Source organism: Aphelocoma coerulescens, chromosome 3, assembly GCF_041296385.1.
Source record: "Aphelocoma coerulescens isolate FSJ_1873_10779 chromosome 3, UR_Acoe_1.0, whole genome shotgun sequence".
In the NCBI taxonomy this organism is placed as follows: domain Eukaryota; kingdom Metazoa; phylum Chordata; class Aves; order Passeriformes; family Corvidae; genus Aphelocoma; species Aphelocoma coerulescens.
In genome coordinates, this window is record NC_091016.1 from 118,537,716 (window position 1) to 118,796,874 (window position 259,159).

General features: G+C 41.6%; 9 protein-coding genes and 1 long non-coding RNA gene across 24 annotated transcripts in view; 4 read left to right on the plus strand and 6 right to left on the minus strand.

The window, feature by feature from the left end:
* LOC138108700 (WD repeat and coiled-coil-containing protein) overlaps nucleotides 1-4,118 on the minus strand; it is an 8,148-nt gene extending 4,030 nt beyond the window's left edge. The window contains exons 1-3 of the mRNA XM_069011702.1: nucleotides 4,020-4,118; nucleotides 3,550-3,667; nucleotides 1-1,772 (exon numbers count right to left, since the gene is read on the minus strand). The exon at nucleotides 1-1,772 is cut by the window's left edge and continues 98 nt beyond it. Coding sequence (XP_068867803.1) covers nucleotides 1-1,753 — 1,753 coding nt within the window. The 5' untranslated portion in view covers nucleotides 1,754-1,772; nucleotides 3,550-3,667; nucleotides 4,020-4,118. The remainder of the gene's footprint in view (nucleotides 1,773-3,549; nucleotides 3,668-4,019) is intronic.
* A 138-nt stretch (nucleotides 4,119-4,256) lies between these two features.
* LOC138107422 (uncharacterized) lies at nucleotides 4,257-10,704 on the plus strand. The gene is made up of 3 exons (XR_011149511.1): nucleotides 4,257-4,432; nucleotides 7,403-7,484; nucleotides 10,398-10,704. It is a non-coding gene; the product is annotated as an uncharacterized lncRNA (long non-coding RNA).
* A 4,916-nt stretch (nucleotides 10,705-15,620) lies between these two features.
* WDCP (WD repeat and coiled coil containing) lies at nucleotides 15,621-29,829 on the minus strand. Its single transcript, XM_069008636.1, has 3 exons — nucleotides 27,910-29,829; nucleotides 18,998-19,118; nucleotides 15,621-15,787 (listed from the first exon to the last, which is right to left on the minus strand). The coding sequence occupies exons 1-3, from the start codon at nucleotides 29,827-29,829 to the stop codon at nucleotides 15,621-15,623; spliced, it is 2,208 nt and encodes a 735-aa protein (XP_068864737.1).
* Nucleotides 29,830-43,291: 13,462 nt separating this feature from the next.
* Nucleotides 43,292-88,427, plus strand: FKBP1B (FKBP prolyl isomerase 1B). Of its 2 annotated transcripts, XM_069011704.1 has the most exons (4): nucleotides 43,292-43,418; nucleotides 46,707-46,754; nucleotides 85,009-85,121; nucleotides 87,723-88,427. In XM_069011704.1, the coding sequence occupies exons 1-4, from the start codon at nucleotides 43,382-43,384 to the stop codon at nucleotides 87,849-87,851; spliced, it is 327 nt and encodes a 108-aa protein (XP_068867805.1). In that variant the 5' UTR covers nucleotides 43,292-43,381; the 3' UTR covers nucleotides 87,852-88,427. The 2 variants fall into 2 exon arrangements, with proteins under 2 accessions (XP_068867805.1, XP_068867806.1); XM_069011705.1 differs by lacking the exons at nucleotides 43,292-43,418; nucleotides 46,707-46,754 and adding an exon at nucleotides 66,734-66,837.
* Nucleotides 88,428-92,819: 4,392 nt separating this feature from the next.
* On the minus strand, nucleotides 92,820-97,099 carry SF3B6 (splicing factor 3b subunit 6). Its single transcript, XM_069011703.1, has 4 exons — nucleotides 96,877-97,099; nucleotides 96,518-96,636; nucleotides 94,515-94,653; nucleotides 92,820-94,010 (listed from the first exon to the last, which is right to left on the minus strand). Exons 1-4 carry the CDS (start codon nucleotides 96,904-96,906, stop codon nucleotides 93,921-93,923), a joined length of 378 nt encoding a protein of 125 aa, XP_068867804.1. The 5' UTR covers nucleotides 96,907-97,099; the 3' UTR covers nucleotides 92,820-93,920.
* A 166-nt stretch (nucleotides 97,100-97,265) lies between these two features.
* Nucleotides 97,266-103,293, minus strand: TP53I3 (tumor protein p53 inducible protein 3). 5 transcript variants are annotated; one of them, XM_069008639.1, is made up of 7 exons: nucleotides 103,186-103,292; nucleotides 101,962-102,109; nucleotides 101,692-101,834; nucleotides 100,754-101,021; nucleotides 99,300-99,512; nucleotides 98,361-98,557; nucleotides 97,266-97,602 (listed from the first exon to the last, which is right to left on the minus strand). In XM_069008639.1, the coding sequence occupies exons 3-7, from the start codon at nucleotides 101,827-101,829 to the stop codon at nucleotides 97,396-97,398; spliced, it is 1,023 nt and encodes a 340-aa protein (XP_068864740.1). In that variant the 5' UTR covers nucleotides 101,830-101,834; nucleotides 101,962-102,109; nucleotides 103,186-103,292; the 3' UTR covers nucleotides 97,266-97,395. The 5 variants fall into 5 exon arrangements, with proteins under 5 accessions (XP_068864740.1, XP_068864741.1, XP_068864739.1 ...); XM_069008640.1 differs by lacking the exon at nucleotides 103,186-103,292 and adding an exon at nucleotides 102,980-103,172 and having other exon boundaries at nucleotides 102,035-102,109; XM_069008638.1 differs by lacking the exon at nucleotides 103,186-103,292 and adding an exon at nucleotides 102,980-103,172.
* Nucleotides 103,294-121,756: 18,463 nt separating this feature from the next.
* Nucleotides 121,757-130,294, plus strand: FAM228B (family with sequence similarity 228 member B). The gene is made up of 6 exons (XM_069008402.1): nucleotides 121,757-122,038; nucleotides 123,238-123,336; nucleotides 126,768-126,839; nucleotides 127,489-127,686; nucleotides 129,758-129,835; nucleotides 130,228-130,294. Exons 1-6 carry the CDS (start codon nucleotides 121,757-121,759, stop codon nucleotides 130,252-130,254), a joined length of 756 nt encoding a protein of 251 aa, XP_068864503.1. The 3' UTR covers nucleotides 130,255-130,294.
* Nucleotides 130,295-130,871: 577 nt separating this feature from the next.
* On the minus strand, nucleotides 130,872-212,137 carry ITSN2 (intersectin 2). 6 transcript variants are annotated; one of them, XM_069011706.1, is made up of 40 exons: nucleotides 212,067-212,137; nucleotides 199,398-199,461; nucleotides 180,601-180,693; nucleotides 178,875-178,938; nucleotides 177,221-177,384; nucleotides 175,754-175,951; nucleotides 175,332-175,428; nucleotides 173,503-173,627; nucleotides 172,196-172,259; nucleotides 169,905-170,042; nucleotides 169,732-169,817; nucleotides 168,446-168,708; nucleotides 167,616-167,765; nucleotides 167,247-167,387; nucleotides 166,329-166,416; nucleotides 165,538-165,677; nucleotides 164,555-164,635; nucleotides 162,667-162,803; nucleotides 161,089-161,534; nucleotides 159,776-159,897; nucleotides 157,825-158,000; nucleotides 157,334-157,478; nucleotides 156,726-156,931; nucleotides 155,837-155,901; nucleotides 155,013-155,179; nucleotides 154,674-154,719; nucleotides 154,365-154,486; nucleotides 153,461-153,557; nucleotides 152,449-152,640; nucleotides 139,457-139,578; nucleotides 138,488-138,594; nucleotides 137,678-137,861; nucleotides 136,999-137,097; nucleotides 136,675-136,842; nucleotides 135,608-135,820; nucleotides 134,776-134,897; nucleotides 134,147-134,229; nucleotides 133,909-133,992; nucleotides 133,442-133,615; nucleotides 130,872-132,335 (listed from the first exon to the last, which is right to left on the minus strand). In XM_069011706.1, exons 2-40 carry the CDS (start codon nucleotides 199,426-199,428, stop codon nucleotides 132,178-132,180), a joined length of 5,358 nt encoding a protein of 1,785 aa, XP_068867807.1. In that variant the 5' UTR covers nucleotides 199,429-199,461; nucleotides 212,067-212,137; the 3' UTR covers nucleotides 130,872-132,177. The 6 variants fall into 6 exon arrangements, with proteins under 6 accessions (XP_068867807.1, XP_068867808.1, XP_068867809.1 ...); XM_069011707.1 differs by lacking the exon at nucleotides 212,067-212,137 and adding an exon at nucleotides 211,783-212,003; XM_069011708.1 differs by lacking the exon at nucleotides 164,555-164,635.
* Nucleotides 212,138-212,212: 75 nt separating this feature from the next.
* Nucleotides 212,213-238,078, plus strand: GCFC2 (GC-rich sequence DNA-binding factor 2). 5 transcript variants are annotated; one of them, XM_069011712.1, is made up of 20 exons: nucleotides 212,348-212,435; nucleotides 220,406-221,042; nucleotides 222,166-222,273; nucleotides 223,705-223,872; nucleotides 224,489-224,707; nucleotides 225,664-225,743; nucleotides 226,649-226,764; nucleotides 228,509-228,695; nucleotides 229,187-229,310; nucleotides 230,576-230,654; nucleotides 231,876-231,988; nucleotides 232,732-232,931; nucleotides 233,344-233,497; nucleotides 233,770-233,891; nucleotides 234,908-234,955; nucleotides 235,050-235,126; nucleotides 235,305-235,371; nucleotides 236,096-236,242; nucleotides 236,585-236,709; nucleotides 237,023-238,078. In XM_069011712.1, exons 2-20 carry the CDS (start codon nucleotides 220,703-220,705, stop codon nucleotides 237,135-237,137), a joined length of 2,589 nt encoding a protein of 862 aa, XP_068867813.1. In that variant the 5' UTR covers nucleotides 212,348-212,435; nucleotides 220,406-220,702; the 3' UTR covers nucleotides 237,138-238,078. The 5 variants fall into 5 exon arrangements, with proteins under 5 accessions (XP_068867817.1, XP_068867813.1, XP_068867814.1 ...); XM_069011713.1 differs by having other exon boundaries at nucleotides 233,347-233,497; XM_069011716.1 differs by lacking the exon at nucleotides 220,406-221,042 and having other exon boundaries at nucleotides 212,213-212,435.
* Nucleotides 238,079-238,484: 406 nt separating this feature from the next.
* Nucleotides 238,485-243,328, minus strand: MRPL19 (mitochondrial ribosomal protein L19). The gene is made up of 6 exons (XM_069011717.1): nucleotides 243,226-243,328; nucleotides 242,899-243,010; nucleotides 241,200-241,318; nucleotides 240,524-240,658; nucleotides 239,562-239,743; nucleotides 238,485-238,823 (listed from the first exon to the last, which is right to left on the minus strand). Exons 1-6 carry the CDS (start codon nucleotides 243,281-243,283, stop codon nucleotides 238,608-238,610), a joined length of 822 nt encoding a protein of 273 aa, XP_068867818.1. The 5' UTR covers nucleotides 243,284-243,328; the 3' UTR covers nucleotides 238,485-238,607.
* Nucleotides 243,329-259,159: the final 15,831 nt, after the last annotated feature.

The following is a 259,159-nucleotide window of genomic DNA, read 5'->3' on the forward strand; positions in this document are numbered from 1 at the left end:
GGTGCTGCAATTCTGTGAAGTTACCAGACAATTTTTCCACATTTTTCAAAAAGTAACTAGCCTCCTTTTCACTGAACAGGTTACTCTTGTAAGAATTGGGTATTTTGGAAGCTGCCTCAGGCTGCCTTTTTGGGGACGTTGGCTTGTTCGAAGCGTTAGATAGTGCCACACTCCGATTAACTGGCTCAGCATCCAGAGTCTCGACAGCTGGAGGAAAATTCATGGAAATCTTTTTGTCTTTGAGGTTGCTGATGTTCAACACCAAGTTTTGGTCATAAACAGGACTCTTGATTTCTTCAATGAGTTTCCTTCGGCTCGTAGGGGACTGGAGGGCAGAGCGATCTGGTATCAGGAGCCCACGGCTGAGAGGGTGGACCTCTCTAGAGGGATCATGAGGAACACTGGAAAGGTTCAAACTGGAGCTGCCATCAGCTGACACAGGCATTGAAGAACCCATTTCAAATATTAGCTCCTTAATCATCAATCGGATCATGTATTTGTCTGATCTTGAAGAGGGAAGAAAAGCAGGGTCAGTGAATTTTTGTCTTCCAACCAGTATCAGTAACAATTTCTTGGTCAAGAAGCACAAACCTTTTGGCTTCTCGCTTTTCTCTAGCTGAATTTGTTGAATATTGGGTAAATTGGATGAAGTCAGTGAATAGACTAAAATAACGTTACAAGTATTGGAGGCAACAGAGACAGTTTGAGTTTTGGAGTCAAAAGCCATTATATCAGGAACCAGAATGCCTGGGATGCTCACTTTTTTGGTAGAGGTAACCTTTCTTTCAAAAGTCACCAAGATGAGGTGTGAGGAATCTTGGCCACTTCCTGTCAGGTAGTCCTTGGGCCTCAGGTGAAGGAGAGGGCTGGAATCAACACCCTGCTTGCTAGAAAGTATGTGAGTTAGATCCACGGGAGATGTAACCACAGACAAGGGCTTCTCAGAGTCCAGTGACTTCTTCCCTCCATCCAAGGAATACTCTTCCTCCCCACACAAGCTGGACTGTGAGGGGAAGGACTCGGTTTCAACGCTTGATGGAACTTCGAAGGCAACACCAGCATTTAAGCCACAGATTTTGTCCAGAGGGAGCTCGGTGGCAACAGCGACTTGTAAATTCTGTGTAGCTTCCACGGCACAGATGTAGCCTCCCACATCAAAGATGGGGCAAAAAGAGCAAGCACTCAGTGTTTTCTGAGCATCATCCCAAATGTAAGAATGGAGGGCACTGCCCACCCCAACGACCAAGCGATCTCCTTCCTTGGTCCAACAGGCGCAGTGGATGAGCCCACTGCCCTTGATGTCCGCGTTAATTCTGGAGTTGTTCAGGTGGACAGAGGGCAAGACGGAGGCGTCCCGGGTGGTCAGCACAGCTAAGACCTCCTTGCTGGGATGCCACACGCAGCCCTGGGGGAGCACGGGGTACGGCTCGCTGATGTCGCAGACCTGGGAAACCAGGAGCTTGTTTCTGTCGGCACCGTTGAAGCAGAGCTGCCAAATGGTGATGTGCTTTTTGTGCTGCACGGCCAGCAGGGCCGGGGCCTCGGCGGGACTCGGGCCCCAGTACAGCCCGTGCACGTGTTCAAACTGACCCACCACGCTCGAGTCACCGAATTTGGGCTCTCCGTTCTGCAGCTGCAGCGCAGTCAGGATCACCTGCTTCCCGTCCGTCCAGGCCAGCCCGAGCACGGGGTGAATGGCCTGGTGCAAGGCATTGAGGCCAGTTCGCAGGAGCTTTGCCTTTCCCAGCTCCATGACTTTTAAAGTGAAACATCTACACAGAACAGAATGAGAAGGAAAAATAAATTATTGCAGAGGATAGAGGACAATACCTGGATGATTATTTAGCTTATGACCCTGCCAGTGCTGGACTTCTCCTTCCAGTGAAGTCAATATACATGTAATGTTCACCCTATGCTTAATTCCCAGCCCAATAATTTTTTTAATGATGTTTCCACCATGAAATGCAATTTTAAGAGAAAAAAACTTTGCTATTTCTACAGACTTACCATCAAATTTCTGCATTTTCATCACAAGACCAGTCCTTTCATTCTAATCAGTAAGTTGCTGTTCTCAGAATATTTTCTAATTACTTCAATATCAACAATTCTCAAAATACTGCTGCTGCTCACTCTCAACTTCCTGGACCATTTGTGGTCAGATGAAGTAATGCCTTACAAGTACAACCAAGCATTAATGTATTATCTACAAATCTGATCCTGTATTAAGTGTGTGAGAATGAGGCATTTGGATGCTTATCCCAGAAAGCTCTCTAAGAAAGAAAATTCAGTTTTGAAGAAAGTTAGCATGAAAGCAGATTTTTTCTGAGGAAATGAACAAGAAAAGAATTTAAAAGAAGACGTACACAAGGCATCAACACTATGGAAAACTCCAGGATTTTACATATATTTCTAGTTTTTGAGCTGTGAGCAATCCCTACTCTGTGCACAAAAGCCAGTTCAAAGGAATTGATGGTTTCCTAATTTAAGATCTTCATACAATTAGGCTCAGATGCAAAGCCATGGCACAGAATAAGTTGCAGTTTTAGTAGGAAACATGAAGAACAAGAAGAAACGTTTTTAGAAAGTAAAATCTGTCAAACTGGAAGAGTTTATCACAATGTGCAGGGCCTGGCATCACTCAGTATTTTAATTATTTGTGGACCACCCTAAACTTGCAGGAAGAGGACTGCATGACTGGATTTCAAAGATTCAAATTGTATAGAAAGTTATGTTTTTTATGGCCAAGGTAGCTTCTTCTCAACCTAATACAAGTGCAAAATAATATACTTAGTAAAGAAAAAACCCACCAACTTGGATACCTCTCCAGAAATAATTCCCTAGGTAGAGGTATAGCAAAAAAAAAGATCTGGCTTACAGTGGATCACAAACTGAATATTTCAGTAATGTAAGAATGTTGCCAGGTAAGAATAGTTAATTCTGGAATGTTTTAAGAGGGATGCCATACACAAGGGATATAATTACCCCACTTCCTCATTGCTAACAGTATCTCCACTGCACCTACTTCTGAGTTCAAGGATGATGGAAATGCTTAACAAAGCTCAGGGATCAGAGAAACACAGGAAGTGGGGTCTCTGTCTGGAGAAGACTGTGAGTCGAAACTTGAGAACATCCACCAGCCCAATGACAGAACATCCATCCACTGTTCTCCTGGTATACTCTGGATAGTGCATGATAATAATCAGCTTAGTTTCAACAAAGATTTAGGTCAGCTACTAAGGAAAAATTCTGACTATAAGTGATAGCTAAGCATGGAAGCAGGTTACCTTGGAGAGGAGGGAAAGGCACTCCATTAATTTCATAATCTGTAAGAGCCAATTAAGGAAATGTCTGTCAGGGATAAGTTTAAGTACACTGAATCCTGCCTCACAGGAGAGCACTCAAGATACTTCTAATGCAACTTCTCCACCATCTACCCAGCCTCTCCTCTATAATCAACCTCAGTCCTGTTAAGCAGCCACCACTTCCAGGAAAATTAACATTGGATGTTCGCTGTGCTCAGAACCGCACATGCTGCTGGGCAATACTTACTGGTGGCAGGGAGATACGAGATAATGTGCCTCATAAGACACACCAAGATGCTAAAGCCTCCGGGGCCATCTGGAGAGGTTCCTGTGTCACAAGGGGCGTTTGCACTATCCCAGCGGATCTGGAAAGCAAAAAGAGCGAGAGACCCACTGGTCAACGGATTCCAGTGCCCTGTGCCCAAACCCACACCGCCTCCGGCGGCGCCCGGCCCAGCCCCAGCTCCCCAGGCAGGAGTCACACCACAGGCCGGGTGCTCGGCGAAATGCGGTGCCCGTCCCAGCCCCGGGGCAGAGGAGCCGCCGCAGGGACGCCCCGGCACCGGGCGGCCACGGCAGCAGCGGGCCGGGGAGCGCGCACGAACCGCCCGCCTGCGCCGCCGCTCCCTGCGCGGGCCCGCCCGCACCGATATTCCCGGCCTCCCCGGCGGCCCGTCCACCGCCTCTCCGCCCCGCCGCGGCCGCGGCCTCGCTCACCCGCCCTGCCGGCGGCCCGGCCCGGCCCGGCTCCGGTGAGGCGGTCCCGAGGCCGCGCAGCCCCGGCGGCGCTGGGCTGAGGCGGGCACCGCCTTCCCGCAGGGCTGGGCCCGCCTCCCGCTCCGCACGGCCTGGCCCAGCACGGCCTGGCACCGCCCGGCCGCGGGGGGCGCCAGCGCCGCTCGGCGCGCCCGGACGCTCTGCGGCGGCGGCGCTCTATGGCCCAGCGGGCGCGGCCTGCACGGGGCGGGCGCCTCGCGCCGCTCCTACCGCGGCTCCCCCACGGCGTTTCTGAGGCGCTGCAGGCCCTGAGCGGACGATGGGAGGGGACGGGGATTCACAAATCAGAGGATATCCCCAGCTGGGAGGCACCCGCGAGGATCATCGAGACCAACTCCTGTGCGCAGACCACCGCAAGAATCACGCCATGTACCTGAGAACGCTTCTTCAGCTCAGGGTTGGTGTTGTGAGCACTGCCCTGCGGAGCCTGTTTCAGTGCCCAGCCACCCTCTAGGTGGAGAACTTTTCCTGATACCCAGCCTAAACCTCTCCTGACATAACTCCATGTCATTCCCTCGGCTCCTGTCACTGGTTGCCAGAGGGATCAGTGTCTGCCCCTCTGTTGCCCCTCATGAGGATGTTGAAAACCACAATGAGGTGTCCTGTCCCCTCAGTCTCCTCCAGTCTGGACAACTTGAGTGCCCTCAGCTGCTCCTCATAAGACTTCCCTTCCAGACCCCTTACCATCCTCGTGGCCCTCCTTTGGATGTCTTTTTTATATTGTGGCACTCAAAACTGCACACAAGGACTCGAGGTGCGGCCACACCAGCGCAGAGCAGAGAGGGAGAATCCCCTCCCTGGACGAGCTGTCGGTGCTGTGCCTGATGCACCCCAGGGCGTGGTTGGCATCAAGCAAAGCATCACCAGCCAGTCTAAGGAGGTGATTGTCCTGCTCTTGTCACTTCCATCACCCCAGGGGTCATCCACTGTGTGACACTGCCACACAGCACCCCCAGCCTGCTCACACCTGTGTGGCTCTTGGAGAGGCCTGAGGAAGTGGCACGGAAGAGCAGAGATGCCTCCAGTGGGAGCACATCAGATCCCCAGTGTGGTGTATCCCATCCCGTGAGGTGGTCCCATTGAAGTGAGGAAGGCGTCCAAATTCAGTGCAGAACTACTCCAGCACGACTTACCTGGTCCTAATTTATTGCATCGAGCATAGCTCCTTATAAGTGTCCCAGTCCTTTTAAAAGTTAATTATATTGTGTGACTGTGCCACTTTGCCACTCCTCAGCACTGCAGAGCAGTGGGATCGTCATTTTTGAAACCCACACTCTTGATAGGATGTTGAAACACTGGAAAAGGTGCCGTAAAAAGAGCTGGCAAAGGTGTGGGGAAAAAAATGCTTAAAATAGTTGCAAGGTCAAATATGTAAGTAGCTCAAACTTAGCAAAAAGAACACTAGGTGGTGACTTGGCCATATTGCATGAGTGCCTGTATAAAGGGAAAAAAAAGCACTAAAAAGCTCCTGAAGTTAGTGAAGGAAGGTTTAACAAGAACCATGGATGGATTCAAATATGTAAGACACAGCTGTGAGTCTGGCTGACCACTGGAACAAACTGCCAACTGAGCAACTGCACATTAAAACTTGGTGATTTTCAGGGACATACTATTTTAAATGCAGGTTTTGCCTCAATTTCTGAAAAACTGCTGAAAAAAATTCTGAAAAATTCCTGAGCTCAATAAGTAGATTTCAGATACCTAGGTATCTATGGAATACAAGGTAAAATTCCAGATACTGTATCCAGAAAAGCTCAACATAATTTGACTGTTTCAGACCTAACAGTGCACTTGCAAGATGCTGAAAGGCAGATTGTTGTGTTGGAGAAGGTTTCAAGAACTTTTATGTGCTTGTACTGGCACAGGTTTATGGAAGAAAAATTCCTGCCATTCAAACGGAAAGAAATGAGTTTGTATGTTCCTTTGGAAGCTTGTCCAGTAGATGTGCCCGTGGTATAGAGGCCAGGATGACCAGAGATGGACAATAGGTTTTATGTGAACCATTAGATTTTTGAAATGAAAAAGAGTCTTTCTGCCAGCTTCTGGCACTTGATGGTGTGACTTGCAGTAAATAAATAAATTATACCAAGATTTGAGGTAATGAATAGATTTCCAAAGTTATGCTTTTAGTTTAGAAATGTAAGCAGGGGACCTTAAGGCCAGCTTCTCTGTGGTGCTCCATGAATACACTCTAAGTGTATGAGAATTTGACAGAAAATGAACAAACATGGTTTTGATTTGCCATCTCTATTAATCCTCTGTCATTACTAACAGACAGGATGCAGCTGTAGAGAGAACAGTCCAAAACTAGCCAAAACAGAATGGAAAAGGAAATCTGAAAAAATTCCTATAGTAATCACACAATCATAGAATGGTTTGGGTTGGAAGGGACCTTAAAGATCATCTTGTTCCAATCCCTTGCAGCAGGCAGGGACATCTTCCAGTAGACCAGGTTACTCAGAGCCCCATCCAGCCTGGCCTTGAAACCCTTTGGCAAAAGACAATCCCACCTCCTTCCTCCCCACCACTGTCTTAACTGAACAGCTCACTCAAGCCAATTTCCCAAGAAGTTCTGTCATTCAAATGTTTACTCTACTCTTTGTTTCATAATATCCACTTTTCTCAGCAGTGAGTCTGGCCAAGCAGCACTGTCACTTGGTGGCTGGGACCCTGAGCCACCAGCTGGCTTTATTAGACAGGAACAGTTTTCTGATTATAATTTCAGTCTCACAAAGAATTGTGTTGAACAGTAATGATTTCACTTTTTTTCATATAAAACTTAAATTGACCGCCCATATTAATAGACACAAATAAACATTTAAACCACAGAGAGACCACAGTTTAAGAATGCCTCAAAGACATTTTCATGGTAAATTATTTTTTTTGTTTCCTATGCATATAATTATACAATTAAGTATTTTTAAAGACTTATTTTTGTCATGTTCTGTTATATGTAAACTGCTAATAGAGTTCAACAAATGAACTGAAAATATCGCAAAAACTCAGAGTTAATTGAAAATCTGTAAAATAATATTTTCATTGAAATGGAATTGACTCAACCTACCAGAGAGCCAGAATGGTGTGCAGGTAGTTATTATTACACCAGTTGTTTATTTCCATGCCCAACAGCGTGTGTCTTATTTGTGTAATCACAGCCTGGTTATTTTGGCATGGAGAGCAGCATGAAAATGGCTGGAGGCTGCTTGGCCAGCAGCCACGAGCCATGGCTGGTCACACAGCCACGATGTGCATAGGCACAGTGGTTATTCTTCAGTGGCTGTACTGCAAATAAACATCTCTTGTTTTCTTTCTTTCTTTTCCAGACTTTCCAAGCTGCTCACTGCTAATACATACGATGTGTCTGTGACTTCAAGGATGCAGAACCCCTCAGGAGATGTCTGTAAGGTAGAAAGTGGGTCAATGAAATTATGCAAGGAAAAGTGTTTAAAAGGCTGAAATTGCAGAAATCGTTTCCTGTGGTCATGCTCACTTAAAGCATACATTTTGGCTTTTAAAAACATGTGATTACATTGAGTCAGGCTTATCCTTAAACACTGAACAGACTCACAAATCTGTTCTCAGGCCCTGCATGGAGAGCAGATTTGCCTTCTCATAACTTAATTTGTTGTATCATTTGGGTGTCTGCTTTTCAAATTAGTTGAAACACAACGTTAATAAGAATATAGGAGAGTCTGAGACAGAAGAGTTATGAATACCTGCTAGAGGGAGGGAATGGCAGGGAAGGAAGGTGGAATGGGTGTAATGAAGAGACATGCAGAGATTTTATTTTTGCACTCTGTAGATTTTTTCTTTGCTCTTACTGAACATGTACACATTTAAAGAACATGATGTTACAATGAAAAAGAATAATTTGAAGATACTTTATTTTAGCTTCATAAGCATCATTTAAAAAAAAAGACATATATTTAATCCAGGCTACGGACACTATTGAATGAGCAAATTGATCTCATAATCGTATTTCTTAATGGGAAAACTTAATGAGGCACTACCATGTAATTTAGACCTCTAAAATATGATGTGGTAAAGCCTAGGATGAGTAGCTTAAAGATACAGATGTTTTATGTGTTTTTTATTATCAGATTAAAAATGTTTCTTCTTCATTTTGGGAGCTGATTAGTAATGAAGATAATATAATATGAGCAATTTTGCAGAAAATTGCCTTGTCCTGAGTCAATATCATGATGTCAGAAGAAGTCAGACAATGCTGGGGGGTGTGTGAACAGGATCCTTGAATTGTGTCTGCTCGGCTTGGCTGAGTACAGCCAGATGGGGTCACAGTATTTCCACAGCACAGGCAAAAATGAATTTTGTGCTCTGTACCACAAAGTCTTGCAGGGGATTCCTTGTGGCTCCAGGCTTTGAGGAATGGAGAGGATTAGTGCAAATTTTGGGGATTAGAACAGTGACAAAGTGAGTGGGAATTGCTGCTTTTCTCTACAGCTGTAGCTACCACACCTCTCCTAAAGCAGCTGCCACTGCACTTCTGAGGGCTGCCTTAGCAGGTTGTATTGCACATGTCCAACGCTTTGCTGGTTGTTGGTAGAAACAGAGGAGACTCAGGATGTTGTTTTTATTAGTTTTCAAGCGGTTGTTTCCGACCCCGGGAAGAAGGCATGGGAAATGTACAAAGCTCAAAGCTCACAGGAATGTTTATCACCCTCTGCAGTGGTTCACGCTGTGACAGCCTACCTTTTCTGTGTGTAAAACCTGCACCAGTGCTTTTCTGTGTCTGAAACAGGCTTCAGCTGGGTTCTGCCCACTCTGCTGCGGTTCAGGAAAGACAGGGGACACCAGCGTAGGGCAGAGAAATGAGGTCCCGGGTGGATGTCTGTGAGAGAAACTGAAGAGTGGTGTTGCATGGAGAAAAGGAGACTCAAGGGAGACCTAATGGACAGAACGGTTTTCAAGTGTTTAAGACAGCTGCTGCAAACAAGGACCTAAACTGTGAATAGTCAAAATCTCTGATTTGAGGCAGGAAAACAGACCTCCCAGACCTGGAATAAAGACACTGGAATAAAGCTCTATGTCAACCTGATGTACTTGTGCTGCTGTGCAAGTCCTGCAAAGTAAAAGTCAGTCTCCTGACTTCTGAGTTTGTTGTATACCATAAATAACATGCAAAACCAGAATAGCATAATGTATATTGAAAATAAGATAGCTTCTTAATAGTCTTTCCATTTTAAAATTGATTTGTGTAAGCCAGCCATGTTGTAAATAAGGATTTTTGATATGAGAGTGTTCCTTTGGAATAATCTTTGCAAGGACATTTCCAAGCATACATCTTCAGAGCAAATAATATCTTCTTTTAAATTACACATCCTTGTAACCGTGGTTAATGCAGAACCAAGCTGATACACAAATCACATAATTAAAGATATTTAACACTATCTTGTGAAAGAGGTTGTTCAAATCTTAATCTTTCCAGTAGGCATCTGGATTTCCTTTTCCTTGTGCCACATATGTACACATCTTTTCCCCATCTTCTCTGTTGCTGTGAGAACCCTTTCCTGTACCTATAAACAATTCAGTCCTAGGTACTTCTGTCTCCTACTGACACATTTTCTATTTTCCTTTTATGTAACTAATCTGCAAAAGTACTTCTTTGATCTTTGCTGCTGCTTAGGTTAATCCTGCGTTTCTGGCACACTGTTGTCATGCAGTTTTCTTTTGTGCTATTAACAGGTACAAGTGTTTTGAGATAACAGTGTGTCAATGAAGATCAGTGTAGCTACATTTTGTGCTTATAACAATATCATTGATATCTAAATAAAATGTTAATGACGAAAGGTAGACAGGGAAATATAGATGACAGCTGTGTATGAGTTACATGAGAATAAGAATATTTACAAACTGAATGAAATTGTGACTTGTTTGAAGTTCAAGGGAAACTTTGTCAGTAATTTGCAGTAGAGCCAATATTCTGACTTTTCTTCATTTGACTTAGGTGAAGTTTCTGAGGGAAAGATAACAAGGGAAGCAATTAGCATCATACAAATTAATTATGCTGTCTAAGGTAGGAAACATGTAACAAATGCAATGACCAATATTGAAAATGCTCTGAAGTGTTACACTTAAAAAGAAATTTATTGATATTTAGAGAGACACAGAATTCACTGGCAGATAAAAAGAATGAGCTACAATAGAAAATGGGCCATGTTAGCATTTGTTGGTGTGCTTTCTATGCTGGCACAACTGTGCAGCTGAGCTGTGGGTTGGATTGAGAAACTGATCCACTTTAAGTGTTTTGGTAGGTATCTTTAGCCCTATAAATATTTGAGTCTGTGTATTTCCATCCAGTGACTGCAGGATGAATGAAGAGGGGTCCGATGGAGAATGAGGAGTCCTGTCACCAGTATTGCTTTGGAAAACTTCACCTCCTGCTAAATTTCCATGAGGACACTAGAGCTTTTCTTACACAGCAAAAGTTTATTGTTTGACTGGTGAAATTAGTACATTATTGTGAATTTTGTACTATTTTTAAAAAATAATGTTTGAGAACTGTGTCTTTCTATACTGCCTTTTTTATATTTTTAAAATTTTTAAGTATGTTTGATTGGAAGTGACTGTTGCCTATGAAGTAAACTAAAGTTTGCATTTGCCTGGAGTTTTGGTTTGGTTTTGTCTGTAGTGTCACCCTGTGGTGTTTGGATGCTCTCCTGGCTGTGCACTGCCTTGGCTGGTAAGATGCCATGGAACCTGCACAAGAGGGATGGATCCTTGCTGTTTTGGAGACTCCAATGAGATCTACCCCAATGTCATTAGATGGGGGTAATGGCAGCTCTCTCCTTGTCCATTAGATAATAGCACTAGCAAGAACTACTGAACCTCAGCAAAGTGAGTGTGTATTTAACATCAAGATTGTGAAATTGTGTCAGTCTGTTGAAAAAATGAAGCCACAACATTGACTAATTAAGATATATAGATATAAACATATAAAATTACTATTAACATATAAACCACTAATACATAAATTAATTTCAGTTGCATGTGACAATGGAAAATAAAATACTACTTGCATGTGTGAAATTTCATAACTCCTGGGATTTGCCTTGCCTAACTTCACATGCTTAAATGTCAGGTCAGGTGAGTTCAGCTCTAAAGGATGGATTAGTGCAACCAGGTACTGTATACTGGGTTTTTTTAAGAACAAGTTCAATAAACATCTGACAGGAGTTACTTCAGAATAATTGGCACTGTTTTGGGTTAGAGAGATGGACTTTGCAGCTACATTTTGGGTGGGAAAATGGTCCAATGCTTGTGATTTTCTGTTAAGGCACGAAAACCTGAAAATAAAAATAGCTAAAATTAAGTTCATTGTCCAAGCTGAGAAAACACAGAAGAAAATGGGAATCAGGGGAAAGGAAGTTAGCCTTGATGCTGTTGATGCTATTTCAGTGATTGAAAAGATATTAAAGAAATTCACATGAGTATAGAAAATACTGTTCTAGAGTAATAGAGGGAAAAATGGAAGAACTAGTTGAGGGTAATGCAGGGCCTACTTTATACACTTCCTGCTGTGATCTCTCACTTTTTAGCTATTATAAAGAGTAGTGAAATAATATTTCATTGTGCAAAGTCAGCATCATAAATTGGCCAGCAGAATTTCAGATTACTTTGATTTTGCTGGATTTCATTTGTATATTGTTTTATTATTGTTCTCATGAAACTGTTTTCAAAATCAAAAAAGAAAAAGCCCATGTGGAATACAGAACTTCTGTTGTTAGCATTTTCTCAAGAAGTGGGCCAATACAAAAAAAACCCCATGAAAGTAGACTGCTGCATGCTTAGCAGGTAACTTATGGAAAGAGTAAGGTAAGTTTTAACTTTACTTTGAAGCAGATTGTACTTTTAAGTAAAGCGATAGCAACTCCTAAAAATACACTGGGACGCGTATAAATGTGCTGGATAAAGATGCCGAGTAATTAAAATGGAAATTTAAACTTTGTGTTATATTGTTTATTCCCCACAGGGGAAATGTCTTGGAGGAGCTGGTACCCCATTTAGACTTCTGAGTGCCACTGGTGTGGCATACTGACTGTGGTCATTCTGCTTCCACTTCTAATTTAAGCTCCTAGTCTTCCTAGCTTTCCTCTGGTTTAATTACAGAATACAGACTTCCCTGCTGGGTGACTCTGGACACGAGGTTAGCACCAGTAGTCTCTTTATTCTTTCCAGAGGACACTGTCCTCTCTGGTGACTGTCCTCCCTGCTGACTGTCCTTTCTGCTGGTGAAAGAAGCAGCTAAAAAGGGGACTGGTGCTTTATGACATTTAGACGATCTGAGCAACTCCCCTTTCCTAAACTGATCAATTTCAGCCCTATAAAATAGCATTTGTGGAGGATGGTAAATACTTCTCAGTCTATGCTTTCTCCTTTTCACAGCCTCCTCTCTGCTAAACTTGTTTAGTACAAACTCTTTTTCTCTCTCCACATGCCTTTATCACTGTTTTTGCAAAAATCTTCCGTACAGCCTGTGCTTAATAGAACAGTCGTCTTTTATCTCTCTCCTTCACTGATTCTCCATCTGTTCTCCATCCAAACCAAAGCTGAAAATTTATCCTCTGCTTTGCATAAATCTCTTCAGCACTTCTTCCAGTGCTTTTATTGCTTTGAATTTTAACTTTACAGCCCTGTGATAGACACTAGATAAGATAGCTCTGCACTGCTCTGTTCTCCTAAATCATTACCTGAAAACAATACTTCTTTGTTCAATTGTTGTCCATTTTAGAGTATAGCTATATGATTTATACACTTGTTTTCAAGCATATGTGCATAAGAACATATTCATAAATGTAGAAGCAGTTCTATTCTTTAACATTATACATTTTTAATTGATATATAGTATTTTTTCCTAAGCCTTCCTAAAAAAATTTAAGTGTCTGACAGGATAAACTGGAGTCCTTGTTTGTTACCAGACTATTTGTGCTGTGTGATGATGGCACCTTCAGGCAGATTGGCTCCTACTTAATCTTTGAATCATACAGCAGAGAAAGCAATGTCACCAAAATACAGCACACACAGAAATTCATTAAGCATCACTGAACTAAGGCTTTTAATTTTACAGCCAGTTATTCCCTGAAACTAATTGTTTCATCATCTGAAAGTTTATTTGTCCTTTTTTGGCTCCACCAAACAGAACCAAACCAAACTTTGATAGGTGTTCAAAGAATCTCCTTTCATTCCTGATCTCCTCAACACTCAGAGTGTTTTAGAGTAATGCATGAAAAACTAAAATGGTAATGTGACAGAATGACTAAGAAATGTCTACTTATAACTTTTGAGGCATCTTTAATGCCTGGATACTTGCTGATCTCTGCTAGTTCAGGTTTTCACCTTCCCAGAGTTCCTCTGTAACATTTTGTGTGTTTCATTAACTTCAAGTGGACCAAAATATGGGAATATCACCCATAGAAGATAATATTTGTGAGAAAAATTTCATTGTCGTTTTTCCTTTATTTGAGCTTAAGTAGTCCTCTAAAATACATCCTCCCATCATCCTAGTTAGTTATAATTAAGTTTTATTTTGCTTGGCCATAACATAAGCATTGTAAATACCCAAGACTGGTGAGACACAAGGATGTTATTCAAGGGTATTTGCAGGATTAGAAACATCTGTGCCTTCGAAATGTGCTGCATCGTTTAGAAATCTGATCATGTCTTCCCTCACCATGCTATGTCTGTGAACCTCTGTGTTACTTATTTGATTTCAGTGATTTGTGCTGATTTCAGTGAAGGAAAGCATGACTTAAACCAAATTTTTAAAGCAGTAGTAATACAAATACCCATTTGAACACAATTCTAATGCAAAGAAGCAGGAAATCCAATTAACCCAGTAACTATAAAGTAACTGATGTCTTTAATACTTAGAAAGCCATATTTATTTGTTGTTTGGAGATGTTTTTTACAATCAGGAATGCTTCTTGAGGCTGCTTAAAGAGAACTTTGCAAACAAGGTAGTACAAATATACACCACTGTATTGCATGCCTGTGGTTGTAGGTGATTTAGAATGATGATTCCTTTGTCCCTGGGAGGATACTTGCATGAAGAAGACATTTAATTCAATGAAATTAAACTGTTTGCTTATTTCAAGATTTGAAACTTATGAGATTCCTGGCTGCATCACTGGAATGGTACTAATGCCAAACCTCCAAATCCACTAAAGTCCTTCAGAGTGTAGATCTACTGTCTCGATCCCACCTTCATAGGGGGTGAAGTATTGTAACTGGATTTTAGTATCTGTGCCCTATGAATGGGCTTGCCATGGTTCCCAGGAAGGGAAAAAGACTCCCCAGGAGTATTAACAAGACCCAAAATGCACGGTATGAAAAATAACTCCTAACAGTAACTTAAGTGTCCTTCCTTTTCTGTTTCCCTGGCTGTACAGGGTGAAGCAGGAATGCCTTTCCATGGTTCCAGCAGTACAAAATGCCCTTGCACACATGGCTGCTTACTATACTTTATCCTTTGCATTTCAATGAGGAAAAGTTAGGAAGTTCATTCAGTTCTTCCCTTATGCCTATTTCTGTCACCATAATCACAACAGTTTAGTTTCCATGGATCTGCCTGCCTGACTCTCACCTGTATCTGTATTGCCTCTTGTCTCTGAGGGTGAGGTTCACCTGGCTAAATGTAAATGTTTGTGTTCAAACCAGTCCCCCTGCTTGCGTTTGCAGACAGTGGAAAGGAACAGGCACTTATTTACTTATTTAACAGGAATAGTTCACCATGATCAGTTTTTAGAAATCTCTGTTAGGGCATGAGTAATCTGCTGTAGAAGTGCTTTTCTGTTTTCTACTAATCACACAGGAGCGTAGATGAAAGGTTCACTGTAGCCACCTGCCTTTAGCCAAATGAAATTTACATTCAACTTCTTTGATCCTTAATTTATCTTGCAAGATTTTTTTCTTTCTCTTCTGTGTGCATGTATAAATCTACATGCTGTGTAAGACACTACAGGAGACAGTGATGCAGCCTTTTTAGTAATTGAACATTTTCATATAAAAATTAAGCATTTCTGAAAATGTTGCAGGTTTCCATGGGATCCAGCTGGAACAGAAAAGAGCTTGAAGCAATTTTCCTTTTTTTTTTCCCCCTTCCCTATCCTGGTTTTCCTTAATGAATATAAAGGCTCTTTAATTGTATTTTCTTTAGGTTTTATGTTGACTGTACACCTGCACCAGCTAGATTTGTTATTACTGCATGATTTTTAGCGTAATAGTGTTCCTCCAAGAACATTGTGACCTCAATCAAAGTAGACAATAGTCTCTCTGCTCCAGTCCAGGACAGCCATTAAAAACAGCAGCTGGGATCAACTTCACTGTAGGTCCAGTCCTTCAGAAGAAATGGTGAGGGTCCAGCCAACCTGAGGATGTAGCTATAGTGTAACCATGCCACAGATTTTACAGTTACAACACATAGAAAGTAGTGAAGAGAGCTTTCTACTCTCTCAGTGTCTGAGACCACAGAATGTCTCTGTATCATAGGAGAAAAGAAGGTCATTGGGGTTCTTTGTTCAGAAATTATGTCACTCTGCTTGGTGGTCGCATTGGGATGCTTTTTTTGTAGGAGTGACCTCCACAGACTTCTGAACTGTCAGTTCCATCCCTTATGATTATCTCTTGTGTGGCTTTGAATATTAATGGCACAAAGCCGTCCTTGTCTGCAGTGAGCACAATCCAAGAAGAGCCTACAAAAATTAAGCAAGAAAAAGAAAATGAGTGCACTGCTCTGGTTACATAAATATAGAAGCACATTTTTAAAAGTCAGCGAGCAGGCAGGGTTCTTTTTGTGCACTAAACCCTTATTACACTAATGACATTAAGGTCTGACAATCCATGCTCAACACACCTTTGTGCAAATGCAGTGAGGGGCTAAATGAAAGGTCTTGCAAGGTCTGAGGCATTTTGTCTCTTATTTAAAATTAAGTTCAAACACAAGGTGCATCTTTTCTAATTCTAATGAACTGTAAGTATCTTCATCTTCTGAAAACTCAGCCAGCCTTTCCCTGCTGACTTTTGTTCTAGTGACATCTAATTCTGTTTAGCCTTTTCACTCATCTGCTCTACCCAAATGATGAAGAGATTATAAAAACTGGAAAAGTTGGCAACAAAAATGATTGTGCCTTACTTGTTCTAGAAAGGAGTAGGGTTCTCCATCTCCTTTACTGTCAAACCAAGACTGTTTGGTATATTTTCAAATTAATGTAGAAAATAGAAGCAAATAGACCTTGAAGATGATTTACAAAAGATTATTTACAAAAGCTGCTACAGTAAAATTTCCTGTCTTTTAATTATTTATTGAATCTTCTCATAAAGAGAATGAACAAAATATGGATGACATTTTTAATCCTTCTTTTCTCTGAAAAAAAAAAAAAAGACAAGATTTAAAAACCAAAAGATATCAAAACCTTTTAGGTTCTCTTTCTGTATTGCATAGAAGTTGAAAATAAAACTCCCCCCACTTTGTTTTTTACTTTTCTTAGAAAATTGGCTTTAAAATGAAGTGCGCTTTTTTTTTTTTTTTTTTTTTTTTTTTTTTTTTTTTTTTTTTTTTGTGATTCATCTGGCTTTTTGGCTGGATATTGCTGGATATTTGGCTTCTTATAGAAAAGAGTGAATTCTCTATTTGTCTTTTGTTTTTCAGTTTGACACTTTATGGAAAAAAACAATCTGTGGCAACTAAAAAGCATTGTGGGAGCCCTTGTATGACACACTTTCCTTAGAGCATGTGATCCTGCCATTATTGATCGAGGCATTAGCTGGGATATGAGGGAAAGAAAGCCCTGGTAGGTTCTGTGTTGAGATTTTAAATTTTGGGATATAAAACTGTTTCTTAAATGGAATGTGAAAAAAGAAACTGTAGAAAATCCAAATGAACCATCCTTAATTTTTTTCAATCATAACAAAGCATGCTCCTGGGCAAGGTAAATATCCCCTTCTTAAACTACTTAAAAACCACTTTTCCAGGCTGGTTGTATGTTGTCATGTCACCTGTTACATCATAAGAAGATTGTCTTTCCAAACCATGAATCTTTTTTCTTCTGCTCTTAATACTTTCTTTCTAAATCTGGACAGACTTCAGATTCTATGAGCAGTGGGCCTGAAAGTGGAAGTTCTACTGTCCAAATGGATATTACATTGTTCGTCAAATTGATGAAGCATACTCCTGTGTCAGACTCTTGGGACTTCCTATTTTCATTCATGGAAATGTTGGAAATTCTCAGTGTCATTGGTAACCCTTGCTTTCAAGCATATCCCATGGAATATTTAAATGGAAAAGGTTTGTGCAGAGTATAGTACCCTTTTACTGTGAACAATTATTATGATGATGATGTACCAAAAAGAGAGACTCCTGTGTGCTGCTACCATGGGACTACACAACAGACTATATTTAGCACAGGTAATGGTATTACAGTCCTGGGCTTAAAGTGCAAACAATGAAGCCAAGCTCATTGCTCTTTGAAGATCTTAACAGCGTTGCTGTGGGCATGAATTTAGCTTACAGTTGTGAAGCTTTTCCCTCCAATCTATTAATGCTTAAGTGTTTACTCACAGTAAAAAAAGCCAGGCTGTTAGTATAATACAAGCATGCTCTTCATTACATCCCATTTAATTATATAGTATTAAATGATGGGAGTGATATTTTTAAACTTCACATTTAATATTTATGTCTTGTGTCAAAAGAAACTTTTAGGAATATAAGCAAATACCAGCCAGAACTGCATAAACAGCTACATGACTACTTCTGCTCCAAACCTTATAATTTTGCAGAATTTTAGTGAGTTTTAGAAAGATTCTTGTTTCAGTTTTTGCTGTAAGCAAACAAGCTCAATTTCAGAAAATGTGAGCAGAAAGAGGGATGCATTAGGATGATTGTGAGACATTATCTTATTGATATCTCTGAAGTCTAATACATGAAATTGAGGAGAGGTGTTTTGCTAATTAAATATTCAACTATTCTATAGAGCTGAAAATAGGTTTTCTGAGTCCCCTTGTTTATTATGGGCATTTCTTTCCAAAATCAAGAGCTGGAAATACAGGCCAAAAATGGTCTCCTCCTTGCCCTGCAGCGCTGCATCATGTTGCTGCAGAAGCCTGCTGGGAAGTAGCTCAGGCCTCAACAGCAGGTGGAGTGGATATATGCTTCCACTGCACTGCACAGTCAAGGATGATTCCTGACAAAAATATGGAACCTGCATATCCTTGTCTTCTGCAACAACCTCAGAAAGAGGATCATAGTAGACTGTGAAAAGTCACCAGAAGCATTATAAAGAAATGGCTAAAAAATGGCAGTGTCTGTGTTGCTGAGAAGGTGTCACACAAAACAGGCAGGGACAAGGCAATTCAGAGACCAGTCTGGGGCCAGGGTTCCCCCTGTGGCTTCTGTCCTTATGAGTTACTCAGTGGTGAGTGGTAAAAATGTGAGACTGGCAAATTGGAACATTAAGCTTCATTTTTAATCTTACATTAAAATAATCCCAAATGCTACTTGATACATAAATATATATCATATTCTGAGAGTGAATTTTTCTCCAGCCTACACTCTATTGCCAGGTCTGAGACATTCTTGTAAGGATGGGGGAAGCAAAATGCCGAAAGGTCTCAAAGAAGCCATTCTACTTCCAGGCAACACAATGTACTGATTATTTTCTCAGCCTTCCTTTGCAGAGGCACCTAACATATTACTCTGCTAATAGGTAGTTCTGCAGGTAGTTACTTAGCATTTATATGATTTCAAGAGACTCTGCTATATTTCAGACAAGGGAAAACACACACTTGCCAAAAAAAAGTTAGTTAGCTCAGTTTACTAAAGTCTGGGGTAATTATTCTACCACAAATGTCTCTTTTATGCTAAAAATCTCAGGTGAAACCAGATAGCAGAAATAAAAAGAACATACCATGTTTCATTTCAATAACGGGCAGATCAAACAGCTGCTGGACTAAACTCAAATGGATCTTGCCATCACAGAGGAGAACATCTTTTGTTTCTTCAGTAACTGATCCATTTGGAAAGCTTTTCTTCATATGCATGTATATCAAAGAAAAGATCTTGTTAATGGCTTAGACATTGAGCCTGAGTTATTATAACCATTCCTCTGCTCTTATTCCTTTAAGTTCTTTAGTTATTTTGCCTTTTGTCTGTCTTTCCTACAGTTCATAGATGACATCATCATGCAGGGCCATTCTAAGCACAATCTCACAGTTTCATGTGAGGAGGATGAAAATGCCTCTTTGGTTTTTGCTTTGTGAGTTTCTGCAGCTCAAAGCTGCCTCAGCCCTGTATGTGAACTGCCCTGGGGTGTGCATCTGTGCATCTGTGGGCCTCCCTGCCTGAAGCCAGTTAAGTGGAAGGCAATACCTGGAAAAATGTTGTTCCAGATGCTGCCAGAGTAAAAGAGTACTCTGCTCAGTTTCAGCAGTATGTGTGGGTGGGTTTGAGAGCCACTGGGCAGCTATTCCACCCTGGTAAAATAACCTCAGGGTTATTTTGGCACAGGAAGTATTGCTGAGAGACTGGACATAGCAACAGTCTCTCTGAAAAGCTGTCACAGCAAGGTAGGTTGGAAATCCTGTGACTTGCTTTGAGAAAGAGGGAATGTATGGATTTACAACCCTGGAATTTGCTCTGATATTCACTGAAAGAACACACTTGAATATAAAGGTGGCTTGTTTGTGCTTCATGAAATTTAGGTGGCCCTGAGAATCAACATCTTTGTGTTTCATCATTCTGGTTACTACAAGGTGCATGGACACAAAATAGTTGAACTGCTATTGTCATGAAGTGGATATATATGTGAATTTACATTTTCCCATCTGCTATCATTTGCAAGTCCTTTTAACATTGAAAACTTTCCAATGACTCAATGTCATTATGAAATAGATGTGAACGAGACATTTTCTTCTAAATAATATTGCTATACTTTGTCCTGTGAATTTCATTTTGTTCTTTCCATGCCTTCTCCCTGTGTAGCTCCATGTGTTATGTTTTGCTTTGTTTCTTTTTCTTTGGCATCTTTATGTTTTCAATACCCCCCGTTTTTACATATTTGTTATGTGAATAAACAGTCTATTTACCCAATTTCCTAGACCCTTCTGTTTTGTACATTCAAAAGGGATCCAAAGTAATATTTTAGAATGGGTTGAAAGGATCTCATCTATCCCAACTCCTCTTCTAGTCCTACCCTGTCTGTGTCTACTTCATACCCTTGAATCTTTCTTGCTAATGTAAAACTTACAGTTGAACGAATTCACAACTGCATCTTCTATTTGTGTGCACAGTAATCTAACCTTTGACTAAATAAATGTCTCTTGTAATGCTTGTCTTCACTTCTAATTGTGCTGTCTTTTGACAGTTGCTTTCTCAGTGAACGTGTGCTTCTTTGCTGTGTAACAACCTTTCTAAATAAATCCCTTTCACTTTTCTGTACACAGTATCTGTGCTGTCATGCAACCACATTGGATTCTGTAAATCAGAATGTCTGCTGTCTGTTGCAAAGGTCTTTTTCCCCACTCTGCTATGAATTGCTCATGCAGATAGTCTATGGCTGATTGCTACTTATTTATTTATTATGATTGATTTTATATGTAAGAAACATAAAAAACCCTTTCCATTAAAAACGTGAACTTTCCAACTTTCTAAGGTCTTCTTATCTTTTTCCACATTCAAAACGAGCATAAATTTGTTGCTGCATAATTAATAAAGGATATACCTAAGGAATGCATCAAGGAACTTTTATTTTCTTAGTCATAAACCTATAACAACTTTTTGTTACAGCTGTAACTATATAAGAGAACTTCTTTGTAAGTTTTAGGTATTTCCAAATTATGTAGTACTAAATTCTATTGAACCTAAACACACCTGAAACTCCATGGGCTGAATGTTTAGCAGTGAGCATGTGCTTTGCATAGGCATTGCAAAGATGCTCTGCCTGTGCAGGTATTTGTGCAAAGTTTTGTCATTGCTGCAGATTGTGGACTAGCACATCTAACAACTATTTAATTTTCCTGAGTTCAGTTTGAAATAGCAGAGTTTATTCAAACTGGAACTTCAATTAATGAATTATGGAAAAAAATGGACTGCAAATGAGACAGGCTCATTGCCTTGGCCTAAGTGGTCCATTTTTTCATGTAGATATGCTCCAACTCAAGAATTAATCAGAAAATAATCCAGCTCTGTTTCTCTTGACTTGAAATCAGTTGAATGGAAATGTACACTCAGGATGACTTTGTTCTAGTTTGTTTCCTAGTTAGCCTTGCACATTGTTACTGGAACAGCCACTGGAAATAGGAGACATTTTTGTATACACAAAACTGCATGACACCTATTTTTTATCCTAAACAGTTTTTCAGGAACAAACCTGAAAGATCAAGTCTTGGTTGCATCACTTTTGAGTGTTCATATGAGCTATTTTCTTTGTAATATACTTCTGTTTATAATGATAAATTTTATCATCTTATACATTTATTTTTGACTTTTTACAAATTTTCTCAGGTCAAGAATCTTACTCTGTTATAATCTTCTAATTATTTAGCCTTTTTGTTTAATGCTTAGTTTAAGTGATGATAATGTGCCTTCTCTTTGAGGAATGTGTTCACACACGTCACATCACAGATTAACTGATTTAAACCTGTACCTTCTTGTGAGGCAGGTAACTCTTAGTATCCCCTTTTTATAGATGATCATGCCATTACACAGGGAGCTTAAGAGATTTACTCAAGGTCATGGAAGTAATTTGTGACAGAGTTAGAGGTACAATTAAAAGCTTGCCTTAGTACTTCCCACTTTCATGCCTTAACCCAAAGACAATTTTTCTAGCCAAATCTAGATTTAATCCACCTCTTCCCAAAATCCACATCTGTTTTTGCTATGTTGTTATTTATCTCTAGTAGGAGTTAGAGAACTTGATATTTCTGGATTAAAATCCCATGTGTTAGTTGCTTTATCCTAGAACAAAGTTTATTGGTAGGCTAAGAACATGTTAATCACAGAAGAAACAAATATATTTCCACATACATGAGTGTATTTTTTCAGATTAAGTTTCTTTAGCCAACTTCCTGCAGCATGTCAAGTCCAACTCTCCTTCAACAAAAATCCAACAAAAAGGAATGGTCAACTCAATAATTGTTTTCCTTTACCCGTGTCAGCCTGCCCTGATCAGATTTTATAGCCTATAAAGGGTGTTCTGGGCAGCAGCCAGCCCATTGCAGCAGTGCCAAACTGTCTTTCAAAACCCACATTTTGGATTGCAAATATGTATGAGAAGAAAATAATTTACTAAGGCAAAAAGGATTCCTGGATGAGATGTTACACACTGTATGTCTGCACAATAAATGAGCATGCCTTCTCTCCCTTTTTTAACCCCACTGAGCAGTCTGCTGCAGCTGGTTCTGTCTCCTGACCTTTTCTTCATTCGTCTTGTATTTCCTAATGCACTGCCTACCCTCGCCTGCATGCTAAGGTCATCTGAAGGAACTTAAATTTAACAACTGATGAAAAAGTGAAGTAAATGAGAATGTGCTACCAATCAGAATTGTTTTACTGACACTGGGTTAGCGATCAGTTGAAGTCTGATTGTGTCTTTCCTAGACATATTCTTGGATGTCTAGGAATGTAAAATGTTTTTCAGATGAGACCTGCCAGCTGTGTGCCCAGCACTGCATTACCTGCTGAAGGATGTGCCTCACTAATGTGCCCACACACTGCCTTTGTTCTTTTCATAACAGTATTGTAGTTTGGATTCACAGTATTGTAGTTTGGATTCACAGTCATCTTGTAGTCATGTAACATGTACAAGCTTTTCTCATCCTTGGTTGTTTCCAGTTCATGAATATCCAGTTTAAAGCAGAAATTTCAGCTGTTAATCCTGAAATATATTACTATGCACTTTATATTAGTTCATTTGGTTCATTTCAATCCTATTTTTTTTTTTAATTCTAGATGTTAAATAATAGTAATCAATTTACAGGTGTAAAATCCTGATCCTTTACTGAAAATGTTACTGACTTTATGTCATATGCAGATTTTATAAGCATAACTCAGCAGATCATTAACGAAACTTTTAGATGAGCCTGAAAATCCATCATGAGAAAATCCACTAGAAATTTTTTTTCCATTTTCTTCTGTATTATTATAACTATTACTCTCTCCCTTGCAGCTAATTCCTTAACCATCTTATTTTTCTTCTCTTAATCCCTATTCTCTGCTGTTGAACAAATTATTTCCCCAGTGGCATGATTTCAAGTACTGTACTGAATTACAGATATTTTAAATATTCTTCATCTCCTTTGTGTTAATAATCTGCTCTTTTCTAAGGGAAAGGTATCAGGTTAGTACATGCATTGTACAGTGAATAGTGCTGTAGTTGTCTAGGATTCTGCTTTCATTCTTTTAAACCCTTGATTTCAACTCTCTGTGTTGTGCTCCACTGGTGATTTCAAGTTTGATACCTTAGTACCAAGCCTTAGTCAGCCTGCTTTTACCTTGCCCCCCATATTCATTGTGCAAGATAAGAAAAATCTAGTAAATTAGCTAGATGTGGGGGTTCCGTGCCAGAAGACAATGAAAAGATACTTAAACAGCTAAGGAAGAGAGAATTGAAGAGGAAGGAGAATTATGATTTACATTCAGAGTACTGTGTCTCATCGAGCCTTGTGCAGCATTGCCGCAGGTAGTGCTCATTAGGTTTGGCAGCTCGCACTGCTCCCCTTCCCTGTCATTATTTCTGCTGTTGCTGTGATTCCTGCTTGCTTTTTGGTAGATTCTGTTTTTGTGATGGTGGAGATACTTGTATCTTTCCTTTCCTTATGTGGGACATTCCAATCGCAACCTTAATTAACCTGGCAGAGAAGCATAAGCCTGTAAAATGTTTACGCTGGAAGAGATCTGAGGTGCTCAGAGGTGCTTAAATCCCAGAGCAGTTTGCATTTATAGGGCACAGCAGCATTCCAGGTGACGTGATGCTGGGATTTCTCTCCTCTTGGCTCCCTGTTAATAGTTCTGCAACTACTGTTTCAGGTGTACTGTCATCTAAGATATACCTTTTGTGCTTGTGCTTCCATGATCTTTATGTATGATCTTTACTTTCTTTGTGCAGTATGAAAACTTGGCTTCATTTTTGACATTGCATGTTCCTTTCCTTTTGCGTCTGCGTATCCAACAAACAAATCATCTGCTCTAACAAAAGGAATTGTGTCTCCTCTACAAACCCTGCTTGTCTGCTATTGATCAGTTTCAGAACTCTGTTGACAGAATTTGTTCATAACAAATTCTCAACCTTTGCTCAAAATGTTATCCATGCATTAATCACACTTCCTCTTGACGACTGCAGGTCTTTCTTTTACAGTCATCCTAAATCTCTTCCTTCTAAATTTCAGGATAGCTGACTAGTTTCTTACTCCAGGGAGCAGTCGTATCAGCTTCCTCTTCCATCATTTTCATGACTTAACTTTCTATGGCTCAACCCGAGTCAAAATTGCCCTTTGGATTTCAGAAAGGTTCATGGTCTTATTACAGCTCATCATTGCAGCCTGGTCTTCGCTCATTTTACTGTGCCCCCCTTATATTCCCCTTCTTTATGTCATGTATTTCTATCAGAACTTTACTGCCATATGTTTGGATCCTTTCTGTTCATCTCCCAGATATGTGTAAAAAAAGTTTGTTTATTTTATAGCTGACCTTGGCAATAAAGTTTCCCATAATAAATTGCATGAAGGTACTATAAAAGTACAAATTGACTTGTATACAATTATTGGTGAGTGCTAAGAAAAGAAAATCATTGTGACTAATTGCTAAAAAGATATTATTTCCTGTTTAATTATGCAATATATGCTCTCACTGATATAAACTTTTGACATGATACTGCTTGTGAGCAAAATGTAGGAGTTTAAAGATATTCTTCAGATTAAGATGAATCTTATTCCTCCTGGAGAGGTTTGCCTAAATGACTTTAATTTGAGATCCAGATTGGCTTTATTTCCACTGTAATTAGCTTTTGAATGAGAGTAGTTTAAATATTCTGCAGCTGTTTCCTTTCTGGGGGAAAAGGATAATAAAAGTATCTTTTTGCAATATGAAACAGAAAAAAATCTGTGACAGATCCTCTTCTTTTTTTTTTTTCTTTTTAAATAATATCTTCTTATTTCATTTGTCTGTCTGCCCTCCCACACTCCCCTGAATCACAAGCCTGTATGTGATGAAAGAGCAATAATATTTGCTTTTCAGGGTTGAATGATCAAGTTACCTCTGGTGGCTGAATGCTATTACACAAGTGATAGTGCAGTGACATTTCCAAAGTGTGAATGATCGTGGTTTTCTTCTATGGGTATGGGCTACAATGAATACAAATTCTGGTAGCACTGCATAGATGTGACTTCAGAGGAGTGACAGGCAGGTTTGCACTAACAGGATAAACAAAGGTTTTGAAGACTATTAAGTGAGCAGGCATTATGAATTATTAAGTAATAAATGTTTGTTTTCTTGTTTTAGTTTTCTAAGCAGAACAGGAAATACATATAAATATGTCAGTAACGCTTCTGCACAATAGTGTTCGTAATTGCTCGTTAATTATTGCTACAGTTTTATCTATTATATTTTAAAATTTCATTTTATTTTTTAAATGCATAAATATAGTTATGCAGTTCTGATCATCATATTCTTTAGTACCATATATTTCTCAATCAAGACTGAGCCTTTGCTGTGCTGGGGATTATACAGACACTTAAGAAGACATACACTTGGCACAAAGAGCTGGAAGATAATGGCCATATTATTGACTGGACTGCAGTGTTCCTAAAGCTGAGAATGTTTTCCACTGGCTGATATTTATATCATAAGGCAATAAAGCTATTTCCTGACTTTTTGCTCTGTGAACACAGAGTCTGGCTGAAACCCACAGCCCAGCTGGTCTCTGAGCTCACAGTGCACTAAACAGCTCCTGAAGGAGGAACAAGGTTCAGATGTCTGAATATAAACTAATCAAAACAACTATTTCTCTGAAAATTATTAGCTGCCTATGAAGCAAATATTTCCCTGTCTGTAGACCTTTTTGCCAAGTCTATTTTTCATTCTTTTTTGGCATCATGCTGTGATCCTGTTAGATTTCAGTAGAGGGGCTGAACTATGCAAGGCATTAGTTGAGACTTCCCCAGGAAAGCTGTGTGTGTGGGAAGGCATTAGTGGCACTTTTTCTGAGTCATTATAATGTGGTGCTAGCAGTGCTTGCTGCTGGCTTAATGTGAAACTAACCTGTTCAGATAAATAAGTCTTCCTTTCTAAACATAGTTTTTCTAGCAGTATTTTAGAAGCACTTAATTTTGTTGTTGTTGTTTCCAAAGAAAAATACAGGTTAACCAATTCTTACTTCTTGTGCAAGCAAACGTGCACAGTGACTTCAGATCTTAGATTAATGTTTCGTGTCACAAATAAAACTTCTCTTGGGAAAGGTTAATCCAATTGAATCCTAGAAATAGGGCTGCTTGCTAAATAAATAAGTTGATGTATGTTAAGAAATCAAAATTAATTTGAACATACTGGAGAACAGAAGGGCTTGCTTCTTGGCCAATAAAATCCTAAATTATTTAAAATAGACATGTTGCTTTTTCACCAGAATTTGTATAACATGTTCAAGTTAAATTACTGACTAATTCAGATCAAAAGCTTTGCTTTTATCTAGAGAACCCAACATACCAGAATCTGCTTAAATGACAAGTAAACAATTGCTAAAAAGTAATGAACATTATTGAATTGAGTCACCATTCCCTTAACGTGTGTTTAAGGAGGACTACTTAGATGTCTGTATGGATTCCTTTAAAATAAAAGGAAGTAAATTTTTTTGAGAAATAAACATTTCGGCATCATCACAATGCACTGTATTATTTTGACATAATGCTGCTTATGTTGCAGTAGATAAGAATGCATTTATAATTGGCATCTACATCCTGAAAGGGACACCAGTTTTATCACTACCATCAGCATATTCAAAAATCTGATCACTATAATGTTAGTATTCCTGTGAATAATATTGAGAATAATAGATAGAAATAATTACCCAACCTACATTCCTTAGTTGAAATTCTTATTGAAACCAGTAGGAAATTTGCCAAAAACAAGGGTAGATAGGAACATGATTTGACATTCTTATATTTATTTAATGAAATCATAATTAGATATTGATGGATTTTTTGTTGTTGTTTGGGGGTTTTTCTTCAGAAAATTTTAAGTGGTCATACGTGTTACAAATTGTGTATGTCCGATTCTGCAAAGAATAGTGATGGGAAATCAAAGTAGAAATAAGCCAAATTAATGTCATGTCCATTTAAATTGTCCATAAATTGAGATTCAATACTTCGTTTCAGTCTTTCTGTGAGTCCAGTATCTTCAGACTCTAGATTTGAGCTCAGGTTTAAATTTATTACATTTCTGGAGAGCTACTGTAGCCCCATATTCATCATCTTATCTCTTACTAAACTAAACTAAAATATAAGCTTTTTGTGGAATAACAGCCCTGGCTCTGTTCTCTCTGACAGATGCACACAAAATCAGCCAGTGTCCAAGACAATTGTGCATGATCAAAGAACAAGCAGACAAATCTCCCATGTGAAGTATCCTCTAAACTACCCATATTATCCTGAGTTACTGTTCCAATGACAAATTATAATTCCATTTTAGATTAAGCTTGATGCCAAATCTAGGTTACATTTCTCATGGGTTGATAAGAATAAACTGCATCCTCTTGATTTGAAGCTAAATAACTACAAGATTGTTTAAAATTTTGGTTCCTATGACAATATTTCTAAGCTGACAAGATGTTACCTGGTAAGTGACATGCACAACAGGCGGTTCCTGGGAGCATGGGTAGGCTAAAGATATCCTCCTCCCGTTCCTAGCAAAGTCCGTTATTTCAGAAAGACTCAGCTGTAACTCATTGAAACTGCCACAAAGTCTCTCTAAATTTCTAGATATGTGACTCATTCCCCTTTCACTTGGCAAATTGTTGTTTTTAGGATAATTTGATGTTTCTTGGATCAAATTGAACTGCACTTTAGGGGATGTTGGTCTGCTGGAAATCCTGCTAGGTGATCCAAAACCACGAAGAGACACTGAGCGATTTGTAGGTTCAGCATCCAATGTTTCCAAGGCCACCGAAGAGTCACCTGGGAGCCTTTTTTCATCCAGGTCACTCACACTTGATGAAGAGCTCTGCTCATAACTAGGGCTCTTTACTTCTTCAATGAGTCTTCTCCTGCCACTCGGAGATTGAATAACTGTTCTTCTTGGTATTAACAACTCCCTGCTTTGAGGTTGGTCTTCTGTGGCAAGATTCTCAAAGAATTTTCTTTTTCCAGGTATATTAATAGAGGATTCAAAATTATAAAACATATTCTGCTTAGTTTCAGGCAATGCTGAAGAGTTTTCTTCCAGCATCAATTCTTTAACCATAAGACGTATTATATACCTGTCTGAACTTGAAGATGGAATGAGATTAGGCTCAGGGAACCTCTGCTTGCCAATCAGAATCAATAAGAGTTTATCTGTTAAAAAGCATAGGCCCTTTGGTCTTTCATTTTTTTCCAGCTGGATTTGTTGAATGTGAGGCATACAGGAAGAGGTAACTGAATACACCAAAACAATATTAGAGGTATTAGAGGCTACTGCCACAATCTGAGCTCTAAGGTCAAAAGCCATTATATCAGGAACCAGAATACCTGGGATCGTGACTTTTCTGGTGGTCGTTACCTTCCTCTCAAAAGTCACCAAGATCAAGTGAGAAGAATCTTGACCATTTGCTGCTGCAGAGTCTTTGCGTTTCAGAGTAATGAGAGGACTGGGATCAGACCGACGGTGGTTTGCAAGGATATGGGTTAAATCCACAGGACCTGATGAAGAAGAGGCAAGTGAATCAACACCTGATCTATCTGAATCTATGGACTTTCTTCGTGTGTCCATGGAGTATTCCTCATCACCAAGCACCAGAGCAGCCTGTGAGATTAAAGAACCAGCTTCTGTACCAGAGGGCACATCAAATGCAATGCCGGCATTGAAACCACAGATATTATCTAAAGGAAGCTCAGTAGCTACAGCAATTTGGAAATCCAGTGTGGCTTCTATAGCGCAGATATAACCTCCCACATCAAAAACTGGGCAAAAGGAGCAGATATTTAGAGTTTTCTGAGCATTATCCCATATGTAGGAGTGCAGGGCACTGCCTATAGCAACTACTAAACGATTACCATCCTTAGTCCAGCAAGCACAGTGGATGAGTCCGCTGCTTTTGATCTCTGCCTTAACCCGGGTATTGTCAGTACGGACAGCATGCAAGACTGAAGCATCTCGTTTTGTAAGCACAGCCAAGACCTCCTTCTTTGGATGCCAGACACAGCCCTGAGAAAGCAGCGGAAATGGCTCACCAACTTCACAAGTCTGAGAAATCAAGGGCTTTTTCTCCTCTGCACTGCTGTAGACCAGCTGCCAAATGCTTACGTGCTTTTTGTGCTGAACAGCGAGCAGAGCTGGGGTGTCTGTAGAGCAACATGGGCCCCAGTAAAGCCCATGAACATGTTCAAATTGACCAACAATGCTGGAGTCTCCAAACTTCAGCTCTTCGTTTTGATAGTATAAGGTAGTCAGTATCACTTGCTTCCCATCTGTCCAGGCAATTCCATGCACAGGGTGGATAGCTTGATATAAAGCATTGAGGCCAGTTCTCAGCAGCTTTGCCTTTCCCAGATCCATTTTTTTAAGCTTTCTTTCTAATAGTGGTTGTTCCAAAGTAGAGAATCCATGGAATTCACTTGCAGATCACCATGAGAAAATTTTTTTCTCATGTCTCCTCTCCCTTCCTTTCCAGCATCAAGCTGTTTTTTCTGCTGATAATCCAAGAGTCTATATTGTGAACTCCTCAGTAGGCCCGCAGCTGCTCTTCTAAGTATAAATCCATGTCAAAGCTGCTTTGGCTATGTCTTTTCCTGGGAGGAGTTATCATCTTCATGTGATTGCTAGCAAGGTTTAACCAATTACTGTGCATTTTCGTAGAAGGCTATTTTTAACTCTTTGGTGCTGGGAATATATTTAAAAATAACACTAATACCTTGACCTTCAGTGAATGAAGGTCTTTACCAAAGAGAGAAATCATACGCTGGTAAGCCTAAGTATTAAGCTACAGCCTGAAATAATGACCTGACACTTCTTTCAGCCAGCCTTTGAAGGATGAAAGAAGATTTAAACATAACTGAGAACTGTACAAGGCAGATTGCAATCTCTGATGGGCAGCATCTTTCAAAGAGACAAGATCTGAAATAGCTATGAAAGGAAAGTAGAAAAGGGAAATCATGCTCTGTTCTGTCAATAGTTACAAGAGAATGAAGGAAAGTGAGATTTTAAAAAAAACAACACCCAAACTAAAAATCCCCAAGTACATAGTCTAGAAGCAAAGAGAGCTGATTAGTGATCAGTGTTCATTTTACTGGGACATACTTCCTAGCTACAAATATATGTTGGTTTCTTTCTCAGTCTTCCCAGCCACCTGTATCTGAGGGCTTTTCCCTCATTATACAGACAAAATGCAGAGAGGACGCCAAAATTTTCTTGTTTCTCCTAACCCTGCATTTTCCACAATATGTAACATAATATCATGCAAGATCCTTGAGTTGCCCAAGACCCAGAAGACCCAAGCAATGAATTGCTGTAACACAGTGGGGCCGTGTGAGGATACAGCAGTTTGGGTGGGCTGTGTTGTTGCAGGCCCAGAGCTGGGTCAGATGGACTGCCTCAAGGTCTCCACCCTTCCCTCCTCAGCGCAGCCTTCTCTGGGGTTAGCTTGGACAGAGTGTGTGTATGGCTGAGCCTAAACAGTCAGGGTGGGATTAATTACTTAAATATAAGCAACCATTACTATTTTCAGTGCCCCAAGACATCTGAGACAGCCACACTGAGCTGGCAGATACAGCATAGGACTTAGAGAAGAGTAGTGCCATTCTGGAGTGGCAGCTGGCAACAAAGAGATGATCCCCAGATAGCCCTGGACTGCTTAAGATGGCATTAGGAGCTTATAAACAGGTAACTGGATCCCATCCTCAGCATCTCTCTGTAATTCTTGTCTTGTCAGTGCATCTCCTTTCAGCTTCCATGTAACTTGTGTGTCTTGCTTTTTACATTAACAAGGAGTGAATAAATTAAACCGGGGAAAAGCTATCAATGTAATCACTGTGGTTAAAAATGTAAGACTTAACAATACACATTCTGCATCTTTGGCTCTTTTATACATTATATATTTGTATGTTATCACCTGAGGAAAACAAACGTCTTGTTGAAGGCAGTTAGACCTCTGTTGTAAGAATTTTTTAATACCCTTTTTCCAGGCGTATTTACCGAGGATGGGTATTACCACTAAAGAACTCCCAAACTGATGTAATTACATCACATGCTCATTCACAGCTACCTTTTTTTCTTTTGTGAATTATTTCATTAAGATTACATTCAAAATAAAAACTTTTTTATATGCATCAAGAACAAGCCAGCAAGGATGACTGGAATGGGTAAGAATGAAAAAGCTAAATATGCAGGTTAGAAGATCCCTTTTTATGCAAGACTCATAAATTCTTTGGTCTCTGTCTGTGCTTGTGGTGAAACTATGTTTTTTAATGATTTTACCTTACCCTTTGTGGCAGAGATGCCACACTGCCATACCTATTTCACTAGGAGTTATGACTACTCTGTACTTCCTCCAAGTTGTAGCAGGATTATTGTTTTTCATATTAGCGAAACTTTCTTACCCATAGTAGTTATAATGAATAGATTACATTAAAATACAATCACAGCAGCTCCATAAATTGACAGAGTCTGTACAATATATATTTGTTTTACTTTAAAAGAATGGTGTTTCACTGCTTTATTGTCTTCTGGGTCTATTTTGCTGAAAGTGATAAAGCTATTCTTTGGCACAGCATCTCCTCTATATTCTGCACTGCTGTGCTTTAAATATCCTAACAAAACTGTGTCGCAGCTGCATTCTAGCAACCTAAAATGTGGTTTGGATGCAGAAACTTCTGCCTCAGTGTGACTGAAATGCTCGGATGTTTCGCTAGGGATAATGTGTTTTCTGCCAGCTATGCTGACATCTTGAGAGCATGGACTGACTACTCACGTGGAGCACTGGACTTTATTTGCTGGGGTTTTTTAGTCTGTTTTTTTTTTTTAATTTCATCATCTCATAAAGAATCTGCTTTTCAGCAGTGTCTGTGACATTATCAGAGGGAGATACAAGGCTGAATATGTGAGATTTACCAGTAAGAGTATCATCCTCAATTTTGGAATTCAGGTCATCTCACAAACACTGAAGTCTTGAAAAATATTTGCAACAGAGCTACAGTGAGATTTTCGTCTATCTCTGAAGGCCTTAGGAATTAGGACTTCATCTGAAGTCATACTAATGGCACACATATGAAGTTATACTTCATCTGAAACATACTTATTTCTAATTATCTGAGATACACAGACACAAAGATGACAACATCCACAAGGTTCCACTGGCATGGTAGTGAGCTGGGGAGCCAAGTGAGCATGAATTTGCTGAGGCCTTTTGAAAACTCTCCAAGGCTCAGTGTTCCTTGAAATCTGCAGGGTTTGGACACACTGCAAGCTCTATTCTGTAGCAGTTGAATTGGAACCGCAGACTCCATTTGGGGATAACATTTGAGAATCTCAAGCAAAGTTTCCTCCTGTGGTTCATTCGATGAGCATTTTTTGGTGGGAGGCAATAATGTGGGCAAGGAACTTCTGTGAGAACAGAATCCCTATAAACACCATATATGACAAAATTCATTTGAGATAAAGTTATCTGTCAGCTTGTTTCCTTAAAAAACTGTACATAATGGAAGACTTGTAAAATATACAGCAAATAAGTATACAAAGAATAAAACCTAAGTTATGCCATGATTATGAATTTAAACAAGTTGTACTGGGGATCAAAGAAGGTGCAAAGTGAATAAAAGAGACTCTGAACTTTTGTTTGGCACAGCCTCCTTTTTTAAAAACAGGATAAAAATAGAGATGAAAAAAAAAGTTCATTCAGTTAGCACATTTTTCTGGAAAAAAATATAAATAATGTTTCTCCATCACCTTGGCATACACAGATCTTTATAGCACACACTCAAAATAAAGGCTGGTAATTGAAAACTGTCCTGGCAACTACTAGAGTTAGAAATCTGAGACACTCCAGTGAGCAACCACAGACTTTACACCTACAATGAGCTAGATTCTGAACTATTAGCATCTCTGTGCCTCTGATTAACTCTGGTGTGACTGAGAATGTCACCTATGGCTGAAACAAGGTGTTTCAGCTGGTGGCTGGCTCTCTCCAGCAGAGTAATTCCAGCCAGCCAGTCCTTGGTGCTTTGGAGGAGATGGTTTTTAGAAGTCATACGGAAAGTCCAAAACTGAACTCTGAGTTGCACATAGCTGCCAGCTGTTAGACATGAGTTCCCATGGTTCATGAGTGTTGGAAAATTAATCCAACCTTCATCATTGAAGTGAGCTGCCATTTTTTATAATACTGATTTATATTGATGTTTTTCCACATTGCTCTACTTGCTGTTCAGGGAAACAGTGAGGACTTTTTGTGTCCAAATGGATCAGAGCTAATGAGTTCCAGGTTCTTAAATATATTTACCTGTCTGTTTCTTTTCTAGTGGGAGATTGGTATCTAAATATCTCTGTGGATCTGAGTTCAGTGCCTTGCTGGAAAAGCTGGATTTCAGACTTCATTTTCTCCTTTACTCATGGTAAAATAACTCTTCCAGGCTAAATCTTGCTTCAAGTTAATTAAATAGATGATATTCCTGGTGACTTCAGAGGAAGAGAGATACAGCTCAATATGTAATAAAACCGTAAGAGTAATAATTTTTCTAATACTAATTTAACTCAACTTTATGAAATGTCTAATACTTTGTGGTATTTTTACTTCAAAAGTATTTCTATTTAAAGCTACTCACCATGAATTCACCAATTTAAGTAGATGTGTCATTTACTTCAACACTTTTGAGAAGCTTAAGTATTTATTTACGTAATAAATGCATACTAAATGTCTTTATTCTTCCACACTGACATTTCTTTTCCTTGAGATCTGATTTAAAAAAGTAGTTATCTGTCATAAGCTAACTGGAACAGAATGTGAAAATTATGCACAGTTAATAAAGAAATGAAGTACGTAATCTGTCAGAGCAGATCCACTGATCCACGCTTTGTAAATCAGTGCTCTTCTGACAGGGATAGGTCTGTGTGCTGTTCCCGCTCTCAGAATAGGATTTTACTCACCAGCTACACATTTTTGTACATATGTCATGTAAAGTGGGAAACACCTAATGAAATATTGTAATTTTTACACAAATATATTTAATAAATTGTTATGAAGTTTGGTTAATTAAAAAAACACGTATTCAAATTATTGTGTAAATGCAAGCCACTCATCTTGTCTGTGCAGGCTACATTCAAACTAAGGAGACTTCAGGCAGGAAAGTTACCACTTCTTTCTAAGACTACTTTTTTCATATGTGCAGAACCTTGGTGTTACCTTTCTGGAGCAACTGCCTGTGCCAAGGGTACCAGGCTGTCTTGACCTGTCATTTGTAAACAGAGGCACCTAGCATGGGGACAAGAGACTGCTGCAGCGAGACAAAAATTCTGCCTCTTCTTGATGTTTATAAATTCTGTGAGCTCATTTCCACCCTCAGGGATATGCTGCTAGATGGCATCTCTCCAAATGTCACACGTGTATAACTGACTGCAGTGACCTCTCTGACACTGGACCTTGGGTTCTCTGAAATTCCCCTGGGTCTCAGGGAAGGCACCAGAGGTGCTCCATCACATCATTCCAACCAGAGCTGTCCATCACTCTTGCAGGAGTGTTGTGTCTTGATGTTTGTGGCTCTTGCAACTCCCTCTCCTCTGTAGCAGGAAGGCAAATAATTCTCACGTAGCAATCCAGCACATCTGGGGGAGTAGAGTTGGCGAAGCAGTTGTTAATCACCCAAGCCTTCCCTTTTGTGGTTTAGAGTGAGACTCTTGTAGTTCATTGGAGTGGGGAGAAGAGAACCAAATCTTTTCAGAAGGCCACTTCATTCTCACTCTCATCAAGGGCGTAATGTTTTTCTGGCCTTCACAATGCTAAAGCAAAACTGGTGAGCAATTAGAAAGGAAAGCAGGATGGTTATGCAAATATGGTCACAGAGAATGAGACTCATTTCTCATTTAATTGTAGGTGTGGGATTCATCCTACAGATTAGTATTTCTGCATTGAAGTAAATACGTATAGATGCCTATATGAAGGTAGTACCCAAACTCCCATTAGCCAACAATGTGGAGCTTCAGCTCTCTAACAAATCTCTGCACATACACACTATAGTTGTCTAAGTCAGACCCTGCTTCCTGATTCACTTAAAAGTCAGTGGTGAGAAATAGATACTTTTAGGGCATGATTCATTCCATCAGTGTAAAGTACCTAAAATAGATTAATAACTCTTGCTTTATGAGTCTAGCTGAAGTACTCGGATAGGAAATGGGTATGGACAGATGAATGCCAAGGAATGGTTGCATAGTCATTACATGCATGTCTGTTGTAACTAGAACATTTATCAATGATCAGCCCACCAATACCTCTTTCTAGAGCTACATGATTCCTACCCACAGCCTTCCCACTGCTGAATGCCCTCTGTATCTCAAAACACTGTTTTTTGACTTAATGTTCCCATATGTACATGCCAGTCTCTTGTGCACACTTTATAAAGCAATCAGGTTTTCAATAGAAACTCCAGCACTTATGTTACAAAAAATTATACTGGGCAGAAGAGTATGAAATGTTCTTTAGGATATATTTCTGTCTTGGCAAAGAGAGGGAATGAATGATCTAATGGGTCTTTCCATCTGTAAGTCAACATTCAGCTTCCCAATTATGACAGTCTTTTTCTTTCATAGGCATTAAATGTATTTGTTTTTGAAGATGTCTCTTACTAGTACCTTCTTTTTTGCAAGATGATGTAAATTTTTACCCTTGAAGTGTTATTTTTATAATTCCCACCAGACACATCAGATAACTTAGGAACCTCTTGCATGGCTAAATGCTCTTTGCCACAGTGTGCATAGTCAGATCAGAGAGTCAGAGAGTTAGATCACTCTCAATTGAAAGCCCGTTGAGACTTGAAGAAGAACAAAGGATAGTAACATTTTTAGCAGATTTATATTTGTCCCAGCTTGATAAGTTGAAAAGGTCATTAAACTCTGTCAGCTCTGGGAAAATACTTTATTATTGTAAAGGAACTCAGGCCAGCATAAGCTGGACATAATCCTGTATCCAAACTGGTTAGTTGACAATGTAGACAGAGTCAGATTCTTAGCAACACCTGTTTCGGAAGGTGCACTAGAAAGCAAATTTTATAAAGTATATCAAAATTAATTACTTCTGAATCACATGGGTTCTAGTACCTATTCAGGCAGTTAAACTGTGGTTGACAATATTGATTGAGAAGGATTTGGGGCTCTCTCTTATTTTGCTTGATGTATGAGGCGTGTTTGATGATAACAATTCCAATGCCCAAGACAGTTGAATAGTTTGCTGTTGCTGGTTCTACTTGGGACAATTTCAGAAGTGTCTGAAGAAAGCTGATTCTCATCTATATTTGGAAACCCTTGTAATAAAACACCTTTAACTTGGTCTCCCATCGAAATGTTCTTGCTAGTTAGACTTAATAGGATCTCCCTACCTCCCTGATATAGACAAAAATATTGGTGAATGTATTCTAACCCAAACCTGCTAATTAAAATGAAATGGTGATAACACTATGCTGCTATCTACCTGCTTGTTTAAGTAATTCACATGTAACTGCCTGTGTAGGCTGAAACTGAGCTATAGTGGATGATGTTTTTAATCCACAGCCCTTGAGATAGTTGAAGCATTAGCTAGAATTGTATTGAAGGTCCTGTGGGGTCTACATTTTCACTGAAAGGCTGTGATGATTCTGTTTTAGCCCTATTTTTTATCTTAGATAAGGTCTTAATGTAATGGAAAATAAATTTAAAAATACTTTTTCCTGCTTTCCTGGTAGGAAGGATTAGAAGTGTTTCCACTTGAAAGTCAGTTTAAGCCTAAATAACTGTTCTCCAGGTTCAGCCACCTTGACTCCATAGGTGCACAACCTGAAATGGTTGATTCAGCCTTGTTTTTCTCAAAGAGAGCTAAAGGCCAAATGCTGGGTCAACCCTGATGAGGAGCTGAATACCAGAGAGATTAGTGTTTGTGTTTCTCCTAGAGATGAATGTAAAAAGCCGAGATTTTTAGTGGCTGTTGCTGATCTGTTGACACTTACCTGGAATTAAAGCTGTCTCTGGAGCATCATGCAAAAAAGCCCCCAACTTTTTACAATCTTTCTGTTCTGTCCTACTTGTAGCTGCCTTGGTATGTTACAATCTGCCTCTCTGGCTGCTGAACTTTTAGTTATAACTTCAGATCATTTTGGTCAGGAGGTTCTAGAAACTCATTAAACAGTGTTATAATTGCACATGCAGAATGAAGGAAAACAAATACAACCTTAATTTTCTGAGTCCATTAGCCAGCTCCCTTGATTCATTTATCTGGAGGATTGAGAATGCCAGTTAATTTCATTTCCACAGTTACATTTTCCAAAATCATCGAAATACTAATCAAAAGCTTGTAGCTAATATTTGCGGCTTGTTTGGTTTTCTCCTGTTGTTTGAACTGCTTCCAATATATCTTGCCAGTGACATTTCTCCACCAAGCAGAATAAATACCAAAACTATAGAGAAATAGTTTTACTGAAGAAAGCAGAAAATGTGTTTCCCTGTAAATACTAAGTTTCTCAAAGTCACTGACATCCTTCTGTAACTTCCATGGCAAGGAAATGACAGAGCTGGAATAATTGTTTACTGAATAGATGCAATATATGTAATTCCAGTACTGTTCCACAGTTTGAAAGATAGACTTACTTACATTTTTTAATCCATTTTTTGCTATGAAAGATTGGGTGGAAAAGAAAATCTAATCCTCTTGGACTGTCTTGTTATTATTGGAAATTTTATTTGTGAGATCGCACTGCATGACCCTGAGTTTAGGCTCTAGGTCCCTCTTTTATTTATGATAAAAAACAATCTCTTCCCCTGAAGTGTTTGGAATCTAAACAGACAAGGTAGAATGATTGTTCTTGTTATATAAATTAAATACTGAGGCACAGAGCAGTTCAGAGCATATCTACAATTCAGCAAAGTGCCTTCAAAAGAGTAGGCAGTGAAGCAATATCACTGCAGCAATCTGCATGTGTGCTAATTAGTCTGGATGGATGCTGCATTTTCATATTTATATTGTATCTGGGGTTCTAGCTAGTTTTGTATTAGCTGCTTTGGAGCATTATGCATTGCAAACAGATCCAAAGTGATTAAGGATCATGCAGTCAATGTTGGAATTGTGGTTAATCTCACTACCACTTTTTAATTTCCTTGTCTTCTTCATGTTGCATGACAAATATTACAGACTCATACATCAGTTTAGAGGAAGAGATCTTTGGAGGGTATATGGTCCAATTGCTTGCTTGGAACAGGGCTGACATCAGTTTGTTGAGGTTCCTTAAGGCTTTGTTTGATAACTCATCTTGTGAAGATTCTTTTAATCTATATTTAGTCAGAATTTATCTTGCTATGACTTGTGTCCATTGCTTCTTGTCCTTTTGTTGGGCATCTCTGAGAAGAGTGTGGCACCATCCTCTCCACCACCCATCAGGTAGCTGTAGACAGCAACTGAGATCCTTCTTCTCTCTGTCTTCTGCAAAACAAAAGCTGAACAAACCCAGCTCCCTTCTCCATATTCTCCAACCATTAACGACATTGGAATGGTTGGGCTTGTTCCACTATGTCCTTGTACTGGGGAGACAAGTCTGCAAGACCATGAGTCTGTCTAAACCCATGTGGGTTTGGAAGAGATAAATTGCATTAATCTCTTCTGGAAGCAAGCTCCATTATTAAGGTCCGGGCCTTGTGGAATTTTTGCCTCCATTCCAGAACCTAAGCTAACAAATTCTTGACTCCAGTAGCTGGTGGTGTATATGCTGATGAGCTGGAGCTCTTTCCTGTGCATACCCAGGGTTACCTCACCTGGTCCTGTAAAAGGCTTTGAAGATCAGGTCTAAGACCTTCATAATAACTCACATAAAAGCATTGTGAGAGAGAATATGCGACTATCTGAGTTAGGAAGAGCATGGTGAGAGAGGTGGCAGCTTTCAAGGCAGTTTTAGTGCTACTGAAAAAATCCAGCTGCAGTTTTACACTCACAGCTACAGCTGCAAGAGGATAGTATAGGTACAGATGTGGATAAGGAGTTCCAAGAGGAAGATGAGTATTAGGAATAATTGCTTCAGGAGGAAATTTTATTCTGTTTCAGGGCATTTGGAACAAGTATCAGCTGGGGAGGAGGTGACTGTGCTGGAGACCTGTGGTAACCAGCAGCAGTGAGAAGTGAGACAGGCACATGGAGATTTTTGGGTTTAATCTGTTAATCACATGGCTGGCAGTGCGGGTGTGCTGTCAGAATTACCCTTTGCTTTGAGAGGAATCCTGGATTCTGGCTGACTCTCTTTTGTCAATGCTCGTGATGCACAGGAACATTCGCAGTGACACGACCTGCTGAGCTCTGCAGGCTGGTGTTTATTTTGGTCAGGGTTTTTTCCAGTGTGGTCCTGGTTTTGCATGACCTGTACACTTTGGGATTAAAATTACTTGGTTTCACATGTTGGTTCACTGAATGGAAAGGTCAGCATTGGTAACACATTTTTAGTTTGCTTTCACTGTTCATAGAACACTGGTTGGGTTTCAAAGTAATGCTGATTCTTTATCCACAGATGCTGGTGAAGGAAATGTCTGTTGTTGGGGTTTTTTTGTGGCTTCCATGAATTTTTACATTTGCAGAATTTGCGCTTTCTGTTTATGGGCAATTTAGTGCTTTTTCTTCCAGGGGTGTTCCTCATGTGCATATGGAATCTATTACACATGATTTGTAGATCCTTTGTAGATTTGAAAAACAATGAAGAATGGGATTTCACAATATAGGAACTATGAACTAAACTAAAACACCCTAAAAATTTGGAAACTGTTTGTCTTCCTAAAAGTGGAAATACATAAATAGTTTGTAAACAGTGCTGGCTGTAGGGGTTTTCACAAAAGAAAATGGGATAGTCATCTGCTAAACTTTAAGGTTTGGGGTCTTTCTCATAATGACTGTGGCAATGTGTCCTCTTTGTGACCACTGAGTAATCTTAGATGTTGGAGTCATGTGGTTCCATCAAAACATTTGGGAAGGAGTGTGATGAAACCCCCCACTTTTCCAGCCTGCTGTTTCTGTTGCCAGGATAGAAAAATGTGCTGTGGGAAGGTCTTGTGGTAAACAACTGTTCAGGAACATGAGCTCTACAGAGCCTTGGAGAGAGAGACTATTGGACTTTACCCTTGATACAGATATGCTGGGTCCCAAAGGTGGAGGAGGTGGATGACATACAATGACTTTCAAAGAGCATTCTAATCTGGTTTGCTTTGATAATCTGATTTTAGCCACTTCCTTGGTCATGAACTTTCCCTCTTAGTCCCATTGTCCTTTCTGTTTCCCCTCCAATTTCCTGCCAATTCTAAACCACTTTTCCTTGTATTTCAGAGGCTTTCCTGAAGATATGAACATTCCTTGTTTCAGTCTACTCTTCCAAGATCTTCATGTGGTGTGGATTTGTCAACATGTATTTAAGGATCTCAATGCCTCCAGTGAATACTGTCAGGGGGAAAATAACAATATTTTTTGTTCAATATCTGTGGTGTCAAAGATTTTTTAAAACATCGATCCAACAACTTTGAGATACCCTCTACAGATCCTTTTTTCTGTCTTGGAATTCGGCCTCACCTTTATTTCCATGGTCTTGGTAATATTAGCATAGGGGATCTAATTAGCTCATGCCCAAAAGAAGCATTTAGAGTGTCCCCACGGGGCAAGAGGCCATGGGATAGGATGACTGTAGATACAGCATGTAAGACCTAGGTCACATCTTGGTCCCTCTTAATCCCATCTTGGGGCTTGTGAATTTTGCTGTTGGTGGGGTTTGCTTTTTTATCATGATTGTCAGTCTGCCTGAGGATGCTGTGGTCTGTGTTCAAGGCTTGTTACTTGAGATGACACTTGAAGCACATATTCTGTGATCCCATCTGAACTATGTCTATTATGTGATTAGGTCAAATCTCCTGTCACAACACACAACTTCGGAACAACTATTCTTCTCCCTTAATGGAGAGATGTGCGGCCTGATCAAAGGAAACATGTAATTATAAAAGCTAAAGTGAACCCAGCAAAGTATAATTTGCTTTTATTAGTTGGATTTATGCCTTCTCTGAGCATCTGAGAGGACAAAAACATCTACCTGGAGTCTGGATGAAAGCAGTCCTTGTAAAGTCAAGAGCTCTACTAAGACACCATGTACCTGGAACTTCCCTTTATAACTCTCCTTATGCTCTCAGCTTTTCTTGTGCTGTCCTTGTTGCTCTGTAATGACTCAGAGGCACCTCTGGAATTAGCAATGGTCATGTGTTCCTAATGCCTCTGGGCCACTTACCTCCTACCTAGGCATTTTCCTATTTCTCAAATGCATTTTTAGTATCTTTCTACTGATCAGAAATCAAATTACACTCTGAGATTGGCAATGGAAAAGAATCCCTTTTCTGAATTTGCACTGTTACAGACCTGCTCTGAGAAACTGCAATGAGTGCCTGCTTATTTTGTATGTGCTACCTACAGATGCAGAATTCACTGGAATGGGCGGCAGGCGAAAGGAATCCCTGTTCAGTCCTCATTACTGCTTCTGAACTCGTGTGAGCTCATGCTTTTCCTCACTTGCCCACTTTTGGGGAACTTCAGCCAACCAGCCCTGGTATTTCAGAGTGTCTGACCCACAAGGAAAGATGGATACAATCGAGCACCCAGGTGAAGGAACAGTCTGATCAGAGTAGTGTGGAAAGCTGTGTGAAGATGGTCAGTGTAGTTCAGAGCAGGGATGCAAGGGCCACATTACCACAGTTACGAACCAGCACAGTAATTCCTCAGTTCAGTCATCCTGACTACTGCCCATGTAGATGAAGATCTTTTTTCCTGAAGAGAACCCAGTTTGTAACAGATAAAAATCCTGAAAAAGCAATGTCAGAGAAGTGCAGGTTGGAATTAGATGGATACAGAGAGCTCTTTCAGTCAGAAAAGTGATGATGTTGTGGTTCCATTTTTATTTTTAACCTAGAAAACACAGAATTGCAAACAACTATTCCTTTAGAGGCAGTGGAAACTCTTGAGATTCAAATAGACAGTAAGGTTATGAGGAAATAGTCTATTTCAGTGCACTCCTCAGAGGTAATTGTTGCAAGGTTAAATATGTAATCTCACATCATGGGAGCACCACAGATACATGGATTTTCCTATTTAAAACATGGATATGAACAAGAAGTTATAAATTGTTTTGCACTGAAACTCAAGGTCACTGCCAGCCTGCTGGAGACTTGCCGCTGCCGCTGCCGCTGCTGCTGCTGTGCGGGGCCACCAGCGGTGGGTACCACTGCCCTGATGCTGCCGTTCACCAACAGAATCGGGGGGACATTCCCTTCAGTGTGCACACGTAATGTGCGAGCACGAATGCTTTCCTCCATGGCTCTTTGTAACGGGAAATGCCGACCCTCCACTCGCACTCAGCCCCGTTCTGGTGTCTGGATGGTTTGGAGCGCGGCGCTTGGTTTCCCTGCCCGCCCGGCGCGACCGCAGCCGTACCCCACCGATCCTCCCCGCTCCCGCACAGGCCCTGAGCCCTCCCGCCGCTCGGACTCCGCACGGGCACGGTCACACGGGGGGCAAACGCCGGCGAGACCCCCGGGACAGCGCTCCGCGGGGCACCATCGCTAAAGCGAACCCTGCCCGGGGGATGGCAGCAGCATTCCCCGCACGGCCCTGGGGTGGGGGCGATGCCTGCGGGGAGACCACCCCGCCGCCAGGTTCTCCTGGTCCCCGCGGCCCCCGGGCGCTCGGAGCGGGGGCGGGCGGACCCCTCCCCTCCCCGTCCTCCCCGCCCCTGCCCCGCATTGGCTGCGGGCGCTGACGGGCAGCCGGGGCGGCCCCTGCCCGCGGCCGCCCAGGGGCATTGCCCGCACTGGGGGTCCGGCCGCGCCGGGGAGCGGGGCTGCGCCGAGCTGAGGAGGGCTGAGTCGAGCTGCTGCCGCCATGGGGGTGGAGATCGAGACCATCTCTCCGGGAGACGGTACGAGGCCGTGGGGGGAGCAGCCCTGCGGTGCGGGGACGGGGGCGCCCGTTCCGGCCGGGCACCCGGGGGCTCCGGCAGCGGAGGAGCCGCGTCCCCGCCGGCGGCGGAGCGGGGAGTGAGGAGCGCGGTGCGGGGAGGCGGCGGCGGGGGCGGGAGGGGAGGCACGGCCGCCCCCGCAGCCCCCGGGCACGAGCCCCCATCGGGGAGGGGCGGAGCGCGGCGAGGCGGCCGCCCGGGGTCGCGGCGGCGGCGGGGGCGGCGAGGGGGCCGGGGTTTCTGTGGCAGCCGCTGACAGCTGCACAGCCCGAGCGCGGGGTCAGCGCCGGCGCCCGGCGGAGAGCCCAAACTTTCCCCGGTGGCGAGCCCGGCCTCGCCGGGGGCACCGGCCGTTCGTGCCAGCATCCCCCGGCAAGGCACAGCCGCCTCCCGGTCTAGCGTGGGATGCTGGCGAGGGCTGAGGTCCAGCCCGGGTGGCAGTCACCTCCCCTTGGCGCACGCTCGCCTTTCCAGAGCCAATTTGCGGTGGTGTGCTCTTCTTTGGAATTATAATATAATTCCGTAAGGTTTTTGTGTTTTGGGTTTAAGAGAACGTAATTTCTAACATACATATGTAGCTGTATAATAGCCCGGATTCACCCTTGGGTGATATACAACCATAAATAATTCGTTCAAGTTGATTGCGGCTTAAGTTTCTTGGCCCCGTATCTTTCCATTCTTTGTGTATGCTTTTAAATTGGCTTCTCCCTCTTGTGCTGTTTAGCTCTAGGGATAGAATTCTTCTCTTGGTTGCACAGATGTAAAAGAAGAATACTTATACCCACATAAGTAATGGTGCTGAGTTGGGAGTAGGAAGGAGGGTGGAACTACCTCATAGTAGTACTTTCTATCTATTAAATAGATCAAGACTGTCATTGTAATATGCTATTCCAGATAAGGTTATATGGATTAATTCTCTTGGTTGGAAGTCTTAATCAAAATCAGCTGACTTTAGGTACTGTCTTGAGTCACAGTGGATCAGTGGTCTTGCGAATCTCTGGTTTTAATTTGGCTTTGATGTGAAATTATGTAGCTTCATTGGCTTTGCTGGTGGTACACTCACACTGCAGGGTGTGTATCCATAAGGTCTGAAACTGCTTTTCTCAGATGTCTGTATAATAGTGCATCACTTTAATGATACCTGCTTTACTGAGGGTAGGATTCATCTCACATAACTTTTCTCAGGTTAGCTGGCTAGTCTAAAGCAGTCTTCTGTGTTTTACCTGTGGTCATCTCCAGAGAATAATTTGTCTTGCCTTTCCCTGGATAGGCTGGCTTTCTCAGAAAGCACTGCTAATTCTTTGCTGTCAATAGAGGAAGCCCAGGAGACTGGCATATGATAGTTGCCTGTGGTTTAGATGGCTGAATTTAAAAGAAATGAATCCCACTTTAGCATACCATGGTGCCCTAACTGGATACAATACTGTACTGCATTTTGTGCAACGTGCAGCTAGGGGTATTCCAGCCAGCCAAGCCAATGAATGAGGCTATTCAGGTGGTGCTTGGAAGCACCACTTTCTCAATTTTTATGTTGTAAATCTCGGTTCATCATATTAGCCTGCCTTCCTGCCACTTAACTGCTCATGGTTTTGGCATGTAAGCCCTAAGGCCGTAGCTTGTGTGTTACCTGCTGGTTTATACCCGTGAAGCGCCCTGTTATGCAGAACTTGTTACCATGTTAATTCTGACCAAAGGGCCAGAAAGCCAGCTGAGAGATGAGCCTCAGTTTCATAGAATGATAGAACGGTTTGGTTGGAAAGGACCTTAAAGATCATCTTTTTCCAACCCCCCTGCCATGGACAGGGACACTTTCCACTAGACCAAGTTGCTCCATGCCCCATCCAACTGACCTTGAACATTTCTGGGAATGGGGCATCCAAAGCTTCTCTGGGCAACCTACCTCAATCCCCGGTTTTTAGCTTTCTGTCAAGGATGTTCCTTAATAATTAACTTCATTGATACTTTTAAGTTCTTCTGAACCTGGGCACTTGCCTGGCCAACCTTGAGAAATCAAGGTCAGCAGCTTTAATTCACCGTGGGCACCTAATTGAGCCTGGAAAGTCATCCCTTAGCTTTTAGTCCCTTTGGCAGTACCTAGAACAAGTACAATGAAAATGATAATTTCATTTTCCAGTGTCAAGCAAATAATTTCAACTCTTTCCTTTAACTATGAACATTTTAGGAGGAGCTACCAGGCTCTTAAAAGAATTCAGTGTCCTACTGCTTTACTGTTGCCTGATGGTACAAAATTAAACTGCTTTTGTCTGTGAAAATTCCTGTAAAACTCATCCCTGCTAATTAAAGATGCCCTCATAGAGCTGTCTTTCTTGAGTGAAAGGCATTAGAGATGTGAATACAAATGGATTTTCTCACATCAGACTGCGACTTTATTTGAAAAATGATAGCAAAAACATTTAGAGAATTATTAAAAGTTATAATCCATGAAGTTTTAACTGCCCTTTTGCACTAAAAGAATGTAAATGCATATGTAATGCACACGTATATAGGGAGAGTTACCTAAAAAAAATATTACTTGGTTTAAGAGCTAAATAGGAGCCAAGATGGGACCTTTTACCCTAGACCATCCCATTCCTGTCTTGCATATTAGTGATTTGGTAACATATAGTCATAGAATCCTAGAGTTGTTAAGGTTGGAAAAGGCCTTTGAGATCATCAAGTCCAACCATCAACCCAGAACCACCACTATGTTCACCATTAAACCATGTCTTCAAATGCCATATCCACGTGGTTTTTGAACACTTCAAAGCATTGTGACACCACCACTTACCTGGGCAGTCAGTGTTTTACAACCCAATGCTTTACAACCCTTTCTGTGAAGAAATGTTTCCTAATACCCAATCTAAACCTAAGCTGGTGCAACTTGAGGCCATTCCCCCTCACTTTCCCCCTGGCTTTTCCCCTCCACTTGTTTTCTGGGAGAAGAGACTGATCCCTTCTTTACAACAACCTCCTGTCAGGGAGTTCGGAGAGGAATAAGGTCTCCCCTGAGCCTCCTTTTCTCCAGGCCAAATACCTCCATCTCCCTCAGCCACTCCACATAATACTTGTGCTCCAAGTTGTATGAGGAGCCACTTATACCTACAGCTGTCATGTGGATGTCTCAGGTATCCTAAAGTAACCAAATGGCTAATACCAGATGTCAGGTCAGCATTTTCCTCTTAAAAGATAAACTTGCACAGCCAGGTCCATCAGAGGAAATAAAAGTGTAACCTTTTGTAATTTTAACAGGACGGACGTTTCCAAAGAAGGGTCAGACGTGTGTGGTGCACTACACAGGTAAGGCATGTTCTGGATGTTCTCTGGATAACACCTGCTTCACAATCAAGAACAATATTCCATTTCAGATGTCCGTTGTGTTTTTTGCTTTGTTCTGTCATTCATAGTCCATTGGATAATGTTTGGATGGGTTTCCTGAGTATTTCACTTCCAGCTGAGCTGTTCAAGCTACAGTACCTAGATGTGCCTGCTGGCAGATCTGCCACAGGTAGCTTTCAGTGGTGAGAGGTTTGCAGAAGAAGCTGCAGACCTGATTCATTAAGCCTTTTTACTAGCTAATGTAATCAAGCATGAAACAATCAAAATGCTGGGTTCATATTTTTACAGCCTCTGATTTTGACACAGACAATTAATGATTGTATATATCTTAAAAGCATGTGTCCATGTATTGGCAGTAAAATTTCATTCCAGATTGAAGAGATCAATACAAGGTCTGTTTAAACACCTGCTTTATGGACTTGTGTGAATCTTAAGTGGTGAGCTGGTTAATGGAGCTGCTTATGCTGAAGAAGAAAATGTTCTTTAAATCAGTTTATGATGTTATGCGTTGTATGTAGTTATGTAAGTTGTCAAAAGGATGCAAAAATCTCTGCAGTCCACGTCTCCAACTGAGAAGTTCCCTTCAAGAGCTGCCATTTTATGAGATATTTTTCTTAAGAAGCCAACATGCAGGTTGTGTAGGGATTGAAGCTTCTGATCTGGGCTTAGATAATGAGGTATTGTTTTCCTCTGGCATTCAGGATGATAGGAAAGATCTCTCTGGTAACTAACTGTTGCTTTCTTTCAGCTTGGTACTTGCTTCTGTTGCTTACTGCTAGAGCAAGATGGGAACATTTTCCAATAAATACAACTAATGAAGTAAACCTGTTTGTATTTTCAATAAATTTTTTGATATGATTTCAATAATACCACCATTTAGAAGGTTATATGGGAGTTAGTGCACTGGCTTGGGGTGTAGGTTGTTTGGGTTTAAGCTCCTGTACATTAATATATACAGAGTATTTTGATCTAATGAGGATTGCTAGTTTGAATTAGAAGTTGTTAAACACATGGATCTCCCATGCCAGTCTCAGCTCTTACAGACATTTCTCTGTAACTTGATATGAAAATAGATGTTTTGAAATTATTTTTGTGAAGATGCTGAAAGATATATTTCTCTTCCTGTCCAAACTTCAAAAGGTTTTATGAAATAAAATTGTCACCTCCCACCCCTAGTTAGTTCAAGATAAATTTAAATGTCAGAACTGAAATAAGCAAAAAAAATTGAGCCTGGTATCTCCCACAAAGCACATTTTTTTCTGGATAACTTCAGAGAGCGTGAATGGTAAATGTGAAAAGATAACAAGATGCTGCATACTCCTATTGATATTAGATAGTGTCTTAGATGAGGCTGTCATAACTGGCTTTGACATAAAAGACTTCATAAAAACTCATTAAATCAAGCTCTAGAGTAAGCTGTGCTTTCTCCATATATCTTGCTGCTGGTGCTGTGCAACCTGTCTTGACTCCCAGACTGGAACAGGTATCGGGGAAGCTCACCACCTCAGTTCCACCGCTGGTGCCAGCAGTCTTTGGTGGTAATGTTTTTTAATTGAGCCCATGATTAGTGGATAAAGTGTTTCCTTCCAGTTGTCTATAAAGCACGTGGGTAATATGACATGTAAGTGTTCAGTTTTAATTTAAAACTGTTCTATCTGAATCCAGTAGAGTTTCTTCTGGATATGCCTGGTATTTATCTTGGAATGATCTCTTGTCTTATTTATGTGATCTTATTAGGCCTCAATGTACTTAATACTTTTCCTCATCACACTCTTGTGAGTCCTGCTCTAGGAATTGGGTAGCTAAGTTACAGGGAAGTCCACAGCGAAATCCAGAACCTCTGTCTTGACACCTAAAATGGGATTTAGGAAAAACTAAAGACACCTAGGTGCAAGGACATGATCCAGAAATTCTGCTTTTCAGAGCTGCTTAATATTGTATAGCATGTATAACTTTGAAGTTATCTCCATATTCAGCCTATGTATCACTCTGGAGCTGGGCACAGATACCTGTGAGGAGGTGTTGTGGTACAGGAAGTGAGGGAACCATGCAGTGACTGGACTCCATCAAGATCCAGAGATTGTTTGGATCCCCAGAAAAGCCCGACCTCACTGGAGTGCTTGGAGCACAGCTCTGAATCTAGGATCAGGCAGAGCAGAGACAGCCCCCTTCAGCCAAAAACACGGCCTGTGGGAGCCCACTTGATGTGTTATAGCTGAACGGTTGTTTCAGACATGGCAAACCTATCCCCAGTTGGCTCTTGCAATAGAAGGGGGTCATAACTCTGCTTGCCACATCCTTAACTGCAGCCATTACATTCTTGGGGAGAAGAAAGCTGAAATTTCCCACTCACTCCAGTTTAGCTTGGGACACTCAGCAGTGAAGAGTGCAAGAGCCATGGGCCAGGAAAGGAGCAGGCAAGAGGGTGAATATTGGTGCAGGCATTCATGCAGGGATATGGAAGGAGTTGTAGTGCAATCCCTGTCTTTGGGGATTAATTCAGCACTTTTTTTTTTAATCCTATGATTTTCCCATGTGGTGGTGCCAGTTGGGTAGGCTGTGTAACTTCTTGCAGTGGCCCTTCTGCTCTCATAACAACACACACTGTGGTGATACAGCTCCTTAGCACAAATGTGGTTGGTCTGTGATTGCCTGGTGGGCTAGTTTTTTGTACATGTATGGAAAAAACATTGCCTGCCCACTAATTATTCCTGTCTCAAAGGACAGGAGAGGCTAAAATGAGTTTTCTTCTGCCAGAGCAAGTTATGAATCTTTAGGGAGACTCCAATGAGGAGTGGGCTGTGGGCTCTATAGTGTCTTATTTCCCCTCTTGCCTTCGCTCTCGTAGGCATGCATTTACCATGTGCTGGGGAATGATGGCAGAGAGCGTGGACAGGAAGGGAGTGCTGGCAGTGCAGGACTAAAAGGCCTGTAGCAACCTCCATTTGGTAGAAGTAAGCTGTCTGTATGACTTGTCCTGGTGGTCCATGCAGGAAAAGTCCAGAGAGGACCAAAGGCTGAGACCCCAGATGTTTGGCAGAGCTTTAGACTTGTCTGCTTGTCCTCCAGGATTTTATGATTCATCACCAAGGTAGAGATTCAGCAGGGTAGTTTCTAGTCTGACAACCCTGCATGTTCTGGAGGAGTGGGAAGTGAGAACTGGATTCTCCTCAAGATGAAGGAGAACTGTGATTGAGTTTTACACTTCTGCTGTCAGCATTCCAGCTATTAGGCTGTTACATGTGGCAGCTTTTCCTCTTTCTCTCCTTGATCAACTGGATGCATAATCTCAGGATACAGCGTGGTCTGATTCCCAAAAGCATTGTGATGCCTTTAGGAACAGACCTAAGTTCCAGCGGCAGCAGGAGTTAAGGTGCAGCCTCACTAGGGAGCAGTTTAGAAAGGACCTCTTAGTTCAAGCAAATTGGTTTTAATTATTTTTTTTCTCCCTTAGGAGTAATTCCCAGCTGCTTTACAATTAGAGCAGGATTTTTGGATTACCCTTCAAAAGTACCTAATCGCCCTTTCATAAGATGCCTTAGTACCTAACTTCGGTCCTGTAAATCACCTGCTAATTTTTCAGCTTTGCACACCCTGATTTAAGTACACAAATAGATGTCCAGATCATTGCAGAAGATTAGATAGGAGGACTGTGATAGAACATGAAACTGAGTCCCAATCTTAGTATATGATGGAAAAATGTGGTCAGATTCCTGTATGCTAATCTTTGTTAACAAATATAATAATTTCTTCTTAGCATCCAGAATCTATGTTGAGTCTCAAAAGTTACCTGACACAATATTACAGTAATGGGATTAACAGGTAAGGCAGAGCACTGGCACTGAAATGCATTTGCAGCAGCTCTGCTTTATGTCATGATTTTTGTCAGAGATTTCATTGAGCAAGCTTCTGAAAGCCTTTGGCAATCTGCTTACTCCTTCTGTTTTCCATCTGCAAAATGATAGTTGGACTTTGCCTCCTGTAGAGAGATTGCAGAGAGTTTGAGATGCAAACTGCCTCCTTCTTCATGCCTGTTGTAATGGCAACCTAATCTTGATTGAGTCTTCAGGTTATGCTGGGCTACTGACAGTGCTACAAGCAAACTAATTAGTCCCAGAGTGCATAAAAGGAATTAAGGCATTTTCTGCAGTTTTGTTTCCTGTGATTTAAATTTGTTGACTCTGGCAATGGGAATTAGCAGTGTAGAATTTTCAAAGATTTATGAAGATGATACAAAATGTGACTTTCAAAACAAAAACTTCCTGAGGAGGGGTGTGCTCTGTCTGGCGACTGTGAGGTAAAACCTGCACTCCAGGAAGCTGAATCCCATTCCTGGTCCTCCTGCTGGATGACGGTGTGCCTTCACACAGGCTTTGTGTGTACTGAATCTAAATCTGCTCGTGGTGAGAGGGCAGCTTTTTTTCCCAAGTTATTCAGAATTTACATTCTCTTGTGTTGTCCCATGTAGCTTATGGCAGAGCTGAATTCTGAACCTCTTCATCTTTTTGGCCACCTGTAAAACTCTAATAATACAATTAGCTTTTCTAAGGAACTGATGATAACCAGTGTTTGTTGTATGCTGGAACTGACTTGAGTGAAACTATAAAGACATAGTAAATCATTAATTATATATTAAACTGTACTTCTCTCAGAAGATTTTTCATAGACTTTTTAGGCTAGGACTATGGCCCCAAAATTGCACTAAATAGATTTCCAGTAGAATAGAATATTTCAGTTGGAAGGGTCCTACAATGATCATCTCCTCCAACTGCCTGATGACGTCAGGGCTGACCAAAAGTTAAAGTATGTTGTGAAGGTCATTGTCCAAATTCCTCTTATACACTGACATTGGGGGATCGACCACCTCTCCAGTGCTGGGCCCCGCACTCAGTGAAGAAATGCTTCCTAATGTCCAGTCTAAACCTCCCCTGGAGCAGCTTTGAACCATTCCCACATGTTCTGTTGCTGGATCATAGGGAGAAGAGCCCAGCAGCTCCCTCTCCAATATTTCAATACTGAGATGTTGATTTTTTATTATTTTTTTAATGCTTAAAGTGAAATTCCACATTGAAATTAATGAATACTACTCCATTTATTTCAGCTGAGCTGTACAAATTAATTGTGTTTTAGGAAGTAGGCTGTTATTTAAAGCAGAACAAATGATTAATTGCTCTTTTCCTAGTGGTCTGAGGACAAATCATCTTTTCCCATATATTGCCAGAATTACTTTATATTGTTTCTTTAGCTTTGGCAGTGGTGTAGTGTTGAGAATTATGGTTGTGTCTGTGAAGTTGAAAGCTCTTTATATAACAAAAGCATACTGCATAGATATAGATGAACAATATTGCATAGAATATGCTTGATTTATCATGATTAAAAAAACTATTTTCCATTTAACACAATAGAAATGTAATGCAATTCCCTTGAAGTAACTCTTGCTAAAAAGATCTGCCTATTTTTCTTGGATCAAAATCAACCCAGCCTAAAGTGTATGTAGTAATAGCCAGAGATTTGTCTATGCTGACATACTCTCAAAAAGACTAATGTAAGTTCACAGTAACTTTACAGAGTGTCATCTGTTTGTCTGTGAGCATGACTGATGTACATCAGCTTTGTGAAAGCACTTTGTGCCAGGTGAGTACAGGAGGATGTTATTTCTCTGGTCCCACTTTCAGAAACATCTGTACTAGTCCCTTCAAGTGGGAGCTCTTCATGTGTAGCTGAGAGGAAAATTGTACTAAGTAAGGCATTTAATGAAAATTCTTTGTCTCCAGGAGGCTGTCTAGCTGGTTTTGGAAGAGGATAGTGAACACTGCAATTAGAACTATCATTAATAAGAATTGTATTGTAACAGACATTATAATTGAGCCTTGATTTAAAGCCAGCTAAATCTTGCTTACCTGGAAGATTAAGAATTAAGCCTTTAATGAAGCCTGTTCCCAAGATACAATATACCAGGGGAGTGTGGTGTCTGCCCATCTTTTGGGGACTGCCAGTTTTTTGTATTTTTTTTGTTTAATGCCCTGATTTGAAAGAATGAAAGCCTTTTGCTCTGTGGAGATCTTGGTGGCAGCTAAGCACTTAGAAACATATTTTTCCTTTGGTGGATCATAACTGCAGAAAGTAGTTTTAGTCCTCCCTGAGGAACGTGGTCTTCTGCTGCCCCTTCGAAACAATTTGCAAGTCTTAAACTCTGTCAATAATGGGAAAATAATTCTCATCTTTTCTTATTAAATATAGATTAGTTATCCCTGGAAGTGTTTCAGCAGTGACTTTGGCCTGATAGTGATGATAGTGATCAGAGTCCAGAAGCAAAGGTCTGAGCAGAAGAGATTTCTGCTACACATTTTGCTGCCAGCTTAGTGACTGACGTCAGGTTTATTACTTGCTCTTCCATTTTGTAAATTTGACAGAAAAAGGGGCTGTGCCTCTCAAAATTGTCATGCAGTTAATGTTTGCAAGTGCAGTGAGACTCACTGTAAGAAGCTATTGATGTGAAAAGTGATTTGATGAATAAAAATGTTCAGAGATCTGTAAGAAAAAAGTAGCAGCTTCAGCGGCAGAGTGAGTGAGTTTAAACTGAACACACCAGATTGTTGCCTGATGGAAAGGGATCAGTATAATAAACTGTAGCCTCAAGTTTCTCCGTTGCTCCTCCTTTGCTGTGTTGCTGTGTATGGTGCCCATTGGTTCACTGAAATCACTTGTGATGTTAGATGCTATTTAATGTGGGTAAGTGAATCAGAAGAGGACTTGGAACTGTTTCAACAGTGTTCTTATTGGCAACCTCAGCTGTGAAGCTTTGGTTTGACTAAGAATTGGAAGTCTGTCCCCTTAAGGGTGCTCCCCATGGCACTGAGGTGTTATTTGGACAGCTGCTGATATACTTTGAGAAAAGAAAGGGAAGGCTTCAGGATTGCCCATAAACACTGTCTTACATTCATTTGGGAAGAAGACAGAATGAGTTTCATTCTTGCAGAGTAAAGTGGATTATAAATAGATTTCTTCAAGATAGCATACACAGACAGTTTCTCCCCTGACAGAGACTTCTCTGTCAGCATGAGACATGCTGAGTGATTTGGTGACTGCTAGCTTTGAATTTGGAACAGTTGCTAACCTTTACAGGATCTCCTTTCATGGAGGGATTGTAGTATCATGCTCTCTTCCTATTGTGCACAGAAATGAAACTTCTAGTGAATAATTAAACCTCCTACTTCTACCTCACAAAAGCCTTGAAGAAGTGGATTTCAAGATATTTTTAAAAAAAAAAGCTCACAAAGCAGATTATCTAAAGTACCAAAGAACTAATAGCCTCTATTAAAGTTTTTAAAAGCTCAGAGCTGATCCAAAGAAGTGCCATCTTTTAGAAAATTAGGTTGCTGTTTCAAACAAGGTATTTTTGCTGGACCCTCTTTGAACTTATTTTAAATGATCCCAGTGTGCCCTGCTTACAGCTCATACCTGTATTTGAGGACTTCGACCTGAAGATTTGCATCAATTCTTGATCATTGGAATTCCAGGTCCTTAAAAGAATGACATCATTTTATAGTAATTTATGCAGCCAAAAATCAAAGAATTGTTGAAAAAACTGTGTAATGAATAGTATTTGTTAATGTAAAATGTACAAATGATCCTACCTCAGCCAAAGGAGAAACTCTTATCAGCTGGCACCAGTGATAGGCTTGTCTCCCTTTATTGACAAAATAGAACTGACATCACCGTATTTACCTAATTAAGAAGTCTAAATTGAGAGCTTAGTTACCTTGGGTTACCTAAATAGTTAGATTGTGGATATGCCTCTCTTTCTATTGATTAGATAAAGAGCTTAGTATGGTTCCCAGGTCAGGCAGCTCAGCTAGGCAGGGAGTGTGGAAGGGGGAGTATTTTCTAAATTAGACAACAAACACGTGGTGTCATCCCTCTGCAGTGGATGCATGACAGGGATACATATAATACTCCTCATCTCAGGTGTGTTACCTGAGCAGATGCTGTGCAGCCAGAGACCTCTGCAGGCTTGTGATCTTCAGCACTCACTGTGCTGGTCCAAGTGCTGCAGGGATGTGTATGGGAGCTCCCTGGGGAGGGCATTGCCAAGGAGCTCACATGGTCCCTGTTTTTGGCTCTGGGAAGCAGCTGAGCAGGCGGCCTCAGAGGATGCACGCTCTGCCGCGGGAAGCAGCGGCTCGGCTTTGGCAGGAGTTCTGCTGAGTCTTGCTGAACCAGGGCCAGGGTGGGGGGGCTTTATATTGAAAGCAACATCTTTTAGTTGAGACATATTATTTAGCTTTACTTACTCAAGGGCATTGTAAATCTTCCTTAATTTATTTTTTTCCACAGGACTGCTGGCAGCACAAGTTTGTACTCCCTTGCACACCACTCAGTGTGAGGGATCTGAAATGTTTTAGCCATGGTGTCATCAGGCAGAGCCAGAGGATCTTTGTAGCTAAGGCAGCAGGTCCATGTACTTAGGCAGTGTAGTCTTTTATATCCCATCCAACACCCTGGGACTTCTAAAACTCAGTGTTACATCAGTGGTTGTGAGGTACATTTGATTTCTAGATATCCCTCCGTCTCTTCTTATGATATCCCATCTGGTTAATCCTTCCAGATATTTCCCATTTAATCCTGCATAGTTTGTTCTTAGTTGTCTCTTGCTCTAATTCACTTCCCTTTGCACATTTAATGATGTGACAACCTTGATTTAGCAAGATTGTCTTCTCTTATTCTGTTCTCAGTGAGAAATGAAAGACTTGTTTTCTGAAGGTGGTTTCCTGCTGGACAGAGGAGAAGACCTAACACTTAATTAGTTCATTTTCCAGTCGGTGATTGCTACAAAAAAAGATGCTCCTGGATGCGTTGGTTTTATCTAGTTTTTAATGACCAAAATGAAAATGCTATTTTGCTACTTCCTAGCCTGTTGAAGTTGCTGGTGTTGCGACTTTGAAAGTAGCAGCTTTCTGTTGAAATTTTTTACACTGCATTAGGAAAAAAAACCCCAAACACAAAACAAACAAGTAGTTGTTTGGAAATTACACTAAAATACTATATAGGGATTACGGTTGTGGGAACTTACATTTTTGTTCCCAGGATAAATTTCTGGTTTTGCTACAAGCAGGGATTTTCAAGGAGAGAGGAGGGCATCATACTTTTGGAGATCCAATGTAGCCATATCTAGAACACAGAAAACAGAAGGTGAGTCACACAGTGGACAAGTTCCTGAGGCATCGTCATCAAATGTTGCCATTTTCAGACTGGAATGTACAATTTTTAGCCTGAAGAACTGAAATAAATTATTTCATTTGTAAAACATGTAATTTTGGTGAAAAAACCTTTAACAGAGATTTTGTTTTGAAGATAGAGGATCTGAGTCTGAAATTCATATGCTGCTGCAAACTCCATATGTATATCATAGGATCATGGGTTGGAAGGGACCTTAAAGATCTCTACTTCCAATTCCCTGCCATGGGCAAGGAGACCTTCCACTAGACCAGGTTGCTCAAAGCCCCATCCAACCTGGCCTTGAACATTTCCAGTGTGTGGGTGTGGGGCATCCACAGCTTCTCAGGGCAACCCATGCCAGTGCCTCAACCACCCTCACAGGAAGGAGTTTCTTCCTTGTATCTAATCTAAACCTGCCCTCATTCAGTATAAACTGTTGCCCTTCATCTTATCACTACAGGCCTTGGTAAAAAGTCTCTCTGTCTGTTTAATGTATTGAAACTTTAAGTATTCAATGTATTAAAAATTTAAGTATTGAAACTTACACAGTAAGGTGTCCCTGGAGCTTTCTGTTGTCCAGGCTGAACAACCCCAACTCTCTCAGCCTGTCTGCACAGGAGAGGTGCTCCAGCCCTCTGACCATTTTCGTGGCCTCCTCTGGATCCACTGTAACAGGCCCATGTCTTTCCTGTACAGGTGACCAAAGAACTGGATGCAGTACTGCTTCCAGGTGGGGATCTCATGAGAGCGGAGCAGTGAGCGAGAATCACCTCCCTTCACCTGCTGGCCACACTTCTGATGCAGCTCAGGGTGTGGTTGGTTTCTGGGCTGAAAGTGCACATTAATGGGTCATGTCCAGCTGTTCATCCACCAGTGCCTCCAGATCCTTCTCAGTAGGGCTCCATAAGCCATTCACAGTCTTTTCTGCAGTGTCATGCTGAAGCACCTGACCTTGGCTTGGGCTTGAGGTCACTCTCTGGCAGTGTCTCTCCACTGATGAGAGCAGGAGCTTCTCTTCTGTCAGTCTGCCTGGGTGACTAGCTCCCCACACCCTTGTGTCCCGCAGTGGCCAGCTGGCAACAACTCTGGAAAACCTATGGCTATGTCTGTCCCACTCTGTCAGGGGAGTTTCTGGAGGACACAGACAGCCCCATCGATAGCTTTCAGTTTATTCTGTGCTTTGAATTTCTTCTGCCATCATTTGCACCTCATCTTCAGTCAAATAAATAGTAGGGACAGGTTCAGACACTTGCTTAGGTCAGTGTGCAGTGCTCCTGCACAGCACAGCTGAGGGCTGTCATTTGACTGTGCCCATTTTGTCATGTCCTCCCTTTTCCTGCCTGGAACTCAAGAGTCCTGACCTTTTATATCTGAGCACTGAGGACTTCCAGAGCCTGTAACTATAAGAAGTCATTGGAACAGGGTGGAAATGCCTCATTACAAAATGATCCTTACCTGTGCCATTAAGACTTGTTCTGTGTGAAATCGGTTACAAAGCTCATCTCATTTTCAACATTTTTTGCAATCCCTGGCTGAGGGTGTGGGAGTAAATGCATATGAGTCAAATGCAAATTCAGAGTTGATACAGTCATGGAGAACTGCCATCATTAGTCCCCTGTGGGCAACTTAGAAAGCTGAGTCTGATCAAAGGGCTACTCCCTTCATTCATAAATTGTTTTGGAAAAGGGAAAGCTTTTGTTTGTTTACTCCACTTTAAAAGACAGGGACATTCAGAAGGGAAATGCTGTGTCCAGGAAACACTGCAAGCCTCCTGAAAAGCTGAGGCTAAAAATTCATGGGCTTTTAAATTCCTTATCTGTTACATTTACCTATCTACTTATCTATTGCATTACCCACCTATATATATTATATATAGGCTATGCCAACTCTGTAGAAGAGCTGTTTCTTTTTTTTTCCAGACTTCAAAATGTTTACCTTTTGAGAACAAACTATTTAAATTAAGATAAATGGTGGAAAATCGTGATGTACTTTAGTTTTTATTAGGTTTTCTGTCCTTCTCTGACCAGTCTTGATTTGATTGGTTATATAAGCATTGTAGACAGAATAAGGGCTCAATCCTTCCCTGCTGTAAAGAATAGGGGACTTGATTGTAATAATTCACTGTATTTTAATAAAGTAACTAAAGCTTGCAGTACACTGATTCCCTAAAACTGCAGAGCCATTTCTGAAGTGTTTTCCTAAGACTTGCTATTCAAAGCTCCTCTTCAGATTCAAAATTTTCTAAAACATTTGGGAAAACAATATGAAACAAAGTAGGCTGGACCCGAGAGAACGTGGAGCTATAAACACAGGGGCCAGAGGTGATGGAGAGCTGAGGAATAATTTGCTTTACAGCAAAAGAGCAAGAAAATCTTGGGCTGAGATTTTTCCCTGCAGGAGTGTGAGAAGAAACATTGACTGATTGCAAAGCACCTCCATACTGTAATGGAGTTACACAAGCTGTAATCTTTCTATTGTTCAGTCTGTCACTGTAGGACTGGCCCATTTGTAGGCTACAAAGCATTTCGATGCTGACAGCTGTATGAGGCAGTAAGGGACAGTGTTGGCCATTGTGTTTATAGAGGGCTGTGAGATAAGAATAGCTCCCAGTCTTCCGTGCCTGCCTCATTCACTTGAGATTTCAGACACCTCTGTACGTCTTGTGGACAAGTAGCTGTGTTGAAAAAGCAGGGGGCACTAGGGCAATACTTATCTTAGCTCTTCTTTTTCCCTTGAGAAACTGATGTACAATACAGGCCAAGAGGGTGTCAGCTGATAAAAGTCAGACAAATGCAAAGTGTTCTCTTGGTTTGATATTGAGGAGCCTGCCATTCAAGGGGAACCGGACACTGTCTGGCACACCATGAATAAAAGAATATCCCCAATGTGCCCTTCCCCTGCGCCCTCCTGTTGTTCTCTTACTGTGCATAGGACCACCCTTCTTCTTCTTCTAGTTTTTCTTCAATACTTCAACAAGTTGTAATAGACTTCTAGAAAAAATTTCCAGTCTGTTTGTTTTGTCATATGCAAGTTTTTATTACAGTTTTCAGTGTTACTCATACTGCAGTTTCTTAAGCACTTCCTAGCAGTACATTAAACTGGGACTTGTTTTCAGATTGTTTCTCGGAGGATGAAGCAGTGGAGATTTTTAGCATATCCAAGAGTGCAGTGCAGCCCTGATTTGAAAATGTTTCTTATGCTGCAGCATAATTGCTTATCACAGACACTGAAGGTGGTACAGTGTGAATAGGTAGGGCTGCAACAGGAGATGCAGGGACGTTCCCAGCTATTTCCTCCTGCCTCTGCCTCACTCTGTCCTGTGTGTAGAAATGTTGCAGTGGCTGCACTGTGAACTGGGCTGAAAATCTGATGTGAAAGAAAAACAAGTTGGAAAAGGAGGGAAGAAGTGGTTGTGAAGGACATCAGGACATCAGGATGGAAGTGCAGGGTGATGCAAAGAGCAACAGCCACGCTTGTGATCTGGCACTGCTGCAGGCCTGGAGTTTTGCAGTGGTGTAGGGAGCCAGTGGTTGTAGAGAAGAGAAGACTTGCCTGTGGGAACAAGAGGGAGCATTTATTTCTGCTTCCTTCTCACATTCCTGCCTGGTCCAGCTTCCCAGTAGTGCACAGTTTGGGGACCCTCCCATAGCAAACTCTCAGTCTCTCCATTGCAATAATGTACTGGGACAAATTTGTCTTGTTAGCATGTTCCATATGGATAACACTGCTGTGATGAGGACTCTCTAGTGGTGCTGTTATTTGTTTATACAGTGATCTCAGAATAAATTTCCTTGCTTTTTTTTTCCACAAGAAAAGAAGACAAAAATTTTATACTTGAAACTTGGTACTAGAGAACATTTTTGGTGCACAGTTATTTAATGGTGGGTGGACAGTCATTCTAGGGCTGAGATTGTGGTGCACAATGAGAGCATTTTAGTTTGAATAGGGAGACAAGGGTCTATGCATGGGAAAAGAATTATTGTTTTTAATATATTTATTAATGCAGTGTACATGACTTTGTTTAAAGGAAGTATTGTTGCCCTTCTGCTGAGCAGTTGCAAATTTCAAACCTTTATAATTAGCTTCTTATCAGAAAATCAGTCAATGTCACTAGCCAAGGTAACTTCTGAGCATGAACTGTATAAACCTGTCACTGAACAGGGTTCATCAGAACGAACATTAGCTCCTGATGAAGGTAACAACTTGGATGTCACAGGCACTACCAGGGTGAAGTATTTAAAGAACCCAGCTTACACTGAAATAGTGGCAGTGCTGCACAAGATAACGTGACTATTTTTTTCCCCCACAAAAAATTCATGGCTCCTAGATTAAAAGTCAAAAAATGGTTTTGCTGAACCTTCCTTTTACTGCTGCTTGTGCAGCAGCATTTGCTAATTTAGAAATGCTTCCTTTGGCCAAGCTGAGTGAGGATGGATTTGATGACTGGCCCCGCATATGAGGAAGGTACTTAGGACCTTTTTATGGGGAGAAGCCACAACCCATGGATGCTTTTCTCTCTGCAGTTTGCCAGAGAGCTGGGAGACAACGTAGAAAAAAAAAAAAAATCAGCATACCAAATATTTTTTAAACTGTGATGCATATCATACAACAGAATGCAGTATTAGCTTAAATATGGGATCAAAACTTATATATTTAAGATGGATTAGGGTGGATTTTTACAATTTTTTTTCCTGTTTTTAGATGTATTTGAGGGAGACATCTCTAATACACATGTATGTGTGCCATAGTATAAAGATAGTATAAGTATAAAGGCCTTAGATTATAATGTTAAAAACTTCAGGTCAAAGTGAGTGTGGGTTTTTAGTGTTCAAAACATTTTAAAATAAATTCTGACTCTTGTTTTGTCTCAGTATTACAGTTCTGAAATGTAATGTGTTGTACCTTGTTCAGCTGGTCTTTTTTCATCTGTGTTTTTGGTGAGTAATAGTGACAAAATTCTGATTTAGGCTGGCATAGAAATGGAATAGACTATTTCAGTTGGAAGGGACCTACAGCTATCATCTGGCCCAACTGCCCCATCACTTCAGAGCTGACCAAAAATTACAGCATGTTATTAAAGGCATCATCCAAATGCCTCTTAAACACTGACAGGCAATTTTGGGGTCATCGGTAGAAACTCTTGTCAAACTGGCTCTCCAGGAGTAGGTATGTGGATGGCTGGATAATGTTTAGAGAGTATCATGAGGTTTTCCATCATTATCTACAAGGAATTCATGGTACTTTGAATAAGAAAAAGATACAAAATAAACATGCCAGTGGATATAAAATTGGCTTTTTGAATAGAGGACTTTCCAGTAGACCTTAAAATGGACAGCCCCACTGTGATTTTTTATCAGTGAAGAAAGATATCAAGATGATAACAGATATATGCTAAATAAATGGTCTCATCCCATAGGTCATTGATACACAGTAATAGGGATCACTGTGTAATATTGTCACAAATAAATAATGGGCTTCAGTTTCTGCAGAACTCTTTACAAACTTGAAGATGGAAGAGCAGAGTGACACCTGTGCTTACAGATAGGAGTGCTTTGTCATGTGAGGCAGTGACTTTGAAACAGACTTGGGGAGTGGTGGTTGGTTATCAGCTGAACACATGTTCTGACCTGTTCTTTGGCCAAAAAACTGACTGCAATCTGTGAATATATAAAAAGGAGCACTGAGGAGAAGAGAGGAGGGCCAGAGGTCTCACACAGATATTTCAAAAATAGTGTGCTCAGTCTACAATGCTGGAAAGAGACGTGAGGGTGGTAGAAGTGCTGGGAGACCTTTCTGAATATAAAATGCTTAATTTATTCAGCGGGGGTTGAGAGGTGGTTTGCTACTTACATGGGAATAAAAAATTGATAGGACAATTGAATTGATCTGTTAGTTCACCAAGAGACATAAAGATATCATAGCTGGAAAGTGAAATTTTGCAAGTTCACCTTAAAATAAGGAATACATTTGAAATGGCACCACTGATTTATAAATTAGGACCAGTCAATAATTGCAATCACTTCATAGCCCTGAGAAATCTTTAAATCAGCTCTAGTTCAAACAGGAATTATTTTGTGAAAATCCTACAGCTTCCATTACAGTAGGAAGTCAGAAGAAAAAATTGCAAGGATCACCACTGGCATATAGGTGCATTAATTAGTTTTGTCATGTATTTTGGAAGCTTTGGTTGCATTCTTTTCCTTGTGTAGATTAGTTCTAGTGGCTTCACATCCTTCCTAGATTCGTGGCTTTTAGGGCTGGGCTGGCAATTAGTCCAACTCCCTGCATACCAATGTTTGAACTTGAACTCGTTTGCTTCCCTAGGTTTAATCATGCCAATTATTATTCTTCTTTTGCATTTCATTTTTTGTGTGTCCGGACCTTTGATACCTTTGCCTGTATAGATGTGAACGACAACTACAAAGTAGTGTCGATCACAATGTTACCTGCTTTTTCAGCTTCTGGGTGATGGTCAGATAAATCACAGAATCACAGAATGAGTTAGGTTGGAAGGGACCACAGAGGGTCATCTTGATTCAACTTCCCTGCTCAAGCAGGGTCATCCCAGAGCACATAGCACAGGATTGCATCCAGACATTTCTGGAATATCTCCAGTGAGGGAGACTCCACAGGCTCTCGGGGCAATCTGTTCCAGTGCTTGGTCACTGCACAGTAAAGAAGTTCTTTCTCATGTGCCTCAGTTTCTGCCTGTTGCCTCTTGTCCTATTGCTTGGCATCACCAAGAAGATGCCCTCCCATGGGTGGAATTCACGGACAGCAGAGGACAGTCACCATTTTGTACGAGATGCTCTGTGCTGTGAAGAATGAGCTGGTACAGCTCTGGAACCATTTGCATCCACTTGCATTCTGATCACCAGCTTGCACTGGACATCCTTAGAACTGGTCACAAGTAATTGAAGTGTATTAAAGGGATATTAAAGAAATGCTTGATCAATTACAAAGTGTAGGATCATGTTTCAAAGTAATTTTCCATGCTTAGCCAGAGGTCTTAATTACGTTTTTAGACCACTTTGGTTGCTACGATTTTTATTAGATAGTGCTTATTTTATATGAAAACCAAAATAGCTGCATTGAAACAGATGGGTGTTTGACTTGAAGGTATTCCTTTGATGTGGGGATTACTGGGCAGAAACTTTGGATTGGTGCTGGGAATCTGACCAGACAGCTGTAATGGCTCTTTCTATAAAAAACGGTGAGTACTAGACATGCCCAACAGACGACAGCAACACCTACAAGGAGGGAGGGAGAGTTCCAAGGAAATCTGCAACACACAGAAACGTCTACAGCTCAGGAAGACTGACAAGCCATCATGCTGCTCAGGGTAACAAGCACTGTTTGCATAAATCCCCTTGCAATCATCACGTCTCATTTAATTGACATCCCACTACTTTGTTCTTCTTTAAAAGCTTTATTTGATTGAATCTTTTGGAAAACCCTGCCTTATCAATATAGTGCAGGCAAAGCAAGTTTCAGCAGCAGCTGTTCTTGGGAGTGGACATTGGCCATTTGCAGCCCTCTCCCACTGTCAGCTCTGCCCTGTTCTGCAGCAGGACTTTCTGACTCTCGTTCTGCCACGTGCTCCTGCCCACAGGGTGTGCGGTTTTGAGGTTCTCCATGTCACACATCAGAACTGTATCGTGTTACAGGAAAACCCAACATCGGCAAACAACGTTCACAGTTTGAGCTTTAAGCGTACCTCAAGGACATCTGTGTATGGGAAAAATAAAAATAGCCACACTGGAAAGAACATGGAAACATTCCCTACAGAGTGATTATAAAATAAAATGATCCCATCTAGAAATATCATGTGTACCTTGCTCGGAAGTTCACCTTGATTTTTAAGTCCTGCTAACACTGGAGGTGATTTGGGGACAAATTCTGGGGTCACTAGATGATCTGTAGTGGTATAACTGCATAGAGGGGTGCAGGATTGGTACATGGCTGGGGCTGTGTGGGCACAGCAGGATCCTGGGACTGCCTGCACATGCCTGGGCAGTGCAGGTGGCAGTGGTGCAGTCTGTGCATGGCAATACTGAGCACCTTGATGCCTTTCCCAGTGTAGGCCTGCATCATAGACATTCCAAGGGACAACATGGATAGCCTCTGTTATTGGTAAAATACAGCCTCATCCTGTGGATAGTTTGGGTGTAAGAGTTTTCACCTGATTTTGTAACAGTTTTGTTCTGTTTACATATAAAATGCTACCTACTTTGTGTATTTTCTAGACCTAGTGATCAAACCAAATACACAACAAAAGCTTTGTGAAAGATGTCACAGTTCTCATCTGGTAATGTCACACAGCAAAACTCCTCAAATGCAAATTCCCCTGTAGCCCTGATTTTGCTGATTTTTCTCGAAGTATCTGTTCATTATTTTCATTAGAACGCAACTCTTCTTTTCTTGTGTTGGAGTAACCCTCAGAGATTTTCATCATGCTACTCACAACTGACATAGTGAGGTTAATTTTATTGAGTGTATTTGGTTCCCTGTACCCCAGTGTTCATGATTCATCATTTCTTCTGTGAGTGAATAGTGAGATAATGAGATAGCAGGTTGACAAGGGCAGAAATACATTCAGGTTTAAAACGACGGATGTGCCTTGTGAGCAAGTTCAGCCAAGTAGGATGTCAGTCTGTTCCCTGGGGATTGCCAGGTCAAAGCTGACTCAGAATTAGTATTTATGAATACTCCATCAAAATATAAGCATGAATAATATATATGATAACTGTCTCATTAACACACATCAACTGATATATTCCACTACCCAGTATCTGCACACCAAAGCTGAGAAGAACGATACGAAATTTCAGTATCAGAATTCTGGCTGCCTGCTGTGATGCAGTGCGAGTTCTTCATACTGGATAATAAAAATACATGTTTTTTACTGTGTGGACATGATGAACTTTGCAATGTTATGACTTGTCTATTTCCTCACTTTTAAGAGTTGGGGGTTTTTTAAGTGTTAAATGTCAGATGTTTTTGAACAGCTTAGGAAGTTAAACATTTAAAAGAGACATGTGGGCTTTGAAGTGATGGTAATTATTGTAACTTTGTGATAGTTACACTTCATGTCAGGGGAAAACATAAGAAAATATTTTGAGCTGAAAAGTTTTAAAAATAATTTTGTTGAAATCAAAGGAGTTTGATGCCCAGGTGAATTTGAAATGCCCACAGTATGACCTACTGCATCTTTAGACACCTAATTATCTTCAAATATCTGCCCTTTATGCTGTGTTTATGTGCAAAAAATGCTCAGCAGTGTTAAGTTAATGGTTGGACTCAATGATCTTAGAAGTCTTTTCCACCTTAAATGATTCTGTGATTATGAAACCTGTGCCAATTGTCATAGTGTTGTGTTTCTGATATGGGTGTGTTGATGCAAGCATTGCAGAGATGTTGGGAGAAATTTGTGTCTTCAGCCATCATTTTTATATAATAGCAAGTGTGTATGAGACCAGATATTACATTCTCCTGTCCTGGTAGGTGTGACATTTTTCATCTGGTTACTACCTACTGCATTTTGTATACATTTTCAGTTTAAAGGAGATTGTGTGAGTGGCTCTGCAGCAGGTACCGTGTGTTTCTCAGCTTTTACCAGACTTTTTGATGTTATGAATCATGGAGACAGGTCTGGCCACATTAAATGCAGATTAGTCCCATTTGGCTTGCAGTTTTAAGTACTTGCTAGTTTATTTAATAAAGATGTTGTCTGCCTTCTGTTATGTACACGTGTGTGATTCTCAGGTGTAGGAGACGTGGCACGTTCAGCCCCTGGCTGGGGAGGCTCTGCTGGGTCGGAGACAAGCACGTTCCTGTTCTCCAGCACCCCGGGCTGTGTCTACATTACAGCTGACAAGGGCTGGGAGCAGGAAGGTGTGCGAGCCACTGCTGCTGATCACAGGCTTGCCCCAAGGCACGCTGCAGACTGCCCCTGCCGTGTGCCCGGGGCCTGGCAGAGTTCTGAACTGCCAGGCAGACTTAGACAGAGTCCCTTGGGCTGTGCCCGGGGTTGCACTTGTATTTCACTGTCTGAATATAGAGTAAGTCTGATCCGGAGGGCAGCCTTTGGGTGACCCCGGCATGCGATGTGGAAATACCCGAAGTCTCAGAGCATAGACAGCTCCATAAGCTGCAAAGTTAGGTCGAAGATACATGGCTACAAAGGAAAGAGAGAACAATTTCAGCTGAGGAAACATCCATGACCTCGATATGCCCCAGCCATGATTTTGTAGCTCTCCATTGGTGCTAATCCATGTTGGCTCAGACCCCAGCTGGGATCAGACAGGTCAGCGCCTGCTTAGAGATTTCTGACTGGAGAACAGAAACAGATCTCAAAACAGAAGGAAAAGAATGAAAGGTTTTAGGATTAGACTGAGAATGATTACATTTGTCTTGGCAGTAGCAATACCACACACGGATGCCCTATTGGGGAGCTGCTTCCTGGCTGCACCACACAAAGTGCTCAGCAGCACAAAGTGCAGCAGCATCCAGGCTGCGCATCGGAGCATTCGCTTGACTCGCAGGTCTCAGCGTGGCTCTGGAGCCAATCCCAGAGCTTGCTGCTGGCCTCACGGGGCAGTTTATCACATCTTCTGTTTAATCTTACTTTGGGCAGACTGAGAACCTGATGACAAGAATGTCCAATGCATGATTTAGCTCCTGCAGATGGTCAGGGCTTGCCTGTCTTAATTTCTGGCATGTACAGGCCAGAGGGAGAAAAAGCAAGGCGTTTGATGGGCATGGCAGAGTAGTTGCAAGGAATACCCTCCTGGTACTCTGCAATGCAGTGTGAGAGTCACAGCAGGTAAACAGTGTTTTATCTGTGAGGACACAGGGTTGTGTTTGCTTTATGGGTCTCCTTAGGGCTACGTAGGAAGAATGTTCATCTACTTCTTGAAGGCTGCGTGTTGCTGCTGTTTGTGACATTTGTGGAGTTACATTACTGATTTTATTTTCTTAGGGGAAGGGGTAAATAGAAAATTACTCATTTGTACACCTGAGCATGCCTTGGACATCAGGACATTGAGGCATTAACGCTCAAAGTGACTGAGAAACAGAAGATAGTTCATTTTTTAACATCCATCTGAAGAGCTGTATTTATTCCTGTATTACGTAACTGCTTTTTCAGGCAATTTCTGTGTTTGTCCATGCATCTCTGACTGTGCTTCCAGTTATTCCAGTAAACATGAGTGTGTAGGAAGAAGGGGAATAATTGCTTTTGAAATGGTTGAAAATAATGCAGTTATAGTCCTGTAATCAGATGCTTCAGGATGTGGCTATTTATTTCACAGTTCTGCTTGTTAAAGATCTATCCTGCAGTGATCAGCCAGTGGCAGTTCTTGGGCTGTAGACAGAAATATTCAGGAAGGCGAAGCTGGGGAGATCTACAGATTGAATTTATCCACAGCAGTAAACTGCTCTCCAGGGTGAGTGACACATTTAGCTCTGGAAGAATAAGGAATGAGCTAGCCAGTTACCACAACGAAACAACCATTTTAATGGTTCTTTGGTTGCCTTCAATGCAGATGCTTCTGAACAAAGTTCTGCTCTCAAATGTCCTCCCTACTACTATAGAGTTGGTTTTTTTATAGCATTGTCGTTGTTTCCTGGAACAGAGAAAGGAGAATTTGATTATGTTTGTATTGTAGTATCATTCAAGAGCTCCATTGTGCTTAACTGTGCAAAAAATGGATTAAGAGAAACTCTTATTCTCAGACAGCTGAGGAAGATGAACAACAAAGAACAGAGAAGGACGGGAGACAGTCAGATACACACATATAGTACTATGATATTTACCTTATGTTTTCAAAGGCACATAAAGTGAGAGGCATCTCTCAGCCAAATTACCCATTTAATAACTAATTTTCCTGTAATGTTATGACTCGTTTGGGTGTTGAGGAGAGATGCTTATAGAGCGAGGTGATCTCAGAGAGATGGATAAAGAGAAAGAGAGCGTTTAGAGCATGGAGCACGAGAGTCAACACCTCCACCGGGTCTCCAGGATAATTTTGTTTGTTTTGAACATGTTTTAACCCACGGGCAGCCTTGCCTGGGCTCACTTCAGAGCGAGGTGGTTATTCTGTAGAATGTATAGTATGTCTGCGCTGCTATTAATAGCCCCCGGGGAAAGGGAGGCGGGCATGGCACAGGACGTGTGAAAAGACATCCTGTGGCTTGGGTCAGCCCTCCTGTCTGCCGCCTGCAGTCACCTCGGCCCCGGAGCGGTATAATAAGCACTTCAGGCAGGGTCTGGCTCCCCCCATTTAATCTTCCTCCACTTTCAGTCCGTAAATATTTGTCCTGTTCACATCTATTGTTGGCGCAGAGACGTCGGTAGAAAGTTCTCTTAAGCCTTTGCTTGCATATTTGGCTTCGGGCCAGTGAAAGTTAAACCTGATCGTCTTAGCCTCTCACTACCCCTGCTCCTTCTTTTTCTGCAGTGGTAAATGATGACCCTCTTCGAGATGGGCTGGATTTTCCTGGGGGCAGGTTGGCATTTCCCCAAGGCATACACATTTAATGGCGCAAGTAAACAGCAGGATAGAGGGGTTTTGTTCCCTTTGTACACACGATCTAATTTGTTCCTTGGCACTTTCTCCACCCACCGGGAAGGATGGCTGTCTCTCTATACAAGCCAGAGTTTGATTTATTTATTTTTGCCTTCCTTCCTCAAGCTGCCTGTAGCAGGCACACCGAATCTCCAAAAATGAAGGTGTTAATACAAGTATCGCTTACTGCCCCTCCTGTGACATCCATGCCACTGTTACCCAAAATGAGAAGTGCAATTTGGATGAGTCAGGGAGTCTGCCTTGACTCAGACTAACTAATGTAGGAGTGTCTCGGGGTCATGCATGCTTCTATTAATATAGGCTCAAACTTGAGTAGGGAGCTCTGGTTTGATTTACCTATAGTTAGCAATCTATGAAATGCAGCAAACCCAGCCAAAAAAAACCTGGCTCAATTTTCTCTGAATTTGTGTTTAAAAAAAAATATACAGTCATTATCTTAAGGTAATGAAATATGTTCATTTTATACCATGCTCAGCCAACACACTAATTTTTATGTCATGTTCTGCTGTTGCAGTAAAAAGTGTTGAAACCTAACTATTTTTGTGTCTCATACACATCTATTTTTTTGTCACACAAATTAAATCACAAAGATCTCTCTTGTATTGTGGTCCTTTCAAAGTGAATGTGCAAGGACACTGAGAGAAGCTCTATCATTTCTCCTTCCCACCCTCTCAGTAGACTCTTGGTACAAGGACAAATGAAGAAAATGTTTCTTACTGTTAAGAATAAGTTGTGGGCATATATTCTCATTGTATCTTTTGTAATCCCACCAAGGTTTATTAGTCCTGGGTATAGCAGAGTAATTCCATATTAGAAAATCTTTGTGGTGCAAGGTTTAGAAAGTGTTTATTTTCTGGCTTCCAGGAAGGTAAATTGTCTTTAAATACAGTGAGTGAGAAAAAAAATACAGCAAGAAATTGAATAGTCTATTTAGGGAGCTAGGGAAACTGTGCAGGAGGATAGAAAATAGCTATAGGAGAGTGTATGATGGGAAAACCCTGTGTCCCAAGTCTCATATCTGTGGAATGGGTCAGTGAGAATTTCTCCTCAGGCAGTACGAGCTCGCATTGCTCTATTGACCTTTCTGAGGTTCAATTGATTTACCCCAGCTTGAAACCTGACCTTTTGTGTCCAGATAGCAAGGTGGCATAGAACTTCTGTGTCCAGATAGCAAGGTGGGAGAGAGCAGAGCAACACTTCCTAATCTCCACAAAGGCTTCTGAAGCAGATAAAAAAGCAGAGCCCCTGCTTTGCATTCTGTAACACTTTAGCAGAGCCTACAGGATGTGAAGCTGCTCTGAACAAGATCAGAACAAGGGTTACATGTTCCTGTAACCTTAAAAATACAGGTGACGCTGATTTGTGTTCTCTTCTGAGCCGAAATGACTGAGATGTAAGCAACCAGTCTCTCAAGACTGAGACTTGGCCCAAGGCACTCAGTCGATTAGCACTGTCACCACAAAGACAAAAATAAAGATCATATCTGGGCACCAGCCTAAAAAGGTTCTATGGACTGTTAAACCAATTACGGATCAGATAACATGTTCTCCCAGTCACTGGGATGGAGTCTGTCTGCCTTAGAGTAAAAACATAATTGTGCCATAGATAGAAATGCTCACTGTCACCTTCATGTCATGTGTGAAACTCCGTGTTCTTTAATGGCTATGCAAAGCATCAGACCATTTGAAAAAAAATACAAAAGTCTGCAGTTTAAATCTTCCTCCCCTTTTTATTGAGCAATACCAAGAGTCAGCACAGGTCTTGGAGCTCACCCAGAGGAAATTTGGTGTTTGACTTGAACATGCACAGCGTATCCCGTTTATCAAACTTGGAGGCCAAGACAAATATATTTTGTCTTATAACTCCATGTTAAATGACAGCCAGATATCATGCTCTCAGCCTGTGAAGCATTTGTAGGAGAAATCATCTTAGCAGCATGGCAAACAAGACCTTTCTATGTTTTGTTGTTTGGTGGTTTGTTTTTTTTTGTTTCACTGCTAGGCCTTCACCTCTAGGCATTATTAGATTACTACGTAGAGAGCATGACACAAAGCTCCAGCTGATGTGAGAAAATAGAATTGTGTTTATCCACACATGCACCAGCTCTGAAGAATTGATATTGCTTGTGTTTGTTGGGTGTAGATATGATCCACCTTCAGGCTGCACTACAACAGTAAGTGCATCACTGCACAAGATTGCAGGGCCCCCTGTGATCTTCCTTGCTGATAGGATTCTGTAATTTCCTCTTCCTTCCCATACTTCCAGTCTTATTTGCAGCAGAAAGACTTTAACAAAAAAAAAAAAAAAAAAGAGAAAATATGCTATTGTTGGATTTCTAGTCAACAATATCCTGGGAAAAGCAGCATTGGCTGTTCCACTGAAAAAGTTGCTACAAGATGATGTCATCTGGCAGTAGGGACCAAAACAAGACAGGGTGTTGCAGCAGCTAAAAATGACAATCTGCAATGCACCAATATTTAGGTTTCATGGTTCTACAAAGGAGTTTGGGCAAAGTGGTGATGCAACTAAACACTGCTGGAGTTCTGGCTGCTTGCAGGGTGCACTGTGCCTGTATTAAACACATAATTTGGTGTAACAGAGGTAGAAAAATATTACACCTGAACAGAAAGAGACTGTTCTATTTGCTCCAAAAATGACTTCTCTGCTTAATGCAGTGTTGCAATCCAAATGCATGTGGCTACAAATCACCTTTTTTTTTTTAATCATGCTACTTTCTTTTAAACCCTTGGGAAACAATGATGGAAGATGTATTTCTGAAACTGTTCAGCAAAATGTTGATTTGAGATTTGTTGTCTCGGAGTCTGGTGTCATGATCTCCAGAGTCGGGTGTTCAGATTTTTGCTGGAAAGGCTGTTTGTGTTGTGCCCTTAGTACTGAGGGCAGATCACAGAAGGGCTTGCTGGGTCATTTGTAAGCTGTGCAAAAATTGATACTCAAGTTGTTTTTTTTTCTTGGAGAGTTGGCTGCTAAGTAGCAACCCTGCTGGGCTTTGAAATGTGTGGTCACCTCTCCAAGAAGGCTGTGAGCAGCAAGTAAAGAAGTGAGGATCCATAAGGACAGAAGGCAGTATTTGATCCTTGTGCTAGGAGACAAGCACTAGGCCACACAGTGCACAGGCAAGGCAGATGATGTTGTGACTGAGGAAGGCACAGCACACAAAAATTACAGAAATATGCATAGATCAAGAGTTGAATTACCAGAATTGTTATGGCTGTCTTAGACTTTTGATACAGTAAATATTGTAATAGCTGTAATTTTCCATTTTATTTTCTTTTTTCTTGGCAAGTGTTTTATGACAGAAACAGCCAGAATACTTAAAAGTCTGATGAATGATTTCCAAAGACCCAGTATCCTGGGTGATTGCTGCCGTTGTGAGTAGGATCACTGAAACTCCCTGTGCAAGCAGCCAGTAAATCAGCAGATCTGTGTGCAAGCATTAAAATGGTTCCCAAAACGGAGAGAAATTAACTCCCACAAGCCTCTTTTTTTGCTGTGCAAAATGGGAAAATGGAAGCAGGAACTTAAATGAATGGAATGTGTACATGTTCCGTAACGTTAGATCTTATGGATTACTGAGTGAGCCTTGTTACCTGGTTCAGGGAGATCTGTTAAATTATTTTTAAAAGCAGTGTAGAATACCCAAGTGTCTGGGTGAATGATTATTTTAGGCTAGATAACTGTATCCCTCTCACATAAATCTCAGCTCCTTTGATCCAAATTTTAGGTCAGTTCTGCCTTTCTTTTGTCTGGCTTGGCTATCTGGATACTTGAATTTTATCTGATATGCCTCCACTTCAGCAAGCTTCTTAGGAATTCAAACTTCTCTGTTTTCCTTTTGTATTTGTTCCTTAATAACTCTGGTGTCTTTTACTTTGGATGTAGCTAAACAATACTTGGTGTTATGTAATTGGAAAGGTGGTGGTGCTCAAGAACTCCTTAGACCTCATCAAAGCTGAATTTTAAATAGATTAATATAGATTAAATACTAGTAATCGGAAAACTAAGGAATGGACTCTCACTAGAATGAATTTCAGATGAGCATAAGCCTTTTCTTTTTATTATTTTCTAAAGCAAAATGTTTCATTCCATTCAGCCCTGAACTGTATTTTCTCTGGAGTTTTGGATTGAACAGGGCATTGATTATCTTTTCCACACAAAAACTTTGATACTGTGGTTTGAATGTTTTTGCCATTTGACTGCTAGAAGCAGATTTTTGTTGACTTCACATAGTAATTTGCTCATATAGATGCTACTTCTTCAGTTACACATGCTGAGATTATAAAAGATAGTGTGACCTGGGAGAGAGCACAGTCTGGTCTACAGCAGTCCCTGTGAGTTATGCAATGTATGCACTATCTCAGTCTTTGCTTTTACAGATTATAATATTACACATTTCACTGTAGAGTCTGAAATCTTCAGGCTTTTCATTGCTGGTGTAGTAATACATTTGTTTATGTAGTGCTTTGCTGTTTTGTCCACACTCAGCTTGTGTTGCTCTCCACTCTGTTGTGCTGTTGAGGTATTTTGGGCAATGTTTATTTCTGTTGTTTGTGTCTATGGACTGACTGCTATTTCTATTTGTAGTATCTACACTGGCTTAATTTACAGTATCTTTTGTTTGCAGCAGTCCTGAGTGTGGAAATACTTTTGCTTTTGGCAAAATGTTATGGTCTGTGCAGTCCATCCTCAAACTCCCACTAAAGGCAGTGAGGACAATGTAGGGACCAACCCTGCACATCAGGCACTGCTGATCTAAAAAGTCTTGGGAGCAAGGATTGGTTGCCCAGAGAGGTGGTTGTTTGCCTCCATTCCTGGAAGTGTTTTAGGCCAGGTTGGATGGGGCTTGGCGCATCCTGGACTAGTGAGAGGTGCCCATAGCAGAGGGATTGGAATGAGGTGATCTATCTAAGGCCCCTTCCAACACAAACCATTCTATGGTTCCATGAGTCTGTGAACTGACATCCAGATCTCTGCCGATGCCACTGACCTCTGTAATTGCTGCCTGTTTAGTTTTCTCCTAACTCCATTGTTCTCCATTTCCAGCTACCAGACATACTCAAGGAGGGAGCATAGGGGGTGATCCCACTGAGTGGTTGGTTGTCTGATGATGAGAATACTATCAGAAAAGGTGAAGAACATGATTTTAAATTCAGGGTTAAGGTGGAGGTGAACTCTTAGTGCCTTGATAAGTGTTTATGATAGGAAAGGTGGGTGGCAGTGCCATCTCTTCCAAGCACCCTTGAAAAAGGATGAACTTTCTCAGCCTTGTTTCTGTGCTTAAAACTGGATTCAAAGCTCTACATCCTGAATGGATGATGATGCTAAATTTTAGAAAGGGATTAAAATTGAGGTTCATCCTTGTACTTACTGTGTCCTGCTACCTGACTATCAGCTGCACTTCACTTGGTGCACAGGCTTTCTGTATCTCACCTTCTGGAAGTGCCTGTTTGTCCCTATTGCCTCTGTAAGAAACTTCTGATTCTTTTTCTGTCTCTCACTTCAGTAAAATGCAAAGGGAAGGTCCCTAACAGGTGAAACCCCTCTTCTTACCCCCGTCTCTGAGATGTGTCCCCTGAAATGTTTATTTTGCGTTCTTGCTTCTTCACTGCCCAAGACATGAGTAGCTTATTAAGGAGATGGAAATAGATACAGGCACTTGGAAATTCCTATTGTTCTTCAGAGAGACAGCTCTGTTTTCCAGCAGAGAAATGCCTGAGACCCATCTGTCAAGATAACAGCTGCCACTTTTTCCATACTTTGTTTATAAGATCACTGAGATCAAAACTTAGAGATGGAAAAGACCTATTTATAAGAACTAAACTGTGCTGTTAATAGCTCCTTTCTGCTGTGGCTCAGAAGGTACTTTAAAGGCTTACTGAATGAAGCCTTTCAGGATATCCAAGGCAAAGTATATTAGTTAATAATATTATTGCTGGATATGCTGTTGACTGGCTGACCTTGGTGAAACTGCAATGCTTGTTTCACAGGGAATAAAATGAAGGTGAGTTATACTTATGCAGCTGTCTGGTGACACAACCTATTCTTTTTGACATCCAGCTTTTTGCTCTGATCACAAATCTACGCTATTCCATATTCTTGCAGGATTCTGCTCTGGAGAATAGTGCTGAGTGCGTGATTCAACACAGATTTAAATTACTGAGATCCAAGTCTCAAACTGCTACATATGTTTTTGTACTTTCATTAATATCAAGGGAACTGTGCCAGTTCACAGCAAAGAGAATCCGCAACATCAGGAATGATGAGCAAAAATAGCAAACAAATGAGGCAAAAAAATTAATCTCACACTAATATTATTTCAGAACAAACTCAGAGTTTACAGGCAGAATGATATTTATGACACTGACAGGGTCTGCCTTGGAGCATGTAAAATGCTGTTTACATTGAAAACAATGCTGCAAAAATACCCTTTTTTTATGAAAGCGGTTGCATTCATAGTAGGTGGGAAGAGCAAACTATACATCCATGGAAAGATTTGTCCCTTTGATGAGTGTATCTCATATACCTCTTAAAATGATGGTCTAGAAAAGTAAAATAAGATATTCCTCCACTGGAATGCTGCAGAAAATGACAAAGCTTCTGCTCAGCGAAGTACTGGGTTTATCTGATGTTAATGGTAGGCTGAACTTCTGACAAAACAGTAAGGGTTTCCCAGTATGTAACTTGTTAATGAACCCATCTCAGAGTTCATTCAAAGACTAGAAGGGGCTCTTCTCTTCTGTGATTTGTACAGCAGGGTTGCTGTGTGTATTGGTGCCCCAGACTGGCTAGGTCTGTGGTCACCGAGTCTAGAGAACCTCAGGCAGCATAATCCACTAGAAGGCATTTGGTGGACAAATCAAAACCAGCTTGGTTTTAGGCTGCATTTTTTCACTAATCTAGACTGTCATCAAGTAATCTTGGGTGGAATTAAGCTTGACTGTCTTTAGCTACCTAGAAGTCTACAGTCTGTCCCTGTCAATGGAGAGAGTGCAGCATCAAGATGCCTTTTCCATCCCAGCAAGGGACTCATCCCTTGAGTGAACCAGCAGTGTGTTTTACCTGATCACCCTGGAAACTCTGTGTGTTATGCGGGAGTGAGGCCCCATGGTGGCCTCAAATGGTGTCAGTGAAGTAATGTCTCATTTTCCTGCATGGAGTCTCAGGCAGGAGGAGATGACTCCCCAGGAATTCTCCAAACACTTGCAAAGGGAGGGGCTATTGCATAATGCCAGCCAGGAAGGTTATACCACATCTCTAAAATAAGACATATTACAGGGATGTCTGACCAGTCTAGATCAAAACGTTGGGCACCCTGGATGAAAAGCGTTGGACTTGTGCATTATGTATGTTTTATGTACATATGAGATCATGGTGGAACAGCAGTGTCTGCCTCTGACTTACTTAGAGTATATGTAATCTTGGCATATTGACTGTGCCTTCTTACATGGTTCAGTAAACACCCATTTTTATAAACTGTTTACTTCTCTGGTTGTGTCCTGTGTGTTTCTCTCTTTTTCCAAGAATGTTTTTCCTTTTCTCCATCTTATTTAAGAACAGAGTAGCTGCTAGGTCCTTTGCACGATGTTAGATAATTGCTGTGTTTGTCAAGATGGGTCTCAGTAAAACACTCCTCTGTGAAGGAGCTGTAGCCATGCTGAGCATTCAGAAAGTTGGATTTAATAAAGAACCAGGTAAACAAGGACCTATGGGAAAGAAAGAGTATTCATTTACCAGGGATGTGGGGACAAATGTTATTTTCCAGTTCCAAATGCCCTAAAAGCTAACATACCATTTTAACATCTTGGTGTTAAGTGGTAACACATAAATAATATACTTTTTCATGCTCAAATTTATTGTCCACAGAGAAGCTGTGGATTCCCTTATCTCTGGAAATGTTTAAGACCAGGCTGGATGGGGCCCAGAGCAACCTGATCTAGTGGAATCTCTATGGCAGGGAGTTGGAATGAGATGATCTTTAATGTTCCTTCCAACCCAAACCATTCTATGATTCTTTGCATAGCCTCTTAATTCAGTGCCCTACTAGAAGTAGGTAGATCTGTCACCAGGCTGTTGCTAGCTTAAGCCAAGGAAATCAGAAGTGTTTCACTTAATTTAAGATTTTTAGCACAAATTTATTTAGAAGGAAACATACTACAAGTCTAGACAGTTGAAAACCAAAAAATGCCCAATCTGAGAACAGCTTATCATTAAAGCACACCTGACTGCTGATGAGTATTGTCATGTTGGGCTGGGAAGGTGTTTCCTCTGGCAGTTTCTTCCGTGAGCAGAGGAGGAATTAAGAACCTAGTCTTTTTACCCCAAATCCCCTCTCATGTGATCTCAGAGCCATGCTCAGAGCTTTCACAAGAAACCTCTGAAGATGCTTTTTTGGTGTTTTTCTGTGCTCCCTGCACCCAGTTCTGTGTTGAGAAGCTCTGGAGTCCCACTTTGGGCTGTTCTTGTGCCGTGACGTGATAGACAGTGGCTCTCACATTCACACCTAGTTCAGTGAGGTTTAACCTCATACAGAAGTGTGTAACTTCCCAGTGGGAGGTCACCTGCACAGTTGTGTATGTGCCACAGGCTAAAATGTCAAATCCATACCCCCAGAACATAGGCAACCATGAAACAAAAAGGGAGGAGGGAAGGGAATACACGTGGCATAGGATGAGACCGAGAATGAAACCATGATTAAAAAAAGAGAGATTATTGTATTGCCCTGTTCTAATGGTACACTAGGTGCTCAGAATTCTTTGGGCAAGCTCTGCTGCTTGTGTTTGTGTGGGAAATCTTGCCGACTCTTCTTTGTATTACAGCCATGCTTGAACTGTTCTTTGTGCTTTTGGGCTGCTACGAGGGGGCAGGGACAGAAAGACCCGGACCAGTGAGGAACATTCCCTCTCCCTGTAGACCCTGTGTTACAGGACATGGTGTTTAGGGATAGAGACACAAGAGATGCAGAGTATTTCTGTATTAATATTCTCTCCAAAACACTGCTTTAGACATCTCTCGTCTCCCTCATTAGCATGCCCACACTGACCTGATTCTGCCATGCTTATTCAAATGAAATTTGCCTTATGCTGCAGTACTTGTATATTTTGCCAGCTGAACTTTGTAACAGTAACAGAATCAAACTCTAAAATACAATGACTGTTTTAAGGTGATGGGATACCAGAGGAGTTGTTTTGGTCTCTTTACAACTTACGTAGAATATGCTTAGTGAGCCTCATATCTCCCTTGAAGGTAAATCTACTTTTCCTTCTCTTAAAAGTATGCAAATCCCTAAAGCTGCTAGGACAGAATAATGCCTTTCAGCAGAGTTAACTAGACAATTGCAGGTAATTTTCCTGGCTGTGAAGTCGAGCTAAGTGCAAGGTTCTTTCATATTGTCTTGTGGTTGTACGCAACAGTGATTCATAGCCCACGGTGATGCATTATTGAAGAGTTTTCTGTTGTGTCTTCATTGCATGCTGTCAGCTTCATAATAAATAATTGATTGTGCTGCTCTTACTCCACATTAAAGATATATGAGTATCTAATACACAAAGAAAATGAAGCAGCAAGGCTGCCTGTGTTCAAAAGCTGAAGCATTACTGAAGTGTGCTGTGGTAGCAGGAACTGGAAAGTGCCCACCACTGCTATCCATTTCCCACTTCTTCACTTTGAGTCTGTTTGTCATGGCAACAAATGGCACATTCAAGTCCTTGCCTTTCTAGACAAAACAAAATAATTGTGGTAAAGAGCTGATATGATGCAGAGTTTTGCATCTCCCCTTCCCCACTTTTCTTCAACAATTATCCCTCTAGACTGAAAATTCCCTTAAGATGTTAATAATTTTTTCTTAAGTGGCTGCAAACTGTCAGGAAAATGCAGTCTAAGGAGTAAGTCCTTTTCTCCACATAAGACTTTGTTTATTATGCAGAGGAAATGTTAGCAGGATAAAACTGTTCAGTTGCCAAAGTCCCCCGAGAGGACACAGTAAGATGGCCCCTATTCCAACACAGCATAGGGAATGAAAGCATCTTCCAGCTCACATTCAACACTCTTTGTTTCCATTACAATGGCCATCAGAAAAATTGATGAGATGACAAATTTATCCAGAAGAGTTTGCTTTGGAAGTCAAATCAAGGAAATCAGAGGTGTGTGCTACTCACTGTATTGTGGCAGGAGGAGGCTCGTGGCCAGGTTGCAGGGAGCTGTTGTTAGGACAAAAATGTGTAAAACAGTGAATTGCATTTTGAGACAATAATGAAATTAAGATGGAAGAAGTATCAGATGTCTGATGCACATTTGGATTCTGATGGAATGAGTTGGAGAGCTGAGTTAGGTAACTGGGAAGCAGAAACACAAGGCACTGACTGTATTTGCTTAGAAAACTGTTGCCCATATCTCTGCGTTTAACAACAAGACACAGGGGAATTGTTTTTGTTCCTGCTGGGAAACCACATGTTTTTCAGGTGTGTTAGCTTGAGACTCAGCCACAAGCTAAGGTGGGAACACCACTGAATGCAGGGAGTGCTTTTCCACAGTATGTCAGAACTGAATCCTGAAGAGACCTGATCTATCTAATGTAAGAAGCAAGCAACACCACAGTGGAGTTCTGCTGTTATGAATCAGCCTGGGATGTGATTTGTGACTTTATGGATGTGTTTCTTCCACCACTCCTATGCAATTGTGCTGAACTGTGCCTTCCTCTATACATTGGGAAGGCATCAATGTTGACACAAGGACTTCGTGCAGTTACTAGAACCTTCCTGATAATATATTTTCCAGGCTAGAAGTGGATATTAGTAACAGTTGCATGTTGTAAATGGGGGGAAGATCAGACTTTCTAGCCTTTGTGATATTCTCCTGACAGAATAGGGGCATATCTTGACATAGAAACAATATAATTTATATGGAAAAAAAAGAAACACTTGGGATGAAAAATTCCTAATCCACAGCAACATTAACTCCTTGGAAAGTCCTAGGAACCAAACCCAATGACATGTTCCTAACAGCACAGATTTATTACAGGGTGTAATTGGAAAGGTGATGGCATTGAGAAGCATCAGAATATAGTCCTTGTCCTGAAGACCCTCTGGTCTACATAAAATGAAACAGGATAGCATCCTAGCAACACCTTCTGAATATCTGCCCCTCTTTCTGCTGCCGAAAAGTGTTCAGGAAGTAGCTGTCTTCAAGTATTTGTATTGCTTTTATGTTCCATAGGTAACTACTGTTTGAAAAAATAAGGGAATACTTTATAGATGAATGATGCTGTTTTTTGAAAGTCACCTATTTAGTTCAGTTTGTCCCATCAATACTTGTGAGGTAAGTGAATCCCATTGTACAGGATAAAAAGAGAGCAGCTAGTGAAATCCAGGGATTTGTCCTGGATTAGGATCTTTTCTTCTGATTCCTAAAATTTGTCAACACTGCAGAGACAAATTAGTTAGTAAACACTGAAGTCAGTGAAGCCTGGGATGCAATTTTGCCTACTTCATTTAGGTATGGATGGCTGAGTTAATACTGCCTCACTAGGGCCCTATAAAAACCTGGCAGCCTAGCACTTGGTTTAACTTTTGTAAGGTAGTTGACTGAGAATGATAAACAGTTCCAGGTGATTATTTCAGCCCTAACATCTAAATCTAGGTGGGATTAATCATTCTTGGAGATACCTCTCTTTCTCCATTAACCATAGGAGTAGCCTAGATGACAGGTTGAGACAGTTTCTACCTTTGAATTGGATAACATTAGCAGTGGAATTTACACATGAATTTTCCAGGTTCAGGCAGAAGCTTGACAGACTATCCGTGGATGGCCTTCAGTGTTCTTTCTCCATCCATCCTTGGATAATAATTTGGCCTTGATTTGGGGCAGGGTTTTGTTGGGACAGTAGGTGTATTAGGTGTCTAATAGCTGGGCTGGCTCTGTGGATTTGTGCTGTGATTGCCTATATTCCCAGGTGAATCATTCTCAGACGAAGGAGGAGAAGGAAGCAAAAAGAAACAGTCTGTGGTCCAGCCTTTCCATTCCTGACCTCTCCTCAATAATAGAGTTTCTCTGATAACAAAGATTGAGCTCTTGCGGGCTCTTCTTTCTACGCAGATTTTTTTCATTACATGCATGGGATCCTAATGTTGGTATGATCCCTATTCCTCTGCCAAATGGGGTTGAAATTGGCTCAAATACTCAGAAGTTATTAGGCAAGTGCAGACAGTGTCATTTCATTAGAGCTCTCCCCTTAGGAAACAGACTTCAGTGATGGGATCTTAGCTAAAGTAGTGCAGTGTTAAAAGTAGTGCAGACACAGCTGCAGACACACCTGTGTTTTAATAAGAAGTAATAACTTGTGTTTGAACCTGAAGTTGTGTTTTCACTGCCAGTTTAGCCCAAATGGCATTGTAGTCCTGGCAGTTAGATGGATCTGTGGTCATGTTCCTTAACAAAAGGATCCATCTACCCTCTAATCTACAGCATCAGTGAGCTGAACATCAGTGATTCAGTAGGACCCATGATCTGAAATGTCTCCTTTTCTACACTCACTCAGTTTTTAAAACCTGGTTTTCAATTAGGATGCCTTGTAGATCAGAATGTTTTCAAATCCATGCCATATTCTGATAACCAAGTTTGTACAATTAATTATGTTAATACAATGATTGTTCCCTTTCACAAATCTAAGGGTTTTTTAACAAGTAACCATATGGGTATGTAGATGTCCTTGCTCAGTCAAAACTCTTACTGATTGTTCTGACTTGCAAAACAATGTCATTGCTGAGTTCCAGATTGTGTGTTTTTTCCTCCTTGCTGTTAGCTAGATAAATAAAGATGCAGGCTGAAGATGGGCATCCATCCTTGTTGAAGAATATTAACTAAATCAATTTTTTCCCAAAAAAAAATCAATTGGTGCATTAGCAAGAGAGAAAACACAGCATTGTGCTGTTTTGGCTCCCAGGAGTCTGCATAGCCAACGCTAACGCTCAGAAACAGAGATTAAAAAGATCTGAAGTTCACGTCTAAATCCATATCAGAACTTCTTCAGGGCATGTGGAGTCTCTGACTCATTTCTAGACTGGATGTGCATTTAAAGGGCACTCACATAAAAATTGACCCTCCTGCCAGACCTCCAGTGAATACAGACACATTTGACTCTTTGCATCCCGGTTTGCCCTCCAAAAGCAGTAAGGTGATGACAGAGGAAGTTACATTTATGAATCCATAACCTCATGAATTTTCAGCTGTTGCTGAAAATAGGATGTTGCTGTAAATACAGAAAAGCCTGATTTCTTCTACAAGGTGTAGTGCTAAACCATGACACAAGGCCTAACACATCTTCTATGGGCATTTTCTAGGGAAATGAATTTGTTTTTAAATGGTGTATCAAACTAGCAAGCTCATGGGCAGATGGAAATGTTATTTTAAATTGGAAACATTGTCCAGGAGCTGTTGTCAGAATCTCTGAAGAGTTAATTCTGATTCTGCCACTGGTTTGATGTGGGGTGTTTAGTAAACCATCAGAGCTTTAAGCTAAGAGTTTTAATAGGATTTAGTTACAAAATTAAATGAATGCATACTAAAGTGTTGTGGAACTTTGCATCTGAATCTGAACTTCCAGATTGAGGCTATTTTATAATAAATATTTTCTTTACCTCCTTGGGTTACTGGGATGAATAATTAATGTTTGCATATTGCTTTGAACATGCAAACTGTAATGACAGTACTAAGTTTTAGTATTAAAACTATTAAATACTGGGATTCTGTAATAGTCTCCTTCCATTTCATAGAATCATAAGGTTTTATGATGTGTTTAAAAATAAAAGTGCTGTGAGGAAGGACTGTCACTTAAATTTAAGATCAAATACTTCAAAAAGGATTATATGATATGCCTGAGAGTTCCCCCTGAGCTGCTTCTCCCTGCCTGCCCTCCCCCAGTACATGCTGAATTTCTATATTACAAATGAATCCATCTGAGTCTGTAGCTGGAAAACCTTGTGCAGGAGCTGCTGTGGTTTCCCAGCCTGCCTGGAGGTGTTTGTGGATATCACTGAGCTGATACATTGCATAATACATGAATTTCCCCCTGTATTGGTGAGGCCACACCTTGAGTTCTATGTCCAGTTCTGGCCCCTCAATTCAGGAGGGACATTGAGGGGCTGGAGTGAGTCCAGAGAAAGGCAGTGGAGCTGGGGAAGGGTCTTGAGGGTAAATTACATGAGGAGTGGCTGAGGGAGCTGGGAGTGTTTAGTCTGGAGAAAAGGAGGCTCAGGGGGGACCTTATGGCTCTCTACAGCTCCCTGACAGGAGAGTGCAGCCAGGTGGGGGTCAGGCTCTGCTCCCAAGTAACAAGTGACAGAACAAGAGGAGATGGCCTCAAACTGTGCCAGGGGAGGTTTAGGTTGGACATTAGGAGGAATTTCTTCACAGAAGGGGTGATTAGATATTGGAATGAGCTGCCCAGGGAGGTGGTGGAGTCACCTGGATGTGGCACTCAGTGCCATGCTCTATTTGGCAAGGTGGCCATTGAGTCATATGTTGGACATGATGATCTCAGAGGTCTTGTCCAACCTCATTGATTCTGTGATTCTATGTACTTGCATCAGAGCACACATACAGTACTTCATTATTTTACTGTGAAAAACTAAAGGATTGTGTCAGGCACTAATGGTAATGGTTCTGAAACATTCCTTATGGGCAGGTTTTTCCACAGTTTTCTTTCTAAGGCCTTAGGCACACACGTAGGTGTGTCTGAAGGACCAACCTGGACAAGTGTTGAACTTGGCTAATGGCTAATTTGCTTTAATATGGCATTTGGTTTTAATATTGATGTAAAATATCTGGACAGAGAACCCCACTGAATAATCAAACACTGTGTGTTCATAAGTGCAAGTCCAGAACTCCATTGCCACTGATTTAACTGCTAATGAATTTGGAGACATCTGTGTCGGAGCTGTTGTTTGGACTTCCCTTTATTCATTGCACAGAAATAGGCACTGCTAGGATGTGATTCATTATGTCCTAATGTACATCCCTAGATCTGGTTAGATGAATTGCTCCCTGAAACTTCATTTTTCTCTGACTTGATTATCTATTTTCTCTGACTTGAGTAATTAGCTCAGAAATAGCTGGCTACATCTTAGAAGCCTAAAAGTTGGTAAAGTGAATCCTACCTTTTTGGTCTCTGTTTTTCATTCTGGCACATCTCTTCATATTTACCTTTGATTCGTAGTACAGACTTTTTAAGCAAGCAAAATATGCCTCTTTGTTATTGGACAATAACTGATGGTTTTCACTGAAAAATAAAATTTGTGCATCAAGCTGAACTGTTAAGATAGCTGCTTCAATGGAAAGAAACTAGTAAGACTGTATCTTTGATATTGGATCTTAAAGACACTTTTTCTCAGCTTTTTTTTCCAAGCTAGACTTGTTAATGTTTTTTTCAGAGTCTTTCTCAGATTAATGAACTTCTCTTTGTACAAGCCCTTGCATAGGAGAGTCATGGTGTATGCCCACAACACTGGCACTACAGCACTACAAAGAAAGGATTGATTCTAATACATAAATATCAGCCCAACCTTGCAATATCCAGAGAAAAGCATTTTAAGTACCAGGTACTTAAAAATTGAAAGCTACCAGTTACCCACCATTTGAAAAGAGAAGAATAGCCAATCATGTAGTGCTCTGTGAAGGTTTGTCCATTTGCTGAGGAATCTGGGCATGTGTTCAAAACCCATGGATTGAAACTGTGCCCATCCAAAGGAATGAGTAACGTGTTCTGTGACCGTCTCTTGTGGCTGAATGAAAACAAGAAGAGCCAGGGTAGTAGAACATTCATATAAATGTCTTTGCTGTTTTCATGTTTGTGAATGCAGAGTCTCTCCTGTTCCTTCTGTATGAGGAGGAGACATGCAGTTGTCACGTTGTGTGGAAGTTTCACACACATGGTGTGGGATGACCCCGTTTGTGTAACACACGTTATTAGGGGCAGCCCTGGATCAGGCATCTGCCTTGGGATTCTCTCTTCTGCTGCCTCCCACTTGTTCCTTGCCTGCTTTTATCTGCTTAGGCAGGCAGCTCCACTTTGCAAACAACAGTATGTCTGTATTATCTATTCTTCTGTATGTCTGTGCAATGGTTGGTGCAGCATGGGTTATAATCTGTTGCATTGAGAATAATAAAAATAATGTATTTCCATTTTAGACCCTAAATTACAGGAAGGCAAAGGTAACAATGGGGTACCACTGCAGTTGCCTCTCCTGGCTTACCCATTTTGAATGAGGCTTCAAAGTGAAAATGAAAATGAGCAGCTGATGTGACCAAGACATTAATTTTTCACTCCTTCCCTCTCCTCCAGCACTTGAATTTAGATGTAGCTCAGACTGAAACTGTGTGTCTTGTTTTGGCAGGAATGCTACAGAATGGAAAGAAGTTTGATTCCTCCAGAGACAGAAACAAGCCTTTCAGGTTCAAGATTGGCAGGCAAGAAGTCATTAAAGGATTTGAAGAAGGGGTTACACAGGTACTAATAAATTGTTCTGGTTGAACCTGGAGCTGGCTGAAGAGTGTGTGAGCTCAGCAATGTCCAGGGCAGTGGTGACAAGACCAAGTGGAAATCACAGTGTAGGATATGGAGTGTTTTTGTGGAAGTGTGGTGCATTTGAGCACAGTATTTCCTGTAGTTTCCATCCATCCATCCATCCACCCATCCATCCATCCATCCATCCATCCATCCATCCATCCATCCATCCATCCATCCATCCATCCATCCATCCATCCATCCATCCATCCACCCACAGCTATCCCCTGCTCATGAGCCTTTCCCCATGGTATGCATTTGGGAGGGGAGAGGTGAAGTCCCCTCCCCAGGTGCCCTATAAGCCCTGTCTCTCTCCTGTGGGCAGCTCCACAAACAGCCAGCAGTGGCCTTTAAAATGTTGAGGTGGCAGCTCTTTATGGGATGACCTCTATTCAGCTACTCCATAAAAGTCCAAGCTGCTGGTTTTGATGACATCCATGACCCAGCTACAGATTCTGACCCTTACTCAATGAGGTACCAAACTGCACTGTTACATTTTTATGACTTCAGACTCACAGCTACAAAACATTCACTGGCCAACCCTATGCTGAGAGAAAGAAAACTGCCCTGCATTAATTACAGTTTGAGTGCCAGCACAATAAAAGCCCCACAATACAATTCACTGCCAGGTCTTGCTTTTTGTGCAGTGCTGTGAGTGCTCCCCTCACGTGAGGAGTGTGATCAGGCTGCTCAAGTGCATGAGTGAATGAGATCAGGGTGTAAATTCCTCCTGACTTCCCATTGCAGGATCCAAGAGCTCAGTGTAGGAGGCAACTGCTCAAATACTCTCATAGGAACAGCTTCAACAGGAACAACTTGTGATGGTTAAATAGAGAGAAGGGAAGAATGCAAAATGAGAAACAATCCACTGAGGAATGATGCAACCATGCTTTTCCAGAGAGGGGTGGAAGAGACAAGCATTTCCAGCCCTGTGGAGAAAGCAATGCAAACATTCCCTTCTCTCCAGCTAGAGAAGTCCATTTGAGGAATCCTAGACTGTGAAAAATACCCCCTTCTTCTGAAGGATTTGAGTTGGACTGTTTATTTTTGCTTTGCAGAAAGGCCTAAGAGAGCTCAGGACTGTAGAGCTGTAGGAACCAGAAGCCAGTACAGATAAAGCAGCAGCATCAAGCTCTGGGTGAATCAGTTCATCCCTTCCTTGACTGCTCTCACTCCTGGGCTCCTGTCCCTTAGAAAATAAGTGGCTGAGAGCCATTCCAGAAACCCGTGTGGCCACACGCTGCCCTGCTGCTCCTCCTAGTGGATCACTGACACAAGTCGAGCTCGTGGCTGTCTCCTTCCACCCCAGGGGTTGAGGGGTTTGGGGAGTGTGATGGACAGACTCTCTTGGAACAAGGCAGTTCCCTATATCCAGCATGTGGATTTTGCAAGCCTTGATGTAATGACTGTCAGATGTCAGCAGGGTCTGCATTCCTCTGCTCAGCTTCTGACAGTTCAAGTTTGCCTCATCCCTTAAACCCCAGGCATGACCTACCAGCTGCCTGGTTTGCAGAGACACATCCAAGCACTGGACAGACAGCCCCATGCAGAATCTCTGTGGGGACCAGGGGAGGTCATTGGCTTGGACATTCTCAGCCCCATGCCATGACTACTCCTTGAATGTGGGAAAGTCAATATTCGCATATTTCTTCTACCCAAAGTAATCGACTCTCTAGCTTTGGTATATTTTATAGAACCTGAAAATACTCAACCTGAACAATTCTCAGCAGCAGCTATCACATAATCTGTAGTCCAGTGATGTGCCCGGTCTTGGGAGAGAGGTCTGAGTTAAAATCACTGCTTCAAGGCCAGTAAATATTCCATCACCAGTGTAAGGTGCATGAACAGAAGTTTGAAAATGTTCCAGAATTCTCAGAAGATAACTCCAGATCTCAGTGAGCAGTTCCCTTCAGAGCGAGCCTGGAGTGAGGGAAATCAGCATTCCTGCCCATCCCAGGGACAAGGGCTCTCTGCCTGGATAAGCAGCATAAATGAGATGCCTGCCCGGGGGCTTGGACTGAGTTTAGAGAAATAAGTGCTGAACCTGGCTGTGTTTGGCACTGATCTCTGAGAGCTCTGAGGGCCTTTTCCTAGTGCCTGCTGATGGTGTTCCTTGTACCCTGCACTCTGCAGAAGGAACTCAGCCAGCCCCAGTTTAGGCAGGATGGACCAAACACCGTGTTAAAAAGACTTTGTGTCACTTCCAGGCTGGTTCTGGCAGTTTAAATAACTGCTGTGAGAGGCCAGAGCAGTGATGAGGCCCATGTCTGAGCTGTTTGTAGTAGCTTCAGCTTGAAGCAAACCCACTTGGATTCAGAATCATAGAGTGGCTTGGGTTGGAAGGGATCTTAAAGATCTTCTCCTTCCAAGCCCCAGACTCAATAATCTTAAAGGTCTTTTCCAAACTAAACAATTCTGTGAATCTGGTGATCCCAACCCTCCTTGATTCTGTAAATCTGCCAAGTAGTGGGGTTTTTTTTTGTTTTCCTCCTAATCCTGTTTTTTTTGTCTTCTCTTTTCCTTTCCCTGCCATCCAAAACCCAGATGAGCTTAGGACAAAGAGCAAAGTTGACCTGCACACCTGAGATGGCCTATGGAGCCACAGGCCACCCTGGGGTCATACCTCCCAATGCCACCCTCCTCTTTGACGTGGAGCTTCTCAGGTTAGAGTGAACCTTCCCGAGGGAGTTGGCTGGAGACATCTGTTAATAACCATCCGTTCCTTCCTGCCTTGCCAGCAGCAGGAGGAATCTTCACTGGAATCCCAACCTTCCCTGCTCGAGCTGTCCTGTCAGTAGCACCTGACGCTTGATTTCCTCTGCCTTCCTTCTCTTTTATAACTTTGTGGTGTCCGTATTTGCCTTTTAATAGAAGCTCTGCTCTGAGGAGAAACGTCTCCCGGTGTAACATTTTCAAGTTGTACATTTTATTTAATTTGCATGTACGAAGAATTCACGGTGATGACTGAAAATATATATAAATATAAATATATATATATATTCCTTATTGAAAAAACCACTGCCTTACTGTACACTTAAACCAAGAAAAAATAAAAACCACAAAAGGTGCTCAAAAAAAAAAAATCCAATGTACACCTTGTACATGAACGGGCATTAGCCAAACAGAGTTACCTGCGCTGCCACTTTTCTCAACTTGTACGTTCTGCTTGCTGCTGTTTTAAAAACTACTGTCTCATTTAAGAATTATAAGTATATATATAAAACAATAAAATCTTGATACTTTACAGTTTCTCTTCCTGTTTTTCTCTTCTGGCCACCAGGATACTTTTTGCTGTACAGGAAGTTCTTCAATCATCAACCCATCTTTTGTTAGTTATTCCTCATATATGAAGTACATGTAGCTCCATGCACTGCTTCTGTTAGAGATGGCCCAGTGGAAGATCTCTGTAGGACCAGAGGTACATGCAAGTAAGGGCTGCTGGGACAGAGAGGTTTCCTGACTCTCCATTTCCCCTGCCTCTATGGCCCCTCAACTCTGGCCAAAATCTGGTTGCTGAAGAGGTGGAAGGTGCTGCTTGTCAAAGAGATGCAGTGCTGGTCTAATTCTGTGCCTTTACAACAGTAAAACTACTGTAATATTTTCTACTGGAGCTGAGCAAGGCTAGAAAAGAGCAGGATTTTGTGCATTCACCTTTCAACATAAATCTGTGGGATGATGTGGCCACTGAACACTGGGTTTTTGGGTTGCATCAGCTGCTGCTGTTTACAAAGTCTGCAAACTTACTGTGCACTGGGCCTCTGGCACTTGAGACTCAGCAATATTTATTTCATTTGCTGGTTATATGAGTTCATGAAATGCTGGTTTCTCCTCTGGGGACAGGAAGATGTGTAGGCTGTAATTCACCTGGATTTGGGAGCAGGACCTAATCAGTGAAGCTTTCTCTGTGCTGTTACTTTGCCTTGTCTAAGTCTGATTTCTTTCCATTAGGCTCATTTTTTCTCTTTGCTGTAGAAAACCAAAGCATCACTGGGTCCTGATGTTACTTTCTTTAACTTGACTATAGACTATTTGCATGGTTTTCTACTAATGGATATTTTGATGGGAATATTTCAAAGAGTTGTGCTGTTTTCTTTTATCTATGTAAGGAGAACACTCCAGCACTCAGACAGCAAGCTACAGAGGTGACCCCAGGTGCCACCTCCTGGAGATGGGAGAGGGAATGAGCACAGAGCAGCAAGACTGATGATCTGGCCAGGGACCATGGCCTGTGGTCTTCTCTTTCTAGATGTTCATTTTACCCACAGAGCTGCATTTATTTCAGCTTGTTAATTAATAAACCCATAAATCCATATCTTACAGGTTGTTATATGCTGAGCAGAGTAAATTTTTTTCTCTGCATTCCATAAAGAAATGGAAGGATTTTCAGAACCCTTTTTTTGGTGGAAATCTCAGGTCACTGCAACAGCTGTGTTACAACCTCCACTAATAGTTCTTTTATTTAGGGCAGGGTAATTTCCTGTTAAAAAATTGGTAATTAAATCTGTCAGGATCTGATGTCCACCAGCTTTCCCAAATCATTTGAAAAGGTCCCGCTCTCCTTTGCCACTGCCCCAGCCTCTGTTGCTGGCCTTCCTTTCACCACTGGGTCACAGACTGCACCTCCTAAAGTCTTGGTTAAAGGTGGTGTGGCCTGTTATGCTTGTCAAACACGGTTTGATTCAGCACATTGGTCTAAGCTGTTCCTCTCAATGGACAGTTTAAGTTAGTTGCTTATTACAAAATATAAAAAAATCCAGAGTATCACAGAATCACAGAACCGTTTGGATTGGAAGAGACTTTAAAGGTCATCTTATTCCAACCCCTCTGCCATGGGCTGGGACACTTTCCACTAGATGAGGTTGTTCAAAGCCCCATCCAACCTGGCCTTGAACACTTCCAGGGATGGGACATCCACAGCTTCCATGGCCATCCTGTTCCAGTGTCTCACCACCCTGACAGTACAATTTTTTCCTAATACATGATCTAACCCTGCCTTCTGCTAGTTTGAAGCCATTTCCCCTTGTCCTGTCACTACATGTTCTTGTAAATAGTCTCTCTCCATTTTTCTTGTCAGCACCCTTCAGGTACTGGAAGGCCACAATTAGGTCACCCCAAAGCTTCTCTTTCCCAGGCTGAACAATCCCAATTCTTCCAGCCTTTCCTCATGGGAGAGGTGCTCCATCCCTCTGATCATCCTGGTGTCCCATCTCTGGAGTGGCTCCAACAAGTCCACATCCTCCCTGTGCTGGGAACCCCAGGGCTGGACACAGCACTGCAGGTGGGGTCTGACCAGAGACTGGCACCTGGTTTGGGCCCTTTCCTGAAAAGCCCCAACAGTGAATGGTGATGCCAAGGATTGTGTGAGTGACCCTGGAATGGCCCTGTGCTCCCTCCATCCCCACTTGGCCTTGCTGTTTGGGAGCTTCTGCTGCATCTGAGGCAACAGGCAGGGCACGGCTCTGCCCTTCCAAGTTCCTTACCAGGGAAACCACGTTCCTACTGGGCTCTGAGAGCTGATTGTACTCAATCTTACCCCCTCTATCTGCAGAGCTGCTGCTATGCTCTTCCCCTCTGCCCTCACAGTACAACCAGCCATTACCCACTGTAAAATCCTTATTACAGCTGGCTGATGAAGCTCTCCCTCATCGCCTCCTCTCTGCAGAGACCTTGGTTGGAAACAGGGATTATTACATTTTTCATGCCAATTTCATTAAAAAGAAAAAATCTGAAAGGAAAACTAATTGTGCTTTGTGATACTTAGGGAAATTAAGTCTTCAAGGAAATGTAATCTTCAGCTCTTTATTTGACTGCAAATGCGTTAATTTATTTAATTGTATCATCAATCAACACAGTACATATAATTATTACCCCTATATAATAGATTGGAAAAAATTTACTGTCATTGCTTGTGTAATCAGATATACTCTTGTTACTAATTTCTAAACAGCATCAGTGGAAAAAAAAATGACCTTCCAGTCTTAATTTCATGTCCTACTTGCTGAAAAATTAAACGGGAAGTGAGCACACACAAAGCCAGCACAGATGCAGAGTGCCGAGGCTGGTAACATCTGCTTTATTTACTGCCCCTCTGCCATTCATGAGCTGAACTCATTTCCCTGTTCTTTGATATTACATTTCAAACAAAGTCTTGAGCAGATCTCATCAAAACAGTCCTCCGGGCATTCCATTTCCATTCCCCCCTGTCTTGCAGGTACAAATTATTATTTCATTTTACATGTGCAGGGACACTGAAAGCCCTGAACAGGCACTAGAAGAAAAACTATGAAATGGAATATTTAATGAAAGGCAGCAGCTGAGCTCTCAGAGAAATCAAAAGCTGCTGATCTTGAGGATTCATTGAAAGAATTTTTATTAATCCTATTACCCTAAAGAATTGCTTTTTATATGTGTTTTTCAAACAGCACCAAATCCTCATCAAAACAGACACTGCAGTGCAAGCACCATGCTCTCTGCTATTGACAGAAGCAATGTGGTATTTGCATATGATTTAAAACAAGGCTGGCAGCACCCAGCACCATTATCGTCACTCTGGTATTTATTATCAGTGTTCATTATTTATTAGAACCATAAATCCAGCATGGCAACAAGCACCTCCAGTTCCTGTTACAGCAAGGAGTCTTCTCAATGCCCAACAGTTGGTGTAAATGATTTCAGTAATCCAAGTGTTTGGTACATGGATGTGTACATATATACATGGCTCATATAAATATATATATTTATATATGTAAAAGATATATATTTGGGAGCAGAGCAGTTTGTAACCCTTGAAAAGCTGTGGATGTTCACATAGAAGCAAATTCCCCAGTAGGATTTCATTAATTTTAACATTTTTAATGCAATCTGGTTCTTGCCTGAGAACTCTCAGTTTGTGTTACTCTGATAGGCAGGACCTGGAGGGACTGCTCACCTAACCCAGCTTCCCAGCTCCAGGTCTCCCAGTACCTGTTCCCGACCTCAGCCAGGGTTACTGCGGCCTGCAAGGCTTCTTGCTGCAAAAGGCGGCATCAGTTTTAAGGGAAGGATGCAGGGATGGAGGAATCACACACCAGGAGTGGCTCTGGCTCACATCCCCAATGCCTGCGTGCAAGGGCAGGGATTCTGCTCCAGTGGGATGCTCCTGGGTCAGGCACAAGATGGGACTTTGAGCACCCACCCAAAGCTGAAATCACACGGGAGCCATCGTGGCTGCCTTCCCCCAGAGCTGGCTTGGGGCTCACTCTCCATGAGCCATTACGGAACTTTTCTTTGTAGCATCTGATCTATTAATTTGTAATAGCTTCTTTAAGAACAAAGAAAATGGGACGATTCAGTGCAAAATGACAAGTGTTGTTTGTCACTGGTTCCAGACAGTAAATGTGAATGAATATTGCTGTGAGCCCCTTCCAGCTGCTAAACAAGGTGCACAGCATAGGGCAGCTGCCAGGGATCTCCTCCAGGTGAGATCTGGACATTGTTCCCACAGCTGGGTGCCCTCCCGTCACCCGTGACACACACGGACGTCCCTGTACACACGGAGACAGATGTGCCACAGCTCCTACCTGCACCAAACACTCGGGTGATGAATGACTCCCTTCTAACAGCACAGGTTACATGCAGGAGGAGTGCAGCATGAAGCAAGCCTTGATGAAAAAAAGCAAAATATGCATTTATTGTTTCACCAAATGGACACAGAATTGTTCCTCAAGTGACAGAATCCAACAAAAATCTAATTTCAGAAAATGGGAGCATTGCTTTATCACAGTACAATATACTGAAAACCAAAACTGAATTACAAATCTCAAGCAAAGTATGTTTGCATCTGCCCTGGTTCTGCACTGGCTGGAAGTTGTCTGGTCAGGGAGTGGAACATCACATTCATGCAAATAAATCTTCCCAAGGCAGGATACTACTCATGTTCACACAACTTCCAGCTGGTTCAGAACACAGACAGACGTTTTTCTTTCCCAATTCCAAGAGACACTAGTTATGCACACTCTGGATCACACTTATCTTTATACATAGGACATGAGTACTAAAAATAGAGCCAAAAAAAGAGTAAATTTGTTTTTCTTCCACCAGATGCTACACCTAAAACTGTATGTACAGAAAATGTGTTACAGCTCAACCATGCCAAGTAGAAAACAATCTCACTACAGGTATCAAAATGAAAACCTTCATCTACTGCCTCATTTTGGTCATGTGTTCTTCAACTCACACCAAATCCTCAGTCAAACCTGGGACACACAACAAAGCCCCCATACACTTTTTTTTTGTACTGTGAGAGCTGGGTTGTTCCACTGCAGCTGATCAAAGCTGGCACCATCACTGGGAACAAGGTACTTGGTCTGGAGTCCCCGTATCAGCTGGATCCTTTTAAAAGGCTGTTCATCTTCTACAGTTTGTGAAAGAAACTTTGTTACAAACATGGGCTTGGGCTTGCTTTGTTCAGTGAAACACAGAACCTGCTCGGTCTCTTTCTGAAAGCTCCTGCTCAAAACAGATCAATGCAGCCTTTACCAGGTCACCCTCAGAACAGAGAAGGCATGTTGCCTTGGGGGATTTAATATTAAAGCAGATCTCCCCATGTTCTACATGAATTTAATTCTAATCTGAAGATGTAAAGACTCATATTGCAGCTTATCAAATTTGTAAGAGAAAAAATTACACTTTGTTAAAAATTCCTATGTTTAGGCCAAGAACTCGACGGCAGCGCCTGAAAGGAGTTTTCCAAAAAAGATCAGTTTATTTTGGTGGGTCTGTGTTAATTCCATATTTTTCCTTGAGAAGCTTAAGCTGTTCTTCTTTCTTCTTTGTGTCCATCTTTTGGAATGCCTGTAATTAGAAAAATAAAAGATGTCAGAAGACAAAAGAAGTCTCATCTTATGACAAGTTATTTCCCTGTATCGCAGACATCACTGTGAACTCCCATCACCATCACACACACAGAGAGCGCTGTTTGATTCTTGCCCTGGAGAATGTCACAGGGCCCTGGACGCCATCAGTGACAGGGACGACATCGAGAACTGGAGACTTTTTACCCATAAACAACATCTCACCTCTTGCTGCAGCTGTGCAACTGTGGAGCTTCTGCACTCTCTTCTCCAGAATACATCCCTCACAAACATGTTTTTCAAACCCTTTGTCCAAAAGTACTTTTTTTGCACACAAGTCACCAAGTAAATGTGAAACTGACCATGTATCCCATTCACTCCCTCTAACAGTTTGGATTTTATTTCTCAGAAATACCCACGCAACTGCGTTTACAAACTGATGTTGGGGTTGTTTTTTTGTGACAGCTCTGTTCAGAGGTGACTTCCCCAGCCCAGGTGCACGTACCCTGTTTGCGTTGTAGTACAGAACCACGAGGTATCTGTTGCACACGTTGAACCCCGACAGGTGGTCACAGGCGTTCTTGGCATCGAAGATGTCCTCATAGACCACGTAGGCTGTTCCTCTGGTCTCAGGGGTATTTCCACTGCAGAGCAAAGGTCAGATTCAAGGGTACAGAAAATGAACAAGAAATAGTTTATTTATTTCACAGTGACTGAGATTAGCTGAACTAATGGAACTTCACTAAAAACAATGTTTTATTTTTTCTAGGTATTAAACTACATCCCTGCTTTCCACACCAAACAGTTCAGAGCCAGAGACAACAGGAAAATGAGCTGTATTTTGCTCCATAAGGGAAATGCACCTCTCTGCAACAACTATCAAAAGCTTTTGTCAGGGCTGTCATATGTCTGGAAGTAATTTCAGTCTTTATTATAGCAATTAGCTTTTATTTAATGTTACAAGACCTGGCTGTCAGTTAGTGGCTGGCTGGATCAGATGTGGCCCTAGGACAGAACAGGGCTCCTGGCATATCACAAAGTCAATTTAAGAGATTCAGAACAGCCCTGCTGGTGCAAGCCAAGGCACAGCCATCATCCACAGGAGCAGTTCCATGCCCTTTGCCTGAAGGATGGGACACATGTCTGGACACATAACAGTAATGAGCCCAGAGGGGCTGCAGAGCTTACAGATCCCAAAGGTCTCGACTAAAAGACACCTACAGAGACTTAATCAGAACAACTGTCTCTAAGGTGCTTCTGAGAACTCCTGAGGACAAATGGTATCACACATATCCACACTGGGGTGTGTGCAAAAGTGAGGAGGAGAATGGGATAAAAACTGCACAAAGCAGAGAAGCCTTCACGTTATGCCTTGTCACTGATGATGTTGGGATTTCTGTGGGAAGCAATGTTAATTAGTAGCTCTGAACAAACCACTGGATGCACAAGCTAGCACGTTGCTCCAATGGAAAACTCTTGGTAAGTCCTAATTCTCAATAGGTCCCACTGTCATGCTGTTCCAGCCCACATGTTTTCAGAAAACTCAAGTACTAGCTCTTCTTTATGCTCATTAGCAAAGAATCCCACCTATTCAGGCAGGCAGTGTTTACACTGCCTGCTGTTCCTTCAGCCACTTCTCCAGTCTGAGCTTCTCTGCACGAGAAGGGTCTGTCCAGTGTCACTTCCTAGCAGCACATGTCCCCTTGGTGTCCTTTGCTTACTGAGGGCAAATCTGTAAAACTCACTTTACACAGTGAACACCCAAACAGGCTGCCCAGAGAGGCTGTGGATGCTCCATCCTTGGAAGTGTTGGATGGGGCTCAGAGCAACCTGGTCTAGTGGAAGGTGTCCCTGCCCATGGCAGGGGATTGGAATGAGATGGTCTTTAAGGTCCCAGCCAACCCTCCTGTGATGATCAAAGCTCAGGTCCTAAACATTGGAACTGACCAGGAGAAGAACCTCAGAGCTGCTGCAGGCATGTACAATCTCCATGCATTTCAGAACCAAAGGCACAGTCACATCTCCACTATCCAGACTCGGTATGGCTCGAGGACATCCTGTCTGTGCCACACAGGGGTTGCTCCTAGTACTTGTTTCTAGTTCACTGGTCCAGCAAGAGCAGCATCTCTGTTTTCCCACTGATCAATTATTGGATACTCATAAAGCAAGAATACTGTTTGTGCTCTACTTCTGCCTTTCCTATTTTTACCCCAAATCAAGGTAAAACCTCAGCTGTATTTGAAACTTAAGCAAACTAGTCTCTCATATTTTATCAACATCTCCAAGTTCATTTCAAATTTAAGCTCCTTCTCCCCACCTCCCAGCAGAGTAATTTTCTAACAAATTCCTTTGTTAAGAGCATCATCACATCCCACTGTGGCGCTCGGGGCGCTGCTCCAGGGCATTGAACCTTTCCAGCTGTGAAACCCAGCTGCCACCACTGCGGCAAGAACACTGACACTGGAGCACGTGAAACCCTTCACGGCCCAAAAAACCTGAAATACTCACACTCTGATCTGCCGGATGGGCCCGTACTTCCCAAAAATGTCATACATCTCCTCGGCCGTGATTTTGTACGGCAGGTTCCTGATGTACAGGATCCGGTTGACCTCCGGAGGGAGCCGGATCTGATGGGGGAAGGACAGGAGGTGTGTTAGACCCAAGGCACGTATTACAAACCTTAAACGCAGCAGCCTACGGGTTAAATCATGGAATCACTGAACCGCGGAATGGTTGGGACTGGAAGGAGCCTTAAACATCACCCAGTTCCACCCCCCTGCCGGGTTCCCGTCAGAGCAGCGGGGTGCCTGAAGCGGGACGAAGCAGGAGCCCACCCCGGCAGGGACGGGACAGGGCAGGGCACTCACGTTGGCTCGTTTGGCTGCTTGCATCGCCATGGCGGCGGGCGGTGGGTGGGGGCCGCGGCCTGGGACAGAAACACCGGCGGGGAAGAAGGCTGGAGCGGAGACAACGGCGGGGACCGAGCCTGGAACGGAGAGAGCGGCAGGGACCGGGAGCGACGGGCAGGAGACGCGGATCTATCCCGGCGTGCAGCGCGCGCTCCCCTCACGGAACCGGATCTATCCCGGCGCGCACCGCGCGGGGAGCGGCTGGGGCGGCCCTCCCCACGTGACCCCGGCCCCGCCCCCGCAGCGCGGCCCCGGCCCCGCCCCCCCCGCGCCTCAGGCCCGGCCCGGCCCCGGCCCGGCCCGGCCCCGCCCCGCGCCTTCCGTCCGCGGTGCCAGAATTGCGACAGAAACCTCTTTAATAAACGCTTCCATAGCCTTCCCCCTTCCTCGCCCGCCCCCCCACGAATCGGTCCCGGTTTGGAGCAGGAGCGGCAGGATGACCGCAGTGCAGTCCCCGCAGTGACTGTCCCAGAGCAGCTACTGCAGCGGCCCTTTCTTGAAGCAAACGGGAATTTCGATGACGATTTTGCCGATGTTCCTGTTTTCCTCCATCGCCCTGTGTGCCTCGGCGATGGCGTGCAGGGGGTAAACGCTGTCCACGAGGGGCTGGAGACGGGGGGAAGCACCTCCGGAAAAATGGGGCAGCACCTCCTCTGTGAAGGCTCTGACCAGCCGCTCCTTGTACTGCGGAAAGAAAACACCTTCGGGGTTATTTCCCATCATTTCACTGACTGAGGTGTCTTTGAGCGCGGCGTTTAAAACGTACACAGCCCTCAAGGAGACACCTTCTGACATTCTCATAGTGAAATGGAGATAAAAACACCTGACGGGTCTAAATTACAAACAAGAAGAAAGCTTTTAGATTTATTGCATCTTAATTGAATGAAATTCTCCAATGCAAGTGGTGTAAGCTCAGTGCAGAGCCACTTAAATCAAACTGATAAAAAGTTCTTGTAAATAGTCTGTCTTAAACCATGCACAGAATCTACCCTAGGGCTCTGCACTGACTGTCTTTTACCATCATATCTGAGAATTTTCCACATAAAGTGAGTTTTCCTTGGTAACTGGGCATCCAAATGGCCTTGGTTTCTACTTTGAAAAGTGACCTAATAGAGATTTTTGTTTTCCCCTCCTTAGACTTGACCAAGTTGCCCGATCACTGGACCTTTATTTCTTCTTAGGCCAAGTATCTGAATTATGGTACTCATGAAGCACATTAAGAAATCCTGGGTGTCATTACTCTCATTCAGGGAGGAATTTGATAAAAATAGAAAAATGACATTTTAACTTAATTTTGTGACATTTTCCAAAGTATGTAGTAACAGTTCAAGGTGGGGCTTTTTTGGCAAGGATGTGTTTAACACTGGTTTTAAAAGAAAGCTCTCAAAACTATGAATGATTTTAAGATCAAACTGCATACACTGCTTATAGCCACTACTTGCCTCCTTGTCTCGGGACCGTAACAGGCTCGTGTGGATGCTGGCTCTTTTGGAAAGCAGCCTTGCCAGCAAATCCCCATGGACTTCACCTCCACTCAGCAGTCCATAAATAATCCACCGGCCATCAGTATTCAGACAGTTGAGATTCTTCTCCCAGTATGAGCCACCAACACAATCTAAGATAACATCTACTCCAGAACCTCAAGTAGAAACAGAAGAGATTTCAGCAGTGAAGTCAAGCTGCATTCAGTGTAGGATAATTTCAGGCAAAGCTAAAACCTTGTTATTTATAGGTTTATTGCAGAATCAACCCTGCAATTCTTATTTAAAACTCCCTACTGAAATTAGGAATTGGCACAGTGATTTGTAAGAAATTACAGAATCAGGCACAAAAAAAAGAATCATCAGTTACCCATAAGCAGACTCAGGCAGAAACCACCCTAAATGCTTAGAAAAGCTACATTTTTCTAACTGTTCAATAATTAAGCATGGTGAGGCCTTGGCACAGGTTGCCCAGAGAAGCTGTGGATTCCCATCCCTGGAAATGTTCAAGGCCAGCTTGGATGGGACTCTGAGCAACCTGGTTGAGTGGAAGGTGTCCTTGCCCATGGTTGGAACCAGATGATCTTTAAAGTCCTTTCCAACCTAGGCCATTCTATGATTCTGTAATGATTCAAACACGAAGTGTAAGGATTTGGTCCCACAGTTCCTTGGGAAGCAGCAATAACAAGGCACAACATTTATGCCCAAATGAACACAGACAAAGAGAGCCCATGCAGAAAACACCACAATTAAGCAAAGGAAAGGCCCATTCTGGGCTGAACAGGATGTCAGGTTGTGCTAACAGGGTCGCTACTGTCTGCTCCCTCACCAAGAGACAGCTGAAACTGTGTGTGCACACATTGGGAGGTTCATTCACACCTCTCACAAAGAGATTTTTACCTTGGGTGAACTCCAAGACCTTTTCACTGAAGTCTTCAATCTTGTAGTTGAACCCTGCAGCTGCTCCAGCATTTGCTGTTGCTTCCAGTTTCTCCTGAGTTCCTGCTGTCACAATGGGAATAGCCTTTGCCAGTCTCACCAGCTGAATGGCTGCCATGCCAACCCCGCTGGCTCCAGCATGGATCAGCACTGTCTCGCCCTCCTGTACTTTACCTGGAGGAGGGCATAAGGAAAGTGGTCACCCTTTGGCATTACCTTTGGATTAAAACATGAACAGTCTGGAAGATACTGAAGAGGAGGTTGAAAGAGATGCCCTTGGTTGGGCTTTGTTTACATCTTCACAGCCTTCATAAAAGGACAAATCCAGAAGTAGCAGAGGTCTCAGTGTGCTGACAGGACATCATTTAACCAGCTTCAGTGGAAGGACTTTGTCCTGGCCCTGTGCAGGTCTGGGCATCTGTGACCAAGATGCTTAATGAAGTGCAGTCACAGCTTTTTTATATCATCAGTAGAAAACACACTTGGAGGATGTTCACACTCAGAAATCAGGCACTCAGCAATGGAGAAATACCAGAAATGCTGGCTAATATTAAGGACCAGTCCTACCAATCATTTTACTGTCTATCAGTTGCATTAATTTGTGTTCCACTGATTGCTACTGAAAGTGAGGCACCAAGTAGCCTCCCACTAACCCCTAGGAAGCAACAATTCTCAAAGCAAATCTGCAGGGAAGTTATGTTTGGAACTGCTGTTCCTGATTTGATCTTTTAGATGCTACTGCTGAAGAGTGTAGAAGAAGGATATTTCTCATCTGAGGAAAACCCTGGGAAGTGTACTGTTTGTTTATTACCTTGGCAGCGCATTTTTTAAATTAAGAGTGTGAGCTTCTCTCTGTTTTAAATCAGCTCAGAGTGAATTTTACCTACAATTAATATCTCTGTTAAACAAGGTACAAGATGTTGGCTACTGCAGACCCACAGGCAATTAGTGATAAACTTCATGATACGGTCATGCATGCAGTGAAGCCAAATCCTTAGAAATAAGATGTATTTTCAGGTGTGTGGAGAACATGAATAATTTCAGGGTTTAGGCTTAATGGAAGGTGTCCCTGTCCATGGCAGGGGGGTAGAATTAGATGATCTTTAAGATCCTTTTCAACACAAATCATTCAGTGATTCAAGCTGAAAAATACAGATGAAAAGAAACCTGACCATCTTTCCATATCCTTCCCTGTAAATATGCAATCAGCAGGGTAAGTTGTGACTGGGGAGAGGTGGTCAAGATTCAAGGATTTGTGTCTGGCATACCAGATTCGGACCCATAGGAACAAAGTGACAGTGAAAAGATTCTTTGAGAGCAAACAACATTCAGATGGAGGCAAAAAAGAGAGGATTTTGTAACAGAAAGGAAGATGAGCTGTTTTGGTGGGATAAATGGGCAAATGCGCCTCTCACCTACAAAATGGAGCAGCTGAAATGCTGTTAGCCAGGCTTCAGGAATGGCTGCAGCCTGAGTAAAAGTCATATCTTTGGGAATTGGCATCAGGAGGCCTTCGGGCACTGTCACGTATTGTGCCTGGCCTCCCCCGGAGAGCAGAGCCATCACTGCATCGCCGATCCTCCACTGGCCTGAGCAGCCAGGACCCAGCCCAGCCACGCTCCCAGCTGCTTCTAGGCCTAAAATATCACTTGCTCCTTTGGGGGGAGGGTACTTCCCTCTTCTCTAAAATAAAAAGAGAAGGCAAGGAAGGAAAAGCCAAACATCAATGAGTGTAATGACTTGCAATATTTCATTCACATGTCACCAGCCTAAATTCCTATTTGTTTCATCCTGGTTTTGCACTGTGCAAATGTTGCAGTAGTTTGAGGATATTCTATCCTCTGGAAACACTTCTTGCTTCCTAAGTATTATTCTTCCTAAGTTTTATTCTTAAAATAAGAATAAATTGAAATATTTGTGAGTCTCCTTTGTCCAGGCCAATCCCTACTGTGGAGGTACTTTGGTCTCCATTTGCAGAGCATGGCTTACAGCTCAAAATAGTAATTTGAATGTGAATCTGAATGATTTTCTCCCACTGGAACTGTGCCATTGGAACACTTCCTTTTCATCCCAAATGCCCAGAAAAGGGTCTAAGATCTAGAAAGACCAGAGTTTGGGTTTTACATGTTTTTTTTGAAAGGCAGCTGCCTTTCCATGCCAGCCCAGCACTGCACTGAGACAAAAACATTTATCTGCTGAATCAACAAACATGTCTTCTTTCAACCCTGTGAACTCTCCCATCCAAATGCTCACCAGGTCCAAACTCTTTTAGCTCATTAGATCTGTCAAGACTTCACAGAGGGGCTTGAAAAATCTGTTTGTAGGTGCATAGATCTGCTTAACATACATATACCTGGAGTAAATCGGCCCGATTCAGAGCACTGGCAGAGACCTTCACAAGAATTTCTCCTTCTCCTGGATCTGGTTTCATCACTTCTTTCATATAGAGATTTTCTGGGCCTCCTGGGCAATCAAAATAGGCTGCAAACATTTTCTCTAAAAAGAAAACCAAACCAAACCTGAGAAAACCTTGCATGAATGCAGGCACAGTTACGTGCAGTGGAAAAATCTCAGTAATGAAAGGTAACAAACACTATTAAAAATTCCTATTTATTTCCCTTGCCTCAGGAGGTGATTCCTATGTGCCTGATTTGCTGTGGTAGAGGATCTCACTGCTGCAGGAGTCTTTCAGGTACCTTCTCAGATGCTATTCCTGGGATCCTTTTGGCACCAGCTGTTGAGGTGGGCTGAGCTGTCAAGCCTCTTCCTGCCTGGTAAAATCAAATGTGGAACAGTTTTCTCTCTGCTCCCTGGGTACTGGGTGGAAGGAGATGAGAAGGAGAGGGAACCACAACGGGAACAACTATGTTACTTTTTGAGAGCTGGTACTGCACTGAATGCAGCTCAGGATGGGCTGCAGGCCAGAGCCTCTCCAAGTAACCAGGACTGAGTGACAGACCACCCTGCCCTCTGTAAAAATCACTGATGTCTGCACAGGGAAAGCTAAGTGCATAACTAATTATTTCCGGTAAGACTGCAAATGTGGAGTGATAAACAATTTGAAACCTCAGGAATGGCAATCCCCACAGGGTGGTGCTCTATGGCTATTTTATGGTGAATAAACACTTCCAATTATTCATATAAAATGCAATTTAAAGGCTTTTCTTTCTGAGGCTGGCTGTCTATTCGTTGTTTTCAGATGAACCATTTAATCCAATCCCACAAAATTTGCCTGTATCAGCAATAAAATTCAATGGGAAGCCCACCTGATACAGCCCCATAGCAATTGTTTCTGCTGTCTTAATTGGTTCCAAATTTAGTCAATTAAAAATAAGATGTGAAAGAAGCTTTTGTCCCTCATCCATCAGAGTTCATTAACCTGTTTTTTTAAAATTATTGTCACTGCTGCTAGAAGCAGGCCCACAAAAATGTAAAAAAAAAAAAACCAAACAAACAACAAACCAACCAAACAAAAAACCCGAGAGGACCTGAATATTTACATTACTCTCAAATATGCACAGAAAACCACAGGAACTGAAACACAAGTTTCCAACCATTTCAAGCTCTCAGATCTGCCAGCAGTGGCCGAAAACAACAATTTTAAGAAGCTGTATGGCTCCCGAGCAAACCCCCGAGCTCACCTTTTTCCTATAAAGAAGGAGGGACACTCTGTGCCCCGGAACAAACCCAGCATGTCCTCGGGAACAGAGTCCGATCCCAGCTCCTCCTCTCCCAGCTCTGCCCCTGCACTCGGCTACTCCTCAGCAGGACAAGGGGAGGAACAGAGCGAGGCTGTTTTACTTTGGAGTGACAGATATGAGGAGTCAGAAATATTAGCAGGGCTCACCATTATTTCTATGAACGACCTGGATTATTCCACGGGTTGGCACAGAAATCTGCTGTCCCGCTTGGCCTTGCAGCAGAGATCAGCTGCTGCCCCAGCACATGGGGAGGCTTGGCCTACTGCCCGTGGCTGTGCCAGTGTGTGTGAGGGGGTGTGCTCCAGCTGAGCAGATGCTTTGATTTCAGAATACTGAGTGGCTCAGACTCGATTTACTCCACTGGCACTGAGGGTGTGGGAGCTGTGCCAGCCCTGATACCACAAACTGGGGAGGCTGCCCTGGGCTCACTTCCTGGGGGACAGCGGCGTTCGGAGCTCGCTGGTTCACATCTGCCAGCTCTCTGCCTTTCTACCTGGTGGTTTGGCATCAGAATCATTACTGTTCTAAAAGCCCGATGACATCTCCAGGAGGTTTGCAGAAGGATCAGATCACGCCTTTCTCTGTGTCCTAGTCACCAGCTCTTGAGTGTTTGAGCTCTCAGGGAATAAAATTGACACTTCAGATTGTTCAAAAATGGTAACTCATATGTGTAGGATTTTTCTGTGGATTTTTTTCCAGTAATAATGAGATTTTTGGATTCATGCTTTTAAACTCTTCTTCGAAACTGAGCAAATTTAGAATCAAGTATAGCTAAAAATTCTTTTGTTCTCATGTGACTTGAAGAGCTAATAGTTGATGTGTTTCTGAGGATGAAAAGATTGTGAAGCCTGGTCTATGGTACACACAGCCTGATTCAGTCCTGTTAGTGACGTTTTCCCTCTTCCACTGTCCCCAGACAATTTTGCAATCCACTGCAGTTTAAAATAACTTTCTATTGCAGTCATTGACAATGCAAATTCACATGATAAAAATATATTTTATTATTCAAAGATGTACAGGACAGCCTGAAAATGTGTTAATGTAGCAATTTCCTTTGTCCCTTGGGTGACAGCATTAGAAAGATAAAGCAGAGCATCTTAAACCAAATATTGAAGACATTACTTTCAATTCAGTTAAGAAGCTTAGAGGGCAGATACATAGGGTAGTCCTTTTATGAGCAGCAAGCCCACAAGTGTTCTTGAAGGAACTGAAGGGAACTCAGCAGCTGGAATGCTGTAAATCAGCAGTTTCTTATTTAACTTTAAAGTTTCAAACTTCTATACTTTATTTCCTAATGAGCACTCTTTAGGTTGATGAAGTCCAAGTTTTCTGCTGATTTGGCTACCTTTCTCTCTAAAGTAGTCTGCTGTAATAACACAAGGACATAAATTAAAAAATTAAATCAATTATTATAAAAATCATATATAGAATTGCTATAATGGAGATGCTTTTTTTCAAGTTCAAATCCCCCTCACACTATACTGCACTCAAATGACAACAGTGCTATTTCTATCTGAAAATTAAAGATACTAATACCTCTACTCATGAAATATTATCTGTTCTAAAGAATACACACCAAGCACTTCAAATAATTTTCAGAAATTTCTTGTAAAATGCATAGAAAAGTTACTTTTTTTTTTTTTTTTTTTTTTTTTTTTTTTTTTTTTTTTCCCCCACAAAGAAATCATCCAGAACAACAGGGGCAAACCCCAGAGAACACCTACTGCAAATCTGGCCCTGGAAAAACTTAGCGTTAGTCTTTGCTAGGAACAGTGGCCAGGTATCAACAATGTGACTATTTGCAAGAACAAATAATGTGTGGCTATTGTTACAGGATTTCGAAAGTGTTGGCATTTTTTGCAATCTTCCAGCTTTACACTTTCTGCCTTCTTTGCGTAGCAGATAAAAAAGCTCATATCAAATATTACATGGCTCCTGAATTTATTACTGAGCCAGCCAGGCACACTTGGAGCTAAATAACACAATGGCACCTTTTGGACCTGCTTCAGCTCTGTATTTAGTCCTGCGGAAAATAATAGCACAGAACTAGTCTGAGATTAGCTTAAAGGGGAAGGCCTAGTTGTTAGATTTAATAAATTTCATTCCCCAAGGCTCAGCACTGGGGCCAGCTCTGTTTAATGTTTTTATTGATGGTTTGGATGAGGGGACTGAGAGCAGCTGCAGTTTGGGCTTGAGTGCTGATCTGCTGGAGAGTGGGAAGGCTCTGCAGAGGGATCTGGATAGGCTGGATTGATAGGCCGAGGTCAATTGTTTGAGGTTCAACGAGGCCAAGTGCTGGGTCCTGCCCTTGGGTCACAACAACCCCTGCACTCCCGCAGACTGGGGGCAGAGTGGCTGGAAAACTGCCCAGTGAAGAAGGACCTGAGGGTGCTGGTGGCAGCAGCTGGACATGAGCCAGGTGTGCCCAGGTGGCCAAGAAGGCCAATTGCACCTGGGCTGTACCAGCAATAGTGTGGCCAGTGAGACCAGGGCAGTGACCATCCCTCTGTGCTGGGCACTGCTGAGGCCACACCCCGAGTGCTGTGTCCAGTTCTGGACATTGTGTCCAGGAAGGACATTGAGGGGCTGGAGCATGTCCAGAGAAGGGAAGGGAGCTGTGGAAGGGGTTGGAGCACAAGTCTGATGAGGAGCAGCTGAAGGAGCTGGGAGTGTTTAACCTGGAAAAAGGAGGCTCAGGGGGAAACACACCACTCTCTACAGCTCTCTGACAGGAGGGTGAAGCCTGGTGGGGGTCGGGCTCTTCTCTCAAGTTACAAGTGATAGAACAAGATGAAACGGCCTCAAGTTGCATAAGGGGAGGTTCAGATTGGGTATTAGGAACAATTTCTTCACCAGAAGGGTTGAGAAGCACTGGAATAGGCTGCCCAGGGCAGTGGTGGAGTCACCATCCCTGGAGGTATTTAAAAGATGTGTAAACGTGGCACTGACAGACATGGTGTAGGACTTGATAATCTTTAGGTCTTTTCCAGCCTAAATAATTCTGTGGTTCTGTGATTCTGGGCACAGACAGAGCTGTCATTGGATAGAAGAATGGGTTTGTTTCATGTGCTGTATCAGTAATAGTAACTTGGTATCTACAGCTGGTTTCACTGGCATTGTTTCTCCAGAATTAGGTAGAAAATACTTTTATATTGATTCCTAGTATTGAATCTAGATCTATGCCCCCCACAGGCATCCTGGTACAACCACAGCTTTGGGGTTATAGCATGGGCACATGACATTCCATTCTGCAGGTCTCAGGCCAGAGAATGGACCTACCTACCTCCATCTGCTTTACCGGCAGAATCACTGAGCACAAAGTGGTTAAAAAGGACTCCTTCAAAATGCCACTTAAATGGCACCTTTGTTCCAAAAATCGAAGATGTGAAATTAGCAATCACCCTTGCAAGTCATCTGGGCTGTACTCTGGCACCGGGCTCTGAGGCTGTGAGAACAAGTAGATTTAGTAGAGCACTGTGCTCCCTGCCATTATTGCTGCTTTTGCTCTGGGTTCACAGAGTTTCTGCTTTTGCTGTCACTTCCCAGGAAGCTCTTGGTCTCTCACATTAAAGCCAAAGGTCGATGCACAGACCTGTCTTTCCTTTATGCTGATGATAACTGCGTTTTCCACATACTTTTTGAACTGACAAGGCTGTCACTCAGCAAAGCCTGCAGTTGGTTCATTTTCCTTCTGTTCCGTAAAAAGATAGATGTATAAATGTTCATTCCCCTTCCCTTTTATTTTGGAAAACATATTTTCCTCCTTGTGAAATTCAGGAGTTTCAGCAGAAGAAATAGAAGGCCTCAGATAAGCAAAAGGACAAAATAAAAATAAAAAGGCACCAGAATTGACCAGCAGGAAAATGGTCCTCTTTCCCAGAAAGGCCATAAAAGTCCAGTTACATTTTTATAGTGTAAGTATTTCTGCTTTTTTTTTTTTTCCTGGCATTAAATTTTCATCTTGCTGACAAAACAGTCCACAGTGAAAACACTAAGAAGTGAGGTTAAACTTCCTACAACCAGATCAGAGCAGAAAGAGGGGGTTGAGGGTGTTTTCTGGCCTGGGCTTGACCCAAACCAAAAATTATTTTCTTTTTACATGGTCAGCACTAGCACAGTGTGGGAAAATGACTGGGGGAAAGTTAAAGAAAATTGGGAAGAATCTTGAGGCTAAAGTTATAGTCACATTGTCATTGAAACTACAGGAAGAACAGAAACTCTCCAACAACATCTTTTCAGTGTTAGAAAATCAAGGCATTACTTTATTCTGGCCAGGATGTTATGATGTGCAATAGAAATTATTTCATTCACACATGCCCGGGTTGTGCTGTGAAAATCATTCCATCACACATGGTTCTTTACTAGACTTTTCACACATTTATACATACAAACCTAAAGAAATTCACATTCATTGGTCTTAAATTACACAATTCTTAGTGTTCGATCTCCTATTGGTTATTGATCCCTTCACCTTTGATGCTAATTAGGTCCTCATTCTTTGGTTCTCTTATCAATCTTTTCCCAGACCAGGTGTCTCCTACTGCCCCAGAGGGTGATGTTTGTTAATGCTCATTTATCTCCTCTGTATCTTCTTACTCCAAATCTGTAGATCTTAAGCTCATCAGGCCTTAGCTGGTGAACAGTCTTTTGAAGAGAAACTTCAGTTCTCCTCCCCCTGGTCAAAGATGAACAAACCCCTCACTAAAGTTACATGAAAAAAAATATTAAAAGTTGCACCATTTCCAACAAACTGAGGGAAACAGGAGAAGATGTCTTGCTGTTGGAAAATCACTTCTCATATGTAACACTGAGCATTCCTCTGTCCCAAGGTTAGCTGAGATGTAATGCTGTCACCTGCCTCCATCCCAAAGTTACCCGCCCCCAAGGTATGACCAGCCCTTGCTGTATGGAGTCACTCAAGCTCCACCTAAACGTAAAGAAAGGGGAGAAGTTCAGGAAGTCTCCTTTGTAACTTCAGGGATCAGCTGTCAGGCTGAATCTGTCTTCTTCCCTGCAGGCCCCGCAGGCACATCTGTTGGGTGAGAACCATATTCTCTGCATGTTGATTGATTATCTCGAGACAGCTTTTGTTACAGGGATTGTCCATGTGTTGCTTTGAGTAAGTTTTTGCAGCCAGTTACTATCACTGGCAATCCTCAAACCTCAACCTGTCACAATTTTCTGTTTTATTATAAACTGTGTTATTCCATAAATTGTTAGTGTGAGTCCTTCAAGGGCCCTGGCATGGGTAGCATACTTGACAAAACTGATAACATACTGACTAAGAGCAGGGGGAATCCAGGAAGGGTGTCTCTAAATTGAAATTGGCATTTTGACTCTGAAGAGGTTACTCAACCCACCCTTCAATACAGTGGTCTGCAGTAGGGTTCCTGTTCCAGGGCACTGACAGGCTGGTGGGGCACAAGGCTCTCATCTTTCCCGGGGTCCTGACAGACTGATCAAATATAAAAGACTCAAGGAAACCCTCCCCTTGCCTTTACCTGACAGAAAATTGGCACGGTCAGTAAGATTGCCATGGATAGGCTACTGCAAAAACAAAAATGTGTCCCTTCCCAGGCTGGGAAGGAGCAGGCTCAAAAGTTTTGGAAAGATGAAGAGAAAATAGTAGAATACATTGAACAATGTAAAGCTGAGCAAAAATTGAAAGTGGGTAAAGGTAATGATGCCATTTGTTCAGTTTTAGGAGCATGTTTTTCTCATGCATCAAAAGAATCTAAGCATACCTGTGTTTCCAGACAAATTTCAGATGTAGAATATACTGTGTTGAAATCCGAAAATGAGGTATTAAAGTCGTCCTTAGCCTTTGAGAGGGAGACAGGAGAAAAACTGGGAACCCAAGCTGATCAACTTGTGATTCAGAATAACTGTCTTAAAACCGAGGTGGATCACCTTAGAACTCTACTCACTGCAGCTGAATGTGGAGAGAAACAGTCGCTGGAAAAACAGGCTCCTGTTTCAGATAGATGGCTCCACAAGCTGGTACATTGCACGGACCTTGAGACTTGTGATGGGGACATTTGGTGTGCTGGTAATGATGTTGAAATTGTGGAGACCTCTGATCCTGACTCTTGTCTGGTCTCCCTGAGACCATTAGTTAAGACCAAGATCAGTGCTGACAGTGATATTTGCAGTCCTGCACATACAAACATCTGGTTGCCAGAGGAATTAATGCAGCTGCAGGGAAAATACTCAAGGTGAGAGGCAGAATCTGAAGTTGAGTATGTGTGGCGAGTATCCCTTACAGGGGGAGACAGGATTTTGAATGAGGAGGAAGCACGAGGCTGTTGGGGACCAGGAGTATCCCTCACTATCCTGCCAGGAGATGATGATTACTCCTTAACTGTGCGGGCTGTGTACTGGGCAGGCAATGCAGAGCCTCAGGCCAGAGGACAGCCACTGGTAACTCAAACCATGGGCATCTCTGGCTTGGCAGCCTCAGTGCAGAAGGCAGCCTGCATACAGACCATGTATGAGAGAGACCCCAGCAGGAAATCTCCCATGCAGGCTCCCATTGACCTGGCCCAGTTAACTCCTCTCATCCAAAACCTCCCTGATACTCTTGAGATACTTGCTGCCAAAGTCCAAGACAAGGGTGTGTGAAGCTGCCATTGAATTCCTAATGCTTTGCTGACAGCTTGCACAATTTGTGCACGGAAATGAGATCCTCTATCAGAGGATATTTCTCTAGGTACACCAAACCTAGGTATGACCTGCACGCTGCTCATGCTCTGAATAATGCAAACACCAGTTGTGGTTGGGCTCCTGGTCAGCAAAGCTCCTGGTATGAGTTTGTACAAGAACTGGTGAGTTATGGGCACTGAATAGGCTGGATCAGTTCCTCTGTGGAGAAGCCGATGGACTGTGCATGGTGAGTCTGCCAGTTTAACACTCCACGGTCCAAATTTAATGAAAGGTTTAATGAGAGACCCAAATTCGATAAAGAACAGTGTGACCTGTGGCGCCAGGCCCTAGAGCTGGGAGTACCTAAGTGCTGGTTATGTGGTGCTTCCAGGGATGACATCCATAAGCTGGTTCAATTTCTAACTGCAATGAGGAAAAATAGCAGGAATGAGGAAAAACAACCTCAGGAAAAGTTTTTGTATCAGAAAGAGCATGTGCCTTCCTCAGCAAGACAGGATTTAATTGATATGATGGAATCCATGGCAAAACCCCCAGATTCCTGGGGAGAGCAATGAGCCATCCTGCCCAGGTATTAGCAGTAAGTGACTCACAGGTAAATGCCCCAAACCTTTCCTTTACTTGAATGGATTTAAAGGTAGTCAGGAGCACTTGGAACAGTCCATCCCACTTCTCTTGCAGAGGATCACCTGTAAAATTCTTAACATACACCCAGTTACCAGGATCAATTATATGCACTTTATGGTCTGGCTGCTTAGGTTGATTCTCAAACACGGTATTAAACTTCCTGTGCAATTGTTTGTTTATAGCCATTAAATATTAATAGATATATTGATTACCAACTTGAGCCAAGTTTTCATCATGAGTAACATTTAATCCATAAGGTCTGCCATAAAGAATTTCAAATGGGCTAACTTTTTCTTTAGACCTAGATTTTATTCTGAGTCTGATAAGGGCAATAGGTAAAGCTTGATACCAATATAAATTCATTTCTTGACAGATTTTACCTATCTGTTGTTTGATCATATGATTCATCTTTTCTACTTGACTATTAGCTTGTGGTCTGTAGGGTGTGTGAAGCTGCCATTGAATTCCTAATGCTTTGCTGACAGCTTGCACAATTTGTGCACGGAAATGAGATCCTCTATCAGAGGATATTTCTCTAGGTACACCAAACCTAGGTATGATCTCATTCAATAATACTTTTATCACTTCTCTACCTTTCTTTGTCCTACAAGGGAATGCTTCTGGCCACCCAGAGAAAGTATCAGTACCAGCAAATATAAAAAACCCCCCTTCCTTGGAAGTTCAGAAAAGTCTATCTGTCATAAATCTCCAGGAAAAGCTCTTCTGCTAATAACTCCTTGTTCTAGCCTAACTGTTGTATTTGGATTATTCTTCAAACAAGTCACACACTGTGATGTTACTTCTTTAACAATGTCCTGCAAGCCTGGGGTTGCAATTTGTTCCTTTAGGTATTGGTGTAAGGCTTCTGCTCCCCAGTGAGTCTCATTATGTTCAGATTTTACATAATGTCTCATTACCTTTTCTGGTATTATTAGTTGACATGTTTCTAATTGTCTCCAACCATTTTCTAAAAGTTTTCCTTTATTTTCATTAATCCATTTATAATCATAAGGTTGGTATTTTACAGGCTGCTTAGTTGATATTGCAGTAGGTCTTAAAGCTGCCACAATTGGTTCATTTATTTCAGCAGTGATTCTAGCTTCATAATCTGCAAATTTGTTAACCTTCTTCCAGGAGAGTGTTACCTTTAGAGTGCCCTCGGCAATGTATAATTGCTACTTGCACTGGGAGTTTCACTGCCTCGAGGAGCCTGAGGATTTCAGTTCCATACTTGATGATCTTCTTTTGTGCAATAAGGAGTCCTCTTTCCCTCCATATGGCTCAGTGTGCATAAACAATTCCACAAGCATATTTGGAATCAGTCCAAATATTATTTTTCTTTCCTTTTGCCAGTTCTAATGCTTGAATGAGGGTTATCAGCTCAGCCTTTTGTGCTGAAGTTCCTGCTGGTAATGGGTTTGCCTCAATTACCTCTGAGACCATAGTCACAGCATACCCTGCCATTCGCACTCCCTGTCTCACAAAATTGCTGCCATCAGTGAAAGAGTTCACGGCATCTGGGAGCAGCTCCTCGTTTAGATCTGGATGGCTGGAGTACTCAGCTTTGATGGTCTCTAGGCAGTCGTGTACTACAGGTTCAGCTTCAGACTTTCTGTGCAGAAAAGAGGCAGGATTAATGATATTGGTCCCTTGAATTTCAATATCATCAGATTTGGCCAGGATTGCTTGGTATTTTAGAAACCTCGAGGGAGACAGCCAGTGGTTCCCTTTCTGTTCTAAAACAGCTGACACCGTGTGTGACACTAAGACAGTCATTTCTTGTCCTAGTGTAAACTTCCTTGCTTCTTCAATGTTCCCGATTACCGCTGCTGCTGCTGCCCTAAGGCAGGCGGGCCAGCCTTTGCTCACAGTATCAAGTTGTTTAGAAAAATAGGCTACTGCCTTTTGTAAGGACACAAATGTTGTGCCAGAACTCCTAAAGCTATTCCCTGTTTTTCATGTGAGAATAACCAAAATGGCTTACTCATGTCAGGAAGCCCCAAAGCAGGGGCCCTCATGAGTTCACGCTTCAATTTTTCAAAGGCCCTGTTTGCTTTGGGGGTCCATATCATGGTATTATTAGAGATTTTCACCAGCTCATATAAAGGTTTCACAATCAAGCCATAGTTGTATATCCACAGTCAGCACCAACCTGTCATTCCAAGGAAAGCACAGAGTTTTCTTATGGTTTGTGGTCTAGGTGTCTGGCAAATTGCTTCCTTCCAGGCAGTTCCCAAGGACCATTGTCCTCTGGAGACCTCATATCCGAGGTAGGTCACTTGTTGCTGCACTAGCTGTGCTTTCTATTGAGATACTCGATAATCATTCAGTCCAAGAAAATTCAAAAGGCTAACTGTCCGTTCAAAATATTCTTTAGTAGTTTCAGTAGCAATTAACAAATCATCTGCATATTTTAGGAGTGTTCCTCCTCCAGGTGGAGACTGCCGTTACTCTAATTCTTTAGTCAATTGATTCCCAAAAATTGTGGCACTGTTTGAACCCCTGAGGTAATACCGTCCACGTAAGCTGGTTTTTCCTGCCTGTTCTAGGGTTCTCCCATTCAAAAGCAAATATATTTTGACTTTCTTCTGCAAGTGGCAGACAGAAGAAAGCTTCTTTAAGATCTATCACTGAAAACCAAATAAAATCATCTCGAAGTTTAGTTAGCAAGGTATAGGGATTTGCAACTACTGGGTGAATACTTTTAGTAGTTCCATTAACTGCCCGTAAATCTTGCACTAGTCTATAAATTCCATTAGGTTTCTTTACTGGTAATATAGGAGTTTTAAATTCTGACTCACATTCTTTCAACAATCCTAATGTCAGGAATTTATTGATTATTGGCTCTATTCCTTTTCTATCTTCTAACCTTAAATGGTATTGCTTTCTGACTACTGGCCTAACTCCTGTCTGTAGCTTGATTTTAATTTGGTCTGCCTATTTTGATCTTCCTGGGGTATCAGGATCCAATACTCCTGGGTACTGATTCAATATTTGCTCTAAGTAGTTCTTTTTGTTGATTGGTTCTGTGTCAATTGTCAGTCTTAATGCTAAGATCAATTTGTCTTCAGGTACCTTAAAATTTCATTTTTCCTTCTTTAAGCTCAATTGTTACTTCTAAATTTTCAAGCAAATCCCTACATAGCAGAGATTTGAGTGAGTTAAGTAAATAAAGAAACTGGTATATTCCCATCTTCCTCCTGATTTTATATTTAAATGGTTTCAGGAAGAATGCATTTTCTGTCTGGCAAGTGGCTCCTATTACCTGAATATGTTTTTCACTTTTAGGTATCAATGCTTGATTCAAGACCAAAAATGTGGCTCTAGTATCTACTAAAAATTCAACTTATTTATCATTCCCTAGCTGTATTTTAACCAGCGGGTCTGCTAGGGTAAGATCTGCTGGTCCTTGCCACTCATTATCATCTAGAGTGGCTACAATAGTTTCTTGCACTTTGTCTGCTAACTCTGGAGTTTCCAGTATCTTTCATTCTTACAATATGCACATTGATTTGGCCCCAACTTAGTCTGCAGCTGGTTTGAACCTCCTCTGCCTCTGGTATTTCCACCCCTGCCTCTGCCTTGTCCACACCCACGTCCTCCTCTCTGGTGCTGATCCAGAGCTGCCACTATGGCTGTAGTGAGTTCTCTCCTCTTTTGTTTATCCTTATTATTGTACACCCTCCATGCTTCTCCCATGAATGCCTCCAAGTCTCTATTTACAGGCTCCTTCAGCTTCTGAAGTTTCTGCCTGATATCTGGGCTAGATTGCCTTAACATCAGGGAAACTAACTGTTGCTTTCCCATACCTGACAAGGGATCTAGGGTTGTGTATTTATGCATGGCTGCCCGGAGCCTGTCCACAAAGTCCGTGGGTGACCCATGCTGTCCCTGTTTAACATTATATATTACCAACCAATTTACTGCTTTTGGAATGGCATTTTCTAATCCAAATTTGACTAGTTCCTGGTATCTAGTTAACATTGTATAGTTGCCTGAATCATTTGGGTCCCACCAAAGGTTTACAATAGAGAACAACTGGTCCACTGTACCTTGTAAGGCTGCACTAGCAGTTTGTCCCTGCACAATGTGTTCTGGCCATCTTTATCACTAACTCTTTTTCTCTTTCTCTCAGCTCTGTCAGTGTTAAATCAGTATCACCCCAGTCTGGGTCTTGATTCTTGACTATTAGCTCAAACCTTTTTGCTACTTTGCTAGGGTCTTCTCTATAATTCTTAACTTGTTTCCACCAGCTATTCAGGTCACTAGTAGAAAAGGAGACCTTCACCCGCACAGCTTCTCCTGTGGGAACCACTGCTTGTCTTAAGGGGGCGACTAAAGGCAGAGCTTTCTTGGTTTTAATCCTTGAGCGTGCTGTCACTGGGCGTCCCTGAACTTGTCCCCTCACCAGGATCATCCATCTCATCCTCACTACCACTTGGGCTTAATTGAGGGGGAGGAGCAGCTGGTGGGAGTGTCCAGCTGGCCTGGGGTAACTCGGCTGTAAGTCTTGGACATCTATAACACTGTCTTCCTTATGCTTTTCTGCCAACTTCAAACATCTCTGCCCTATACTACATGCTGAACAACATCTCTTTATTTTCCCCCTGTAATCTCTTTCCAAAGCTAGGACCAAAGGATCATGTGGGGCCAAATTAATGCCACATTCCTTCTGCCACTGAGGTTCATTCCTCAGGGTAAAAAGCATGTCTGCATATATCACCCGATACCATTTTTCTTCCCTTCTTAAAAATAACATCAACTGTAACACTGTATTATAATTTAAAGTTCCATTAGGGGGCCACTTTCACCACTTTCCAATTTATACAAAGGCCACCATTGGTTACAGTATTTAATCAGATTACTTTTCTTCAAATTACCCCCTGGGATTCCTCCCAGATCTTTCCAATGTGCTAAAATACATCCTATTGAACTCCTTTTAATAACATCTTTACTTCCTGTTACTTATTCTTAATGTTATCCAATTTCCACGCTTATCAGTATGCATTAGTACTTCTTCTCCTTTCTTTTTATTTCCCGTATACTACACTTAACACACACTGGGCGTCTCTGAGTCACCTGGCACCACTATTCTCTTTTACACTACCAACAAGCAGTGTAAACAAAAGGGTTACATGTTCCACACAATCCACAAGGAATTTGGGTACGATAGGACGCAAAATGAGTTTCTTAAAACATACAAGGGAAACAACTACTACCCTTAAAATACAAAATATACCACAATCAACCCCAAAATTCCAAGGCCAATATCAAGTCATTAGACTTCTTTCGGGGACTCTAACCCCTTGTATCAGCTTCAGGAATCTCACCTGTGATACAGCGCCCTGCATGGAACGCCTCCCACATCTTATGGGAGTTACTTAACCAAGAACAGAAACAAAATTCAAGAACAATCAACAAATGCCTTAAATTTCCTGCAGTCGGTCCTCGTCTACCCCCACAGAGAGCTGGTGAAGCATGGAATCCCTCCAAGAAATTCTCAGGGAGTGCCAAGGGAGTCCCCAACTCCAACGGATCTTGCAGCCGGGCAGAGAGTCCCGTCCTGCCCCGGGGTCTCCAGACTGGTGCCTGAAAATGAGGCAAGAAAAGACTACTCCATACTGTAAGGCCTACAGGGCAGGTATGTGTTTATTCGATGCTGGGAGTGAGGGGGAGAACTCCACCACAAACTCACTCGTCCATTCTTCGCACAGCACTAGCTTTTATACTTTTTTTACTTAATGTGCACATTATGCTTTCCTGACCTTCATATTGCAATGTATTTTCCAATCACATGGTTATGTCAGCCCTTGTAGCACATGTGTGATTTCTGCACAAGGTGTCATCGAACTCCTGGTGGTCATTTCTGATGAAGGCTCATAAGTCTTCCTTGGGCTTGAATTTTTCACCCCTGTTTCCTGCACAGGCTCTATAACATTGTCTGCTCAAATAGCCAGTGGCTAGCTTTTGCAGTTAGCTTGTTCTGCTAAATTTGCTGATTTCTAAAAAGTGCTTCATTCACATAACCTGTTACAGAGTTAATACTTCTTCCTGCATGGCTACAGCTTTTTGCATAGCTCAAGCATTATGTTGTTGCCTAGGCATCACCAGGATACCCTAGAAAACTTAGAACATGGACAGAATCCATCTAGTGCATAAGAGCTGCTCAAGTTTTAGGAGCTTTGCATTATTGGTGCAACCATATTCCTGGTTTCTTATTGCTCCACCCTGATTACAATTTGTTAAAAAAGGGGAAACCATGGGAATGGGCTGACCATCATATGAATGCATTAGAATTATTAACAAAATATTATTCCAACAGCTTGGTCCCGTCCACTTGGCTGACCCACTCTTTCAGTGACACCAAAATGAGATATTCAGATCTTGACAAAGGTTTTCTGTCCTTGGTGCAAGTGGTGAAACAAGCAGAACAGATGAGGAGAGGACAGAATGAGATCATTCAGCTTTCCAGATGCAGCCTGTAAAGGTTCAGTGCCAGCTGCAGGCATGCTGAAGTGTCTAGAAGGCATTAATGACATCATGCCAATCACTGCAGGGAATGTTAAAGTATCTAAATTACAAAAGGACATTTATGGTGTGCTGTTGTTTTGACCTACACCAAGTCAACCTTTCCATATTCTGGAGGCACCTCTGCTAAAAGAGTAATCTCAAGGTGTGTCTCAAGGTTCAGTACATCTCTCCTTCCAGAGGATAAAGGGACCCACTTTACAGGTACAGTAGTGCAAGACTGGGCCAAAGAAGAATGAATCTGCTGCATATTTCACAATCCATATAATCCCAATGGTATTGTTAAATGTACTAATGGATTGGTTCAGTGATTTGATAAAACCCATGATTCTGGGATTGTCTGACACCATTTACTAACTGAACAACAGATGGAAGCCTCCTGCACATCCATTAACAAAACTGTTCCAGAGGTCCACTCTAAACCTGGAAATACCCTACTGGGTTTTATGCTGGACGACCTGTATTGGTACAAATGCCTCAAACTAGAAAAGTGCCAGTGGTACTAGTCACCCCCAAGAATCTCTACGCATGGGAAGCTGGAGATTGCTCAGGAAAAATGCACTGAATCAGTTCTTGATGGATTTCACACTCCTTTTACTTAACCCTGCTGGTTGCCTTTTCAACCGAGCATGTTTCCTTTCTTTTCTCTTTTGACAGGAACTTTGGATGAATTGCTCGTGGATGGATGAATTAGCCTACACGACTCTTAATTGTGTACAGGGAATACTGTCATTAATCTTAGCTGTAATACAGACCAGATTTGTGCCATCATTCTATATCCTGACACTGCAACTTACCTTCATTCATAGTCACATAACAACTACACAGGAAAGTACCTTCTTCACCCTGACCAGTGGTGATGGAGACATACCCTTCTCACCACAGTGCCTGGTCCTGACCTTACTGGGAAGTGCAGATCAATCAGTTAAATGCACCTGTAGTTATGGAACTGGACCAGAACATTTTATAGTGTCATGTGAAAGCAAGTATCAGGATTGTTTGCTTAATCTAATCTGTTAGAGTGATGTGTGAAACAGGAAATTCAGATTTCTGGGGGAGTTTAAAATAAATGTCATGAAATGTAGTCCTTCAACCCAGCCATCCAACCATGAGCAATCCATAAGTCTCTGATATTGGACCATATGTGTTAAAAAATACAGGTCAACAACAGCTGTTGTTTGATTTGCCATAGTCTCTCAAGTTAAATTGTTGAAGCAAATTAATATTTCTACAATCCAACCAGTTTGTTCCCCATTCCTGAGGACCTCTTATGCAGAATGGACAGCATGGTTGTGTAACTGAACCCTCTTTCCTCAAAAGTGGGCAAAAATTGATGTGCCTGGCATCTTGGGAACAGGATTGGGAATTCAGAATAGCATAGACTCTGAAGGATTAATGAACAAACTATTCATGGTAACTAATGACCTGAACAAATTGAAACACCCTCCACGATCTGGCTCTGGGAAGTAACCAATGACTTTTATTGGATGTATTAATTCAGCAGGAGGGCAAAAAACCTGTTGATCATAGGTGAACTTGGTGTAGAACAAAACAATGCTTCTTTGGTCTTAGTTGTATCCAAGCCCAACTGTGGATGCAATTGATGACAGCCACAATTAAAAGGAGGGGGTGAAGAAGGTACCTTATCCATTAAAATTCTAAAAGTGATTTGGGATAATGCGATTGAGTTTGGAGAGAAATTCCAGTCCTGGTGGTATTTAGTCAATTTTACCATTGATACCACTGACAGCACAGCCACAGCTTTTGTGTTAACTGTACACCATGCTTGGGTATGTATTATTTACCCAATCATTGTGTGAGGGTTAAATCACAGTGGGACCATACTCTGTCTCCTGGAGCATAGTCTATGGGCCCAAAAGGATGGAAAAAAAATGGCAAGATGTCACTGTGCAAGAGAAACTAGGAGTCATTTTTGAAAGTAACACTCTCAAAGCTCAAGACATTTGTCTTGACACTGAACAAAAATGTTTGTCATTTTGAGACACATCCCAGTGAAATCGCTGAAAACGTTTTTAGTTGTACACATTTCGTGACAGAAGCATGAGAAGTCTTTGTGATTCTGTGCTCATAGATGTTAGTGTAGATACAAGTAACCACTCATTTTTGTGTTTGTAAGTTCATTGAAATTACAGGATGTGATTTTATTTACCCATCTCCTGTCACATCTTACCAATTGTTATGGTTTTACTAAATGCTGATTCAAGAGCTGCTGCCCACCCCTGTTGGAATGAATCTCATCTTGAGCAGAAAACTGGTACAATGAAGATCTAAACAACTGAAGATCTAAATGAAGATCTAAAACAATTGCTGAAACAAGCTCAATCGAATGGACAAAGGACTCTGATTCCTGTCCATGATGATGTGGAGAAAATACATCACATTTTGGAACCAGCCAAGAAAGATGCAGGACATCATTGGTGGGATACCCTCTTTGGATGATCACCAATTGCTACAGGAATTGGTTTTATTGACATTAACCCTTTTGCTTTTTGTCTTGACAAAGGTATTGTATGTTAAAGTTTGTATTATTATGAGGCATTTAGCCTATTGGCCACCCCTACAAACATCAGATGATCCATGCAATACAAATGCATGAAACATTCTTCAATTCCATTTGGATATTGTGAAGCTTGAATGATTACAGTCACGGGTGGATTAAGTGGGAAAATGGGGGAAAATTATCAAGACATCTGGGGAAAAAGTCTTGAGGCTATAGTCACATTCTTAGAGAAGGTGTAACATTAGGAAATTTTAGGGTAAAATGCAGTTGCTACTTCTAGGAGGGAATGCGAGCAAGCATGGAATTCATTCCATGATAGTTCCCCATGCAACGCCCCCTGCAGCCTGAAGCAGATGCTAAGGAGGGATGAAACTGAGGGTGGAGTGGGGTGGAGACCCCATGGCCAGGCTCTGTTGTAATCCCTGCAGGAATGGGAACTTGGTGGCTCCGCGTAGTTGACAAACTGCACAGCAGCTGCCAACCAAAGGATAGAGGAGAAGATGTCCTGTTACTGAACCAGCAACTGTGGGGTCGCACACCCCCATCCCAAAATTACCCACCTTCAAAGTATGACTACCCCTCCCTGAGCACACGCTCTCTATTTTATTAACTATATCTTTGGGAGAAAAGTGAGGGAATTTTACACCAAGCGGGAACAAAAGTATGTGTGACTAGAGTCACTCAACCTTCACCTAAGCATAACAGTGAGTTAAGAGGGGGAGAAGTTAGGAAAGGCTCCACATAACTTCTGGGATCAGTTGATGGGCTGATTCTGGTTTTTCCCCCGTGGGCAGACCTGTTGGGTAGGATCCCTACTCTATGCACTCTGATCGATTATCTCAAACTTTCACTGGTGATCAGAGCCTGTTTGTGCATTGCGTCAAACTTGTTCTTGCAATCAGTGCACTGTCAGTGACAATCTCTGCCCCGACTCTGGGACAGTCTTCTGTGATCCGCGTATGTGTTAATAAAGTGTGTTATTCCTTAAACTGCTCAGCCTGAGTCCTTCAAGGGTGCTGGCAGACACTGGCATAAAAATTACGAAATTAATAACACAGAGACTGAGAGCATGGGTGATCCAGGAGGGGGTCTCTATTTCCAGACTGAAGTGAGGGATTTGACTCTGACACGCTGCTGTCACAAGGTCCCTGGACAGGTTACTGGACCCACGCTGGGTACAGCGGGCTGTGCAGGGGGATCCCCATTCCAGGGCGCTGGCAGGCTGGTAGGGCACAGAGTCCTGTGTTGCCTGGGGCACTGAAAAATCAATCATAATAATACATTTTAAAAATCAAGTATAAAGGGCTCGAGGAAACACCCCCTCTACGTGGTCTCACAGTGAGAGCTGCGTGTCTCTACGGTGAGACCAGAGCACTGCTGGGGGAAAAAACCCTGATATTTTCCCCTCATCTGATGGTATTTCTGGCTGATTCCAGTTTCAAATTTAGTGTCACGGTCAGCACTGCAGGGTGATGTGTGAAATCTTACAATACAATTTAATGAACTCTGTATAAACCAGGGAGCCCGGCCCGGCCCCGCTCGGCCCGGCCCCGCTCGGCTCGGCCCCGCTCGGCCCCGCCCCGCTCGGCCCCGCTCGGCTCGGCCCCGCTCGGCCCCGCCCCGCTCGGCCCCGCTCGGCCCGGCCCCGCTCGGCCCGGCCCCGCTCGGCCCCGCTCGGCCCGGCCCCGCTCGGCCCGGCCCCGCTCGGCCCCGCCCCGCTCGGCCCCGCTCGGCCCGGCCCCGCTCGGCTCGGCCCCGCTCGGCCCCGCTCGGCCCGGCCCCGCTCGGCCCCGCTCGGCCCGGCCCCGCTCGGCCCGGCCCCGCTCGGCCCCGCCCCGCTCGGCCCCGCTCGGCCCGGCCCCGCTCGGCCCGGCCCCGCTCGGCCCGGCCCCGCTCGGCCCCGCTCGGCCCGGCCCCGCTCGGCCCGGCCCCGCTCGGCTCCGCTCGGCCCGGCCCCGCTCGGCTCGGCTGAGGTGTCCTCGCTCCTGATTGGCTCACTCACCTCGCGCTCCCTCTCTGATTGGTGGGAAGCCCTGCCGGCGGGAGCGCGCGCTTTGGCGTTGCCATGGCAGCGCGGGACGCTGCGCCGCCGGGCGCGGAGGGATCCGGCCGTGCCTCCTCTCCGTCTCTCTTAGGAGCCAGATCAGGGCTGCCGTGCCGTTGTCCCCACGGGCTGCTGTATCCCTGTCCCCACGGGTATCCGGGTCCGTGTCCCCATGGGCGGCGTCTCCTCATTTCGAGGGGTTGTGGGTGATGGGTGAGGGACTATTTTTTCCGGCGGAAGGTCACAGAGGGGCGTTTCGATTTTTGTTTTCTGAGGTACCACCTGCCACCATTTTTCCGTCAGCGGGGCGGGGTCTTGTGGGGTGGCTTTGGCTTCAATGTCAGCTCTGTTTTGCCGCCCCTGGGGCGTACTGGGGCCGTGCTCACCGGTCCCAGTGAGGGATCCCGGCACGGGGGTGGTGGGAGTGGAGCTTTGCCTCCTCATCCCTGAGGCCTGCGGGACCCGCCTCAGCACGGTGCGGGGCAAGCCCGGCCTAGAGGGGTCTCGGCCTTTCCCTTTCGCCGGCCTTGACCCCTTCGCTGCCTCCGAAGTGCAGGACCAGGCCAGGACCTTCCGGGCATACACGTCTTGTCTGTTAGCTCAGCATTCACAGTCTAGGGTTGTGTTCACAGAGCTGCCCTGCTCTCACTAGAGACTGGTTCTCTTACTGTTCTCTCCCTGCACCTGAGGCAATCGGAGGGGACCAAGGCACCAGTAAAGGCGGCCAGCTGTGCTTATGCAGGGTGACATCGTGCAGTGACACGTGAGCCTACATGGCTGAAAGGGGCTTTTGAGAGGACTGAAGCATGTGGGAGGGTACTTACATTTGTCACAGAGTGGTTAGTGTGTTTCCTCAAAGCTGCTGCAGAGACTCGTGTTTGGGCACAGAGAGTGTGAATTTAAGCAGGTGGGTGTTTGGGGGAGAACCTTTTGCTTTACTGAGGAAAGAAGAGAAACCTGTCTTTAAAACTTGCAGAGTTAAACTGCTGGCAGCACAGAAGGGTGCGTGTTTACCTAGCAAGAATTTTTAGGCATGGTTATTCTCAGGTTTGATCACCACAGAATAGTTTGGATTGGAAGAGACCTTAATGATAATCTCGTTCCAACTGCCTGCCATGGGCAGGGGCACCTTCCCCTAGGCCAGGTTGCTCAAAGCCCGGCCCAGCCTGGCCTTGAACACTTCCAGGGATCTGGCACAGTGAAACGAATGTCCTAATACAGAACAGCCAACCTGCTCATGGGATTTGGCATCTGCAGACTGCAACTGCTAGATTGACTAAATGCTTGTTTTATCCACTCAGATTTTGGAAAATCCTTTGCTCTATTTCTGTCTAAGCCTGTGATGAAACCTTTAGTTTCAAGACCTGCAAAACAGCTGCTGTCTCATATCAGTGAGCCCTGCCTTTGCAGAGAGGAGAGTTGGCATCTCCTAGCAAGACTCCAAAGAAAGCAGAAAAAGAAAGGATTAAGATTCAGTAGCAGCTTGAGTTATGAAGGGCCGGGGGGGGGAAGTGGGAGGAGGGTGGAATCTGCAGCTAGAGTCTTTACCACTTGTGGGCTCTTGAAGGCAGATTGCTGCAGAGGCAGATTTTCTGTGTTTGCTCTGTTCTGTCTCCCCTGGGGCCCCAATTCTCTGAGGAGGTCAAACACCTCCTTTGCTTTGTGCTCAGTCTTTCTTTGTGAGATGGATGGAGTCTTAATACGAGCTACTAAAAACAGAGAGAAAGGAGGGCAATGGTTGGGTTTTTATTTGTTTTACTTGTTTTACAAGCTTAGAAATACCAAAATATGTATTTTCCTCATCTCAAGCTTGTCTAGGGATTTACAGTGTCCCTGTCTCAGGAGAACAAAACTGCTTGGAGTGGAAGGAAATCTGTAAATGGTGGCATGATGCAGGAGCCCGTGGCACCTGTACATGTAGGGGAGGTGTATTGCTCACAGGAAGATGTGTTGGATTTGTGTAATGCCAAATCTGTAGCACTTCAGGTACCTGAATGCTCTTCGGTCCTTGCTGTTTGCCGTTAATTTTGTATCAGAAATTGGTTCTGTGAGGTTTGCTCTTCTTCAAGCTGGCACTGGGACCAGGTAACCTCCTGAGGTCCCTTCCAACATATGCTTTCCTGTGGTTTCTGACCCTTTCAGTCAGAAAAGACAGGAAAGCATTTCCATGAGTATGCAGGAATATCCCAGCAGATGTTTCTGTCAGTGCACAAGAACAGGGAATATGAACAGAAGCAAATAAAGGTGTAGATTACAGACTTTACCTTGAATTGATGGTAAGAAATTTGAATCTGCACTCAAGAGAGATCAGTTGGGAGTCAGATATTCTCATTAAAGTGCTGGATTAGACAGAATAAACTCTTAAATGCTGTCTTGTATAAAAAATGTTGTTTTACCAATACCCAATTCAGAGAGGTTTTGCGGATTCTTTTAAGTAGATGCTGCAAAAATTAACTGAAGACCAGATTTTTTTTTTTTTTTTTAATAACTGAAAGATCTGGCTGAAGACTTGGGGTCAGTATCTCTGCAGAAATAATCTTTTCTTTTGTTCCACTCTTTACCTAAGTAATCTTGTGAATCCATTGTTTCCTGGAAGCAGTGTGTCTCCAGTGAATCTGAAATAAATAGGGGTTTAAGTGGAGGTTCCTGTAAGGGGCATTTTGCCTCTGTGGTTCCACTGTCTCTGTTACAAATCAACCCAGATATCCTGATGCACATACAAGAGAGAAGATGGAATTTTCTGGCTGGAGCTGAGTTAGTACTTCAGCATAAGCTTCATCTGGTAGAAATAACTTCAAAAACCACTAAAATGTAGCCATCCCTGGAGTGGGATGCAACAATTACTTGAAAGGGACTTTTATGTGATTGAAAAAGGCACAAAGGAAAGAAGTAATAATAGTCCAGAGGTGAAATTTGATAACTCTGAAATGTTTCCAAAGCTGACAGGCATTTTCAAATAATTTATCAATCAGTGTTCTTTGAAACAAAATATACTGTCCATGGTTTGTGGAGATGAGGACAGACAGTCCCACCAGAGGCAGTATCTGACTGTAAACCTGATACTTCATCTCTCTGTTTTACTTACTGTGACAGGAAAATGCTGCTGGTATCAGCAATTAGAATTCCTTTAGAGATTTGTTTCATTGATTGGTAGGAATTGTAAGAAAATTAAGTTTTTGCCATTAATACAATAGTTTTATATGGTTTTGACTGTTTATTGTTTTTCCCAGAGTAATCTAGCCATGGGTAGTGTGAATAGCCCAGAGGGTCCCTGGCTACAAAGATTTGCAAATAGGAAACCCAGGAGAAAACCCAGTCGGCAACAGCCTTGGAAGGTGAGTGACCCCCAGCATTCCTTCAGCTGTAGGTTCTACTGTGAAGAACACAGAAAACCAGTATCTGTAACTGGTATTTGTGTGTAATTGGGACCTGTATTGGAACTGACCACTTAGTCTCACTGAAATCCTGGACAGTGTTTGCTGTTTGTGCTCCCAGACTGCCCTCCCTGGCATGTGCCTGAACTCATCTGTGAGCCCTGAGCAGGACCTTTGTGCTTCAGTCTGTCCCTCCACAGCACCCTCAGAAATGGCTATTGCAGTTGTATTACTTGTTACCATTCCATCCCAGTTTGTGGCTTGGTTGTGGAACCTGGATGAGAACCTGATCTTTGTAAAGAAGGTTGCCTTTTTATGCTGACCTTTTCCTTTCTTTACATTTATCCACATTTATCCAGAGGTTCTCCTCAGCACCAGCAGAGTGGAACAGCCAATACTTTTGATTGCAGCAGACATTTTGGGAAGGAAAATACTGCCAAAGATTGGCTAACACAGAAGGAAGGGCTTCTGTCATGTGAAGGTGTGAGTGGAGGAAGGAAACGAAGTTATGAAGGGAAGAATGAAAAATTGTTGTTTGCAAAGTTCTGTAAAAACTGAGAGGTGTTTGTCATGGAGAAGAAAAACAGAGAACTCTGGAAATAGCAGCAGATTCAGTGGGTTTTATTGAGCTCTTGAATCCTTTTGAGGCAGCTTTATTGAGTTACTTGCAGTTTGGTGTGTGGAAAAGTTTCCCATAAAACCTGAAACAAGCTTGTGACTAGTTAGAATCATGGACTCAAGGAACAGCACAGGCTGGAAGGGACCTTGGAAGATCATCTGGTCCAGCCTTTCATGGGAAAGAGACACCAGATGAGAGTATCTAGCTCCCTGTCCAATTGCACCTTGAAAACCTTCAGTGATGGGGACTCCACCACATCCCTGGGGAGGTTGTTCAGTGAATGATTGATCTCACTTAAAATTTTATTTCTTATGTTGAGATGAAATGTCTGCCAATGCAACTTGTACCCCTTACCCTTTGTCTTCTTCCTGCAGCTTGTGAGAGCCTCCGTCCTCTCTGTAGCTGCCCTGTAAGCAGTACTGGGATGAGGCTCCCCCTGGGCCTGCACTTTTCCAGGGAGAAGAGACTTAATTCCTTCAGCCAAAGGAGACCCAACTCCTTCATTTCTTAAGGATTCTTCAAATATGTATCATCTTGAAGGAAAACTTTAATCTTGTTCACCAGTGATGATTCTTAGCTGGAGTGTTCTTGGCTGGCCATGTCTTTGTGCTGCTGTTTCAGTGCTGGCTTTAGAAAGGATCTGTGACTATGTGAAGTAAATTCATCAGGCATAATGCAACATGCCAGTTGTTTCAAATAATAGGATGAAAGGGTCTTAAATCATGCCAGAAATTTAGATTTCCTCTTTCTCATTTGTTTTTGGTGGGTTTTTTAATACTATTTGTCTCTTACTTGCTTGGTCTGATGAGGTCCTGCTCATCTTAGTGTAATAAACCTTTAGGAGTGTGGAGCTGGTCAGCAGGCCAAGGCAGACATGACTGAAAACTACACTGTATATTGGAATTAAAAATCAGTATTAAGCACAGGGAGTAGCAGGCTAATAGTCCATTCTGTGGAAATTAGTAATAAAATGCATTCCATCCCCAAATGATAGATTTGGTATGCATTGCCTGTACTCCTTGTCTAGAGTGCAGGAGTTAAGGAGCCACCTGTTTGGCACAGGTGAGAAACAGTGGCAAGGAGCAAGTGGTGTTTGGTCATGGTGAGGAGCAGCCAAGGAGGTGTATGGTCTGAGCATGTACATTCCAGTTCTCATTCCAGTTCTTCCAACACTCTTCTGTTGCTATTTAACCCGACTGTTCAGAGCAAATCTTGCAAGGATTTGCCAGCTGGGTTGTGGTATAATATGCCTTTAATCACGACAACAGTAATTATTTTGAATTCAAAAGTAAATCTAACGCCTACTCTTAAGTCCTGCTTTCACCCCATGTTGGGTTTTTTTGCTGTTTTGTTAGGCATCACCTGATCAAAGCCGAGACATCATTGCTTCTGTTCAGTGCATCTTGGATAAAGAAAATTCTGTGAGGGTAAGAATTTGCTGTGTGCCTTCCTGCATGCCAATGTTTATAGTTTCCAATCAGTGATTCATAAGAAAATGTTAGCTGTCTGTGTTCTTGGAAAACTAATCTGGATGTATGAGCTTCTGATCTTTTCAGTCTCCTCTGGATAGGACTGAAGTAGTAGCCCTAAATGTGAATCACAGGTGACTGAAACTGCCTGTTTGCACCTAATATTTGTTCTGTGGGTGTGGTTACTTGGTGACAGTGGTGCGTGAGCAGAGGGCAGGAGGGCTGCTCTGATCTGATCCAGCAGATTGCCAGTGCTGCAGGGAAGGTCCTTCTCCTGCTGCCTGTCTTGCACAGTCTGGTGCTTGCAGCCCCCTGCTCTGCAGTGATTTCAGCTCAATAACCTGATGGGGAAAAGTGAGTCATTTTCTGCCAGTCTTGCACCACAGCTTCAAAAATTAAAGGTCTGAATGCCAGAGCTCTTGAAAGGGTGAGCTTGGAAGCAAGTGGTGGGAAGTAGAGAGAGGGAGCAGCAGAAGGAAGGGCTGGAAAACAGGTGCCTTGGAGCAGTGAGCAGTCAGATCAGCCAAGCTGCAAACCTTCACCTGTGGAATCTTTAATGTCATCAGCCAATAGTTCATATGCTTTTTATTTTCCATTTTTTACTTAGGAGGTGGACAGGTATTTGAAGTACAGTGATTTCCTAGATCTGAGAAGGACAGAGATCCTCTACAAAAAATATGTTGAGGTTGTTTCAGAGCCATTTATGCAGAAAGTGAAGGACCAAATGGACAGCCAGTCAGAGAAAGAAGTGCGGGAAAGGAGACAAGAACAATTCTCTCAATATTTAAGCTACCATACAAAGAAGGTGTCAATGAGAAGCACATTTCTGTCATGGAGAGGGTTGCATACAGAGGGTTGCAGATAAGATCAGGGGTTTAGCTGTTACTTCCTGTCTGTTGAGTAACCTGGAGCTGAGATACACCTTGCCTGTCACTTACTTTTCCCAAGGACTTCTGTAATGGTGATGTTACAACTGTGTAAGTTCACCATCAGCTATGAACAGCAGCACTGCTTAGTGCAGTGAACATGTGCTGGGGTCTGAATATGATGAGACACCCTGCTGAGGTGTGTTTCCCTCTGTGGGCTGGACCACTTAGTGGAAAAACCTTGGGCTGTCAGCTGAAATCAGAGGCTGAGTGAGCAGGGAGTGGGCTGCACTCTCATGTCTCAGGAGTTCAGCTTACACAGTACTGCACTCTGTTGGCAGAGCACGAGTGAAATGATTTTGTGGTCTTGGATGCTACTGTTCAAGCTTCATAAAAAAAAAGTATGGGAACGGGGAGATACAATTTTCTTAAGCCTGCATGCAGGTAATAGACCCAACCCATGGATTTTGTAGGTCCATGTGTTTCAGTATTCACAAAAATTGCAGTCACTGTAAGAAATACTTGTTAGTTTTCTTTGTTTTGCTCTTAATTTCACACCACTCTTGAGTATCAGATCTCACGACTAAACTTTCTGCATCTCAGGAATGAAAAAAAGAGAAAAATAAAAGCGGTTATGTAATCTGCCACAAAAATAATGGTATTTTGTCAAGAGCAGGCATTTTTTGCCTGTGGAAACCACTGCACAGTGGAGTTGTGAGACTGTAAGCAAGCTACTCATCCAGAAATGAAAATGTCCTGGGAGTTGTGTTGTTTTAATGAGACCAAATGATCTCTTTTTCAAAGGCCTGATGTGACAGACCCATGCATTTAAACTGCGTGGAATAACAACTGAACCAGTCCTACTGCTGAAGTCCTGGGATTTAGGATATTTGGGCGTACTGTACATACCTGGGTCTGCATCAGTTCACCTTGCAAGCTTCTGTGTCAGGTCAGGAATTTGCTGGTGTCCTCCAGAAGCAATGGCTGATGTACTGGGATGTGTTCTTCTGCCTGAAGGGGAGCACCAGCACCAGTGATCAGCTTCTAGCTTTTTTCCTTGCTGTGTGGTGTCAGGTCTGACACCAGCAAGTCTGAAAAGCAGGCTGAGGCCCTTCATAGTTACAGGACAACTTACTTGCATACGTTTGCATTAACTGTGGCAGCATATGATAAATTTTGCAGAACTTGAGACACTTGTGTGGGTGCGTTCATATGGTTAATTCTGGATGTGTTTTTCCTTTCTTCCCTTCTTTTTGTCCATTTTCTCATGCTCTCTTCCATGTTATCAGGCTTCTCCTTATCCTGTTGCAGGGTTGTTGATGAGATGGAGCTTTAGCCTGGACCATGACGTGTGGGTTCAGGTCTTTATTCTAATGTATAGGTGGAAAAGCCAGCTCATGAACCCAGACTCGGAGCTGGCATCTTGCAGACTAATGACCTGTCTAAGGCTGTGGCTAGTGAGGGCTTACTTGCTCCTGTTTTTTCTTTTATTTTTAATATCTGTTTTGCTGAAATCACAGAATATTTTGAGTTGGAAGCGACCCAGAAGGATCATCAAGTCCAACTCTTAAGTGAATGGCCCATTCTGGGATCAAACCCACAACCTTGGTATTAGCACCATGCTCTGACCAACTGAGCCAATCTCAGGGCTTCCTTCTCTGGAAAAACATTTTCCAATAAACAAAATTTCCATTGTCTTGACTGTCCTAGTTAAGGTCAGCATTTTAGCCTGTAATTATTTCTGGATGCTTCATGAAATCATTTATTATGTATTTATGCCTGTGATAAATTAAAATAGATAGAGGAATTTTCCTGTTACACTTCAGCCACCTTCTCCCTGAGGAGCAGCGTGTGGAAATTTCAGAATCCTTTTTCCAACCACCTCTGGTGCTGTGTTCATGCCATGCCTGGCTGTGTCCCACCCAGAGGCTGGCTGCCCAGCCTGGCTGCTCTCACTGTTGTACCACCAGTAGCTTCTGAGAACTGACCCAGTGCCTGCTTCTCCCACAGGGCTATGTGTTTTTGGACCATTATGACCCATCAGAGTATGATCCATTCTTCCAGAAGACGTGCACAGACTGCTGGAAGGTGTGAGGAGGTTTGGAGTCCCACTGGAGCAGCAGGAAGTTAATAGAGCATGTTTACTGATGTGCTGCTGGGCGGCTACTGTAGAGGAGCACGTTCTAGTTTTACTAACTAGCTCTTACTGCATTTAAGCCCAAGGGTGTTTGGGCATGGTTTTCACCAGGAACACAGTCTGGATCTATACTAAGCCCAGTTTTTGAGGCACACTAGCAAAGGCAGGGGGGAGGTTTGTTTTCCTCATTTCAAATCCATTGTGACAGCATGGGGGGTGTCCTGTCTTAGGAGGGTTGGAGAGTTCCCAGGCAAGCTCGGTGTGTGCTCTGTAGCAGGAAATAATCTGTCAGCTCAGCTGATCTTTACAGAAGCATGGCAACAGTTTTTCCTTCTCTTTCAAGGATAAAAGTCACCAACCAGCACAATGACAGAGCCAATGATGTCACCTGTCCTCCAGCTGACCAGAGCAGCAAGCACAGCCATCAAAGGTACCCTTTACAAAACAGGTCACATGCACTGCCAAAGCAAGTGAGAACAGGCCAGATCTTTGGGCAAACTGCAATAAACTAATTGTCTCAAACATGCAGTTCTGAAATGTTGTTACCCAGCAGCCAGAGAAATGTCTGAGATGCTGCTCTTCTTCTTGCCAGCTCCAGTTCAATGCTCTACAGGCCAAAACCTGCTTTTTAGGAGGTTTAACTTAGGCTGAGCTCAATAAAGACAGTGCTGGTGTTCTCTCCTGGAGACAATGTCCAAGAGGCAAATCAAACTTTTAACATACACTGGTGTTTTGAGAAGGCAGGAAATAAGTAGGGGAGAGGAGATGGGAAGTGGTGCTGTACAAAACATCTGGTGCTTTCTGGGGAGTTGGTGCTGAGCAGCAGCTGCTGCCAGTGCCTTCAGACCAGTCCCTCTTCTGTGCCAGTGCAGTCCCATCTCCCTGCTGGTGTGGCTGCTCAGCAGCTCTGGGCTCAAAGCCTGGAAACAGAATTTTCTCTGTCCTCCAAATTCCCACTGTACAGACACAATCTCTCAAGAGTTGCCAAGATTTGAGTTTTATTTAGGATTAGAAATACTGAACCACAGAAAACTGTTAAAAGTAATAGAGGTTGACTCAGTAACAGGAGGGTGCACAGATGGCAACTGGGTGGGAAACTGCCAGACTTCAGGAGGAATTTCTGTGCCCGTGGAAAACAAGGGCACAGGCTGCTCAGAACTGCGTGCTGTGCTTCTGCAACAAAGCAGTTTAGGAGGCAGTAAAATGGTTACAATGTATAAAATATTTATAAACAAACTTACTTTTTTTTTTTTAACCATCCCTGATTTGGTGTCAAGAGAAAGTTTTTGCTTTCAACCAGTTCATTTGACAGGTTTATATTGGGGTGACAGTTCCCCAGAGCAAACCTTTTAAACTTGTAATAAACTTTTCTTGAACAAATCCTATAAGTTTTTCTCATTATTTCACATTCCCCTGTACAATAAAATATACTTTTTTAAAATCACTATGCCTCAATAAACATCTGTAGACAAATTAATAAACTTATATTTTACTCTCTATATACATGTTGGCAATGTCAAAGCTTCAAGATTCACATGGAGGTCTGCAAGACCAAGGAAATGTACACAAATAACTTATATTTAGGAAAAAACCCGAAGAGCTGAAGAATATTTTGCCACATTGTTGTGGGTCACAGTATTTAAATTATTTTTTTTCTAGTTATTCTTCACAACCACATTGTCTCAGCAGAGAATGATAAATCAAACTGAAGCAGAAAGAAAAATCAAGTAGCAGTTACTGATTCCAGTGCAGAACTAAAGTCAAGTAAAGAATTATACTTGATTCTTAAAGAATATACAATATATGGGAGACTTCTCCAGTGCTAAGGCTTCTTCAGCATTTAACTGTTAAAACTATCATCCTGAGATGGGAAAATTCCAGTGGGTATCACTTTTAAGATTTCAAATGGAATGGTTCTAGTGCAGAGCTTAAACCATTCCTCAGTCTGTCTGTCAGACTAAGTGGTAAAATATACAAACAGCTTGGTTCCACATTTCTACATAATACTTTTTATAGCCCTGAAAATGGAAACATTGGCATCCAAAACCAAGATATTTCAACATAATAAAAAGGCACTGAGCTACAGTACTGTATTTACAGTAATATTTGTGTTTGCATAGATCAACAACAACTCGGAACACTGCAAGGAACTAAGCGCAACCAGGAGCTAAGAGGAAATAGGGAAGCAGCAGGAACTCTTGCTTCATAACCAGTGTGGGGCAAGGAGTCTTTTAGCAAAAGATGTTCAGGCTGTCAGCTTCAGTTGTCCTTCATAAATTAAAAGAAAGTGTTCTTAGAGGAGTGTTTTCTGATCAAAGAGCTGCAGGTCAAAGCGCACCCACACTTCTCCTGTTGGAACTTCATGCAGCAGTAAATGTTTAGTTGTGGGGCCTTTGCTCTCTTGTTCTGTTCTGATTTTTGCTACTGGAACTTCAGTGCGACCCAAAAAATCTGTTGGGCAGAAGAATAAGAAATTTCATTAGGTGAAGACATTAACCTTAGAAAATCTGAGTGATTCAGGTTAATGCAATGCTGCGTGTTCCAGAGCACTGCTCCCAGGCTTCTGGTTTGATTGGACCCCAGCCCTGGGTAAACCAGCCAGCAGTGATAAAAAAGGGCCTTTTTAGAAGAGAAAAATGCCACGGAATTAGGATATCACAGTTTGAGCTAAGGGCTTTAAAAACACTCTTAGAAAATACCCTTTCGGAAACACAGTTTCAAAAGTTCTTCAGTTTCAGAGCTGGTAGGTCAGTTAGGTAATGGAACCTGTTTGCAAATCAGCTGAGGTGCTCAAAGACAATAAAAAATCAACTATTTTGGCTCAGCCAACTTTTAATTATGCTTGTAACCATGCTTTTCACAAGAACAACAACCTCCAACAATTACCGCTACTAGTAGGTTTACAGTCCCATTCAGAAATCATACACCCTCTGTGTGGCTATTTCTTATATGACATCTTTGTGTGTATGTGCATTAAAAGGTTCACCGTGGACCAAAAAACAAGACTCAGCTGTCCAGCTGGGAGAAGCAGCCAGTCATACTCATGTTAACTCACAGGAGAAAAGCCTGAGCTATAGTTACACACATGGCATCTCAGGTCAAGGCAGTTCCCTGCAAATTTGCAATAATTGACTGTGTGTCAGAGCCCTGAAAAAGCACTTAACCTTTTAGAGAATATGAGAAGCAACTGACTGCCAAAAACGTGCTTAGTTTCCGAGCAACAAGAAAGCTGATCAAGCTGTTGCTGTGCAAATATAACCCAGGACCTTATTTTTGAGCACCTATTGTGAGTAGAACTTCTGCTTTCAACTTGTCTGTCTCCCCAGTCTGACAAAAAAGTAATTCTGTGTCTGATGCAAAAGCCAGACTGGGATCAAATCTGACTGCCTGGAGTTACTGGCTCTGGAAGGCTACTGAACCTCCTGAGTACTAAGGCATTGCTTTTACCCAGCACTTCTCAGGCAGCAGTCAGACCTCCAGGTTCTTGAAACTGCTGCTGAGGAACTGGCTACCCCAGCTCACAAAAACCCATTCTTTTCCTAAATATTCACACTTACCATCAGGTGAGAACTGATCCCTGTCAAACATGGTGATACACAGGACATCCTGATAAAGATCCTTGATGAAGAACTGGCAGTTGAAATTCCACTTGGGGTTTAGGGTGTCCTGCAGGGTCCTGGTAGTGTAGCTTTGCGAGCCCATGCTGATCTCACAGTATGGGTTGCTCTTCCCTAAACACAGAACAGGGAGTGAAACCCCTCTGCAGTGCAGAAACACCCCCTCTGTCTGGAGCCTGCTTGGATACACATCAATGCTGCTGCCAGAAGATGTGGATCAGGCAATCCCTATATCCCAGAGCAGCACAGAGCTGGTTCTTCACTCAGTCCTCTGAAGCTAAAGAATGCTTATTTCTTAAAGAAACTGTAGACAAACCACAGTGTTTTCCAAATGACCAACTCCTCTCAGCAAGCCTTTCCAAATGCTACAGGAATAAAAGTGATCTGAGACTTTTTCCCTCGCTTACCATTGGGCTTACAGGCCTTTAGTTCTGTTGCTTCAATCACGTGCACCATCAAGCGTCCTATTCCTGAGGTTTTCTGTGAACGAGCTGGGAACAAAGAGGTCAGAAATAAATGGATTGGTTGGGGCTCTAAGAACTGGCAATAGATCTGAAGAGGGAGATCCTACACAGACACTGGCATTCTCCAGGAAATACCCTGTACCCAGGTGGATGAGAGGAAAATACAGAACTCGGTGGGTACCTTGATAAGCCTTTTCACGTTTCTTCTTCTCTGTTTCAATGTATTGCTCTGATGCTGCTTTGATTTTCTGGACCCAGGCAGTCCTGTAAAGAGCAATCCCTACAGTCAGGGTCATCCCACAGGCAGCAAAGTCATCAGTATCAGTGACTCTACCCCACTCTCTTTCACCATTCTCCCCTCCCAAGGTTTCAGAGGCACCACAAATCAAGTCAGTTCATGGATTAAAGCAATGGAGTTTTTGGATTTAATCTTATGCCACATTCCAAATCAGCCTAAATAAATGGACGTGGAGCTGCTGTTTTATTAAAGACTGCTGGGTCACATTAAAGACTGCCCAGGACTGGGGAAGAGTCTATGGGATGTTGGACTGTGCAGCCCTAAACTATTCTTCTATACAACTGTAACATCAAGGAGAAGCAGATGTGTCTGGATTCTGCTGCAAGAGCTGCCACATAAGCAGAACAAAAACAGAGAAAACTTCTCATTCAAATGAGAGTTGAGTGAGTTTATTTCCTCACCAAGAGCCAGCTCTGTTCCTGAGCTCAGAGCCCCTGTGTCTGCTCACTGGAAACACAGCCTGCAGCATCAATCAATAAGTTTAAACTCAGATTTGCATTTTCACTACTCACCGCTCATTAATGTTGTCAGTTTTAAGTGTGTAAACTCTGTCGATGTGTGATATGTGGAAAACTGGCTCATCACTTGAAGGGTCTGTGGGCAGCTTCACAAGGACTTCATTAAGGAAAACAGGCTGAAAGAAAAGCAAGTGTCACTGTGGCAGCATCACCCTGTGACAATGGGCAGAAACTCTACAAGGATGTTTAAATGCACTGGTTTACAGTAGGGAAAATGTAAGTAGGACACAGGACAAACAATGAGATCACTGTGTAAAGGATGCAAGAAAGGGCTGTCGATTCACCCCATTCTGTTTTCCTAGGCAAAGAGCTTTGTGAAAGGGGCAGGACTGTGTAAGCAGAGCTGCAGTGTGAAGCTTTGAAATCCCAGGAATCTCTCAGGCTGTCTGTGGGAAAGCAGCCCTGATACTTAAAGTTACATCTCCAGTTTCAAAATCTTGAGAACACACACTGTCTGGGCACAGAGACTAAAATTTTGTATGTTCTACTGTTTTCTGAAGGACAGGAATTTTCTTGTGGATGCAGGAACCTGTGCAAACTGAAGTCAAGGCTCCTGCTTCTGAACATCCCACTCAGCTGTTCAGGCATGATGCTACTTCTGCCCTTTCCCCCCAAAGTGGATGGAAGTGTTTGTTAAACCAAAACACAGAAGTCTGTCCTTTTCCAGGCACTAAGCCAATGGTATTCATTCAAGTTGTCTGCCAGAACACGCCCATGTGACAGCAAAAGGGGCCACACAGCTAATCCCAGTGGGAGAGCAGCATTCCTAATCAGAAGCCAGGACCCACTGTACCAACATGACCATGGAGCACCTTGACTCACTCACCATTTTGTACATTTTGAACTGGGAGTTGGATTTGGGGCTGAACAGTTTATCAGATCCAGAAGACACAAACTGTTTAACCATGTAGGTGAGCAGCAGGAAGTCATTGAAAAGGAATCCATACAGCTCCTTACTGCTCTTGGCCTTGTACAGCTTCCCACTGTGCAGGAGCTTCCGTGGTCCCAAGCAGTTTGTGAGGGAGTTGAACACAGGTTGCTGGGAAGAGACAAAACCCTTTAGCAGCAGCAAGTCTGTGCAGACATCAGCTCCTGCTCCTCTTCACCGTGGAGACTGATCAAGCTGCTCAAAATGCTCTTCTCTTTTGTTAATGAATTCCATTATAAATGAAGAGAAGAGAACTGTTATGTAATCAGCCATGGCAACAGCACAACTCCCACCTCAGAGCAGATTTAAGCTTTACCAAAAACACACAGAGGGATGACCAGATGAAGGCATTTACTGTATGGCCACTTCTGTGTAGTCCAGAAGCTGGGTTTAAGAAGAGGCTGCACAGGCTGCAGTCAGGTCACCTCTTGCAGATGATTAGGTGATGGAACCAGGACAGACCATGCCCTGTCAAGCCCTGGTTCCTTATGCAGACAGTAGAGAACTGTCACACACACCTCAATCTGAAGGCTGTCCTGAAAGGTACAGAAGCCTGAACACCGCATATCCTGGAGGATCTAGCACTGAGGGCTTCTGTTCCCTTCCTGCTTGAAGAAAACCCTGGGAAACACACACTAAGTTAAATCCTCCATAGGAACACCTGACTTAGCCCAGTGGCAGCATGATCAGGAGTTCAGAGAGAAGAGTTATTTCTGTCCATTTAATGGTCTAAATGGTATCAGTTTTTATGCTGATAAATCAAGATTTCTCTGCCACTAAAATCATGCAAAAACAGTGGTTCATCACATTATGGCTGAGTAGAATTCAAGAAAAGATTCCCTGCCTAGAGTTCAGCAGTGGATCACATTCCAATAAGGGATGTGAGCAAGGACTCCCATTCCCTCCCCAGCCTTTCTGAAATGACACTGAAAAGCCCCAGCCCTGCAGAGCATCAGTGCAGGTACCTCAGCAAGGCCTTCACACTGGACGTGGGCCTGGATCCATTCCAGCCTGTCCGAGTTCTCCTTCTCACGCACGCCCTCATTCACCTGGGAGCACAACTCCTCCGCACGCTCCAAGGCGAGCCGGAGGTTACTGTGATCTGGGTGGTTCTCTGGAGTGTTCTCTAGAATCTGGTGGGGGTCAAAGAGGGGAGAAAAGATAAAGCAGAGGTAAGCACAAGTGCTTGTCAGAGAAATCCTCATAAAGGGACAAGCCTTTATCTTGGCTTTTGCTATGGAGATCAAACTCAAAGCATTCAGCTATAAAACCTCCCTTGGGGTACTCACACTCTTTATGAGCAGAGGGTAGCGCGTTATCCTTTGCATGGGTTTCAGGAGGAAGCTGGAGAGGGGCATTCCTTTGCAGCGTGGGTCCAGGGCAAGTTTCTGTGGTGCAACCCAGAGATTTAACAGAGACATTGCATTAATAATCAGAAAACAGTTACATCACTGGCACTGAATACTGAAAATTCTGTGATCAGATTCATTTTTCCAGGCATTCGAAGAGATCCTGGATTTTTTCAGTAAGCAAACACTACTTGTATCTAGAAAAAGCAGGAAAGCTGGCACTGTCATTGCACCCAGACGCTTCGCCAGCATAAATCACAGGGTCATTGTTCATGCAGAATCCTTACATTCAAAACTGTTCCAGATTTTATTTTGACATCACAAGCTCCACTCAGGTTGAAAAAGAACAGAGCAATGAAAGAAACAAATGCCTGATGTCAACTGTTCTGGAAATTCTCCTTTTATGGCCTAAGTAAATTAGCCAGAGAGAAAGACAGTGTTGTAAATAAAGAGCACACACAGTGTTAGCCATGGTCACCATATAAATACACCTTGGAAGCTTCTTAGCTATTTTTGCAGGATTTTATTCTTCTGGATTATTTTGATCTGGTCAATGCTGTTTAGATGGGCTCCTGTCATTGAGGAAAGGAGAAGGCACAAAAGCTACTGAATCCAATACCTTTAAGTAGTCTTTGAAATCAGCATCTTCATCAGTTTTCTGCTGCAGCAGGGACGCTCCGTTGAGCTGGCAGCTGCAGAACCGAATGTAGGCCTGCATGTGGGACAGCTCTGCTGCCAGGATGTCCCCGATCATCTGCACCGGCATCTTCTCGCCTCCGGTTTTCTTACGCACCCGCAAGGCTCTGCAGACGAGGAAAGAAATCACCATGCAACTTTGCTGCCAAGTCTGTGAGGCCTAAATCACAGCCCTTACAGACCCACCTCTGAAAGGACACAGACCTGGGAGGTGAATTTCCTTACATAGCACAGGTGCTTCCAGGAGGTGCCGGGGTCCTGCCTGAACCCCCAGGAAGTCACTGACACAACATCCTGAGCTGAACAATCTGCCTGGTGGGGCCTGGGACTCTCCTTTGAGGTTTCTGGGACAGTCAGCATCAATCTCTACATTCAACCAGCATCCTATTCAGAGACTTATTAGCCACTTTATCTTTCTAAAGATTATTTTTAGAGAATAAAAGGTTGTTTTGCAGAAAACTGGGAAGAAAACCTCCCATGCACATGCTTTTGTGTAGGGTCTATTTCTGAGTATTACAGCAAATGTGCATCTGTTCTTGCTGTTTATTTCTCCCTCTCTCTTATTACAACTCCTTTTGAAGGAGTCTGACTGCATTTAGCTGTTCTGAATGCAAGCATGCACAGGAAATAATCAGCAAGGACAGAACATTGACTGTAAACCCAGAAAACTTCCTGGGGAAATGAATGACAGAATAATGAAAAGGAAAATGTAAGACTGCAGGTAAGTACTCACTTCAGTAACTTCGTATTTGACATGATGAGTTCCTTCCAGTTAACAAAGATCAGCCCCATTTCTCCTTCTGTGAGACAGCCTGAATCAGCCATTGGTTTTTGGAAAACCTGCAGCCAAAAAATGAGCAATTCTTCAGAGAACAGAAACAGTTCAGTCTCTTGTTTAGCCCAGCAGTGACTTTTTTTGAATGCTCAGTGTCTAATTTCTCAGCAGTTAAAAGCAATTCCTTACTAGCACTTGTGACAGCTGTTTCCCCTGAGCGTGTGACCCCATTCTGACACCGGCATCAGCACTTACAAAGCGAGGACAAGCACTGGGACCTACAGGCTGAGAGCTCAGCAGAAGAGCATTCCCGTGATTTCAGAGTCAATCACTACACAAACCACACTCAGGCACTGCTCCTCTCCCCTGATCCAGAGCACTCAGGGTCACCTGTGTGCAGAACCACAGCTCCTCTCAGGGGCCCTCAGCACCTCATCTCTGGGGAGCAGAGCACCTGTGTGACTTGACTACTTAGCATCTGCCACACTTCACCACACCATTGTTTTATACAGAGAGGTCACGTTAGATGCCCAAGAGCACTTAATGCTGGCCTGTCCCTGCCCTGCCCAGGGAGATGGTCTTGTGTCCAGAAATAAAACTGGGGAGAAGGCACATGATAAGCTCTTATGGTGTGTCTACAGCTCTATACAGCTCTGCTCGACACCTGGCCCCAGCCCATCATCTTTTTACTGAGCCCAAACACCTACAAACAGGATTTGGAAAACAGGAAGGTCTTTGTAAGCTGATGGGTTTCACAAAGTGGTGCTTTTGCCTGGAGAGCAACCACGTAACATTCACTGGAGAGGGAGGTACCCACACACCTTTTTTCCTCCATCATCTCACGCTTCGTAAGAATCCCTTTATTGTTATTTTTCAGGACAGAGGTGTTCTTTTTCCAAATGCATTTTCACATCCAAGATGTCTCACCTCTACAACGAGCTGCAGATCATCCATGTACCTTTCTTCTGTCTGAATGAGCTCGTGAATGTAGCCCTGCCTTTTCCTTTCCATGGGCTGCATGGTGTCAAGGCTCTGGAGATCAGCACACCCTGCAGGAAGTAAGGTCAGGAGTTTAGATCCCACTCAAGGCATCGAATCTGACAAATTAACAAAATTGCACCAGCACTCAGCAGTCTATGGCTCAGACTACAAAGACACTGGAAAAGTCTCTCTGCAGCAGCAGCAGCAGATTTCAAAATCAAGTGATGCAGCAATCGACCCCCTCTCTTCTTTGTGTCACTTTTCAGTTTGCACCTTTTTGTTTCTTTGAACACCCCTTGTACTGTGAGGCAGAGTAAGAGTTCCTGGTTTCTTGCCACTCCATTTGTCTCATGACTTTTCTCATCTTTTCTGCTACACTGATTTGAAACTGATTTTCTCTTACCTTGTGCAATGTCTTTTTTGACTTGATGACCTTAAAGGTCTTTTCCAACCTTAATGATTCTATGATTCTAAGTTGTGTTTTGTGAGATGAAGTTATTGAAAATGTGTCTGGTCCTGATTTAGGACATTACACCTTTAATTCCCCATCCCATTTCTGAAGTTCTCTGCCTTAGTTATTAATTTATGATACAAACCACCACCAACAATTTGTAAAGCTGTAACACATAACGTTGTAGTTGTGTAACTTCACAGCTGCACAACTTTTTTTTCAAAATAAGCTGGAAATGTATTGAATTATTTTTATGCATCAAGGATGAAGAATCAAAATCATGCACAGGAACACACCGACAGTCAATGACACAAACCCCAAGTTTTTGTCAGAACATGCAGACCCTGCAGCTTCACACGGCTCTGTCTCTACTGCATGTTAGTAAACAAGACAACAGTGTACAAACTTTAGTATCTGAACCAAAAGTGGTGAATGTGTTTAGCTGGGTAAAGGAGAGCACAGAAAATCAGTCTGATCCCTCTGTCAGCCATCACACAGCAGAGTATTGCAAAGCAGCAAGGAGAGGGAAAAGGAAAAAAAAGGAACAATTACAGAGCGTTTGAGAACATCCATCTATCGCTGGGCTGATGGCACCGGATTGCAATACCAGGTGAACTGTGGGTTTTGCAGGAGAGCAGAGAGGACATCGCAGGGACTCACTGAGATCCAGCAGCTCTAGAGGAACAATACTTTATGAAGGTTTACAGGAGCTGTAAAAGGCAGAATGACCTACAGCAGGAAGAGCCGTGTCTCCCTTGTCACCCTGACACTCCTGGCCCACAAGGATGTGACTGTTCACTGCCAAGGAATAGATCTGGTCATAGGAAAGCGACTTAGTAATAAATTTGAGGGGAAAACAACCAAGAAACACTTAAATATTAGGCTGAACTTGATGTGACAGTGGCCTAATGGGAACCTCACAGGCTCCTGAGCTTCCTGCTGCACGGGCATCAAGGTGCTCTGAAAGAGCAACTGTCAGCAAAAGAGAAACTTGCCAAGTGAAATTTCAGGACACCATGCCAAGTATTCTAACAAGGAAACCCTTTGAACAACACAAAGAAGTAAAACAGCAAAGACAACAGCTTGATTGAAAATCAGGACTTTTCACTTCTGTTTTGCACCCCAAGGAGGATCACGGATCTTAAGCTTTCTGACAAGATTTGAAAAAACACCACTTTTTAAGAAGAGATGAGGGATTGCAGTTCTTTTGATCACACAGAATGCTCCTTCTGGCCTTAGTTATCCCCAAAGCTACAACCAGGCCAAAATTAGATGAAAAAAAGGAGTAAAGTTACAGATAAAAATGTTTCTTGCAAAGTTTGGTGTCTTAGTCCGTTGAGACAGTCTGTGGCCAATTATACTACTACTGGTGTGCTACTTCTGGATTCTTGTGTCACTCTTCAGTCTGTACAAGACTGAGTTTAAGCGTACTTGGTTACTAAGACATGAAATTTTAGGTTAATCGAGGGCTTGCACAGTAACCAGATGTTAATTGTCCAGATCTGGAAGTCTCAGCTTTGACCAGTGGCTCCCTTTCCTACTGCAAGGTGCACTCCTGTGACAGAAGCAGGGATGGGCAGAAGCTTGTGTCCCAGCTGCTGGAACAACCTGCATGCTGGGCTTTGAGTCTGTCTGATGCTGACCACTGAAAGCTGGGGCAAAGCCTGGGAGAGAAATGGGCATTATTTATGCATTAAGATTTGGTTTATAAATTCACTATCAGATGCAAAAAATGCAGTTATATTAACTGGCTCCTGTGCTAACTTTTTATTTTGACTGTCAGCTTCTGGGATGAAGGGACAAGTGCTATTTTGTATTTAGTATTTTATATAATTTTATTTAAACACTAGTGTTTACTAGTGAAAACACTCCCAATTTTGATAGGTCTGACGATACTGGCATAAAAACACATTATGCAATTATGATTTTAGAGTGTGAATTCAGGCATTTGAGTCTGAAGGGAAGAAAACTGAAAAGAGAATAAACCAGCCTAACACATGCATTTGCCAGTGTTTTTCCTAAGTGGCCATAGCCACCCATGGGCTCACTGGTACAGAACGGGTGGACCTACATCTCTACCCCTTCTCCTCCCATGCTGCTCTTCCCTCCTTTCCTTGCATCAATTCTGGCACTTATGTGACTCTCTGCTCCCATGTTGGCAACAAACAAATCCCAAGGAGGGAAAAAACCCAGCAGTTTTCTGCTGGTTTAACAGCCAGGAATGTGCATGGAAGCAGTAAAACTACCTTGTTTGGCAGCAGAAGGTTCTTGGCTTGACTTCCCACTGGTGAAGCTTCATCCCAAGCTCCCCAGGCAGCTCAGGAGAGCAGTGGTATTTCTGGGAGTGTCTGCAGCAGGGAATTGCAGCTACTCACCTGCTCTGCTGACCAAGAGGGATACCTGACCTCTGGAGGGGAAGCCAGCCTGCCTCTCCCACCAAGAGCAGGCAGTGTCAGGCTTTCAGCCAGCCTGGGGCACAGCCTGCCCATCTCCCTCCTCTCCAGAAGATTCACCAGATTGAGCAGGGGGTGTCTGGAACCTTAGAAACTCAGGGCACAGCAAGAGAGAGATGCCCACACTGACTGTGGTGCCCTTTGGGCTAAATCCTGCTCTCTGAGCTGAGGAAGCAGCTGCCTCACCAGGCCAGGGTAAAACAACCTAGAGAGTTTATAAACAGGAAATCCCAGTCTCTAAAGTTGTATTTAAAATTACATTTTCTAAATATACCTGAACAATGAATATTTTTTCCTACTAACATTAACTACCCCTGCATGGAAAACTACTGAGTTCCACAGTCAAAATATGTTCTCCTCTGCAGGAGATTCAAATCCCTGAAAAACATGGGGGCTGGGGGAGAAACCTTTCCAATTACTGATATATTTTGGATATAAGCATGTTCAAGGGGAAGAGGGGCAGTTTCTGAAGAAAGGAAATCCTCCAATGAAAGACAGATGAATAACACCTATCACTATTTCCCCAAAGATTTCCCCACTCAATGGACAGGGGAAAGAACCCATTAAAAGTGACAGCTCTGAAAAGACATCTTAACCCTCCAACAGGAGCTCAGGCACTTGTCCAGAAGGATCTAGCTACACCAGAGGCACCAACTGCTTTGGGTCGCCAATGAAGACTATTTAGGGGTAGAAAGGAGGTTTAGATTAGATATTAGGGAAAATTTCTTCATGGAAAGGGTGATAAAGCATTGGAAAAGGCTGCCCAGGGAAGGGATGGAGTCACCATCCCTGGAAGTGTTCAAAAAACATATGGATATGGGGCTTTAGGATGTGGCTTAGTGGTGCTGGGTTAATGACTGGACTTGATGATCTTAGAGGTCTTTTCCAACCTTAATGATCCTGTGATTCTATATAAACTGCTTTTTAAAAGGAAATGTCTTGGTTTGTTTAGGGTTGGGGGGTGGTTGTTTGGGTTTTCTTGGAGGGGGTTGTTTGTTTGTTTTAATTGTTTGTTTAACTCTGAAGCCAGCTGACATGGCTGGGAAAAGCAGGTAGGGGTTGGGGTTTTTCTCCTGCCTTTATTTTGCCATGCTGCACAGAAAGGCTGCATCTCCCCTTAAGGACTGTGGGCTGCCATCAGAACAGTCCCTTCAGTACAGCCAGAGAGCAGCTGATGGCATCAGGGACACCACCACAGCCAGGTACAAGCTCTGCTGGCACACACAAGGCCAATGCACTTGGGACACACTCCTGTCACTCCTGGAGCTGTCAGCAGCCTCTGAAACCCACAAAAGGAACTAATCCAAGAAATCTGCTACTGTGGAGATGGCAGTTTCCATCAGGCCCTGGGAGAAATAATAAACACTTTTATCCAGTCTCCCCTAATCAGTAAACACAGGATACTCTGCTACAACAGAGGAAATTTATGAAACAGTTTTCATGAGCTAAGAAGCTAAATCAAGTCACTCCATTGCAGGTAACACAATGCTCATTCCAAGCTATTCAGCTGGGAAAAAAATCCTCCCCAGATGGACAAAAAAAACCACAACAGACAAACTAGATCCTTTTATGTGTCCCTTTAATAAAATACATTTGCATAGTTATTTTACAACTTTGTTCAAAACCAAAGGTGAACAACTGCCTCATGCTAAGCACAGCCTGCATTCGCGTGTCTAAACAACCATCCCCACTCGTGGACACTCAAGCTTGGGAAGGACAACAAAGGGTTTTAAGGCAGCACACACCAGCACACAGCACTTTTATTGGTTCATTACAGTGAAGTAGCACAACCCTGCAGCAGCTCCCACTGCTGCTGCAGGCCAAGGATTGTCGGCATTCCTACGAGAAGACTTATTTACAGGTGTTTCCAACCCGGCCCAAGAGAATCACACAGGGGCACGGTCTGACAGAGCCTCGAGATGGCAGAAATGTTCAGTGACCAGAGGGAGACGTTTCAGTTGCTCGTGTGTAACTTTCTGAAGGAGCTTTGTGCCTTCTGCTCTCCTGACTGCACCATTAACCACGTGGAGAAAGCACTTTGGATGCTCCCAGCCCTCACCGCCATGGACTCCTCACACACCCAGCCCTGCCACTGGTTCCAGTGGTGGCACAAGGACTTCCTACGTGGATCCAACTCTGGATCAGAAACTTAAGCTTGTGACAAACCAGGCTGTTGTAGGTTGTTAGTCCATTATGCAAACCAGTTACAGAAATAGAAAGTGTTTTGGTACCTGTTCTTGTGCATTTACAGCACTGTTTGGTTCTCACCCCGAATGACACCAGGACCCCTCTTCTCTGCTGGCCCACAGGAAACAACATTTAGCAAGTACCACACTGAAAGCAACAGCAAACAGCATGTTTTGCTTTCCATGTTGGCTTCAGTTTTACTTTTTAACCTTGTATGGTTCTGAGCAACATTTAGACTCTCAGCTCTTGCCTGGGAACCATGAGTTCAGCAAAGAACTCTATTTTCCACCTTGCCCTTAGTTCCACAGCCAACGTTTTCCACCCAAATGAGGGTGATTCTACTTGACTGGCTGGGATGACCAGCTGAACTCAGCTCTATGGCTTTTATCAACAAAGGGGTGGATTGCACACAACCAGAGAAAAAGTAGCATTTTTAAAAGTAAAACTCTGGTTTAAACCCAGCTTCCAATAGCCACACTGCTTCATTGATATAGAATATTATTTTAAAATAATCTTGCTGTAAATACATCCTTGGCATACTCTTTCCTTCAGATAATCTGACGTGTATCCCACTCTTTCTGCACCACTGTGCAGGAGAGCAGAACTCTCAGGCAACTGTGCTGGAACTGTGCTAGGCAGACTTTTGCAGTAGAGATAAATACTGAAGGCAGGGACTAAGTCTCTCTCAATCAGCATTATTAAAGTGTGTTTTTATTATTATTATATTTATTATTACACTTAAAGAGAATTTAGAGTATATTCAGGTAATACTGAAACATGAAAAGGTAGCTGTGAAAGCACAAAATGCTTCACTTCAATACTCTTCAGGTCAGACTTAGAGGCAGTTTTTTCAATAATTATCAATGCTCATACCTACACAGCCAACACAGGGCTACCTGTGTGAAACTTTGCCAACAGTACCATAACCTCCAAATGTATCAGTAAAAAAAAAAAAAAAAATCAGTAGAATACCAGTTGGTTTTGGAAAATTCCCCATAACTATGTCCTCAAATACCCCAGTGAGGATGTGAAGTTGTTTTTAATTTTTCAAAGACATTTAGTAGTAATCTGACATTCAAGGAAAACTGACTGAACATTGATTGTCAGTGTGGCTCAAATCCCACAGGTTAACAGTGCCTTTTTGCCTTTTAGAAATTACATAATTTAGAAGATCACCTAATTCTTAGAGTACAGTAAGTGACTGCTCGATACCACTGGTGCAGCACAACACATTTCAGCTTGTATTAAACAGGCTTTCCAAGACAGAAATTCAGAGAAGGCAATTCTAGGTGAGTAGTGTATTTTAGTAGAAACACTTAAAATGTGGTTTCAGAAGGAAATCAAGTCATCTGGAATACTCAAAGGATTATCTAGCACATTATTTGCCTACAACATGATTTCATTCTATAACAAAATACTGGTTCAGACAAAATACATCCAGAATAAAAATCCATTTGTAGTTTTCTGTAGGCACATTGCGTAGTCTGTATTGCACAGAAGATACATCTCTGAACTAAAGGGCACATATACATTATTTGATCAAGGATATTAAATACATAACATTGGATTTTGGAGAAAGGCTTTTACATCTCTGCAATTGGATTAACCTTTTCCTGATAGTACCTTCACAACATTCATCTATATATATATAGTAACAAGCAGTTTGCTTTGTAAACATTTCTGATTGCATAAGTGACCTTTGCTATTTCATAACCAAGTTCAGGAAACCAACTAAATTAAATACTGTCTACGAGATCTCTCTTGTTGTTACAAGAGCACAGAACTATTTAATCAGAGAAGTAGTCCGGGATCAAATTAATCCTTTTATTTAAAGGGGAATCAAGGTTACAAGTCCCTCCTTCCCTCCAAAAATTATAATAAGACATGAGCAGCCCATACTGCACCATATCTCCAACAGGCCAGGACTGTGGATGGAGGAGCACAGTTCCATCCTAAACCCAAATGCTCTGCCCTCACTCCAGGTGTCTCTTTAGTGTCTCTCTCCTGGCAACACCTCTTTAGCGAGGTTATCTTTTCATTAGGCTGCTTCTCTGTTTACCAGGGGGAGGAGCAGCAGCTTTCAGACAGTACTTTAAAAGTCACTGCAGACCACAGCCAGAGACAATTCAGTACCATGAACTATTTAATGAAGAGAAGGGGCAGGGGAAGGGCCTGGTCACACAGAGGCTGTGCAAGTACTTACTGCAGCAGCTAAGCATGTTTGCCAAAACTGAAAGCAAATATGAATGACCAGAATTTGAAGGAAGGAGGTTGTTTAGGGATAGAACGTATTGAGCCAAAACAACCTGAGCTCCTGCCATAGTAGTACTGTGAAGGAAGATAAAAAATTAAAATATCCTCCACTCTATGCTTAATAGTTCTTTCCCCCATTAAAAAGGGTGTTAAAAGGCTGGATGGACTGCACCAGATCTAACCCTTAGATCTTGTAGCACGTTTGTAATCACAGTGACTATCAGCAGCAGACAGGTAGGGTTTGTTTCTGGATGAGCCATGAAGGCTGCCAATTTTAAAAGCTCAATATGTAAGAGATTAAATCAAGTCCCTTAGAACAATAATCCATGAACATTTTAATTCTGCAAAATATGTACATTACAACATTAAAAGAACACAAGTGCCCATTCAAAACAGCTCAGATAAACTGTGCAAATAGTGGGTCTTTGTGTGTCTGCAATCCCACCATGCAAACGATAGCTTGATATGCATGCTAATGACTATGGTTATCAATCCCAAAGGAAATACTAAAGGAAACAAGAATGAACAGCAGTGAAAGCCACACAAAGACCCACTATCCTTTCTGCTTTTACAAATCAACTGAAACTGTAGATTAGAAGAAAACCCACAAAAACCTAATTTCTTGATTGGATCTAACGTTCAAACGAAGGAAAAGGATTGTGTCAGACACGTGAGCAGGGCTGGCCACCCTGCCTCCACGCTAGTCAAACTTGGATAGTGGGTCTCTGAGGTGCTTTCACACTGGAAGACAACATTGGGTCCTAAAAAAAACAAAAAAAAATGAAGGATAAAATGAACATAAATTTGAAGAGTGAAACATATGAATTCTATGGACAAAGACAGAACAACACCAAAAAGATCAGAAAGGAATGATGAACATTCAACTTTCTGAAAACAGACATCACAAGCTTCCACCCTCGCAGTTTCATATTTATAAACACACAGATTTAAGTACTTGTGGCCAGCCATCACTGACTCTGGAAACCCTGCAGCTCATTCATTTGAAGACAAAGTTTCTTCCCAAGGAAAACTTCTCTAATGTGGACTCAACACAAGGTCAAGCCCTAAGGGTTTTTTTAAAGGCAATGGCAGAATTCCCTGATATTTCAACAAAACCAGAATTTCTCCTGAGAAACTTCTAATAGGACATTAGAAAATCAGATAAAAACTAAACTTGTAAAGAAAAATCTTATTGGAATTTATTCATATCAGCACATAAAAATTAACCTGTTCAATTCTGTTTGAACTGGACAGAAATTAATACCTTGCCTCTAGTCTTACATGTCCATGGAAAGGATGTACCACATCCCTCAGAATCCAAGGGCTACGTGGTCTGAAGAGAGACACACTTTGTGGACAATCCAGAGACTATTCCAGACCTCAGGATTACAACCTGGAAGTGTTATCAAGCCTGACTGACATTCACCAAATAGTTTTAGAAATACAAAGTCACTATGTCACTATGAACTAAGGGATTGATTTCATATTTGATCTTTGGTAAAAGAGGTAAAATTCTGGAGCTGTTGAGTAAAATCTTAGAATAAATCATGATACTTTGACACACAAAGATTAAATGTGGAACTGCAACAGGCAGCACCTCAAAGTCACTACTACCATGAACTGTTACTCCACAAAGAGAAGTTACATGGCAAGAACTAGAGAACTTCAAAATGTATTGTCCATACACAGACACAGAAATGCACTGGCCACGAGCATGTCAGTTCAGAAGTTGTTTTTTCACTATAAACACCCCAGAAAGTGAGTCAGCTTCATCCACCAGACAGTGTGAACAGGAGTTACTAAAGATCTTTTGAGCATGGAAATAAACTTCTGGAAATACAGATCCTTGTTGCAGGACTTGCCTTATGTCTCCAACATGTCACATCTACAAGTAAGGTTTGGGGAAGACAAAAATGAGGTAGCTGTAGAGATATTACTACAGACAACAATCTGGAGCTCAGGCTTGAGCACCTGAAGGAGTAACTCTGGTGTGTGAGGAACTGCAGCAGTGCAGTTAGGGAAAGCAAAAAGAGTGGACAGAAAACAGTCAATGCATGTACATTAGAGTAGAAAGAACTGGCACAACATTCAGCTCGCGAGTCTCATGGAGATGAGACACCTCAGGATGAGCCAGAAGCCTCTCTGCACACTGAGCACAGGTGTGTCCACCTGGCTGAGCTGTCCAACCCTCAGCAAGAAACTCTCTGAGGGATGAACTGATCTCTAACACTAAAAGACATCCAGCAACCAAGTGTGCAGACACAGCTGGAGCAGCTGTTTTCTCTCCTTACCTTTCCCTCCTGCCTACCCCACCTTTAACATCTCTTGGGAAGAATGGAAGACAACCTGGTAGATGTGTCCTTGTCAGACCCTTGTGTGGTAACACACAAAAGGCCTGACCCTTAAGCAATGGTTGAGATTTACCTGTGGGGAGAAAATCACAACTAAAGAGAATAAAAGGACAAGGCTCACACTGGTCCCATGGATAAGATGACAAACTTTAAAAGGTATCTCACTAAAAAAGCCAACAAATAATAAGAGAACACGTGTCCAAGTGCAAAGCAGATGAAGACTGGCCAAAACAACAAAATTATCTCCAGACCAGGCCAGTGGGAAGAACTGTGAAGTGGTAAGTGCACCATGCCCACCCCCCTTACACACACCTTGGGAAGAATGGGAAGAGAAGCTGGCGCTAGACAGGTACTGGCAACACACAAGATCTGATCCTGAATGGTTGTGCAAGCACTTGAAGAACATAATACTGATTCTTTATTTTAAATCTGTATTTTGAAGCCTGCTGAGTATCATATTTATTATTTATGACTGCTTTTGTGCAAACATTAGAAAAAGGGCTATTAAAACGTCACTAAAACAGGAGCAAGTCTAACCACCACCACACTCCCCAGGAGCACGACTCAGCTGTTCTGTGTTCTGCAATCACTGCATGTTTAAGAGACAAACACTCAAACCTACAACACCCTGAAGTCATTTTGCTTTTCTTTTTCTTTCCCTGCAGGGGTCCTATGCCAGGATGTGCAGCTACCCCAAGACGGAAAGTGATTTTTTTTTTGCTCCCAGAGCTATGTCAGCAGCTTAAGAGAAGGGACAGCTCACTGACCCCAGTTCCTTCTTTGCTAGGGGAGGTTGCCATTACAGCTGTAACTAGTGATTCCCAGAAAAGACTTTGGATACAAAAGTGTTTAAATTTGAGGGAAAACCAGAATTTTCCTAAGCCACAAACCTATTTGAGTAAACCAAATCTATCTGTCCAATGTCATTATACTTGATCTAGAAAAAACAGTGGGGAAAGCTGCTATTATTCAACAGAGGCATTATAATACTCAGATAGGCAGTTCTTTAAAATGCAACAATGCATTTTTAAAATTATATTCTGTCATATGTCAAAGCTGTTCTGTAGAGGGCCACATCAACATTCCTGTGGGACAATTCCTTAGTGATTTCTCAAGAATACTCAAGATAGTTTCTGTACTGTGTTTAATCAAGAGCCAAAAATATTGTAAGGAAACCCAAGGAAGTTTGAAAGTTAATTCAGGACATATTTAAACATTCCTCTGGTTACAGAAAAGGGAAAGAGCAGTGGCTTACTGCTGACCCAACTGACCAGCAGCAGCAGCCCAGCTGAAATCTGGGAAATGGTATTTGCACAGTGCTGTGCTGGAGCTACTGAGCTGTGCTGGGTTTGTGCAGGCTCTGGGCTTGAGGCAGGATTTTTCCTTAAGTTTCCAAATTCATGTTTTAATAGCACAACAGAGTGGCAAAGCCCAGCACAAAACTGGTATGTAACTTTGCTTATTTGAAATACTCAGAGAATTTTTTTTAAAAAGATAGAAAATTCAACATACTCTTCATTCACCAGTAGGTGGATTTTGTAGGTCTGCTTCATAGAGTATTCTTAGACAAAAGTTCAATGGCCAGGTACAGATGACCTGGTGCACATCTGCTCACTTGATTAACCTTTGTCAAAAGCCAGTTTGATGTGGATGGAAATACTCTTATTCCACATCACTGAAATCTGAGAGAAAGCCTAATGATGTATCAGCATACAATGAGAAAAACTTACTCATCATCCAGAAAGCTTCCAATTACCATGTGGTCTTAGCATGGCTTTTGCTGAAAATCAGTGGTTTATATGATCACCTTGCACTTGTCACATTCAACCACATAACTTGAAATGGCAACACACCTGGTGTGACAAGCTGTTACCTGTATCATTTTTGAAAATTCGTGAGTTTTAATACTCAGACAGAATCTTAATTTTATAGCCCATCTGGTGTAGTCGTTACTGTTTCTTCAAAAGTGCTACTTGCAAACAAATGAAGCCTTTCAAAGGACCATTTTAATGATTTAGCTATGGCTAAATTCAATCTAAATGCAAACGTTTTTGACATCTCAACCACATTGGCCAGAGGCATTAAAAAAAAAAAAAAAAAGAAGCCAGAACAATGTGTTACCAAAAATGTGAGCTCAGAAGTAATTTGGCGAAAAAGAAAACCTCAGGAATGGTGCACACTCTCTTTTGCCCAGGAACCATAACAAGCTACCCAGGGAAAATATTTTAACTTTCCAACCCAAGCTGTACCTTCATTATGAGTTTGTGATTTTTTCTGTAAGAACACGACTATGTTGATCTAATCTTAAGTAGAAACTGATCCTACAGAGTAGCTATAGACTAGTAAGAGTGAGGCTCAGCCAGGCTTCCAGATGGGTGTCTTTATCCCAAAAGAACTCCAAATGATGCCTAGAGAAAACCAGAAAGTGAAGGGACAAGACCTGTCATGTCAAAGGAGCAACTCTGGCATCATGGTATATTCCCAAACCCACTGGGCTGGTGTAAAAGTTGGCTTAATCACAGGATAAAAAACTGAGGGATAAATTTCTCTGGGAGAAGGATTTTCTCTGGGGACAGGGGCCAAAAAACAGGGTGTGTGTGTAGGGGACACCAGAAACCTTGACTGTGCTCATGTGCAAAAGGCAGAGAAGATGTTGACTGCCAGGTGTATAATTTAGCATTCAGTTCTCAGCCTGCTGCTGGTAACTTCCACCTCAACCTCTCTCCTGATATACATCTTGTTTCTTAGGATTGGATGACAGCTGGAATGCTGGGAGCCAGGACAAGCATATTTAGAACAGACAACCTGCTAAGGCCACAACCTTTTTCCTGTCCTTTTTATAGGTATTTACTTAACTGATAAGCATGTTAAAATTACTACAGCAGGAACTTTTCCTTATTTTCCGAAACTCAAGCAAGTCCTATAATTGCAGCGTGCCTGCACTGCTTCCCAGTCCATGTTAGTTATCAGCATCTTATTGGAAGGAGAACTCCTACCAAATCCAGTATTTTTAGCTCACCCTACAGCACTCTTGCTGTCCCACACTGGCTGGTTGGCAACGTGCTGGTTGTTTGTAGGTTGACTAGAAAAGGGTTCAAAATACCTTGTACTATAATAAAGTATTTCAAGAACTAATCAATTCAACTGATGCCTGGAACTCCAAATTCCAAGCACAAAGCAGAAGAACAGCAATGCACCTTTGAAATGAAGCAACAAAATTATTCAAAAATAGAGGTTGCTTACACTGCTGACTTGGATCGGAATCTGTGGTCATCTTCACATAGTTTGAGGGGAAGAGACCTGTCACACCATTGACTTCTCCTTGCCACCAGTCAGCATCATCTTTGTTCAGCACATTAATCAGCTGCCCCTTGGAGAAACTGAGCTCGTCCTCATTGTTTGCTGTGTAATCATACATGGCTATCACTTGACACACTGTGAAGGAAAAAAAAGAGTAGAATGGAGTTATACAAGTATTAAAACTGTTTTCTTAGTGCTTTACAAAACCACAGGAAAGAAAGAACCATTTCACATGCACTGTTGCATAAGAAAAATGTCACATGATTTTATCTTGATAGAGAATTGTCTTCCCATTTCTTTTACTTTTTTAAAATTGAGCCAGCCAGTAATTCTTCTTTACACTTTACATATATTTGAACTTTTATAATGAATGGACTGCATCTATTGGCCTTCTAAACACTTCAAAATATAATCAAGTATGCTTCTGTATTTTACTGTCTGAAAAGAGAGTGAGCTTGATTATCTTATTGCAGACACTTGTGGGGAAAATGTGGCAGAGGAAGAGGAAACGTGTGTTAGCTAATCATGGGCTGCTGCTTTAGTCACAGGGAAGTTTTGTCCAGTAAAATCCAGGAAATTGTTGTATAAGCAACTCATAGCTGTGCATAATTTAAGCATGCAGAAGCAAAAAAATCTCCTTTTCTGTGAAACAACCTCATTTGTACCCAAACATTCAAATGGAAAAACCTTGAAATAACCTGAAAATTTGCTTAGTCTCCCTCTTTGTAAGGAGCAGTGCACATAATTCCACGTGGTTTGCCAATGTTTGCTAGCTCTAAGATTTTTGCTAGCACTTGGAAACATGGAGTTTCCAGATGAGAGGAGTGTGACTCTTTGGGGCATTCAGCAAAATTAAAAAGCCATAAAAGATTGATGCTGACCCTCACAGATACATGAACAGTTGAAATAGTTACATTAAATATTCTAAATGAAATGCAAAGGCCTTTTTTTTCACCTGAGGGAGCAGCTGATGTGGTTCTTTCACTGCTCGGACCCAGAAGCTTCACATGGCTGGCAGGGAACCACCCCTTCTGTCTCTTTTTCCCTCTTGCCTGCAAATATTTACAATGGTTATTACACAATTGAAAAACTAAATAGCCTGTAGACTGGAAAAAATGCAACAAATATGTCACAGAGTTTTGCCAACAAAAGACAAGAAGTCAGGATTCCAAACACCTGCTAAGTGAATCTCAAAAGATAAAAAAATCTGACTAAAGGATAAAACAATCCAATTGAAATAAAGCTGCACCCTAACATGTTCTGGCAAACAGGTTCATCCAAAATTTTTAAGTGAGATTTCAGAGTACATCGGTTGTAAGGCTGAAAATTTGTTCTATGAATATTTCAGCTATGCATCATAGCCAGAGTCTCTAATGAGGTTAAGGGTACTTTTACAGCACATTCTTCTTAAATCTAAGCAGGGAAAGGAGAAAAGTGGGAACAGCCACCTTTGCATTAAACAAGCTTCCAACTCCAGCTTCCAAACCCATCTGTTCTTTCATTAGAATAACTTTACAGTTATGTTTCACCAATTAAATCCCAACCAATTAAGTAACTGTCAACTTGTCTCTTCCTCCTCCCATGCACATGTTAATTGACAGTTTTACTATTTTATATGACCAAGAAAATCCACTCCACAAAAACCATAAAACCCCCAGCAACCCAAGGTTTAAAAAAACCAACCAACCAATCAAACAAAATCCACCACACAATTTTTTTCCCCTTTGGTTATACAAGATGAAAAAAAACTTTCTGGCCAGCTTTTATGTAACTTTATACTCAGTTGTTTTTTTGAATCAAACCCAAGAGCACCTCCTTGCCATTCATGAAGTCACAATTATTTCTCCTTGAATCACTACCTGCAATTCTCCTTGCCACCATCCACTGGCATTTTTCTTCAGAATAAGTATCAGCTGTCCTGGAGCGAGACTGAGCTGTTCAGTTCCTGATGCAGTGTAGGCAGTAGTAACCTGAGCAATTTCTGGGAAGAAAACAGTAATTGCATTTGTTATTTTTTTCACTGCAGTTAAGAGCTGGATGCACATAAATATCCTGGTACATGACTTGCAGCTAAGAACATGAGCCACCATTAAACACTGCTATGAACCTAAATGCTCAGAGTTACTTAAGAAACAGCCTTAACATTTAAAAAGTTATCTCATACTTACCGGGTTTCTTATTTATTGTTCCAGTTTTGCCAGCATAGCTAGAAGCCTACAATGACACAACAACAGCCACCTTTAATGTGCAATAAAAACTAGTGCAGTTTACACTAAAACACATGGAGATTTTAACTTTAAACCCATATTTAACAAAACACCATCCTGTACAGAGAGAGAGGCAGTGTGACACTGGCTACAGCTCTGATTTAGCACTCAAGCTACTACTGATTTTCTTTTCTGTCAAGCACATTAACCTCTGCTCAAAATCACTCTCTACAAGCTGGGTGCAAACAGAATAAAACTGAGAGAAAATATCGTGTGTTAATTGTCAGAATAGGAACTCACATCTGGATCTTTTGGTCTGACGTAGTTGGAGGGGAAAATTCCAGTTCTGTTATCAATGCTCCCAGTCCACCATTCCCCTTCCTTCTGGGTCACCAGGATCTCCTCACCTTCTGTGAACGTCAAGTCACCAGGCTCAGAGCTTGAGTATGAATAGAGCGCAACGTACTCTGTGTAAAGAGCACACAGAGCAGGGAACAGCTTCAGATGGGGATAAAGGAACACCAGATGCAGATAAAGGGGTATCAGCATTCACCAGTGTGTTCATAACAGGGATCATAACAGTATGTTCATAACAGGGACCATACCTTCACGTGTCTATGAACTGACCTGTCTACCTACTTGACTGTAATCCCATTTACTCTTACAGGTACACAACTTTGTAGTGGAAAAACACAGGTGCAATTAAAGTATAATAGGGGAAGCATGGAGATACAATAGAAATCTTTCTCCAGTAATCTTTGTTTTCCTTACTCCTTACTGAATATAAGAGAATGGTCCATACTCAGGAGATTAAAAATCCTTTTTCATGTCTTTACAGAACAGCACAGCATAGCAGAGAACAGCATGAAGAGAACTCTGCTTTATGGGTTATCAGAAATATATTCATGCTCAAGCAAAAGTCTTAAAATACTCCAGACCTGAATTACTTATAACCTTATGTTCCTGTTTTAGAACCCTTGTATCAACAGCTGAACATTTGGACTGTGTCTTTTGGACAAGCACTCAAAGTGCTGCTCAGAAACTCCTCACAAATAAAGTATATTTACATGTCATTAAGCAGAACCAGACTGTAGCATTAGTTGGCATTTTTCATCCTGTCTTACCCTCTCCTGCTGTGTAACTCTGGGTATTAGGCCTTTTGTTTACAGCTGCATAAATAGCTTCTGGTCTGCAGAAAGAAAAAAAAAACAAAGTTTCTATAACCAAGAGGTTGTTCAAGAACAAATCTCTCACTTCACATGAGACTAAGATCACTTTGGTTATACTGGAGCTGTATTGACTCTGAATTAACTGCAAAGACTTCCCTGACTATCAAACAGTGCCAGATACTACTGATACTTAATATATTTATGGCATTCAAGAGCACACCACTTAAAAAAAAATCACATGATAAAAGGCAAGAGATACATTCACAAATTATGTTATCCAGAAGTAAACTAAAGATTTTGACTAAATTCTCATTCTACAGAATTTCTTAGAACTTTTAGCAGAATGCATGAACAGAACAATTCATACACAATGGTGCAGCCACCCCAGCAGGAACCAGACTTTGGGTTGTTATGTGAACAGTTACCCTGGAGGATTAGAACAGACATAATGATCTTTTCAAGTGAACAAAAACATTCTACTTCTGTCAGATGTGCAGAGTTCACAGTTAGTTCTGGGTCACTTAAAAGTTGGCACCTTTAGAGGCAGAATGCAACTGCACTGCAAGAGAGGGGACTTGGTAATGAACAAAAAGCCTGGCCCTTGATGAATAATCAAACACCACTGATGTTTCACAGCACTCAGCCTAGCAAGACTGTCTATAACTACACAGCAGTGAGCCCAACATTACTTGGCCTGCCAGAATGAAATAATAAAAACCTAAAATGACACAGTGTAAATTGTAAATGGTGTTTATATTCTGCACACTAAAGCACTGCAAGAATTTTGCACTCTAAACCACCTTTTCTTGCAAACAGCTGAATAAACAACCAAAGTCACACTTACTCCTCTTTCTTGGTTTCACTCCCAGGTAAGAGCTTGACATAGGACTTTGGAAACCAACCCCTTCCTCCATGTACCTCTCCGAACCACCAGTTCTCCTGCTGCTCCAGGACAGTGATGATGTCATTCTTTGAAAAATTCAAGTGGTTATCTTTTTTTGCAGTCCAAGAGCAAAGTGCTTGTGCTTTTAGGTTCTCTATAGGCTGCCCCTGTAAGACAGAAGTGATGTTGGTTGACCACACTGCCCCAAACTGGTGTAACTGTTAAACACTGGTGTAAGCAACTTCATTCCTAAGTGATGGCTGAATTACTTTGTTTACATTAATACATGCACGCAACTCAGTTTCTTATTTGTTAGAATTAACTTCTGTGTCTAATTATAGATGAAAATTATTTTAGAATTATGAAAGATGAGTCTTCTTGCACAGTGTTCCCTGGAAATATATGGAATTATATCAATGGACACTAGAGTGGAACAATTAGATGCATGTCTTTATCTTCCAGCCTGTTTAGTGCACCCAGCATTAGCAAAGTTGTGTGGTGTTCTGGTTTTTATTTAAATTATTTTCATTAACATGAATCTGAAATACAGCAAATTCTGCACAAGGTACCTGTCCATGAATGGGTGAAACAGATCCAGGGGACACAGTGCGAGTGAAAGCTGATTTCTGCTGCCAGGCTGTGTTAACATTCAGGCTGGAAAAGGGGATGTTTTGGTAATCAGATTCTTCTGCAGATTTACTTGGTGAAAGTGGTCTGCAAGTTGAACACAAGGCATATTTATCAAATTATAACTTTTATTTAGAAAGTACCTCAAACAGAGAATTTTTTTAAAACATCTATAAAACTGATATTCTATACAGTGCAAAGCACACTATCAAATACTTAAAATTTCCATTTTTCTTTTTCTATTTAAGGAAGAATTTAAAATTTAAATTTAAATTTAAATTTAAAATTAAAATTTTTCTTTATAAAGAAGGTTCTTCAATAAGTTTTCTGCCTTTATATTTTAAAAAGGAACACCAAGCGAAACTATACAGCACATTATGTGCTAGCTAAATTTAGAAAAAGCAATTTAAACACAAACATAACAAAAACTCACTCTGAAGCAGCTGAGGTAGTAGATAAAGATACTGTAGGAGGAAGTAAGGCTTTCTTGGGAGATAAAGCTTTTTCTCCTTCTGGTATTTTTTCTACATAATTGCACGGAAACCAACCAAAATGTCCTTGAAAACTCCCATAAAGCCAACCAGGCTCTCCCACAGTTTTTTCATCAACCTATGGAGAGGAGGAGAAATACAAAGAAAACAGAATTAGCAGTGTGAAACAAGCAGGGAGCCTGGTGTGTCAGCACCTGCTGGCTCTCTGACCTGGACAGGGGGCAGTGCCCACACCAGGATCAGCATTTTCCCTCTGCCCTGGCAGAACTCAGCTGGTTTTGCCCTGTGATGATGCAGCTGCACTGGTTCCAGACACAGGTACAGACAGACCTCAGGGACCCTGCACCCCTTCAAACAGGCCCCAGACAAGCACATGGGGACCATGCAGTGCATCTGAGCCACGCTGTCCTGCCAAAAATGACAGTACATTGTGCTGGATTCTGCTGAATGTGCAGCCAAGAGGCAGGGGCTGGTGAGCCCAGCAGAGCAGGAAACAACTGCTGCTGTTCTGCTCACAGATATAATTAACTCTGTCAGCTGACTGCATCCAAAACACGTCCAAAAATTCTGTTATTTACTAAATGATTAAGTATAGAGCATCCTTAAACATTCACAGCAATACTGAAGCTTCCATTATGCTGCAAATTAGCCAGTTAGTGAAAATTGGCTAAAAATGAGCAGCCCATCAAATACTATCAGCTAGTTAGCTTAGCTGAGGTTTGGGGTATAAGAGGAGGAGGAGAAGGCAGCTGTTACCCTATTTCTGAAATCAGTTATCAGCATTTAAATGATACAATTATAGCTGAGAAAGAAGTCAAAGCAAAACCTACTTCTCTTGTTCCCTCTTCCATGGTTCATTGGTATGAAAATGCAAATAAATGCTTTAACACTGTCAAACTGAAAGCTAATTTAGTCAAGTGTTTTAATATTTCGTACCACATTGCTTTATAAATTCTCCCTTATCACCTACTTGTATCACTTACAGTCTGAATGAGGAGGAACCATACATACTTAGACATTAGAAACTGTATTACCACGGTTGTAAATCAGTTTTCACACATTCACCTGCAGGCAAACACTTCCAAACAAGTGCTAATAACTAATATACATGAAATAACACAGATTTCAACTGAGATGCCACAAGGCATTTCCAATCTTATGGTCCTACTGTAATATTATAGACAGCAAATTCAGCTGAATTCACAAAAGTTCTACAACAAATGGACACAGAATAAATTACTCTAAGTGTCTGCCTGAGTGAGGATTGATAAAAGAGCAGTCAGAAAGAGAATCACACATTCAGAGGATGGTTTGGGTTAAAAGGGATCTCAAAGATCACCTGGTTCCACCCCCTCTGCCAGGGGCAGGGACACCTTCCACTAAATCAGGTTGCTCAGAGAGGCAGAAATCTGTGTTAAGAATACACTGGAAAACAGTATTGAGATTCAAAAGAACCTTTCACATCTACTTGTTAAATAACTAATTTGATTTTAATTCAAATGTCATTAATTAATAATTCATTTTTTCTATTTACTATGCTCATATTTCAAGCAAACACTTAGAAGCCAACTTGTACATGTACCATGAACTGCAACAACTACATCATTTCTGATCTACTAATTTTAGAAAGTTTATGTTTAGCATTAACTGTTCTTACTTTTAAAGATGTTTTCAACATATCTAGGATGTGTAAAATTCAGAGAAATATTTTGGCTGAACTAATCCTAATTTCACCTGTTTAAAAAAAAATTTAAAAAGCAGCAATCCAATATAAATTTTCAGTAAACCTTTAAATATATCAACGTAATACTTTTGACCTTTAAAACTTTTTGCACCTCAAGGCTAGAGAAAAGGGTTAATTTTTGCAAGTTAAATGTGAAGGGCAACTCTTACCTGAATTACATCTCCAGTATTAAAGCTCATCTCATCGTGGTTCCTTGCCTCAAATGGATACAAAGCTCTGTAATTTACCAAGGCAATGGAATTCCTTGACTCTGCAGCACCAGCTGCATTGCCTGGAAGGTAAGAAACCCAGTTACCACTCTGGCACAGCTGAGAGACAAGCACTCAGCTGGAGCCCCATCATTCTAAGCAATGGGTAGGGATATTGGTTCTTGCCCCAGATACTGAGCAGGTAAATCAGAGGAGATCACCAGGGCAGCAGTTTAACATGGCAGTCATGGAAATGTAAAAATGCATTGTTTTCTGCAGTGAAAACATCACAGAAACATAGAAGGGGTTTGGTTGGAAGGGACCTTGATGGTTCTAGTTCCAACTGCCCACCATAAGCAGGGACACCTTCCGCAAGACATCCGTAAAAGTGACATTTTTATCTTCTCCTCTTTCCTTGCCACACTGCTCTGGCTAAGCCAATGCTTTAATAAAGCCTCATTTACCACCACTATAATGTTCCAAGTTGAGAAGATCCTACTGTTGCAACAATAAGTATTCAGCAGCATGTGTGAAGATTTTATTTAGAAACCTAAAATAGCAAAATATCACGATTTCTATTTTCTTTGCATCTCTGTTCTCCAAGCCAGGGACTGATGCTGCTAACAGGGAATGTTTTACAAGGTTTAGCTGAAGTGTGCAAGTATCTTTCAGCCCTGTTCTAATTTGATCCTTGCTGAGCTCAGTGAGAAAAGTGTCTAATAAAAACTGACAAGAACTAATGAAGGATGAATTCAAATGTGCCTTTAGTGAAAATATTGTTAAAGCACTATTTTTCCAAGTCCCATAGCTAGAGTTAGGTCTCATCATTCAGTCCTTTGGTTTTTTCATCTGAGGCATTGAGTGATGCAGAAACAAACCACATTTCACTGCTAATAAACTACTACACTGAGCATTACCTGCCCATCTCTCATCAATGAGCAAACCCCCTCCATGTTAGCATTCTATTCTAATGAAAGAAAGTGCAAGTCTTACAAAAAACCTAAAATATTACAGTTTCCAGCAAGTGCTATTTGTTGACCATGATCACTGGAAGATTTGTCATCAGAGTCATAGCTGCTGAAAACTGACAGAGGTAACTTACGTTAATAGGATCATTTATAACTAACAAAAGACATGAAACATTGCTGGTTTGTTTTTTTGTTTAAATTGTATCTTAGGCAGTAAGTCTGCCATTGTGTCACATTAATAATTGTACACTTGAAGAGTGAAATAACACACAGGAAAAGTCCCAAAATCTAACAGACTGAGGTTACCTTCATTTTTCCAGGGTGGCTTAAGACTTTTGCCCTCTGTTGGTTTCAACAGATCTGCAAACTTTTCATTAATGTTTATTTTAGAAGTGTGTTTCTCCACCGCTTGAGAGTTGGTTGTTTCTTTTATCTTTTTTATCTCCTCATTCTGCTTGCGCCTCTCCTCAGCTTCCTTTGCTATTTGTTCTTGCTTTCTTTTATCTTCTTCCAGTTGCCTCTGCCTTTGTTGTTCCACCTCCCTCAAGATCATAGCTTGTCTATTTTTCTCCTCCTCTGCAAGAAGCTGCTGTTTGTTTTCCCTTTCTCTCATCATGGCAGCTGCTTCTTCAGCTTTCAGCTTTTCTTGAACTTTTTCCTGCATTCGTTCTTCCTCCAGTCGCTTCTTTTTCTCTTCCTCTTCCCTTCGGATATTTTCCTGCCATCGGTTCTCCTTCTCCCGTTTTGCTTTCCTGGAAGAAAGGAATGAGACAGGAACACTGACACAAAAATGAATGAGATTATGTTCCTGCAGTAATCAGTGACACTTGTCAGCAAAACTGAGTTTATGACATTGATTGCTCTGCTCTCAGTGTCATCAGCTCTCCCACAGACCATGCATTAACATGAGTGCCAGTGTATTCCACATAGAGATAACAAATGGATTAAAATTCTTGACTTTTAATCCATCACCTGTGCAGTGCCTTCACAAGCACTTCTGCCCACCAGCATCCTGATGAGCAAGAACTGATCTGATAATTGAACAAGCTGGATTTAAGCTCTCCAGCAAGGCATTATCCAAATCTCCTGACTGGAAACAAGGACTTCCAAACAGATTAATTTCACTCAGGTACATAGATAAAAATAGCCTTTGCATACTGATCTTGGCAGCTTGGTACTTCTGCCTTCAGCAGTTGTAATCTATCCAATGTGCTTTCCCTGCCAGGACCACACTGCAGCAGGCAGGATCTGGAAACCTGACTGTATTCTCTGAAATAATTCAGATGTTATCCTGTGCCTCAGCTGTCTAAAGAAGTCAGAATCCAATTCAACATACTTAATATTTTAGCTGTCAAGAGAGAGGACCTAACCTTTTGGGCCATCTTCTCAGGAGGGACTATGTCTAGATGGTACCTTTTCACCTATTCCCTGTAGGACATCCACTCCTCTGTTGGGCATTTTACTGTTTCCAAGCACATGGCAGGATTCAGTAGGAGCTGTGCAGTGATGCTGTTACTCCATCACACAACTGTGTCTAACCAAAAAATTAACAGGCTATCACCACACATATGGCACATGCTTCTCTTAAACAGACTGTCACAAATGTCACGAAACTTCCTCACATGCAGAAAAACGCTGTCATGAGCAAAGCCCACGAATCACCCACACTACAAGGTCACTAGCTCTATTTCTTTAGTCAAATCAAATATAAATCATTGAAAATCTCAAATTCAAACCCTCTTACATAAGTGGTACTTGATATAGAATGCTTCCTCTAAGGCAATCAATAGGATGTATTTTTACATTAAAAAGTACATCTTGTCTTAGAAGTCATCACAGCATTATTTTAAGACCTGCAACACTGATACACTCAGCCCTGGTTACCTTGCAGCCTCATCTTCCAGTCGCTTCTTCTGTGCAAGTTCAGCTCTTCTTTTTTGTACCTCTCTTATTTTGTCCTGTTTGATCCTGTGGAGCTGCTCCAAGGCTAATTGCTGTGTGCTGTAACTTTCCCTCAGGTCCTAGGGAGGGAACAATGGAATACATCAAAGGGAACAAAGCCAATGTTTGAGAAAAGCATCCAGGCATTTAATGCTTTTTGAACCAAATTTTAATACAAATGGCCAAAGTAGTACTAAGTTATTAATAGTCCTTGGAGGTCACTGCAAAGAAAGTCAAATCAATGGAAGTATAAAAGGAGATGGCAAGTTTGCAAAGTCAGTGATGTAATTTGGGCTTTCAAAGAGCCCTTCCAGTCCTACAGCTGCTGGAAATGCCAAATACGACAGAGGAGAGGGGAAGATACAACATTAACAGATCAAACACAACATTACTGGGGCATTGAAGGCAGCGAATTGTATTTCAAGTAACTACAAGGAGGCAAATTTCAGCTGAAAGCCAACACTGTACCATAACCTGAGAATGCATCCTGCAGAAGGGTGCTCACCCTTGATGCTTCCTGAGTGATCAGTCCCATGTTTAAATCAGAAAAACTCCATAAAAATACCTAGCAGGCTTACCCCTGTGGGAAGCCACAGCTTAAAGACACTAACTCTGACTGGAGTTTTCCTGCACTTGTAAACTCTGCAATTTTAGTCTTTTTCTTTTTGAACGCATCCTTCAATTCCTATTCCACCTCCCTCTGAGAACAACCTTTTTATCACAGAAAAAAATCAGCATGAATCTTTGGGATAATTAAATTTAGAGAACAAAAAAATCAACAATAATAGAATTACTGTAGATTGTACTTCACCATGTTGCAAAACACCTCTGGGACACTTCAGTCTTTTTTCTTAGGAATCCTGCTGATATACATTGAGCAATGCAACAGGTAAACCCTTTTTGTATTGGATCTCACAAATACAAATAAAGCAATTAAGAATGAATCATTCCCACTACAATATGCACTTCTACCAATAATCATGTTGCCTAAGAGATATGGTGCAATTTATATGACAAAGGCAAGATAACAAGATTGCTGTGTCACTGAAAGTGTCTGTAGTAACAAACTAAATCAAGCAATTGACTACAATTTTCCCTCACATATATTAAGAAGGAAAAATATTCCCAGCTGATTTTGCACCAAATTTCAGAAGCACTATGGAAGCAAACTTACATTAGAAAAACTCTTGTATCTTTAAGGACAGAGAAACCCTCATGCAAAACAAAATTAAAAGCTTGGGTAATTTTGATTTTTTTTCCTTCATAAATTATTCTAAAAGTATTTCTGACCTCAGCAGACAAAAGCAGTGTTGAGGAAAGACAGCAAGTAGGTTTTAGTACTGGGTTAATCTGGAGGCTTAACAGCACTGTGTTTGCCATACCATATTCTGCACTCTGATGCTACTTCTAGACTTTTAAACTTGGACAAGAACTCATACACCCAAACCACAGCTTAGGATGTATGGATAGAGGTACAGAGCAACAGATGGAAAAGTGGGAGAAGACACTGTTTCCATCTGAGACTTCTTTTTTGGTTCATGTTACCTTAACTAACAAGAAAAATAACTGGGTGAAACAACTTAGAAAACAGTCCATTAAGAAATGAGAAATAAGCATTTTGCTCTCAATATTCTGCAGTTTGGATTTCTAAGCAGGTAAAAAAATGTTAAGTCATTAAGAGGATGTAAAAGCTAGCAGAAAGAAAAACAGCCTATTGGTTTTCTTTTAGGAAAATATATTTAAGAGAAGTAGTACATCCAAGCAGAAAGGGTAAGCAGAGAAAAATTGCGAAATAATTAAAAACCAAAAAAGCCAAAGATTAGAAAATAACCTTAAGTAAGAGGAAGAGGTTGTTGAGACAGCTTAGCAGAGACAAAAGGCACTGAAGAACAGAATCATCCATATTCTCACACTGCAAGATAAGGTAGATAAAAAGCCAATTAATCTTTGCACTGTATTTTGAAAAACATACTTTAGGGAAGACTGAGTTGTGGGTGCAGCCACTGAACACAGCAAGCCATGCAATAAACAAGTAACTGAAAATGGCCGTTGCATGAAGCCACTTTTAAAAACAAAATAAATCCCTTACATGTTTCCAAACTTTTGTGGCTTTTTTTTATTGGAAAGTGCAGAGCCCTCGTGCTGGCCCAGCATCAATCCATTACTTAAGGAAAAAGTTCCCATCAGTGCCACTTGGAGCAAGCTGGCAAATAAAGTTAGATGAATGTGTGCTACCCTGTGAGAGCTACCCTGTTTTTAGTCAAGCCAAGAGTTGCCTCAGAAACAAAAATTCAGGGCCAGTGGTCAACAGCTCTTAACTTACAACAAATTAACAAATATTAACAAATAAGTGGCCTACACTTACTTTTAGGATCATACCCAAACCTGCTACCAGATCTTGCACAGTGTACTATGAAACTATGTAGGTCTATCAATTAAAGTCAAGTGTTCAGTACACAATTCAAAAATAGCAGCAAATATGATCTCATACTGTAAGGACAGAATGTGCAACGGCCTGAAAAATTTTAATTCTAAATCAAAATGAGTTCTAGAAGGCAAAAGGTGAGATTGAGCAATAGTTAAGTCATGCAAAGCAATAGTTAGCAAGAGACTCATATTTTATTACATTAGCAATAGGTTTAAGTGCATTTTTATTGTATTGTTTACTCCAAGACTTTTGGTAATTCTTACTTTACACTGGAAGTTGGGAAAAAGTTTTTGGAAGCCTGGGGAAAGTAGCACCAATCTTTATGACTGGATGAAGAAATAAAATACAGTGCTTACAGCTGTAGGATATTTAGATAACACAAGTACCTTAAGCTGACTGTTAAATTCATCCATTTCAGCAAGTTTAGAAGCAGTTTCCTTCTCAAGGGCATCTAGCTGTTCCTTAAGTCTTTGGCATAATTCTTCCTTTTCTTGGGATGTCTTGTGCACTGAATTGACTCCTGTACCTGCATAAGGAAAGACAAGTGATTTTACACGGGTTCCTGGGTTTTTTTCAAATTCTTTTCCCAGTTTTTAATCATTGTTTGTTATTTCCCTATTATATACACAATCCAAACCTCCTGCCTTAGAAGAATTCCTTGATTTACCTTTCTATTCATATACAACAAGAGGAAGAAATGTCCCCAGCACTGAACTGAAGCACACAGGCATTCCACGTTATATATACAGAATAATTTGCAAGTTTGTTTCTTTTTTTTTTTTTATATCAGACCAATTCATACCTATATATAGACATATCTATATAAAGACTTCCATCATAATTTGAAGTAAAGACCAGTGTAAACATTACATAAATGACCTCCCTTGAGTTTACGCTACCAAAAAAAAAGGACAAATTGTAGTAATATCTGTGAGCTACACAGTCTGTATAAATAAAGTTTTAAGCAAAATCTGTGCTTTCTTGCCAAAATATGTTTGTTTGCCCCTTATCTGGAACATGAAGGAGAAAATGGAATGCAGATGAGACAATGGATCTAGCTGGAAAGATGTAGAAGTGAAGGTGGTGTTATTAACACCTCTGTACCCTTCAGCCTTGATTACAAGGGATGAGAAATCAGCAAAGCAATCAAGAACAGAACTCATGTGCAGGCACTTACTCTGAGTGTTGTCAAGTTGAGCATTTTTTATCCTTTCACTTAACAACTGCTTTTCAGGAACTAAATAGATCAGTTTATTCTGATAATCCTGTAGATGTTGAGGAGAACGTAACAAATTTTAAATATTGTTTATGAATCATTAAGTAAAACTTGGTAAATTTTCAAACATAATTTCAGCTCATGTTAATGAAACAGGATACAAGTTATCATAAATAACTGGTTACTTCATAACATAACTGGATAAAAAAATACTACTTCTGTACTCTTAATAGAAATAATATTACAATTGAAAGCTTTTGACTCCAAACCATTAATACAGCTGGAAAAATATTTAACAAACATGCTAAAAGTGTAAATATTATCACAAGGCCATCTAAGGTGACTGCCACAAGCCTAACACAAAACAGTAACAACATGAAAAGAAGTTTCCCTGATGAGCAGAAGCACCGCATAAAAACACACCAGAGGATAATTTATGGTAGTCAACAGATTCAAAATAATTAATGTCTTGTTACTCAAATAGAGAAAAAAAGAAGATAAAAGAGCAGCAAGGTAATTCAACCTAAACACCAACTTGCTCTGAACACAGGACAACATTCCTCATAAAAAATCTGAGTCTGGAGCCATAAAAGAATTCAAAATTAAAGAGAAGTCACCATTATTGGTTCACAAAAGAGTAGCTGAGGTTTTCACAGCTGTTCTCATTCAACTATCAGCTCATTTCAGTACCTATAATTATTTCTTTAACACCACACAAAACTAAAAGTCTCTGCAATGCTGACAGTCTTGCCTATTTCCTCTCTCCACTGCAATCCAACTGACTCTATATTCCTCCCTAGGGGGATGCATTATCAACAGCATTATGGAAACACAAAATATGGTAAGGGAAAACCACAATCTTAACAGAAAGTTACATACCTCAAGCTGTTGCTGTAGTTGCTTGATTTCCATGATTCCTTGGTCATATTTCCTATCCAAAGCCTCCAACTCAGTTTTTCGCATTTGCTTTTTGCTACGAATATCCTGCAACCTGCCTGAGATCTGCTGATGTTTGTCAGTCTGGAAAGAAAGCAGAGACAGATTACACCACATATGGCAAAAGTCCCTTTGCTAAACCTGTGGGCAGGTTAGTTCATAATCAGTTCTCTAGAACAACCCAAAATACCTGCTTTAGATTCGTCATCCAAAACAGAGTGGAACTCCTAGTGGGCCATTAATGCAGATATTAAGATTTGAATAATTTAAGATACTGTATTTCAGCATGTGTAAGTGAAATTCCTGTCTTACCAGGGCTTCTAATTCAAGATTAAGGCTCTTCTTTTTAGAGGTCAGCTTGACAATTTCTTCTTGTTCCCTGTTACGCTGATTAAGAAGTTCTTGGCGACGGATTCTCTCCCATTCCAGTCGTCGCTGGCGCTCAAGCTCCTGCTTTGCTGCCTGAGGAAAAGTTACATTACCTTAAATTGCAGTGGAGATGCAGAGCTCAGAGACCATGATTTGATATAATGTGCTCTATTTCTAAACAGCACAACAGCAACACAACATAATGTCTCCCCTGAAGTGCTGTTATACACTTCAGCACCAAAGAATGCAGGAAGGGATCCTACAGGATTCTTTGTGCCACACTCCTGACACTGGATGAAGAAAAGCTTCACAATTCAGAAAGCCTCTGCAGCTTGGAATAGTGCCCATAAAACAGCACATTAACAGATACTGCTCGTAACCTACTTTGAGTATTTCACTGAATTACATAAAATATGGAAGTGTGATGCATGCACTGAGACACCAAGTAGAGGCAAATTTGTCTTGAGTTTGGCTGTCAAAATGTTTCCAATTATGAATTCAGTACAGTCTTGCTGGAATATGAATTTTTGCAAAAATGCCAGAAATATGCCCAAGAAAATCTCATCTGTCCTATGATGTATATGAAAATCTTTAACCTATACCAACACTGACAACAGACAGAAATGATGTTCTCTCTCCAGACAACCTGACATCAGCCAGGCCAGGAGACAGAACCAAAGTCATCACTCAAATCCTGGATGCTCTGCTCAGTGGACACTGCATGCACATACACATTCTTTAGAGCATTAAAAAATAATGTTAAAAAAAACAACCTCCCGCCTTTCTATTTCTTTCCTCCTTTCTTCTTCCCTTTGCCTCTCCAGCTCTCGTTGTCTCTCCAGCTGCCTTTCCATTTCCAGTTGCCTCTTCCGTTCCTGCTCCTGGCGTTCCCTCTCTCTTCGCTCCTGTTCTTCCCGTTCTTTCTGGGCCTTCCTTTCAGCCTCTCTCTGCTGCTGCTCCAGCAGGACCTGTCGGCGTTTTTCCAGCTCCATATTTCCCCTCTCATAGTTGGCTTTCCTTTTGTCCTCAAATGTCACTAAAATAAGGAAAGGTCGTTATTTCTGCCCTGTGCAAAACACCGCTCTCAAACAAGGACCTCAGTTATGCCACTAAAGATAGATACTTCTTGGCAAGCTCAAGTTGTTCAGTCATGGATGATGTAAGCATCTTGCATTTGTTAAAGTATTATTTTTCTGTTCAAAAATACCTCTAAGTATTCCTAAGTATATTCCAACTGGGGGGAGAAAAAAAAAAAAAAAAGGAAGAAGTAGTTCCAGTTTAAAAATTACTACAAAAATGACTTAAATGTTACAGGAAAGCCTCTAACTCTAAAGAATGAAAGAGGAAAGAATGCTAGAGGAAAACATAAAAGAACAGCTTTTATAAGCTGGGAGAAGACTCACCACTATTAAAAAGGTTTTCCAATGTGCAGGAAACATTAACACATGGATAAAGAGCTTAGTTGCTAAGGGTGTTCCCTGTAAGAGTTCCTGGAGTTAAAACTATCAGACACCAAAACAGGATCAAGCTCAATTACTGCACACAAGCATAAAAAGAGACACAAAGGAATGGTTTAGGCCTCCAGCAGCCACCCTTCCAAAAAGAGAGGCAAGTCCTGTCTTGCAGTGTGTCTGTAACATTGTCAGTAATAGATTTGATGTTATGTTCAAATTGCTTCCAGTTTTCAGAGAACTAAACTACATGGGGCTCCCCTGCTTTCAGAATGTCCAGTAATGCCAGGAACTTTCAACTGAAAAAAAATTTGCAGTAGCACGACAGTGTCTGGCCATGAAGGGTTTGTTTTCCAGAATACATTATTAATCAGCACACTCTTCCCTTCCTACAGCTAAAAATAGCTCCTGTTCCTGCCTTCTCAATTCTATTAGATGTAACAGGCTGACTACATCCACTTAACAACCTTCCTACCATCCAAGTTAAAAGGGATCTATCTCCTGAAATGAAATTCTCCATGGATTTGATCATTTCTTCCAATTTCTAAAGGTTTCAGTGCCCTTCAAAAACAGCCCCACACATTAAGAACATGAACCCTGTTTTTTACCTGGCTGTTTTTTCTGTGGCTCCTCCTCTTGCACAGGTTGGTAAGATGGCAGAGTTCCATTTATATTTTCAGTATATTTTCCACTCCTGAAGGGAAAAAATCCACCCCACCATTGTTAGAGAAATAGCACAGTTGTGTTAAATATATCACATTTCACTGCCCTCAGTGATTACCTGAAAGAAGGTGGCACCAGCTCGAGGGGCAGAGTCAGGGGCAGTGGCTGCCCAGCTTTGGCCATGTCTGTGAGGTGCATGGCCAACACAAACTCATCAGCCTTCAGCTGCCCATCTCCATCTATATCAGCCAGGGACCTGCAGGGGTTCAACAGCAGCACCAGTTAGAACCAAACATCTCCATCACTCACAAATTACAGCTGAAACAAGGCACTGTGGAGAAACAATTTTTAAAACTGACAATTCCTGTGAAATGTTTTGGTAAAAATACTTCCAGTTAGTAACACAAATAATTGATGAAGGGAGATTATTTTGTTTAATCATGTACTGCTATTCAGATCAAAGAATCATGGAATGGTTGAAGGGACCTTAAAGATCATCCCGTTCCACCCCCTGCCATGGGCAGGGACACCTTCCACTATCCCAGGTTGCTCAAAGTTCTGTCCAGCCTGGCCTTGAATACTTCCAGGGATGGGGCAGCCACAACTTCTCTGGACAACCTCAGCCAGGGCCTCACCACCCTCACAGCAAAGAATTTCTTCCTATCATCCAATCTAAACCTACTCTCTTTCAGTCTGAAGCCATTCCCCCTTGTCCTGTCTCTACAAGCCTTTGTAAACAGTGTCTCTCCATCTTTCTTCTAGGATCCTTTCAGGTGAAGCTTTCTTTTCAGCTTCACTGAAACTCTCCTCTCCAGCCTGAACAATCCCAGCTCTCTTACATTTCCATAAAATACTGAAAAATGGACAGGAAATGGTTGATTTATTGCATCACCAACAGAAGAGCTGGAAAACGATTCCAGGACCATTCTTAACCAGCTCAAAATACTAGAAACCACTTTTTCAACTAGCTTTTTTACAGCACAAGAAAACATTACATAAAATTACATCAAATTCTGCAAGAGGAAGCTTTGCATAGAATTCTTCTTTCCCCCTTGTGTCTCCTTGACAGTGCAGGGAAAACATGAGGTGGCCCAGAGTACCTCACAGCAGGTAGGAAAAAGATCACCTACCCCCTCTAAGGAGAAGGAGATCCTATCAGTCTACAAAACATTTCCCACAAACTGGGGGGTGATGGAGTGGGTGTGTTTGTGTGAAACCAGTGAAATGCAAGAAAGCAGGAGTTTTTCTAAAAGAGCTATCTATAGAAATAGAATTGCTGAAATGTGTCCTTAGACTGCACATAAGCAAAAAGCTGAATAAATAAAGCAGTTCAATAAATAAGCAGTGGAAAAAAAAAACACCCTGTGAAAAACAAAAGGGAAACAACAAAACAACCACAAAAACCCCCATCACACACACACAGAGTAAAAAACAAAAGCAGGAGATGATGAAATGAGATATTTGTTATGCTCACACACCAGCACTATTCACATGTAACAGCACCATTATTACAGTAATTACCATGCATAAGCACCCAGAGAAATACTGGTAATTTCTTAGGGCAAAACTGAAACTCTGGCTATTAATCCTCTCTACAGGGGCACACAGCGCTCCCTGCACTGGCTCCTGATACCTTCAGAATAGACACCCAGAAGGAAAAGAGCCACTGCACGCCTGATTTATTTCCCCAATACTCCAGAGAGGAGCAATACAACCCACACTCCACGTTTATCTTCACAGCATGCAACCAAAGAAGCTGAGCTTTGTTGCTGCTAAAGACACAAATGACTGTCCTGGCATAGAGGAAGAAGAAAGGGAACTCAAGAGGAGATGTAAAGCTGTTGTGAATTCTGCTGGGCCACTCAATTGCATGTATAACATCTGAATTATATCTGAAGGTGTAACCTAAACTACCCTATCTAGCAGGGCAGATCATTCAAGCTTTCCAACAACTCTCACCACTTTCATCAGCACAATAAAGGCAAGTCTTAACAAACATGTAATATGCAGATATCTTTATGGAAACGGCAGTAAAACTCCAAAAAGCTTAAGGGTTACTTAATTTTTAATCCTCCTCCATACTTTAAAACTAACCACCTAGACTTCAGAATCCTACTTCCGAAAGGAACAAGCCCTCAGCTCAGCTCAGCAAGTGCATCCCTGGATCAGAAATTGATGTTAGCATCTCTTCTATTACATGGAGTTTAACAAACACACACAAAGAGCAAAAAATTGTATTATCTCAAGGTGTCTTTTAGAAATGTAACTAGTGAATAAACTTAGTCTAACTAGCAGCTCAGTTTCTGTTTATGATTTTAGATCTAGAGTGTCTCTTCATCATTTCTTATTTAATAAAGTACATTTCCTCTTTTAACACCATAAACACATTGAATCAGTAATTAAACTCACCAAATAGTAGCCAGCTGAGTTTGTGAAAGATTTGATTGCAGAAGGGCATTCCTTGCTTGAAATCCTTAGTGAAAGCATAGAAGATTTTTATTAAAATAAACACTTTGTTCAAAGATTCACATGAGGCAAAAAATGGGTCACGAACTGGGGCATGTTTCCTTTTAATATTAATCTAATCCATTTTTATCTGTTGGTTTTACTTCCAGGCTTAACAACAGGCATTACAACCTGAACACAATGAAGATATAAGTATTCTCCTGTACCTTTTTCACTCAGAGCACCTAACAGAAAAGCTGACATGAAAAATAGGTATTTATGGTAATCCCCACAGCTGTCACAAAAGCACAGCTGACTGTTTGCCTAAACCTTTAGCTATCACCTGGAGAGCTTTCCTTGGTAGCAAAGAACCAAATACATTTCTAGGTAGGTTGAGGAAACCTTCAGCCCAAAACTGACTGAACAAAACCAGCATTCATTTCTTGAAGGAAAGAATTGTCCTTTTTTTGTAGGCAAGGGAATTGAAGCAGAGTGCTCATTCAAAATGGGAAATCTAACTAAGACATGCAAGACACAAATATTGACTTTACACCTGCTGACTGCTTGGCCAGTGTTCTACTCTCTGCATTACACTGAGTGATCCAGTTTTACAGGAACTTCTGTAAAACTCTCCCCTTGTATTAACTTTGTGTGAAGTCTTCTGAAGCCACCATAATGCCGTGGCACAGCACAGATGTCACTGGAAACCAACAAGGAACGACTCTCCTAAAATACTTCGGAAAAATTCCAATCAATGGCTGCAGTTCTGCAGTGTCTTTCCTAAACTGCTTTCTTTCAAAAGATAAAGCCCAAGTATCTGAGCATTGTCTAATACAGGAGCACATGGCACAAAAATCATGGTGAATGTACCACATTTTCACAAGAAAGAGTCTCAGTCCAAAGAGTGATGCTTGAAAAACACCTGCTGACTTTACAGAGCTGAATTCCACAGCCTTGTGGCTCTCAGGCTCCTCTAGCATTATCCCAGCACCGCCAGGCTTCTCCTCTTTCCTGCAACAGCTGCTGAAGCTTCCCCAGTGTATTTGGCTCCTCCAGGTCTAACACAAAGCCCAAGTCAATGAATTGATGGTTATTTCCATTTCTTGGCTGGCTGAAACCCACTCACTCCTGCACAGGTCTGAACAGCAACATTTCAGCTTTTATTTCATATGAAAGTCAAATCCCAAGCTGGGATTCCCTCCCTCAGCCTGTGATGTTCAGAGGCAGGAAACACTCTGGTTTTCCCAGACCATACCAAATGTCATACTCACCTGATAAATATCCACTCATACTTTTATCAAGACTGTTAAATTTCTGTCTGTATTTTAATCTGGAGGCCTGAGGAACTGCCCAGTCTGAGGACGTAATCTTTGGTGAATTCCCAGCTAGTGATGCACTAGAGGAAGAATTTGAACTGCAATATAATTTCAAAACAAAACAGAAAAAAAACCAAAGCAAAAAACCAAACCAAACCAACCAACCAAATATTAAAAGAGAACCAAAAGAGAAAAAGAGATAAAGAAATAACTCTAAATCACTTGGCTTAATAAAGAGGCATTGGAACAGAAGATATATAGCATCTTCCAGTAACATGAAACAACTTCCATGGAGTTTTACTTCTGCTAACTTGGTATAAATAATTTCATCACAAATATGGAATTTTACAGTGAAAGTAGGGACATCTATCTATAAGGTAACAACATGTTGAATTGAAAATCCTGTTCCTTTGGTATCACAGGCACTTATGCACATAATTGATTGTTCTACCACTGCAAAACAATAGTATAGGAAACCACAAGAAAACACCTCAACTTTCCTACAAGTGTTTACAAGGGCTGTGAAGTGTTGGGCCACGTCTAAGTAACTTTAAGAGGCATGTAAATGAATAACCATGAGAATAAAAATGGATCTGATGAACTCATAACCAAAAGCAACTTCTAAAGCTGTTTTAGACACCATATTCCAGCTCTACCTCTTCTTTCTGTTAGTGACAATGACATGCTGAGTGGAGCTTTTCCAACTCATTTTCTGCAGAATATTGCTGATGGAAGGTTTAGATATACCCATAAAACTTCTATCTAAACTTCCAGCATTTTCAATGTCCCATCTCTGAAAATCAGATAAACTCAGGTGAATCCAGCCTTCCTTGTTTAAGGTAATCCCCTGCTCTGTCAAGCAAAAAAAACTATTTGAAGTGTTATCCAAGGCAATACAGAATGCTGACAAGAAAAAAGCCTCTCCAGCACAATGCTGGATTGACATCCCCTGCATGGAATGAGACAACATGATGGTGAAAATGCTGCCAACAATAACACTGGAGAAGGGCTCCTTTGTAAAGCTACAGCACCAGCAGAAGAAAGCTTTCCAATTAAAAAACAAAACAAAACAAAAAAAAACCCAAAAAGATTATTCCAGGCACGTGCCAAGCCTACAGTCATCTTACAGGACATCTGCTGACATCATGTGTGTGAGGAGCCCAGATCATGCACCCCACATGCCCTGAATAGGCAGCACAGAGGTGCAAGAGCCTCCGAGCCACTGATGGAACTAAGCTGGGGCAGAGATGCCCTCAGGACTATCTTTGGGAAACACCCCTGGATGCCCAACTGGATAGGTACGCCCAGTCCCTCACTTTAGTCTATGGCAAAGCTCTAAAATCCATGAACCAGAGCAGCTGATTACAAGGATTCATAACCTTCTATTATTCATAAAATAAATTCACACATAAATATTGATAACAAATCCTATTCTTATGTGCCTGCTGATTACATGGTGCCATCTATAATGAATGAGCACATAATGCATAAACATTGCTTTTATAACTACTTGGTAAGATTTGTTTCTATTTAGTAATGAGGTACATTCCCTTCTTTTTGGCACTGCTCATCTGACCTCTTCACCTACCCTGGATATTTTGTCAATTTACTGAAAACATTACTTATTGTGCATATAAAAACAAAATCTGTTTTCAGACTTGATAGGTCATATTAGATAGACTAATTTTTAATAAACGTACTTTGAAAATAGAAATGCTCCATAAGTTTTGGAAAGTATACTATTTAAGTGTAAGATACAGCCATTTTAAACTTAACTTCCATACCTGCTAGATCCCAAATCAATTAGTGACTGTGCCTTCTGCATACTGGAAGCACCAAATCCTCCTGCCATGGGGCCTAAAGAACCAGTATGAGGCAGTGCTGGAACAAACAGAAACAAGAAATTAACCCCAGAACTGGAAAGCAACTGGGTATAAGATGATGCTTCATAATCAACATTCACTTTGATAGAAGTAAGAAAAGATAATCAGTGTCTTGTTGTTATGATTAACTAGTTAGAACAGAATTAACAAATGTGAACTTTGGAGAAAAAACATTTGTAGGGTTTTTTGTTGGGGGTTTTATGTTTGGTTGCTTTTTTTTTTTTTAACTCACATGCATGTGTTAGCATTCCTGTCTGAAATTAGCCACAGGAAAAATAAGACTCACAATTCTGAAAGCAAGTACTGGACTGTGCTATACTTACTTGAGGAGAAAGGTACGGACAAAGGCTGCAGAAGGCTGGATGTTCCATTTGGCAACGAGGAGGTACTGACAGAAGGCACCAGGGGAGCAGAGATAACCAAAGGAGGAATGGAAGTCATGGAGGTCAGAGACATGGGAGCTAATGGTGTGATCGCAGACACGGACGTTGGCATGGACAGATTTGGCATACTACCCATTCCTAGAGCAAAACCCAATAATTCATGGTTTAACATGGCAGAGGCTTCAGCAAGAAACGGGGTCACTTTTGTGAGGCAGAAACTACACAAAGCAGCTGTTGTCTGGAATGCAATGAGTTAAAATGGATGCTCATGTACAATATTTACTTTTTCTCTAAAATTAGGCAAGACAGCTCACAGGAGAAAATATTCTGAAGAGCAGGAATTTTAAAAGAAAGATCTTGACAAGCAAATTCATTCTCACGGTAGGTTTAGCTACTGCTTCACAACAGAGTAAGATTTGGTTTTCTATAGTTGCAGCTATACCTAGTTCTCAACAAGCCTGGCCCCTGAGAGAGAATTACAACCTCAAAAGCTGTGACAATGCTCTAAAGGGAAAAGCTGATGCTGTTTCTGAACTAAGTCTCTTGCAAGTATCAGCCCTGGAAGAATCCATAGGGGTGAAAAGTCCCTATTAGGCACCCATGCTTAGCAAAGGATTTCCAGAGGCAGCTGCCTGAGGCAAATTAGGACACTTGAATTACTGGCTGCATCTTGTGGAAGACAACAGTGCTGGTGAGATGATGGAAAGTTAATAGAGGTAACTGTATGCCAACCACAGCTCCCTGTAAATGCATGCCCTTGTACCCAAACACATGAGATTTGGTGATGAGCAGACATTTTAAATCATGTATGTAATTAATATATGCATACATTTAATTTCAGCATAGAAGTGTGCACTTATTTTGTAATCCAGCTGGTCATTGTGAATATTTTGTGCTACAAAACAACACAGTAACAAGCATGCACTGAATCCCCAGATACCATTAGGAAAAAAAAAGGTCAAAGTAATTCTATTCAGTTAATCATATAACCAAAATAGACAATCTGATTCATTTTGAAAAAATATGTAAAAATATCCCTTCTACCAAAACTCTGACCTTTGATTAAATTTAACTTTAAAACCTCCAAGTATAAATTGGTGACTGAGTAGGAGGGAGACAAAAAAAGACCATCAGTACAAAATGAGAGCATGCAAGTCAGATGGCAGATGTGAATGGCTTTCCTGTCAAAATTTTATAAATGTTTTTCTTAACTAAAAGTCTTCAAAGAATCAAATTATCAAAAATATCAAGAAAGTGACCTGGTGAAATTCCTAAATCAGAATATCCTTTTTTCTTTTTTCACACTGATTCACTAAACTTTCATGGTCAGATTAATGCTTTTATTTGGCTGCAATTAACTGTGGTTTTTTACCTCTGAACACTAAGTAATTATATATTCATAAGTACCAAAGCGAGCTGACATTAGTGGTGAAAATACTGGAGTTTGTTTCATGACAGGAGGGAGAACTGAAGGCAAGTGCTGTCCTTGCAATTTCAGCTTGATGAGTTTCATGGCTATAGAGAACTCCAGTTGATCCATTTTTCCATCCTTGTTCAGGTCTGAGAGTGTCCTTAAAACAAAACAAAATAAAATTAGAGAGGAAATGGAAATTTATTTTTTTTAATTACTGAGAAGCTTTCCTATCAGATTTATTTACTGGTTTTGCACAGGAAAACAAGACATTTATTGCAAGGTAAATTTTCTTCTTTTGACAACAGTTATATGATCAGAAGTTTGAGTACCCACTTTGTCATCTGCAGAATTCAGTTTTGAATTTGCTGTATATTAAATACTTAACTCCTGATAATGCAGGAAAACATTTGGGAAAGCAGAAGTCTCCTGCCCAGTGGATACACTTGTTGCCTCTGCTGCAAGCCTCTGCCGTGCTTTTCTCTATGCTCCTAGCCAGAATAATTATTTTAAATTAATCCTTGGTAAGGTAAGGAATTAATGCAAGAATCTGGAACAGGAAGCAGAAGGATGCAGAAACCTCCTAAAGGCACTATACACTGCTATGAAAACTTCATTAATTCACAGTGTGGTGAGGTTTTCTAAGTCTGATACCCACACTGTCTTCTTTCGACACTTCTCCAAATAAACTTAAATACACCGGGAAATATATTCAACAGTGCATACATAACCTCAAAATTTCTGGTCATACAGATAATACTAAATTTTATTAATATTTACACATGCAAGGACCAAGCACAAGAATGTAAATAAAACTGGGAGAAAAAAAAAAATCAGACTGATGTTAAGATACATTTTTCCTTTGATTTTGATACTGTTCAGTATAAAACCCCAAGGCCCCACAGAAAAATTTCCTTGCCCCTCTTTCCCAGGCACTGAAGTGTCTGGTTTAGGGCTGAACACGGTGGTGGTGCTGGTTGGACCTGATGATCCCAGGAGTCTTTTCTAACCTTAACAATTCTGTGATTCTATGTGTCTGAAGGAAAAACTAACTTGCATTTAGTTATTTTCTTTAATACTTTTACACAGGTGAGTTCTTTTTAATTATTACAAGCCTCAACACGTCTTTTATCACATACAAGTCTTGGTAACAGCCAAGTACCCAAAACTGAGCACAGGATTCTAGTGAGGACTGAGGGGTCACAGAGAAGAAAATGTTTCAAGTGTTGCGCTCAGCACACGTATGCTGCAAGGGACAGCACTTTTCCCAGTTCCTGTATTACAGCACTGCTTGGTATCTCATGTATCATAACTGTCCTTCTACTAACTTCTTCTGTCACCTCAGACTTTCTTCTTGTCTTCTACTTTCAGTGTATTTCAAGCACTTAATACAGTTTTAAAAGGCTGTGTTCAGCATGGTCCAATTTGAAATAACGACGTAAAAATTACTGGGTTTTAATTAATTGTTGGTACACATATGGGCTGAATCCTTCCTCTAAATTCAGTAAAATTAAAACAATGATTCAGACAACACTCTCTACCTTGACTGCTGAAAGCCTCTTTGAAACAACACAACACACTAAAGGTAGTATTTGAATGCTATGCATCTCCTATCTTAAAAAAAAAAACGAACAGTAAAGAATACCTTACCATATTTCAGCAAGGATTGAAGATGGTAGACCTGATTGCAAAAAAAAGGTACGTGCTTGATCACCTGTGATAAACAAGGGAAAAAAGACAGACTTTCACACCAGAGACAGATTTTTGAAGAGCTCAGCACTCTCTTGGGGGATCAGGTTTTTGAAAGAAATCCCCATACTGGATGCCAAGCTTTCCAAGGTTTTTTGTCCAGCTTTTCATGCTGGTGACAGTGATTGTCACACACCCATGTATTCCATAATTCCCAATCTTTGCTCTGAAAAGAAATTTCAGATAGCTATGAAAACTTTAACAGGTCACAAATCAATGGCTGCCAACATCTTAAAAGATGCAAGAATTAAAGAATGACTGAAAATTTAGTCCCCAATTACTAATGCAGGAAAGGATGAGCATGCCATTTCTTTCCTTCTCTATCCCATCTAACTTGAGCCAGTATTGTGTCTCTAGAAAAACTAGGAAAACACCATGTTCTAAATAATATTCTGTTTTGTCAGAGAACACCCACCATTTCAGTATTTCAGTGAGGGAATGGGAACTGTTGTGCAATCCCATACCAAGTTCCACATCAACTGGCACACATAACAAAACAGGGACAGTGATGTTTATGCCTACATCTGAGTGAATTACAGATGCTTAAGGCTAAGACTTCAGGTTACTCTTTCAGCTCTCTCTTCCCTTATATTAATACACAATCTTTTATTTCAAGCATTTGTCAAATAAATAACAAAACCTGCAGACGTAGGTGCAGGTAAGAGCCCAGATGTGGCCTAAGGGTAGTCCCTGAGATGGCGTACTTTTCAGCTGGAGGTAAACACCAACCTCCCAGTACTGTTTGGCCGAAGCAGGAGTTAGGTGCCACTTAGCCAGAAGATGTGCATGTCCATACAGACAACTTCCCACTCTCTCCTCAGTCCTTTCCAGCCCCAAAAGAGGAAAAGCAGGGCCAGTGGAGCAACTACACAGGGCATTAATGGACAGCTGGGTAAGTAGGAGCCATCAGGGCTGGTCTTTAGTGCCCACCCACACACAAAGAATTCTTAATTTAAGACATCTTTGCCAATGAACTTGACTCCTTTGTGATATCACAAGCACATTTTAAATTTAAAACCTGCAAATTCTGAGGTGCATAGCAATGTGACCCAATTGTTTCAGAGGAGAAGCAGCTGAATGCAACTGGAACTGACAGCAGGCCCCTGCAAAATGCTGTTAGTCCACTCAGAACCTGCTGAAACCTCAATGAGTAATAAATTTCAAGCAGCTGCTAACAAGGACAAGCTGTCAGCCTCCCTCTCCCTCCCTCATCCTCCCAAACAAAGATGCCAAACAGCACAGCATTCTCTCCTCAGACTGAGGAGAGCCACTTCTGGTGTGTCTGGTGTCACTTGCCACAACAGCTACTGTAAGAGCTCCCAGGCAGCCTCCCGTCTGAGCATGGATTTTGCCTGATACTCTCTGGTTTTTGAAACTAGACAGAATGGCAGCACACAGCTGATGGCTGCAGAAGTGACAGGGTTAAACCAAACAGCTTTCCTGTGCCCGACTTTAGAGGAAAGCTTGTTAAGTTTACTAATAACCTGTGGCTGTCTGGCTGAAGAATATGGTTATTAGTCACACAACACAACAAAGGGCTAGAAATAGGATGCAGTTCTCAAACTGTTTTACAGAGATAGGTATGTGTACACAGAAGTTAATGTGTAATGCAGAGCCTCAGACCAACCTGTAATGTAACCTCCTGTGGGTTTAAGGCTATCAAACTGCTTGTCATGCTTGGCCCGCTCTTCGGAGGTGATGGCCCATATGTTTGGCCCTCCTGGGGAAAAAAAAGAACAACAAAACAAGCCAATAAAAAAACAGTAAACAACCAAATGGATTGAAAACTTCCAAAAAATAAAGCACATCACTTACAAAATAAAAGCTTGGCTTTCTCAAGAGACAAAGTTAGATGTGGACACACCCAGCTCCTACCAGTTTGGCAAGGACGTTATGCAACACAGACCTGCTTCCCAGATGTGCAAGCCGAGCTGAGACAATCCCCCAGCCAGACTGCTTCACCCTCGGCTCTCAAACAAGCTCTGTCGTCCTTCGAGCTGGTGCAGAGCAGCTTCCTGTTGCTGCTGATTGAGTGCAGCCCGAGCAGGATGTGTCTCACCATCCCCTGTGTGAGACAAACACTGCCCTGGCTCACTGACAAATCTCGGTGTCACCCAGGTTCTCATGCACCTTTCACACCCTTCAGCTGACAAAAATATTTACACTTGTCTTTCCAACACTCTAAAAACAAAATTGGGACTGCTAACAATAGTAATTTGGTTTTGTCTGACAAAGGAGTGACATTTTGGGCTGGTTTTTTTTAAACAGTATGCAATTTCCACTTCACATTTTTCAATACTTTATGGAGTATAAAATATTACAGCCTGACAGTAGGAACGAGAAATTACAGGGAATAATTGTGTTTACAGAGTGGTGCTGGTAATACCAGGCAGAACCAGATGGACTTTCAGAAATGCCCCAACCTGCTGCATAAAGGTCAGGGTGTGTGTCCCTTGCAGGAAAAGCAGCTTGCCAGAAATAATTTTTTTAAGTAGGAGGAAGTTTTAGTCAGGAAGTTCTTGACAAATATTTAATTTTTCAAATCAATGAATGCAAGAATTAGCCAAAATTCTGAATGGAACCACTCAGAAAAGCATTAAAAGGTTATTACATGAAAAACACTTCTAAAATTACATTCTGCTGAGCGTTACTACTTCCAAAGATCTGTTAATCTGTTCGAGTGTTTGTATTGCTCGCTAAAAAACAGTCAAGGGAATGAATAATTATTCTAATAAGATACTAACAACTTGCTTTAAAAGCCATAGCACTTTGAAATAAAGTTACTGTAAAATGTTCCCTCTTCCTACATAAACCTTATTTCAAAGCTTTGAACCTCCAAAGTTTCAAGAGGTTTTTACAGTGTTTTTCAAAGAATAACAACAAAGTGAAGGGACAGTGAGCTGATGTACTGGACAATATAGACACAGTTAATCATATCTCATCTGTATTTTTCTACATAAAAAAATACATTTTCAAAAAAAGACCTAATGTCTCCTCTTAAGAAGGTCCTGTTAAAACTGTATTTCTCCTTGCACGTGTACAGATTTAATTTTTCACCTTTGCTACTTTAGTAGAGAAATAAAATAGTTAAAAAGACCAAAACAAAACAGAAACTCACTGGGGGAATGCATGACAGAAAAGATGTGAGGGCATTAGGATACAACCTCTCTACACTTAAATTTGGAGTTTTGCTTCCCTCTCTTGATATACCAATTTTTGTTTTAGTGTGGCATCAATGAAAGGGTCTTCCTGCACGTTACATGTGAAATTGCACTTCAAGACCAACCCTCCTCCGTTTTTTTCTTCCGACTAAATAAGTAGAAATAAATCTAGATTAGATACTGATAATAAAGTGAAGTAAATCTAAATCAGATGTCTAGAAGTCAATGGGCACTGTGAGCATTACTGTAAGACACAAATGAGGGCAACTTACACCCAACAGCAAAATTGAGAGCACTTAGAAAATTAGCAGCACTTAGATTTCTCTAAAGTGATAATTTTAAGATACAAATGGTTATGATCATAATGTGGTTATGATTATAGAAATTATCTTGACAAGATGAACAAATGCTCCTAAAGCTGCCCACCAGCAACTTCAGAGAACTTGACCACTTTTTTCATTTATGGAAAACAAAATATTAACAACATTACATTTTCCTTCTATTTAATACTCCTCTTTGAACATCTCTTGAAAGAGGTAGCTGCAAAACTCCTTGCCTTTTTGATATCAACAACAGAAGCATTAAGACCACCACAATATATTCACATGGTCAGTGGCTGCAAAGTGATAAAAACACAGTAACAATTGCTTGACCAGAGTTATTATCATCAACATAGCCCCTCTAGAGAATCCAATTTACATGGTAAGGTAACTTTTGTTTATATATGCACAATTTCTTATTTATATGTCGTAAATCAAACAAGACAATGGCAATCAATCTTGGAAATCTAATATATTTCTGTATTCAAAGAGTTGTTTTACTATCTGGTAAATTACGTTTTCTCTCCAACTATGAAATTAGAAGTTTTACACAGCATTGTCTCAAATGTGTTAAAACCTTGCAGGTCAGTAAATCACCAAATTCACACCTGTAGCTGGATGATGATTAAAATCTCATTCAAAAAGTGATTAAAGATCCACATTCACCCTTCATTCTCATTTTTGCCTTCCTTAACAGAGACAAGAACATCACTGTTTTTTGCACACTTGATATTTTGCACACTTTTACTGCTGGAAATGCATCTTTAAGGTCCTTTCTGATCCATGCCTGTGACTCTATGATTTAGTCCAACACCCCTGCAAGGAGGAACATCTTCAGCCAGACCAGGTTGCTCAGAGCCCCATCCAACCTGGCCTTGAACACTTCCAGGGATGGGGCAGCCACAGCTTCTCTGGGCAGCCTGTACACCAGGGCCTCACCAACCTCGTAAAAAATTCTACCTTACATCTATTTTAAATCTACAGTCTTTTAATTTAAAACCATCACCCCTTCTCCTATCTCAATCTAGGTCCTGCTGGAGTGTTTGTCCCCATCCTTCTTACAGGCCCCCTACTGAAAAGCCACAAAAAGGTCTCTCTGGAGCCTTCTCCAGGTTGAACAACCCCAAGTATCTTGCAAGTATAAATGTCATTAAAAAAAAAAATTGACTAAAACCACATTATTATATCAACAAGTGCTTCTACAGCCTTCCACAGTCTGAGTGAGTCAGTGCAAGCAGCTGTCATGGAATAGCAATAACTACAAACACACAATACCAAAAGTACATTGTGAGAATGCTTCAGGGAACTGAATATACACCCAGAAAACACCAACCTGCTAAAAATTTATTTTCAAAAGTAAGAACAATTTCAGATTCTCCCTTTCCCTAAAGACAGAAACTGAAAATCTTATTTTTCTGGCGATTAATTCCATAAAGATATGCTCTCTGCTGTTTTCTTTATAGGCATGGAAGAAAATGCAGTAAGTCTTAAAATCCAATATATAAAAATATAGATTTTTAAAAATATAAATTATCACAGCAGGAATTAGGATCTAGAGAACAACACACCTTTAAGTCAGCACAGATCTCACAGTGAAATTTTAGTGCTTGTCTGTAACTGAACAAAGAATGTCTGCCATCTGCAGCCTGAACTAGAACAGGTCATTGTTGTCTGAATAGAGGTTAATAACTCTTGGACAATGAAAGTATTTGTGCAAAAAAAAAAAAAAAAAAAAAAATCACCAATGCTTCTGGTAGGGATCCACAGTGAAGGCAGTCAAACCCCACCCACACTTATTATTTAAAGGATTCACTGTTTTTTTCAACTCCCACCCCATATGCCACAGAAACAAGCTAAAGAGCACAGCACAAGAGGGAAGGCTGAACCACTGTGAGGGGTTATATTTAGCTTAACCAGGTGCTCACAGCTCTTTTGATGCTACCACTTGGTGATACAATTAAGAAAAGTAAAACCTGTATGCAGAAAAGCTCATATTAAGATTGCTCAAAATACCATGTGAAAATACCATACCAGTCTATCTGAAATAAACACTTTGAACAACGGGACTCACAAGGTCTTGGCAATTCCACAAAGCACATTGCAACACCATTTTCTAAACTAATTGTTGTGTTTGCCTACAGCACAACGAAGACCATCACAAAAACACAGCCAAAATTAGTCTGAAACTCAGTTCTCCTGTGCCAGCACCATCAAATCATGCTACAATCCTCACAAATATTGTGACTTTTTCCCAAACTACCACAAGTGGTAAAAATGGACTGCTGAGGAGTTACACTGCCTGGTTCACACACAACCACATTCTGCGCATGCTGAACTGTGAGGAAGGGAAGATACTCCTTTTCTGGGAAGGGCAAAACTTCAGGAAGAGTCAAACATCTGCCATCCAAGATGTATCATCTAAACTTATCTGGCTTAGCTCAACAATTTTTGCACTAACACACCTTCAGTTCCACTATTGAGAAATGTCTTGCCCGTAAACCAGATCAAATGAATTTTGTATAGAGACATTTCTGTTCTTCTTCCTTCTGCACGGCCCCAGTCCTCACTCATGGCAAGTCATGCATGAATCACAAACCAAACTGCAGGTGTCTGCTCTTCACAGACACCTCTCTGACTACAGGATGGGCAAGAGGCAGGAATCTCCTTGATGGAGCAGTTCCAAGCAGCAGTGAACTACAAAATTTTTACAGACCAGTTCCCCACCAGAAATCAAAATACAGTTGTTACTACATGCTCCCATGAGAGGCTTTGCTGCAGACAATGAGCATTACTACTTTTCCGACTCAGCTTAAATTTCCTGGACATTTTCAAGACCTAAAATAATTTTTCCCAACTGTAGCTGGTAAAATTTTGGAGGGGAAAAACAGTACAGTCTCTTTGACAAGAAGATATCTCATTAATTCATTATTCTTCAAAATAGGTTACTTTAGAATATTACAACTTCATACATGAAGGAAGAGCGACCTGGATGAAGCAAACACTGTATTTGACTACCCTGCATTTTCAGGAATCAAAACTCAAGAAATGCTGAACTCGAGAGATTTTCCCCACAAAGACTTTCCCTAGAACAGAATAACTACTGTCTTCACCTGCTTTTTTTGGCTTATGAAAACCCACATGTCTATATTAGTAAGACTTTTGGAAGACAAAGGTCAAATTTTCTTTCTTTCCTAGAGAAGGTTGGTATTTTCAGAGAAGACCGAATAAATGTCAGCACTGGCATTTGTTCTCGATACCAAATATTGGAAATCTGGACTTGAGGTCCAGAAATGTCTCTGCAGTTCCCTATGCCAAAACAGAAGACTAACAATGAAAGCTCCTTTACTTGCCCACTCCAAAACTCCACAACACATCCAAGAGTTCAATGTCACATGTGGAGTCTGCCCATGTAGAAAGTCCATGTGGAATGACAAAGACCCAAACACCCAAAGCTAAATATGATTTTAGCCTATTTCAAGACTTCTCTAAGGATGAAAACATACATGCTGGCCTCACCTTCATGTAACAGGTAGTTCTGTAATTCAGTGTGGCAGCACTCACAATTTTCTAGTCTTGGAAACAAGCAACTATGCTGGTGATTAAACATATTCAGCTCCTTCAAGTTAATTTTAAATTAAAGACACCTCTCAAGGTGAGAGTAGGGAGGTCTGCTTATGGCAGGATCACAGCATTTCAGGAGAGCTTCAGAAATGTCTTTACAACACTGCATCAGACAGATAACCTTCTGAATAACATAAAGGACTTGCTTTGACGGGCTGCCAACATCAAAAGGGAAACAAACACTGTTCTTTCCTTAAAATGGTAATTACCATTGAAAAAGAGGGGAGAAAAAAAGGTGCAGTCCTAGAAGAAAAGTATATAGATTTGAAAATACTCTGTAAGACCTCTGCCACTGGTTAGTACTGCCCATAGGCAAAGGGTAGCTTTAGTGAGAACGGTAGGATTACTGATAAGGAAAAACCATAAGACATTTTTCACATTCTCCAAAGAACTGTCCTTGTTTCCTCACTCACAGCTGTTGCTTGTTTTTCTCTAATAAAAACCATGCTCCTACGACCTACAAAGGTAATTAACTCCACAGAGATAATAAACCTAAATTGAAAGAGCATTCCTTGTACATATAAGTCACGAGGATTAGACCACCATCTCTTTAACTATCAAAAAACCTCAGCATAACGCTTCATAATGACCCTAAGTAAATATTTATCCCTGTGTTTTAAGACAGGGAAATTTCAGCACAGACATGCAGCAACGTGCCTCAAGCTGTATAACAAGGGGTTTTCCTTAATGCAACCAGCAATCACATTACATTCTCCTATTAGGAGCCTCCAGAGAGTTGTCTGGTCTAGGACACATTGGGATAAATCTAATAATTCCAGTCTTTCTGTGTTTGCAGATGAGTTTACCACAGAAGTATTTATTACAGATTGGATTTAATGCTCCCAATTGAGATGTTGAATCAGACTTCTAATTTTTCTCAGTGGTGAGTAAACACTCCAGGAGTCAGAAAATAGACAGAACATTTTACCATTAGTCTGAATTTGAGATTCCTTATCAGTGTTCTTGCCGTTTTCAATATTTGCTTCCCTACTTCTCTGTTGATTCTATATATCAAACACAGGAGAAAAATTACTAATAATCAGCATTTATCCTTATTTAGGTGTACTAAGGTGCTATGAACTACTACTGTGGTGGCTTTGGGTCCATCCCAAAGCATCACCTGCTCTTCCTTGAGGATTGCACCTGCTCTTCCCAACTTCCACGATCTGAGGCCATGGCAGGAGCCACATATAATCTCCTTTCACAATACATACATTAATCCCCCTAATGCTTGTGCTACCAGAAATGCTCCATGGAGGCTCTCAGTCTTATTAAGCAACACCAAGGCAGCTGTCAGAGGAAAAGAGTATCTATCTCTGTGCTTAACTGTAACTTCAGCAACTTCTTTTAGCGTGCACATAGCTGAAAGGGAAAACTTGTAGCTAAAGCATGTTAAACACAGGGAAACATGATTCTCCTTCAATTTTGTATTTTCATTTAATTTACAAGAATTGTGCCCACTGAAGCTGAGAGAATTGTAAAAAATTTTCAAGCATCTCTGGTGGGTTAACCAAAAATAACTGGTACCTGCAGACAGGTTGTTAAATAGTGTCAGGCACACTGTCTTAGGTTACAATGTAAGATGTAACCAAAAGTATGCATTCTATCACCAGCTGTTAAAACCAGGTGGGGCAGGGTTCTTTATCTCTTCCATGACACATCCCTGGTAACTCCCTCTTCTGGTAATGGGCCACCAACCCTCACTGCATGGCCCATAAAATTACATTATCCCATTGTGAGACGCTCTGCCCAAGGGGCGGAACCAAGCATTCCTACCTGGATATTATCTGAGGTTTGGAACACCACACTCAGCCCTTACCTACTGGGTTCCCAGAGGAAAAGAGCTACATAACCACCACTGGACCTTCAGAGGAGGACCAGACCCTTCTACAGGATCACTGCTTCAACAGAACCACATTTATCACCTCAAGAGGAGTGCAGCCACCCCTTAATCAGACTGCTGCCACCACCCTGCCCGGCAGGGTGTCAGGTCGTATCCTGGCTCTGTCAGGTTAAGCCAATGTTTCTGCATTACTGCCTTGTTATATGTGCTAGTAAAGAATTGTTATTCCTATTCCTGATATCTTTGCCTGAAAGCCCCTTAATTTCAAAATCATAATAACAGTTCAGACGGAAGGGGGTTACATTTTCCACCCCAAGGGAACCTCCTACCTTCCTTAGCAGACACTTGCCTTTCAAACCAAGATACACAGGCAAAGCTACAAGATTTGGCCAAGCAAAACTTGTTCAACTGAAAAGTAAACTTACAGAAATGTGGACAAAGCAACAGCAGCCACACTGCATTTTAGGGTACAATTCATATTCTTTACATTATGTACAGAGTTTCCAGGTATTTGGTAAACTGGGAACCTTCAGGTTGAGCAGTTCACTAAAACAAAATATTGAGCTTGTTTATACTATCCACCTGCTCCTGTGAGATGTGGTGCAGAATTCTGCCTGGTGATCTTGTCACTGGCAGCCCCCACTTTGATACACAAAATCCATCCATAAAGGAGGAACATTAGAACACAGAACACTCTGTGCCATGCAATGATCTCAATGTAGAAACATAATCCTTGCTTTTAGAAGGAGTATAATCCCTAAAACAATTTAGAGATACATAATAGTGTAAGCCATGCTAACACTATAGATCCAATTCTTTTCTGAACTGTACAGCACACTTGACTATTCCAAAGCACTTAAACTATCAATTTATAACAGCAGGATAGTATTTCTACACTGAATAAGTATCACAGAATCTTTTAGCTCATTAAGGCTATCCATTTTCAGAGATCCTTTTTAACAAAATTATTGCCAATTCCCCTGAAACCCCCCTGAAAAAAAACACACTAAGGAAGCAAAATACTAAACCCACCCCCCCCCCCCCCCCAAAAAAAAAAGGCTTTTAAGTTTTGTTAGAGCTCTACTAATGTAAAAGTACATTAGGAAATGTGCACTAGAAATGTGTATAAACTTGACAGTACTCTGAACTGCAAATTAACATGCTACCTTTTATGCTAATTTTCTGTAAAATTATTGACAATTTAGTCAATAGGATTTTTTTAAGTTTTAATGAAGCAAGTTTCCTACTTCTCATCAAAAAGTGCAATCACTGTAGCATGCAATGTTGGTAAACTCATGCTTTATTCTTAAGAGTTAATTAACTTTGCCTTTTCTTACATGAAAAAATTGGCACACAGAGTTGGGCTTAACCTGAGCCCTTGCCAGATCTAGATTCAATACCAGCAATTAATATAAAATTATTTTCTGCCTAATTCTGGAGAAGCAACGACACCGAAATCAGCTGTAGTCGCTGAGTTACACTGATGCAGCACATGAAACAAGCCCATTCTTCTATCCAATGACAGCTCTGTCTGTGCCCAGAATCACAGAACCACAGAATCATTTTGGTTGGAAAAGACCTAAAGACCATCAAGTCCAACCATTAACCCAGCACTGCCAAGCCCACCGCTACACCATGTCCCTCAGTGCCACATTTACACATCTTTGTATGGGACTGCACCACTTGGGCAGCGTGTCCTAGTGCCTGACAAAGCTTTCAGTGAAGAAATGTTTTCCCAATAATCAATCTAAATTTCCCCTGGTACAACTTGAGGCCATTTCCCCTTGTCCTGTCATTTGTTACTTGTGCAGAGAACACGACTCCCACCTGGCTGCACCCTCCTGTCAGGGAGTTGTGCAGAGCCAGCAGGTCCCTCCTGAGCCTCCTTCTCTCCAGGCTGAGGCCCCTCAGCTCCCTCAGCTGCTCCTCACCAGACTTGTGCTCCAGACCCTTCCACAGCTCCGTTCCCTTCTCTGGACACGCTCCAGCCCCTCAATGTCCTTCCATAATTGAGGGGCCCAGAACTGGACATAGGATTTGAGGTACATGCTCTCTGGTGCCCAGCACAGAGGAATGGTCATTTCCCTAAACCTGCAACTCATACTTTTGGATGGATTTTAGAAATGGAAAGAAGAGAAGAAAAAAATCACACCAACAAGGATCTTTCCAATGGCAGGTATGAAAAGGTCAAGTAAGCAATGTTATCATGGCATAACATAATCATACTTGGCCAAATTCTCCAGCTTTAAGACCTGCCTCCATTTGCTTTTAAGGTGAGCAAACTTCCAGCTCACAGACTCCATGGCCTTCCTTTCCAGCCTGACACAGAAGACGGAAGAGATGCTTATCCTTCAGTTAAGGACAAGTCAGAAGCTTTTTTTTGAGTAAACTCATTGTATAGTATCAAAGCATTCCATGAGGAAAATAAAAATTTTTAGTTACCATGTTTGTGAAAAAAGACCACCAGAGCTTATACAAAACATTTCTAATCCTGGAAAATCCATTTCCATGATTTTATACTGCTGCTGCTCACCAGCATTCAAAAAACACCCCTATGATTTAATTAAAAATTTACAAAAGGACAATTTGTTTAATTATTGTCTAGCAAATCTCTGGGGAGAGCAGCAAAACTAATAAGATTCAGGTGAGTTTCCATCAGTGGCAGCAAATAAATCTTTTTGCACCAGGAGAAATGCAGGCAATAAAAACACCAGGCAAGACGATGCCAAATGAACCTTGAAATTAGGTGCAGTAAAGGAAATTATTCTCCCACAAAGACATACACTGACAAAATCAGAAGGGAATTCTGTTTCAGGAATATCAGGTCCTTTCTAGTAATGTTTGTAGTTCTTGTCCCTATCTGGTCCTTGAGTAAAAACCACATTTCTGGGTTCTCAGACTTGAGGAGGAAGTCTGGGACCAGGAGGAAGGCTGATGGGTTCTATTTACAATGGAGGACTAGGATACAGACTTGAAAGAGAAGAGGAAAACAGACGAACTAAAAAAAAAAACCAACAAAAAAATTACACATGAAGGGTAAGAGAAAAGAAAATTATGAAGAAGCATTTCCTGAATGATCTTGGAATAAAATGAAATTAGGAGATAATTCAAGAAACACAGTCCTTCCAGCAGAGACTGAATATTCCCCCAGCTGAGATCCCAGCACAGAGGGACAGTCTGAGCCAACCATGTGGTGGTAGTGCTCCAGGAAGTCTCCTCAGCCCCAGGGCAGCTCCTGAACCAGAGGTAGTGCCTCATTAGTAGAAGATCCACCTTTCTCTAATAATTTAAGGAATCTACGACCTTTTGTCAGCTTGTCACAGTTTTCATTGTTTATTTGACACTGTGCAAAGTGCTCTGTATGATTGATATCTGCCAATAGTACTTTCATCTGATACTGGTTAATCGTTCTGTTATCAGAGAATAATTACCATTCCCTTGCCTACAAAATAATGGATGACCTTGGGAAGGTGACATCTACTGTTTCCACCATCCCCACCCTTTCTTTTCCAAGCTGAAATGTCTAGTCAATGCAATTAATCCACATAAGGAAGCTGCTCTGTATCTTCAATCACTCGTTCCTCTACTCTTTGTAACTTCTAGTCCTGGCAGAAAGAAAAAATGGAGGGAAAACTGGAAGAAAACACAAAGGAAACAGAAGCAAGTATAAGAGTTTGCTTAAACAGCACTCCTTAGAAGGTTAAATTACTTATTAACAGAACCTGCCAACTATATCCAGCACATATACAATATTACTTTCCTAGCACGCATGGGGGTTTGATTTGAAATATAACAAATTGAAAACTGTTTAATTTACGTTCATACAACCATTGGTATCAGTTTATATCACAGTCCCTAATTCTGCCTTGCCAGTGGCTCATAAGGACATTTCGGGGTTAGAATTTGGAACAGAATTCTTCCCTGGGTATTACAGTTATTACAGTTTCTCAATTGCCAGAAACCACCAATTTGGCAAGCTTCTTGAGCCAAAAAAGCCCCCAAAGGGGAAGGAAAAAAAAAAAAAAAAAAGGCAGCAACCATTTAATAGCCATGGCACAGATCTTTCCTCCTCAAGTTTTGATTCCATGTACTGGTTCCAAAACATCTTAAAGACCATGAGTTCTGAAAATGAGTTGCGAGTTGTTCATTGTGTGAACGTACAAACAACCCAACCAACAAACCAACCCATTTTCTTCTGCTAGCTTAAACTCAGTCATTTCACTAGGCATTGTGTTGCTTTTCAGCTATGAAAAAAACCAGTGAATATTCCTTCTCTTGTTAGCATTTTCTATACTGATATGGCTTTACAGGTTTTTAGCTGTCTCTAAAAAAACCCTAAACTATCCTTAGCTCTCTCTAAATTAAACTAAACAACTCTCATCCATTTAGTCTCCCTCAGCACAGGAGCCACAACCTCCCTCTGGCCACCTTTTTCACAGGTATCCTTACTTTGTGTATAATTCCAGATCCTTTCATGTAACAGATTCTGGCAACTACAGAGTGGATCATTTCCAGAAAAGGGAGCTTAGTGAATGTTATCTTCAGGTCAGGTTAAAAGGGACTGTCTGCATATTTCTTAATCCAATCTGAATACAGAGAACACGAGAAATAAGAGGAGCAGAATAACTCTGCTGGCCTTCCAAGCCTCATCATCTCCATCAGAAACAGTTTATACATTAACTCACACCTGAACATTTTATTTCCCCAAGCCTGAAGATCTCCTGTGAAACAAAGCACTGTGGAAGCACTTTTATTTGTTGCACAACAAATTTCACTCCTAGTTGGTAAGAAAATGGAAGTGTACCCTTTTCAGTACTGTTATACAAGCATCAACACGCTGTAACAGTTGCAGAGTTCCATAACAGTGAAACCAGGACTTTTCAGGAAAGATGTGTTTCCTAAAGAAACAACTGTGCAGCAGAGATCACAATTCAGGACTAAATCATGTTTATGAGAAGAAATGCAGGGAAAAATGTCGGTGCATAATTTAAAATATACCACCTATTATTTATATTTGCACATAAAAGAAACTTTTAAGCAAATTACTTCACTAAGAAGAAGAGCAGTAAAAGTTCTTGATGTTCAGGTAATCTTACCTGTTCTTGAGACTTGCATACAGAGAACTTCACATCCCACTAAAGCAAAAATGATTTTAGCTTATTAAAATATCTTCTCTGAAGGTACCCAGCATGAATGCTAGTCCCATGGACACTGACATTCTTTCAGCTTTCCAGGGTTTCGCCCCTTCCAGCTCTCTCAGTGATGATTTAAGGCTACTGTCCCATTGTCAGAAAAACAACAGATGTCCAAAAGAACTGATGCAGTGGAAAGCCTGAACACACAGGATTCCTAATTAAAGTAATAGGGCATTATATAAATATATTCGACAGACCACAATGCCTGAAAAATGTGTTTATTCTTGCCATTATAATTACTGGGCTAAACCTGAACTCATTCTGCCAATACTGATTAGTATCGTCTATGGCCTGTTCAAAGTGATGATCACAGACGATTTGGGACTTAGTAGATGTTAAGATGGTGCCACTTCACACAATGCTCATCAACCCTAAATTGCAACAACCACATGAAGTGGCTTACCAGAGTAGTGTATTTCCCAAACTCTGGAGTTAAACCTTCAAGGAAATTAACATTTTAACAGTCAGAGCCCTTTGAAACTTGGCCATGTGGTAGATTTATGTTTCCGAGTCCTTTCGGCTAAGACTTTAGCCCTCTGCTCCATTTTGGGGAAGTATGCAGATCTTCTTGTGTTTTTTGTTTAGGTTTTTGTATGCTTTGAAGGAAAAACACCAGGAAGTCTCTCTGACATTCAAAATGAATAAAACAGCTTGCATTATAGTATTATTATTCCAGATAAAATCTGTCCTGGGTTTCCCACTCAGTGTAAACTTAACTTATAAAAGCTAACACATGATACTAACAAAATAAAATCTTAGCAAGAGAAAGCTATAGGCTTAGAGTAAGTTAACAGCTCAAGATCTAACACTAATCTTCATTATTATCTAATTCTTCACTACATTACAGGAGCATAGGATTGGAAGGGACTTCCAAGGTCACCATGTGCAGACTGCTGCTTCTCCAAGAAACTCTAAGATATTAATTCCTTCCTAAAATGCAAGTTCTGCCTTAAGGCAATCAGATTTCCTCCTTGATCATGGTCCAGAATGTCACTGCTGACAGAACCATTCCCATTTCCAGACCAACTGCATCAACAGCTGGTTCATCTCTATATACCCTTGTGCTAGCACTGTACTCAAAGACAAGTTAGTATCCTTCCTCAATGCTGTTCTGCCCAGTAAGAAAAAATAAAGAGCAAATTTATTTACTGAATAAGAAATGCAATGACATTGAAATTAAAACCCAAAACAAAACAGTAAGCTTTTATCTGGGCAGGTTAACAAAGGCAATCCCTTTATTCTTTCTCAGCACTTAATTACACTAAAGCCCATCTCTGTGTCTATTTCACTTCCTGGGTTTTTTCTCCCCCTCTTAAGCAGATAACCCAAATTCTACCCTATAACCCACAAGATGTCTCACCAGTGCCTGAGCAATAGTACACAGCACTCCTTACTTCATCCACCACATTTTAGGATGCATTTCCTCTCCCTCAAATCACGTAATTACCTTGTGATCCTCTAACACATCCGGTTGTCTTTCTCGTTAGTCACAGCCAACTGCTGAATTCCCAGCATACAGCAAAAATTCTTCTAGCCCATAATGGTATGGCTAAAAAGCTATTTGAAGGCAGCACAGCAGAAATGTGATGAAATTTAACCAATTATATGCACACCTTAATGTGTAATTCTGGCTGGAAAATTACTCCAGAGTTTGTCATCTCCCAATTTAACCAGCATCCATTTGCTTTTTGCTGATGATATTGCCATAAATAATCATTAAGACTGGCATCATGATAAAATCCATGAAGAATATCACAACTACAACATTCTGGTCTTAAACTTGCATTTTCTTTCCCTTTTAGCCAGTTACTTCTCTAGAGAAATCCAATCATGGGATCTGTTACACTTCTTCTACAAAACTCAAGTATTGAAGAAGGCACAAAGTGCAACCTTCCCTTGTTAAAACCTAACTCCATTTACTCCATTTAACGTGTACCTCCACGTCTAACTACTTTTTCCTCTTAAGATTTCCTCTTACATCTTCCTTGTGAATCATATTATCCTCACAATTAAATATAAATAAGATACCTTGTATTCTGCAACAGTACAGCACTATTTCTGACTTGGTAGATTAAAGAAAATATGTAATATGGCAAAACCGCTGGAAATATAATTTTTTGCAGGGTGTGATAGTGGAAGATAAACACCCCTCTGACTTGAGCATATGAATTTTGTTCCATATCAACTGACTCCACTGCCCTCACTGAAAGGAAGGATTAATTCATAAATAAAGACCGAGAAAATATTTGCTCTTGTCTTATAATTTCTTTCCTCTTCCTACTTTTAGATGGGAGAACAAGTCCTGATAGCTGTTTTGCAAGGTCTAATTCAGCTTTGTATCTTTATCTACGCTTGTTGATATTCAAGTCTACAGTTTCCGTATCTACAGTGCACACAAGGTGAAGAGTTAGGTTGCACTCAAGCAGCTTTTAATTGAACTCTGAGACCAGCGTTGCTCCTAATTAAAAAAAATTCAGACTGCAAAGCTTGAGACTAACTTTTTTTAAAGAGAAGGTGCAGCAGAACCTGTTGGTGAGTGTTTTACCCACGACACCAGTGGAACCAGGACCTCACAGAACCGCTTCATGTCTGATTTAGTCTCCAACACACCTAAGTGTGAGAATACAACACTCAATTCTATTCACAGCAGCACAAAATCCAGTTCTACTTATGAAGGTTTAGAAGCATGTGAAATGAGTTACAACTATTACTTTCTACACTGCAGTTTATCAGAGATATTTTCCTGCTGGACCACAGAAAATTTATATCGAAAGGAAACACAGGTGGTAGAAGGGAAGAGAAATGACAAATAAAAACATAAACAAAAAAAAAAGCACAGCCCAAAAATTCCAATGGTACTTAAGTAAACAATGTGAAAGATACTGATCAGCAAATACTGCTTTCCTTGTTCCAGCTGGTCCTTTAAGATTAAATCTCCCCAGACCAAGATCCATCAGCATGGACACCAAACCCTGAACAAATCTAGCATACAGAAGAAGGAAGGGGAGTTGGAAAAGAAACATCTTGCAACTCCTCTCCAGCTGGAAAGAACACATCCCATGGCAGTGAAGGATACTTTTTCCTGTGACAAAGGCAGCAATCACTGAGACAAATTAGATGGAAGTACATTTTAACCTTTTAAAGCCTTTATCCTATTAAATGTCTTTTGCAGTTAGTATATTAGCTCTTTCTTTAGAAACACAATTGCTGAAGATATTTATTGTTTAGTGTAACTAAATGCCATTTCCAGAAGCTTTTGCAAGACTTAGGATGAATTCCTAAGCAAGCTCTGCCCAGATGAAGAGCTGCAAGAAGAATCAACTACCATAAACTGGGCTTATATTGTCATTTTCACAGGAATAATGATCAATATTCAGGCTACAGGATAGAACTAAACTCTCAGTAGGGAATCCTCAATCTTGTTTGCAGACTGGGGAGAAGGATATGCCTGGAGTGGTTCTTTGATAGAACTGGACTCCACACAGATAAATGTCTGTTATCCATCTGGTGCTGTAATTGGCAGACTTTATATAAGAAACAGCCTTGCCTGTTCATGTAAAATGTCACCACAACCTTTACATTTTGCATGGGATGTAAGTTTGTAAAAATCAGCAGGTCTACCCTGAGTTCCAGAAAAATCAACACACACTCTTTAGTCATGCTTTTCCTCTTTGAATTTCAGCTTGTTAGTAAGGCACCCACAAAGGTCACCTTGGACAGCAACGGAGAGTCAAAGGGAGCTCCTTTCTGGGCAGTGTGTCCTTTCATGACTTTAAAGAGAGGTCTATCAACAGCAGATGCCCCTAGAGCACCCAGTGTTTACACATGACCACAGAAGAACACGCCAGCTCCCAGTACAGCAGTTTGGCCATCAGCCACGTGCTGGGGCTGGACGGTCTCAGGACCCTGCTCAGCCAAGGTACATTCTGAAGGTGCTTCAATGGAGCTGAGTCTCTCCACTGGAGCTGCACACACACCTCAGTTCCCCTTCCTTCGCAGGATCCTGTGCAGAATTGCTTTCTCTGCTTAGGCTGGTTAATAAAGTGTTGTAGTATCTCCCACTCGTATTTGTTGAGGCCAAGTATCATGCTTTGTCATTCCAACCCTGCAGTTCTCAGACTCATTGTCACCCCATGTCACACAATCACATACTTTTACACACATCTGCTCCATGCCATTCACTCACTTTTCTGTAACACTGAATGCCAAAAATAACCCTGAAATGGAAACTACTTCATGCATTACACTACTCATGAACTAAAAGCAAAGTATATTGTACCTTGATAAGAATAAGAGGTTTTTTCCCACGTAAGGAACCCACTATTTCCCCCAGTAGGATACAAAAGGGAAGGGTCAATGCTGTGCTAATGCAAAGGTGAGGCAGACAGCCAGTGCTCCCAGGCTGCAGCAATGCCTAATGGCTTGGTTGCCTCCCACATAACCTCATTCTTCATCTCATGCTTCAAGTCACTACCAAGGTCTAACAACATAATTAGAGGTTTCCTGCAATGAGTGGCAAATGCAGGTGAACTAGTTTGAGTGCAACCACTACAGCAGTGCTTGTAAGTGGTTAAGTAACAGGGAAGAGGAACAAATATTAGAGAACAACAACTTCAACAGCAGAGATAGGTCAGTATTCACCTAGAAATCACATTAAAACTATTGTTTAAAACACATGACTTGTTTGAAATTTCATCAGTTCTGGGAAGAAGTATACACAAAGTTAACACAGAGTCATCCAAACTACTCTGTGAGGAGCAATAGTTGAACTACTGCCTGGTGTCTCTCTTCCTTGTGCTCTCTCTCTTGCTATGCCTTACAACACAGTAACATTCTGAGAGGAGAAAGGCAGCATCCTCTGGCAGTGTTCCTTTTGAGAGTGGCAGACTACTGCCCAAGGGAATTCAGATCCAGGATCACTCTCTCAAAGTAAGGCTTGTGAGAGCAATGTATGTGGTCACTGGCAACACACTTGCAATCCTCCAACAGAACCAAGGAGAAAAAAAGTGAAAAAGACATCAAATAACTTATGCATACATCAACCACAGAGAGAACCAAGAACATAAACCTGTATTGACAGAGAGAGCTTCTGACTGTTTATTTTAAATTGAGAAGCAAAAATCATGTGGCAATAATATAAAAAAAATTCCATTATGTTCAATTAAGTGAAAAAAATAATCTGGCATATAGATTTCCCCTATTATATATTGACTCCTTTTACTTGGCTTTTATTCTAATATCTGTAAAGCAAAGTTTGGAATAAACTGCAGCTGACTGTCTATAAAAAAAGTATTCATTACACAGATTTATTTTTTTACAAAATGTCTTATGATCCAATGAAACAGGTATGTAAAACAGAGGTTTAATTTGAAATCTGAATGTTGTTCTGGGAAAAAAAACAGACAAACAACAAAAAACCAACCCAAAACCCCTTTCCCAGTTTATCTCAGCAGTGACAATTTTCTAAATTAGTTAAAGACCAGTCCTGCAGCAACCTTCACAGATAACTGAGATAAATACTCATTCCTGTTTTTCTGTTTTTATCAGGAGAAATACTCCTTGTCAGGAGTATCTGAAGTACAAAACATTGCTTCTATACTTGTGTTTTCACTTTGGCCAGCTCTGTAAATAACAACATGCAAATGTCAAATTTCTTAGCAGATCTTTGCAAATCGTGCCTTCACAAGTAAGACTCCTCTAAAAATAAAGAGCTCCATCCCATACACACACACAAAAACAATACTAAGGTTCCAACTCTCGTATGTCTTTGAAAGGAAATCACCAAGAAACAAATTCAAAAGTTTCTATAGTGGAAGGAGCACAATCAAGAGGAAAATTATTTCTCTCTCTTTTTTTTTTTTTTGGAGAAAGACTGCTTGTTTTCATCAATGTCACAAACTGCTTGATACATTCAAATATTTTGTTTAAAATAAACAGCGTAATGGACTATAATGGAACACGTTTTGTGCTGAATTACGTAACAGTAAAGGTATGTGAGTTTAATCAACTATTACTTAGCATATTCCCTACTTGAAGTCAGGCAGTGTTCGCACTACAACTCACACATTCCTCAGCCCTGGAAATGATCAGAGATTGTCAGCCACTCCAGGCGTCTCCGTAGCCCAAATTACACTGCAGTGATGCTGTTCCAGCCTCACAGCATCGGCTACGGGCAGCGATCTGCAGCGAAGTGACCCAAGCGCTGCTGCGGGCACCAAAAAACACAAACAAACAAAAAAAATCCAAACCTCCCAGCCCCACCTGAGCAACCCGGAGCTACTCACCATTCACGGCTGCGGGAAACTGAGCCATCATGGTCCCGAGTGCGCCCCGCTAGCCCTCAGCCATCTGCAACATGAAAACATCGCGCATTAATAATGCAACAAGGGCAGAGCCGAGCGGGGCGCGTCCGTCCCCGGCCCCACTTCCGACAGCCAACAATGCCCGGCCCGGGGCTGCTGCTGCTGAACCAGCGGCGTTTACACCGGCGAGGGGGTGGGGGGGTATTTATTTATTTATTTTGTATAGGGTATGCGGTGCAGTCCTGAACGTAGTGCCAGTTCTTAAAGGAAAACAGTACCAAGTGCTCGGAGCGATGCACACAAACTGCCCCCGGCTCGCCGGGACATATGGCTGGGGACAGCAGAGCCCGGGGTCCCAGCAGGTCCCTGCCAGCTCTCCCCGGTAAATACTTAGTGTTTCATTAAGGAAAAAAAAAAAAAAAAAAAGTTCAGTGCTCAGCGCCTTGAGCCAAAGCTGCTGCTGAGCAAAGTGGGAAAGCAATTATTATTCAAATTCATCCATTCCACCACTCCACGCCCCATTAACAAAGAAAACACTCTTACATGATGTATTCTGAAGAAAGGGCTTGTCCCAATAAAAATCTGTCATCAGACAGTTTTGCAGAAGTAACACAATGAAGTTATTCCTTCTCCTGAGCTACTGCATAAAGACTCAAAAGCAGCATTTAAACGGTGTCTCAATAGAATTTACTTCATAATAAATATCAGAGTACTAAGATTTCGTTTTTCTAGTATGCTTTCAAGAGTACCTGTATAAACAATACTTTAGAATTGCAAAATATTCACTAATACTTATCTGAGGGAAAAGCATGAACAATTCACTGCTTTACAAACATAGAACTAAGACAATTAAGTCAGCTTGTGCTTTGGACGAGATAATTTTACTTAAATACTGAAATCTATACATCATAATTGTTGTCCTCTATGTGGAGGAACTATTGTACAGGATGAAGCTACAAAAATGAAATACTTATTTTTATTTAAAAATGCATGAATCACATCTCACTCACTCCCTTTTCAGACATCTAACCTCCTACCCAGACACACACATAAAAAAACCCTTCACCTCTCAATACAGCCACATATTTTAATATTAAGTACAGAAATATCACATCCCCCATTGTCCCTTCCTGCCAAGAAACTCCTGCACATCTCAGCACAAAAATCACACAACTGGAAAGCACTCTAGTACCACCTGAGGACAGGAAAGCATTTTTTTTGTATCTATTGCACGTTTCTTCAATAAAATTAAAAATGTCTGGGATCATTTGTTAACAATTCTCTATGTATAGTTCACATCATCGTTATTATATATACATACATTTGTGGCTACACACACATGTATACATATCTACTTAAAGAAAGTGAATGCAGTAGTTGGTGAGTCCAAGTGATCTCTCACAATGACACTAGGTATGAACCACAGAAAGATGAAAAAAGGAAGCATGGACCTGTTCCAAGACATGGACCTACCAAGCAGCCTACTAAGAGACACTTGAGATCTATAAAGAGCCTTCCTGAAAAATGCTGCCAATGTTGTTAAACATTTCTACAGCACATTTCTCTGCAAAAGCTGTTCTGTCAAAGAGGTCTCTAAAAGAGAACCTGAAACCATGACACAGAAGCAGGATGCTGTAGAACACCCCCAGAATCAGCAGATTTCCACCTGCATGTGGCTTGTTCCAGATTTAGTCTTACTGGTTAAGGGCTACACATTTGATCTTTCCTCCAACTCACTTTGTTCTCTTAATTTCAGGTAGCTTTTAGTTGTTTGGGTTTTTTTGTTGTTGTTGTGGTTTTTTTTGGTTTGTTTTTTTTTTTTTAACGGGTAATCACAAAAACATAGAATATTCCAAGCTGGAAGGGACACAAGAGGATCATTGACTCCAAATTCAGACTCCATGCAGGACACGCTAAAAGTTAACCGGTGTATCTGAAGAGCATTTGGCCAAACACTTCGCGAACACCAACTTGCTTGGGGCGATGATGCCTTCCCTGGGGAGTTTCTTGTGCATAATTGCCCTCTCTGTGGAGAACTTTTTCTTACATCCAATCTCAATGTTCTCTGATACAGCTTCAAGCCATTCCCTCATGTCCTGTCACCAGGAGAAGAGACGGGCACTTCCCTTGCTGCTCCCATCATAAGGAAGATGTAGATAGCAATGAGGTCACTCCCTCAGTCTCTTCTCTGGACTGGACAAACCTCATATTCTCAGCTGTTCCTCAAAAATCTTGCCCTCTAGTCCTCTCACCATCCTTGTTTCCCTCCTTTGAACATGTTCTGATATTTTTATATGCTTCTTACACTGTGGGGCCCAAAACTGGACACAGTACTCAAGGGGAGGCCTCACAATACAAGTCAGATAATTAACAGACAATACAGGTCTGATAGTAAACTGATTAACTCTTAAAGCCCCAAATCTTAAGATATACTTTTGAAATACTTTATATGACTCACAGTTAGAGAGAAAGTCACATTTTGCCTTGGTTTTGCTGAAATGGCTTGTGTAGATTGAGCTTTCAAACTCTCAACTGCTGAGCAGGTGAGTGGGAGAAGTAACCCAGGCAGCTTCATGTACACAAAATGGGGAAATCCCTTCTCCTCGTTTTAATGTCCCAGGAGTCACAACTATACCACATTTTAAAATCAATTTCAACTGAAAAATTTTGAGGACTCTGATGTTGCTTTCGCTTGGTGGGGGTCATTCCTATTTATGAAAGCCCTGCATCTATGGGAGGACATGTGTTCCTGATTCATTTTCATCAGCAAAAATAATGAGCGTTCCTGCCCTAATTATCAACACAGGATTTTTCAGCGTACCTGAAAATTCCCCAAGTTTTTCAAGTCTGGAATGAACCAGCCTGGTAAATCTGTGCTGGGCATTGCCATGTAGATGAACCAACACCCAAGGTCCAAAAAGAAGAGGGAACTGCCCAATGGGTCTGTACTGAGAGTACATTACAGCAATGTGATGTGATTTAATCATGATTTAGCTCTGTTGTCTCACTATTATGTCTATATGCAGACCTTGTCATATTTTAAATAAATACTAAACTTGAAGGGCACCAAAACCCTCCTACAGTAACCCTTACAAATGGAGAAAATTATGACCTTGCAGAAGCAACCAAAAATCATAAACAGGCCTTTTACAGGATTTTGTATATCTCACCACCACTGGAAACACAATCTTATCCCTTTGCACAGATCCACTTCATTCAGACATCAGGACTACACCAAGCACAGATACTTCTCCAGTGACAGACTCTCAAGTTGTACCAAGAAGTAAAAAAAGGAAGAACGAAAGTATGGCTGCAATATAATTTCCCCTCACTCAATTTTTTTTAAAGAAGGAGGAAACAGTTCAGTAAACTTGAAATCTACACACATTTTTCAGAAGTCTATGAAAACAATCCTTCTCAAAGAAGGGAGCTTGCCCTCAACAAGTATTCTGTCTTCTGCATTTCCCCAGCACATCCCAAAGGCTTGGAGATTATGCATACATCAAAGCTAAAAGCAGCTTATTTTCATAAATTGCAAATAAAGTTGCTGCAGTCACCATCTACAAAGACCTACAAAGATGTAAAAGCATCTTAAACCTTTAGGATACAAGTGTGAACCACTTATTTACCAAGGGAAATCTCAACAAAATATTCTCACTTTAAGACAAACTTAGAATTTTTTAGAATGATTCTGCTAACTTCTAATCATTAATGGAGGTGAAAGCTGTAAATTTCCAAGGACCCTTTTTACACAATACATTATACAATGCCATATAGAAATGTTCACTGAAGAAAGAAAATAAAAATCAAGAAAATACTATAACCAGTGTCCCAAACAGATGATATTGATGTAATCATGGCCTTCACCACCAGAGTATTTCACAAAAAAATTGTTTCTGCCAAATGTTCTAGATGTGCTTGGTGAACTCAGTCATGAGTCGTAAGAAACTGTCACAGACACAGCACGAAATCCATGGTGTAACAACAGGATCAAACATCATTATGAACACTGTAGATGACATTAAGTCCTGCTGCCATTTAGGGTGAAAACAGGAAAACTTGGATCTTACATTTAAACAGCAGAACAGCAAGTTCTTGTAAACAAGACATCTGACTAGCCCCAGTCTCTAGAGCACTAATTGCTTTCACAAACTGACCTGCCAGACTGCAACTTCTGTTCCCTCTCAGTGTTCATTACAGTTGAGACAAGTGGAGAAAAGAAATGAGGAGATTGCAAAAAGCAGGGAACACATCAGGACCATGCTGAAAGCATTAGAAAACATTATGGCTGGGCAGACTGCACACAGAGGGAAAAAAGCTTTTTCTTTTCCCTGTCATAGGCATATTGCCATTTTATGAAGGGCAGCTTTACCACAATCTTTGTTAATATTTATACTTGAATCAATTATTTTTTTCAAAACATTTCTCAGAAAAACCTCAGCCACATAGTTTTAGTAGGAATGAAGGTCTGGTGCACCAGGCTCTGTCTGGAAGAAAGCAAACACCATGGAAGCAGCATGTGTGGTCACCCTGTTACTCTTCCTTTTCTCCATGGCAGGAGGAAGATATATTGCGGAATTTTGCTGCAATTAGCAAGGACAGAGACTGCAGCACCAGTTACCTGATTTACTCTTTGCAACACCTGTCGATCCGGACAGCACAAAGATGACTCACTAGTATTTGCAAGCAAGCAGTGACTTTTTAATAATAGCCCATGTAGCTGTTTCCTGCTTTTTTTGGAGTACTCTCTTAAAAATGAGATAATAAGAAGCATTAGCAAGGCATTACGAACCAGCACAGACTAGAACTTCTCTTTGTTCAAGACATACTGGTATGAGAGTCTACTGATTAAAAAAAAAAAAAAAGAAAAACATCTCAACATTGTGGCAGGCCAAGCATTTATCTCATTTCTACAGGACAGCTATACACAGCCACATGGCCTTTTCAAAATGCACTGTGGCCAGCTTACAAAGTCCACCCACTCTGATAACAAACGAATGACATCAGTGACAAAACGGAGGAGTCGACTTTGGGTAGCACATTGCTGGCTCTTCCTGCTCCCCATGCTACTGTAGATAACAGTACTGCAAGCTTTAATTAATATTTTGACATTTGAAGGAAAAAATAAAGGGTTAAATATTTTACTTCTTAACCTTGTGGTACAAAGCCCCTTCCTTGCTCACTGTGAAAGAGAAACTTCCTTCCCAACAGTGATCCAGACACAACACAAAAAGTATTTTTCTGACAAATATCCTTCTGCCCACCTTGCCTGGCTAATAGGCTTTCTGAACATACTGACCATCGAAAGTACAAGAATCTCTGTTTCCGTTCAAAAAACAGAATTGTGTGGTCACTGTTGCTGGGTTTACTCTGTTTCTTACACAGCTGCTCAGCTGTGAAAGCACCCATTCAAAGTATCAAGACACTGTTCAGCTCTCTCCTCTGTTTCTGGAGATTAAAACTGATCTTTTCCTCCTCCTAGGAGATGGTTTCCCCTATTTTATTGCACAGTCAATCAGGGAAACTCATGAACAATGTTTGGAATAGTAATGTCAATTCAGGACTTCAACCACCTACAAGAAATTCTCTACATTAAAGCAGATACACAGGTTCCTCTCTGTCTGTCCATGCCCTTCCAGCTTCAAATCTTCTTTGCAAGGAAGAAATTATTCTGAAGGAGAGAATGAGAATCCCACTTCAGGAAGCTCACTATTTAAATCCCTGGCCCTTCTCCCAGGAGACACAAACTTCCTCAGGAAAAGATGGGAATTGAACCCAGCTCTGTCACGCCCTGGAAGAATACATTCACTAACCTGATCCCAGACAGACAGACATCACCACCTCTGCTTGCTTTGTTTAAAAAGGAAATGAAAAAAAGCAAAAAGCAGAGGGTAGACTATTTATAAGATTTTTTTTTTTAAAGGCTCTGAGCTTCAGCCTTCGAGAAGGAACTCCAGGCTGCATATTGTAACCTTTCCAGAGAGCTGAGATACGCTTGCTCCTCAAGGGGTGGTAACTTAAAATACTCTTAGTGTTTTTTTTGCTTCCTACTTTCTAATTCACATGACTCCCTACTCCATATGCCATTTTTTTCTAGATTCTGTTTTAAAAGACATCTAATTATTTGCAAGCATTGTACCAGCACCCTTAAATGCTGTTTGGTGAGGTCCACACACCTTGAAACCTGCAGTTCTCCACTTTCACACTGTAACTCCTAATTTATGTCAATACGGACTTGGGCAAGACATAAGTATTTGATGAGTTGTCTTCTTTTCATTATTTTCTTACTTCAACCATGACTGGAAACATTGAGAGCATATTACTTTTAAGCTTATTCATTTGAAATCTTGCCACCTTAGAGGAAAGTTTTGAGCCTGCTCCTGTCCTTCCATCAGGAGCACAAGCAAAATGCTAACAGAAAAAAAAAAAAAAAAAACAACTAAAAGAAGAATGCTTAGTTATTTTCTCCTTATGATAGAATAGATGCTACTTAACTTGCTGCTCAGTTTTCAGTCCCAGATATCAGTGCAAAATGTACAGAACATCTAATGGGCTGCTACAACAAAGCAAAAACCAAAAGATACGTGAGCACTCTTCTGTGTTCAGCAGAAAACAATCATTGACTATCTGTAAAACTAATGAAAATAAAACATTCAGTGAGACTGGATTACAGTTTAGGTATCTGCTTTCAAGCTGGGCAGGTGCACAAAACCATTGCAGGCTTAACTTCTCAAAACTGAATGAGATGACAAGCAGAGGGGAGAAAAGCCACAAGCGGCCTTTAAAGCAAAGAAAAGGTATTTATCTCTGATGAATCAAAAATCAAGGAAACCTCTTGGGAGAAGAAGTAAAGATCAGCATAAGGCAGTCAAAACAGGAAAAAATAACTAGGTAGGAGTATTTCAGATTGATAACAGATGGGTAAAAATGCTTTCCCCAAAGTGACACAGGGAAGTGTGGTTGTAACGGAGATTCTGCCCAGCACAGGAACTCTGAGACCAGCACACTGGTACTGAGGTGGACCCAGGACACAGGCAGTGTGGCCACAGCACCTCTCACTTGCCCCAGATGAAGCTTCCTGCTCCTGACCCCAATCCCATCTGCAAGTCTCATCCATGCTTATTTTATGAAGAACAGTCCTTCAAATCATCCAGTTGAAATGTGATCTCTTAAACCTTTACCACTGAGCTCTAGAGCATACAGTAATAATGTTTTGACCACCAAATTGAATTTCATGATCTTAGGGAATCAGTTATCACCTGTGTTAGACAAACATCTCAACATCATGTAAAATCTTGAGGGGCAAAATTATTTCAGGTAGAAAGACACTTGTCCCACCTTAAAGTCGTTACAGTGTAGTGGAAAAAGCTATAAAGTTTTTGCTTCTGATTAGTAAAATTCTTGACCTCTGAAGGATAAGACTAAAAGTATTATTTAAATATGCTCTGATTTTTTGATACATTTATTTGTATAGCCATAATAGGTAATTTTTTTTCGCATTCCAATTGTAATATTTTTAGCAACAAAGAAGAGTTAACTCCCATTTCCTTTTCTTCCCTTACTTCATGTGTATGCTGTTGAATCACTGACTGCAGATACTGCTCATGACTGATGCCACAGCATTTCACAAACTCCACTTACATCAGCCTTGAACATTTTCACTAGTAGAGCTGTCTCAGAATTATTGTCTGCTACTTCTGAAGCAACAATGTCTCATATCAAAGTATCTCAAGTCAAACTGGCTCTCAGAATTGCTGCTCCAAAGAAACTGTGACTTTTCTGGATCAACCACGCCTCTTCAACTATCTGTAAGTGTCAAAATGTTTAAAAATAGCTCTCAGGTACTTGTCCTCTATTAGGTAATTCCAATGCTTTGTGCTGCTACTGTCATCATGTTACATCATTTGAATTTCATGTGCTGTTCTGAAAATAAGAGTTACACAACACTGTGCTCCTCTATATATTAATGTTCAATCCATTATTTTAACTCTAGGATCCAAGTAACCAACCTGGCCAGGCTGTGTTCCTATACTGACAAAGTTCTAAATATTCTCCATTTGAAGAAAAATGGCATTTCATCAGCTTCATTTTTAGCTTATAATTTTTATGTGACCTAATCCTTACCTTTACAACATTTGGTGCTAATGGCACAACAATACCAGAAAAACGAGTTACTACAGTCCCTGCATCATCTTGCAAAGGGCAATAAAACACTGTATGTGTAGAAGCAAGAACTCCTCCTCATGAAATAAAACCCCCTATTTTTTTTCTAAAGAAAAATTTATTTTATCCTTAAATAAATCTGAGAATAAAAAAACCCAAAATACAAACCATCATCCTGATAAGTGAATTAATGAAAGCAGTAACATTACAGTAACCAAGCAACCAGAATGCTTGAATTCTTAGCTTCCCTGCCTAAAAGTATGAGACATGAGTAGTTAACGTGTTTTGATGAATCCCATCACCTAACATGGACCAAGCTTAACAGAAGGGTGCCCTTTGCAAAGATCTTAACAGACTATAATATTCATAAAAAACAGGCAACCAGACAGAGAAGGCACAACCAAATTTAGTACCCTCAAGGAAGAGAAGGACTGCTGTATGTTTGAGTACCAATATTAGACACCAGAGGATCCACATGGCTAAAAGCTGCTCTAAATACACTGACCACGAGAAAAAATTCAACACAGGCTCACATCTGATCAAACTCAGACAGCCAATGCCACAGAAAACAAGGCTTCACTGCTCACAGCTGGCTTAAAATTTTGGTTTGCATTGGTCTGTCACCGGAAAGAACTTGAACTTACATGTAGTCGTAAATCTCCCAGTTCTACACTGATCAGGATTCAAACACACCATTTCCAGAGGTAATTCAGGTACCTGCAATATTTGCAACTAAGCATTTGAAAATTTTAGGATCACTTAAAACAGCTGCTTAGCCCTTCTAGAAATCCAACCAGGCACTCTAACACTAGTGTTTCCCCTCATAATAGTCTGATGTGTCATCTATCACCAACCAGAGCACACAAGAAAAATGCAATTTTAAAAGGTGAAGTTAAAGGGTGATAGTATGTTTTTAAAGGTAAAAGGAATACAGTAATGACCCTATTTCACCCCACATCTAGGTTCAACCTCTGAACGGCAAAGTACACTTTGTGTTAAGTGTTTTACTGACAAGCGATAGTGCTTGAAATAGGTCAGTCAGTCATAAAAAAGAGAACTCTGTAACTAGCATGACTTTATCTTTGTAATCTTTATAATCACCACTTAAGACAAAAAAGCCTAAGAAGGGTTACTGACTTCCACACATCATTCAGCCACATAAAGTGAACCTTCCAATCCAAGCAACACCCCAAACTCTCTGTCAGCCAACTACTGCTCTCATGATTTTCACAGGACTGTCTACATCAAACTTCACCCCAAAACTTGAAAACATGGCAGGATCCATCATCACCCTTTGTCAAGAGGTGCAACATTACATTGAACTGAAAGCAGCTTTTGAAAGTCAAAATAACTTGAAAACAAGGAAGTAGAACAATTGCATACATATACATGGCACAAATCACAGCCCCAGTGCTGCCAGGAACACTGGCTAATGTCTCTGTAAGACCAAGCTCTGTTATTTTTGGGGGGTTCTTGGTGACTGGTCAAGGATCCTGGTGACTGGAAAAAGGCAAACATCAGACCTTCCATCTGAAGGGCAAAAGGGACAGCTGACCAATACAGAAGGCTGCTAAGTCTTACTTCAGTCCCTGGAAAGATTATGGAGCAAATCCTCCTGGGACCCACCTACAGATGCTTGAAGAAGAAAAAGGTGATAGGAAATGGCCAGCATGTGGCTACTGAGGACAAACCACACCTGACACATCTCATCTTTGAGATGACTGGCTCTGTGAACGATGGCACAGCAGCTTGTTTTGACACTTTTAACAAGGTCTCCCACAGTATACTTGGAGCCAAACTGGTGGAATATAGTTTGAAAAGGCTGACTGTAAACTGGGTGGAAAACCTGCCTGGCCATCAGACTCAGAGCGCTGTGATCAGCAGTCTCAAATCCATCTGGTTGGAACTAATGATGTTCCCCAGGGGATGATGCCATGGCCAGTATTGTTTAATGTCTTCACTGATAGCCTGGCCAATGGGATGGATGTACTGCAAGTGTGGGTACCAAACTGGAGAGGGCTGTCCAGTGAGTTTTTGGGATCTCCACCCTCAGAGGTAATCCAAACACAACCAGACATGGCTCTGAGTGACCTAAGTTAGCCATGCTTTTCATAGGGTTGGACCAGATGACCTCCAGAAGTCCCTTCAAAATAATATTATTCTATAACTACATTTGAGGTAAATAAAAAAAAAAATGGAAGGAGTTAAAAGCTTTTAAAAAAACAAGATACTGAAGACATTTCCTTTCAAGTGAAAATAGGCCAGAAATTAACATTACAAATAAAGATGTCAAATTTTTGAACCAGTTTTAAAAAGGCAAAGAGAACAGCTCTGGCCTTTAAAAGAAAAATCTGATGAAATGCTTTTTTCACGTAGTTTGCAGGTTGATCAAATTAAATCTTTTGAGGCAACAGCAGATAATTTACTTGCAAACTGTTAACTAACAGTTTATCTCTCAGACCAGAGACATCTGTCTCAATTTGTGACAGGAACTAATCTGGACTACACTGCCTTTCAGGAACTAATCCCAAGGTATTTTCCCGACTGATGCCTATTTTCAAAGGCCGGGAAGGTTTTTGATAATGCCCCAAGCAAAGCAAGCACATCACCTTTCACTTTCCAAATGCTGCCTCATTTTTCTCACCAGCTCCTGACAAGCAGCTCAATGAAGAAATTACTATCACCTCCAGACTTAGCTTCATTTTCCATAGCTGCTACTTTCCTATGGCATGAAACTGATTCATTTTTTAACATTAAAGACTACAACAGAAATATTTGTAAAAAACTTTGCTGTAAGTACTGCAGTGGTAAAAATCACTGTAATACCTGAATCTCAATAAAGCCTTCTCAATAACAGACTTCGAAATCATCCACATGTCACTTCAGCCTTGACCTATCTCATTCTGTCTACAAAAATGGTTAAAAAAATAAGTAGCCATAAAGCTTAGGTGCTTTGACCTCATTATTTTTATGATTAGCACAAACCAACCATAGGCACCCCATTTTGTTATTGTTACTGCTACAGGAACATCCTCTTTGTTTCTATTACAGTGACAGCTACAACTCAGCCAGGGACACATCCCGTACCCCAGATCTTGTACAGATGGAGGAGAAAAAAGTAAATGCAATTCCCTCAGGATAGTAATTAAAAGGATAAGCATATTCACTTGATCTAATTTAGGCATCTGAGTTAGGAGGCTAATCTGACAAAAAATTCTGTTCAACAGAGAGCAAGGAGCAGCCTAAATCCATGTCTGCAGGCATCAGGCAGTTCAAATCATATGGAGCCCAGAGTCTAAACTAGGGTTTCTCTAATACTCAGAGGTACGGCAGTGTGAATGCCCCTCCCAGCTGAGTCAGAATAAAAAAATACACACAAAAAAAACAGGGGAGGTAGAGTGGAAACAAGGTAACAAAAATGAACCAGCTTTGGTAGCAGAATGAAACCCACGTAGCTATTTTTCCAATTAGTTCCTAGCGCTCATCACTTCTAAATGTCACCGTCGCATTAGCGGATACAGAAGTTTGTTACAAGAAAATTTCAGATGAATTATTTAAACTTCTTGAAAGCCAGCTGCAATTTATGTGTCACCGATGTCACCCACACCTCGTTCTATTTCACACATCCTCCGATTTTCCCTGTGCACATTCCGGCGTGGGAGCTGCGGCCACCACAGGCCAGCACCAACAGCAAACGAGTTTAAAAAACATTATTTTCCCAAAAGAGCAACGCACACGACAGGGCAGCCTGGACACAAGGGGCAAAGAAGCTTGAGGCTTCTCATTCCCGTGTTTTAGATGGGGGAATTTCAGACTGATGTTTAAGAGAACCGCTGCAAGAATGACTTCAAAGAAGGCAGGCACTATCTTAAAGCACAATCTACTTTCGAGTTCTGCAATGTGACAGATGTCAAAGCCTCAGCTGCCGTGAAAACCATTTACTGTATTCAAAATGGTACCTCAATGTTTAGGGAACCGAATCACGTATCGCAGCCTCATTTTATTTTCTGAATTACGACATGCCGCGGTGAGAAGTCGAGACCGAGAAAAGCCAGTCTATTTACAGACAGAACAGTTTGCAAACTTTAACTGCAGAAACCAGCTCGGTTTCTCCAAACTCCGGGTTTTCACAGTTAACCAGCCGGAACAAAATCACCATCACCACAAGGAACTGGGCTCTACAAACGCGTCCGAGTCACCTCACCTCGGCAGGGCGCTCCGGGAGCTGCTCGGGCACAGGCACCGGGATCTCTCCGCTCGCAGCGCACTGAGGGAGCGCGGGCGAGCGGCGGCAGCGCCGGCAGCGGGAGCCACCGCCGCTACCGCCCAAAGCCCCCGACACCGCCCCCACCCAAAAAAAGGAAAAAGAAAAATTAAAAAAAAGAAAAGAGACCAGACTCAGATAAGGGGATAAAACACAAGTAAAGCAGCGAGCAGCGGTGGGAGCCGCAGCGCTCCCGCTCCGCCCGCGCCCCCCGCCCCCGGTACCTGTTGCGCTGCCCTGAGCGGCGGCTCCGCCGGGCCGCGGCCCCTGCGCCTCCCGCGGCGCTCGGCCCCACAACATGGCGGCGGGGGCGGGGGAGGAAACGGGGGCGGGCGCTGCCCGAGGCCGGGCCCGCCGCAGCCGGGACGGGGCTCTCGGAGCGCGGTGGAGGGGTCGCCGTGCCCGGCGGTGCAGCCCCCGGGTCTGGGCCCGGCTCGCCAAACAGTGCCGCGGTCCGGGCATGTCGGCATCGAGCCCGTCGGTGCCCCTGCTGCACGGTAATAACTATTGCTTAAAGACCTGGCAGAGGATCTACCCCGTCCTTGCTCACATTTGTCCCACTCGATTCCAACTGCTGTCTCCTCGTCTGCGCCGTAAGTTACCTTTTCTTTAGCTTTCCGGCTGTATCCCAGTCCTCTACTAGAAGCTGAAAAGCCGTGGCCCCTGTTCGGCCCCTGTCCCAGATAAGGACAATTCTTCCACCTGGGAGCAGGTAACAGCACCCTTGGTGCTTTTCCATGGGAAGAGTGTCCCGCTGGGACCCCCACACCAGCGCGGAGGGGGCTGGCAGCAGGAGCTAAATTTGGCTCACACCTGGCACTGCTCAGTGTACTGAAATACGTAGGGTTTCGGGGGGTTATCTCTCCCAAAAGTAAAGAATCCGATAGGAAGGAAACACGTGGAAAATGCCATCATTTTTAAACACCAAACTTTTTCCTTCTCCAGTGAGTGGATCTCGCCGTGCACAGATGATTACAGTGCCTTTCTGCTATGCTTTTGCTCGGTAGATAATTACCTATCACCTTCATAAAGAGCAAGATTTTTCCACTGACTCATTCTTCTGGGTTCCTAATGAGCCTTTCCAGTTTGTTACACCTTTTATCATTCACGATAATTCCAGAACAGTCACGTTCCTGTGCCATGCAATGGCCATGGCCACATCCTAGCACACACCCGATGTTTGTTTGCATTTGCTGCTGCAGCTGCTGCATTGCACTGGCAGCATTCATGAATTTACCCCTCGTGACCTCCTCAGCCCTCATCTGATTCACTGCTTTTGAAGATACAGCATTCTCCTCCCTCACACCCAGCCCAAACCCATGCTTTGTATTTTTGTCCTATGCTTGGACTCAACCTCGGCTTTGATGCACAGGTATTTGCTGTGTAGGAGGATTAAAACATGTGTTATTCAAGGGGCCCAGGTGGCCTTGGGCTGTTTTGAAGTCATCTGCAGATTTCATGAGCAGTGCTTCATTTAATTCCAAATAATTGACTGGGATAACAAAGCAGCCCTGGGTCAAGAACAGGCTTCTCTGAAGCCAAATTAAAAAGTCTCTCATCTAACATTTTTCACTTGAATTACTTTTTAACACCCCTTAAAATGCAGCCTTTAATCTGTTTAGTACACATTATAGTGATATAGCAGTTCTAAATGTGACTTTGTTGTGCTGGCAACACCTCCAGCCTGCTCTGAACTGAAGACAAGTGCTTGCATCAGGCATAACAGTTTACTTGGTTCATAAACGCCACTGTAGAGAGAATTAAGATAACAATAAACCAGATAAATATGTTTCTTCTCATAAGACAAAGAACATTAGGTTACTGATTACAGTAGTTAAGTATTGGGAAGGGCAGTGTAAAAATCTGTGAAGGGAAATCTCTAAGAACAGGTTAGATATCTGAGGAGTTTGGTAAATACAGTTACTCAATCATGCCTTGAACATTGAACTAGGTGACTTCTCAAGGTACCTTACGGTTCCTTTCTTCTGTTATTAATGTTACTGCCAGGCCCCACAAGCAAATGGACTTGGGCTGTGTCTGTGCTTAACCACTGGCTTTGAGGCGACAAAGTACATCAAGCAGGAAATGTATAAAGGATGCTGGGATATTTGATTCTGTAAATATGACAGACAGGGAATGACCCATCTGCTTCATTAATGTTATGCGAGTTCCCTATAGGAGAGCAGCAATGTACCTCATTTGAGGTAACTACATGTTGCCTAACACCTCCTTTGACAAAACTGAGGCCAGGAAAATCACAGAATGGTAGCATAGTTTGGGTTGGAAGGGACTTTTTAAGGGTTATCTAATCCAAACCCCCTGCAATAAGCAGGGACATCTTCAACTAGATCATGTTGCTCAGAGCCCTGTCCAACCCGGCCTTGAATGTTTGCAGGGATGAAGCACCAACAACCTCTCTGACAGTGTTTTACCCCCTCCACTGTAAAAAAATTATTCCTTATATCTAATCTAGATTGACGCTCTTTCTGTTTAAAACTATTACCCCTTCTCCTGTTGAAACAGGCCCAGTGAAAATACCTCTTATCTCTCTCATAGGCCTGTTTGAGTACAGGAAGGACACAATAAGAACTCCCTGGAGCCTTCTCTTCTCTAGGCTGAACAATCCCAACTCGCTCAGCCTTGCCTCATAGCAGAGGTGCTCCAGCCCTCTGAGCATCTTCGTGGTCTGAACCGGACCTACTCTAACAGGACCACACCTTTCTTGTGCTGAGGACCCCCCAGCTGGACACCCAGTAGGGTCACAGAACCACCTCTTTTAACCTGTTGCCTAGGAAGGGTGGAGTTGTAGGGAATTAAAAATTCAGCCGACTCCCTAGCGAGATAACCTGGTATAAAAAAATTAGCACATCAAAGCTTTATGTACTCTGATTCTGCACAAATTCAATGTTGTTTTATCTATGTTATTACAATGAACTGGAGATGATCAGAGATATTCGAATAATAAATATCTGTAAGATTAATTATCAGGAAGAGGAGGAGGACTCACAACCTGTTGTGCAGACACATTTGAATGCAGCAGTCCCTCAAGTCACTCTTCCTTGGAAATGGGGTATGTAGACATCCAAAGTTTAGTGTCAGGTACCAAAAAATGCATCCTTGAAGAAAGCTAAACTCTTACTCAACCTAAGGATCTTACAGAGATGTTTCATTAGTAATGTCTGAGGCACAAACTAGTATTATACCTTTAAAATAGAGAATGAAATTTGTTTCCACTCAGAGTTTGACTACTGCTTGAAGCAGGTTCAAAAGAAAAACACTACTTTTATGAAAGTGCAGTTTCTACAGGCACTGTTGCAGATACTACCTTTGGGCATCTTGGGGTTTGGAGAGAGTGCTTTTTGCAAGCTTCAACATGTAGTTTTGGGGGGTGATGTCAAATACCAGGTGAAATAAAAGTCCCTTCTGGTTACAGTACCCTTGAAGCAATGAGTAGACAGTGGCAAAGAAACAGGAATTAATTAGTTTGTTTCAAAAAGCCGTTAGGTAAGAGAAATTGCTTAATAATAACTGATAATATAAAAGGGAGCTGAAAGGATAAGAAACCAATGGTATGATAAGATACAGGCTCGTTCCAGGCATAGGGGCATGGTTACAGCACAACAGCTACTCAGAAGAGATCAATTAAGGTGAAAGTATGGGAGGAGCAGAAAAGAAGTAGGATTTACTATATATAATGTTTCATCTTCTAGGATTGTTATGGCATCATTTATTATCCTACACTTCTAGTGGGAGGTGTCCCTGCCCACAGCAGGGACGTTGGAACTAGATGATGTTTAAGGTCAAACTCAACCCATCCTATGATTCTAGGATCTCCTTCTCATGTCTGAGCCCAAACCAACACATAACAGCAAAGCCTAACAAGATATAATGAAGATGGAGAAACTATTACTATTAAAAGCAATTCCATTTTCACATTAAGGCGTTACTCTTTGATCATTGTCTGTACTCAGTCCTCAGTTTCCTGCTACAAGCAATTTTGCTATTTTTAGATTAATAATGAAAGATCTCCATTGACAGCAAAAAAGATCATGAATAAAGTTGTTTAGCCTGAACTGAATGGCAGTAGGTAACATGACATCTCTGCTCTTAGTCTACTCCATAATATTGTTTATTTTCTCTGCTCTGCTGCAGAAAACACATCAGAAGTGAATGCTTTATACTCCCTGTCCAAGCCCTCTGACCAGGCAGTGTCTAAGCTTGTTGGCAGACATCTTCCTGCAAATGTATGTTTAAAACACATAAAGTTAAGCCAGAACCAAATGAACACTAGAAATCAGTTACTGCAAGAATAAGCCATGCTTTGTGCACAGTTACTGGTCAGGGACCAAGGGACATAAAGCAACAACTATTTCTGAGTGGTCACAAAGCAGTAATTTTTCAATTGTAACCTGCACACGTTGCTCCTGTACTGACCTGTTTAATTTTGCTTCCTAATGAGTGGCATTTCCTCATCTGGAGAGTCCAGCTTGTTGTCCCAGCTATAAAGAACTACTTAGGAACAGCCACACCTACCTGATGAGGGACAGCTCTGACCTCTTTATTAGATTCAAGTCTATTATTCATGCTAAATTTTCTTTCGCACCTCCTTTTTTTCCCTCCAGAGAACACAGAAGCAGTGAGCCCTCACTCAGTGCTGCTGAAAGTTTCATATTTACAGCAGTGTTCAACCCCTTTCTTCCTTTTGAGAAAATGCTAGATACTGTCTTTTAACCCACATCTTTATTTAAAAATTGAGGCATAAAACACAACAGGATAAACAAAAGGACAAGTTAATATTTGCTTTCCACACCTAACAGAACAGGAGTGGTGCATTTCTGATATTAATTCTGAGTAGCAATTTATCAAAAAGGTGTAGAAGGCACAAAACACGCACTGGATTAAAAATAGAACTTCTAGAGATGTTGGTTTGGTTTCTGAACCAGAAGCCCACACAGGTTTTAAAATAACAAATAGCTACTTTATTAATTTTGCAGGATTTTCTAATACTTCATAGCTGTATAAAATAAAATATTCGTGTCCTAACTTTGTTCCCTGCCAAGCACTGATATTTTTTACTAGTGGATGGGGAGCTGGACTGGATTTGTTCAGTGTGGCAAAGGCTTCTTTGCCTACCGCACTGAAATTATTTTGAGATTTACAGAACATCTATGTAACCATAGAGAAAGTAGCTTTCCAGACAGGCCAGACCATGTTGTGAAGGGAGGCAGTGCTGACTCATGCAGACTGAATTATGGCAAATAAAATTTTGCCAACTGCTGAGCAGACACAAGGGTTTTACTTGCTATCCCTAGCTGCAGTGCAGGCAGGCAGAAACGCTCAAGCACGCAGAAATTTCACAAGTGTCAAGGGCTGACAATAGCAGAGTAATGGGGTTAAGCAAGGTTAGTTGTTGCAATTTGCAACCCCTATGCCATAATTAGTAAATAATATTTTGGTAAGTCAGAGTTGCAGGTTCATTTCAGATGCAGTTGTTTCTCCACACTCAAGTTTTGATGCAAGCCAAGAAGCCAGTCTAATCTGAATAGGCTGGGACCTCCTACTGCATTTGCTACAAATGCAGGTTTTTTCCCCACAAATCTTTCAGTTTTAGGTGCTAAAAACCTGTTATTTGCTACATATCGTTGGCTTCTGTGGACCAGTACTAGTTTTGAGTAGTGTACGTCTTGTGTACCAAATTTTGTGAGGTTCTCTGGAATTACACATTGCTTTTAAAGGATGAATGACATAAACATTGAGAAAATTTGAAATAAATCTTTTCAGGCTTCAGAATGTTTTGTGAGTTGCTGTGAAAAGGAAATTTTTTTCAGATTCACAGATTTCTGGAAAGATGCAGGCATGCTATAGAGCAAGTATGTACTATGATAAAGATAGGCAAAACAGTGTAAGACAGTAAAGTAAATGTATGATTAATAACATAATTAATAAAAACAGGGATTAATTGACACGGCAAACAGATCATAGTGGTTTTAAGCTGGTTTATGAAAGTCTACACAGAAGCTCTGTGTTGATGGAACACAGAGGTTTCCCCTGACTGTGGCTCTTGCTTGCCTGCTGTAACGCTGACAGTTTGAGGTGTTGCTGCTGCCCCCATCTGCCTGACATCCTGCTGGACTTTTCCATGAAAAACGGAAGCATAGGCAAATTCTTCCACCAGCTCCAAGTAATAACGTTGTGCTGTACCTCAAATCAGTGACAAAGTTATTGCATTCAGAGGGTTGGAGCTCGTTTTGCAGTCATTTCCCAAAACTGAGTTGTCCTCCTAGATTTAGGTTTGTTTTTTGTTTTTTTTGGTTTTTTTTGCTGTTGAAAGTTTGATTTTGACCAGAGGTAAGTCTGTCAGAGTAAGTCACTTTGTAACTTACATTGACATTAAAGTTTAACAAGAGTTCAAGCCAGAGATTAAATCAATGGAGTGTGAAAAGAGATAATACTCTCAGCCATTAATGCTTCACTTGAATTTTCATGCAAGGCTTGTCTGGCTTTTATCCTGCTTCTTGCTTTGGAAAGGGAAATCTATAACAATTTGCTGATCTACTTCACTGATCTACTCAGAGTCTTTCTGGAAATTCATTTGCCAGAGGAATGGTTTGGCAGAAGAGTCACTAAAATAGTAAAAAACCAAATGATTCTACTATTTCTGACAAATAACCCTCACCTGTCTGTTACCTTTAACCTTCATGGCTAAATAGTTTAAGGCAAAATTATCCTTTTGTCCTGTGTCAGCAATGTCAGGAAAAGGGCTTTTACTGCCTAACAAGATAAATCCATTGGCACTTGGCACTGGCAGTCCTTCCAAGAAATACTGCACTGCATTGCTGCCACTGAATTTGCTTTTCCTCTTCTGAACTGGGATCATCATGGATTGGATGCCACTGCCTAGATTATTATCTTGGCACTTAGTGGGCATATTAACTGAAGGGACAACTGCAAACATGGCAGTTTCAACCTGCTGAAACAGCAGTTGTGTCCCATGTTTCTGCCATGATGAGGTCCTGGGCCATTTTGTCTTACAATGAGCCAGCTCAGCCCTGCCTGAGTAGCACTCACGAGACTGTCAGGATTTAAAATCAGATGAAAGAGAAGAAAATTTTAATACAGAGACATGACCTGGGAAAGAAGCTCTGTTGCTATTATAAAGATGTTAAAGGTTCCTGGTAAAACTCATAACATCTTTGCTTGGCATGATGAAGTCTTTATCAGTCCTGGATGGTAAATGAGAAACAGGAAACTTCACTGGCATTATTCCAGGTAAATCTATATCAGCAAACTCTGCTTTGTCCAGGTCACAATGGAACAACTAAATACACCTGTACATCCCCAGACTATCCTCAATTTCACCCTCCAGTCAGAGAAACTACCCAGGGAAAGTCCATATCAATTCCACAGCAATAAGGCAGCTTTGAATCAGACCTGGCAGTAAGTCAATTTAAGCACAAATCCATGGACAGGTTTATTTCAGCATTTGCATAACTACTTTATTTTTCCACCAGACCCCCACCCTTTTTCAGAAAATGAATAATGCTGCAAGGTGAATTGTGCTTCCTGAATTGTTAAAGTTTTTATAATCTTCCTTATTCACTAAGTAGCCTTGGGTTTTATTTAATAAACATTCAGAAGCAGTGCTGAATAGAAATATATTTTAGTTGATTTTCTCTTGGGTTTTTATGTTATTCTTACTGTAACTGGTGCTTCACAAATGCAGCTTTTTCTTCACAAGATTCCTGAGGCAAGTTAATATTAGTATCTTCATCTTGCAGATGAAGGACAGAAAGGTGGAGCAATTTAAGCAAGAACATTTCAAACATTTGCTATTTTTGGATACTTCTCTTGGGACACAAAGGCTTACTTGAAGGACTTGCTCTGCCTGGTTTCATGGTTTCATTTGGAGTGGGATGTACTTTCTTTCCACAGAGCAAATCACACACAGCTCAAGTCAGCACGGCAGAAATCAAAGGCTGGTACAAGCTACAGTGCAACTCCTCTCCAAGCAAACCAATTTGTCATCACTTGTCACATTCCCACCTTCCTTCTGTTCCCAGCCATATGTTCCCCTCCCCTTCCACCAGCACTGGCACCTGCCCGACTCCTTCTGTGAGCTCAGCCTGAGGAAAGGGAGAGAAATGTGTGATTATTTTTTGACAACAAGCTACAGAATCAGTTTTGTATTTGTAATAATCATAGAATCCTAGAATGGCTTGGCTTGGAAGGAACCTTAAAGGTCATCTAATTCCAACACCCCTTCCATGGGCAGGGACGTCTTCCACTAGACCAGGTTGCTTAGAGCTCCACCCTGGCCTTATAAAGTGTATTTATTTGCTATTACTGTGTGCTATTACTAATTCTAAAATAACTATTTTATTTATGTGTAGTTAGGCATTAGCAATTACATTTCAATTTACTATTTATTTACATAATACCTAACAATCACAGAAGTTAATAAATATTCATCACTAATTATGGCAATACAATTTACATATAACTTATGCATATTGAAATAATATATTATCATATATTATTTATAAATTATATTTTATAATTCCAGAACCCCATAAGCTTTCGATGGTACTGTGGAGGAGGGGGGACCACACACCCAGAACGGCAGCCCCTGCACTGAAGGGTTCACGGTTCGTCAAACAAATGACGTTTTTAGGCATCAATGAAATACTAGAAAAACGCCTTGTACTTCCTCCTGACGGGACACCGCTGCCGAGTCCCTTCTCCCGCTCCATCCCTCCCTGCTCCCGCCCACCCGCGGGCGGGGCGCGCCGGGGTCGCCGCGCGTGCGCGCCGGGGCCCACGTTGGGATCCCGCCGGTTCCCGGGAGCCGTCCCCGGGAGCGATGTTCCGCCGTCCCCCGCGTAATTTCCGCGGCCGGCGGCGCGCAGCCTCCAGCGGCAGCAGCGAGGGAGAGCCGGAGCCGGAGGCAGCGGCCGCCCCGTCCCCAGACTCCGGCGCCAGCTCGCCCTCGGAGCGGGAAGCGGAGGCCGAGGGGGATCCCCCCGCGGGGCCCGGCGCGGAGGGGCCGCTGCCCGCGGAGGAGCCGGCGCGCAGCTCCCGCGGCCGGGCGCGCAGAGCAGGGGCGGGCACGGGCCCAGGGCAGCGCCGAACCGGGGCCGCAGCGGGGCCGGGCCGCGCCGGGAAGGAGCTGCTGAGCTTCGGCGGCGAGGAGGAGCGGGAAGGTGAGGAGGGACCGTGTGTGTGTGTGTGTGTGTCCCGGAGGGCAGGGCCGGGAGCTCCGGGACAGGGCTGCCTCGGGCTCCCGCCTCAGCGAGCCCCGCGCTGGGCACCCTCCTGCCTCTCGCTGTAAACGTAGCCAGCGGTGCTGTGTCAGGGGAGGGCTTGCACGGTAAACCCATACTAAAGCGCGGGCTGGGCCTGGTTAGCCTGGAGACGGCTGAGAGGGGTCTCATCACTCCATCTACATATCTCGAATGCGGGTGCCCGGAAAGTGGTGCCGGACTCTTTTCAGTGGTGCCCAACTAAAACACAAGAAGTTCCGCCTCAACCTAAGAACTTCTTTACCTTGAAGGTGGCAAAGCACTGGAACAGCTGCCCAGGGAGGGGGTGGAGTCTCCCCCTCTGGAGACATTCCAAACCCACCTGGACATGTTCTGTGTTACCTGCCCCAGGTGACCCTGCCTTGGCAGGGTGTTGGACAAGGTGATCTCTGGAGGTCCCTGTCAACCCTAACAAATCTGTGATTCTGTGAAAAGTACTTTGACAATTTATGTCTGTGTTCTTTTGGCTGGGAAGCATTTGAAATCTTCTTACAGCTGGAGAAAACCAGAGAGAACAAGTACTGTGTGATGCCATGACTAGTTAATGATGAACAAGCTTAAATAAATGAAACGTAAGTGTCTTCATTCAGAAGACACTTCTGAGCTGTTACTGTTGTGGTTGATGGTAAGATGTGGCCACCTTGGTGGAGATAAGCTGCAAAGAGACCCTGCATTTCAGCAATGCAACCTTGCTGTGTTGAGACAGCTGAGCTGCACAGTTTTTAACTAAGTGGTGATGGATTATGAGTGATAAAGCCATAGTAATATTTAGAACTAATCCAGTCAGAACTGAAAGACTAGATGTGGGCCTTAGTGCCATGGTCTTGTTGACATGTTGGTGTTTGGTCATAAGTTGGGCTTGATCTCAGAGGTCCTTTCCAACCTCATTGATTCTGTGATTCAGAAGTTATGCTGTACACACATAGAGATTACATGCACTTTTATATGTAGTACATACATATATATGTGGGTATATTGTTGACTTTATTAATGTTACTCAGAATCACTTTGTTTTATCTGCTAGGTGAAGAGTTTTTTAAAGTTAAAAAGCCATCCTTCAATGAAGTAACCTTTAGAATTAAAAAGAAGGAAAGCCTATTGCCTGCACAGACAGAAGTTGAAGAAAGCAAAAGTAAGTCCTTTTTTTGGTTAAATATATTATGAAGTGAAGAGTGATGTAAAAATACTGATGTTAGATGTTAATTGAACCCAGAATTATACTTACAGTGTTAGTTTACAGGTTTATAATTGTAATGTATTTGTGCTGAAATTATTTTCAGTTTGACCTTGGTAAAAGATTATCAGAACTTGGAGGCTGTTCTTGAGAAAACCTGATTATCCAGAACCATGTACTACATCAAAGTTAACAAAGTTCTGATAAGTTTATACCTCAACATCATATCTTTCAAACTATGGGCCAGGTATCCATTGCTTATTGCTGTCAAATTGCAGTTTGATCTGAGTATTGGCATTGAGGGAAAATGTGAGCTTAGTAGCGTTTTGTTTGATGAAACTTAATGTAAGCATTATTAAATTGTGTGCTCTTACAGCTTTTAAATATTTTAATTGAATGTAGTCAATAGCCTTGATTATTCTGGTAGTATCCCTAGTTTCATTGAACTATAGACAGTTGCCCAGAGAGGCTCTGGACTCCCCATCCCTGGAAGTGTTCAAGACCAGGTTGGATGGAGCCCTGAGCACCTAGTCTAGTGAAAGGTGTCCCTGCCCATGGAAGGGGGGTGGAACGGGATGATCTTCAAGGTCCCTTCCAACCCAAACCATTCTGTGGTAAGTTTCCTGTTGGAATATTTGGAGTTTGTGTGTTTTAGAAACAAATGTGTCTGAAAGTTCTCTTTATGTATTCCCCTTTTGACACCTCTGTCAATTCACAGATATACCATATTTACTCATGTTAGATAAAAAAAAATTAGACTGAGGAGTAATTCCCTTTGAGGTTATGATTCAGATGAGATGGTAAATTTTCTTAGTAACTTCTTATAAAAGCATATCATATTCTTATAAAAGGTTCTTCTGTTGTTCAGTAATCTGATGATATACTGAAAGTATAGTGGCAGATGAAGAGAAATAAATATTTTAAAACAATTTGATAATAACTGGAGATAAGATAGATATAAGTTTATAGTTTAACTAAGAGCTCCCTCATTGTTAATGCTTTAAAAAAGTGCTTTCTAAATGCAGTTTTTCAAGTCAAGAATTCAAATATGCTGTAAGCAGTCAGAATGTTAATTAGTTGTTATCTGGGAGTTGATCTCATTGCTTTTGTGCATGTAAATATGCTCTGTGTCTCAGAAGGACTCGTAGTCTTTCTACGGGAAGCATCATCAAAGATGCTTTTATTCAATACAAGAACTGGCTTGTAAGTGACTGTTTGGAATGTTACAATTTGGTATGTTTTGATGGGAACAGGTGGAGATAGACAAGTGACCAGCCTTTGCTGCAGCAAGGTGTAAATAATTTCTGGTATGTAAATAATTTATGGCACATCATATTCCAGCAGCTGAAACTGAAATAATGGATCATACTTTTTCCCCCCCTAATACAGAAATCTGTCAGTTGGAGCCTGGAACTGGCAACACCAAAGGCTCTTGTGAAGAGGAGGAGGAGGAGGAGAATGAGGATGAAACTTATTCTTCACTGAATGAAGACTACAACAGCTCAGACTCTGAAAATGAATCCAGCTCTCCACAGAGGAGAAAGGATTTATCACCACGTTAGTTCCCTTTTTTTTTTTAAGAAAGCTATTTTAGAGCATTCTGTGTTTGAAGTGTGTGATGACTGAGATAAGTCCCACTCAGCTTAAACCACCTAAGGTATAGGCATCAGTTTATCCTGAGTCAGGCCTACCCTTCTGGAAGAATAGCGATGGTTCCCCCGTATTTTTAGTTGCAAACATTTGTTGTCTTCCTGTGCTAATTTTGGAAATAGATCAGAAGTTATGAGCATTGGTTATAGAAGAAAGGCAGCAGAAAATTCCTCTTTAGTGATGCACAATTCCCTTCATGAGGTGAAAATAAAACCTCACTCTGAGGCTGATTTGTAAACTCTGGATTCCTTTGTAAGCTCACTGAGTTACCTAACCCTGATCTTTTAGGGAGACAGAAGAACAGAGGACAGGCTAACACCGATTTATTTAAAAGAAAAATGTCTGAGCTTTGTTTTTAGAATGAGTGCTACTTTTCTGTTTCCTTGAATTCAGCATGGTAGAAAACCATTTTGTGTCCTGTATCCAAAATGGTACAGTGGTGCTGAACAGTTGTGATGATTGGCAGTAGGTGTAGAGTGTTGCTTTTAGTCTTTTGCTTAGATTTTCTCTCTCTTTCAAGCAGGTGATATCCCCAGTGCAGCTCACATTGAGGCTGCTCGGAGGAAGCGTCACTTAGCCAGCACAGAGGCTGATTATCTTCCCCTGGATGTGTCAAACAGTCCTCTGGTCCCTCAGAGAAGAGGAAGTAGTGATTTAGACAGTGAAGATGAGTCTGAAACAAAGAATCTCGATTTTGCTCCTAAAATGAGAACTCTTAGGCAGAGGATGACTGAAGACATGGGTGAGTTTGTGTTGTTTCTCCCAGAGGCTTTGTTTTACTGTCTGGAACCATGTGGGATTTGTCCAGTAAGGAGTGAGGTCCTCATTGCTCTTGGAAAAAGTCTGTACAGTTGGTACTTGAGGTTTATATGGGTCATTAACCTGGTTCAGATCTCACTTGTGGGGGTACAGGATACTTTGAGAAACATTAATTATTTTTGGCCTTGTTGACTGCAAAAAAATGGCCTTGTAGAAGGCACATTTACTGTGAATAAAATTACTGTAAGTTCTGCCTCCTGCTTCTGCTCTGGTCTTCTAAGTGCTCTCCCTGCACTGACATTATAACTCGTTTTGAAAAATGAAAAACAAACAACACAGCATTCCAACCCTTGAAGTAAACAAATGTACTGCGTGCAAAACATAATTGGCTTTTCCACTGCTTTTATTCTCTTAGAGCTTCTTATGGTGGTGTTTATGAAGCACAGGTTTACTTTATTATTTGAATAAAGGCTATAAGGAATGTATAACTATGAGCAGAATCTGCCATTCAAATTAATGCTAATGAGATATTTTTGTATCTTTAGTAGAGTGTATGTTTTGGAATGCTCAAGGGTTTGTTGGGTGTAATGTCAGTGTCTATACTTATACTGTTGTTTGGATGTATTACACACAGCTTTGCTTTGAGACATAAAAACAAGATGTTTGTGTGCCTCCTACTGCAGTAGTAGTTGTCTGAGAAATAGTTGGGGAAATTAATGTTAGTGTGACTTCTACAAATCCCAGTAGCCTTTTCTAAGCCTTCCTTGCCTTTCAGTTTTGAAGTCCTCCATCTGCAGGTTTTTCATCTGCTGTTTTTTGTGTGTATCAATTCTCAGTAGTGGTTGGGAGATCCATTGTTGCTTTAGATGGAGGAGAACACGAGAGGGGGAAAAAATAAAGGGTGTAGTTCCATCTAATAATGATTGTTTTAACTTCCAGTGTCTGTGGGTGATGGATCAAGTGATGATGAAGCCAAGTGGGAAGAACAGCAGATAAAGAAAGCTGTTAAACTCTCTCAGGTGACACATGCTTTCCTAACCACTGGAAGTTGCTTTTTGCTCATAGGCAAGAGAGCTTGTCTGGGGAACTGTTATATGTCCTTCCTGCCCTCTCATTAGAAAGGATTTTAGGAAGTTATTCCCTGATTCTTCAGGGAAAGGATGATTAGAAAGATGGGAAGATCATAATGAAAATCTATAATCTCTGTCTGGCTGTTGAGAAGCAACATGGTGGTGTCAGCCCCAAAGGCAGGTACCTGTTGTGATAAGAGATCACAAGAAGCAGAGAAGAAAATTCTGATCTCTCTGCCGTGCAAGGAGTCTTGAAAGCGAGAGTATGCAACTAATACAAATGTTGCAAGGTCACAAAGCAAAAATTACTCTTTTAATCTGCTAAATTTGTTGAATGTCAATCTGAGAGGTGTCTTCACAGTTCAGCAGAATGCTGTCTTTTTCCCAGTAAGTAATTGACAAAAGTAAAATGTATTCTGATGTGCTGGGAGTTCTGTTTCTGGTTTGGATCACTTACTCTGGATCAGTCTAGGAGCATCTGAATAACCAGCTCTTTGTCAGAATTGACAGTTGTAGAAATTTTTCCAATTTGGGGAGTACAGGACTGGGAGATTACATCTTTCTGAGACTGGTGTTCAAATCCAGTAGGATATGTGTTCTTAGGTCCTCATACTCTACTTGTTTATGGAAAAGTTAATTCTGCTCTTCAGGAAACAGCAGCAATTTTTAGCAGTAGACCTTGTTAGTTATGGACCTCGTGCTTGAGTTGGTTGGGTTTTGTCTAGACTTGTGATTGAAATATGTATCTTTATATCAGTTGTCCAGTATTCAAATGATGTCTTGTTGATCTGTAGAGTTGCAAAGGGAGAAATGGTGTAAGTGGTGTGTTAAAAATTGACACTTAATTCTTGTAGGAAATTTGTGATGATGCCTCTGTGCGTAAATATGAACCAGCCAAACCCAAATTTGATACCTCTGTTTCTCTACCACCTGTGAATTTGGAAATTGTGAAGAAGCGACTGACTGAAAGGTAACTCCTTAACTAACGAGTTGTCTGAGTTTTTGTCACAGAATGAGCCAACAGCTTCAAAGTCTTACTCTTTTTTCCAGAGTATTGGGCTTTTGTTGGGTTGTTCTCATGTGTAATGATGTCTAATGGGGTACCACAAATTTTTTACTTTACATGGCAATGCTTTGTTTTAGGGAGCATTTGGAATTTCCGAGAGTGTTTTTGTCCACTTGAACTTTAGAAAGTAAATTTATTTATTTGGCAGCAGCTTTTTATGCTTGCTGGCAGTTCTTGATAGGAGCCTTGGCTCGATGTTTCATTTGCCCAGCAAGCAGAACTTCACTGTGGGCAGGTGGAGCTAGCACTCCCACCCCTCCTATGGTAGTTCTTAGACCAGTTGCAAAAATAGCCCAGTATTTCCTAAAGCAGCCTAAGTTCTCTACAGGCTGTTCAGAACGTGCCTGGATCTTTTTCTTTAGTTGTGTGCCAGGCTGTGACTTTTCTTGAGCGGCTCAGCTGCTGTGTGGGCAGCTGAAGTGTCCTGGGTTGGATGTGGGAACCTCCTAGAGGGCGTGTGGGAAGGACAGCTGGGGTCAGGCATCCCAAGGTAAGCCATCCTGTCATCCCTCCCAGCACTGGGAAGCAGCTGTTCAGATAAGTTTAGACAAGTAACTTAATACAACTGAAACATAAATTGTGCTGTGAACTCGCACCAGGCTCTCTCTGTATATGTGTTGCTTTGTACAGACCATCATTGATGCATTTGTTTAGAGAATTGAAGCTAAGTTGGACTAAATATTTTTTGAAATTGTATGCTTTCTTACCTTTAATTATCTGAAGGGAATTCAGTTAATTGAAGTAGGAATTTATGTACAGATTTATGTACAAATAGGGAAAATAAGAATACAACTGTCAAGAGTGGGAAACCTGTCTGGAAAACAGCAAGAAGAGGAAGGGGAACCTGTTTGATGTAAACTTTGTAGATGTTTTTAACATAGTAAGTGCTGAAATAGATTATTCTTTCTTCTTTTTAATTTGTAGCACAGTAGAATGCAATAGCTTAGTCCAGCTATTTTCTTTGGGAAGCGTTCAGTTCAGGGAGGTGAAGTAAGTTGTGGTCTTTGTCTTGATTCTGTTATAGGCTTGCTCAAGCTGAGGAAACACTTGGGATGTGTAAGGAGGAAAGGGGTAAAAAAGAGAGGAAGCAGAGTTGTAATATATGTGAATGTTAGTGTGCTACCTGTCTAATAGTGACAGCTGTAGACCGAGGTTTTTGGATTTTATCATATACTAGTAAGAGTTCTCAGTTGGTTTGTATTTAATAGTGAGCACACTGTGAATGCTTACAGGTACTGCTGTCCATGCAACTTGTATTACACTGGTATGGATATGTTGATGTGAGCTGTAGTTTTCCCCAGATTACGTTGGGTAAAATCTATTTAATAATGTGATATCACATAATTTGGCTTTTTTGTTTATTGGAAGTGTGGTGTATTGAGGAGTCCAGGTAAAATATCAGTGGTGCTTTGAAAACCAGCACCACATAAATGACATTTGGGTCTCCAAAGCATGATGTTTGTCCACAGCCTGTGCTTCTGCAAATGTTGGCATGGGTAAATCTTTCGGTGCTGCTCAGGTCAAATGCAAGTGCTATTATTAGTACAGGCAAAGATTTTTTTATGTGATTATAATGGGAAAAATGCTTTGGAATGCATCAGCTGTTAAGTTGGCAATAGTTCTGATTGCCTGGCTTTCTCTCTTTTAGGATAACATCCTTACAGGATGTGCACCGTGCCCACCAGAGAGAGTATGAAAAATATATGGAGGATATTGAGAGCTCAAAGATGTCTGTCCAGGAATTAGAGAAGTCTTCAGAAGCAGCTCTGAATTACAAATTCTACAGGGCCATGAAAACATATGTAGAAAACTTGATAAACTGTTTGAATGAAAAAGTATGTATATTTTCTTCCTTTTTTTTTTTTTTAAGATGATAAAGGTATATTCTGTCTATGAAAAATGAGGAATACCACCCAGTTAAAAATCAGTTCTATCAGAATCAAATTTAACTTTAATCTTGTGTCACTTCGCAGTTCTGAATTTCTTCAGGTAACTCTAAAGAGAAGAGATGTTAGTTAGTGAATACATTTTCTTCAATGGCTAGTGCCTCAAAAGCAAACTGACAGAAAACAAGGGACACCAATATTGTCCTGGTATACCCTTTTGTATGAAATTGTTACCTTGATGAGTAACTGGCATTTGGTTTGTGTTTTCAGCCTTATAAAAAAAGCCTGAAAAACTCCAGTGGCCAGTAACTTACTTGTCAATCTATGATACTTCTGTTCTAATTTCTCAGCTATATGAAAAACCCATGGAAATTGGTTTTTGTTCGTGCTTATGAGATTTAAATCAATTGAAAAGCTGATTAATGTTTACTGTATTTCAGCTGAAGGACATTAATGAACTGGAATGGGCTGTACATGCACTTCTTCAGCAACGAGCCTTGCGAGTATCGAAGCGAAGGCAAGAGGAGCTGAAAAATGAATCTGCTTATGTTCAGCATCTGACAAGTTAGTATGAAGTTCAGATTTTCAGTGAGAAAATGACTTCTGTCTTCGAGCAGAAATAGTTAATTTTTGGGTTAAGATTTTAAATTTCACCTTTGCTCTCCTTTCCCCTTCCCACTGTCAGTAGGTGTGTTCTACTGTACCTCATTCGAAATTCTTACCTCGGTAATGCCCATGATACTGTTTTTCTCTGGTTTAATTTCTCTGAATATGACATGACCAAGTACCTTGTCAATTTTTAGTTGTTCAACACAGCAATTTCCCATCAATTTTTGAAAAGAAAAAGGGGAGTCAGTTTTCCAAGAGGTCTCAAGTTGGAGAATTCTTGCATATTATGGAATTCTGTGAATATCTGAAAAGTCACTTTTACCTGAGAGTGTCTGTAGGGCTATGTATGTGCTCAAATTGGAGATTTCAAACCAGGAGGTGATACATGTGTGGCAAAGCATGAAGAGAGAAGCCACATTGTATAAGGGTTTTATCTATAAGAAAGCTGTGTTTCAGTCACTGCAGGAAAAATTAGTACAGTTTTCTCAGCTTATAGTTTCTTCCCACTCCAATGTATTGTTTGTATGCTGTGTGAATCTCTAGCTGCTGCTATTTAAAAAACCCAAACAAACCAGACCTCCAAAACCAAACTCTGTAAAACTGTTTAGGAAAAGCTGAGAGCAATATGCTTGGAGCTGCTGGGAACAGATGGAGGCCAGATGCACTGGATCCTGGTAAATACTAAATCATATGGGTTCAGTCTTCTTTCTTCAGGGGATAAACTGGTGATGAGAGAAAGTAGCAGACCTGGATGGTTTTGTAAAATGGTGTAGCATACTGACAGCAGGTGTAAGGAGAAAAGGGTAATAATGCCACAGCAAGAGTTGCTATTAAAATTATTTTACCTCCAGCTCATTACAAATGAGACTGTGGTTGCATGTTTAGCAGCACACAGCATTGTTTTTTATGTTCCTAGTTGTGTTTAATAGAGTGGAAAGGCTGTTTTTGCTTACATGATAGTACTTCAGTAGTAGTACACCCTTTTTCTTTGGCATGTTTTGCATGTATAAGCCAGTTATTAGTGCTACAAGGAATTTACTCTGGATTAACTCTGGGTACTGTTAGAATTTTGATTAGGTTTGTGCTTTTGTTGGCTATTTTCTAAATTTAAAAAACCCAAACAACAAAACAATAGGAGATTCTTTGTTTCCTGTTTGAAAACAAAACAGGAACTTTAAAAATGTACCACTTTATTTTTGGCTGTTTCTGTCTTCTCATAGGTGGGAATGACAAACCAACAAAAAGTAGATTGGAAGGTGATGAGAAGCCCCAGATTCTGGAAATGTGTGAGCATCGAAGGTAACTGTTACGTAGAGGTGCACTTAACTCTGATAAATGTGCTGTGCACTGATGTCCTGTCATTCCTGCAGTCATGAATGTAAACCTGGAGGATTACTAAATGAGATTGCACTAAAAAATATTTCAGTTTTTGCTTTCCAAAACTTGAAGTACTTGGAAGCCATCTATGTGTTAATGTCATTTCTTCATGTTGATTTGAAACTGAATGCTAATAGAGCTGGATATTTTAAATTAAAAAGTCTTAAGTGGGACAAAACTATGAGGGGAGCTTTTTTCTTCCTATTTTAATTAATAATAGGAACTTTTACAGAAATATATTTTTGTATTACTGTATAAATAGCAAAATTGGGCAGAATTGTTTCTGCTGGAGAGGTGGTGGTGAGTGAAGCAAATCAACCTCTAGCCCCCAGGTCTGCTATCAGCGTAGGTCAGACAGACAGTACATTTTAATTGTTCAGAGATTGGTACCAATTTTTTTATATTATTGGGAGCTTTGTAAGTTTTACAGTTGCAGTGGTAACTCAACTCATAACTGTACTTGGAAGCAGCAAGTACCTTGGAATTTTAATGGATGAAAAGTGATATAATAATACCAACTTCCACTCGAAGCAGTTAACTTTTATTGCTAATTGATGTAAATAACTATTTAAAAGTATTTATGCAATATCACTTCCATATAATGTATCATCTTCCTATGGTAGAAATTCAAGCCATTGATTTTGCAGCCTGTTTTTCTTGATGCTGTGGTACAATAGTTTTTAGAACCCCACTGGCACGTGGGGGCAATCACCTCTTTCATGTAGGTTGTTGAACAAGTGATCCAGGACTGACAGGACAGTCTGAGATCTCAGTTGTTTACTACACACTAAACTATCAGACAGGATCCAGTTCCATGCCAGATGCTCGGTGTTGCAGATGGGATGAGTTGTTTGCCTCATCAGTGGGAATGAGGTGAAGGGAAGGTTATTGCATAGCTTGTGGGAGAGGTCAGAGATGTTGCTCTAAGCCCTTGGATTTCAGTTCCCAAATCCCCTTCTCCTTCCACAGTTTAGCAGTCCTTTTGGTTTTGTAGTTACTGTTGCTCTGCCTGTTGCCTCTCCTTCGTCTGGTGTTCTCATGACTTATTTTAAGTACATTTTTTGGAGTTGAATTATTTTTCTTTAGGCTTTCTCCTGCACACACAGGAGAGGATAACTCATCTGAGTTCATTCCAAAATGCAGGGCTTGCAGGCGGCAGGCGAGGGAGCAATCAGGAGAAGGAGATCACCACGAGGGCTTGTCGAGTGACGAGGAGCTGACTCCCACAGAGGTGGACGAGTTCCAGAAGAGCAAAGGTTGGTGACAGTCCTAATGTAATGTCCTGGAACAAGATCTCTTGCTCATACTTCTTTAATGATTTTCTTTTTAAGGAAGGGTAGAGGAATACTTCATTTGAGTTCCATGTTTTTAGTTGCACACTGTAGAAAAAAATGTACCCAGGCAGTTCTGGCTAATGACTTGGGAAGAATAAATGAATGGTTGTAGATCTCTTTTGGTGTCAGTTATGTGGTGGCAGCATTATGCATGGCTTTTTAAACTAGAGGTAAAATCTGTCAGATTATGCCAAAGCTGATCTGACAGTACTCAGTGCAGTGCTGCAACTTGTTTTGTAAAGTCAATTTATTTCCTGAAGCTAGAGTGAATTAAAGATTGCTGTTTTAATTATCTTGAGCGAATGGATGAAGAGGAGTAGGGAAAGGCATAATACATTTTCTTCACATAACAGCAGAAGGGTTTTCATGCCTGAAATTTTATCATTCTGGAATAAAGTTTGAAACATAGTGCTTTTATAAATCTGTGAAATAGATAATGAAGAAACTTGCCTTTCCTTGGTCTTCTGACACCATTTTTTTCTAAAACTGGGTTTTCCTGGGAGCTATTTTTAAACTATTTCAATGTCAGATGTGTCAAAGACAAATAACAAATGCAATTCTCATAAAAATATCTCTTATGTCCTATAGATGCATAAACTCTTTAGCTTATGCCTCAATAAGTTCTGTGATTGTTTCTTTTTATTCCCAATGAATATTATCCATAGATAACGTTTTAGAGGATAGTAGGAAAATCTTTGAAGATGTACATACAGATTTTTGTGACATCAGAAAAATCCTGTTGAAATTCCAGGAATGGAGAGAGAAGTTTCCTGAGTCCTACTGTGATGCTTACATCAGTTTCTGCCTGCCTAAGCTATTAAATCCATTGATCAGAGTTCAGTTAATAAGTTGGAATCCTCTTGAGGTAGGTGCATCAGTTGACATTTTTGTTAAAAATTCTGTGTTTGTGTATTATGTATTAATATGAAAAATGATTTTTTTTTCCTATACATAGAACAATGCATTAGAAATTAAGAAAGCTACTGTGTTGTCTCAAGAAATTGAAGCACGTGGAATCTTCTTAACTTTTCCCTTTTACCTCCAGCCCCTTTTGCAACACCACCTGTAAAAATAGTTATTCTTCTGAGTTCTTTGGAGACACTTGAACAATCCCAGCCATTAAATTCTAACTTTAAGTCTAGTTTTGCTGGTTTGCTGTGTTGGCCCATTCAGCGATGAGGGTGGATCTGAAATCAAGTGGGAATCTGGGGTATCATTGGATAGAGCTTTTCTCTTAATGCTGACCAGCTGAACAACTAACAGGAGTCATCTTTCAGCAGAATTTTACAGAGCTGGAAGAGATGCCCTGGTTCAGAGCTATAGAAGAATTCAGTGATGCAGAAAATGTATCTGAATCAAAAAGGGATGATGATCATGATAGAGAAGTTTTGCCTAGAGTGATTGAAAAAACTATTCTTCCTAAAATTACAGGTATGATAAGATTGTATCGAAAATGTTCACTGCAGCTATGCAATCAAACCTTAAATAAAAATTATAATATCAAATAATGTTGGTGATATCACAGTGCTCCAAGATGTAGTGATTACATAGTTCCACAGAGTGAGGCTAAGGTGGCCTCTTTAAAATTATTGTGAGAGGCTGAGCTTTTTATGTTTACTTCTGTTACATTGTAATGGCTTAAAACTAGGACAGATAAGTAGTTGCATATTATGAATGAAATAAATTCCTATTTTTTTTTTCAGCATTTGTGAAGAGTGTGTGGGATCCTTTATCTACTTCACAGACAAAGAACCTTGTACAGCTTTGCAGTAACATCTTTGGAAAACAAATCCTTTCCAAAAATGAATCCAGTCGAGCAAGAGAGGTAAAAGCTCCTATGGTAGTGAGAAAGGGGAACTTCACCCACTTTGTGTAATTTTGTGTGTGTTCCTATGGGCACTGAGAACATTCTCCTGAAGGTCTTTGGTTCTGATTACTTTTTTGTTTTGTCACTTAGTATTAAGATGACTTAATAGTTAAACTTGCAGCTCTCTGATGCTCTCATTGTTGAAGATGATGAGGCAGAAATTAGCTCCTTTTCGTAGAAAAATTCTGCCTGTATCTATCCAGAATCTGTTTCTAGATCTAATCTTTCTTCACTGCAATAACAATGATTTCCATTAATTATATTTCCAAATTTGAGCTTTAAATGCTTGTAATACTTAAGTGGTCCATTCCTTAAGCTTTTATTTATAAAGTAAGCTTAGAATTTTAAAACCTGAGAATCCCCAAAGGTTGGTTAATTGGTGAGGAGAAAAACTACTATGTAATCCTAGAAATCCTTTAATAATTACTCTTATATACAGTCACTCTAGCAGGCCCTTCTTAGCCTGATTCTGGGTTTATTCTGATGTAAATCAGGAGTTTTATCTAGTGGAAATGGGGTGGATTAACTGGTGAAATGGGATAGATGTTTGAGCCCTGAATATGAAAAGAAATATTTTAAAGAAAATGTTTATGCCTTGCAAAGTTTGCTGTTTTGAAATCATGGCTTAAAGGCAAGAGATACAATTGATCTTAGCCAGAACTTAAAATAAATAAATAGGCTTAAAAAAAAAAAGGTTGGTGGCAATCTCTGGCACCTGAAAACGTTGCCCAAAAATGCATACTATCTTAGCTATGGTGATTTTTTTTTTTACATAGAATTTAACATCTTTTAATGGAGATCTCATGTGTATAACTTAGTTTGGTTTTAATATGTACAGTTTTCCTGCTGCACTGCAGATTAACATGCAAAAAAAAGCCTCACTTAGGGATATAAGGGATATAGCAAAACCCTCTAGGCTAAGCCTATAGATAATTACAGCTGTGATTTGTCTGCTGTTTCTATTTTTTATTCAGGATCTCAATGTGTGTTATATACAAATGGCAGCTGCACTTATCTCTAAGGTATCAGACCTCTGGGTGAACTAAGTAACCATTGAAGTTGTTACAAATGGAATATGAAGTCTTCTGAGGACACATTATAATTCTTTTTTAATAGGATTTGATGAACACAGTTGTCCTAAGGATGAAGAAATCTGTAGAGGAAGATGTCTTTATTCCTCTTTATCCAAAAAGGTAAGCAGACCCTGTGACTCTCCTAAATTTGTACTTTTTTTAGTTCCTCTACCCTTCTCCCCCATAGATGTAAAAGAAATATTGTAGCTATCCATAGCTGAGAGAGCAGATGTCTGTTTATCTTCTTTTAAATCAAACAAAAAATAATCCTTATTTTAACTTTTCTTCCCATGACCAGCACTGTGGAAGACAAGTCATCACTACATTCAAAATTTCAAGAGAGACGGTTTTGGTCAGCTGTTAAGGTAGAGAAAACAGGGCTGGTTTTGTTCTGTTTGTTTTCTTTGAAATTCATTTCACTGAAAACATTAAAACCCCAGACAATATTCCAGTTTCCCTGCTATTCATTTTGCCTGTCCTCCTCCTTGACTCAGAGCAGGTTAATTTTCAGGTAACTTAACCTCAGGGTATTTTACCTTCACAGATGTAGCCTTACACCCCACTCAGAAATGACAGTTGTAAGGATTTATAGTGATAGAGGCAACAGAAAAAACCCATTACATAATAATACTGACATGAACTACAAAAAAATCTCTGTGATGCCACAAACTGTAACATCATGATGTTATGAGGGACTGTGTGTAGTCTTGTCCTGAGCAGATGTAGTAACTTTTTCACTTCTGTCTTGGATTCTCTGACAGTTTTAGTTGCCTTCTGTACTTAGCAAATTGTTAAACCTCATAGAAGGGTAAAATGCTCTTCCCAGCCTTGGGAGGTCATATATACACATATACAGGTGTATATATACATATATAGAGATGCACTTGTAAAATTAATTAGGTTATTTACTATATGCAGTAAATTATTAGTGGCTAACTGCCCAGAAGTTTGGAGAGTGTAAATCTTGGGGTCTGAGTATTTGAATTGGGTGCACATATTATCTTTTTATCTCTGTCTTGCATGAAACTTTTAATATTTTTAGCTCACAGCCACCAGTTATGCAGATTCTTTGTTTCTTCATTATTGCAGCTGCTCTCCAATGTTGTTCTTTGGGATGGGATCATCCAGGAAGACAAGGTCCGCGATTTGGGACTGAACAAGTTGCTGAATCGTTACCTTCTCCTGAACATCCTAAACACACCTCTAGGGCTGGATAACATAGAAAAGTGTAATAAGGTAAAAGATAATGTTCATTGGAAGAGGGTGTATGCTAAAAGCCTTTTGTTCTTCATTAGTAGGGGTCAAAACTGAAGATGAAATATTTTAAAAAATAAAATTTAAACATTTAAAATCTGTTTTTATTGTCTTTTTTAACAACCTTGCTGCATAAGAGCATTTTAGAGCAAATACTGGTCTGTAGATTCTTAAGCATAACTACTTGGAGAAATAATGTTTGTTTGAAAGAAAAAGCACAGTAATAATGACTGAACTTGCCAGGAGGTTCCTGTCAGAAGTGATGTGTCTTGGTTAAATTGAAATGCTTGTTAAATTTTTTCCAAATATTTATGGTATCAATAGGTGGTTGCATGCCTCCCAGAAAGATGGTTCCAAGATCTCAAGGGTGGATCAACTCTCCCTGAATTACTGAACTTCAGCCAGCACTTGCTGCAATGTGCCCATGTGCTACACAAGGACAACCACAGGTAATGGATGAGGCTGTCCTTGGGATTCCCCAAATACTTTGTGTTAAGAACTTTTTAAATTCTGTAAATATCATATATTTTACACTTTAAAGTATGTTCATGTCATATATATATTTATATCTAAAACAGAAGATGGAGTCTAATGTGAAGGAGCATTTCAGCAGTCCTTGTTTACTGTGAGCATTTGAGGTGGTTGATGATGCATGCTTTTAATGAGTAGCCAAGAGTAGCCAAGGTCATGAAACAAAAATGGTACTTAAGCCAGGTTCATAGAAGTGCTGCTATAATTTTTTTTTCTTTTATTCTTAAATAGTGATGAAATAAAAGAAGTTCTTCTCCTGCTGGTGAAAATTGGAGCTCTGCATATCGTAGAAGGCTTCATTGAAGAGCATGAACTTGAACACCTTAAACCAATGATTCGGAAGTAGAAATTTTTGACACAATGCTTGCATTACTGAAACAAGCCTGGTATTCACACTAAACCAGTTCTAGTATGAAATTGGATTAGTGGGTCCTGCCTACTCAAAGAGGTAGTGGTAATCACTGTCTTGCTGTTAAATACCTGTTTTTTCCAATGTCTTGTACTGCCATCTACTCCTAGATTAAGGAGTATTTAGAAGTTGCAGTTGTCAAAGCAATGGTTCAGGCATTCTAAAATGTGTGACAGTGCTTTACTGCTGTATCCTTCTTGGAAGGAATCCTGCAAACAGAAAGTGCCTGTGAACTTTTATCACTGCTAGCCAGTAAACAACTTGACAAGTTATTTCCAGTATTAATTGCTGAGTATCATTCTGACTCAGCAGTCACTGAGCTCCTCTGACTTGTGGTCCACAGTGATTTTTGGTAAGGTTATTGTTAAGCCATTCCTAGTGAAAAAGAATTCATGGTGCCGCTGATACAGAAACAAAGGGAGTCAGTGTGCAGGTGAGGAATCAGGATTTCCATCACAGACGTGGTGATGATGAAAATAGAACAGCTTCAGTTACTTTCTAGTAACTGGAATTCTAGAAATCTCCCATTGCTTCCCAGTAAGCTCTACAGAGCTCTACTTCTTCATATCCTTATTAGATTTCTAATGTTTTCTAATTTTGTATATTTGCAATAAATACTGTTAGAGAATAACAAGGATGTTTCATTGTAAAAACTGTAGTGCATCACAGAATCTGTATGTTTGTGACTATTTCTCCAAAATCTTCTGGGACTAGAATTTAACTCTAGCAGACTTAATCCCTATGCTTTCTTTTTATATTTTTTTAAGTTAAAAAAATATTTTTGTAAAATATTTTAATTGTAAATAGCTTTGATCAGTATTACAGACAAAAGATTAAAAATAATTTGTTTTATTTTGAAAATAAAATATTTTACTGTGGTAATGACTTCAATTCCTTAACATGTGACAAAAATGTTATTAAGATGTATGAAGAAAAAAACCCTCCAGCTCCATTAACCTTCAGTAGCTTTAGGATTTATGTTATAAATACTGCTTTCTAATAATCAATTTCTGTTGCTTTTCCTCTCAGAATGCCAACAAAAATGCAACTGCTGATCAGCAATCCCCACAAGCTCATGATCTCATTGCTTTTCTCTTGTTCTGCTTTGTCCCATCCCAGCTTGTCTCTAGCACCAGCCTTGTGCTATGACAAAAATGTAATTGATGTTCTATCACAATTTAGCTCTGTACATGTTTGTTTCTGGAAGAAAGATTCCTTGTAATGACTTGTAAGCAGTGGGAGGGCAGTGGCCACTTGAGCCACAGAAATCTGTTCACACTGAAATCTGGAAAGGTTAACTTTATTGTTTGCTTTGCCCATGTATATACAAAACTTGACAATTGATCATCCATACAGTAAACTAAAAATATTCATTTTCTTGCTAATTTTAGACTGCAAAAAACATTATTATTTTTCAAGTTCTTCACTCAGTTCTTTCCAAATTTTTTCCTCTATTTTTGAAGTATCATATTCTCTCAGCATGTCAAATTCCAGCCATGGCTGGCTCCACTTCTGTGCTGCTTTCATTTTATGTTCTGGTAGCTCAAACTTTATTCCTTTTATATTATATTTGGGTCTTTCCCACCGTTTTGACCATGGTTTAGGTTTCATTCGTACCTGCAACTAAAGCGAAAGATTAAAAAATTTAAAAAAAACCCAAAAGGTATTAAGTAATTAGATTTTTGATTGTGAGCTTAGCAAAAGGTGAGACAAGTGCTGCTCTAACAGAAGGAAAGTAAGAAAAGTGAGGAATCTATCAGTGTGTTAAGGAACTACTACTTTATATGACTGTTATAAAGAAACAGTTAACATGGTCTTGCTTTATCACAGAGTCCTTAAATGAAACATACATTGAAGCTAACTCACCTTTTGTAGTTTTGCTCTTTATTAAGGAAAAATAAAAGTAGCATGATGGGGGGAAAGGGAGGAATTATCATACTGAGTTTCTACACAACACTGGCAGGGTGTGCTGGTCTCTGGATTTTTCCTGACATGTAGATTTTAGCTGAGTCTTCCATCTTTCTTACCTTGTTTCTTGACACCAGCCACTCCTGAATCAGTAACCACATTAACAATAATGTTTCTGTAAGAAAAGCTTTCCCCTCTTCACAGTTCTACAGAGGAATGTGGAGGCTGCTACTCTTCTCATGTTTTCAAAATTAACTCCTGAGGATGGTAGGTGTTTACATCCTCACCATTCTTTCACTACAGAAATGGCACAAGGACTTGCCTGATTTTACCTACTTTTGTCACCCTGGTAACTGATGTAGCAAAAGCTGCTACAGCCTGCCACAATAACAGTCATAAATGGAAGTTAAGTAAATAATCCTGTGCTTTCCCTCTGAACCATGTGGCTCGTACCTTGTTCACAGGAATTTCCTCATGCTCCATACGAGGCACAGGTTTCATATTGACATCAAAAGTGCTGTACTCGGGGAGGGCATCTCGCAGGTACATCAGGTTCTCATCCAGCCTCTTCTCCAGCTTCAGAACCTCGATTGCCTGGATTCGAGGACTGTACAGTTCATAGCAGATTTCAACCCCTTAGAGACAGAAAGCCTGGGTTAAGGAACCAAATTCATGAGAAATACAAACACCCAAGCAGTACTGCTTCAGTTCCTGTATCATTGCAATGTGCTTTTTAGTTCTCGGAGCACCTACAGTGCTGTGTGCACTTGTGCTGGTACTCGTGCACTGTGTCTGCACATTTCTTTGTATGTCAAATCTTTGATACAGAATGGGTTAAGAGACTTGAATGGCTTGAGTTTAAGGAAGATGAGGTTGGGTTTTAAACCTCACTCCCTTTTGGTTACAATGGCTGTTATTACCCATTCCAGTGTACATGCAGCGTGTATGAAAGGACACCCACCCCTTTCAGATTTGCCCTCAGAATTACACTATTTGCATTGCTCCCAATTTTGCCATAATCCAGAATATGATCCTATGATAAAACTCTTCTAATCTGTTGCTTGTTAAACAGTTCACGCCTACGTTCCCAGTTCATGCAAATACACTGTGCTCAAAATGGGTTGGTATTTACATGGCAACAGACAGTCCAGGCTCAGACATAAGCATAACCATCACAGAATGTGTAAAAATCACCAAGTATGTAGACAAAAAAATTACTGTGCAGTTCCATGCCGTCAAGTACAGAGCACATCAACATTTCTGTGTACACAGTTTTAAACTTGCAGAGTACCCTTAACAGGCACACTCACAATTTCACTTCAGTCTGCTGTTTTCCTCCCCACAGACTAAACTTTGCAACTTAACACATTTTTTGCTGAACACTTGTAGCATAATTACCACAGCTGAAACCCCACCTTGGTCTTCTATGACGTTCCGAAGGACAAAGGTAGCGCCAAGTCCCTTCCCTCCTCTTTGAATGCAGATCCCAACAAACCGCTTGGATTTGTCACTGGCATAGGGATCCGCACTTGTCACAGCTAGTACGCTGCCTGCCAAAAAAATGGATTAAAATAAACAGCCTGTCCCAGTTAGTATGTACCAAAATGTGGGGAAGAGTCAAAGTGCATCTATTCAGGTGCATTTTGAAAATATTTTTGTTTCCCATCAGAACTACTACAAACACAAAAAACTGCTAACATGGCCTGAATTGATACAGGTTGAAGGGATTCTGCAGGTGAACTACAAACCTTCTTCACCTTTATTTTTTTTGCTCTTCCCTATCCAAATTGAATATAATTAATCTAATGTTTTTTGGGTTTTTTTTCTTTAGCTTTACTGGTAAACCATATGCTCAAGTGCCAGGATTGAAAAAAACCCACGTAAGGAACACATTAGGATTATTCTTTTAATGAATCTGGATGTATATATGAGATTAAAATATGACATACTATCTATAAAAACACATTCTAGTTGATCTAACACACCTGAGACTTTATGTTTTATGCTATTCTACATATGACCACACTATCTACCACCCCACACAATGTAAAATACTGACAGAATTATGACAGTTTTAGTGCTGTTACTGACCAACATAGAATTCCGGGATGTTGAAGACTTTTCTTCTCTGTATCATATCCTTTCTTTCTATATAGTATTTAAGAGGATCTGTTCTCCCTCTGGGAGGTATAAATTCAGGGCTCAGGAACCTGTAAGAAAAGGCACACTTTTAAAAGTATGACAAAAGCATTTGCATAAAAAATACTAGAGAATTCCAAGTACTTGGCCTAAAAATTACTAGCTGGTTAACCACCACCAGTTGCCTTTTCAGAGATATTAATTGCAGTCCATGAAGTCACCATTTTTTCCCAAACCAGTAATACATGTTGGTCTCAGAGGAGCTGACTGAAGGAGGACAGTTCAGTTAGTGCTATCACAGCTTAGGAACAGGTTATCTCATGGTTTAGTTGTAATCCACATGACAGGACACTATTTGTTGACTTTATAATAACAGATATGGAAGAATCTATTACAGTTTTCACAAACTGATTCTACAGGAGACACCACATAAATCTCCTTTTGTGTTACAAAAGCTTAAAGGGACTGGTAAAACTATTTTCTGCTACAAAAAATTGAACCATGCCAAGGAATTTCCCCATGGCCAGGACCTCAGTTATCCGACTGCTGAGTTGAAAGCACACTTCCTGACATGGACTGGCTTGAGCTGAGAGCAATTTCCAACAGATAATTGAATATGCTCACTCTGGTTTGGATGGAGAGACCACTTTGGCCTCAGACCTGATGGATGAATCTGGACTCATTTAATTCACTTGTACAGATGCATTTTAAAAGTCCTGGATCTGACCAGAAGTGCCCAACACAGTGGAGAACAAATGCAAAACTGCCTTACAAACCTTATGGGGGCTGCGGGGGCAGCACAGAAGTTCTGGCTGGTGCTGCTGCCCACAGGCACCACATAGGCAATAAACAACACCAAACCTACTCATGGTCTTCAAAGTGAGGTTTTTTGGAGGGGGCAGATGAACAATACAGTACCACCACTCTCCTTCTAGACACAGCACTGCAGTTTGAACCACTGGCTCACTTAAAGCAGTGCAAATTGGGTTTAAAACCCAGGGAGGTTGTGGATGCCCCAGCCCTGGAAGTGTTGACGAACAGGCTGGATGGGACTTGGAGCAACCTGGTCTAGTGGGACGTGTCCCTGCCCATGGCAGAGGGGTTGGAACCAAATGATCTTTAGGTCCCTTCTAACCCAAACCATTCAGTGATTCTATGCAATGGATTGAGGTGACATCAAAAATACCCAGAATGAGATGTCTCATGAGGGCTACCAGAGACAGCAGGTCCGTGTCACAACCAGGGATGTACACGCTCACAGCTGGTCTCGAGGTCCAAGGCAAAGGCAGACACAGGACCCGTGTCCCTGTCACCCCTGGCACACTAAAGCAATACCTTTAACTAAAGAGATGCCCTTAACAGACAGAGTCTCCCACATTAACTCCAGATGTGCAGAAGTATTTTCTGCTCTACACTTTTTTTTCACATTTCTCTGCTTTCAGAAACACCAGGAACAGTATTTTAAGGTGTTTTGAACATATTTCCACACAAATGGTCTTTGCTAGAATTTTACAAACTGTGTTGAGTTTTTCTTTTTGTGTAATAATGCCTTGACTCTTTAAGTAAGTGCTCACACAGTGGCCAGCCTGAGCGCAGAGCTGGACACAAGCCCAGGCTCTACAAGCTCAGGTGAGCACAGGGACACCCTCACCTCCTCTCCTCCTTCTGCGTCTTCCTGTCAATAATGACGGGCTTCGGAGGCGGCTGGAATTTCGGTGGCTTTCCATCACTGCTCACTCGGTACCCCGATAAAGAAAAACACCCTGTAAAATACAAAACAACGTTTAAAGCACCCGTGATTTCAAGCTGAACCGCCCACACCAAAGCAGGACACGCCACCACAACCCGCCTGCCGCCAGGCCAGCCCTCCTCCCCTCCGCTCTGTGGGCCAGGGAGGGCAGGAGGAGGGCGCCGGGCCGGGGGGAGGCTCGGGGGTGCCCGGGGAGGGTGTGAGGGCGAGGGCCCAGGCGATGCTCACGGCCGGGCCGGGCGATGGCGGCGCCCCTCGGCGCCAGCCTCCCACAGGCAGCCGCCATGGCGGCCGCGGCGCTGCCGCTACGGCGAGCGCGGGGGGACAAAGCGCGTCGGGACGGAGCGCGGCGGCGGTGCCGCCTCACGGGGCGGTGCTAAACTGGAACAGGTTTAGTTTGGATATTGGGAAGAAATTCCTCGTTTTGAGGGTGGTGAAGCACTAGGACAGGCTGCCCGGAGGAGCTGTGGACTTCCCAGTGTTCAAGGCCAGGTTGAATGAGGCTGGGCTGGTCTAGTGGGAGGTGTCCCACGGCTGGGGCTGGAAGGGACCTTAAAGAGCCTCCGCTCCCAACCCAAACCGTTCTGTGATTTAGGGATGAAAGGAAACAAAGCGGCCCCTTTCACCTCCATCCCTCAGGGAGATTTCGGGTGTGGCAGAAGGACCGCGGCTCTAAAGCAGGGGAGAGGGGCAGGTGCTGTCACTGGGACGCGGAGCTGGAGCTCCCAGTGCATCCCCTGGGAACACCGGCGGCGGTGGGAACGCTGGCCAGGCGCACTCGTGGCAGCTCCTTGGACACCACGGGGATCCACCACAGTTCATAAACTCTGGCTTTGCTGCATGAAAATGGTGATACGTTTTCCAGAAACACACTTCTGTGTGTCTTCACGATAAAAACACTCAACTAAAAATTTTTTTCGAGGCCATTGTTATCTCTGTCCTTAATTCAGATATCCTGCAGTCCCAGTGCTTTTCACCAAGATTAGTTTAGAAATTATTATATGCAAAAGTACTATTGAGGTACGCTCAATATGTTTGCGTCAGTCAGGTTTTTGTGGCCATCTGTCTGGATTCAATTAGCGGCTAGAGAGGCAGGAGAAAGGTGAATTTTAAATGCAGGTCTATAAATAGCATCCCACTGTTTAAACTTTGTATAGATTCACGTCAAAATATCCCTGACCTCATGAACTAATTAGATCTATCATGTTGCCTGCGATGTTCCCCCAACCCCTTTTATTGGTTGCAGCTTACTGCCCAAACCCCCGCGTTAACAAGAGTAATTTCCTACTTTGTGGTCTGGTTCTTGGTTTCTTAACTGTGCTTTAGAAGACAATAAGGTGCACAGAAGACAAGTCACAGTTTTTCTTTACAATCTGCTGATTTAATAATGAGTTAATAATCAGGACATGGATGGAACAGAAGAGGGCACTCTGACCCTTAAAATACAAAAGAATCTCTGCCAGCACTGAGTACGCCACTCCTTCTCAAGTTTATTCTTTTTTTATTGTTCTTGGCCCTTACGTAAGCACTATTAAAAAGGTAAAAAAAAATGTATCTTGAGGGGTGAGGAATTATCACGTAGGGGTAATTCCAATAACTTAATGGTGATCGAGGAGATAACAAAACAGCTGTAAGGAGATGTGTGGGCTGTGACTTAGAAAACTGCAGATTTGTAGCTCACAACTGTCGTTAAAGAAGAGAATTGGATATTTCAGTGTCAGGGAGCTGTTTCTAACTCCTTGACAGACCACTGAGGATTTCAGGCTAACAAAACCATCTTGGCAGGCTGGAACTGCCCTGAGCTAAGGGCTTCCCAAGTGAACCTCACTTCTCTTGAGGTGTGATAACCTTGCCCCTGTGTCTAATTCGTGTGCGGGTTGTTGAGGCACCCTAGCATCAAGACACAGTTGTTGTGTATTGTTTGGTCTCTTTTTTTCAGGAACAGTTTTCTTGAGTTTGAAACAAAGGTGCAAGACACTCACCTTGAGTTTCTTCATTCTGTCACATCAGAGTAGGAAAAGAGCTGCCTCCCTGCTTTTCTTGCCTATATAACATGAAAGTCTGGATCACTTTACAATCACTGGAGTAGGGTGAGGCTCTTAAATGAAAGGCATCACTGTTCTCAGGTGGTATAACAAAGGAGGGCAACAAAGATAGTGAAGGGCCTTGAGGGGCAACCATATGAGGAGTGGCTGAGGATGCAGGGTCTGTTCAGCCTGGAGGAGACCGAGGGGAGACCTCATTGCAGTTACAAATTCCTGGTGAGGGGAAGAGGAGGGGCAGAGAATGATCTCTGCTCTGTGGTGACCAGTGACAAGACCCAAGGGAATGGCCTGAAGTTGTGTCAGGGGAGGTTTAGGTTGGATATTAAAAAAAGGTTCTTAACCCAGAGCATGGTTAAGCACAGAAAGTGGTCACAGCACCAAGCTTGACAGAATTCAAGAGTTCAGAATTCAAGTGTTTGGATGATGCTCTCAGGCACATGGTAGACTTGATGATCCTTGAGGGCCCCTTCCAACTCAGCTTATTCTTACTACTCAAATCTGAGTTTCTTTGGGAAGAAAAGCAGGATGGGTAGAAAATAGTGCTTAGCCTGATCCCCTCTCATCTATGTAAGTAGGGTGTGGCCAAGATCTTCCATTAAATGTAATCCCTCCTGTTAGTGTCTTTGAAGTCTCCTCCCATATTTCAATAGCCTTCTTGAGGTATTTGTTTCAAAACTGAACACGGCAGTTCAGCAGTGCTCACAGTCACCCCAAACACCCTCAGTTATCCAGCTGGACATGCTATCACCTCCAGCCTATTTGAAACCCAAATCTCTTTTGACATCAGCTTTTCAGTGTCTTCCTCCCTTGATGTGTCCTTGCAGTTGTATCAATAAAGTCAACAGATTCTCTCCCAGGTCAGCAGCACAACTGATCCCTCTTTGTACTTCCTTGCTAAAGATTTCACTGAATGATGGTCCTGCTCATTAGAGGAAAAAAGGCTGATGTTTAAGGATGAAGGAGACCTTGTGTTTTGCTCCACCCTTTCTTTGTCACTCTGGGCCATTCATTTTTGATTTCTGTGCTTTTACTCAACTTGTTGTAGCAAAGCCTGAAGAACAGACCTTCTCAGACCATATGCTGCATTTGGAAGGTAAGGAAGAAGTGCACATTTCTGGTGTGGAGATGCCCAACAGATTGTACCAACCTGAGCTGACCTGCTTACCTGTCTGGATTTTACCTGCTTATGTCCCCAGGAATGCAGTGCTTCACTTCCAGCACCACCAGGATCAGGGCTGTGAGTATCACCTTCCAACACAGTCTGCATTGCAGTCTGAAATCCCAGAGATTTCTTCTGAACACCTGAAGCCACGTTGCAGCAGCCCCAACACAGCTGCCTGTGGCCTGTCAGAGGGTGTGAAGAAGGGAGTGAATTTTCATGTTGCCCAAGGGAACTAGGATGTCTTTTTACAGGAAACAGCAAAAATGGTAACACCTGCTGTTATTACTACTCTGTCTCTAGACAGAAAGAGATGTCTACAAGGGGCTGAGCTGCTCTGGAGATGTGGTTTATTGTCCATTCAGGGTTGAGAAGAGGCAGCTGGATGTCCCCAGGTTACAAAAGAAGTGGGACTGGCTCATGGAGGGCCTTTCCACCTCATCTTCTAGCTAAATTTGCCCTTTTCAGAACACCTGTCAAGCCCTTCATAGTTGCTGTAGCCTTATTGATGGCTGCTGGAGCAGACAGAGCTCCTTTCCGACTGTCCAGAGGTATCTGAATCCTTCAGGGTCTCTAGCAAATCTGTGTCAGCACGGACACAAGGCTATGCCTGGATCCCTCTGTGTCCTGTTTATCCCAGGTACCAAAGCAGCTCTAAAAACTACTCTGGAAAGGTTTGAGTATACTGGATTTTATTAGAACCTTTAAACAATCTGATGGCAGTTCTAGTCTTTCTGGAAGCTTCCCTTTAATGAGACATGAGTTGTTGGTTAACTGAAGGTGAGTTAACCTAGCTGAAAACAATCAGAGAAATCCCAAAACGTTGCTTAAAATTACCTCAGATGCCAGACCCTCTGGATAGAGTGGCTGCTCATTAAGGTGGCCATCAAGCATCCACAATTACATTTTTTACCTTACTGTAGAGCAAGCAAAGAGGAGAGGGAGAGCTGTTCCTCAGACTCAGTGCCCCAGCACTGAGCTCAGGAAATCGATGGACTGGAAAATCTTCTGCTCCTTCTGTCAAAACAGCCCCGGGCCTCCTCGGTTGTTTTGGAGCGTGCATCCTGCTGGAGCCACACACAGTTAACCCTGCCAGGCCAATGAATGTTTTCCCCTCTGTGTACAGTGCTGGGAAAGTGCACACATCTGCTCCTCTGAGCCTGAGGCTTCCACAGGACCTCTGGCAGTGTACATGGCTTCCATGGCATATCATGGAACCTGTGTTCTTCCATTTCCTTTTGCCTTTGTTGAATTCCAGCCCTGGAGGGTAAATTGTTATTGTATAACCTGTATGGGAGAAGAAAAAAACTGTGTGCCAATGATTTCTATCTGGGTACAGGAGATATATGAAATGTGAACTGATCTGTTGGCAGCTTTGCCAGTCCCTCAATAGATACTGGCTCTGTGTTCAGAGTCAGAAGTGTCTTTAAATTCCTCTTGGAATCTGTGATGTTTTCAGATCATTGGGAATTTGAGCTGTTACTGGCTTTGTAGTTTTTCTTGGGTCTTTTGCTCTTGATTATGTCCCTGCTCCTCTTGGTTATGTCCCCACTCAGAACTGAGCTCCCTCTGGGAGGTGTGGCACCCTTACAGGTTATAGAAGGGACAGCAAGACTGGCTGATCTCAGCATTTGTGAAACAGTTGAGTCTCCTAATTTTCTGATTTGGTAATACATTTTAAAGAGGAACTGTATTTAATATGGAAGCCAATGTTGAAATAATTCCAATAACCCAATAATCTGTGTAGAAGACAAGTATATCATTGCTTTAGAGTGAGATGTTACAAGTTTAGAGAGTTATGAAGAGTGTGTGACAAGGTAAGATTAAGTTCAGTATGTGATGCCAGAGGTCTTTCCCTTAGGCAGTAAATTCTTGGGTCTTCTTGAGTCCTGTGTGTGTCCAGATGCCAAGGGGTGTCTGTGCCTCTGAGCTTCTATAGTCTGGGTGATGGAGGCTGAGTTCTGGATGCATCCTACAGAAAGCTGCACCAGAAGCACCACTCATTGATTAGTCCAGGCAGCTCCTTCAGTACTTATCTCAAACTGAAAGACATGTCTTGGGTTGGGAGCATCTACCTCACTCCAGAAATTGGAGGTACCATCCTTCAGAAACAGTCTGGAACACCTTGAGAACTTAAAGAGACCACTGGTGTCCCCCTCCTTTTTCCTGAGATGCTAAAAAACCCCAATTGAAATGGATTATAAAAGAAATCCCATTCATCTTGAAAGGCAAGTGTAATCTAAAGACTGATGGGTGAACTCCCAGGTACCTTTACATTTCATAGAGTCAATATTTGTTCTTTCTCCATTTATAACCCCATTACTCTCTCTAGGTGGGCAGGAGATTTCAAAGGGGGACCATTTGTTTTTCTTAATTAATGTATTAATGCTGGTGTTTGTCATAGTAAATTATATCTACTATCTCAACCTCCATATGCAGGAGGAAAAGCAAGTAAAAAATTTATGATCAAATTACTCAAAGCCATGACTTCTCATTATTTTTAACAAAGCCAATCAACTTCTGCTCTTCATTATTGTTTGACTAGTGACTAACCTGAAGAGAAAATGTGATCCAATATCCTTTGTTTTGCAAAACCCCTTTAGAAATCGTAACATTATTTTCCACTGCACTGGTTCAGCTGTGTGCAGTACTATGGTGTGAAGATAGGTGGGAGAGAGAAACTGCTGCTTTGTTTTATGTCTCACTTTGCTTCCCTCTGGACTCACAGCAGGGCTTTCACCTGAGAACTGGGCTTTACAAGCTTTGTGTCTCTGCCTCTTCTACCCCAGAAGCAGCAGCAGCTCTGGACACTGGCTTCCTCAACCAGCTGAAGAAGGCCTCATCTCTCCAAGTTATTCATAGCATCATTTGTGGCCATCTTCTTTGGGTGAAAACCAAACTGCCTTAAGTCAGACTTCTTTTAATGGTCAAAGCTGCTTTTCCTCAGATGTCAGAAGGTACATTTTACAGAGGGAGCATTAGGGGGAGATGAGCTGGTGCGCTGTGTTGGGATAGATTTGGTGAACTGAAAAAAATTATTTTACCTGCTACTGTGGGAAAGGAGAAGGGGATTTGATTAGTTTTGCATGTCCAAGATGGAGTTAGCAAGTGCAACAAGAAATTACCAGCAGTGTAGTAATAAATATAAGAGATTCTCCATGGACATCTGAGATTGAGGACAACCAGGGAAGGGCTGTGCATGAAACAGCACCCAGAGGATAAGTGCAGGACAGAGCAGAGCACAGCACCAGAGTGTTGGGCAGGGGAAAGGCTGGGAGGGTGATGCTGGCTTGTCAAAGCCAGCACAAAGGCGTGGCACAAAGCGATAGTCCAGCAAAAATTTAAAAGGTGTTGGAATCTAAGTGGGCTCTAGTCTCTTTTTACCTCTGCTGAGGTGTTTCTGAGGCAAGTTGTTTGTGTTAGAAAAGCCATTTTTTATACTAGTCTTGTGTAGTCCCCGGATGCACGTAACCACTAAGATACGCCTGTACACACACAGCTCTGCACATAACACTGCTGTCTGTGCAGGCACTGCCCAGCCTGGTGAACTCTGACCTTTGCAAATCTCTTGTAAAAAAGCTGTAAAAACCTGTTAAGTTTCCTTCCTTCCTCTGCATCCTATGTAGCTGGCCTGGTGAGTAGCGTTACCACAGCAGGGATCAGTGTTGTGTGAACCAGGTGCCCAGAGACAATGACTGCAGTCAAATTTCAGTATGAGCTTTCTGCAGTGGGAAGCATCTCTTGCCCCAGAAGCAAGTTAACTGGAGCTCCCTAATGATAGTGTTGTGGCTACAGAGTGCAAAGGTTTGGGTGGCTTGGACTTCAATGCCATTGTAAGTTCCTTGGGCTGTTTTAGATGACATAGTCCAGTGCTGTGTGCACTGTCCAGCACACCTGGACTTGGTCACTAGATAGTCTCTTGGGACTGCTGTGAAACAAATACCTGGTGATATTATTGGCCTGAGTACTAAAATGCATGTGAAAGCACACGGTTACTCTTGAAACAGCCCTCTCAAATGGAAAAGATTTAAAAGAGGAAAGGAAAATGTATGTTTAAGCACATGTGAAAGGAGACAAACCTGTTCTTGCAAATGGTAGATGTATTCCATTGTTGAATTTGCACTGATGCTGGTGAAATTACACTTAGGATTAATTTTCCCCATTCAGCAGAAAAGCATTTCCTCTGATTCCCGTTGATTTTTTACCAGTTTGTGATCTGTGAGCCAGAGGTTTTTTGTGTAATTTGCTGCCTGTACAAAACCAAGGGAAATACCCTTGGTTTTGTACAGGCAGCAAATTGCACACATACCTTGCTCCAAGGCAATGATAAGTCCAAGGTGAAAGCTGATCTGTCCGAATTATGTTGGAACCAGGGAAGCCAATAAGGTTTTTTCATTGACTTCTCCAGATCAAACTTAGGCACAGTCTGTGCTGAATGCTCCTGAAGGAAAGGTCTGTCCTACTGATCGCTGTAAATAGGTGGGATCACAAACGTAGCAACCTGGGCTGTAGCTGTGCTGGAGTCTGGAGCCTGCAGGATGCACTGTCATTCCTGGGCAGCTCTAATCAGGTTTGCCAAGGTAGCAGGATGGAGAAGTTGCTGTAGCACTGACAGACAGTCTGCCTTGGGTCTGAGATTATTTTTTCAGTTCTCAGCCCATGCCACCAAGGCTCTTACCAACTTCTGAAATACTGTTAGGTCTCTTAGAACATATAATCTTTGTTGTGTTCATGCCATCAAACTCCAATTCCTTCCTGCCTGTTGGGAATGGCCAAAGTTCCTGCCAACTCCCAAGCCATGCTCAGAAATGTTCTGGATATCAGGTGGCCTGGGTCAAAAGTGAACCAAGGACTAGTCCAAAACGTGAGTGGCAGTGCCTGTGCCCAGACCCTTACATGGTTCAGCCTATTAATATAGAGGTGGATTTTATGAAAAGGCTTTATGACAATGCTTGGAAACAATCCTTTTTGTGGGAAAGGTCTCTGGCAACAAAAATGGCTTTTCCAGTGTAAGTTATAACAGTAGCTTCCATAAGGATGGGCTGTGATTGTGTGTAGAGGATATGTGCCCATGAGGGACAGAAGAACCTGGGAGAGTGCTGAAGGACTCTTTTTGTCCTTCATGCTACTGCCTTTGCATGCCCTCAAAGTGGAGTACAGAGGTTTGGGATAAATGCCTGTGGAAGCATTTTAACAATGAATGTTTATATGATTCCCATTTTTTCTCAAATAGCATCATGGTATGTTACTCCCACAGGACAGGCAGAGAACTTCTAGACAAGTTAATCTGAAAAAGAATTGGCTGCTGTGGAAATTAAGGACAATGTACATTATCTGTGAGTTTGTAGTAAAACAGGAAAAACAAAAGGGAAGAACATAGTGGAGATCCACATTAAAGGAGTCTGTAACCTGAAGTGACTCATGCCTACATAACAGCAGGATTGAGACAATTCTCCCTTGATTATCATAGGTGAGATAATAGGAAAAACATACTGCTGCTCACATTGAACCAGCTGGGATGTCTCTGCTCTTCAAAGCCAAGACCAGCCAGGTCAGATCGATATCTTCAGGTGTCAAATTCAGCCTGTCACCTAAGAAGCACTCCCAGAGAGCTATTGAATATACTGATGGAAAGATAGTGGTGGAATATAGTAAAGCCAGTACATACCATCATGCAATTAATGGAAAAATCTACCCAGAAAAACTGTTAGAAGATTACTTTTGTGCCAGATCAAGTGGAGAATAATTTCACATTACAGATATCAGAAGACAGTGCAGGTCCTGCACGTCTCAGTGAACTTCAGGGTCCCAGCTGGTGCTACATGCCAACATAGCAACAAATCTCAGGGAGCAAATCCAAACAGGCAGGACAGATGAAACACAGGGAAAAGGAAGGACCCAATTCAAAGCTGAGGAACTCTGATCCTTGAAGTCCTTGTCTGTTTAAACCCTTATGTGACTTGCAGTGTAGTACAAAAATCAAGATGGCTCCAAATTTCCTGTCTTTCTAATACAGTGATTAACCCAAGAACATCCTGTGCACAAGGCACCAACTAAACCCAAGTGGATATGCCAATCCCAGAAAAATCACCAGACTGCACAGTATCCTCTAACATGGAACATGGAATCATTATAATAAAGAGAATGCCAGCTGAGAGAGGTTTCAACATCAATTACTTGGTGCAACATGAAGAGAAAGTTTTCAGCTTTGTTGTGGATCACTTTGTAGTCTCCAAATATTTTATTTTTGACATTTTGTGCATTGGAGGATTTTGCAATGCTTTGTTCAGTGTTTCCCAATGTTTCAGTGGGATAAGTGCATCACCTGGGGCTTTTGCTCTGCACAGAATTTGGTTGAAGCACTACCCCCACTCCAAACCTGTCCCAGTATGGAGCAAAGTCCTTCAGGTTTTATGTTCGTTTTGTAAACTGAAGTGATTGAGTGACACAAAATGTGAAAACTTCAAAGGCTTTTCAGTTTGAATATTCTGCACAGCTGTTGTTTAGCATTGAATATGGAGAGAGAGGAGGATTTTACTTGTGAGATACTTGGTGTTGTATTGCAAAACTGCATTATGTGAAGTCCTCTGCTTTCAAATTGATGAAAGCAAACAGTGCTTACTTCCATGAGTAACCCCATCTGTTTCCATAAGACACTCTTAGGGGAAAGATTTGAAAACAAAAGAGAACAAAGAGCTGTACTCTGCTGGGAAGCTTTGCTATTTTATATTGAAGCTCTGACCACCCAGTTTACATATATTTCTGTAGGTATAAATGCACATATACTTTGTTATTAGTTTACATTCATTTAGAAGGAACATGGCCAAGTGGAAAGAGCTCTGGCTGGACTTAAAAAGTATTTAGTATTTTCTTATCTCTGTCAATTTCCCCTGGCTGACATTGAAAAATTAGTGACCTCAAACATATGGCTGTTCTTCATCCATAAAGTGGCAGAATGCAACAGCAGCCTTTTGGAGAGTGCTTTGAGACCTTATGGAAAAAACAGTAAGAAGTGAGTAATGTTACTGGGGTTAGAAAAAAAGACTAGTCTAAGAAAATTTGTACTAATAAATCTGCTTGTGACTGTGTAAACAAACAGGACTTCAATCCTACCTCTAGTTCTCTAGCTGAGAGCTATTGCTGGCCCAGCTCTTCTACTGACCAGCCTTTAGCTGTTGATTGTTTAGTCAGCAAGGAAGAGGTTAATGGTGCAGAGCCAGTAAAAAATAGAAAAACATTACCAAAAATCAGCCCTGGAAGGAAGATCAGCACATACAGCATTAAACTGGGAATCATCCTAACTGGGTCCATTCCTGATTGCCATTTATGAACTGGGTAATGTTGGGGTCATAAAATTGAATGACAAATGCTTCCCTTCTCACTGCCTCAGTTTCCCCAGTTGCAGTTGTACTTAACTGCACTTTGTGAGTTTCCATGTACGTTTCAGATATTACAGTTTTAAGTGCAGCGGGAGGAGAGGATCTGCAAGAGAGGAGCATGGAGGAGAGAAAAATGCACTTAAGTATCATAGTCAAAAAGGAGGACTGAGCTACAGTTGTCAAGCATCTTAGGCTCCGTGGGACTTCTCCACAGGTAATCTGTGGAGGGAAAGAGAGCAAATATCATTGCTCAAAGCTAAGATGTAATGCTGGACTGTATCAGTACTGGCCAGTTCCCACTTCTGGGTGGCTTCGGGGACAAGGGATCCAAGAGAATGTGTGTCATTATATGTGTTATTACCTATCCCCAGAGACATATTTGAAGGCATGGATGGATTTCAAGGGCTGTTACTCCTAAAAGTAAAGCTCCATTTTGATGTCACCTTGATTCATGTTTACCCCATGAGACTGTCCATGACAGACTATCCTTTGTCTGTGCTGCGTTGGGACAGGTGGCCTCTTTGCCTTCCAAACACACAGCCGATGTTCCCACATGCCCCAGGGAACAAGGGCATTATGGAGATGGGCTTTAACTGAATTGTCTGTTTCTCAAAGGCAAATTCTTCTTTCTTTTTCTTTTTGGCAAGAGTTGCTTTCTTCTTTCCTTTTGGAAGGCATCTATACAGGCTTGCTTAAAATCAATGCCCTCAGAGGACAGGACACTGATGTAAACTTCCTCCCCTTTGGTTTGACTTTATTCACAGTAACCTAAAGGGCTGCTCAAGCACGCTGCCCGTGTTTAGCCTTAAACCCTTTGTCACCAGAAGTTTTTTTTCTTCCCCATATACTGAGTCAGCCAAACCTAATTACCCTTTAATCAGTAAAATCAACACTTGCTAACAGGGTGGGCTCTTTTCAGCAAATAGTTCTTCCCTTTTCCAGAGGCTGATAAATTTCCAGGGGTCCTATTGTTTCTTTGTCCTGCTGATAAGGAGCTTTGACTGATAATCTGGTAATGGGTATGGTTATCTCATGCCTATAAGGCAACAGAGGTGAATCTTCCTCTTGGCAAGGGCAGCAGAACTAGGTGAGACAAGAATTATACATAGATGCCAGGAGTCAAATCTCCTGGTATTTTCTCTTTAAAACTTAGGTCAAGCCTGCAAAAATACGGGTCAGATAGTTCTGGCAGGTGGGATTAAAGTATCAAGTGAAATAAAGAGCAAGGCAGCCTGTAGAAGCTCCTGGTTTTTGACCTTGCTTAAGTAGCCCTCTGCAAAAAAGTAAGGTGGCAGAATTGTCTGCAGAGAGAAGGGACTGGGGCTGGATTGTACAGAGCCTGTTGGACCTCAGGCTGTGTCTGTGCTGTCAGGTCAACCCAGAGTCACCACTGTCCTTGAGGACACTCATCTGCAGCTTCACTGGAGACTGTCAGTGCGTGAAGAGCTGTTGTGGGAAGGAGGTGCTTAGGTGCTCATCAGGCTAGGACAGACTTGTCCCCATGGTCATTGACAGGACTTGAGCTCAAACTCCAGATTTAACATACTGCTCTCATCCTCCGTGTGGCTGATTGGAACTTAGCAAGTAGCTGTATGGGCAGAAGGCAAACAGGTCCACAGGACTTACAGCTCCCCTTGGGGTCTGCTTCTAGCACACAGACCATCCCAGGACAGACTTCTGGTGGAAAAAATTACTCTGGTACTCATGGCAGCATTCTTGAAAGTGTCATTCACATATAATTAGGCAGCCAGTCTGATATTCATCTGAGAATAGCTGAAACTTTGCTAGAAATTTCAGAATAAGAAACACTTTACAAGTTCACTCAACTCAGAAAAAACCCCAGGGCCCTCTGGACTGAAGTTTCTAACACTTGTTTTTAGCTCTAAGATCAATGTTTTTGGAGAGTTTCACTTAATTCCATGAGGATGAACAGGACAGAGGAGTAAAAACCACTTGTGGTTTTCCTTGGATGTTTCCACTGAGGTTATTTTTGCTGGATAGGAGCTGCAGCTTTGTTCAGCAGCTGTGTGTGAGCCTGGCCCCATCTCCCCTTGGCAGCCCCACACAGTGCTGCTCCGGAGGTTTGGATATATGGATACACACGCTGCTAGATGTCTGGTGTTGGATTTGCCTGTGAAATACATCCTCCTCTCTCTGCACCAATACTCAGCTTCTGCTCTAGCTTGGGAATGTGGGATATGTCCCTTATTTACATGCAATCATATGCCTGAGCTGCAGCTAAGGCTGGTGACCAAAGCCCCGAACCTCCTTCCTGTACCCAGTGACAACAGTTTCACCCATCATCTGTGTCCCCAGCGCTGAGCTCTCTCAAGTTAGCATGACTCACTAGATGCTGCCAGGATACGGATGAAAATCAGGCAGGATCAAATGCTGGATGGGCTTCCAGGTGAGCTGGAGCCTTCCTTTAACTTCAGGGTAAGCAGTGCTCAGTGATCATCTAGGGCCATGCTAACTGGAGGTTAAAGTAGTTGCTATGGGAGGAGCCAGGACTCCTGGGTCTCCAGGCCAGGCTGGATGGGGCTTGGAGCAATCTGGTCTAGTGGAAGGTGTCCCTGCCCATGGCAGGGAGGTTGGAGTTAGATGATCTATAAAGTCCCTTCCAACCCAAACCATTTCATGATCCTATGAAAACCACAGGTTTGGATCTGCTGAAAAATCCTCTGCTGAGTTTGATGGACGATAGAGGGGTCTGGTGGGGTAGAGGGAGGCCTGGCATGGCTTTCTGCTGTCAAAAGAAAGGAGGATTTTGGATATGGGCTGATACCAGTCCCAGTCCTGCAATGAGATCCAGGAGGGTTTGATGCCTGGGCCTCTGCAAAGTCTCCTCCACTGTAGGATTGTTCTCAACAGGGGACACAGAATTGTCCAGTCTGGCAGGACACCGCTGCTCACACTGTTTTCAGCAGCAGCTACAAATACCCATCATACCAGAAATCCGTGTGAATTCAGGTGCTTTGTTTCGGGCTCCCTCCTTTGAAAACTCTGCTCATCCTTCTGTCTGTCTGCACCAGAGAGACAAGATCCCTGGATATCTAATCCAGCAATAGCCGGGCTACTCCAACCCAGCCCCCCTGGGCACCCCTTTCCCCGACTGCCCCCCAGCAGCTCTCAGTGCCACAGCTGGACAGCTACACACGAACAGTCTGCAGCAAATTTGGGCAAAGAGGTGGCTTTTAGGACCCTGGGAACTCCGCCAAGGCTCAGGTAGGTCTGTCTCATTCGTCAGCCGGGATTCATTCACTCCAAGGGATGTGTGTGTGTGTGTGTGTGTGTGTGTGTGCCGAGCGCTTTTCCTTCCCCGCTGCTGGCTGTGAGCCTTCCAAGCAATGGGACTAACGCTGTTCTCCGCGCAATGAGGAGTGCTGGGCTGGGGCAGAAACCGCTTTCCTTTCCTCTGGAAGAAAACAAGCTGTGAGGACACCTAAGGATGTGCTGCCCAGATGTGTTTCCCACCTCCACTTTCCTCCTAAGACTCATGTGCTTGACAGCTTTCAGCAACTTTGCAAAGACTTCTGCAGACTTCTCAGGTAGGGAGAAGCGCCGATCCTTTCGTGTGCTGCTCATGCCTGGGAGCTCTGATTCCAGTGCTCAGGAGCAGCTCAGGGAAAGTGGAAGTGAGCAGATCTGGGATAGTTATGTGCAGAGTAATTTTAATCTTTTAAAAATAAGCCGAAGATGAAAAGTGTCTTCCATAAGAGGATTTTGAGTTTCTTAAAAGCCTTTCTCAATAATTAGAAAAACTATTTCAAAAGAGTTAGTCTGACTAACTTTAGGAACAAGAAAAAGAATAGTGTTAACTTGTATAAGTTTGTAGCAGGGATGGTATTAACTTGTGAAAGTTTTTTAGCAGGTTTTACGCTGTATTTCTCATAGGAGTGAAAAGAGGTGGATTAGGAGACTGGGAAGGTTTAGGATATAAATTAAGGCTAACATAGCAAGACTAAATTATTTTGTAGTGAGCCAGATTCCCTCCTCTTAACATACAGCCCCTGATTGTTGCAAAAGCCTCCTGAGCTGAGATAAAGAGATGTTGCATTCACAGAATGAATTATATCCTGAGCCTGTGTTTTCTTAAGCTGGAAGAAAAAGTGTCTCATTTTTTAATATTTTCCGAATCTAGAAATGTTAATAGCATTTGTTTTGAGCCATATACTGCAGGTAAATACCCAGCACTTTGAAGGTCTGGAGTCCCATATACGTTTTATAACTCTATAACTGCATCAGTAGGTTTAAAATTATGTTTCTGCTTCTGTTCTTTGTGAGTGAACATGTGGATCTGTGAAAACGTAACAGATCTCATTTTGCAACTTCAGTAGGGTTGATTAGTTTGCTTGGGAATGCCAGTGAGAGCCACTTTTCTTTTAAGATATTGGTTCTAATTTCGGGCCTTAGTGTGAAGAACTAGTCTGGCATACTCTTTAGGAGTGTTTTGCAAAACTCTTTTAGTGGATAAGAGCTGCCAATTATAGTTTGCTGATGAAAAAGTGTCATTTGCAAGGGTAGAACCTCACTGGACTTGGGTTTCAACACATCTCAGCACTTCTGCTCACTGCCTGGGAGTGCATGTGTCTGTGTGCTGTGAGAAATTTGTGTTAGAAAGGAGGAGCTTGTGGTGGAGGTGGGGGAAGAATATATACAGTAGCTTGAAACCTTAATGTGAATTGAAGGGGGCTGGCTTGCCTGTGACTCAGTCTCATTTGGGGGTAGATCAGTCCTGGGGGCTCCCATTCAAGGCAGATCTGCCTCTGAATGGAAAGGGCTGAGGCATTTCCCTGTTTCTAGTGTGCTTTTATCCTTTTCTTGGCACCGAGCTTTCTCTGTGTTCCTGCTTGCAAGCACATTGATGCAGAAGGGGTGTATGGAGTGGGCACAACAGGAGCAAAAGCTGCAATGGAGAAAGGAATTGTCCTTCTAAAATGTAGGTAAAGATTTCCCAGCCAGGCCAAATTGCCAAGTGTTAAAATGTGTACATGTGTCCCAGGGCAAAGGTGCTTTACATTGTGTTTGTACAACATAGCTGGAGCAGTGCAAGGAAATTCGATAGGCTTCAGTGGTGCTGGCAGTGGGAGCAGATGCTGTTCTTTTAAAAAATGGATAAGAAGGTGGCTGATAACAAAATAATCTTTTCTGCAACATCCAACTGTACTGTCATGCTTTGGGAGAAGAGGGGTGGCTTAAATCTCTGTGTCTATGTGTGTAGCAAGGTTGTACTCTGAAGCAGGGTCTGTAATCCCAACAGCACAAACTCCCATGACTTTCCATAACTGCTGAAACCTTCTGCCAAGTCCAACCTGGGTTTTCTGATAGCAGGCTTGGCGAATGTCCCCAGTCTTGTTGAACTGACTGTACCTTGCAGGACAGGAAGCATGATTTGCTGCAGGAAAGGGCTGGACCCAGTATGTAGCAGCTCAAATATAGTTTTGTACATTCAGGAGCTGAATAGCCACAAGGGGAAAGAGGGCAGGAAAAAGTACAGCATTTCCCAAATCACATCTTATGCTTTCCCAGCACATTTTGCAGAGACCCCATTCGCCTCCCTCCAGTGCCATCAGGGTGTG

What these genes read in the sequence shown, in the direction of transcription:
- WDCP (XM_069008636.1), bottom strand. Translation starts at nt 29,829, where the DNA reads ATGGATCTGGGAAAGGCAAAGCTGCTGAGAACTGGCCTCAATGCTTTA. An exon ending in TTGTGCATGTCACTTACCAG is followed by an intron (nt 19,119 to 27,909) that starts GTAACATCTTGT and finishes ATGCATATGAAG; the next exon opens with AAAAGCTTTCCAAATGGATC. An exon ending in CGTTATTGAAATGAAACATG is followed by an intron (nt 15,788 to 18,997) that starts GTATGTTCTTTT and finishes TAATTTTTGTAG; the next exon opens with GCTCTTCTTGGATTGTGCTC.
- FKBP1B (XM_069011704.1), top strand. Translation starts at nt 43,382, where the DNA reads ATGGGGGTGGAGATCGAGACCATCTCTCCGGGAGACG. An exon ending in GACCATCTCTCCGGGAGACG is followed by an intron (nt 43,419 to 46,706) that starts GTACGAGGCCGT and finishes TAATTTTAACAG; the next exon opens with GACGGACGTTTCCAAAGAAG. An exon ending in GTGTGTGGTGCACTACACAG is followed by an intron (nt 46,755 to 85,008) that starts GTAAGGCATGTT and finishes TTGTTTTGGCAG; the next exon opens with GAATGCTACAGAATGGAAAG.
- MRPL19 (XM_069011717.1), bottom strand. Translation starts at nt 243,283, where the DNA reads ATGGCGGCTGCCTGTGGGAGGCTGGCGCCGAGGGGCGCCGCCATCGCC. An exon ending in CGCCATCGCCCGGCCCGGCC is followed by an intron (nt 243,011 to 243,225) that starts GTGAGCATCGCC and finishes TGTATTTTACAG; the next exon opens with GGTGTTTTTCTTTATCGGGG. An exon ending in GAACGTCATAGAAGACCAAG is followed by an intron (nt 239,744 to 240,523) that starts GTGGGGTTTCAG and finishes TCTGTCTCTAAG; the next exon opens with GGGTTGAAATCTGCTATGAA.
- GCFC2 (XM_069011712.1), top strand. Translation starts at nt 220,703, where the DNA reads ATGTTCCGCCGTCCCCCGCGTAATTTCCGCGGCCGGCGGCGCGCAGCC. An exon ending in CGAGTTCCAGAAGAGCAAAG is followed by an intron (nt 231,989 to 232,731) that starts GTTGGTGACAGT and finishes TATTATCCATAG; the next exon opens with ATAACGTTTTAGAGGATAGT. An exon ending in CAGCTGCACTTATCTCTAAG is followed by an intron (nt 234,956 to 235,049) that starts GTATCAGACCTC and finishes CTTTTTTAATAG; the next exon opens with GATTTGATGAACACAGTTGT.
- ITSN2 (XM_069011706.1), bottom strand. Translation starts at nt 199,428, where the DNA reads ATGATGGCTCAGTTTCCCGCAGCCGTGAATG. An exon ending in GCCACAGAAAAAACAGCCAG is followed by an intron (nt 168,709 to 169,731) that starts GTAAAAAACAGG and finishes TCCTTATTTTAG; the next exon opens with TGACATTTGAGGACAAAAGG. An exon ending in TTCCGATCCAAGTCAGCAGT is followed by an intron (nt 139,579 to 152,448) that starts GTAAGCAACCTC and finishes TACTTCCTGCAG; the next exon opens with GGTGTGCTGATCTCCAGAGC.
- FAM228B (XM_069008402.1), top strand. Translation starts at nt 121,757, where the DNA reads ATGTCAGCTCTGTTTTGCCGCCCCTGGGGCGTACTGGGGCCGTGCTCA. An exon ending in AGCCCGTGGCACCTGTACAT is followed by an intron (nt 123,337 to 126,767) that starts GTAGGGGAGGTG and finishes CTGTTTTGTTAG; the next exon opens with GCATCACCTGATCAAAGCCG. An exon ending in TAAGCTACCATACAAAGAAG is followed by an intron (nt 127,687 to 129,757) that starts GTGTCAATGAGA and finishes CTTCTCCCACAG; the next exon opens with GGCTATGTGTTTTTGGACCA.
- TP53I3 (XM_069008641.1), bottom strand. Translation starts at nt 101,829, where the DNA reads ATGTTTGCAGCCTATTTTGATTGCCCAGGAGGCCCAGAAAATCTCTAT. An exon ending in ATCGGGCCGATTTACTCCAG is followed by an intron (nt 101,022 to 101,691) that starts GTATATGTATGT and finishes TTTTTATTTTAG; the next exon opens with AGAAGAGGGAAGTACCCTCC. An exon ending in GGTCTTGGAGTTCACCCAAG is followed by an intron (nt 98,558 to 99,299) that starts GTAAAAATCTCT and finishes TTTCTACTTGAG; the next exon opens with GTTCTGGAGTAGATGTTATC.
- SF3B6 (XM_069011703.1), bottom strand. Translation starts at nt 96,906, where the DNA reads ATGGCGATGCAAGCAGCCAAACGAGCCAAC. An exon ending in AAGCAGCCAAACGAGCCAAC is followed by an intron (nt 96,637 to 96,876) that starts GTGAGTGCCCTG and finishes TTCCCCCATCAG; the next exon opens with ATCCGGCTCCCTCCGGAGGT. An exon ending in TGTACTACAACGCAAACAGG is followed by an intron (nt 94,011 to 94,514) that starts GTACGTGCACCT and finishes TTCTAATTACAG; the next exon opens with GCATTCCAAAAGATGGACAC.